This window comes from Passer montanus, unplaced genomic scaffold, assembly GCF_014805655.1.
Source record: "Passer montanus isolate IOZ18808 unplaced genomic scaffold, ASM1480565v1 scaffold23, whole genome shotgun sequence".
In the NCBI taxonomy this organism is placed as follows: Eukaryota; Metazoa; Chordata; class Aves; order Passeriformes; family Passeridae; genus Passer; species Passer montanus.
In genome coordinates this window covers 11532453-11820810 of record NW_024366926.1, presented here as the reverse complement: position 1 = coordinate 11820810, position 288358 = coordinate 11532453, and the positions used below count along the sequence as shown (strand labels likewise).

Here is a 288358-nt window from a genome sequence, read left to right as displayed (position 1 = left end):
TCAAGTGAGAGACTAGTGTAGTCAGCTTCTGGGACTGTAGGTACTTTTTGGGGTGTTTAACTGAGGGTGCCTTGACTTGATTTCGGTCGTCACACTGGGGCTGTCATGCCCAGGCCCAGGTCTAACCCAAGTCCAAGCAGCCTTAGGGATGTATCTTTGCTGCACAGTTGGCTGCTCCCTCAGGTATTGTATCTGTCCTTGTCCACACACCGCAACCTCAGGCTTGAGATAAGAGAGGATTTCAACCTGAGACATCTGGTAGGGAGATATATAGGAGTGGTGGATGAGCAGCTAATGTGCAAGTGAAGTAACAGTCAAATTATTTGTGTTGTGAAGGTGCTAATCTGTTCATTTTGTGTGCTAATCCGCAGACTAGGTGATTCTTCAGGGTGGCTGAGCTAGACTAATACAGAAGAGTTTAAATTTTAGATAACTGAAGTTGTTGCTGAAGAAGAGAGAGCCCTCAGGCTGATAAACCCTGCACATGGTGCAGTGGGGTCACAAGAGAAATCATTTCTGTGCAAAGAGTGATACAGTGACAGTCTGTGATTCCTCAGGAGACCAGCATGTTGTCCCTTGGTTCAGTGCAAAAGAGCATGGAACAATCCTGTGTAGAACCCTTTACAAAGAACCATGGAACACAACCCTTCCTCTCCTCCCCATGCTCAGTGACGTGGAGACTGTGGACTGCCACTGTTCCAAGAGATGAAATGGGGATAAATAGGTCTAAACTCTTGTTAAATTATTTTAGTGTCCTTTTGATGAATGACATGTCTCTATATGTTATGAATATTCAAACTGCAAATAAATGTATTTAAATGGAACTATATTCTTCACCCCCAAGCCTTTTGTGGCTTGTACTTGTTAAATCATTAGCTTTTGTGAACTGTTAATGGAAGTACATTTTTGTTGTGTGAAGGAATAGGAGTATATGTGGACATCACAGCTGTAATTTTGTATTCCCCAGATAAGTAATTGCACCTGGTAAAGGTGTCACAGTTTCAACTGGGAGTGAAACTGTAAAAAGCTAAAACACTTTTTACTTTCTAGAAGAGTATTTTTGCAAAATAAGTGCCAAACTTATGCAGGCAAGGCAGGCTGCATAGTGCAATGTGAGCCCTGAAGGGTTAAAGCATACAGCGCTGTAGTATTTGGAATCGCTGGCAGATGTAAGTGTGTTGTGTTACCATGGCAATTGGGGCTATAGTCTTAAAGAAGTTACAAAGGCAGAGTCAGATGTAACGGTAAAAAAGCCGTGATTTTCCTAGGCTGTGCCTTGTTTTGGATGGAAATGCTGGCTCATGCAGCGTGGAGAGTGATCTCATTGGTTCACATCACAATCCTCCCTCTCTCTCAGCGCTCTCCCCCTCTCTCTTCCCTTCAGAATGGTAACACAGCCTTAGCCATCGCCAGGCGCCTGGGATACATCTCTGTGGTCGATACGCTGAAGGTTGTAACAGAGGAGATCACCACCACCACAACTGTGAGTTGCACTTGCATTCAGATGTGGCTCTTCTTTACTCAGACTGTTGTCTTTCTGCTCTTCCCTCAGGCTCTCCGTGCATCTCTTTCCTTTTCTGTTTTGTTTGGGGAGTTTTAGCTCCCCTCCTCCCCGCCTTCCCTTTCTGTTGCATTTTTGCTACAGTGCTTTGAGCGTGTCTTATAAGCTTGTGGAAATGTGTGCAAGGCAACAGGCTCCCCTGAGCTAGGGAACAAACTCTGTGTGCACACGGATAGAAAATAACAATTCAGAGTGAAACTTGTTTCTAGACCTGGGTCTGAGCTGCAAACCCAAACTTTCCTGAAGTCTGTGTCCTTGTTCAGATCCTGCCATTTCTCCGTTTGTCTTTTCACCTCTCCTTTCCTGTCTGGCCTTACATCCCCACACTTTTGACACCTCCTGAGGCTCAATCCTTGCAGCATCTCTACGTTTGGACCACACCAGCCATGGCCTGAAGCCAAGCCTAATGATGCTCACTGGATGGCTGTGAATCACATCCATCATCTTCTTGCTTAAGTCACTTCCAGTTCAAACAGATCCTGTTTTTCCAAAATGTATAGGAATCTTTCCTTATGGGCTCAGTGCTCCACATTCTTGGAGTCTGTATTTTGACATCAGGGCTTGTGAACAGTGTGTGCTGAACATCAGCGAGGTGGTACTGCAGCTTTAAGCCAGGAAAAGCTGATCTATTTGGACACCCTAGGAGGAGAAGGTTTTCCCTTCTTTCACTTTTACCTCCCATCTACAAATGACATAGCAGGTAGGAAGGGAGAACATTAGAAATACTGCATAATTTAAGAAATTAGATTTTATTTAAGTCTTGGTTACTTCATTCATCTTGAAACATTGCTGTAAGGTCATGCTTTTTCATTTTATTTTTGATTTTTTTTTTTTTTTAATGCAAGATTATCAGTCTAGAAACCCCATCAGCTCTAGATGACATTTAGGAGCTCAGAGCTGTAAAAATCTGTAGGTTACTAAAAAGATGCCACTGCTCAGTCGTGGAGAGGGTTAGAGAAAGAGAAGTCCAAAATCACTTGTAAAGAAATGGGAAAATAATTTTTGTTTTGTTGCATGCTGACGGCAAATCCCATTTGATACGAACCAAGGAAGATGCAATAAAGATAACATGGCATAAGGTTACAAATAGAATGAGTCATAATTTATTAATGACCTGCAAAGATCAGGCTGAGTCAGGTTTGGAGGAGGAATTCCGGCGTAATTCCAGAAGTCTCTTAATAAAGACTGTGTGTCTCTGTTGTTATTACTTCATGTTCTTGTTTAATCATACAGCACATCATACATGTATGTGCATAAACACATGTATCTAATCAGAAGTTTAGGAAAATAAAACCTAGGGAAATTTTTTTTGAGAAACTTTAGTTCTTATATTTTTAAGCTTTGGAGGAAACCTTTGTCACGTATTCTATGCTGTGTCCTAGCACAAATTTTTAATTAATTTTTTGATAAAAGCAGTAACTTCCTTTCTTCTTCCTTTCCACTGTGTTTCACTGTGCAGTGAAACCTTTGGACCTTGTCTCATGTAAGTGTTAGATCTTTGAAATAATAGGAATTGCACTGCAAAAAGACACATGTGAGCTATTTACTTGGGACAAATATTTTTTTAAACGTTGAGGATTAATGGTATTTTCTACCAGATCCCTGATGCCTGGGGTTTAGGACTGAATCAAGTACTGAAACTTACTTGCAGGGTTGACCTTTAGTGCTCTCGCAGAAGAGAAATCTAAAATCTTGTTCTGTGTCTGCATACTTGGAAAGCCAGGTGGGAGCCCTCGATAACTCAGATTCTCCAGCTGTGAATACATGTAAGCCTTGTACCTTAGGGGGATGTGTGGAATGGTGCTGTTTGGTGGTGGGGGGGATGTTGATTGAACATAATGTAGAACAAGTCCTGCAAAGGAGGGCTAATAGCAGGTGCTCCCTGCAGTCAGGTTCTCCAGATGGTGAGGCTGCTGTTGCCAGACCTGAGCCTGAGAGAAGGTGCTGTCACCATAGCTACCTCCTTCTATGAGGCTGGGCTGAGCCCTGCAGCCAGGATGTCACACAGCCCCATGCGTGATTGATATGCAAGTCACTGCCTCTTGAGATGGGGAAAAGGTCTCCAGTGCCAAAGCCTTTCTTTGCTCTAACTTGGAACAAATCTTCCACTTACTTGCAGCAGTGCTGCTCTTAGTGGAACCACATGAATATATAGCAATAGGGAGAATAAAGTGCACGCTTTTTACTGAAATATTAAAGGACAATAAGAAATGAGAATAAACTGGATTTTCAGAGGTTTGCTATGTAATTAAGTTTGGGGCTGTTTGTACAAAAAAGCACAGCCTTCCTGTGGATGGATGAATATATGAGGAGCTTTCAGGTTGTTTGCAGTATGCTGCAAGTCATTACTGCAAGCACATATAGGTTTACTTAGCTGAATTATATATTGGAATTATTCTGTGCCACCCAGAGAAAATCTGGCCTTAGAATGAAAGGCTCAAATACAGAAGCCATAAGTAAACTCTATCATGGACTTGTCACTACAAGTGACAAGTAGAGAGTTTGAGGAATACACACTGAGCAATTTTCCATGTGGGCCATTCATGGGGCTAGATAAGGATTTTAAATTTTGAGAGTATTTGATGAGCCTATCAATTAAAAAAATTCGAATATCACACTAGAAATGCCTTTAAATGCATCAATTCCAAAGAGAAGTTCTTGGGATTAGAATTAATGTAGAATTAATGATTCTTGCTGAGTTCAGTGTTCCAAAATTGTCAATGAAGATTTTTTGTTCTGTAATGTGCATATGCACACACACTCTTTTGAATCTCTTTTCCAAGTTGTTGTTGTTGTTTCCAAGTTGTTTTCCAATTGCTAAATTATGAAGTATTTTTTTTCTAACTGATGGGAAAACCAGTAAGTCAATAAAGTATCCTTGCTTCCCTGTAAATAGATAATAACATCTGCAAGCCTTAGAGACCAGATTTTTATGTGGAGGCCTGTAAAAACCTGAGTAACAAATAGATGGTTGTAGTGATCCATAAACCTTGGTTACCTGGGAGATAGAAAAGTGGACAGTGGTCCTCTCTACCTGCAGCCTGTGCTTTAACTTACTTGATTGTTCAACTCACGTGTTAACTCTGGTGTTGAAGAGACAAAGTCAGTGCCACCTGAATGACAGCACCTCCCCATCTGTCATGGCTGGCCTTGTCACCCCACTGCTGCCTGACATTTCTATCCCAGGAAAGCCATGGGGATACAGGGGAAAAGGCAGTCCTGGTGGCGGGGCCATTCGGTGAATAGAAACTAATTTGCAACCCTGAACATGTGTTCTGCTGCAACAGAAATAATGAGTTGTTTTTACTCGTGGGGAAGAGGGAATTTAGGAGCCTAATTAGGATTGCCAGTTGAGGCAAAGGGCATTGTTCTTTCCCTGTACCTCAGGAGGGTAAACTGCTGTCAGAGTCAAATAGATTTCAGAAATGGAAAGCAGACTTTTAAAACTAATTTCCAAAGTAACTACACAAGTTGGTAACTTAGTTATTAAAGTGCAGTATTTTACAATAAGCAAGAAAGCTGGCTTTGTCAGTTTGTTAGAAAGAGAGGAGTACATAACAGGACCAGGAAATAACTAGTAAGTTTTGTGCAACAAAAGTTGCTATTGACTTCACGGCTTGATATCAACAGGCATTTTCCCAAAAGAATATTGCTTAAGGGACTCAGGGTTTGGCTGATTTAATTATTCCTCCCATGAAACGCTTTGGCTCCTTTGCATGTGATGTTCATGTATGCCCGATAGATGGTGTGTGCAGCAGGGAGGGAGTGCTGCCTCACAGGGGGTTTCTCAGGGGCACACGTGGCTCCTGGCGCTGCCCTCCGTGCCAGAGGGGCACACGTGGCTCCTGGCACTGCCCTCCGTGCCAGAGGGGCACCTGTGCTCCCGCACTTCCCCAAGAAGTGTGCCAGCTGCTCTCCACAGCTCCCCCGCTCGCTGGGAGGAGCCAGGGAAATTGGTACTTTTTGGTTGTGACCATGGCATTTCTGATCACTGCTCCTTTTGAAGCCTTTGGTGTTTTGTCCCCTGCATCCTAGCACACTGAAGAGTTCCCTGCAGACAACTTTTTCACATCTTGTACTTCCTGCAGTTTCTCTTGTTATATTCTTCATCTCCTTCTCCAATGTGAATCTGGATGCTAAAAAGATGTCCTCATACTCAATTCAGCATCCCTGGGGATCTTCTATTTCCTCCCAGAAGTAATTTATAAAGATAAAATTATATTTTAAAAACCTCAACAAACTTCCAGTGTTTTCCTGCTCTTATATCTAACCCAAATCCTCCCACTATTCCTCAGTCCATAATTGCCTTGATTCACAATATTTTGAGCTTTTAGGTGCACAAGATATTTCAGAATCTTCAAATAACTTTTTTTTCCTCTGATGCTTAGGGGGAATATACACAATTTATGAAAAGGATATAATTAATATGCACTGTAGTCACCTTTTTCTGGAGAAGGGGGAGAAATGTTTCAAGTGATCTGTGTAAATCCTTCACATCTTTTTTTAGTTCAGGAATTTCACATCATTCATAACTTCATTTCCAAATGTTTTACAATTTAATAATTTCCATATGCCCCATACAACTTCCTCAAGCTCTTCTGTAGACATTACCTAATTCATTTAAAAATCATCCTGGAAACATTGAGCTGAATTGTTCTACATGCACCATTTATAAATAAATTTTATTTCTCTAACCAGCTCATTATCTTATGGTTTTGTACTTTTCTTCCAGAAGAAACGTTACCTTATGCAGCACTGAGAATAGGAGCTTCTGGAATAAAGATGAAAAAGCAAGTTAGGAGAAGAAGAACCATGTTGTGAAATGCCTCAGCACGTCCCACTGCTGTCTGTTGTAAATGCCCTACTGTAAACTTTGCTCCTCTGACTGATGATTCTGTCTTTGCAGACTGTAACAGAGAAGCACAAGCTAAATGTACCCGAGACAATGACTGAGGTCCTGGATGTGTCAGATGAAGAAGGTGGGTGACTTTGGTAAATTCCTCTTCCATATCACCTATGTAACCTGTTACACAGGCTCAAGAAGCTGCTTTAGTACTCTGACATCTTCATTTTGCTGTGCTTGCAATGGAGTTCTTTTTAAAATGATGTAATCATTATGGTATTTTTATAAAGATGCCAAAATTTGAAACACAGCAAAATCCTGGACCCCTACATCTTTTCCAGAAAAAGCTTATCTGAACCAAATTGGCAACTGAGTCCATTTCCCAGCTCCAGGCTTTACAATTTCAATGTAGAGCTGCCCCAAAGTTGGCTTTGACCCTCCCATAAAGAGGAATCTGAGCAGTTAATTTTTTTGGATGTGTGCCACTTGTATCAGATACAAATATCCAGGAGTTTTGCCTAATTGGAAACATTTGTGTAAGAAGATGCATAAGGCAGAGGGTGAGGAGAGCATTCCCTGGAGGGAGCTTTTGGCACAGGGGAACTCAGGGATGCACATGGTGTGGTACAAAGTAACAATGCATAACAAATGACATAAATGCAGCACTTGGTTTCCCAGGACTTTGCACATGCAGGTAGGAGATGTGTCCCACCACTTAGCTATCCCCCGAGGGAGTTTCTCTGACTTTCTGGGAGAAGTGACAAAGTATCACACTTTTTTACAGCTCAGAATTGCAGAAATGGCCTAAACCCATCCTTTTCTAAGAGTCTGCAAGTGACTTCTTAGAAATTTTAGTCACAGCAGTATTAATAAATATAAACACAGTTGGAAGGCTTTTCTATGTTCCTTTTTACACTTGGGAGTGTCAATATTACAATATCCTATGTGTGCCATTTTATGGTGGTTGTTATTATTTCACACAAATAATTTGTAGGGCGAGTAGTTTCCAGAAAGTCCTGGGAATTTGGAAACTCAGCTTACAGGGTTGGTATTTTTCTTCTGCAAAGAAAACAGATGCATTTGTGGTTCTAAATGGTGCACAAAGTTAATGGCATTCATTAATTATAAGTGCTTCTATTGCTTTTAGAAATGGGATTATGCTGATAAATGAGTTACACTCTTGAGAAAATATGATGCTTAGGCTCCAGATGCAACTTTTTGTTTTAAAATGCAAAAACAAACAAGTGTGATTCAAAATCAATTATTTTCTGCTGCATCATGACCAGTGAAATGATTTTGCTACTTTGTCTCTGGTTAAAAAGCATTCAACTGCTTGTGTAATTGTTATATTGAATCACCTTTAAATAACTCATTGCCTTATGATCACCTTGTTTAGTTTTCTCACAGTCTTTTGATCTACCATTGAATCATCTTTAATTCACAAAGCCTAGTATGTTTTCCTGCTTCTACTGGATTAATCCAGGGTGTTCCTTTTTCTCAAACCAATTTGTGTGTTGTGCAGCCTTTAAACACTCTGATGAGGAACCCTTCAGTGATGGGGAAGCATATAGTGGCACGGGTGCTGTTAGCAGGAGTTCGTGGAGTAAGACATACAGACTCTTTGTTTGACTCAGTCTATTCTTTTTTTGTGTAGTAACAACACATGTTTGCAGAATTTGGGTATCTAACACTGCTCCTCTCTGTTATTTTGAAGTGTGGTTGAGTGTGTGTTTCATGAAAGGTGGGAGGAGGAAGGGAAGCCAGAAAATCTCAGATTTATTACCTACATCTTGAGTGTGTTGGCAGAACTTGAAGGGGCTGTCCTGCATGACTAATGCTCTCCTGTGCTTTGAATTAACATTCACTGCAAGAACTCCTAATGGGGATGGTGCTTGTCGCAGTAACTTTAAATAGCTGGGGACAGGAAGGCTGCAGAACTTGTTCAGTAGAGAGGATGAACCATTTAGGGCTGGGGTAGCTTCATGAGAGGCTAGCAGTGAGGGTTCTGTGATGCTGTGCTCTTTCAAGTGACACAATATGTTCTGAAATAAATCGATGTGCTGCTGCAAACCTGCCAGCTGTATTTATATCATTATAAAGTTGAACATAAGAGTACTTGAGCAAAGTATTTCAGGTCCTGTTGTGTAGCATGTTCATCACTGATGATAAGTACTTTGCACTTTGCTTGGAAGATTGGTATGTTGCATAATTGTATGCTGTCATGTTGTTAATATAGTGTTTGTATTCCTAAAACAAAGTTAACAGACAGTCTGAGCAGTATAAAATAAAAGACAATTATCTATCAGATAGCTCAGCTTGGTGTGGAAGGTCCTGCTCTGGGTAGCCTGTTTTAAAATATCTTGAATGGACAGAGTGCCACTAATTCTTCAATTTTCTTGCACCTTTTTTTGTGTTTATCTACTGAATTGTTATTAATAATCCTTTACTTTTTATGTTACCTGCAAAACCAAATCTTCCTTTTGAACAAAATCACATTGTATTTTTTATTTTAAATGGCATTTAATCCCTGCTTATGGGGATTGCACTACAGATGCCCATAGGCAGAGCTGTTAAGTGACATGGTTTGTGCAATCTGTACCCCTGCCAGAAGTGCTCAGTGTGGATAAAGTTGCACTAAAAACTCTGTAGGTTTTTATCATTGTATCAGCCTTGGCTGTATTGCTGCTAAGGTCAGTTGCTTTAAACCTATCACCACAAAAGAAGCATTTTGCACCTGAGAGATCCTTAAAACAAGAAAAAAGGAAATTACTGCAAAGCATCCCGTGAAATGCATTATAATGATGTCTACAGAATTAGTGAAGTTAAGCACAAGCAAATGTTTCTGTTAGGGTCAAGTCTGTGTAAACACACAGAAAAATGTAGAAAAGGCAGGAGCCTGGTTTCTTTCTTATTTCCCCATATATTAATATGCACCTCTATCCATTCCATGCCTCATTTTTGTGCCAGAAGAGCTGCACAAACCAACAGTGGTTTATCCTTGAAATTCCCATGGGAGATAGTGCAGTAAGTGTACTGCTATAAAGAATACAACCAGTAAAACAGGATGTTCAAGAGCTCTCACGTGTTTCTTTTTGAGCCTCCTCATTGCCAATTAATTTTTAAAAGTTGTAGTTTCAGTGTCTGCTTGAGACCAAGTTCTGGCTGCTGCAGAAGTTGTCAAGCTCTAACCATGCTAACCCACATCCTCCATTCTGGCAGCACAAACGTTTCACCACGTGGTGACCCAGTCCAGAGAACTGACCTGTCTGAAAATGAATCTCTTTGTTCTGACAAGTTATTTTCCAGCCAGACAACTTTTGCTGGCAGAAGAGAATAGAAAGGCTGAAAAGGGTGGAATACCACTGTTAGGAGCAGCATGGCCTGAGATGTCAACCAGGAAAGTTGACTCACACCAAACTGTAATTCGTGCTGGCACGGCAATTGCAGAGAAGGGGTAGGCAAAGATTGTCTATCCCTTCCCTATTTGTTGTGTGCAAAGAGTTCATGGACAAGGTGTTCTATCTGTGAACCACTGCATTGTAGTGACCTCGGATACCAGGAAGCAGTTCATAGCTGATCCTATATCTGGCTGCATCACATTTCTGATAAGACAGAAAATCCCCCCCAGTGCTTAAATACAGCAACGAATTTCCTGAGTGCCCCCACGCATGGCCTTGGAGTAGCTAATGCTGCTGCATATGTGTGAGAAATGAGCAGCTAAGACTGGGCAGAATCCACTGCTGTTCTACATGCACAGAATTCCTCTGAAGAAGCACCTGAACTAGTGGGAAAATTTCATTTCCTTAATTAAACCTGGAAGTTAAAGTTGCAGCCAGGAATTGTTCTTAATAGACTAAGGTTGCTGTTGCTGCCCATTAAAACACAGTAAATTTAGAATAGCACCCCTGAGTTAACTCATCCTCTAAATAAAGCACTTTGTATCCAGTAGTATAAAATGTAGCCACAGGATGCTGATTTACAGAAGTAAAGCCTTGGTGGCTTAGGGATATGGGGGTATTTTGTTATTTTATTGTTTTTTTTACCTAGATCCAACATAGCAACTTCCTAAATACCAAGATAACCACCTGTCAAGAATTGGAATTCTTTTTGCAGTGGGTTCATAGGCAAGAAAACAAAATCATGGTGTCTCTCCCTCCCCAGAGGTCCTTGAGAGTAGAAGTGCACTTCTTCTTTTGAGATTTACTTCACCTTCTGCCATTCTGTGGGTGCTGCCCTGAGCTCCCAACAGCTGACATGATGATAAATTTAAAGTCATGTATCAATATCTGATACCCCATATGAAGCCGCACTTTCCTGGCTGGCTACAAAGAAATAAAGTTAAAGCATTAGTCAAACTGTAATCCAGGGAAGATTCTAATGTGGGCAGCTAAATAGAGGATTGACTTAGGGAATTGGAAGTGTCCAAACAAAGTGTAAGAGAAGCTCTGCAGTTATGGAATATATATTCCATAAAAATTGTTATTGCCATAGGTGTCCTTTCTCCATCTGCAACACTTCTGTGGTGAGCTTTAGGCTTATCTGCATGCTGCAGAGAAAACAATAATTTTGGCAAACTCATATAACTGTATCTGGCTTTAAAAGCATCTGTTAAGTGATTTCTGGCAGTTTGACACAGCCCCCTTTCCTCCATTATTTTATTTTAAAATTGTCTCTGTATTTTTTCTACATTTTGTGAGAAAAATTTTCAGAGCAATTCTCATGCAGCAGTTGAATTTTGCAACTTCGTAGATGGCCACTGCAAACCATGGAGCATGCAAACCAGCAGTGTCAAGGGTTATATTTGTCACAAAGTGGTTAGTAAGTGGTGGAAATGTTCTTGGCACTAATTTGATGGGGACTGAGATGGCAGACGGGTTGTTTCTTGCATGATGAAAAAGGGCAGTTCCTGTATTGCCACAAAGCAACCATCTGGTGAGATCTGCTGTGTCAGGAAGCCCTTGGTCAGCTGGACACGCAATCATTTAGAGTTAAACACCTATTTTTTCTCTCCATATGCTGGGAGGCACTGCACGTTTGGGGCATTCATCCCAGGGCAGGAAGATGGGAGGGCACGGGCCGTGGGGGGAGCTCCCTCAGTCCTTGCCTGTTCTGAGATGTCTGTGCCTGCTCTGGTTACTGTTTGCAGATGTCCCATCACATCAAACACTGCGACTCAGCCCCGCTATTGACATCTCTCAGATCAGAGGCCAAGCTGAAACCAGAGTAGACTATGGATTTGTTTGGGTTTTTTTTTTTTTTAAAGGTTGTGGGTGTGATGAAAATGGTAAAGATTTTGCCTTTGTTTCTATTATAAATGGAATGTCTGGCATGATTATCATTATCTAGTTTATTTGAAATATAACTTGAAATTCCTTTTACTGTTTGATTAACAGCATTGCCTTAATATCTTCCAAGTTTTCACTAAGCCCTGTGCTTTTAATGTGACATTCCCAGGAAACAGGAGGCATCATCTGTCAGAAGACAGGAAATATGAAGTGATTAAATGCATTTTATTGTTTTCTGTGAAACTGTGCCCAGTTTCTCCCTCTTAATGTGGGCAGATGGAATTTTCAAGAGTTTTTGCTGTTTTACTGAAAATATTCAAGACTCATTTTTATATCTAATATTTGTGTATGCATAAAAAACTTAACACCCTCTCCCCAAAGTTTACTTAGTTTTAGATGACAAATAATAAATTATTTATTTCTTTGCTGAAATGTCATCTAAAAAAATAGCTTGATTTGCTTTGTGAAAATAAGTATCAAGATGAACTTCAGTTAGCCCACACAGCCTAGCAAATGAGAAGGCATAAAGATCTTGGTGGCCTGGGGTTATGTTGTTAGGCTCTGTGGGTCACACCAAGGCTCTGGCAGGCTCACACTGCAGTGATTTACCAGCAGGAAAATGACTGAAATATCCAGGCTCAAACTGTGGAGAGGAAGCGTCTTGCAAGTGGGAATGAAAAGAAACATCCACACGTTGCTTGGCAATGGAATCTGTTTTGTTAGTCTGCTGGGGAAAAGCAAATCGTGACTTCATATAGACAGAATTTCCTGGGGAAAAGAATGCTGGACCTAAAAAGAAAAAGGATTAAATTTCATTATTCAGAGTATATGGATAAAGGTTACTGTGTCAAATGACAAATGATCCTTTAGGCTGGGATTCATTACGAATTATGATCATTCCCATCTATGCAAGTGAGCTTATTTCCAGTTTATGGATGTTGCCATGTTCTAGAAACATGAATTTTGTTGCTGATCACAGAAAGATCTTGGAATATGGGTGCCTTGTATGATGTGAAGTTTGGATAATAGAGAGTTTAAGTTAACCTTTGGAACTAAAAGGCATAAGGCACAGAAAATATGTTTTCATCTGAAAACATGTAGATTACAATCAAATGAGTGGTCATATTTAACCATAAACTGTCAGGTTGGGATGCAGCATAGCTGTGTCCAGAAAGCTGAAATGGATTAAAGAACAGAAAGACCACGCTTCAGAGCATAGCAAAAAAGTGTGCTCCTTGCCACTGTGTGCAACAAGAAGAAATATATGAAATCTAATTGATTAATCACCTTGATTTTAATTTTATTTTTCAACAGATCTTGCTTGATGTGCCACTTTGATTAAATACATTAATTGCTTGTGGTTTGCAGTGTTTCCTGAGTGGAAAATGCCTTCCTCTTCATTGTGCCATCCAGCTGTTAGATTCTGAGGTGCCATGGAATCAAAGTCGTGTGTGTAGTTATCCCTTGTGGGTTGATTTGCAGGTGATGACACAATGACAGGAGATGGAGGGGAGTACCTTAGGCCAGAAGACCTCCGGGAGCTGGGAGATGACTCTTTGCCAAGCAGCCAGTTCTTAGATGGAATGAACTACCTGAGGTACAGCTTGGAAGGAGGACGCTCAGACAGGTATTTGCCCGGATGTGGAACTTTTCTCATGATACTTCTGCACTCATTTTGCTGTAAGTGTGTGAAATCCCTTTGCTGGGTCTCTGCTTGGGGTGCACAGGTCAGCAGTTGTTTACTGTGTCAGTGTGGCAGTCACCACTTTGCAGGAGGAAGGGGTGGTCACCCTCATCTCCTGCTGCCATGAGTCAGGGGACGGGTGGACAGGGGCTTTGAGCATCAGGTGAGCTGACTTTTTGGAGTGGTTTGCTGGCTCAAGGTATCAGGAGAGGAGCAATGGACTTTCCAGGTCATTCTGCACTGGACTGGCAGTGAGTGTATTGTCTGCAAGCACCTCCACTCTTTCTGGTTCCTCATGGTTGAATTAGCAGGAAAAAGAATACTTGTCCTTCTACTGACCCAACTGTAATAATAATAATAAAATAGAGGCATTAGTTTATTCAGTCCAGACAATGTACTGATTTGCTTATGTCTAAAAAGTTGAATTTAAGCTTAGATTTCTTTGTGGAATAAGAGTGCATGCAGCTTTGATTTAATTTTTCTTTTTCTGAGTGTCATTATATTCTACAAAAAATATGGAGTTCCCTTCCCAAAAGGAAAGATTTCATTAGTGAGCATAAGTGTAGGCACAAGCTGGCAGATTAACCCCCACAGTTCTAGTTCAGAATAGCCACCCAGGCATTCCTGGGTGTAATCAGCTCTGTCTCCAGACTCACTGCCTTTAGAACTGGGGTACACTAAAGGGAAGAAAAGAAAAAAAGTTGAAATCTTGGCAACAGAATTTTGAAGCTACCTCATTTTCCAGTCTTGGTCGTTATCCTGGCAGCATTTCTGAAGTTCAGTGGAATCAGTAGGATCCGTTCTGTTTACTTGAGTAGCTGGGAATTGCTTCTGGAACAAAAGATGTCAGGAAACAGTTTGGTTTGCCTCGCAGCATGTGTAAATCCCAGCATTCAGGTCCTGCAAGCCTGGAGTCTCTGTTGGTTTTTAGACAGTGAGTCCACTGAAAACAAAGAGACTGTGTGGCTTTTTAACGCTCAGAGGAAGTCTATGAACTACATCAGAATGCCTAAAATCAAAACCTTTCATTCTCTCAATGGTAGCAAAGTTTGGGAGTGTTTTAGGTTTTAAGATGTTGTATAGAAAAGATTGTGCAGGCAAGTGTTAAGCCAGTTTAAGTTAGGCTCCTATTTAGAATATTTTAGCTTTTAAATCTTGTCAGTGGATTTCAGTAGATTCTCACTGGCATGTCACTGATATGGTTTCATTTGTATCGTATAAAAATTATTTCAAATCCTGTATGAACCAGAATTATACTGAATGCAGCTAAATTCTAAAGGGAGAAATATTGAAAGAGGGACATCTTTCTAATTCCATGGCCTCATTTTCTGTCACCTTCAGGTTACTGATTTTAAGAATTTTCACAGAGACTGATTCAGTTGTTTTGCATTTCCTTTTAATGTGATTTTCATTGCATTATGACAACTTTGGTTTTTCAGGAAATTCAGTAAAGCAAGATAGTATTAGCACTCTAGACTCATATGATCTTACACATTAAACAATTTGATTTACAAACATGTATTTTTCATTTGTAACCATCTTTCCTATTTATTTTATTTCTCTCTCCCTTTCATTTTTCTTTTCCATATGCTTTCATTAGCATCATGCCCAGGTAGGTATTACATAGCATGAACACCTGTTGTCTCTATCTCCTCCTATGGCACCTGTCTGCTCATCCACTTTGAAGGCCTGCTGTATGCAGAAAGTTGAGTTGGAGAACCAAAGGAACAATGCTAATGTTAAGAAACATTTTTGAGGTCCATTTTTACAGTGTTCATGACCCCAGGTTTTTTTCTCTGCTTCTGAAAGAACACATGTAAATATACACTTACATCTAAGCAAGAGATAATGCTCAACCAGTCTGGAGCTCATTAAGTCTATGTCTAGGCTGGGAAGTGAGTGTGCACTGCAAGTCCCTCAGTCAAGCAGAGTAGAAACTTGGCATGGGAATGCTAGTCCTACTTTCTGGATACCACTAGGGCCTTGGTCAGGGCTTAGAGGTGGGTGACATGTGCCTGTGTACACAGGCAAGGCACACTCTTAGGTTCAGGAGTGTTGCAGCATTCCTGGGTTCCACAGGTCTGTCTCTGGGGCTGGGTGCTTTTGGTCCCACAACCCTTCAGACCTGAGATTTATCAACCACATTTGAGAAGAATCTGCATTTAGGCATTGGTCTTGTGTCTGGTTTAGGTAGGCTTTTTTATGTTTCGTGGAATTCCTGAATGCTTATGGCACTGATAAACAGTAAGTCCTGTGCTCAGTCCCTGAGGGGACCATCATTTCAATCAGTACCTTTATTCCTAAGTCTGAGCAGCACAGACCTTTTAACTCCTGGTTTGCTCTTCATTGAGTTGGTCCAACGCACAGATGAGGCAGTGCCATCTGAGCTCTACTTTTGAAATTGAGTGTAGCAGGAAATTTATATATAATGTATATAACGATGTATTATACTATAATATATAATTGTACTATAACTACCTGCAGACCTCAGTCATGGATGTGCCTATCCTGTCTGCAAATAAAGTCCAGCTCATTTTGTATTTATTAGAGCAAAATTAGGACAGGTACTATACAGTGAATAGCACTTGGCTACTTGTACTGGTGGTAGTAGCAGTGAGGATGGACAGAGCCACCACAGGGATAACCAGCCAAATGCAGTTCAGGATTCCCCCCATTCAGTGTCTATCCAGGACGTGGTGTTAGCTGAATAGCAGAACCTACAGCTTGGATGGTGACTATCTCACGGGCATTGCATGGCTCAGCAGAGTGGTTCTGGAAATGTCAAACATGGAAATGAACACAGGATGATGATGGCAAATGGGGTCTGCTACTGAAGCTTGTTCTTCAGCCAAAGAAAAAGTGTTAAATTTTGGTTTGCTTTTTTCTCAAGGCTTTCTGAAAGCTATCTTTGCTTCCAGTTTTGTACAATCTACTTGGGATGCTGAACAGGCCACTGGTATAAGCTAATGCTCAACAGCACTGATTATTCATCAATGCCATGTATTTCTAATAAAAATAAGATAACCGTTTGCTTCTATAAATGGATCAAAAATTACTGAGTGCGTGTAATTATTGTTAAAAAAGGCTGTGGTCTGAATCAGATGATATGCACTTAAAGCATTTGAAACTTGTGTCTGTAATGAACCCGTGATTTTTATTGCTAACTGCTGAAAATGAACTATCCCTTAAAACTCTGTGCATCTGGATAAATGGCCTATTGTTCTGATCCAGCATGTTAGTCATTATGAGCACTACTCACGGATGTGTAAGCCAGGAACACAAAACTGCTTCCTTCAGTAAGAGGTGTGGTATTCCTCAAGGTCTACATCAACATCACAAAGTACATGCACAACATCTGAAGGTGGATGATCTGGTTTTTAAAATCGTACTGTTGTCATACTGCAGCTAGTGAACACAAAAAGGACAAAACTCATGCTATTTGGTAGCAGAAACCCCATTTACCTCAGTATGTCCTTCTGTGGTGTCGTATTTGTCTTCTTTTTGTTTTTGCTTTTTGCTGGTGGATACTGCAGCTACATTCTGAGCCAGTGCTTGGAAGCAGCTTATTTACTGCCTTGCACCTCTCATTGCTACAGCAACCAGTGCTCTGTAGAGCTGTGTGTACTTACAGCGAGATCAGTGCTCACACTGGGGCTGTCTCCCTGCAGATGCTGTTGGCATTCAGAGGAAGGTTCCGTTTTACACAGGAGCTTGTGGCTGGCCACACTTCGCCTTGCTGTGTGTACCTTCCAGGGGACAATGTCAGGCTTACTGATTTACAGCTTAAGGGGAGAGAGTAAATCCCAGCAAAGCTTCAGAAAGAGTCATTTGAGCTTTTCTTCAGGATGGTAGCATCCTGGCTTTCCATAGTGGTTTGCTTGTGTGATGCAGTAGAGAAGTTCTCCTAAGAGCCTTAACAGAAATGAATTCTCCTTGTTATGAGGAAACCATCATGCCACAAAGCCAAATCTAAAGTACTTGTGTGTATAAAATAAACTGTAATCTAGATTAATCTCTGGGTTCTGCATTTGGAAGCAAATGTGTCAGTGCAAAGGCTTTGTGGCCCGTGGTCAGGCAGGTGGCACAACACAGGTGTGCAAAGCTGTTTTTCCCCTGACTGTGCTCTGCTGCCCCTGGAAGCTGCATGGTGTTGCTAATAGCATGCTTTTCTCATTCTCCCACTCGATCTGTCATGCCACCTTTGCAACCTCCTGTGTGCTGCTGATGCATTGCTCTGGCACCCTACCAACCTGGCAGCCTGCGGTCCTTCAGTTCCGACAGGTCCCACACGCTGAGCCACGCCTCCTACCTGCGCGACAGCGCCATGATCGACGACACCGTGCTCATCCCCAGCCAGCAGGTGAGCAAACCCCTCCCAGCCCCTTCTTGGCTGCAGAGAGCAGGAAACAGGGGAAGGCTGCTCTGCAAATTGCTCCCATGAGACGGTGTGGTGTGCGTTGTTTGGTTCGTTTGAGTACAAACCTCTCTATTTTCTAGGCATTTTAATGGCATCCTGTGCTGTGCAGTATTTAGTCCAAAATAAATGGGTATGCTGTGTGAATGTAGCACAGGGACTGTGCTCTTAATGTTCTCCATTTTAGCTGATGTTTGTATGTTGCTAATAGACATCGTGCTACACGTTCAGGGGATGTAATGAACTCATCGCCATTGTCCTAAAAGATACTGTCTTGAAACATGCTTATAGTTAAAAAAAAGAGATTTAGGAAATGCCTTCTTAGTGAAATCACAGCATTCTTTCACTGAGGCCACTAACATAGGATTACATTAGGGAACTACAAAGCGCTACATTAAGGGTTTCTAGTATCTTAATGCTATTAATACTCCTTTGCTTTAAAAGAAAATATTTAAATGCTTTAGGCACTACTATGCAAAATACTTTTTTGTTTTTTTGTTCATTAATGGATTTCATTGTAGTAAAATGGGGTTATTTTGCTTCCCAAGGTAACAACTCTGGCGAAAGAAGCTGAAAGGAATTCATATCGCTTAAGCTTGGGCCCTGAAATCTTGGACAATGTGGCTCTTTCTTCCAGCCCTATTCATTCAGGGTGAGTGCATCAATTAGCATTACACTACAAAATGAGAAACAGAGTACCTGCAGTGACACTAAAGCTTAACTAGGAGCTGTGTTTTAATTCATTGCCTCCTGGAGCTGCCAATAAATTGTTATGATCTTTTAAGCTCTGACAAACAAGCAAGCCTGAGTACCAAGACTATTCACTGAAATCATTGCAAGTCAGTGGGCCTTTAGTCAAGTACAAGGGGAATGAATGTGATAAATGACACATACACACAGGCATTTGTGTGCATTTTATGGAGAAATAAGTACAATGCCTTTCAGAGTTAATAATAATTGACACCAAGTGCTTAATCACTCCAGATGGTCAGCACTTACTGTGCTGGTGGAGTAGTTGAGGTGAGCACTACCTCAGCTCCAAACAGCTCCAGTGTTTGCCTTCTAAATTACATAAATAGACAGGCAACCAAAACATCATGTGCTTTGCACATATTTGACCACTGTCTTCATGTGGCTCTTTGTAAGCGTTTGCATTTAGGCAAACTTACTGTCATGGCATAAGGCAGGTCAAAATGCAGGCCCAGCCAAGATCGTATTTACAAACCTTATCCTGGCTGGCCTTAAAATCTGTGACTGCATTTGTTTTAAATGCTCTTCCTTACTGGTTTGAGTAATTTCAGTCTTCACACTGAATTTTGCATTTGTGTCCTGCCATCGGATTGGATGGGGAACGTGCAGATGAATTCAGAAGAAACTGGAGTAATCGAAAAGCATTTAATCTTGGTGGGCTGTGTACACAGCATGACTGGACAGCACAAGGGGAAAGACTATTTTTGTCAATCTTGAATGAGTTTGCTATTATCTTACAGTCTGTATTTTTAAAAAATAGCATTGAAGTCCCATTTGGAATGACAGGCAGTCCTGATCTAGAGGAGGGACAATATTGCCACATTGACTCATGTGACATGGATGAGAATATTGTTTGTTAGCTGATTGTGATAATTGATTGTGACCAGCACTGTTTGGATTTGCTTCTCATGATCTCCAACACTAACAAATGAAATGAAAATATTTAATATGTAAAGTGTGTGTCTGTTTATATATATTCTGGTATGAAAGGTTTAAAATTGCTTTGGTGCTTTACTCTAACCCTGGAGAGCTTACAGGTTTTTCCAAAGGATGTATTAATTTGCTCTTTCTGAAAGGTAGGTCTTTTCTGTGATTGCTGAGGATGGTCTAAATACTTTCTATAAGAGTGGCACTTATTTCTTAGGTGTGCAATTATTTTTTTGTTTTCTTTTAAAAAATATGAGTGATATTCCCATCTTTTGAGATGACCAGGATGCTAGTGGTAGGATAAAACATGTGATTTTAATAGGAGCAACACTCTGCAGCTTTACATGAAATAGTGAATTTTAACACAACACAAATTATGTTCTTCTTTCTATATATACACACTAACCTGACACTGAATATTGTAATAAAGAAAGCTTTAATAACAATTCCTCAGCTTTTGAAAAAGACTGTACAACACTTCATTTTGATCTTGTTTAGATTGGTCTGAGTCATAAACTCTTGGGGTGCATCTGTTTTCTTAGAGAAGTACATTGACTACTAGATTTTTGCTTCTAAGACCTTACTTTAAAAGCGAAGCAGTTGTAGAAGTTCATGATTGTTGCACTTACTCTGCTGGAACAACAAATGTATTTGTGATTCATAGCCCTGTTTTCAGCCACACTCCTCTCCACATGCAAACACACACTGTTAGTGGGTTCTTATGAATCAGCAGCAGGGCTGACATTTAGGGCATGCAGTGAAGTGGTAGTTACATATCATGAAAGGAAACTCACAGAATTTTGGAAGAAACACTAGATAAACACTGTCAGTGGTCCTACACAAGGGTGTGGCCTTGGTTTTGCCCAAGATAATGAAAACGTGTTGAATTCAGTTGGTGTTTTTGAGAAATAGCACATCAGCAAGGTATTGGATGGTAATTTATTTGTCGCAGATGTAGTAAGCTTGTGTTCTGTACAATCTGAGGAGAGAAATTACACTTTTCTCCACTCCAGTGAACCCCAAATTGCTGTAGGGTTCTTACAGATCTCCCATTGTAGGGAAGTGTTTGTGTGGATCACAGTGTAACAACGCCAGGCAAAGGGATAAATTCATAGGGAACTGTTCTCTCAATGTAGAACTTCACAGGGATGTATTTCAGCCTTTGCATAACTAACTGAATCTTCTTCCATGTCTGAAGTCTCAGAAGGGAAAAGGTTTTAACCATCCATTTAATTTTAAATATAACTGTTCCTTCAATATGTTGATAATTTCATCAGGAAGGAAGAAAAAGTAAGTTCTTTGGTCAGAGTTTTTTCCAAACATTTTGAAACCCCAAAAATATTTCTCTCCTAAGAGATTATGCTCTTGCAGGGCTCAAAATCTCAATATAAAGGTCTGCTGGTCATTTTATGCAGCTGACAGTTTCCAGATATGTTCCTACTTCAGCTGAAGAAAAAAGTATTAACTCCTGCACTTAAACTCTCTTTCAAGCAAATCAGATTTTCTTCTTCTCATAAAACCACTTGATCTTACATGTTAAGCAAAGTTAAGGATCTCCAAGAATGCCAAAAAGTTTGGGTGCTGAACATCCAACAAGATAGAGTTGTATGTCTTTACTGCTGATGTTAGGGGATATCATTTATAATTACCTGCTGTAATGTGAGAGACAGAACTGGTGCCTACATAAATGTAACTATGTTTCACAGTTTTAGTCTCATACCACACAATCTCCTATTGTGTATTTTATTAAGCTTGGAGGCAAAAAAAAAAATCACTGAACTGAAAGACTTGCAGCATTTAGACATTGCTTGGCAGTACCATATTTTTATCTCCCATAAGAATATGCAGGAATGGTGAAGATAAGGGTGACTCTAAGATTTTAAAAGCATTAATGGTGTGCGAAACTATGTTGTTCTCTTAGCTGTGTTCTGGTGATACAGTGGAATTAGTTGTATAGATTTATGTTTCTAAGAATGTTCTTTCTCTACAGCTGTGTAGAGTCACAGTAGATCAGAGAGCAAATCTGACGTGTTGTCAGGATCGTGGCACTGTGAGGAAGGAGCTTGGGGTCCATGCTTTGATATTAACTTGGTATTAACTTGCTCTAGAGCAAACACGCAGCAGCTCTGCAGGTTTTCCAACTCTGACTCACAGTAAAGCTCCTGTTTGATCACAGATCCTGATTTCTTTTATATAATTTGATTAAGAAGTCCCTGTTTGACTAACAGATTGTCAGAGTGTGTCATTACTTATATCTTGAAATAAATTACACAGTTGGGATTAGTGAGTTTATCTTGCTGGAAGTCATTGTTTCCTTCTATGAAAAGATGAGGGATGGGGCAGCTCGTACTGTGACAAATAATGTGAATTATCATTCTTAGCTGCATGTCTGCAAAAAAGGAGGCTGGATCCTTGCTAACAAGGTAAACAAAATATATTTCAAGTGTTGTATTTTGAATCCATACTATGTTTTTCCCAATGTGAGGTTGATTTCCTGGAAATCGTTATGGAAACAGGACCTGGCAGCGACCAGCTGATAGTCATTTCTTAAATCTGAAAGTCTAAATGATTTCAAATTATTCTGCAGCTTTATGGCATTTGTTCAGAAAGTTACAATGAGGAAAAAGAGTGAGTGTGTTTCATTAATAGCAAAGCATGTTAATGGAAGAAAATGGCAGTGGACATCCATAAAATAAAAAGGGAAGTTGGAAAACCAATTGTCCGTGTGACACTAAGTGATTACTGAGAGCCTAAACAGGTCAAAATGAGATTTTGAAATTTGTCATTTTGTAGAACAAAAGGAGGACAAGAAACATGTTGAAAAGGAAGGAAGTGGAGGATGGTGTATTGATAGAGGATTTTAAGAAAAGAAAAACATGATTTATTGTGCTATCAGAAACGCTGGCTGGAATTGCCTTAGGTGCCTTAGCCTTTGGTATCCCACAGTCCACATTTTAGATGTGGCTAGCTAAACCAAGCAGCATTTCCCCTTGGCTGCTTCTGAGAGTCGTACTCGATATCCAGCTGTGCATTTTAGGTGTCTGGGTTCCAGTGTGAGAATGTCCACAGAGAAATCCCTCCAGTTTCACTGCTGTACTGGTAGTGGCCACAGGCTGTTCATATAGGCTTATTTTCCATACTCACTTCAACCTTCCCACATGTGAGGAATATGCATATATGTGTATATGTTCATGTGTTTGCTTTAGAAATCTGTTTCATTTTTCCAGTATTTCATTTAACTCATTCTTTTCCCCCCCCTTTCTGTTCCTTTTTGATGTTAAACCATCTATTCTATTGCAGATGCTCTTCTCCATGTCTTGATCTTGACAACAGCAGGTGAACTTCTGTATAATTTCTTTCTTTCTTACATTGCACTTCTCACCCACCCTATTTATCCTTCCCTCTTACCTCACTTCTGGATGCTTTAGTGTTTTGATAGTGCCCATTAGCCAAGAGAAAAAAAAATCAATCTAACCAACAGTAATAGTTATATATGGCATGATTTCTCTCATACAGTAAGTGTCCACTTTCTCCCATCTGCTTTGGCATCTATAACAAAACCATTCCGGAACTGTTAATAAGCCCACTGCAAAAAGTCTTAACAAAGCTCCTTATACCATTCTAGCTTGTTTTAACCAGATGTGTTTAACCATACCTTTTTTTGGTGGTGGCATGGTTTAATTTTCATATTTAAAGAGGCAGTCCCTTTCCAGATAATTCAACACAAACCACTTAATTATTAAATTATTAAATTATTTTATTAGTAAGTGGGCCTTTTTTCTCACTTGTCTGTATAAAGAATATTGCAGAGCCGCTCTCTAAGCCACATTTCCAAATTGTACCACTGTATTTGAACTAGTAGAACAACAACCCACCTTAGTATATCTTATTTTTCATGCCACACATATTTTTTGTGTGATGGTCAGTCAGTGCTTGAACCACTGGTGTGTTACATTCTACACAGAACACCTGAAGCTGAACCATCCCAAAGGAGATTATCTTCTCTTGGCAAAATCAGTGCTAATTGGCACAGTACCTGTTCACCTCCTTCAGCCTAACTCTAGAAAGGTGAAAATTGCCTTAAATGTTAAGCACTGCAAAATTATAAAGTGGCTAATTAAATCCCTAAACTACAGATCCATTTTCTTAGGTCATGTCACTGAATTTCTCAGTAGCTGACTAATGCAGTGAAGAGAATGATGTCAGAAGTTAATATTGTAGAGGTTTCCTATGTTAGGATCATGTTTTTTGTCCTCCTGGAATGTGAATTTTGCCTTGTTTCTGGATGGCACAGTTACAGCCTGCTGGAAAGCACTCTGAGGTAGTTGAATGACTTTGCTGTTGACTTCAGTGGGAGCTGGATCAAGGCCTTTTTTCTGAGTTTCAGCCTCTCTCTGGTTTCCTTCTCCCGCTGAACACTTTCCGATGGCTGAGGCACCCTGATTGTTTGTTTCTGCTTCTTCACACTGCGACTAACACTGAATGCTGCTATCTCCTTGTTTCCCAGTTTCTTTTATAAATTGACATAATGTGTGCTGAGAAGTTTTTGACTGTGTCTACACTGGGTGTGCTCTGGTTGGAGCTTTGTTCCCTGCTATCTGCCAAGCGCATGTGTGCCTGCCCAGCTGCTTGGGAAGAGCAACTGCACCCGAGCCCAGCGTATGGAAGTGGTGGTGGAGGCTTTGTCTAGTTTGGTTCTGTGTGTGCCAAGAGCTGTTGCCTGTCCTAGAAAGCCCCCTCACCTGCTGGGTTTGCATGGCTCTCCTGATGACTCTGCAGAATGAGTGCCCCCACGCTTGAAACTCTGCCTCTGCGAAGCTCTTGAGCAACAGGGACTCCTTACAAACCACACAAGTGGCTTCCTTCACTCCCCTCAGCACTGACACATCCAGTTTCCAGTGTCTTTGTTCATCCTGCTGTTATCTTCCACATGAGAATAGATGCAGAATAAACCCAAGTTACTTCTATATTAATAAAATCAGCAAAGGGAATAACTCAGGCTCAGATCTAAAATACAAATATTTCATGGAAATACAGCCCAACTTTTTGCCCCAATGTGTATATTTTGTCTGTGTTTTGATCAAGTACAAACCCTGAGACCTGCTTGCTCTGCTTTCTGTAGGTGTGCAAACAGCCTGAAGGATTTAGGGCCCTTTCGTGTGTGTGCTCAACCCCAAGGCCACAACAGCCAGTGTTATTCGATATATCTTTAATATGGCAAGCATGTAGTTCTTAATTGCTCTAAAACTGAAGAGGATGAAATAGCCTCTCTAATTCATGACTAAGATTGCTAAATTGAAAAAGAATGGATGATGCTTAAGCTGACTGCTGTGTGTTTAACCAAAGCGTGTATAGACTCCCCTGCAGTCTGTAACTGATTTCTATAAGAGAATTGCTTTTGTACTTTATTTTCTCTTTAGAAAAATAATTTTGATTTTCCCTTCTCTTTAAAGGAGGGAAGGCAATGATTTCCCCTAACCTGATTTGTTTGCCCAGTCTGGCTTTTATATTGTACTACTACCTTGCCAGAGCTCAGGAAATCTCAGTATTGATCCAGTTTTCAAGACTGCCAGGGTCACATGTTTGTGTCATGCTTCATTTCTAACAGAACCTTTAAAACTAAAAATGGAACTTACTCAAAGTGTCTTAGTACTGAGAAAGAGGCAGCTTTAACCTGCAACTTGCTTTGACTTTGAGTCATCACTTAATTGAATTTTAAGTTAAAGTTCATTTAATCCCTTTTATTATCTGGGTTTTTCTTTCTTTTTTCCCTCCTCTTGAACTCTTTTCTGCCATCTGTGTTTCTCTTTAATGATCCCTCTCCCCTTTATTCTGTGTACGGAGGTGGCTGTTAGTGCTGTAGTAGTGCTCCATGCAGCTGTAACATGGAGTAAGGGCCGAGTTTGCTGCTTAGCTTTAGGGAGTATGTGGAATGTTAGGGTTATTCATGTGCTAGTGTTATGCACAAGTTTCTTTTTGACCACGGGAATTTAGTATGATAAGGTATCACTTCCCAGAGTGATGGCTTCATTTGCCATTTATCCCTGCTAGTGTTTTTTTGTTGAGCGCAGTCTCTTCCTCTCAGTCACGTCACTTAACAACACTTGGTAACAGAGGTGGAAGAGGGAAAATAATATCCGTGTGCGTGGGCAACAAAATAATTAGTTTGAATTTTACATTTACTCTATGTTAGTCATACAAATCTTTCACTTTCCTAAATGCACACTTCTGAAAGCATGTTTTATGTCATGCATTAGTTTTGTATGAATTATTTGTATATTGATAGACACACTTCTTCAAAAGGGAAAAGCTTTTCTGGTCCTGGAACAACAATGGCCCCATCCAGATACACCATTATATAGCAAATAGGCAGAATAAGAGGCTGCTGTGATTCAGAAAAGGCTTTCTTTTGAATTGTTTGCTTCACTCTCTTGCATAGCCAAAATTAAGTGAAATGCACAGATTGAAAAAAAGGATAAAAAATTGGATTAAATAAGTGGATGAAAAAAGAAATGTAGTAAAAAGGTGGGAAAGAAGCAGAGTGAAATAATGGAAAAGGATGTATTTTTACACTCTGTGTTTACAAACCCTGTGTCGGTGTTCTGTCCTTCCAGGATTATGGTACAGACCTAAAGGTCAGAATTTTCCCCTTCAGTTTCTTTCCTTTGCACTTATATTCATGCTAGTTCTCCAAAATCTCTTTTCCAGCAATTCCATAGTAATCTATAGCTGGGTTTGGGAACTGGTTCCTCCATAGTTAATGTTAAAGATTGGCCCTAATCTTTCTGTGCTGTCTGAATAACAACCTTAGATCTTCTCTATGATAGAAACAGCTGTTTTCACAGGTGTATAACAATAATAATATCCTACTGGTTTTATCCTACTACTGTTATCTTTGTTATCTTTATGTCCACCTCCCAGTGAGACTTACCTCTGTTTTTCCACTCCTTGGAGCTGTGGTTGTTCCAGTGAGAGAAGGCTGAAGTGAGATAGACTTTGTGATAGATTTACTGACCCACCAGGCACATTCAGTAAACTCAAACTGAAAGAAGGAGGTGCAACCATACTAAAAAAAGAACCCACAAGGGTCAGAAGGGAGGTTATTTGGTTTGGATCCTCACCTTTGATGTGTCTGTGTTCTATCAGTGAACATTTATATAGTTTGGCATTGCTGAGGCAAGTAGGGAGATAAGCTAAGGAGAACCTGGGACAGCTGGTGACTCAGCACTAATATTTTAATGATGGACAGCAAAAAAAGGTGATCCTGATGTTAAAGAATGCAATCCTGAGTATTATGTCAATAATGAAAATAACTGAATCCTAGATATTGTGTTTATGACAGCTTGCACGATGAGAAATGTGAATGCTGCTTTCATTCAGAGCTCTCATTAGCTGCTGGGAGTTGTGGTGGGGGGAGTGTTTGTGTTGCTCTTAGCAGTAGCTTTAAAATGAGAAACTCTTCTTCCAGCACTGTCATTGGCTGCCTCAAACACACCCATTGTACTGGAGACTTGGACACGTTCTCTGAAAAACCACACAGAACCGTTTTGATAACACTCCTTCATGTACTTCAGGGGCAATTGCAGCGCAAGAGCATTAGTGCAACAATTGGGCATTTAGTGTCTCTTAAGCTCTTCTTTCACCTGTGCTCTAATATGTACAAAAGAATGTATTTTGTGAAGGAAGCTCCCATTTTTCTCAACAAATCCCCAGACAATCGAAGCTGTAAAATGTTTTCATTTTCTTTTTTTCCCCCTTGTTAAAACCACAGAAACACCAACCTCTAAGGAATGAGCTAATGGTTGTACTACCCAGAGTTTTACCCTAAGCAAAGCCTAGAGGTATCTGAATGGCAGTAGACTAGGAGCCTGCATGTGTGAGACAGACTGGCATCCGTGGTGCATGGTGTGCTTCCGACTGGCGCTTGTGGCTCCTTCCCATCGTCCATCTCTGACCTGCACGGTGTGTCGAGTGTTGTGTTTTTACAGCATGTGGAATTCTTGTAGCTGTGTGGACAATGAATGGATGCAATGTTTGTTGCACAGAACGGTCAAGGGGGCAGTGGAAAAATCCCTGTATTTGTTACTCCTGTTATAAGGGCTTTTCTCTATTGCAGGTCCTTCAGTAGCATTTCTGCGACTCCCCATTGTGCTGGTTCTATATTAGTGGCTAGAAGTAGGCCTGACACCGTTCTGTCTCATCTACTCTTATTTTCACTTCCAGCAACCTGGCATTATCATCCCACATCAGGCATGATCCTGTAATCAAACAGTAAAAAAAATTAAAAAAAAATATTGGAAGTAGTTCTATACCTTTCCCAAGAATGTCCCCATTCTGTCAAAATTGACCTGTTGGTATATGTGGAACTACAAAAAACTCAGCACAAGAGAAGTTCCAAACAAAATGAAATGTTTTTCTCCCTTTTAAAGAAAAAGGAATCAATTATTTACCTTGTGCTAGAAGTAAGCTCCCTGTAGATGGCTTTCTGCATCTCTAAATTTTCCCATTGTATTGCTGTGCAAGGTAACACAGAAAACCCAAAATCCATAAATAAACCTAAATAGTGACTCTAGCTCTTCTCATCTGACCAAAGCATAAATTTACCTTCAAACCATAACAACCTTTTGGGGTTTTTAATATAAATAGGTGATAACCCCACTGATGGAGCATGAATTGTATTAATGCATTCCAGAATGAAATTTGATTATTTTTTCAATATCCAAACCCATTTTTCTTAGAAAATATAGTTTATCAAATAGCTAGAAAATTGTATTGAGAATCTAAAAAAAAAAAAAATCAACCAAAAAAACCTGAGTCATCCAATCAGAATTGGCTTTATATTTTTGAATCATAAATACTTTTTTTAAAAATAAGATGTATTTGCTTGTGAAGTATTTAAAGAGTGCCAACTTTAAATGCAGCTTCTTGCAGGTACAGAGTAGTGATATTTGCACTTTGCAACAGGTACACGTGTTCACATTTATTAGTGTCTGCTGATATTTTACCAACAGCAGCCCTGTGACATAAGACTTTCTGTGAAGACCTATTGGGTAGCAGTTGCCAGTTTAATTAATAATGAACTCAGCATGATTTGGTGCTTCACGTGGGAGAAAGGCCTTTTCTCATTGTACCTCTTGAGCAAGAGCTCTATTTACATACGTCGTTTGTACGTATGCGCGACGTGACCGAGGGAGCTGGTGCTGTGCTCTGGATCTCACTGTGTGCCCTGATTTTGCAGCTTCCTGGTGAGTTTCATGGTGGACGCTCGCGGCGGCGCCATGCGGGGCTGCCGGCACAACGGGCTGCGCATCATCATCCCCCCGCGCAAGTGCACGGCGCCGACGCGCGTGACGTGCCGCCTGGTGAAGCGCCACAGGCTGGCCACCATGCCGCCCATGGTGGAGGGAGAAGGGCTGGCCAGCCGCCTCATCGAAGTGGGACCCTCTGGGGCTCAGTTCCTTGGGTAAGGGGGGCCGCGTGGCCCGGAGGGAAACCTTCAGCCTGTTCCTGCGTTTGCACTGAAACGGTTCCTTTGGCAAATTGAACTGGGAAGGATCTCTGTAGCGTGTGGCAGCGAGCAGTGCAGCTGTCAGGGAACGAGTCGCAGAGCTTTTACGTTTTTGTTCAACACGGCTGTTTCAAACATCAGCGCTGTGGTTAATGTGCTTCCTTGGGTATGACTGCTGCTCGGTGTTGTGATATTGGAGTGGGAAAAGACTTCTGCAGCTAGAAAAGGCAGCTCGTGCTATATTAAAAAAATTAATAGCACTGCGCTGATCTAACCCCCAAATGTGAAGCCTGCTACTTACACAACACAAGGTAGAGAAGCTTATTTTAGAGTCTTGGGTTGTGGTATCGGATATTTGGTCTATCTGGGAAGCACAGCGCTGTTGATTTTTCTGGGGTTGAAATTGCTAAATTAAACAGTCGGACAACTCTGGATTTTCTTGGCCGTTTCTTTCTTCCTGTCCTGTGAAGCCCATAGAAAGATCAGATTTGTGTCTGCTGCTGAGCTCATTTTAGCAATATTCAGCTGAAAGCAGCAGTTATCTGCACTTTTGAAAATTAGTTTTACCAGCTATTCTCCCTATCAACTGTGACATCCAAAAGTGGATGATTGAAGGAACCCCTTCCAATGCAGTAAAAAACTTCATTCAGAAACTGTAAAAAAAGTGGCTGGAAACACCAATAGTTTAAATCCATTTGGAAACAACTCAGTTGCTTTAAAATCCATTTATAACAGGCAGTCATCAGAGTCACCATCTTTGTTAGTGCTACCACTTATTCTTTTCACATCTTGGTCATTTCTAAAAAGAAGGAGAAAGAAATGTAAAGAGCAGAAGAAATACTGTGCTGTCACATTCAGTCTTGCCATTATCTTTGTCACACACAAATGGATTTTAAGTATGTCTCCCATTCTTTTTTAATGGTTTTCCTATCTGATGAGAGTGGCTCCCCTGCAAGACAGGTATATAGTGTAGTTTATTCATTCTCAGATCTTTGTGCCCTTCCTGGAAGTGTTTTCCAAGGTGTTGTGCTGGCAGTGAGATCAGAAAATCACTGTACTGTTTGCAGGGGTGCATTCTAAGGTCCAGATTCTGCTCCCATTGAGCACACGGCCAAAACCCCCATGAGAAAGGAAAGATCCTAAATTAACGAATCTGATTTTCTGATTTGGGTCACCAAATTGTCGTGGCTAGGACGGAACCTTATTCAGTGTACAGCCTAATTCCACTCTGTGGACCAGACAGTGGCACTGGCGTTCTGGCACAAAAAATACATAAAGTTTATTTATGTTCTTTCTTTCACTGCTGCTTTGGATGTACTCAGTAAACTTCATCTGCCTACGGCTCCTCCCCCACTTAATGAGGGAGAAAGCTTGGTCAGCCGAATCCTTCAGCTGGGGCCTCCTGGGACCAAATTCCTTGGGTAGGAGAGACTTGAAACAAATTGATGGATGCTGACCTCCCCATTCTTCTCCTCCTTCTGCAATATGATTTTTTTATGTCATTATGCCCATGATATTGTCCCTTTCTATCATTTGAAATTTTGTACACTTAACCCTTAGTGGACCATTTTTCAACCTTTGTGGTTTGTGGTTTTGTTTTGGTGGTATGTTTGTATCTTTTTCTTCAAGTACTGTGGCCTTCATTTTTGTTTTGGCATGAAATCTTCCTAGTTCTGTGCTTGATGTCTGTAGCAAAGCAACCTGGATTGGGACCACAAAAAAAAAAAAAAAAAAGAAGAATCTACTGTAAATTTTAAACTTTTTTTGTATCAAGGACTTATCAGTCAGTAAGTTGTATGTTGGATACCACCAGTGTGATAGAACACATGGCATTTACTACATACCTGGTAACCTGTGTGAGTCCTCTAATTAGAGAAGTGTATCTATCTACTAATATTTTTATATCTTCTGGGTTATTTCTAAGAGTATGTATGTATATCTCAATACAGATATATTATATGTACACATGTGTTGTATATGTGTGTGTATATATATATATGAGTGCAGATGTTGACTTTCAAGGCAACAAGGCAAATTCTTATCTCTTATACTGCAGTAGTAACCCAATTAATCTCCTCAGACTTCCTGTATCTCTCCCAGGGTGTAAATCAGGAATAAATTCATTGGAATATATGGAATTACAAAGTGAAATTGGCACAGGACACAATTGCCTCTGGATTGCAATGAAATTATTCTGATTTGCACTAGTATAACTGAGATCAGAATTTGTCCCACTATTCCTATACATTACAGTAGATTCTCTTTGAAATGAAGTTGCACAGGTTAACCCAGACAGTAGTGAGAAATAAAATGAGCATGAGTTTTTGATGGATTTGCAAAAACAGTCATCAAATTTTCAGATAAACACTGTTACCTTACCAAATCTCATTCACACTGTGGAAAGAGGTGAATGCACTTTTTCATCTGTCCTTCAGCACTTACTGGGTCCCTGTAACAATCTAGTCTGTGTTAGTGACCTACTAGTTTAGGATTATGCCAACGTATTCCAGCCAAATAGGTAGAATTCCAGGTCACTTTGTAGCAGACTGAATCGAGTTGCTGTTAATCCTGTTTCTTCCTCTCTCCTGGGTGCCTTTAATGTGCTGTGTTGCTGTGCCAGGCCCGTGATTGTGGAGATTCCCCATTTTGCTGCCCTGCGTGGCAAGGAGAGAGAGCTGGTGATCCTGCGCAGCGAGAACGGGGACAGCTGGAAGGAGCATTTCTGTGAATACACTGAGGATGAACTGAACGAAATCCTGAATGGGATGGATGAAGGTATCCAGGGACACTTGGTGTCTTAACTCTGCTCCTGTGTTCCTTCTGTACCCTGGCTGTAGCAGCCTTTACCATGGTGCTCACTTCCTTTGCATGGGCTGCTGAAGCAGCAGGGCAGGATGTCGCCCATCATGAAGCTGACAATAGACTCCAGGCTTGTGTTTTCTCCTGTTCCTTCTTGTAGTATTAAACAAAAAGCTTCCACAGCAAACAGCTCTCCAAAACAAGGCAATTATCATACTGATCCTTTCGGAGCAGCTCCATGCGTGGGAGGAAATGTCAGTCATGGTTACTCTTGCTTTCTGAGAGAACAGAATGGCCTCAGGCTGTCTAGGAGCTGCAAAAGTTGTTATTAATTTGTTGGGTTTTTTTCCAAAAGACTTCACAAATCCCAAAGTAAACAAGACAACTCACAGTGTTAAAACTGAACTCATATTTTGATAGTGTTTTGAAGTTTTGCTTTGTTGATGCTAGTTCAGGACATTGTAAATAGGTGAGAGAGAAGGGGCTGGAACCTATCCCTTTGCTTGTTTGGCTGCTGGTTTTGAGGTGTTGCCAGTGTCTTCTGTTTGCTGCCTTCAGTTCATGGCTTAATCTGTCTGCCTGTTCTTTCTTGATTGCTCTGGTTTAGCTGAACACAGGGGTGTGTTTCCTTTTCCTATTATTTCTAGGCAGAATACTTTGTGTAAGTTGCACCAAATGTGAAAAGCTTGAGTGCATTTTGAAGGTGGCTGTACTGTTTCTATGAAACTCTGCTCTTCTGACCATCCCCTCTTCTGCCCTCAGTACTTGACACTCCAGAGGAGCTCGAGAAGAAGCGGATCTGCCGCATCATCACCCGGGATTTCCCTCAGTACTTCGCAGTGGTGTCCCGCATCAAGCAGGACAGCAACCTCATCGGGCCCGAGGGAGGGGTGCTGAGCAGCACCGTGGTCCCACAGGTGCAGGCAGTCTTCCCAGAAGGGGCACTCACCAAGAGAATTCGCGTTGGCCTCCAGGTACAGTGAAGCATTCACAGAGTTTTGGTTTTATTTTTGGTCACAGATCACCTTTTCTGAATGGACAACCAGCACGTCCAGCTTGTCGTGTTGTGTGTTCTCTGCAACACTTCCAGTAAAAGTAGTAAAAGAAAAAAATCCATACAAAAGGCAAAACAAGTCATAAAGCATTGGGTTTTCCAGTTAATTCAGAGTCTTGTCTATTAACTGTCTGTATAACTTTGGGAAGAAATTTTGGTGATGATGCTGATATTAGTGTAGGTCATAGAATTTCCTAAATACTTCTTATGAAAGGCATCAGAGAAGTACAAAGTGCTGTAATAATTAAACATGCTACACTATTACTAAATGTACAGATTTTCAGTGTGAATGAACCAGTATAAAATTCACTTCCCACAGAGAGGGAAGTCTTTCTTCTGTCTCCATCCTGTCCTCCTGCTGCATGCATCCATGATTTACCTTGTTCAGGAAACTGTGGTTGTTTAAATCTCCTGGCACTAGCTGAGTAGCACTGTAAAACAGCCAGAGTTTGTTCTCAGGGGAAAAAAGCAACCAGGTTATCATTTGCAACTGGTTAAGTGAGTTTAAATTAATGCTGTAAAAATCTGATAAACAACAAGAAGGGAGATAGGAAGAAGAGGCAGGCATGGGAAAGTAAAAAAAGTGAGGTGTCCCCTTCTCATGGGCAATCAGTTCTTCTGTCTGCAGATTTTTATGGGAAATTGTGCTATTTGAAAAGTTGAGGGGTTTGTGGGCAATACACAGATCCAGTTCTTTACACATCATTAAACTGTTTTCAAGTAACTGCTCTGTTATTTCCCCTTGCTTTGGAAAGGCTCAACCTATGCACACTGAACTTACAAAGAAGATTTTGGGCAACAAGGCTACCTTCAGTCCCATAGTCACTCTGGAGCCCAGGAGAAGGAAATTCCACAAGCCCATCACGATGACGATTCCCGTGCCCAAGGCCTCCAGCGACGGGCTCATGAATGGCTACGGAGGTGACACGCCCACTCTGAGGTTACTATGCAGCATAACAGGTAGGATGCCAGTCCTGGGCTCTCCATGTGCTTCCTAAAACTGTCAGTCCCCGGGGGCTGGAAAGGCTGAACTGATTACACCCAGGGAAAGCTGCATGGGAACCTGACTGGGGCAAGAAACTGTGAAAATAAGCTGCTTTCCAAACAATTCCTTTATACCAGAAACAACAGTTGTTGTTTGCACTAACAAGAGATGTGTAATATAATCACAGACTTGGGGTTTGGTGGTTTTTTGCATTTTCCTTACAGTTTGTTTCTTGAGAACCAACATACCTCTGCCTGGCAGAGTAAGCGTGCTGCAGACTTACTGTTGCAGTATACTTAGGAGGAAAATACTGCAGTTAAACACTTGACTTGCCATATCTCCAAAGTGATTAGCATCTCCTTCAGTCTCCATTAAGACAGAAATGAGCTGCAAGTGTTTAATTTAATTAATTAACTTAATCCTGTGCTACAGGGCTCATCACTTAAAAAGCATTTGGGTACTCGGTATTATCAGGGTAAGCCCATCCAGTCCTACAAGCATCAGTGGGATACCGTAGACCCAAGGAGAAAGTATACCTGGGCTTATTACTTGTTTCACAGCAATTAAAAACTGTAAAGAATTTCTTAGCAGCAAAAAAGTTGCAGACTTGGTTTTGGTTTTATTTTTAAACCTCTATCATTTCAGGAGGAACCACCCCTGCCCAATGGGAAGACATCACTGGGACAACACCACTGACATTTGTTAATGAATGTGTCTCCTTCACAACAAACGTGTCTGCCAGGTACCTACACAACCAAACAGCACTTTTACAGGAATACTATCAGATACATGCCTTTGTTCCACAAATATTTCTGTTAAATGATTTTAGTTTGGAGAGTAGAATGAACAGAGGTATTGATTATTATTCAAATTTCCATGGAAACAGAAATCCCTTATTTGGGTACCTCACTATACATCTTGTAAGAGCTATTACTTCTGGAATATCCCAAACTGAGAAGTCAGGCAGAAACTGACTCCAGGTGTGCCAAACTGGGGTCTAGAAGCATCTCTTCCATACACCTGTTCTTGTGATGAGATTGAACTGCTCTCTTACTGAAAACAGATTTTCATTTAAAAAAAGAGTAATATATATGAATGCACGTATGTATTTTAGTTTGTGTCCATGATGCATATCACAGAAATGCCCAAAAATCTCCTCCTTTGTAACAGGAGATGCAGTCTGTGACCTGGAAAGTATTTCATCTAGGCTCTGTACTTCAGCAAACAGTTTAAAAAATCATGGATAACTTGCCCATGGAATTCAGTGCAAACATTCAGTATCTGGGGCAGATATTGCTGTTAATTAGGTTTGTTATTTATTGAAATAGTATTCAGTGTTGAAATGAGATCAGCTCTTGCAGTCCAGCGTCCAGATTAACATGAGGTGATATAAAGTATTAGTTTTTTATCCTTTCTCAGTTCAGAGCAGGCTGTTTTCCTGCTGCTGCTTTGCTGATGCACGTTTCTGTTTGGTGCAACTGAACATTGCACTGCAGCAGCAGTGGCCACGAGAGGGGGATCTTACAGCGCATTCATCTCAGTGCTGCTGCTGCAGAGGTCTGTGCAAAGGCAGGAATTAAAGGCTAATTCAAGAACCACTGTGGAAACAAGACACAGAGTTTGAGAGGTCCAAATCCCTAAAACTGTCAAGTCCCCAGCAGCAGGGGGACTGCATGTGATATCCAGAATGAGGGTGACACTTTATGGTCCTACAGTTCTTATTTGTAGTAAATCTTTCTTAATCCTGATGATGCCATGAAAATTGATTACTATTGTTAATGTTCTGTGATACAGGCAGGGGGTCCCATGGAGAGATTTTAATGGGTTCTGCCTCTTCTTTTTAATCTAAATGAATGTTAAACTACCTACTTTGTCCCAGAAATGATTTGAAATGCTGGTACAGTTTAAAAAGGGGATTTTTAATCTAATTTCTGACTTCTTGCTATTCACAGTAATTTTTTTACGTCTAATTAAGCATTGATGATGGACAACAGTTTTACCGTCCTGAAACCAATTCTGTCCAAGATGAGCTTGGGAAAGAGATATACTTGCCATGTGAATTACACTGAAGACTTGGAGGCACAGTGTTTGTTTCCCATTTCCTGAGCTGTAGCTTTTAAAAGACTTAATATCTGTTGGGGCTTCTTAGCCCCTGGTGGTTGACAGCAAATCATTGAGGCATCTGGTGGTTTCTCAGAGGATGTGGCCTCGCCAGTTGTAGTCCAGCCCAGCATAGTTCTCCCACGCAGGAAAAGGAAAGGATCAGTGTGCAGAGCCTTTCTGTAGCACACATGCCTTCCCTCTTGCAAAAGTCAGCAGCCTGGGGCTTTGAGCAGTATGTTTGTAAAGCATTCTTAAGATGAGCACAGCATGGGATTTGCTGTTCTTCAGCAGCAGATGAGTAAGTGCAGAGCAGCCACACTCCAAAGGTGTGCTTTGGGGTTATAATGCCATGTAATCCACCATGAGGAATAGCATCCCTATAGATCAGAGCAGCTTTTGAGCTGCCTCTGACCTCTCCTGACTTCCGCCTTCATCCGCCAGCTGGGAAACTTGAGCTTTCCACCCACACAGTGGATTTTATTGAAAAGAAATGGCATCAGCTCCAGAGAAACTCAAGTGGTAGCTGGGAAAGAAGGCAGGATGTGTTATTCCTTGGAAAATGCTTGGTGACTAAATTCACATAGGAATAATTTCTGATTTTGCATGCAGCTTTGCACAGTGAACAAAGTCATTTATGTTCACCTAAAGACCTCAGGCTTTGCTGTTGAATGGAAGGAATTGACTGCTATTTCCTTTAAGTTGAGTGGGAGACAAAACCCAAAAGTGATAATGATTTTTCTGCTCCTCTGACTTGTTATCTCCCATTGCTCTGGTTTCCTGGTAATGCTACCAGGATGGCAAAACACAGAATTTCCTTTCTTAAATCCTTCTCTGCTGATGGCACAACTCTTCATTTTCTTTTACAGGTTTTGGCTGATAGACTGTCGTCAGACACAAGAATCTGTTACTTTTGCTTCCCAAGTGTACAGAGAAATTATCTGTGTTCCCTACATGGCCAAATTTGTGGTGTTTGCCAAATCTCATGATCCCATTGAAGCACGGTTAAGATGTTTCTGCATGACAGATGACAAGGTGGATAAAACTCTAGAACAACAAGAAAACTTTGCTGAAGTTGCCAGAAGCAGAGACGTAGAGGTACTGTGCAAAACTTTCAGTTTTCTCTATTTTCTAGTGACTGCTTTTAAACTAGTATTTTCCACCTTCCCTCTGCCACAAGGACTGAAAAATAATATGTCTACAAGTACTGTCACGATGCAGTGTCAACAGCCATGATAAGATGGAAACTTGGACTTGTGTCAGGAGTAAGGAAAAAGTAGTGAGGAAACCCTCTTCCCAGAGGGAACTGAGAAGCTCAGCCCACAGGGCTAGAGGGAGAGGGTCAGAGCCAAAATCGATGGCTAAATCCTGGCTTCCAGCAACCCCAGAAATGCACATCGCTAGCCAGAAAGGCAGCTGACAGGGGTCACAGTTTGTCAGCACGTTCACATACCAAGAAGTTCAAGTAGCAGGTTTGATTAATATTCTGCTTTACGAAAATAAAAATACATTAAATCTGTTGCTGAGCAGGCAAAAGCTTTCCTATGTGGAATTCAGCAAACTGCCTGCTAAATGCAGTTTTTCTGGCTCTGTCAGCTTCCCTAGAAGGGATGACAAATTGAAGGTGCTTTAACTTACGTGGCACATTCTGCTTAGTTCTGTTTCTTTTCTGTGAGAATCCCACCTTTAAAAGAATTGTCCTTGCTGTTCTTGAGGCTCTGACAGGCACCTCTTGTGCAGATCAGCAAGATAAAATATGGGCTTATCAAACTGAATGACAAGGCTGAATTTTTGGAAAGTAAGGATGAGCCACAAGTGGATTTGCAGTTTGTATGGAACATTTCCCAAACTGCTGATCTGATACTCAAACATGTGGAGGGGCCATAACAGCAGCAATCTGAAGATACAAGTGGTGCCATTATAGAAAGATTTCAGAGGGGTATTTATCTGAGGCCTGTCTTTCAAAAGCTCTCAGGCCTCTACAGATCCAGCTGAAATAAACAGTAGGACTCAGTAGACCCACACTCTGAGTTCTGATGGTTGAAGAGAATATTTCTTTGACTGTGGTGATGAGGTTAGCAAAGTATGCTAAAATTGGAGTCAATGGAAAATCAAAATTAAAATTAGATTGAAGAGTTTGCCCGGATTTATGACACTGAGTAATGTACTGTTGTATTTAAAGTACTGCACTATTTTTACTAAATTAGCAATTTAGTCTCTTTGGAATTTAATACTCTGAAATGTTTCCACATATTTTAGGTCACTGTGCATAACAAATCTTGTAAATGCTGACAAGTCTTAACAATTCCAGAAACTGATTTGTACTGTTGCAGAGCTATCCTTAGGAAGCAATCCTTATCACCTCACAAGGATTAATTGACTGTTTCCTTTTTTCCTGTCCAACAGGTGTTAGAAGGAAAACCCATCTACGTTGACTGCTTTGGCAATCTGGTGCCACTCACAAAGAGTGGGCAGCATCATATATTCAGTTTCTTTGCCTTCAAGGAAAATAGACTTCCTCTGTTTGTTAAGGTAATGTTGCTGGCTCCTTTTTGGATATTTCAAGTTATCGCTTCACCATATTTTTTGTGAACGAAGGAAAGCCAAACTATTTAATTGATATAAATTCCCAACTGGAACCCAATTTTATCACTGTACTACTCCATTTAAAAAACTTTTTTTTATGAGTAGGAAAATTTGTAAAATAAAAGCCAAAGTAAAAACCTCTCAAATTAAGTAATTCCTCTCAAATTAAGTAATGCATTAACCCACTGTGGTCAGAAGGGCTGCTGTCACTGAGCCACCATCTCTTCCGAGAGGGAGATTAGAGAGCACTGGAAACCTCTTCCACAAACTTTTCCTTCTACCCGGAAATTCCCACTACAAAGGAGGAAACTGTTACCATTATATAAATAACACTCTTAGAGAAATGATTTATGAATGGAAACTTCCAGTAAGTGGAGAAAATCAACCCACTCGGTCATTGTGTTACCTTTGCTCTGTGCTGCTAGACAAATTTTAAACTTTCTCCCTCCTTACCAGCAATATTTTGTAAGCTTTTTTTAATTTACAACTTCATCTGTGCCACTGCCTTCCTTTGGCTTTGCAGATTTTCCCCCCTGCTGAATTTTTCACCAACAACATTCAATGTATATTGAATACACAAATCCATCCGTACATACATTTACAAACAACAGGGGGAAAAAGTGAAGACACATTATTTTTGCCTACGTGGACTTTTTCTCCCCATCTGGTTCCTCCTGCTGGAGAGTTTTTGAGAGACACAAGTAGGTCACACAGCAGAGCAGTGGGTTAAATGTGTGTGTTTTCACTGTGCCAGGTCCGAGATAGCACTCAAGAGCCCTGCGGACGATTATCATTCATGAAGGAGCCAAAATCTACCAGAGGCCTCGTTCATCAAGCCATATGTAATTTAAACATCACTTTACCCATTTACACAAAGGTACTGTGAAATTATACCAGCTGTAGGCATCAGCATTATCATACAAAGAGGAAATGAGGAGGAGGGCCAACAGGGTTAAAGATTTGTGGGCAGGGGTTTGAAAGAGGAAAAAATTCCACAAAAGGGCTTTTGGTGTCTTGAGTTTGGTGCTCCTAATGCCAGTGTTTGAAGACATCATCAGGTATTTTCTGAGGACTCAGAAGAGATGAGTGGGAGTGCCCTCAGAGAGTAAACACTTGTTTCCTTAGAAAGTGTCAGTTTATGTTTATTCTCTGGTCAGATTAGAAGCTGCATGTGTTTTAGAGATGTATTTGCCCAAAATGATGATCATTTTCTTCTTGGCATTTTTAGAAATCTTTATTATAGCGTTTTAGTATAATTTTAAAACAGAGCATCTCAACATTTTTGTGACTTTAAATAGTAATAGTTCTTGAATATTTTAAGTGTTTATATATGCTAATTTATGGGTGAAAAAGCATGTATATATTTAAAGTTTTGGTACAAATAAGGATCACTACATGTCTAACTTTTCAGTTTGTATTTTGCTCGGTTTTGTAGCCTTTTGTGTTTAAATTGACAGCTCAGTTTTGCTGCTTTTTCTCATAAGAAATCAACTGCAGAAATGTGCTGCATTTTCCTCTTTTCTGTTAAATGTTGTGGGAAGTTACTTTTTCCTACTCTCTTCTAAAAAAAAATTTGCCTTTTGCCTGCTCTGTTTCCCCCTTCTCTTTTTGCACGGCACTTTGGGACCAAAAGGAATCAGATTCAGATCCAGAACCAGAAGAGGTAATGTTGCTAAATCAGCATGTTCTTGCCTACACATGTTGCTCCAACACAACTAACAGACACAACTCAGAACTGATCCTTAGCTCTGTGCTACAAACACAGCGAATAGGGCCTTGCACAGACTCACTTTGGGAATAGACAGAGTTGAACTTCCCCTGTGTTAAAATGGCCAGTCTTCTCCATTTATAACATCCAGTATGCTGGATGCTACAGTTTACTGAGCTGGGTGATGGACATCCAGTACAGAACCAGTGTTAACCCAGAAGTAACAAGTGAAAGGTTTAGAATTTTCATCTTTAGCACTTACTAAATTGTATCAGCTCCCCCTGGAGCTCCCAGCCCTGCTCTGGCACTCAGGGATGTTACTTAAGCTCTGTCCCCTACACAAATGAGTAACATTAGAAAAGCGTCCTCACATTTTGATGATGTTCAGCTGTTGGAAACACTGTGAGAATAGCCAGCTCCCCAAAGATGGTGGGCATCTTCCCCATGCACTGCACAACAGATTCAGCAGGTCTGTGGCATGGCTTGCAGTTCTCTAGTATCATGACAAGAATGGTTACCACTCCTATGGCAAATAGGACCTTATTTTTGTGAAGGAAACTAAAGCACAAAAAGACAAGCTCATTGATTGCTATAAGCATTTTAAACTTTTTTTTGTTGACTTCATTAATTTATATGTTTAAAGTATTAATCTGTATGCTGACATAAATCTGGACTGATCTGGAAGAGCTGAAAATGAGGGAGGCTAGGACATGCCAGAGGTGCAGGGTAGGCAGTGTAGGGCAATGTGTGCATCAGAGGAATTCAGGCTATTATGGATCTGTTACACACACTGCTGGCTGTGAGATGTAATTATGTGAGCCTAAAGGATTGCCAGGCATGTATGAACATGCACGTGTGGCCAGGGATTTCCTTCTGTTCAGCATCAGCTCATGGAAAGGATTCCTAACATCTTGACTGAGGCAGCATATTGCATTTATCTCTATAAAGAATAGTTTGAACTATGTAAACCTTTTCAGCACTCACTAAAACCTTGGGGGCTTTACCATGCATGGTATCTTGTACCAGCAGTACTGCACAGCTGATTTGCATTCTTCACAGTTGTCCTACCCCTACCACAAATTTGTATAGGAAATTAAAGCTTTAATGCTACTTCTAAATTTGCATATTTTTCCATAGCCAAATTTAAACAACATGTGCTGGTGTGGGCAAATGCTAGCAGAACTGAAATAAACTTAAATTACAAAGCTACCTCAAAAATTTGCTTCTTGAATTTTCATGGCCTGAGTTTGTGTTTTGTTCAATTCTTTTTTGACAAGGACTGTGTTTTCTTTTGAATGACAGTAAAATTGTATGGGTTTTATGATCTGTACACAAATAACTCTGGAAAAAAAAAAAAGGGAGCCTGTGAGGGCCATCTCAGCTTCCATTTAAAGTATCAATAGCTATTAGTGGTATCCAGTCCCATGTCGTGCCTTGGGCAGTTCTGCCATCATTGGTGCACCTGCATTTCATCATCACTGAGCACAGAGGCAAAAATGCAGTTCATGCTCTCAGAATGGAGGTGTCCAAGGAAACACAATGCATGAAACCTCCTGGCTGCCTTCCAGATGGACCATATGCCTTCATGTAACCATACTGGACTATTTTGCTTTAGACAGGAGGAAATAAATTAAGAATAATGCAACCAAACACCTGGCAATGCAAAAGTTTAGGTCCTCTACACTTGCTAAGAGCATTTAAAGAAAATACACTGCAACATTCTGCATCTTCTGTTGACCATAACTGCCGTGAAGTAACAGCCATTGTCCTGGCATTAGAGACCCTAAATACGTTAAGCCATGCTTTTACTGTTATTTTAAATGCATTCTTGGTTCCATTTAAGTCCATGTGTCTCCATACAACTAGCATTTCACCTGTGGCTTCTGTACAGCAATGACATTTGAAGTTTTAAATCTCCTGCTTTTTTCCTCTTCCAGGTTGATATGACTTCAGAAAAAAGTAAGATTTTTTTTTCTTGAGAATGTTATAATGCAATTTGTATGAGAGATGTTAAGAGTAAAGATAAGCATGAAAGAAAGCTAAGTTTTAACTGCTATTGCTAATAACATCAATACTTTAAAAATGTAATAAAAACCAAGTTAATATCTCAGCAGCTATCCAATTCAATACAATTAACATGTAAATTAACAAGTAATACAGTTAAAAACCGTTCATCTAAGCCTTTACTTTCCTTTGACATCCCTAGTGAACCTGCTATTGCTATTTTGCTTTGTATGAATGCTCATCCCTCCATTTTTTTTGTTTTCTGCATTTGTTGACACACCTTCTTGCCTCATATTTGAGACAGATGACAGTATCACTTTTAATGAAAACCTAATGAGGACTCCAATCTATTTCGTTAATCTCATGGAATACAACCATGCCAAAAAGTGATACTGTCCGAAGGAATCAGCCTGTTTAACCCTCCCTCCCTTGCCCCACCCTTTACTGTGGTGAAATATGGCTGGAAATCTGGCCAGACAGCTTGGCACAGCACAAACACGCTCTGTACACGCACAATCAGGCTGTGACCATGAGAGACCACGGGCGAGGGGTTGGCAAACGTCTCCCTTATGGGAGGGGCAAATCAAATGAATCTGCACACAGAGGTGTCTCTAACGAGAGCTGCTTCCAAACGCAGCCATGTCTTGGATCTGTTCAGGAAAAGCAGGACATCTGCCTTGTCTCCAGTTTGGAGTGCGATGTCTCGCCTCCTCTGCAGTTAAAGTGCAATGTCTTGCATTGTCCTCCTGCTGCTTCCTCACTGCCTACTCTGCCAGGGCCCCAGAGAGCCCCAGTGAGTGTTCCTGCTCCAGCCACATACTGTCTGGATAGCACTTCCTATTTATTTCCCACTGGAGTTGCTTTGCTTCAGGCTGATTAACTCGATTATTGGCCAGTGGAAGAGCCATTTGATATTTATGAAAGTACATATTGCAAATTTACAAAATTACTGGCTGGCATTTCAGCATGCACCAGACAGTTCATTGTAAAGCAGCAGCACCAAAAGACCACATTTTCAGCACCACAATACCCTGCAGCAATCTGACTCTAATTAATGTACAGCACAAATATTTAGCATTCGTTACACTCAGGAGAACAGCATAGCAAAATGGATGTTTTTTACAAATAAAGGCAGCTAATTATGTGTTGCTTAAAGTCTCCTTATTTGCATTAGTTCTTTGACTTTCACTGGGGTGCTGAAATGTGCAGTTCCATGTGACATGCTACCTTTAAAGGGAAAATGTCCATCTGTGATTCCTAAGCATTGTGTTCTGTTTGTAACTTGCTTCAGTTCTCCAGTGTTTTGTTCTGTTCAATATCCATTTTCTGCTAGTCCTTGCTGAAATGAAATATTACCAGCAGGCAGTTATGGCATAATGGGAATTAGCTGCAGCCACCTTCCTGTATATTGATTGCCAGATTAGACAAATATTTCACCACAGTATGTTTACAGTATTTTCATGTACCTTTAATTTATATGAATAATTATTAGAGCTCCTGTTTTTAACCAAAGCTACATACCCAGCAGCATTTGCAACACCTTTGCTTTGCATGGAAATAACTTGCCTTACATGAATTGTACGTATGTGTCTAGTGTGACTGTCTGTGACTTTGGGTTGCCATACATTACATTTTTTAAAACTCTGAAATCACTTCTAAGTTGATTCACAGTTTTTTCTTATTATCTCTCCTTTTCTTCTCTGTCTTCTCTTTCCTCAGTCAGTTCATTAGTTGTCAATGAGGATGTTCCAAGGAAAGGACCATGCCTCTTAAAACAAAAGCCTGTTTGTTTCATTGTGTAGGTGTGAAATCCCCTTAGATGAAATGCCGGTTTGCAGCTGATTCAGATCTCTACATATTTGATCACATTTTAGATTACTGCAGAATTACTTTTTGCTTTTTATTTTGGTCATTAAGAAAAACAAAACTGCTAACCCAATGTTATTCTGACAGTTTGCTAACACTGGCTTTCTCTTAGAGGAAATCGACTTTCAATCAGTTCTAATGCTTTCCCCCTTTTTTCTTGTTTTTCTTTTTATTTGAACATTGATCTGTAACATCTGAACAATCTTGAGATGCCTCTCTTTGTGTAACTTCACTGTGTTTCTTCTGGTTTTGATTTGAAATTTTGTTGTTGTTGTTGTTTTGGGTTTTTTTAGTGGTGTCCTGGTTTGGTTTGTTCCAGCTTTGATACTGTATGTGTGGTTGTGCTCTAGAGATAAAGTGAAGCAAGTTATTTCCTGCCATTTTCCTCTTCAGTTGGTTTTTTTCCCATCCCCCGTTAGCTTTGCTTTGCTCTTGTACCCTCAGATATTGTGGATCCACCATTCCCGGCCCATTTTGTTGACCTTCCTACCACAACAGTCAAAGACTGTCATTCAGTCCTGATTACATTTTCCAATCTCTATTTTTGATTTCCATTTTACTTTCAATGTTTTTCATTCTCATCAAAGATGACGAGACAGAATCTACAGAAACATCTGTCCTGAAAAGCCATCTGGTTAACGAAGTCCCTGTACTAGCCAGTCCAGACCTGTTGTCTGAAGTTTCTGAGATGAAACAAGATCTGATCAAAATGACTGCCATCCTGACAAGTGACCCTTCTGATAAATCAGGCTCCATTAAGGTGAAAGATCTTGAAAAGTCCGCTGAAGAAGAGCCAGGAGAACCTTTTGAAATAGTTGAAAGAGTGAAAGAGGACTTAGAAAAAGTAAATGAAATTCTGAGAGGCGGATCCTACACCAGAGAAGAATGTGTTTTGCAGAAGTCCCTTTCCAGAGAAGAACCCTTAGAAGAAGAATGGATCATTGTCAGCGATGAAGAAATTGAAGAGGCCAGGAGAAATGCTCCATCAGAAGTCACAGAGCTGAGCCACGTAGAAGTCAGGGTAGACAAAGGGACAACAAAGAAAGGGGAGCCAGACGTGACAGGTGCAGAGGATTTAAAAACACACGTTTCTCTTCATGAGGGACAGCCACAGGCCTTACAAGAGGAGGTAGTAGAAGAGAAAATCAAAGCTGTAGCAGCAAGCAGGGATTCTGAAAAAAAAGGAAAAGATTCTCCAAAAACTGGGAAACCAAGCTCGCAGGAGCAACAGAAGGCAGCCACAGAAGTTAAAAAGCCCCTTAGGGCAAAACTGCGAGAAAAGCCAAAGCCAAAGGAAGGCAAGGTGCACAGCAGTGGAGAGAAACTGAAACTGCCTAAGCTCACTGCAGACGAGGCACCGGCTGGGGAGCCTGGCCTAAAGGTCACAGGTGCTCCAGAGCCTAAAGCTGTGTCCCCTGTTATCGAGGAAACTCCCATTGGGTCAATAAAAGATAAAGTGAAAGCTCTTCAGAAACGAGTAGAAGATGAGCAAAAAGTACGGTCAAAACTGCCCGTCAGAGTTCAGGCAAAAGAAGGCCCTGCCGAAAAGGCGCCTAAAAAACCAGTGCAAGTCAAAAAGCCGGTGGCACACAAAGTCCAGCCACCCGTCTCACCTTCTTCTAAGACAGAGAGACTGGAAGAGACCATGTCTGTTCGGGAACTAATGAAAGCCTTCCAGTCAGGGCAAGACCCGTCCAAGAATATTTCCGGACTCTTTGAACACAAATCTGTCAAGCAGAAGCAACAGGCCCCTGAGAAGGAAACTCCCCGCAAGAAAACAATTCCTTTGCAGAGTGAAACAAAGCGAGTGTCAAACCTCAAGACAGACAAACAGAAGGACAAACCAAGTGTGGTGTCAAAAGCAGAGAAAGAGCCACAATCAAAGAAAGGAAAAACTCAAACTTCCACTATCGAAACTGCCAAAAAAGCTAGTGGCAAAGACCAAGCAAAAGAGCAGAGCAGCAAAAAGCCAATCCAACCTCTCCCTCCAGTAATGGCTGCTGAAAGTGCCAAAGAAACGGCGGCTGGAAAGGGCAGGACTTCTGACGATCAGGGAGATCTTGACTTCCAGATCAGCCCTGACAGGAAAACCTCAACAGACTTTTCTGATGTCATTAAAGAAGAACTGGAGGATAACGACAAATACCAACAGTTCCGACACCTCTCAGTGACAGAGGAGGGAGAGGTTAACTTGGAGCAAGTACTGACCAGTCCTTTTGGTGCTGCTTTTCCCACAGAGTATGGGAAAGATGGATTCCTTCCTGCTCTTTCTCTGCAAAGCGCTGCCCTTGATGGGAGCTCAGAGAGCCTTAAACACGAAGGTGTGGCTGACTCTCCAGGCAGCCTACTTGACGGAACCCCTCAGATCAGCTCGGAGGAAAGTTACAAGCACGAGGGTCTGGCAGAGACTCCTGAAACGAGTCCAGAAAGCCTTTCATTCTCACCAAAGAAAACTGATGGGCAAATTGAAGATGCTAAAGGAGTGGCTCAATTACACACAACAGCAGAAACATGTTCAACGAAGGAACTCTCCTCAAAGGAAGATGAAAAAGGTATTACTGAGAGGCAGCTAGATGCTGTTACCGCGACTAGTGAGTCTCATTCTGACCATTTATCAGAAGAGCATGTACCTCCAGCCTCTGAAGAAGAGGCTGATAAACTTAAAGAAAGTAGCTCAGCTTCCATTGTGAAAGATACTAGCAGGGATAAAGAATCCAGAACCACTGCACATTTCACTAAGTCTTCTGAAACACATGACACTGCTTTAGAGAAAGAAAAAGATGTAGCCTGTGAACGCCGTCTTACAGTTAGAAGTCCCCAGAAATTGGAACTTTCACTTGCTAGCCATGATAGTGAAGGCTTTAGTCCAGTTGCAGATGACTCTTTGACTATAAGTCATAAAGACTCCCTGGAAGCAAGCCCAGTGCTAGAAGATAACTCATCACACAAAACACCCGACTCTTTGGAGCCCAGTCCTATGAAAGAGTCCCCCTGCCGCGATTCCCTTGAAAGCAGCCCCGTAGAACCAACAGTGAAGGCTTGTATTTTGGGGCAGGGTCCTCTTCCATCTGTTCATAGCAAAGCAGAAGCCTGTCCAGAGCTGGCATCGGTGCGTTCCAGGATTCTCCGTGACCCTGAGGGAAGTGCCGATGATGACAGTCTAGAGCAAACATCCCTCATGGAGAGTTCGGGGAAAAGCCCTATTTCCCCCGAAACTCCTAGTTCAGAAGAAATTAGCTATGAAATCACACCTAAAATGGCAGACATACCAAAGTCAGCCACCATCCCTGAAGTCAATGAAGAACCGGAGGACGATTCGGAAAGTGAACCAAAGAAGAGATTCACCCCTGAAGAAGAGATGTTTAAAATGGTGACCAAAATCAAAATGTTTGATGAATTGGAACAAGAAGCAAAACAGAAGAGAGATTGTAAAAGGAGTTGTAAGCAAGATGAATCTTCTGTGGTTGCCAATTCAGAAACCTCACGGGAGGCTGAAGCATCGGAGCCAACTACTGTAGTAGAAAAAGGCATACCCACGGTGGTGACACCTGCTGCTGAATCTAGAAAGAGTTCTTCCTCTTCTGAAAGTGAGCCAGAACTGACTCGGCTCAAAAAAGAAGCTGACTCAGGCCTCTTAATGGAGCCTGTGATCCGAGTGCAGCCACCCTCACCGTTACCATCTAGTATTGACTCCAGCTCTAGCCCTGACGAAGCAGGTTTCCAACCCATTGATTCCCAGCCATGCTCTGTCAGGATAGGTGAGGTTAAAGCACCAGGCAAAGGTGACAAAGAGGAGCTGCTTATCCTTGGGCGCAGCTGTAAGCCTTCCATGGGCACTTGTCCCTCCGATGGTTGTGCGTCAGCAGAAAGTGCAGAATCAAAATGTTGTGATGGTACAGGCGACTGTGAAATGGTCAGTCCCGATGCTCCGGTCACACGATCTGGATGTACTCCCTGTCACTCTGTTGGTGACAGTTCTCAAAAAGAGGTTCATGCTGAGTCTTCACTAACAATGGGGCAGTGTGATGCTACTGAAAAAGGTGTAAAACCCACGGCCCTGTTAACACGCAGTGATCTTACTTCCATGGGAGCTGTGTCAGAAGAAGCAGATGGTCTTTGTCATGGACACGGTACCACCGAGTACTCTGTCCCATGCGATGGCAAACTGGCCGAAGGTGATACCACTGACCAATCTGCTTTGGCAAGGGATTCAGAAAAAGCAGATACAGGCTGTGAGACATCTCACAGGGCTGCTCATGCTGAGGAGCCCTTACCAGAGTATTCGTCCCTAATCACTGACACAGGGGAGCTCGACAGCTGTGCAGCAGATGCCACTGATGGTAGTGCTCCATATATAGTGAGCCCTTATGAAAATGTGTCTTCTGGACATTTCTTCATTGACTCTGAAAGTGAGGTAGGATCTGGTAGAAGTCTGCTATCTAGGGAAACCTGTTCTATTGCAGAAGGGAAAGATCAGACTGGTGAAGCTTTACTTAGCAGAAACACGGACAATGAATATTGCTCTTCAGAGGAAGTGTACATGGAAATAGAGCCCAAACCAGAGGATGGATTTCAGACAATATCACAAGGGTCTCCGACCTCAGAATCAACAAAATTATCTGAATCTGCCCTTGAGGATATGAGAGATGAAACAGAAAAACTGGGGGGTCAGGTTGTCATCACAAGAACCGATGTGGATTCTGACATGTGGAGTGAAATACGTGAAGATGATGAAGCTTTTGAAGCTCGGGTGAAAGAAGAGGAACAGAAGATATTTGGGTTGATGGTAGACAGGCGATCCCAAGGCACAACCCCTGACACGACACCGGCCAGGACGCCCACCGAAGAAGGGACGCCACTCAGTGAACAAAATCCTTTTCTTTTTCAGGAAGGCAAGTTGTTTGAGATGACTAGAAGTGGAGCAATTGACATGACCAAAAGGAACTATCCAGATGAAAGCTTTCACTTCTTCCAAGTGGGGCAGGAGCCTCAGGAAGAAGTTTCTTTATGTGAAGAAGTGAAAGAAGCAGCAGAGGCAGAATCTTCAAAGCTGAAGGTGTCAGTGGACCCGTTTGCACCATCAGAGTCAGAGGAGTCAGATATACAAGAACAAGATGCATTGAAATATTCACCCCCATCACCTGAGTCTAGTGATAGATCTGAAGAAATGTGTGAAGGTGCCAGTGCAGGCACTGCAAAAACAGATCTTAAATCCAGAATTCCAATTAAAATGGGTATTTCAGCTTCTTCAAAATCACCAAAGAAAGAAATTGCTGCCTCTGAAGCTGAGCCCCTCTCCAGAATGGAGACTGACATGGTTGATAGCAGTCAGGTGCCTTGCCCCATCTCTCCCGAGCAGTGTGCGGTAGAAGATGAATTAGATTTTTCCAAAGTCACTCGATTGGTTAGTTCTGAACAGGGTGAGGAGTCCCCAGACTCTTCCCCAGAGGAACAGAGATCTGTGATTGAAATCCCCACTGCTCTAATGGAGAGTGTGCCTTCTTGTGAAAGCAAATCCAAAATCCCTGTAAGAACAGCTGCTGCTGCATCGCAATCCTCGCAACAATCGGAAAACGAGAGCCTTTCCCCGGATGACTTCCTGGACAGTTTGCAGTGTGAAGGAAAAGATGACCAAGCGAAACCAAAGTCTAAAATTCCCGTGAAAGCTGCTTTCCAAAAAGCTGAACCACAACACCCATACACGGACACGTCCGTCCGCAGGCCAGAATCACCCAAAGTGCTCGACGTGACGAGCGCAGTCCCTGCAAAGCCAGACGGCCGCAGTAAATCGGAATCTGACACCAGTAGTCCCGTGGACCCAAAACCCAAACGTTCCATCAAAGCTAGGAGTTATGCTGAGGCAGAGGCAGAGGCCAGGGAGAGGGAGAGTGAGATGAAGTTTGAGCTAGACTCAGATGAGGCAACAACAGCAAGATCGAAGGTATTTTCTTCACGGTTGCCAGTTAAAAGCAGAAGTGCTACAGGCTCCCGCAGTGCTTTTAGTCCCACAAAAGAAAGTAAGGACCATTTTTTTGATCTTTACAAAAACTCTATAGAGTTTTTTGAAGAAATTAGTGATGAAGCTTCTAAATTAGTGGAAAGACTCACGCAGTCAGAGAGAGAACAAGAATTAGTTTCAGATGATGAAAGCAGTAGTGCCCTAGAAGTTTCAGTTATTGAAAATGTGCCATCCAGTGACACTCAGCAGTCAGTTCCTGAAGACATCTTTGACATCAGACCCATTTGGGATGAGTCTGTAGAGACTCAGATTGAACGTATCCCTGACGAAAATGTCCATGACCGTGCTGAAGGTATTTGCCAACGACTGGGATTCCCTGTGCGACGCATGTCATGAATTAAACTCTTTTGTTCTTTGTTTTCTTTGGTGTGTGCGTGTGTGTGTGTGTTTGTGCACAGGTGTAATGTGTGTGGCATTTTCTTTTCAGCTTTTGGTGGTTAGTTGTGCTTTTTTTTTTCCCTTGTGAGCCGTATTTGATTTTTTTGTCTTGTGTCTGTGTTCTTGTCTGTGAAACGATCTCAAGATTGCAAACCATAAATGCTTATGGGAAGTGTTACCTTAATAAGCAAAAACACTTCTAGAAATATGTATGGTTTTGTCATTAAACTGATTGCTTAGGTCATGCACGTTTTGGCTTTTGACTTTCCCTGGCCCTATTACTAGCTATTAACTTCTACTAATAATGAAATGCTTGGACATCAGTTGAAAGCAAGACAGGCAAATTTAGAGACTTTTGAGTTGGTACACAATGAGATCTGCAGGAGTTTTAAATAATGATGCTTTTTATGTTCCTTTTTTTTGACAGTCTGTGTCTGAAGAAAACTCTGAGTCACCAGTAACTCTTGTAGTACACATTTTCTGGTGTGGGTTTTCCTCTTGCCTACTTGTGTGCTAATACTGAGTAGCCCTCATGGAAATCAGAGCCGGAATGACACGTGCATATCACGAACCCTAAGCAATTTCCTGATTCGGAGGTGTCGCAGTTCACGTGTGCATTCAGGGAAAATCAAAACTCAAAGTCCACCATCCTAAAATTAGCTCAGGGGATGGGAGGAGCTGTCAGTCTCACCATTAGTGAAGTGAATGAGGACTGACAAATGACTATCTGATTTTTCCTTGCCTTCACTGTCAGTATTTTGTCTCACTCCCTGTCCAAAGGGTCAAAGACACTAAAATTAACAGTATCTCAAATATAGACCATAATCTGACATGCTGTATGGACTGTTTGAACAAAACTTGCCTTACAACAGAAAGAACGTGATCAGAAGCACTGGTCCCAGTGAATTCTTCAACCCTGGCATTTACTAAGGAGGCATGGAAACTGTGGTTCTTGACTTAGTCAAAGTGTTCAACTGAACGTTACAATGAAGTTTTAGAGTAAAATGCCTGGCCAAAATAGGCATTGTAGGTGCTTCAGTCCTAGATTAGGTTTTCACATGAAAAACTGATTTCCAAATAGAAAAACTAGATAGTCCTGTGCTTTTCAAGAAACCAAGCTTTTTGGATTCATTTTGAACCTAGGGGTTTACAAGCCTCACTTGAGTTACACAGCCTGTCCATATTTAGACACAGCAGCTAGGAAAAAACAGCGCTTTCCCTTCTTGGGCTCTCTCCTATGGAAATGTTTTTAACTTGCAAAAGGCAACTTCCAGCTCTCTTTGACCTTTAGATCAACAGGATGATCAGGAAAGGACAGAGGAAAGACTGGCTCACATTGCAGATCATCTTGGATTCAGCTGGACAGGTAAAGTGCATGTTTTCTGCTACAGAGAGAAAGGAGGGGAATGGTCCTCACTCCTCTCATGTTTATTTTGGATGATTTTCTGATTATCTAAAGATGTTTTAGAAAAATATTTCAGAAGCTTATTTTGTTTGGGATACTAAGAGTCCTAAATGGGTTAACAAAGGAACCTGCTCTAAACAGTCGCTTTAATATGGTGGATTTAATAGACTTGAGGCAGCAAATGATAGTGGGGACAAGTGAAAGTAACATGGAACGAGATGGAAATGTTTTCTCAGGTTTTGGGGTTAAACTGTAATTCACGGACATTTACTTTTCTTTCTTTGAATGAAGTTAGACCAAGGGAGTAGTAGTAGGAGGAGAACTCTTTACAGAGATGGATTTCTTTTTCAGAGCTAGCAAGAGAACTGGACTTCACAGAGGAGCAAATTCACCAGATCCGAATTGAAAATCCCAATTCTCTTCAAGACCAGAGCCATGCACTCCTCAAATACTGGCTTGAAAGGGATGGGAAACATGCAACAGGTTTGTCTGCAGTTATTGTGTGTAACTGACTCCAATCTGCTAGCTGAGGTGACAAGGGTGTTGTAAGTACGAAGAAAATTTGGGGAAAATTTAGGCTACAGAAAGGATGAGCAGTGACCATGGATTTTACTCAGTGTTGTTTCTAGTCTTGTCTGTATAACACAGCAACTCAGCAAATTTGTTAAAAGGAAAAAAAAAAACCAGAGTGCTAGTTTTTACAGGCAGCCGTTTGGTTCTTTTAGATTTTACATAGCACTGCTTCTAAATATATGTATAATTTATATACAACATCAGTCAGTCTCCTATATATGCCCTTCCTATGGAGAAGGGAGGGAATGTGCTTGATTCTTAACTGAGCTGCACGTGTCCTTCCAATGGCACAGATACCAATCTGACGCAGTGTCTGACGAAAATCAACCGCATGGACATCGTTCACCTGATGGAGAGCAGCGGCATAGACCCCGTGCAGGGCCAGGGCACGCGCGCGTACGCGGACACCGAGCGGTCCTTGGCACTGGACCACAGTGAAGGTGAGCGGCTCCCGACCCAAGCTGCCCAGGGTGCCTCTCCAAGCATCGCTCTGCTCTGGAGTGTTGGCCCAGGCTCATCTGTCAGCTCGTGAGACAGAGCGCTGGAGTCCTGTTTTGAAAGCATGGACAATGTGAATGGATGCAAGCACGGCATCACAAGGGTCACGTTTCACCTGGTGGAAGAACTTTAGCTAATTCTTCAGAAGCAAACACTGTGGCCAGCAATGTTTGCCCAGTTTACCTTGGGGTTTGGTTTTTTGCTTATACAAGTGCTTTCATGAGAGTTCAGAAATTTGTACTAGAATTTGACCAAGATATTAAAAAGGGAAACTACTCTGTGCTTTTGCAGAAAACCCCTTTGGATTTGAGTATCCAGGATATTGTAATTCTGTTAGGATGCTATTGCATTTCTTAAGTTGGAAAGTTCAGTGGATTAGATCCAGTGGTTGCAAACTGAAAAAACACCACCAAATTATTTGGCATAAAATCCTCTTTTCCAGAAGTGACACTTTTGGGTGCCTAACTCTATATTGAAGCATATTAGACAGCTGTGAAGGTCCCAGTCTTGAAGAAAATGTAGGAATAGAAGGTTGTTTGTAACAATTATCATTCTCATATCACAGCCAAGTCATTTTAGAAGGTTAACCTCTCTGTCCACCTCAAATTCAGTACATGCTTTTTTTGTTCCCCACCTCCCCCCCAATTTGTTCTTCAGAGTTCACTAGGTTTCCACTGACTATGGCACATAGATGAGCTACTTCTTCCACCTAGCCCTCTATGAATTGTTTTCATCTTTTTTTGTATAGTTGATTTTTCCAGAAGCAGATAAATAATGAATATGGGGGGGAAAAGTCACAAAAATCTATCCTACTGAGCTGGAAAAAAAATCTGTTGTGAATCTTCTTCTAAACTTGGAGGGTTTCAAGCACAATTACTTGAGGTAAATTTCCGGGTGAATGTTATTTTGCCTGTTTCTGTCCAAATCTGGCTGGAGTAGTGGTAATCCAGCATGCCTTGGGCTACTCCTAGAGGCCAGGTGCCCTCCCACTCAAGGTGTTGAAGAACTTCAGGTGACGTGTTGTGCCTGGGGATTTTCAATGCACACGGAGCGTGGGAAGGACTTGGGCATTCTGGTCAGACTTGTAAGGATATTTCTCATCTCTCTGCCTTGGCAAGGGTTTTCAGCACTGCAAGAGGAAGTGTACAGCTCGAGACACAAGCAAGAACAGCAGAGGCTCTCTAAGGACAGCGAGCCAAGTGAGCACCCCCCTCTGGTCTCCGAGGAAGACGTGTCTGTCAGTTACTCCCCGTTCCACGACAGTACTCCCAGGAGTGAGGCCGAAGTGTCCATGGCTGAGCTTCTGAGGCAAGCACACAAGGAACAAGTAGAAACTGAATTCTCAGGGAAACCATCTGCTTCACAACAGGAATACTTGTAAGTGCCGAAAGACCAGGATGAAGCCATAGGGAACAGGTCCTCTTTTCTCTGTGTAATAAGAGGATTTTACAGTTGCCTTTGAAACTTATGAACACACTAGAATTTCTCTCAAATTGTGGTTTTCACTTTTTAATCCATGGAAGAAGCCGTAAGGCTGAGGAAAGAAAGTCAGTCGTCACTGTGAGTACAAAGCAGTAACTGTCTAGTATGTAGGAAAGAAAAGAGGGTTAATAGAGAAGTGAAGGGGGTTTTATGTCTGTGTTCAGTCCTCATGTCTTGGATGACAAATGATGACATATTAATGAAAGTAATCCAAAAGAACTCTTTCTTCAGATTCAGGATAGCTTTTTCAATGGGGGCAATTTTTTTCAATTTAATAATTACTAACAAAACCCATAACTACCTATTAAGAACTGGACGTGTACCAAGTGCATTTCAGATGGCCAAAGGAGCAGAAATGGGGTGTTACAGAGGCAAGACACAAGAGCTTACAGGAATAACACATGACAGAGTACACACAGAGGACCTGTGAAGCAAAAACTTGAATTCTGAGGTGGGGATGTCAGTGGGGTTGGTGTAATTTGGAATGGAATTTGAAATAGATCATGTTTATTTCTCCACAGCCTTCCCTGATTATGTGCCCATGCTGAGACCTCTCTGCAGGGTAGAGTCAGGTATTGATAAGCCAGCAAAATACCAAGAATCCATATCCAAATAAGTGATTTTCCTGGAGATTATTAGCTTTGATGTGGAGATGCAGCTCCCAGCAGTCAAAGGGCAGCTGAGTCCAGCAAATGCACTTAGGGGGATTCCTTTGCTCAGGGTATGCTGGGAGAGAGTGTGGGAGACAGAAACTGCCATCTAGGAAAGCTTCTGCTGCAGTGTTAGGCAAAAATACCAATGCTCACTAAGGATTTGCTTCAGGAAATGAATTTCTTTGAGGAACAGAGAATACTTTGAGACAATAGTGCCAACAGTACATGAGAGTAATAACGACGTGAATTTCACTACACTGCAGTTGTAGTTTGAACTAGGTGGAAAATTGGGCTAGATTTAAATAGGAACATGTAAGGGACATGCTCCAAGAGGAAATATACAACAATATTGAATGTATATTTGCTGGAATTAGATGTATTTCCCTTACATATGTATTACATAGTAACACATATAATAATAGGTTTAATTAACTTGGGGTAGCAATTAATCATGAATCAGAGTTCAACCGTAAAGATACCATTACAAAGAAAACCTGAACCTCTACTAAATTTCTGTTTGCTAAAGCTCCAGAATTCTACATGAAAATTGTTTTTTTCTCTTTGCAGCTGCACGGCTTGTGCTCAGTGTTGTAGGTGCCTCACATCCTTCTCTAGTGATCCAGGCTCTCCCACTAAAAAAAAAATAAATGGTGGTATGTAGAGATATGAGGGCACAAGTGAAAGCAAAGCTCTCTGAAATACTTTACAAATACCAGGTTTTGCAGACTCGCATGGAAGAGTTGGATATCCATTTAGAGATTTGCTCAGGAAGATAAGTAGCATTCCCAGACAGACTGCTCTGTAGCTCCTGTCAAGGAGTATCAGTTATTTCTAGACTTGCCAAACAACAGAAAACATAACAATACAAAGTCAGTGCCTAATGTTCCATTGCTGGAAATGGGGAAGCAGTGCAAGGTGATTACTCACTTGGACCTGTAATTCACAGTGTCACGACTCCAGGAGCTGAGCAGTCCATGGGAGCTGGAACAGCAGCGAGCGGAAAATCTGCGCACTCGAGCACGGCAAAGGGAGAGGCGCAGAGAGCCCCCCCACAGCCTCCGTCCCCTGTGCAGAGAGGAGACTCCCCCATCATCCAGGAGCCTGAGGACCCCCAGCTCCACAGAGAAAGCCTCTCTCCAAGGAGATCTAGTCTCATGATAGTGGAGTCCACTGAGGAGCAGATGGAGAAGTCTGGAAGGGGCTTTGAAGAGGAATCTTTAGAAAAGGTAAATCAACAACTTTGCCTCAATGTAATTGATGCAATAAACCAATTTTTAGGACTCGCTCATTTCTTAAGAATATTTGTAATTAATTTGCATCTGGCACTGAATTTTTCCCCCTTCCCTCTGTGGTTTAAAGGGTCAGGTAAAGGCTTTTCTCCTGAGATTTTCTAAGTTGAAGCAAACGCCAGATCCCAAAGTCTAGGCTGGTAATTCTGATTCTGCTCTACCCTCCTTTGTCCTGTGGCAGTTCTATCTGTGCTTGAGAGTGTCAGTAACAGGGCCAGAGACAAACCGAAACAGACGTATTGTGGACAAAGTAATAACAGTGAAGCTCATAAAGAAAAGCAATGCTAGCCCAGAATAGCATGAGAAGTGGGGTGAAAGGTCTCTAAAGTCCGTGAGACAGAAAAGAGACAGCGGTGCACTGCAGAGTACTAGGGATGCACTGACTGGAAGAATGGTGTTTATGTAGCACACAGGCAGTAAAGAGATACAGCACCAAGAGAGTGGAGGATATCAAAAACTGTACAGGATAAGTCTTGCCTTGTGTGAGACAAGGGACTTCATGGCAGCATTCAGAGAGGGAAAGACATCCACCAGCAAGGAAAGAGAGTAACCATATGGCTGTTAGTGGAGAATTAGTTTCCTGGCAGATGAAGGTTTAAGAATAAACAGCTTGCTTTGCCTGTTCTAAGTGGAATAAAAGGAGAAGGCATCCTTGGGTAGGAAATTAGCTTTATAAGTAAAGTTAGAGCGGAGAAGGTGCAGCTTTACTGAGGCAGAAATTGTTTCATCTATGTGTTCGTTAGAAACAAGGCCTTCTCTCTTTGCTGCTATGTGGCTGAAGGTATCACCTCTAGAATGAAGGTTTCAGACCTCTGCCTCTGGGATCTCAGGGAAAAGTGGAATTTCAAGTGTCTCAGATGATTGAAAGGGAATCTATAGCAGGGCCCAGTACAAGGGCTGCTGGAGGACAGCCGCCCTCAAAATAATGTACTGTTTTTTCCCTCTGAGACTTTTACTGAAGTGAAACAACAACAGCAGCTGTCAACCACGCCCCCCCTTATTTATTTTCCCTTTTATGTTTTCATACTACAGCTATTTCCCAATGGATTCTTTTCAGCCTCTCTTTGTCATCCAAGGTGTTTGTTTAAATTTTTATTTCTTCCTTATGCAGGATAGACAAGTTCAGCATTTGTTACTAATAATTCCTGATCTTTCTGAGGCTACTGCTACACTGTCCTCTTGTCAATACTCTTAGTCCTACTGTCTGTACTCTGCAGTCTGTACTTTGCCCTGTGGAGGATTAAAAGTCTTTTGCATATTTTTCTATGTAATTAACCCTGGAAGCATATGCAAAATGTAGGAATTGCAGAGCTGGTGTAGGAAGACAGAAGCTGTAGCTGCTGCTAGTACAACATACAAGTCCTGCTTCCATGCTTCCCCTAGGAGTTAGCAGAGGAGTTGGGTGGGCTGGAGCTCAGCTCGGACGAGGATGAGATGGTCACTACCAGAGTCATTCGGCGCCGGGTGATCATTCAGGTACCGGGAGCTGAATGACTGCACGAGCCTGTGCCGCCTTAGGCCTGAGTTTGTGTTGCACCTCAAGCTGGGATGCTCCCAAATAATGCATCTCCATTGGATAAACCTTAGGAATACAGTAACACTGCTAACCCACCCCTAAACTCCATAGATGCCTCGGCAGGAATAAGATGAAGACTTGTCAGCTCTGTATACAACAAAGTCAACTAACTTATCTTTGCCTGTGTGCTGTGGCATCACTTTTCTGTGCATGCATTTTTAAGAATTTATTTGCAGAATAGGTTTTTTTCCTAACAAAAAAACTATTGCTGATTTTTTTCATTCTGTAACCAATTAACTGATGTTGAAGTGGCTTATTTCAAGACCCACATGAAGGCCTTGCTTCACACAGCTTTGTTCTTTGTTGTACAGGCTGATAGTATGCCTGAAATGCCACCAGAAACGGTCACAGAAGAGCAGTACACAGATGAACATGGCCATATGGTGGTGAAGAAGGTATTGTCAGTTCTGCCCCTTGCTACCTTCTTCCTCTCCAGGAAGGAAAGGAAAGAAAAATCATCCACAGAAATGCCAGACTTTCTGCTGTGAAGGGGCATGATTTGAAGAGTAGAGAGTGGAAGGAATGAGAATTTCAGCTCATGAGAGATACCAAAGTTTGAACAGTAATTTAGATTCTCAAAATTGTACTGTTACAGTGTACAACCTAACAGGATCTATTTTGTTAACTTTCATTTAAAGCCAAGGAAAATTCTGCATAGATCCACATATTTTAGAAGAAAGTTATTTATTTCTTTTTTAAAAACCCCACCAAAAAAATCCACTCCACTGCAATCTTATCTGTTTGTTTGCCTGTCCTAAAGAAAGCAAAGGAAGGCTGGGTCTGTAAGAATCAGATAAACCCAGAGTCTAGATCTGCAAAATCAGATCCTGCTTTGAAAAACAAATTCTGCACAGCATGGAAGTGAAAGGGGAACTTCTGTGCTCTTTTCTTTATCTGACAACTTGGTGCTCAGTGATTTGGTTTCCGACTTGGCTGAGCTGGGACGGTGGCAAACCTCATCTTCTGAGAAGACATCTCACCCCTTCAGCTGGATAGGCTATCTCTGGAACCTGTTTGAATTCCTGGTAGAATAAACCCCCCAGCCAAAGATTGCTTGGTCTCATTGCACAGAGGCAAGTGTGAAATTTCTGTGCCTTGAACTGTGCCAGGCAGAGGTTTGGGTCATCCACAGAACGATGCACACCCACCCTCCTGAGCAATTTCACATCTTGAACCCTGTAATTCTCTTCTTGCTTTGGCCAGCCAGTGCCTTGAGAGCTTTAGCACCAGATGAGTCTCTTGAGTAGGAGGTGAGGAATAGAACATGGAACCATCTACGCAGGTTCTTTCATACAGGACAAAATGTCCTTTGAGTAGCCAATACTAGGTAGATTACAGAGAGGAAATTTTACTGCTGTGTCTTTGGAGACTAAACTCCATTCCTTCAGGTGACTCGGAAGATCATCCGGCGATACGTTGCTCCAGATGGCACGGAAAAAGAGGAGGTGCTAATGCAGGGAGCACCGCAAGCCCCCGTCACTGTGCAAGAGGGAGATGGTTATTCCAAAGTGGTGAAGCGAGTTGTGCTGAAGAGTGACAGTGAGCACTCAGAGGTAGGGTGTGCCTTGTCCAGCGTGGCACAGAGCAGCAGCACCCCAGCAGGGCTCTTAACCACTGCAGCTTTGCATGTTTATTCTGCCGCTCAGTTCTAGAACCCCCTAGTTACAGTAAGTTTACCTTGCTGGTCTGTTCTTGCTTTGAAGAGGCTAAAAATATCTATGATTTAAACCAAAACTGCTTTAGAGCCAGGTAATTAAAAATAAAAACAGTCTGAAAAGGTAAGTGCCTTCCTGCTGTACTTCACTGTCTGGCCCTACAGGCAGTTGGATCAGCACAACCAAGTTGTGAGGGAGGACCAGAAGCTGGAAATGGAGTGTGCCTTCAGCAGTGCTGGGCCAAAACCAACGTGCAGCAAGCAGTTATTGGAATTGTAAAATACATCACTGATACTTTTGCTTGCAGGAATTACTCATCAGAAGTAATTAAGTAATTCTTTAGGAATAAAGTAACAAGAAAGAAGAGCCTTGTTCCCCCCTGCCCTTTTTCTATTTTCCTTTTTTCTTTTTTGAAATTTTTTTATATTTTCTTTTTTGTTTTTACTTTTCTTAATTTTTTTCCCTTTTTCCTTTTTCCTCTTTTTCATTTTTTCTTTTCTTTTTTCCTTTTTTCCTGTTTTGTTTTTTTCTTTTTCTTTCCAGTAAGCTGACCCTAACAGATCTACATTTTACCCTGTGGAGCCCATGGACACAGCAGTTAATTGGGCCAGTGAACATCATGAAGTGTGGAATTCATGTCCATCTCACTTGTGCTTTCTAACCTTCCAGGTGACCCTGTCAGAACCTGCCATTCTCTCTAGTGCCTCCAAATTCCAGTCCGAACCAGTGGAGGGCCGGAAAGTCAGCAAGGTCATAAAGACCACTGTAGTGCATGGAGAGAGGACGGAGAAACACCTGGGGGATGCCAGCTTGGCTTCTGATCTTCCATCAGCCAAAGAGGACTTTGAAGAGGTAAAAATAACTTTTATATATTACAGCAGTACAGCAAGTATGGTCACAACCCCAGGGACAAAGTCTATTCTCCTGAAAACCAAAGCTGGTGGCCCAGCAGACTCAGCTGGCGGGTCCTAAGCTGAGGGTAACTCTATTCTTATACTCAGCAAAGTTACAAAAATATGCATGTATAAACAGTGTATAGTGAAAGCTGGCATTGCAGAATTAGCGAAGATGCTTGCTAAGACTAAAAGAAAACATCATGGAGGCTTTGTGTGAAATTCTTAGAAGTCTTGGGTGTGAGTGCAGTTAAAGTTCATTCCTGTGTTATCACTGTAGAGGTTATTATAGAAGTGGCTACAGTTAAGCCCCCACCCTGGCTAAATAGATGTGTTCCTCCCCTGCATCCAGTCTCTTGTCCCCTTTATTAGCATGTCTTAGCTGTTGAAATAAATACTTAAAAACAGATAAATAGAACAAAAGCTGTGCAGCAATAGGTGACGTGGATATGTATTTTGGGTTTTGTGACCAGCAGCCTGGTCCCCTTTTTCTCACAGAGGCCAAACAAGGGCCAAGAACTGTCTGGTAAAAGTTCAGAGACGGCTTGGGAAGGAGCACTTAACACCCAGCTACTGTCTCTGTAAATCCACAAGTCTGGAGCCACTACTGCACCATGCTTTGCTACAATCTTTGCTGAAATGAAACTGCCCCCTAGGAGACACTGTATGCCATGTGTCTGCAGGAGGGAGGGATGCTTGAAAGGATGCAGTTGCTTCTTACAGGTGCCTGTTCAGCATTTTTTCAGCATTGGATTGTGTGAATATGAAGGACTAAGGTAGGAAGAGCTCCAGGTGTTTTGGGTGTGTTGTAATTTGAAGTTTGTGTTTTCATTGGAGGCTTTGAGCTATACAGGTCACCACATGACAGTGCAAGTCCCTGCTTTGGTAGAGAAAGAAATCAAGAAAGACGATGGATCAGTAATTAAAAGGTTTGTCTTGGCAAGCTGATGAAGTGTTACTGCAAACGAATTAACACAGTCACAGGAGTGGATTGCAGTGAGTGCCTTGCTAAGCTTTAGTTGCAGTGGTACTAAAGCATGACTAACCTGGCAGCGGTGATAGCGTACAGAACACGGAAATAAAACACTTTCCACACAACATTGGTACGGGAGTTAATACAAAGGCTGCTATTTATTTTCTACAGTTTTACAAGTTTAGCAAAGTAGCATAGTTCTAATTGAATGGAGAATGAATGGATGGCTGGTGGGGAATGAATGAAGGGATGATGAATATAGGAGAATTATTGGATGTATGGTGAATGACTGGATAATAGGGAATAAATAGATGATGAATGAGTTATGGGATGATGAATAAATGGACAATGGGGAATGAATGGATGATGAAGGGTTGATTGATAAATAGGTGATATTGGATAATGGATGATGGAGTGTGCTGGATATCCCATGTGTGGAGATGAGAATCTTGACTCCATGTTTCAGAAGGCTGGTTTATTATATTATGATATATATTAAATTAAAATGATACATTAAAACTATACTAAAAGAACAGACAACAGGATTCATCAGGAGTCCTTGAATAACAGGACTCCTGACTCTCTGAGAGTCTGAGCCAGCTGACTGTGATTGGCCATTAATTAGAAACAACCAGCATGCACCAATCACAGATGCACCTGTTTCATTCCACAGCAGCAGATAGTTAATTGTTGACATTTCCTTCCTGAAGCTTCTCAGGAGAAAAATACTAGCAAAGGATTTTTCATAAAATATCATTGCTACAATGGAGAATGATGGTGATTAACAGATGGGTGATGGAGAATTAATGGCTGGATGAATGACTGGATGAGGATGACCAGGAATGAACAGATGATGAATAAATGGAGGATGACAGATAAATAGGTGATGGGTGGAGAATGAATAAATGGATGGATGATGGACAAAGGGATGCATAGGATGAATGTATCAATGGATGAAGAATGACTGGATGATAAAGAATCATCTGGATGATAAAGCCTCTTCATTAAGGGCTGCATGAATGGACAATGAATGATAGAGACTAAATGAATGCATGAAGGAATGGGTGGGATGAATGAATGACTGGAGAGTGGATAAAGGGATGAATGAGTGGGTGATGGAGAATGAATGAAGGGAGGGACTGAGTGGATGATGGATGACTGAAGGCATGAACGACTGCATAGGATGAATGAATGACAGAGAATGGATGATGAATGTTGGGATGCAGGTGATGAATGAAGGGCTGAATGAATGGATAATGGAGAATTAATGGCTGGATGCTGAATGACTGGCTAGATGCTAAGGAATGAAGAGATGATGAATAAATGGAGGGATGCTAGACCAACAGGTCAATGGCTGGAGAATGGATGAATGATGAAGAATGATTAAATGAGTGGTTGATGATAAAGGAGTGGATGATGGAGAATGAATGAATCGATGGATGAGATGAATGAATGATGGAAAATAAAGATGAAGGAACAATGGCTGGGTGCTGGAGAACAGATCAATGACTGGATGATGGCGAGTAAATAGATAGATGAGTGATGACGGTGTGATGAAGGATGAGTGGGTGACTGAGACACTTCCCCCTCGCACCATTTGTACTCAGCACCATTTGCGCTCCCTTTCACGGCAATATCGCACCCTTAGTGCTACGGTGCACCCCTTAGTGCCATTCATGCTCACTTAGCAGTTTTCCTGGATTTAGCAGTATCCCGCAGTTTTTCGCTCTCGGTGGTATTCGCGGGTTCTGCAGGTTTTTTTTCCCCCACTGTATTCACGCAGTCACTTTGCAGTATTCACGAGTTTCGATGTTTTAGTGGTATTAGAGATTTTTTGCGCTCACACAGCAGTTTTCATGGTAGTTGATGTTTTCGTGCTCATTTAGCGGTAGTCAGGCTTTTACCGTTATTAGAGAGCTCACTTAGCAGCATTCGCGGTTTTAGCGGTAATTGCCGTTTTCACAGTCACTGTGTTATTTGTGGAGTTTTGTGTGTAAGTTTTTTGTGTGGGTTTTTTTTTTCGGTATTCGCGCACACTTAGCGGTTTTAGCGGTATTTGCTGGTTTCGCGCTCACTTAGCGGCATTCGCGGGTTCCGTGGTTTGTTTTTTTTTTTTTGCTCAGCGGTATTAGCGGGTTTAGCGGTATTTCCACACTTTACGGGATTGGGGGGTTCCGGGGTTTTTTTTTTTTTTTTGCTCAGCGGTATTAGCGGGTTTAGCGGTATTTCCACAGTCATTCTTTGTGGGTTTTTTGTGTGTGTGGTTTTTTTTTTGGCGGTATTCGCGCTGACTTAGCGGTTTTAGCGGTATTTGCTGGAGGTTTTTTTGTGCTCACTTAACGGCATTCGCGGGGTTTAGCGTGTTTTTTTACTCATTTAGCGGTATTAGCGAGTTTAGCGGTTTTAGCGGTATTTGCTGGAGGTTTTTTTGTGCTCGCTTAACGGCATTCGCAGGGGTTTTTGCTCACTTAGCGGTATTAGCGGGGTTTAGCGGTTTTAGCGGTATTTGCTGGAGGTTTTTTTGTGCTCGCTTAACGGCATTCGCAGGGGTTTTTGCTCACTTAGCGGTATTAGCGGGGTTTAGCGGTTTTAGCGGTATTTGCTGGAGGTTTTTTTGTGCTCGCTTAACGGCATTCGCAGGGGTTTTTGCTCACTTAGCGGTATTAGCGGGGTTTAGCGGTTTTAGCGGTATTTGCTGGAGGTTTTTTTGTGCTCGCTTAACGGCATTCGCAGGGGTTTTTGCTCACTTAGCGGTATTAGCGGGGTTTAGCGGTTTTAGCGGTATTTGCTGGAGGTTTTTTTGTGCTCGCTTAACGGCATTCGCAGGGGTTTTTGCTCACTTAGCGGTATTAGCGGGGTTTAGCGGTTTTAGCGGTATTTGCTGGAGGTTTTTTTGTGCTCGCTTAACGGCATTCGCAGGGGTTTTTGCTCACTTAGCGGTATTAGCGGGGTTTAGCGGTTTTAGCGGTATTTGCTGGAGGTTTTTTTGTGCTCGCTTAACGGCATTCGCAGGGGTTTTTGCTCACTTAGCGGTATTAGCGGGGTTTAGCGGTTTTAGCGGTATTTGCTGGAGGTTTTTTTGTGCTCGCTTAACGGCATTCGCAGGGGTTTTTGCTCACTTAGCGGTATTAGCGGGGTTTAGCGGTTTTAGCGGTATTTGCTGGAGGTTTTTTTGTGCTCGCTTAACGGCATTCGCAGGGGTTTTTGCTCACTTAGCGGTATTAGCGGGGTTTAGCGGTTTTAGCGGTATTTGCTGGAGGTTTTTTTGTGCTCGCTTAACGGCATTCGCAGGGGTTTTTGCTCACTTAGCGGTATTAGCGGGGTTTAGCGGTTTTAGCGGTATTTTTTTACTCACTTAGCGGTATTAGCGGGTTTAGCGGTATTTGCTGGTTTTTTTTTTTTGCTCTCAGCGGCATTAGCGGGTTTTAGCGGGTTTTTTACTCATTTAGCGGTATTAGCGGGTTTAGCGGTATTTGCTTTTTTTTCTCTCAGCGGCATTCGCGGGTTTTTTTACTCACTTAGCGGTATTCGCGGGTTTAGCGGTTTTAGCGGTATTTTTTTCTCTCAGCGGCATTCGCGGGTTTTCTTTACTCACTTAGCGGTATTCGCGGGATTAGCGGTTTTAGCGGTATTTTTTTCTCTCAGCGGCATTCGCGGGTTTTTTTACTCACTTAGCGGTATTCGCGGGTTTAGCGGTTTTAGCGGTATTTTTTTCTCTCAGCGGCATTCGCGGGTTTTCTTTACTCACTTAGCGGTATTCGCGGGATTAGCGGTTTTAGCGGTATTTTTTTCTCTCAGCGGCATTCGCGGGTTTTAGCGTGTTTTTTTACTCATTTTGCGGTATTAGCGGGTTTAGCGGTATTTGCTTTTTTTTCTCTCAGCGGCATTCGCGGGTTTTTTTACTCACTTAGCGGTATTAGCGGGTTTAGCGGTATTTTTTCTCTCAGCGGCATTAGCGGGTTTAGCGGTTTTAGCGGTTTTTTTTCTCTCAGCGGCATTCGCGGGTTCTGCGGGGTTTTTTGCCCACTTAGCGGTTTTAGCGGTTTTAGCGGTATTTGCTCTCAGCGGCATTCGCAGGTTCTGCGGGGTTTTTCTGCTCACTTAGCGGTTTTAGCGGTATTAGCGGGTTTAGCGGTATTTTTTTGCTCTCAGCGGCATTCGCGGGTTCTGCGGGGTTTTTTGCTCACTTAGCGGTATTAACGGGTTTAGCGGTATTTGCTGTTTTCAGAGTCTCTTGCCGGTATTCACACTTCTAGAGATATTTGCAGTTTTCCTGCTCACTCAGTGGTATTTGCGGGTTTAGTGGATTTTTTAGCGCTATCCGTGGTCACTTAGTGGCGTTTGCGGGTTGCTTTGTGCTCACTTAGCAGTATTTGCTGGATTAGCGGTTTTTAGCGGTATTCACGATTTTTCACAGGTTTAGCGCTATTTACGGCTTTAGCAGTATTCCACAGCTTTTCGCTCTCTTTTTAGCAGTATTTGGGGGTTCCACGGTAGTTGTGCTCAGCTGTTTTAGCCCGGTATTCGTGACTTTCGGTGTTTTAGCACTATTCGTGCTCACTCAGCGGTGTTTGTGCTTACTTCGTGGTGTTTGCAGTATTCACACCCACTTAGCACTATTGGCAGTATTCTCTCCTTACATTCATCATCCACTCTCCATCCATCCTTTCAATCATCATCCAAACCTCCATTCATCCATCCTATCATCATCCAGCTCTCCATACAACCGTTCCTCATCCGTTCATCATCAACTCTCCCTGGATCCAGCCTCCATCATCCAATCATCAACCACTCTCCAATAATCATCCAACTGTCCACCCACCCACCCATCCATGCACTGTGATGCCTTTCTTTCTGGTTCTAGAAATAAGAGGCAGACACAGGGTGGTAAACAGGGGTATCTTTATGTAAGTATCCTTAGGTGCACTTCCCCTCAGCTAGAAAATGCTGAGGATGCACACCTGGAAAAACACCTGTACAGTCTTTATTGATTTGCTTATTTTAATTAGCATTCATCCATCTGTACATTCATTGCTCATCCATTCCCCATGCACTCACTCTCCCATCATCATTCTTCAGTCTCCTTTCATTTATCACCCTTTTTCCAATTGTCATCCACGCTCCATATATCCATCCTTTATTCTCCATGCATCCATCCTTCACTCTGCATCCATCATCCATTCTCCAAGCACTTTTATGCCTTTCTCTGTGGTTCTAGAAAAAGAGGCAGACACAGGGTGGTAAAAGGGGTACCTTTATATAGGGATCCTCAGCTGGAAAACACTGAGGATGCACACCCTGTGTGATACATGTAAAACTTTTCTTGATTTTGCAAATTATCATACCTGACGAGAGTCCCCAGCTAAAAGCACACCCAGTGAAGTCATGCCCCCAACTCTAGTACCTTCTAAATCCACCCCTCCTTGGATAAGGACTCAGCTCTGTTGATAAAATATGTCTCAAAGATCTGATTTCAACCTTGGTTTCTAAGGAATACCAAGATAGCATAGGGGTCCTGGAATTTGTTTTGTTTTTCTGCCTAAGAAAATACCGAAGCTAGGTTATAATAATAGACTACAAACAAATGTGTAAAGAGTACAGAGAATACATAAAATAAAAAGGGTAAAAATCCATAAGAGTTGGCTATTGCATCATACTTACACCTTGCTGTGCCTTCTCTCCAGCATGTGTAACTCTGCCTTGGAAAAGCCTGAAAACCACAATTCTCTCAGACATCCAGAACTGTGGCCTTTCTAAGTTGGGTCTCTTTTTTTTTGTTCCAGGACAATACTAAGTAAAGCCAGCACACAGAAGAGGACTGTGATGAAGGACCGCTATGGAAAACATGTTCACATAGAAGAGCTGGAAGACACCCCAGAAGCGCTCCCCAGGGATGACCTCCAGCACGACCTCCAGCAGCTTCTTAGGCACTTCTGCCAAGAGAACTGGACACAGGAGGCCAAGTGAGAAGCTGCCGCCCCTGCACAGCGACACATGACCCCTCCCACACGCAGCCGTCACCGGCCCTGGGTAGCAGAGTCGCCACTGCCGCTCCTACCTGTTCAGCTGCAGTGAATTCATTTCTCCCCATCCCGAGTTGCATTTTGTGCTGTTATGATTTTTCACCCTGTAAGCTAATTTGTGACCAAAGATAGCATCCTTCAGGCAGGATGATTTATCCGCCATGCTGGCACCCTGTCAGTATCGCCACTTGTCCCTGTCCCTTTGCTCTGGCGCTCGCTTACTGACACAGCCCTTGCCAAGCAGACTTCATCAACAGGCCTCTTCCACTGACTGTGTACATGCACCGTACAAAGGAGTTGACGTGTAACTGTAAATAGCAGAGTATTTGAACTCACGAGACCGCAGAGTACTCACTGCCCGTTGGCATCGTGGCTTACGAGGCACAGTGACCCTGCGGAACGGCGACAGATGACGGAACGGCACCGCCCGGCCCACAGCCGCTGACTGAGCCAGGAGGAAGCGCTGCAGAGCTACCGAGTACTGCGAGTTACTGTTTAGAGCTCCGGTCTAGGCAAAGGCTGTGCGAGGCAGGCAAAAGGCAGCTGTTCATATGAATTCACAGCTGACTGTGGCCATAAATTGTGCACACACCTCCACACAGCCACTGCAATGTTTCTAAAAGAAAAAGAAAGAATAACTTCCCCACTAGGTACCCAAGTTGCTAGCAGCTCTACCTGCGGCATGTTCGCATACGGTATTCAAGCCTATAGATCCGGACCTGTGGCGGGGTGTATTAAACAATCCTAACTCCGGTAGTTTCCTGTTTCCATCACTGCTTAGCCGACCTCACCGACTGACTGGGAGTGCTTCCTGCTGGCCACTGCACTGTAGATAACTACGGGACAAAGACTTCCCCACTATACAAGGAGAATAATTAATTCACCGTGTTTTATCGAGATTGCCTCTTAGCTGATACACGCATGTGGCATTTGAAGGTCAAAACCAAACCCTCCTAGAACCATGTCAGCTTCTTGGCCCTCTTAGCACTGAGCGAGCAGTTTTTATCTTCTGATCAAATGTTTTTTAAAGAACAAGTGCTCACAATCCTTGGCAGCCAGTTTCTGTTCATATTTTGTTATGTAACTATATAATATATATATATATTTCTAAACCGACCCTCTGAAAACCACATTAGCATGTCTGCACTTTTATTTTCCACAAGGGAAACATAGGGATCTGATGTTTTGGGTGTTCTATACCTTAATATTTAATGGAGGAAGCTCTGTAGGGTTTTAGCATAACACGCATACACACAAACACACCAACTTAATGCTTTTAAACAGCTATCTCATTTTTTTAATAGTAGACTCAGCACCAGAGTAAAACCAACCCTCTCTTCTAGGAGCAATCCTTTGTCCAAGCTTATCGGGCCTTCTACAATTATAGGGTTCTTTGGTTTTGTTTTTTTTTAACGACTCACTCAGTGCTCAGAACAAGGGCACTTCCTCATTAAGGTAATAATGCCAAAAGCATGGAAACACCTCTGGAGTTCTGGCTTCCTGTGGGCAGAACCATGAGGTGCCGTGCTGACACTTTTTGGGCAGGCAGGAAAAGAAACTTAAAGAAAAAAGTGTTTTGGCAGCCAAATCGAATGAGACCCCTGATGAAACATCTCACAGCGCATCGTGGCTTCCTGACTGTCCAAGACAGCACAGGAGGGTCTTCAAGGATGGGGCTCTCAAGAAATGCATTTCTGTTGTGTTATTTGCGGTGCAGATGATGTTCTGTGTAACAGCATAATGGTTATTCACCTCTTATTTTGATTTTTTGCTGTGTTATCAGAGAACTTGAATACTGTGAGAAGAAGTGAATTTTAAGTTGACGAATCAGCATCTTGTTCCCATGGTGATAACACTAATTGAATATATCTATGAGGGCATGTATTAGTTAAAAATTAAAAAGATACAACACTAACAATACATAGCTGCAATGTGTACAATGGCTGATTTAACTAAATAAAAATGTACAAGTGTTAAATGTAGCACCGGTGGCTCACTCGCTTTTACTGCTGGCCCGGCGGGATGAGGGACAGTGCCCACTCAGGGACCTCAGTGGTGCCACCAGAGTCACAGTTCCTCTGTGCCCAGCTTGCTTGCTTGTCACAGACACAGCCACACCTCACGGACACGACCTAAGCCAAAAGTTGCTCTTTCCTATCTTCCTCCTCCTTTTCCAATGACAGGTGACTCTGTGTAAACAAGTCCAAGAATCAGACAAATTCAACTCAAACCCACAGACAGCAAGCCAACAACCCCACCTTAAAAGAAACTGCACACCCCTCCAGCACAGCACTCTCCTCCTGGCCTGAGGACAAGAGGGGAAAACCAGATGGGGATAGCTAGTGGGGCATTACAGAGACGCACGTGCCCAGGTGAGCATCACTGCCTGTGCTGGGGAAAGGGAGACACAACAGAGGTAGGCTAGCAATGGTTTTTCTATGTTTTCAAATCACAACCTGCTCAGTTTCACCCAACAACGTCAGTACTCCCAAACAGAAACACTATTTTGCTGAAAGACACTAGACACTTCTCCTTAATGCCTTAAGTGAATATCTTTCCTAGAGTCACATTCTTTTTTTTTGTAACAAACAATTCATTAAATCCAGGGACTGACTTTGTTCTTAATATGCCCTCACAAGTAGCAGCAATAATTCAAGTACTAAGTTACTTTTGCTTTCCACCTTGAGAAGCAAAAAGCTTTCTTTTTTTTATTTCTGTCTACAAATTATATGAACCAGAATCAACTAAGATTTTCTCTAGTCTAAATGTAACACAGCTCAACAACGGGTTTTATTATCAGAGCCTGTTGCATCCTGCCTCTCTTCCCAGCAAACCCTGGAAGATGCCAGTGGGGCTCTGTGGCCAGCAGAGAGCCCCACTATTTAATAATCATGTTACTAAATTCCATCACCCCTGATGACCTTAGTGGTAGGTACCACCAAAGGGTGGTAGCTGTCTCCTTCCATAGATGACTTTATATTTTTACTTAACATTCCATAAAACTGCACTACAAGTGCTGGAACATCCTGTGAGGTCTTCCTAGAACACATGGATTCATGATGCAGAATTCAGTGAGCTGGAAAACACAGAACGAATTCTCTGCTGACAGATCATGCCACGGATAATCAGTGGATTTTGTAGCTATAAAGCCATATATTCCACAGACTACAGCCTGTAACTTCAGGCCTTTGATAGTGGGCAACTTCCAAATCCAGGACATTTCCATAAGGAAATAAACCCAAATGGCTTCACCCGTACCTTAAAACATTCACCATATCCTAGGTCTGACTGTGCAATTGCTGCAAGTGCTTGGCACGAGAAGCAGCATTTGAGAACCGCCTGAAGCTACAACAGTTGTCAGGTCTCAAAATATCTGGTAAAGAGGTCACTGGCTGCGAGTCTTGTCAGTGCAGTGACAAGGCCAGCAAGAGCAGCTGTATCCTCAGCCTTTGCTGTGTTTTCCAGTCCCCTACACACAGAGCTGGCTTGTCTTGCCAGGCCTAGCCCTGTCCTCAGCTGTGGCAGCAGCCATAGGCACAGTCCTGCTCCGCTTCCCCTGCCGGCTCTGGTTCCCACCTCTGAGCAAATAAACACAAATAAATATTTCAACCAAATTAATTAACTAGTGTTTCCTCTGCTTCTATTGTTCCAGCATCTGGCTGACCATGAGGATTATCTTCTCCCCTTTGTCATATAATTTCAAACAAGTGTTGTTATGTCCATAGGACTCCAAGGGAGCTGTCAGAATAACAGGATTAAAGTAAAAAAAAAGTGCATGTGAAGGCCTGCAGAAGTGCTACAAACCTGTCTGAAACCCCTGTGGTGCCCACAACACCCTCTCACTTCATGAAACCCAGAAGGAAATATCAGAATTACATAATGAGTAAAATGGTGGGGTCTCCTAACACATTCCTTTCCCAGAGCTTGTGGAGATCCCTTCCCTTGAGTGGGATCTCCCCTCGAGGTTATTTCTCAAGGCTGAGGAATAGGATAGGATAGGCCCACAGCAGTTGGAATGGACAAGCAATATTCATCTCTATTTACTAGCTTTAAAATCATTGCTTAACTATCCCTTCAGAAGCAGTGCACTATACTAGCAGTTCTAGCTACCCTCACTGCACACAGAATCATTTTGATTAAGGTATTTTAGTCTATTTTTTATCATAATAAACAATTTTCTGTTTTATATATAAAAATGTGGCTCACCATCCTTAATCCTGCAGGGTAAAGCTTCAACTACCTGCTTAACCCCTTGGACACAAAGCCTGGGCGTGCCTGCACTCAGACCCTTCTCTGAGGAGAGCTTTAGAAAGCCTGGGGGCCCTTCTGCAGCTCTGGACCCTTCTCCACTAACCTCGGTCTGCAGCTCACACTGCACACACCCCAAAAGATGATGTGAATGACAACATTTGCTCCAACATTAACCTATGTTCTGGAGAGGACATAAGGAAAGCTACCTTGCAGACAGCCTGCTCTTTTTCAAGGTGCCCAGAAACATCTGCTGTATCTGCAGAAGCCCTGTGGCTTCAGCTGGGGAGCTGCTGGTAGAATCTTTCCAGCCGTTCATCCCCGGTAATGACACAAGCTGCACCCAGTCCTCCCTTCTCCATGTGATGTTGCCCTAGCTCCAAGTTGCACAATATCAGGCTGAAGGGCAACAGATCTAAAGAAATATCAATCCCACACCCCTAAAGGACCATGCCTTGAAATTATGCAAAGAACTGAGTCAGCCCCTGCCTTTTTATCATGCACCGACAGCCTAAGCTGTACAATGAAAAGCCACTGGTACTAATCAGAAGGACCGAGCTGCTAACAATGAGTATTAATCTGAGTCAGAACTAGCAGTAAGGACAGAATCCCCAATCCCTCCTCACCCAGTCACCCTGAACATGCAGAGAATAACACAAGGAGCATCTGAAAGTACCTGTTTCTATTGCTATCTCCAGTGCTACAAGAAAAACACTAAAATACAGCTTACAAGAGCTGGTTGAACATTTGTGAGGTCAGACAGAAATAACCTCTCAGCTTTCTCTGAGCAGAGCTCAGAGACTTGCACAAGACTTCTACTGAACACCACTAGAGTGCAGCAAACCATCAGTATTTCATAGAAAACAACAATAATATACCTACAAGATTTTCTTTTTTGCAAATACTCCTCTATTGGCAAAAATCTACCCATCCCTTATTCCAAATTTTAGAATTTAAAGAACATATGTATTTATTTATACTCAGAGGGTTCCCATGTTCCCACCCTTCACCTGATTCTAAGGGCGGCAGCCCCAGAACAAGAGGACTTTGTGCTCTGATCTGTCTAGAACCACTGGCTGCAAACCCTCTGGGGTTTGGGTTTTGTGGAATAGTTTTCAGCTGTTTTTTGGGTTTTTTCCCCCTAGTATTTTCTTCCTAGTCTGTAAAGCTCCCAAAAAGTTTTCCCTTCTAAAACCCATTTATAGTCACACAAATATGTTCTCTGGTCAACAAAGAACATTTAAAAGAATGAAAAAGGGGAAAAGGTGAACAGTTTCTGCCCTCCTATTTTTCCTTTAGCTGACCAAACCCAGAGAAGGTTGTAAAGGAAAGGCACAGGCTGCACCACCTGGGGGCTCAGGCCAACCTGCCCCTTCAGGAAATTTTATACCAAACCAAAACTGCTGCACTTAAACTGTTTCACCCTGGGAAACAGGACTTAGAGATGCTGCACTGAAAATCTTTACTGATTGTAAAGTTAAAATACATTCCAAAGACTTTTTCTGAGGCTTTCTCCAACAGTAACAGCGCTTATATAGAGTTACATACTGAGAAATACACAGAGAGACCACTTGTGGTTCAAGTTTGGGAGACCAGGTTCTGATTCCCCAGGTTTGATACCTCTCCCTTCACAATACAAATCAACAGGCTAATTGTCAGTAGAGACTAAAAACACAGTTATTCATTGCATTTTCCACAAAGCTATCTTTCATGGAAACAGATAAATTCATTGAAAACCCCAGCAAAATCAAGCATTACATAACTACATCCTTTGCTGGTACAAACTCAGCTCATACTCAAATGCCCCTTTTTCCTCACACACTTCCACAGCACACGATAATCTCCAGTACAAGGACATCACAACTATTCTAATAACATTTTTAGTTTCTTTGAGTTTGTTAGAACAAGATTAGAACAGTTAACTAATCAATTCAATTAAAAAAAACAGTACTATATTTTTTCATTTGGTATTTCAAGACTCTTATCAAACAAAGCGTTTGAAATTAAATCAGAAAAGGGAAGGGATACAATCCCCAACATCACTTTCCTCTCCCCTATTCCCCCCCAACATGTGAAAACTTCACAATTACAGCTTAACATTCACTTTTAACAAATAGCTTATCTTCATTCTTTTGCAGTCTATGAATCATTTAACAATATCAGATTCTTCTCAGTTACAAGGCTGAAATTAGGCAAACATAATTCAAACCACAATATATTTTTACTTATCAGATGGAGAGAGAAACACAACTCCCACAGCACTTCAGTGGTGGAAACTGCAACACGGTTCATCTGCTTCTTGCACGAGGATTTTAACAGGCCACATTGCAGCACTTCAAGTTGATTGGCAAAACAATTATTTGTTCAAACAATGAAACCCACATAAGCACATCTCAGTCACATACACATCTGAGAAAATGAGTTAAATCTTCAGTCAGAGCTAAATTGTGGCTCAGTCTCCCCACAGTGGTGCCAGAATAGCAGTGACTGACATGCCATTGCTGGTAGGGAGATGTTTTAGGTGAACCTCACATAAAACAGCACACTTTTATAATCAGTCCAATACAATTAAGTATCTTAGCATTTATAAATCCATGAAAACCTTGTGAGAAACCAAAAGTTAATGTAGAAAGCTATTTTCCATTAAGAGTAAGCCACTACTATTAGTCTGATAACAAAGAAAGATTTTCACACTCTTGTTTCCTTCTAGTGTGTCCAAGAGGAACAAGAATACATGGAAATAATCAACAGCAACCAGAACGTTTACATAATTTCTTTAAGCTCTACAAACACTTAGACTAATCAGCGCCTTTTAAAAACTACAAAATTCCCCCTCCAACAGCTCTGTTACTTTTATCAAGGTGTGGACAGTTCTGAACATACAAAAAAAAATCATCAACATTAAAGTCCTGACACGCATCCAGTAAAATTCCCAGCGAGACAGAAATCCATTACCCTCATAAACTATATTTTCATAAAGAAGGATCGTGAGCAACAGAAAAGGACACTTAACTCCAAGTCTGTGAAAATAAACTAGCATATTTAACTAAGCTGCTCTCACACTGTGACTTGTAGATACTTCAAAGTTCCCAAAATATGAAACACATAATTTAAACAAAGGCCCATGTGCTCCAATTGAATATCAAGAGCAGCTGTGTGCCAGCACAGGTGGAAGCTCAGCTGGCAAACTGATATTCCATTTTCCATGCCTAAAACACACTTTTAACATTAAAGCCTCTTCCTCACAGCACAAGAAGCAAGAAAAAAACCAAGCCACGTTCACTGGCAGATCACCTCCAGGTTCTTTTCTTTGCTGTGTAAGACACAAGGCCCCTCTACCTGTGGCATGTTCGCATATGGTATTCAAGCCTACAGACCTGTGGCGGGGTGTATTAAACAATCCTAACTCCGGTAGTTTCCTGTTTCCATCACTGCTTAGCCGACCTCACCGACTGACTGGGAGTGCTTCCTGCTGGCCACTGCACTGTAGATAACTACGGGACAAAGACTTCCCCACTATACAAGGAGAATAATTAATTCACCGTGTTTTATCGAGATTGCCTCTTAGCTGATACACGCATGTGGCATGAGGGCCCAAGCCCCCCTCACACATGAAGGCCTCCAAACCCCTCACATGCGAAAGCCCCCTCAGCCCCCTCACGGGCAAGGACCCTCCCAAACGCCTCGTGGGTGAGGGCCCCCCCCAAAACCCCTCACACACGAGGGCCCCCTCAGCCCCCTCATGCACGAGGGCTCCCCAGATCCCCCTCACACCCAAGGGCTCCCTCACACACAAGGGCCCCCCAAACCCACACCCAAGGGCTGCCCCCCAGATCCCCTTCACACAGAGGAGCCCCCCAAACCCCTCACACCCAAGGGCTCCCTCACACACAAGGGCCCCCCAAACCCCTCACACACAAGGAGTACCCCATCCCCAAATCCTCTTCCAGCCCCCTCAGCCCCCTCATGCGCGAGGGCTCCCCAAATCCTCTTCACACAGAGGAGCCCCCCAAACCCCTCACACACAAGGGCTCCCTCACACACAACTGTGGCTACCCCATCCTCACACACAAGGAGTACCCCAAACTCCTCACGCATGAGAGCCCCCTCAGCCCCCTCACATACAAGGGCCCTCAAGCCCTGCTTTCCTACCAGGAGCTTAGACCAGCAGAACATGAACTTTTGAAAAAGCTTTCATGGAGCTTTCAGCTTCTGGCAGCATTTCCCCCCCATCCCAGTCCTGCAAATGTGGTCTTTGCCACACCATATCCCCACACAATGTACAACGAAGCCACTGAGGCCGAGTCTCACCTTTTGTAGACTGCTCACAGGAAAATCTGCTCGTTCCCACCAAGGCTCAAGCACTCCAAATTCCACAGCAAATTCCTGAAAGCTTCCCCTCACAGGAGTACAAAGAAAATCCCCCAGAATGGGTGACCATCTTCCTCCAGCCACCATCAGAGAAACCAGGGAGCTGCTCTCTCCTGATGGGAAAGGAGAAACACCTGGCACCTTACCCAGCATTCCCACACCCAGGTGAAGCCAGTCCTCTAAACGAGGGTCAGGGCTAACCCACCTTTAGAGAACCAGCCCAAACCCTTCTGTGATAACTCAGCTCCAGGTGTGGTTTACTCTTTGGAAAGGTAAAGGAGAATAGTAAAAAATAATGACAAAACCCCATCAGATGCATATACATGTGAAGTCACTGCAGCTAAGCAGTTACAAGAAAGCTGGAGAAGGGCTTTTGGCAGGGCATGGAGTGACAGAACAAGGGGGAACGGCTTCAAATGGGCAGAGAGCAGATTTAGATTGGATATTGGGAAGAAATTGCCCCCTGTGAAGGTGGGGAGGTCCTGGCATGGGTTGCCCAGAGAAGCTGTGGCTACCCCATCCCTGGAAGTAACCAAGGCCAGGTTAGGCAAAGCTTGGAGCCAATCTGAGATAGTGGGAGGTGTCCCTATACATGGCAGAGGGGTTAGGCTAGATGAACTTTAAGGTCCTTTCCAACTCAAAATTAATGTATCTTGTACAGTTCTTTATGAGTAATTTCTAAATGGTGCCATAGGATACAGTCACTCTCTGTGTTTTGCTTCCAAGGTCTTTGGGTCATTCACTCTGACGTTCAGCAACTTAATTCCTCTGTTGCTCCCTGTGTACAGCTGCAACCACTGTGCCACAGATACCTGCCAGAAAAACCAGTCAGACACCCTTTCCTAAGCACTCCATAATTACAGCCTTGTTACTGCTGATACTATCACTATTATTATGATTATTTCCTCAAGGTAACAGTATCAGAAGTACCAAGTGTGACTAGGGATGTACTGCAACTAGGATCATCCAGGAAAAAGTCATCAGGAGGGTACTGAGGCAAAGACAGTGAGGTAGAAGGATGACAAAACAGATGGCCAAGCAATGGAAGAAGGGATAATATAGGCATATGAATGGGGCCTGGGCTTGATCACAGCAGGTGGAGTAGGACAATGAAACAAAACCTGTGTTCCTGATCAAGGAGTCAAACCAGCCACTGTGTCCAGGAGGCCCAGAGGGGAGGGAGGAAGGCAGGCAGGATGCATTCCATCCCAAAATGGCAATGCCCAGACAGATGGTTCACACGTTATCCTGTGCTAGAGCCCATTCCCAGCCAGATGCTACGTGCCTACTGCTTCCCACCACTCTCACCCTTCCTCCAGCACATCTAAAGGCTCTGGATTTGGGCTTGTCATTCCAAGCTGTGTTGTCAGGCCCGGCAAGAGGCCTAAAAGGCAGTTTAGTTGGTTGAGGCTTGCCACAGACCAGGCTTCCACTGTGTGCAGAGCAGAGTGCTCTGTCGTGGCCATGTGTAGTGAGCTGTGGTGTATTCCCACCACCAGCAGTGGCACACTGTCCAAATCTCAGTACCACAGGAAACTGATGAGAAGACAAAACTTGGGTTCTTGACCATCTCCTCAAAGCATTGCCAATTATCGAGGTGGTTTGGAGTGGCCCCTGAGCTGCAGGGCTCTGCTTTATAGCGCTTTTATTGATAGCTGTTGGCAGGCAGGCGTGATTTTCCTTGCTCCCATCTCACCAAAAGCCAGACAGCCCAGAAATATGAGTCTAAACGAATGAGCCATTAGTGCCAGCTGGCTATTTCCAATTGAGTTATATCTTTTCTGTATTATATTACATTGTTGCCTAGAGGTCTTTGCTTCTGCACTAAATTTCCCTAGCTTGCTTATTTTATTATCTGAGTATCACGACTGAATAGTGTACAGCAGGTTTTGTGCATTTACTTCCAACATGCTGAAAATGAAATTGCCATTTCTCTGAGGTCTTTGCAACAGAAACTCTGAATTACACTTTTTAGAGGGTGGCATTTATGGCCTTGCCTGACAATTGAAAGATAGCAGAAAAGCTGTTGCAGATTCCGGACATTAAGTCACTGAAATATTGAACGGTCCTGGTTGGTTTCTGGCTGGTCTCCTGGACAGAGAGTATTTCAGTGCTGAAGAGAAAGCCCTGGGCAGGGACAAAACTTGCAAATAAATATGTTACAGAAACAGCAAAACGCCTCATCCTGTAGGATGTGGAAATACTTCTGTGGGAGAAGACGGGTAAAATGGCATATGGGAATTCAGATCTGCTTTGATAGCAACAGGACCTCTATATCCCTGACAGCTTCTAAGCTCTAGCCTATGTCTGCAATCATCTTCAGCATCATTTTGCTATCAGACTTGAATTATATTCAACACAAATTTTTTCTCATTACAAATCACTGAGTACAGCTCCAAATTTATACCAAGGACTACCTCAGAGTCCAAGTCCCTTAATGTACTAAGCCTGTGCCAAGTCTTCACACCACTCATGCTCAGTGCTTCTTTAACCTCCTCATTCCACTGATTACAGCAAGCATTTTATCCACTTGTTATGATTTTGCATGCTGCCTGAGCTGTTACATCCATCCTTAGGAGAATTTTTCCCCTGTAGGTTGCTATCTGCCTGTACACAACTATTCCATGCACACCCTGAAGCACTGCCCAAGTCACAAAAAATCCTGACCCTTAAATTGGGAATAGAGATGAAAAACAACCATGAAAATAACCAGGTGGTATTTTTAGGATATGTGAGTGAGAAAAATGGTCGGACTTTCACACCAAGAATGTACTTTCACTATAAATGTTTCTAGTATCATTATATGTGTCTGAAAATGGCCTTCTTCTGCCAAATGGAAGCTGGGTTTATTTTATTTACAACACCTATAAACTGTGTTATTCTGAAGCTTTCCTCTGCTTGTCTGCATGTAAATCCTTCACATGGTTAAGTGCAATTCAAAGAAGATATGTGCACCAGAAGAGTATGACTAAGCCTATGCTGTGTTTGTAACATCTCTATACTCTCACATGCCACTAAATTCACATTTTTTGACTGCAAAGGAGAAAGAAGGGGAAAATTACAGTCTAAAGAGGAAATGGAAGGCATGTACAAAATATTTCTTTCCCTCACATTCCCATTTTCTCTCTCTGTAACTGCTGTTTCATTCCCTGAAACCAAACTCTCATGAGAAGCTGCAGCTCATGTGTAAAAAATATTCCAGAAACTTCTCAAATGTTATCCTGAGTTATGAATCAAAAGCATCTCATTCCTCACTCATCTGACCTAGGCTGACTCCTGAGGGGAGACAGACTGGCTGGCAGCAGTGAAGCAAAAGCAATGTTTCTCATAAATACAAACATGCATTTTTCTAGATTGTGCTCAGATTCTCCATCATTATCATCGTTGCCTCTGCTGACAATAACAAGTGGGTGCTCCAATAAATCATCACAGAAATGACAAATGACTCCTCTGGGGTTTTTTCTGTGTGATGGTGGGACACCTGATCACATCAGACTCTTGCCACAGTGTAACATAAAGTCTACATTATTTTACAAAAATGAGCAGTTCTGGTGAAAGCCATCTGTGCATAGCCCAAATGACCTCACTGTAGATGTACAAGCTGTGCTGTGGTCATCTCAAACTGTCAGTCATCTCAAAGGGACTTAGACCCTAATAAATATCTGCATTGTAAATCCAAACCTGGTTTAGCTTATTTCCCATTTGCATCTTTAAATTTGCTTTGAGGAGCAACAGGAATAAAGCAGGCCTTGACTTTCTTCCACAGCTCCCACAGGAGCACTTGCTCCCTGAAATGTGATGGAAAGCCTAAACTGGAGAGATTTATTTCATGTCGTGTGTAGGTAAATTCTGCCTCCTGGAAGAAGAATGTAAGTGGAGGGAACTGACTCTGAAAAGTAAGAATAGACCTGAACTCTGATATCCAGCCCACTGTTCTGAAAGGTAATGAAGCCCCAGCACTGCCCACTGTGAGCAGATGCTAATGGAGGGTGAAGGACAGAAGTTTTTACAATCCTGAACTCCCATTTCCCATCACAGTTAATTACAAGCTGAGAACACCACTTACCTGATTGGTTACCTCTCTCGCATCAGCACACTGAGTGTTTTCAGCCCTCAGAACAAGCAGGATCTCTTTGTAACCAGGGCCAAAGGACAGAATCTCACAACAATGACCTGGGAACAGGTTGTCCAGAGAAGCTGTGGCTGCCCCATCCCTGGAAGTGTTCAAGGCCAGGCTGAGGAACCTGGTCTAGTAGGTGTCCCTATCCATGGTATGGGGTTGGAACTTCTAGGTCCCTTCCAACCTGAACCTTTCTGGGATTCTATTACTATAAGAACAAAACAGGTTTTTTATGCTCATGGACCTGGAGTAGCTCCCAGTAATTTTGGTATCATCTCCTAGTGCAGGTAGTGGAACTATCTTGGGCTGGCCATTAAACTTCTCTTACCCATTTGTCAGCCCTTAGGTTCAAAAAAGTCAGAAATAAATAACAGGACCTTTTGTTGTGTCCCAGACTGTGTGTGTGTGCTCTGCAGCATCACATTTGAACCCAGTCACTGTAAAACCGAAACCTTGTGGTTACATCTTCTCCATCATTCATCACCTTCTCAAATCTCCCTTTGTCTAACTGCCAGCTAAGAAAGATTTACCTAGCATCTAAACATCAGATCAGGTTCTTTGTCCTTTTCTAGGTCAGTATCAGTGGCAAAAATAAAAAAGAAACCCCAATAACTCTGGGGTTGGGTTTCTTCCTGGGAAGGATTTTTGGTGGTTTTTCCTCTTTGCCTTTTTTCTGGATGTACAACGACAATACAGTGCTAATATTTTACAGCTGTCTTACCTTTGAACTGCTGACAGATGCAGGAAGCTAGGTTTAGCTAACATAATTAACTAATGTGACATTCAGAACTCCCAGGATATTCCTGCTCTGTGAGGACAGCAGTGTGTGGCTGCTGCCCTCAATTTGAGTACTGCCCTCAGAACAGTGTGATGTGCCTTTTATCAGATTTGAGAAGTGCTGCTGAGTTCCAGCTGCCAGGATGGATGTGAACCTAGCTTTTCAGAGGGAGCTCACCTGGGGCTAATGCCAGGCAGTGAGCAAGCACAAGATTTTCTGAGCTCTCCTTAAAATTCTGGCCATAAATCCTTCACAGGCAGCCTGCAATCACTGTCATTGAGGGAAGGAAACTCACCCTTGGACCTAGAAACCCCTGCCATCCAATAACTTTGTGGCCTTGGGCAAATTACACACTAGCAGGATCTTAGGCTGAAAGCAGGGAGGCCATGCAGTGACACCGCGAGGAGTAATTAGCTAATGCTTTTAAAAGGCTCCCAGCCAAACACCAGGGCACGGCAACACTGCTCCCAGGAACACTGCCTGTTGTTCCAGCTGCTGGCTGCATCCTGGGAACGGGTCTCACATAAAAGGGAGACACAAAAGAGAAATGGGGGAAAAAAAAAAAGGAAGATGGGGGAGTAGAATTTCAGACATACAAGTAAATGATTCATTCCCAGGAGTGGCACACGTTGTTGCCAACGAGATAAATGCCATGTGGTAAGAACCTCAGGGTTTCACATGGGAGGAAGAGGAGAAGGTTGGGAAGAGAAGGAAGATAGGGCAGGAGCAGCACGAAAGGCAAGAGGCAAACATCTGAACAGAGTGGCATGGAACAGCAGAGAGGCATTTCAGCAGAGCAGTGAAAGGATCTTACAGAGGAGAAGCCTCCACCTGCTGTGTCTTCTTGCCACCAAAATGTTTGGATCTTTGTGCCAGCTACTCCTCCTCAGAGATGAGTAGCGTGAGCTGCTGAGACCTCTTAATGAAAACTGTACTCCTCTTCCCCTGGCTCTTCCACTCTCCCAAGTATCCCCCTTACATCCTTTTGGCAGGCAGTGTAAGACTGGTGGGATGTAAAGTAGCTCTGCCTTGTCATGTGTGAAAAGCTGGTCTGAACTGGGAAGCTGTTTATAGAGAGGTGTGAATGTGGTGAGACGCAAATACTGAGATCCCCATTCAGCTACAGAGGAGAGAATAAACACTCAGTGCACCTCAGAGTCCCAGGTTAGAAACCCACTGCAAAGGAGGGACCAGCAAAGTACTGGGGCCTTTTAAGCCTCATTTTTTTCTATCTGTTCACATATTGAAATCCTCAAACACATCCATTTGTTTAAGAAAAGAGACTTGTAACATTTCTTGCTCTCAGCTTTGTGTTAATTAGTCCTTGACATTTTTAAGCCTTTGGGGCACCTTTGCCTGACATACAAGGAGTGAGAGGGATCCTTCCTGCTGTTGTCAGGCAGATTTTGACAATTTTTAGAAAACAGCATCCAAACAAAAAATAGATCCTTCCCTGTTTATTTTTCAGTGGAAAAATGAACAAAAACTGTCTCATAGTCACTCAGTGGTTATGGCACTGACCTTGCACAAGGAATGCATGCTAAGATTCCTGGCCTGAATGCAAAAGATCAAAACCTCCTACTCACATCTCACAGATCCCTGTCAGATGGATCTAAGTCCAGGCCCCGAAATCAGCCTACTGCTGCTGTGCTTACCTGGCTCCATCACAGAGAATTTAACTATTTATACACAGTTCTTTGGTCCTAACAGGAGACTGAAATGGTACCTGCAAAACCAGACCCCACATGTACAACCACCTCTCAGATGCTGGAAAGTAGTTAACATTCCCAGGTTCTTCAAAATACTTACATGGAGCATATCTAAGTCTTTAATAGAAGGTAATTTTGTTCATTGTTTAGAGATGATGTGAACATTATCCACAAAGAATAGCAATGAAGGGCTGGAAATGGGAATCGCCACATCAGCCACAAGTGCACAGATCTACACCATATCCTCCAGGCAGCCCAAGGCCACCCAGAGGATCAGAAACAAAGCCTGCAAACAAAAGGCTGGCCATGCTACCAATCCCTCCTACTGTGAGAGTAAAGGTGCTCTACTGTATCCAAAATCCTGTTTAGAATAACTTTTCAGTAAGCTCAGATTTACCTTTGATTAGGTGTGTCTTTGAAAGGTCATGGAGAAGAGGAGGAATGGAGCAAAGCCAGTGTCACCCCAGTCTTCCAAAAGGGCAGGACAGGCCAAGCCAGCAGGCTGTGCTACTATTCAGCCAGACCTGGACAGGCTGGAGAGGAACTCAGGGAAGCTCAACAAGAGCAAGTGTGGGGTCCTGCAGCTCAGGAAGAATAACCCCATGGAGCTGAGGGCCTGACCTGCTGGCAAGGGGCTCTGTGGAGGACAGAGCACTGGCAGGAGCTGTCCAGAGAGTCTGTGGAGTCTCCTCTGGAGATGTTCAACTCTGCCTGGACATCATCCTGTGAAACCTGCTTTTAGCAGGGGGTTGGACTAGAGGATCGCCAGAAGTCCCTTCCAACCCCAAACATTCTGTTACTTGGTGATTTATGGACCGCTGTCTGTGGGGGTTTCATATGGAGGCTGCTACAAGAGAAGAATGCAAAGCTGTCATTCACCTATAACATATATTATCTGTCACTAATCTCCTTTCCAACCAATTTTCAAATTAATAAACTATCTTTTTAATTTACTAAACTATATTATTTAAAAGTACCTACTTTCGATCAAAAAATACCCATATGACAGTGCAAATGTCCCTAAGGTTAAATTCCATAAGCCTTCCTGTGCTGGTGGAGGATTGATTTAAACCACTGGAAAAAAAATTCGCACCTTTACAACTTCTGATTGTCTCTGTCTTGGTTGGGTGGTCCAGTGGCTTGGTGATTTAGAATTTTGAAAACATAGTGAGATATAAACAAGACATTTCAAACATACTTCCTCATTGCGTTTGTAATTTTTTTTCTTTATAAAGACTTGCTTGGAATTGAGGTATTCATTTGAGAAACTTCATTCATTCATGAAAGTTTCCATAACTCTGTTTGCTACAATGAACAAGGTCGGCAAATTTTGGCATGGCCCCACTTTTGTGTTTTACTCTCCAAAAAGTTTTGTTCAGAAAAACCCCAAAAAATCACCACTTTTTTAGGGAGATGTTCAGGCGCCCATTTTGTCTGAGGAACTTACCCAAGTACCTTAAACTGAATTCTTGCTTCTGACTTTGGTACTTACCTCTCCTTGGTGCACAGGACACAACTACAGCCCTGTATGAGGTTTAATTCAGTTCATGTCTTGCTCTAACATGACAGAGGTCATGTGCTTGGGAGCACTCTCTTCTACATCCCTGCTAAGGGTTTGATTGTGTTTAGGCACCAATGTTCAGCAATACCTTTATCAAATGAGCTCCCAAAGGCAGGCTCTTACCTCTACTCTCAGGCTGGCTGTTGCTAGCAGGGTCCCTTGGTGTTGTTATTCAAGGTCCTGTGAGTATCAGCGCCCTGGGCAGCTGTCCTCTCTGAGAGCCAGCCCTGGATGCCTCAGCAGGATGGGAAAAGGAGTGGCGAGAGAGCTGAGCAGCCTCTTCTCCCCCAGGGCCGTTGTGTTTGCCATGAGCTCTCTCCCAACGCAGTGGCTGGTTATTAATGAATTAATACTCCCCTCTTCTCTGCACCAGCTTGCTGCCTCCTGGGAATTAGCTGACAGTGAGCAGGGGACTTGGCGACAGACACTGCCGCCAGTCCTGCCCTAACATGAAACAGCACCTTTCCATTATAGGCTGACTGCAGAGGATAGCAGAAGAAAGAGCATGGTCCTTGGCTGTAGTAAAGTGTGTCAGATTCCTGACAAATGTTGTGCTGCAATTTAACACAACTTTTCAGAGGGTGGCTACCCACACTCAGCCCCTGCTATTTTAAGGAAGCAGCCCTGTCTCAACCACTTGTCACATTTAGCCATTTAACTTTGTTAACTACTCAGAGGCCACTGGCATGAAAAAGGTTATGTGGGCCTAATTACCAATTAGTTCCTAAGACGGTCCAGCCCCACAGCTGGGTTTTGGAAACAGCTTTGAAGAAAGAATGTGACATTTCTGTAACAGAGAAATAGCGCTCTATCTCTTTGCCTTGGAAATCCTGTTTTCTATCAGCTTGTCTTTTTTTTTTTTGCACTGATTTTCTTTGCCCCACCCTCCGACTAAATGTTCTCCTCTTCCCCACACTTACTGTCTGCAGTGCCTTTGGCCTGGTCTGGGTCTGGACAAGCACATGCTGGAACAGGCAGCCCTGGCACTGCTGTTCTGCAGCATGTGAGCACACAGAATTCCTGCCTCTTTCCACATGCCAGCTGCCTTGGAAGCAGATCCTGCAACCTGCCCTGCTCAGTCACAGGGATCTCTGCTAGAGAGGGAGGGGAAGGGAGAGGAGGCTTCTGGTCTACTCCGCGTAGCCTTCCCTTCCTGTGAGGCCTGGATAGGCTGCAGAGTTACTAAATCTCCCCTTTGAGAGGATCCAAACCTCCCTATACTCCTGCACGGAGTATAGGATGGCTCTCCCTGCAAGAACAATGGCTTTAGCAGCCAGACCTCGCCACCCTGAACTACAGCCCACCCACTTCTTTTAGCAATAATCTGTAAGGAATAAAGAAGCTGAAACTCCTTAAGCAATTTGGATCAATTCCTCAATGACTACAGTTAATTTTTTTTACTAATGGTGTTTTCTTATGAAGGGTTATGTATAAAGTATGACTGTACAAATTTAAGAAGAAGGAAAAGCTCTGAGAAGCACGAAGCAATTCTGTTTTCTGAGAGAACAGCCCAAGGAGATGATAAATTGAAGAAACAGCAAAGTTAATCCTAGACACAATGAACTCCAGATTTAATAAACATCCCTAGAAGATGTTACTTTTCTTGAATGTGTCCTGGGAGGCCATTTTTAGAAAACATAATCAATCTGATTACTTCAGGTGTATATATAGTGTATATGTAAGATCCAGGAAATGATAATTTTCAGGCCCTGAAATATCGTGTTCCTTACTTACATTAAAAATGCATAAATGAAAGCACTGGGCTCCTTTCTGCTCAGAACAAACAGCCTCTTCTCATGTACTCCTAAACAGAAAACAGTATTACAAAGCCACCAGGAGGCAGCAGATTAAAATATTTTAGTGCTGTAAAAGAACAACCATTAAGAAACCCCAAACCAGCCCCCAAACCCTGCTGCTCTCCCAAATATTCCGCCTGATATGGAGGAAATGTGTTCTCCCAGCCCCCTGCTGAACATTTTGCTTTATCCACTGATCTCTCTTCTCTGCATACCTGAAATCAGTAGCAATTCCACTGCTGTCAAACAGCTTTATGGAGGAGCATGGTTAAAATGGAAATCACACTGATTTCTGTTATAGCATTCACTGGAAAAAAAATGAGCAAAAAAAGTAGGTAAAAGTGATATGACAAAATATGACACCTCCCAACAGACTAAAGTGTTTTTGCTCTTTCTGGGGTTTAGTGAAAAATTCCAATCCCCTGAGTGCTCTCCTGACTACCTTTTTTGCTTACAAAATGCCACCCAAGAAGAAGCACTGGAATGGTGGCCAAGCCAGGACAGGCTCTGGCTACCTGCCACGCCAACGCCGCTGCTCCAGCTGCGCTGCCTTGGCCCCGCTCCAGCCCTGCATTCCCTGCCCCAGGAAAGCTGCAAGTTGTTTCCTCTCCTTCGTCCTTCCTTTTTTCTGCTGGTATAAAAGTTGCAGCTCAGCATGGTTTAAGGCAGCCTGAAATCACTACAGACATATATCTAAGCTTTCAAACTGGTAGGTTATTTCAAATCCTAATTATTTTAGAGGTAAATGTATTTTATATTGCTATATGTATGTTTTTATATTCCTACATATATTTTATGGCATTATACAGCATACAATAACTTCTCTTATAGAGCCTCATGTTACAGACTGAGTGTACATATATGAAATACAGCAAGACAGCAACAGAAATGTTGGAACTCCCTAAAACATTTCAAAATATGGCCCTCCGAGCACAAGGTATGTACACAGTCCACCTCCAAAGGAGAGCACAAGCAGTGTGCCATCTGCCCCAGGAAAGGCGCTCAGGAACCAACCAAAGGAAAAACCACAACAGCAAATACTTGTATTTTCAAACGGAAAACTCAGCTCCTAAGAAAATGCATCTGTGCCTCTGGTGTCTTAATTCAAACAGACACTACATATTTTCCACTGCAAAGATCACAATCAGTTGGGAAATTAAAACACAAGCACAATGTCAGCAGAAATCACAAATTTATTAATCCTTAAATATATCAATCATTTACCATTATGGCAAGAAATATGTACACTGTGTCCCATGGTAAACTGCAGTGTTCCAAAATGACAGACGTGTATAATTCAGTCGTGGTGGAGAGAACAAATCACAAGTTCCTCACGTCTTGGTGTGGAAGACAAACTTGGTCTACAGTAATACATCAACACCACATGCTATGTCAGAAGTATAAAAAACACCCTACACCTAATTTGTTAATTTTAAATACAGTTATGCCACTTATAGCCGCTTCACAAAAAAAAAAAGAAAAAAAAAAAAAAAAAAAAAAAAAAAAAGAAAAAAAAAGAAAAGACACAAACCTGTGGTAAAGTGACTTTTTTTTTTTTTTTAATAAACGAAAATGAGGCCATTACTTTTTTCACAGATCCCATTGGCAGGTTAATATGGCTCAACACATTTATTGTAGATGCTTACTTTAAATATATATTCTTTAAAATCATGTAGTAATTATCAGAGAAGCTTAAGTCCATCTACCATACAACCACTAGTAACAACATCAACATGTTTAAGAACTGCTTCTGATTAGTAATTAACACAGAAAGGTGAAATGATACAAATTAGGAAGCTTTCCCATTTTAAAAAGTTCTGGCTGCCGAGTTGTAAATTTTGGAGGGCTGAAAAGGACACTGACTCAGACACCATGCACTGTACAGCGCTGCGGGGAGCAGGAGCCTGCTGCTGACAAAACCACGGGAGATCAGGGGCAGCCCAGCCTGGGCTTCCCTGCAACAGTGCGAGGGAAGAAACTGAAATTCCTGCGTGGGTGTATTTTTACAGCAAGGCGAGGGAAGGAGAACTAGTCCCTGGTGCAAGGTTTGTGCTCCGTGCTGCCAGCACAGCGTTCCTCCCTCAGCCTGGAGCTGGGACAAACCCCTCAGCACTGCCGGCCTCGCCATCGAACGCTGCCAGGGCAGCTTGAGAAACCACGAGTGGATTGAGGGCAAGGGGGGAGACACAAACCTGTGGTAAAGTGTTGGGGTCCCACGGAAAACCGGTGTCTCCGTAATTCATTTCCAGAGCAGCAACAGCAGCAGTGTAATGGAAGTAAACTCTTCATACTTAGCTTTAAGGCCTAATATTTCTTAAGTATATTATCCACACAACTGGTCTATACATTAACCCACATATATTTTTTAAAGCCTCCTTAAAAAATTTACAGTACATCCTAAAAGCGATAAAAATCTTTCTCTTTCCTTCCATTTTAATCCTCAAAAACTGTCTCTCAATTATCACTTAGTTCCCTACAATTTTTAATTTTGCTTAATCATCCAATAGAATCATTCAGTTAAGCAAAACAAGAAAGCAAAAAGGACTCAAAAGGAAAATGGAAGCTGCTGACTCACCAGAACACTGACAGTTAATTCTGGAGTGGCCAGGCCAGCAAATGAGGAGATTTTTCCAGTTTACATCGACTAATAAACTAAGAAGGCTGCAGCTGGTCCAAAGCCAAGATATTAACACTTCCCCATTTATCAGTGATTTTGTCCATCTAGGATAAAAATCTGTTTTACAGTAATGGAGCTGCCAGCAGAAATCCTAACCATTCCTACCAGAACCAAAGCAAAATCCTGGGACTCAGGAGAAAAGGAGGAGTCAAAAAACAGTTCTTAAAAAAAGAAGGTAAAATATACTTTTTCTTTTTTTTCTTTTTTTTTTTTTTTAATAAACGCGTTAGATTTTAAAGTTGTCTGTCAAAACTTGGCATAAATGGAGCAAGTGACAAATGTATTGTGTGTCTACTGCTGTCCATCCAATATCTCTTTTTTGTCTTTTACACCTTGTTATTCTCTATTTGCATGGAACATCACCTTCATTGAAATGTTAACAGTGTACAGATGGAATATACAGCAACGTGGTGCATCACAAATGTGTTACATGAAGAACCTTCACAACTTCATGCACTCAGAAACATGCATGAAGAGAACGGGATGGCCAAGATGGTAATCAACCGGGTGCGTTGGGTACAGAAAATGCAAGAGCGGCACCGCTGATATTTTTAGCTAGGAGGAAGGAGAAAAAAAACAAACAGATTTCCATTACTGAGGTAACATCACCACCAGATAACAACACATGCTCAAGTGTTAGCCAATGATATTGAAAAAAAACCATCTTGTTGAGATCACTAAACGTGAGATACTGGGGAAAAAACAAGGGAAAAACCTCCACTCAGGAAAAGCATCCTTTTATTTTTCAAACCACTTGAGAGACATTTTCCATCTTTACAGGATGCCAGAGAGGCTGTGAAAATAAAAAAGAAAACTGAGGCAGGAAGCCAACATGTCTTAAGGGATTCCTTAAGGGAGGGAGAGTAGAATTCAGCCGTGAATCTCTGGGTGTAACTTAACTTCCTCAGCATGGACATCGCAGGCACTGCCATGGACTGAGGCCCTTGTGCAAAGACTGGACCAAGTGCCAAGGAAGAATCAGGCGTCATTCACATGCAAGACATGCCAGAGCCGAATGCAGAGAGAGAAGGAAGGGAAAGGAGCTGCAAGCAAGTATGTAGCTAACTGAGGCTGTAGCATCATTTGTATTACCGTAGCATCTAGAGGCTGGAGCCATGGTGGGATCCCTCTGCGCTAGGCACTGCACAAACACAGAACAAACTCTTTACTCTGCATTCCTGTTCTCTGGCACTGCACTTATCAAAGTATAAGAAGGTGTGAGCAGTGACCAGGGAGGGAACATAAGCCTCATTGAGGCTAAAGCTAGGTTAGAGAGTCACTTTTAGGCCCAGCAGCCCTTTGACTGCCCATATTGGGCAGTACAGTCTCTGAGGACAAGCAGACAGCTCTGCAAAAACACATCAGCACAAGTCCCTAAGAACATGGATACAGAGAACAATTTCCTACCGTCACTCCTATCACTAAGAGAGAAACCCTGGATGAGACAGAAACCCAAGTTTATCCCATCTCACTCACAGCAAAACCACCACAATTTTTTTATTTTTTATTAATAAAAATTTATTTATAAACTAAACACATATTTGTGCTCATATCCTTTTTTCAAGTAAGTTCTCTGCCACAAGGAAACATTTCCCTATATCTACCAAAGAGCTCAGTTCTGTCCTGAAAACAAGGAAGTTACTGTGCTTGCAGCAACTGCTTTCACACCACCTAGGATACCATGTCTAGTAGATCACAGCTATAATTGTTTTTGCAACTTTATTAGATTTGAAATTCATCTTCAGACATGATGTGTAAAATACTTTTTTATTATGGAAATGCCATTATTTACTACTGTGCATTAGTAATAATTAAATAAGTAGCTGTAGACTATATGCATTTCAAATAAAGGAACTGGAACAATAAGTTAATTAAGTTCCTTAGTTTTCCAAAATGGAGTTATTGCTGCTCTGACTGGGAAGAGCAAAGGTGAAATATGAGACAGTGCAAAAATGCTCAGGACGGGTTACAGAAGAAGATGGGTCTAGCTTGGTGCTCCATGGGAATCTCCCAGTCAGACTTCAGAAGATGGGGAATAAAGAAACAATGACCATGTAACTCCAAAGAGGAGTTACCAGCCTAGAGGAGACTCCCCAGTGCTGAGCACAAGCAGCGGGACTGATCTCTCGTAGCATACTGACACTTAGGTGGAAGGCACTATAGAAAGAAAAGAAAACAGGAGCATTGTGCAGGGAAAACCAAATAACCTTGAGGGCTGGGAAATCCAAACATATTACAGGGAATAATAGGAAGTGCTAAGCTCTGTAAAAGTTTCTGTGTACCCACTGGCTGGAAATGAGAGTTGAGGATAAATAGGTGGCTGTCTCAGATGCACTGCAGATGAGAAAAGTGCAAAAATTGTGCAAGAACTGAGCAGGGAGAAGACATTGGAGAATTACATAAAGCCCTGACCACAAATGGACAGAGAATTTCAGAAGAAGCCAAGCTAATGGAAAGGCAAACCTCAAACAAAACAAGACAGTAAGGAGATAAGGTAATAGGAAAATGGAAATCCTATCAGACAAAGCCATCTGAGGTAGCGCTGGCTGTTTACCCTACGGAAGTAGAAGGTGGGAACGATCTCATCAATGCCTTCCTACAAACCAGTTCATGTCTGCACACAGACACCAACTCCAGTGCAGGAGAACAACGATGACATGGAAGAATCACGGATACACTGAAGATGACCAAATTTCACACTGGAAAGCAAAGCTCCTAACCATCAGACTGAGGATATTTTGGAACAGTACTAGAAGCAAGTCCAAAAACCTCCCCTGAAATCAAGATGAGAGCTAGGTATGGGATTTATGTGATATTGTTGCCAGTGCTACACACATAGGGCTACGTTGCTAACTCAGGGAATCTCCCCTTAAGCCTCAGTCTGGCTCTAAGGCTCCTCTGTGACACCCCTTGGTATGACAGCTCCTTCCCTTAAGCTTGGACACCCCTTGCAATCCTGAAATCTCCTCTGTCTGACCCCATTGGCTCATAAGATTCACCAATACATTAACCACCCTGCAACTCCAAAAAAATCACTCCATGGTGATTTTTATTCTCCTTCCACCCTTGGCAGCCCCAAAAACTCTTATCTTTATTAGAGACCACAAGCAGAGGCAAAGGACCTCCAGCAGTACCTTCCCAAAAAGACAAAGGTGGAAAAAAAAAATCAGAGGAAAAGATTAAATGATTCTCTAGTCCATTTCAGGTCATTGTACTGTAAACACCGACTGTTCAGGGTGCAGTGGGCCAGGTGAACCTGCTTCACTTCAGCTTTCTGGCTCTACACACACCCAGGTCAGATCCTTTGACAAACACTGCTTTTTGAAAACCTCAAAGATTTACCTAAAACTGCATTTCAAGGAAGAGTAACTTCTCTTTGAATACTATCTGGTGAAACACTGGCAGCGCAGCTGGAATGTGAGAAACAAATGACATGTGGCTCCTGTTCCCATTGGTTTCACATTTTGAAAGAAAAGAGTTATCACTAAGTAATAAAATTTCACTTTTCCTAAGTAAGGAAATAATACAAAATCATCACCATGGAAGTTTAACACCTCATTCTACCTTATTTCTTATTTCATCAAGTATTATTTCATATAGGAGAACAGTGTCGCAAGCAGTAAAATATGAGACATGACGGTTCAAAAGATGAAATCTAAGCCCTTACCATCCATGCCAGGAAATTCAGCCACTGTCCACCTTAAGATACTGATGCAAATGGAATTGTATCCTATACAGAGGGCTCACTACTGCGCAAAGCCAGGCCTGGAGCAGTGCTGCCTATTTGGGAAACCACAAGTCACTGAGTTTGGGCTCATTAGCAGAGGCTGTTGAAGAAGAAGAGAAGCCAATGGCCTGAGCAGAACCTCCTGAGCAAGCCGTGACTCTTTATTTCGTTATTGCAACCCTGAGCATGCTGTCACTAACCCTGGTGACAAGGTGGCTCAAGGAGCTCGGTCACTGCCTGACTCCAATGGTGTGGCAGGGTCTGGATGAACAGCAGAGAGAAATACTGATGGGAGAGAGGCGAGGCTGTCCCATGGGGATGTCAGAACTGCCCAACAAGGAATACTCAGCAGTTACACACAGAGAGTGTGGGGAAAGAGATAAGAATGTGAGAGGGACTGGGATGGCTCAATTTACAAGGTAAATGTGTGAACTGGCTCAAACCCAACTTGCAGTGAACACATCTAGGCCTGGGAAAGTAGAGGTGGCTAGAAATCACACTAAGTATTAGTCAAACTTCAGTTTTTCCCAGGACTGACACATCTTACTTGAACCTTTCTGGTTAGCTCTGACAGCTCGATGTGTCCTACTGCTTTTTATTTTCCCAGGTTTTCCAGCAATTGTATTCCAGGTTTTCTAATCCGGTTTTGTGTGACTTCTATCAAGCTTTCTCTACATTAAAATACTTTCCTGCTCTTCAAGCTGTCAGTTCAGCGAGCGAGTTGGATCGGTGGTTATCACAGCAGAAAACAACAACCAAAAAAGCGCGTTATTTTAGAAATCTTCTCACCAACACTACGCACAGCAGTGGGTATAATATATAATGAACAACCACAAAAAGTGACACTACTAGAGGACGGCTCGCAGTTTTTAAGGCCCAAAGCAGCTATTGGACTATGAGGTGTGAGCTGGTGCTGGGGCTGTTCCTTACTTGATGGGTACGGTGGGCGAGCCCGAGCGGTGGAAGTGCACGTTCTGCCACTTGCCGTCGCGCCGGTGCCACACGCGCGTCTCCTCGGACTGCATAGTCTTTGGCATGCCGCTGCCGTCCATGTACTGCGTCAGGCGGATGTACGCGATGCACGCCGCGTCCTCGCCCACCAGGTGCACGTGCGGGTTCAGGATGATCGTGTGGATGGGCTTGTTGCTTTTGGACAGAGCTACGAGACACACACACACACACACACGGGGGTACACACAGGAGAAACCACATTTGCTCTGGATGAGCCAAAAGAACTCACGGCAACCTGTTTTACACACAAAAATCTCAGGCTTAGCAAATACAAAATCATAACCAGGGTTTTATGATCATCACACCTGCAACTAAAATAATTCAGGGAATGAGCACAATCACTTACTATACACTATTTAATAAGCAAACATGTTTAACCCATGTACATATATGGATTAAATAAAGTGGAGGGCACCACCAGGAGTTTCCCAACATTTCAGTTTCCTTGCTATGTCTAATGACATTTGTACCCAATATTTTCAGTTAAAATAATTCAGCTCTTAACTCCTTCTTTTTTTGACTTTTTAGTTCCAAATACCTGACACTCTCCTCTGCCCTTTGAGATGCCCTGTGATGTGTGAATGAGCGGGGCAGAGGCAGACTGAAAAACACCTATAGCAGAACTCTGGAAAAAAACAGTACTCCCTTCCCCTGCCCCAGTCAATTAACTAACTCCCAAACCAAAAAGCTCATTAGATGAGAGACACACAGTCACAAGGAACAGATGAAGACTCGGAGATAAACATGGAATATTTACCATTTTCAAAGTAAAACCGGTGGAAGTCCATCCCTTCTACCAGATTACCCAAAGCTTCAGGTTCGAAAGACGTAAGGCCTGGATCACAGATTTTTCTATGGAAAAGAGGAAATTCTGCAATGAGCACATGTGGTAGGGATCACCGCTTTGGAGAGATAATTTTTAATTGTTTCTTTCATTCCTATTGAATGTTTCACCTTCACACTGGAAGGTGAACTGCTCGATAGGAACATTTCACATTCATGCCATCACATTGGAAAAGAACAGAACTCAATATGAGGTGCAGGAATGGAGTTCTGGTTTCAGCTCAATTACTAAATTTAGCAGCTTACTTTAAGTGCACCACTCTTCATACAAATCACATTTTGACGAAAAAAAGACCCACAAGTCAGTGTTACTACAAGCAGGAATTTTTACTTGTGATGATGAAAATGGCAGCTGTGCAATGCAAGGGATATTTTTTTATGCCTCACATCATTATGAAAGGCAGATTTAAATATTTTCTTCTAACTACACTGGAGTTATACTAGCAGCTCTTCTGAAACTGGCGATGTGTGAAGCCAGGGAAAAGCAGCCATGCACATATCTTGTGTTTTGTGGGGGCATCTGGGAAGGCATTTCAACAGTACAGAACTCCAAGCACAGGCACTCACACATAACCATGCACATTTACACAGACATTGTCAAATACCCCAGCTGTCCTCACTCCCTCCAAAGGAGGAGCTTACGTGTAAGCTTCGAAGTCCCCGTTGTTGATGGCTTCAATCAACTGCTCAGTCACCTTGATAATCTCCTGCTTACGAGCTGGGGAGAGATACAAACCCAATCTTACAGGGGAAGGCAAAGTGGAAGGTGACAGCTGATAGGTATTCTGTCACTCCCCAGCTGGCACAACACCATTTCTCTTCCTTTCTACAACCAAAGGACATGATGTTACATTGTTGCTTTACACTGATTTACCTTCAGTGCACTCCTGTATCCACGAGGAAATTAAACACACGTCAAGATCAATCCACTTTCCTATCACACTTCTAATTATCCTTCCTTCACTGGAGGATCTGCTGTTTAAAAAGCCAGACAAACCAAGCCCCAAATCTAGACTTCAAACTCAAGGAGCTGATTACTCTTTTACAGCCAGTCTGGCTGGAGTAGCTCTGTTGTGCATGCAACAGTTGTACAGCACACTCCCACACATGGATTTGACCATTAACAAAAACATGCCTGGAATGTTAAAACCAAAAATGCAGAGAGAAATCACATTCTTCTTCAAAAGAAAATGCTGGGGAGCACACAGAGAAATTAACTTGCCAATGCTGTGCTCAGATCTGACACTGGTGTTAACCTTCTCGTTAGTGCACACTTAAAGCATTCAGATGAAAAGGATCAAAGAAACCAGCAAGGGAAAATGTGATGATGAAAAAAATGGATATAAAGGTCTACCAAGGCTTTTTGTGAGCAGCTCTTGACTGTTAGCACTGCAGCTAAGAGCATCTCAAGTATGAGTTGCCTTATTTTTCACAAGGATTGTGGAAAGAACAAAGACTTTTCAATGAAGAGAGCAGCAATGCCTCCATTATCATTGGTTTAAACAACATGGGGCAGACTGTGTGGACACTGCATGGCACTGCCAGCACCAGCCAAGCGGTGGGATGGCTGAGTCAGAAATAATGGTGCAGTCTTACAGAAGGCTGGCAAAAAGAGATCCAGAACAAGCAGACCTCGTGCAGTGAGGAAATTACCAGTTCTGCAGGCAACATCTCACATCCATATAGCTGAGCTAAAGGATTTGATTAAATAACCCAGTAACACATCTCAATCAGAGACAAGGAAATTACAGACCATTAAATCAGTGGGAAATGAGGTAAAAATCTCTGATCAGTTGCTACATAATCATGAGCTCGTGTTAGTGGATAACGATATAAGCAATTAGTATGTCTACAATGGTACTGCAGTTTCCACACATGAGAGGCACAAAACCACACGGACACATAATTTATCATCACTTGGCTCAAGACAGTTGGCAATATTCCCTTTTTCCACTAACATTAGTCACGCTTTTGCGGAGTTTTACCACAGTACCTTTGATGCTGAGATACACAAGATAAAATTCCACATCAACCTCAGGAAGGAAGAAATTGAACTGTGTTGCCAAATTGCTGGTTTTAGCTCCAAAATGAAATTGCAGTGGAACCTATGTTTTCATGAAGCTTCCTGACAGAAGCCACCTTATATTACATAATGGGGCTCCAGCAAAGTTTGTCTGGGCTGTACTAACACTCAGGGGAGCTGTGTCTGCAGACGTATCCATGGGATGTGAAACACATCCATCAGGAAGCTCCAGAGGCCAGCAAAGCCAGCAAAGGAGATTACTGCACTTATCACTGGCTCCAATCAATCACCATCCAACGCCAGCACTGGTGTCAGCACTTGTGGAAAGACTTCACAGTTCTCAATGCAGACTTGTCAGGAACAAGAAGATATTGCCAAATCATCTGCCTTTCAACTCACTCCTCAATTTTCCTACAAAATTACAAGCATTACATGAAACTACGAAAGCCACATTGCTGCTCTCACCTTTAGGTGAGACACACAATCACACCTATTAGAAAACTACATTTCTTCCTATTTAGTGATCTGATATGCACTTTCACTGGCAGTGAGCCAAAGGGAGAGGTGGGGCACAACTCAGAGAGAGGAGCTCCAGGAATGATTTATCCTATCGTGCAAAATTCTCTGCCTCCTTCCTAGCCTTTACTCAATACAAGACCAAGGCAGTGTGAAATAACAGCAGACATCAAAGACTAACTCAAATACTCAGGAGCCACTGTGCTTTTACACAAGCCTCCTCCTCATTTTTTTTAGCTTTTATGCCTTCTTGTGAGGGTATTTGTGGGGGTGCAGGGAGCCCGACTACAAACACAGACCAAAAGTGTTACTGCTCATTGTTGTTGAAGCAGAGGTTTAACCTGAAAGGAAGTAAGGAAGAGAAAAAAGATGGGAAAATGGAAATATAATAAGTAGAGAATTGGAAGGAGACTGGAGAGCAGCAGAAGGAAAATACAGCTGTGCCTTGGTGGCCATGTGCATCCAGTCAAAGCCTGGCACTTTCCCTTAGTGCACAGGATGAAATAGGAAGGGCACTGGACATAAACTAAGGTGAAATGGTATTGGTCTGAACAGTGTCCTGCTATTGCAGACAGCAACTGACACAAATAATTGGCAGTTTTTAGAGTGGTAAGAAAATTATCAAATTCTCACTCTGAGTTTGATGGGCTCCACATAACATGTGCTCTTTGATCACTCCAATTTTTTTTTCCCATTGAAATACACACTCCAAACTATACAAGGACAACACAAGGCATTAGGGAAGAGGCATCTGGCCAGTTCCCATCTGCCAGATAACTGTCACTTACAATCACCATTTGCATTTGACTTTTTCATTATTTATTTTTTTATCCAATAGTAAACTTGGCTTGTATTGAATTCTAGGACAATTATGCTGTTTGATGTACAGTGGCAATTTCATGCTATTATACTTTTCATTTGATGTGCAGTCAGGACTCCCTAAATAAAACTACAGCAACTAAACTTCCTAAACAAAACTGACAGCTGTAATGAGATTCTGATAAAACTGGTTCAGCTACTTTTTCCACAAAGTGTGGTGAAAGTCAGTTCAAAAAGTAAAGCCTTGACCCATCTATAGGTTTTTTTGAATATGACAGTGGTTTTCCACAGCATAAAATGTACATAAATACATGTAAATGTATTTAAATGTAAATAATATATGTACTCTGTACACAAAGGATAACTAAAAAATACACCTGGTGTCTTTAAAACAACTGAGGTGTGAGGAAAGAACACTGTTGACAAGTCAAAGGTGCTGAGCCATTTTCCTGAAAACCAAGAAGGAAACAGACTGCAGACATAGCACCTTGTGTGGAGAAGATGGTGGCTTTGACATTCTTTGCTCAGAATATGGGTGAAGTAAATACATTGCAGAAAAGACCATGGACCTGTTCAATAAACAACACCTTTTCCCCCGCAGGGTGAAGGAGTTAAGGTAATTAATAGGGGTTTAGCAGCTAAAAAAAAATAAACCCCCTGCTTTGGCAAGTGAACAGGTATATGACTAAGACAAAGGCAGTTGAAACAAAAACATTATGAAAAAGAGCTATAAAAAGACCAAAAAATAAGAAAAAGAACAAACATGAACATTTCCAATCACTGGCTAAAATGTTTTCTTCATCATTGCTACAGCACATATGTTAACTTTAAATGAGTCATTAATCTCTAGCTATATTGCACTACCTCTTTTCCTTGCTCAGCTACAGGGTGAGGGATAATCTTTCTAAATTAAAGACCACCATTAACACTAAGATCTAAACAACATAAAATGAGGAGAAACACCATTTAAGCAAAAAGCATCTAACATTATCAATACTTTCAATCTACAAGGAGCAGTTCCCCAGGTAGTGAAATCAAATATCACAGGAAAAAAAAGTGCAAAATAGCAGCAAAAACTGTTTTTCCAGCAGGGAAGTCTGGCTTTTCTTCCCTTCCTGTAGCCCCAAGAAATATTTATAAACTCAATCTACAAGAATCACACAGAAATGACAGATATTTTGGTATTTTGATTGCAGAGAGAACGTGCACTATAAAAATGAGCTGTAGATGTGAAAGTGAAGCCTTCAAACACATCTGTACTTGAAACTTCATGTTTTTTGACATACAAAAAAAGAGCCCTTGTAACTCACTGGCCACCACATTGCCCATCATTTTTTTCAAAATTGACCCCAGTGAAAACAATAATTTAAACCACTTTGTGCTTCATGCAGATATTGGAACATCTTTCTCCTGCCATCAGCCCTCCAGATGCCTGCCTGTGTCACCACTGTAGTGCAATGCCTAAGCAGAGAAGCACCTTCCCAGAAGAACAAGGTAACCTTGCTCCAGATTTGCACATGCACTTGGAGATGATTAAAATGATTTTGCTTCTGACTTGCTCACATGTTGTTTCTCAAAGCAAAAACCCTTAAAACTTTTCAACTGGGTACTTCTAACTATGTATCTCTGTACACCTCAGATTGGATTAATCTCACAATATTTTGGACACATATAAGTACAGACAAGTGAGTTTGTTCTCTCAACTCCTCTCCCTTACAGTCAAGGGAGAGAAACCAGCACTTTCAGGGCACAATTCATCATATCCTAAAATAGATTTTTAAGACAAGTGTGACTCATCTGACCTATTTGCATTGGCTGAAGAGTCTAGACAAGCAGCTCAAACACAGCCATCTACACTGTGGAGGAGGGCTAAATCCAGGGGGACAAATCCTCCCTGTTGTGCTGTTGTTTTAAAACAGGACAGTTGCTACTGAGGTGACTGTGGGCTGCTAAAATGGAATGGCACAGCAGGGGGAACCTGGCTTCACTTCCCATCTGAACATTGTCCCAACAAACACCAGTGAGATGGAAAGCACACAGCCAGTCACGTTATTTCTATCCTCTGGAAATAACCAAAGTCTGAAAAGAAAGAGGAAGATACTAGAAATTTTACCCTGGGTTGTATAACAATTTCTGGCTGTGTGGATGTACCAGATTTCATTCAGCTTTACAGCATGGACTGCTGAACATCACACAATGTTCCTACAAATGATTCTCATGACACCAATATTTGAAAATTCTACACTGATAATTTTTCTTACAATTTCTGCCACAAATATTCCAACTAAATAATTTCTGAAAAGAAAATAAAAGAACAGGCTGCATGAATAAATGACTGACTGGGTCTCAGATCTACATAAAACCCACTTAGATCATCAGATGACAAGGCACGCTCCAGGGGACTTCTCATTAAAGAAGTTTTTCAAGATTCAGCACACAGAACACCAGTGCTGTGCCCACACTGAACCTTAAACTTGGATAGGGACTTATACATCTGAGTTGTCATCTCACACGTGCATCTTTCTCCTAGAGCCTGCTGATTCCAAAGACTGCTCTGATTCATCCAATTATCAATAGATGGATGATCTGAAGAACTTTATCAGGGTTATTTGCTATCTCTGACCTATCTGAAAACTGGCAAGCCTGCTACTGCCCTAAAAAAATCTATCAAACAGATGGATGATCTGAAAAACTTTATCAGGGTTGTTATCTCTGACCTATCTGAAAACTGGCAAGCCTGCTACTGCCCTAAAAAAATTTAAATTTTTTACCTATTTAGGCAAATATGTGAAAAAATATTCTAGAGCTTTTCCAGTCCTGTACTGATAAAACAGATCCAACAAAATTTATGTGTCTATTTCAATTAATGTTAAGTAACTTGTCACATGCCATACATAGTATATTTTTATTTATATGGAATCAATTATGTCTAAAGATGCTCTCTCTTTATTTGAGTGTACTAAAAAATTACACTAATATTGATACAGCATAGCAAATGTTGGCAAATGTTTATTCTTTAATGAGAAATCACCTAGTCTCAGATCAAAGCTGCATCATGGTCACTGCACTTACAAGACACTGCACTATGGTTTCCCAACAATTTCATGGAATCTGGCCGCTGTCTCCAGAAACAGTGTCTGAAGTCTTGATGAGTAAGACATTAAGAAGCTTTGCTGCTGTGTTTATTTTTATTTAAACTGTGTTCCTGTCTACTCACTGAACTAGTTCAGAGAAACTGGACATGCGAGACGGCCAGCACTCACATCTGGAAATGCTGGGCATGTAAAGGATGTTGTGTGGGTATGCACCATGGATGGAATAAAGCCTCATGGCACGCGTACTGACGTGCCAAACCTCCATGTTCCACATGATCTCCATTAATTCCTCTCCTTTCCCTGCCTCTGGGCCGTTTGTGCAGGCAGGATTTGTACTTTAGTTTGATACACACTCACCCATACACTGACAGAGCCTATCCCACTCCAACCCCAGAATGAAGCCAGGCTTTCAGCATATCCTGGCAGCAGCCGTGACTGGAGACAGCCCATCCCCTCCGGAACTGGCTCCTCCCACCTGCACTAGCTGACCCCACCAAAAATTCCACTCATGTTTAAAATCAGGTTCAGGCCAATAACACACAGCCCATGTTCCCAAGGGCCTGCCTGCGGCCTGCCTGGATCTGTGCAAATTCCCATTCTTCTCACCAGTGCAACTATCCTGACACACTGGCTGCAGGATCAGAATCTGGCAAGCAGAACCCTCATTCCCAGGAAGCCATTCCCTGTTTCAACTCACAAGGTCTCACTCCTCCAAGGAATTTCTGAAGAGTTTCTGAGTTCATTTACAAACAAGAAATGCTCTACCCAGGTCTTTTAAATTCTACCAATCTACAATATGCCTTTCCCCTCTCATATTTTAACACTGGAGATTTCCTTTACTGTCAGTTGGCCACCAACCATCAGAGATCTCCTGAGCAGAGGAGGACATCTCCCAGTTGTCCTATCAATGCTGCAAGTTAACACCTGCCACAGCAGCTTCAAGGCTGATATATCAATGGGGATGCTCAAGAAAGGAACTTGATATAATAAATGTGACAGGTAATTAATGCTGAGGCCCTATCCAGGATCCAAGCAAGAGGTGAGGCAAATCTCTCTCCCTAAGTTGAAAACTACTGCAAAGATTACTCCTGCAAGATACAGCTGTCTGAAATACAGACATATTTATCCTGCACTTACAGCTGATGAAAATATTTTTACAATTAATAACAAGAAAAAATACCTAAAAATTTTACTTTTGTAAAGGCTAAGCACAGGTCATTCCTAGATCAGGTAGATCACAGAAATGGACCTTTTTTGAGCTTCTGTCAGATGGTGGGGAGGGAAGAGGAGAGACAAAGGAGATCATCTGACAGATGAGTCTCTCAACTTACATAGTACAGAGGAAGGAGTGGAGTGGGAGAGCTCAGACTCAAGCGATTGACTCTCTGAGTTTGCATTTCTCATGGACTTGCCCGCTGAATTGATGGAAAGAAACACAACATATGAACAAACAAAGATGAAGAGGTAGAGTGTGATCAGACTCCTCAGCAGGCACTGGCAGCAGGAGCGGCCTCTGGGGCACGGCAAGGGTGGTGACCAGTGGGATGAAGAAGCAATGGAAGAGGAGGAGTGGTGGGTGGAACTCAACCTCTCCATGTCCTCCTCCTTTGTGAAAGCTGTGTGAGGGTCAAGTACATGTGAAGGAAGAAAAAAAGAAGGCCAAAAGAAAAATAATGATAATTTAATTAGAAGCAGCAAGAACTTAGAAAATCTTTGAGCACAAAAACAATGTTAATGATGTACTTTCAGGGGCAGTGTGGGTACCAAAGAACAGTTGTAAAGGTCGTAGGTATGAGTGACTCTGTTCAGATGCCAGCGCAGATTTACCCCTGTATCTGGTACTCAGATACAAAGGGCTTTGAAAGAGCTTTGGAAAAACTGTTCTTAGAAATTTGAATGACTTTTAAGGAATGTATATTCCAAAAGAAATAGTTTAAACCGCTTTCTTTCTACTGTTAAATCAAGTTAGGCCAACAAGTATAAAATTAATTACAAATACATTAAGTATTTCGAGGCAATATACCTTCCAGATGTATTAAGCAGCACAGCTAAATCACAACTTGTCAAATCTGTAAGTGCCTTACAGCTCAGCAATTCCCCATTGCCAAGCATCATTCTTACTAATGCCTTTGTTAATTTGTCTCTGGGGGCAAAAAGACACCATGAGAAATTCAGATCTCCTGTCTATGCTAAATTTAACAACTCACCTTTCTGAAAGTCTGTGGACAAAAATAATGGTGCTATTCCATAGCATTACTTGAAAAATCACACCCATATTACAAAGATGCTGCCCAGTAGTAGTTCCAGTCTCATTACTACAGGAAGAAGAAATCCCCCAAGCAATCCCAGAAGAAGGCATTGCCTACAGTCCAGTTCTCAGCATGTTCTTCCTGTCTGCTCCTGTCATATTTAGGAAGGATCACTGTCACGCAGATAAGCCCATGATCGATGGTTAATGTCAGAAATTTATCTTAGCAAGGAACCTGAACTACAGCTTCAAGTCATTTCAGACTCAAATAATATAATTAGCTTATTGCTTGAGTTATTAAAGCTCACTGTTGTTTGGCAAGCACTCTTTCTACTAAAAGAAATATGTTCCAGTCCTGAAAGAGGTAAGTGTATACATAAACAAGGCAAAGTTACAGACACTAAGATTTCCAGTAAATAAAAAATTAAAAGTAAGCCTGATTTTGCTGTCTTCAAGTTAAATACCTGCCTTCAAAAGTGAAAACAGGGTGAGATCCTGACAGGAGGAGAATGCTCTGTGCATCTCTGACAGACAGGAGGAGAATTTGATCCTAAGGATACATTAATGATAGGAGATGTAAGACATTTTTAATTGCTCCCTGTCTTAATGAATCCTAACATTCCTAACACTTGGCACAGACACACACGTGCACTGGCTCCCACAAGACACGAGCGTGCTGGGGATGCTGTACCCCAAAACAGACCTGGGGGGCCACACCTCTGCAAAGAGGCAAATCAAGCCCGAAGAACAAAGCCCCTGATGCAGAGCTGGATGTTTGCAGCCCCTGTAGGCTGCACAAAGGAAGGGGCCCTGGCCCTGTCTGTGCAGTGCAGGCACAGTGTTGGCATACATAATGCACACAGCCTCTGCAGAGCCATTCCCTGGGAGGTGTGGATCACACTGCAATGCCATAACACATACTAATACTGCTGCTCAGTTACAGCCACAGCCCCCTGCTCCTTCCCAGGAAGGACAGAGCCTCTTCCCATGCTGTACTCCATGCTGAAACAAAAAGCAAAAAGGTCTTAAATAAACGTTCTTTATCATCTAAATGCAAAGCATTCCTTCTAGGTCTCAAAAGTGGTGACAAACATCTTGAGTCATCTTGAGCATACATGTAAGAACCTGGAGAATTCTCTCTCCTGCCTCTGAAATCCATTTGTTCCTATCAGTATTTTATCTCCAGTGGCTGTTGCTGACAAGAGAACAGCTTTCTCACTGTTCTCCTAGAAAACATACATCCAGGAGTCAAGCTTGGTGTGGGGGGGAAATCTTTCCTAAGTGCCTTGCTAGGACAGGAAGCTTGAGCTTCTAATGGGTGCCAGGGATGCAGGACTGCCTATTCCCTGAATCATTCTACAAATTAGACCCTGGGGGCACTGTTAGCTTTAATTTATAATAAAACAGTATGAACAACAGCCTCCAGAGGAAAGATGGGACATGTGAAAGGAATACTAAAAAGGGAAAAACAAATAAGTTCATGAACAATTAATAAGAGGGAGGTTATATTTGTCTTTTAAACAAACAGAAAATTAAATCCCTGTACACTGCAGGGAAAGACACAAACAGGATCTTGTTCCTCAGACCTGTGCTTCCTACATGACCCCTTTTCTGGTTTGGGAATACCATATATTGTAGCCATCCAACTTGCCCTTAACTATGATACTGCAGAATCATCTAAAAGAATTAGGCGCATAATTTTCATCGTTGTTTTTTTGTACAATTGTATCCCCTGAGGTACAATTCTGTGTCGTAAGCTTCAGACAGAATGTTCCAAAAATGCTACTGTAATAACACTACATTACATCATCATACAGAGGCCCTGTAATTAAATTATTCATTTCATAAACTTAGTTGTTAAACTACATCAAATAGTTTGAAGAAAGAAATACAAAGCATTATGATTAAAGGCAAATTACACTGTATTTTCCAATGCATCAGCTGCAGATCCCTATAATTGTTCTCTCCTTTTACAGTAACTCAAAGCACCACCAGCACCTTGTTGCATCCATTCTCCCTGTTTTATCTCACTATCACCTCTGGCCCACGTTAAACCTGTACATACACCATTGTTCTTTGAGGCCAAAAGCTAGACTATTTTGTGAATCAAAGACATACAAACCAAATACTCCCTTTTTCAAGCCCTTTGTATGTTAAAACATAATGCTATTGAAATAGGTATGTGTAACACCACAGCATAATGTTTAGAGCAGGGAAAAATGGAAACAAATACCTGTGAAGCTACAAAACCAGGTTTATAAAAAAGTTTTGATGTCAGTTTTTTAAAGAATAAAAGAAGATTAAAATAAGTGTATGGACAGAACAAAAGGAAACCAAAAAATACACTGGCATCTGAACAGAATAAAAATAAAAATGGTGACATGAAAAAAACCAAACCAAACCAAAACCAAACCCAAAACACAAATGCATGCTAAACATAAACTAAGTAGAAGTTACAAAGCACTGACTTAGACATTTATAACCTACTTCTATGACTACTGGAACTAATATCTTAGTCAAAAAGCAGTAACTTGATACTCTGAATCCCAAAACATCATGGGAAATGGTGTTTTGGGAACTGAAAAGTTACAGTTAAGTCTGAAACATGTCAAAAGTAATTTCTTCTAAAACAGGAAAACCACTATTGTCTCCTAAGATTCGTTAGGGGTTTCTGTGTTTAATGGCCTACTGAAATACACCCACAAAACTCATGTTACTGCTTCTCCAAACATTTCCAACATAAAATCATACCTTTCACATCCTCATCTTCGATGGTCGTGTTGGAACTCTCTGTTGATTCCTGTTGAGAAGTAAATATGAGTCAAATGTATAAAACAAGGCAAGCCTTATTTGTGTGCCTAGGATAATGACAGGATTAGTTACAAGAATCATGCAAAGCCTTGAAGCAAGGTGGGATGCCATTCACAAACAAATGGTCACACACTGATTGAGACATTTCCACCTGAAATGGATGTCAAACATTGCCATTCTCCACAGGAGGGAACAGAAACACAATTCCTGCACTCTGATGCTTTTACTTCACAGGAATGTACAGGAAAGTTTTGGTTTTTTTACATCCAACTCTAAAAAGTCCATCTGAAATGTATTAATTACCTCAGCCAAGTAGGAGTGCTTGCCATTTTAAGCTTAGTGATTAAACCAACTGTGCAAAATAAGTCATTCCATTCCAATTCCACCTTCCAAATATGCAGGCTTCTGCAAGCTACAATTTACAACTGATTTCCTGCTTCTGTGACTTATGCAATGTATATTCAAATGACAGTGATCTGAAGCATATTGGATCAGATGATCTCATTTTTACATTGGTTTTTGTGATTTTTTTTAAGGAGATGTAGAATTGATGAACATATGTTAAGAACTTTGACAAACTAAGGCATCTTTGTAGCAGTATTCTTCAACCAACCAGTCAAGCAGAGGAATGACTCATCTATCAGACAGTTCATTCTTAAGCCATGACACTTAAAAAGGCAAGGATATTGTATCTCAGTCTTTCCTTAATTACCAGAAACATGAAATATAATGGGCAAATTCAACAGGGCACTGTCAAATCTAACAGCTGCAGAGAGTTTTAAGCTAGATGTTTTTTTCATCTCCATACTTTCTTGAAAAGTAATTTTTTTTTATTTGCAGCTCAATAACAAAAAATATTAACTGATCTCTTTTTATCTTAGAGAGAAGACAGGACTGGTATTGTATTTAATTCTTGAAAGGATTTGAGAATTACATAATGAAAGGTAAATTTGCCAGTGCCCCTCATTTACTGTGTCCTCACAAGGCTGAGCCAAAGGAACATTCAAGAGGGCTAATGCATTACACAGACCTTCCAAACCCAAATGTGCATTGATAAGTCAAACCAGAGGAATTAAGTCACACACAAACAAAACTGAACAAGCCACCATGCTGTCCCTGCCCTGGCTGTGTTAGACATTCCACTCTACATGGACATATCATGCTCTAGCACTTCAAATATTAGATAAAGTACTCACAAGTGAACAAAAACCTCACACAAATATGAGTTGTAAACACCATGCAAAGCTCACAGGGCAGATGTAGCCTCTAACACTGAAGCATCCACTCCAGTTGCCACAGTGACTACAAGGATCAGTCTTTCAGATAAATTTAGGAGGAACTCTCCACATTAAGGGGTTTGTTTGTTTGCTGTGACCTTTTGGGACATTGAGTATCTCAGTTGTTGAGATAATGTAATAAAATCAAGTAGATGTAGTCGTGCCAATATTTTATCTGGGTTTTCTGGGCTTTAGTGGACTTCAGCGATAAAGATCAGCCTGCTGTTCAAGCAGGCTGCTGGAGGCCTATGAGTTTAAACTCGGGGAGCTCAAAGAGTAGTTACATGAAAACACAAGTTCTGTGCTGGACAGACGCAGGGACATAAAGGACTGGGACACACAAGCACAACACACACCATCAGCACTTCCATGCTTGAGGAATGTCTGCATGCATTATGTCGTCACTCAGATCCAATCCTTCTCTTATGAAATAACCACAGGGAGTTAAGACTAGATAAATGGGATGTGAATTAAATCAGCACTGCAAACAGTGAAATTCTTGTTCAAGCATAAATCCTTTTCAGGAAACCTAGGAACATGTGTTAATGTAAATGATGGTATTTCCTGGCCCTTTTCAAGTCCATGCATGAAAAAAACAAAACAAAACACATTTTAGGGATCAGCTGCCAGATGCAAACATCACAATACATGAGAAAAAGAAAAGAGCATGAAGAAAACACGTAAAAATCAAAAGACCTCTTTGTCACTTGAAATGTGAATTTTTTTTTTTGAAACTGCCCAGTGATGTTATGGAAGAAAACCAAAGTCCTGTGCAAAAGACACATCACGACACAGTGTATAAGCATGCTGAGAAACAGCAGATGGAATAAACGGAAATGACATCTTTGTCTGGGGTGATGACTGCACGTAAAACTGGCCGGGATCATCTCACCACACTCTGAGAACAGCACTCTTAGGTTTCCCTTAGACTGCAGCATTTTTGGCTGCAATGAGAGAGACCCCCTGCTCCCCGAGCCAGGCTGCCCAGGGCACTGAGCTCTGCCCATTGCTACCGACTCCCCCAAGAGCTTCAGGAGCTCAGAAGCAGCAGGACGCACGCAGCAGATGGACACAGATGAGAAAAGGCTTGAGACACACTGGGTGTAACAAATGCAGGAATGAGATTTTTCCTTCGCAAATTCTTGGAATGGCCCTAGTATGCTGTGGAATAGTGGATGGAATGTGTGGTGTGGAAAAGCAAGATGGAGTTGATTCTTTCTGAATACCTTATTTCCATCAGGGTTGTGGATTACTGTAGTTTGGGGCTCCTGAGCGAGAACAAAATAAAGAGAGAAAGAGTTCCCATTGGTAAATACATTTTCATTGGTGTGAGGGAGCGCAAGAAGAGCCAGCTCACAAATGCTGAACACTGACAAGAGTTAAAACAAATGTTAACTGTCGCCAGGGGGTGAAACTGGATGTCTCTAACACAGATTTCCTCAACAGCAAGCCAGCAAAAAAGGCCATCTCACCTAAAGCAGCAGCATGCAGAGACCTTATTCAGGACCAGGGTGCACAGGGCTTTGAAGCTCTGGGGACCTGCAGAGGCTCTTCTGGACAGTAGCAGGCCAAATGCTCCGTGGGCTTTCCTGTCTGAACCTGGACAGGCAGGGCGGCCACCAATCTTTAAGCTTTAATAACTTCTTCTCTTTAATTATGTCTGCTTGTATTAGCATGAAGTGATCAAATCGAAATACAGTGGAATTGATAAGGGTTAAGGATGACTACCCCCAGACACTACTATGGTTTGGAATGCGTGGATTGCCCTCAACTCCTGTCTTGGCAGAGCTGCATAAATCCAAGTGAGAGAGAGCTTTGTGCCATGTAAAAGTGTAATTTCCCCAAATCCTTTAACTTGAACAAAAAGGTTCAATAATCTTTGAAATGGCAGTTAGTCAGTGTGCTTTCAGCATGGGCCATTGGGCAGGGCTCCGTCTGGGAACAGACTGCCATAAACTCCTGCACACAACCTGCTGACTTAGGAACTTGGTCTTAGGAAGAACTTAGTGCATGCCTCACTGTCAGCTGCTCAAAAAAATTGCAGAAGAACAATGCTTCCAAATGTGTGTGAACTACCCCATTTTCAAAGTTTTATGTGCCCATGGAAAACAACAAGTCACAACATGATGTACTTTGGCACTGGCATTTACATTGGTGAGCCCTGTGATACACAGGTGCCCTAGAAATAGAGCTATTAATAAAAGCCAGACTGCAGTAAACATCCAGGAACATCACTTTGACTTGTAATATGTCCTTAGCAGAGTTTATTAATGAATAATGCCTCCTGCTGATTTAAATGGAAGAGAAACAAGCAAAATGTTTAGCTCTAGATGCCTCTTGATCCCAGAGAAATCTTGCAAAGTCCTGCTGAGTTTCAGGAAACACGGAATGAAAATCTGAATAAGGTCTGTTTTATGGCAGCCTAGTAATAATCCTGTTAGCTCTCCTGGATGTCAATACTTTAACTAAGACAAAGCCGAGAAAATAATAGAGCAAGTTTTAAAAAATTTTGTTGGTGCAAAAGGTTAGCATTAGAAAGTGGAAACAGTCATCAGGCAAAGAGCTAAGAGCAACACCAAGCGCATTCTACTCACTTTCTGGCACAGCATGCAAAAAATTCAGCTATGGTTACAAATGCTACGACTCTACCGCATCCAGCTTCCATTTAACATTTTCTGTCAATAAACACGCTCTAACGGATTTCCTCACAAAAAAAAGACAGCATAATTCAAACAAAAAGGTTTTCCAAAACCTGTTTTTAGAAAGCAAACAGAGTAAATGCATGAAAAAGCCAAAAAGAGGGAAGGAAAAAAAAAAACGGAAGAACAAACAGAAGACAGTCAAAAACTTCCAGACAGCATGAGAAGGAAAATTCCAGGTATACCAGCGCCGGGGTAGGAATATTTTCCTTGGGGCTGGTTACCACGTTGGTTTTGTTGTTTATCTGTAGGTATGCAGAAAACAGAAACAGACAGGCCTTAGAACTCACGGTAGGCACCGTATCTATATCTCTGCACACAACATCTATAGACAGGTATCGGTATCTATAGATAGATATAGATATGGAAATAAAGAATACAGAAAGATGAACTTAGGAACTTGCAGGAACACTGACACTAACTCCGGGAGCTGGCTGGCAGCTCCTCCCCACGCGCTGCCCGAGCCCTGCACCAAGGTCTAGGTAAGGGACGGATGAGTTGAGCTGAGACACTTAGCAGAGAGCCCTTAAGTAGCAGCTAAGCACATCTAAGAAGAATAAAGAATTAATACGGGTTGCAACAAAGTCCTAAATAGTCACTGTCATTTCGTGACATGTAGTGGTGTTGGGTCATTGCACCCAAGAGCTCTTTATTTCTAATGAGTTATCCCTACCATAAAGAACATTTGAGTATTTGTAGCACTTCAAGAATCTGTAATTTGTTCTACTGGCTTCTGATTCCACTTTGGAATAAATGTGACTGATGCTAGGAAGAGACTTGTGCCCCTTGAGCTTTTTTGGTGCTATTTTTAGCAGACAATCACTGGCAGCTTCTCAGTGCTGGTACTGTGACTTGCAAGTACCCGTTTCCCACTATGGTACCTGCAGCCTCACTCCAGCCACCAGCACCTCTCTGTTTAAATTTACATAAATTTACATATAGGTCCTCACAATACTTTTTAAGCTTAGCACAGTGCTACAACTTCTGGCTTTTATCTGAACAAAATATTAATTCAAATTAAACTGCTCAGCAGGAAGTTTCGAAGTATCCGATCCTTTAAATCCATTTTTTAAGATTTACCTTCATTAACACTATGGAGTATGGGAAGAACAGAAATACTAAAAATAATGTAGCGAGCTGCTTTTTACATGCACTAAGAAGCGAGACTCAAGTACTGTAGAACTCGTTTGAAAGATGTATTTTTTCCTCTCTAACTATAGTGAGGAAAAAATATTATGTACATTTTGGTACGTCTGATTTTAACAAGGGTGGTCCAAAGCATCATGCAGAACTAGGTATATAGATGCAGATGATCTGAAAAGACTTTAATCCAAAAAACCAAGTTCTACTGAACCTTCTAGTCATAGTACTCAGTAATAAGTGTGCAAAGCAAAACCAGAAATGCCTGAAATTGTTTTGTTAATGGATTTTCCTAAAATGTAATTAACTTTACGGAATGGAAAGAAATGCAATTCACAGACTCCATGTCCTTAGCACTTGATGAGTATTATTTTACTTTGGGCCAGGCAGGGCAGCTGACTTGTGGATTTCAGGAATTGAGCCTGCAGCTGAAGTGAATCTTACTTAGGATACGTTTAAATTATGGAAATGTCCACAGGATTTGCAGTAATGAATTGCAGACTGCAAATTTTCTAATTTTTAACCAGCATTTAACTGGCTTTGAAGAATATAAAGTAGTTTTGTTAGTTAATCAGGGAACATGATGTTAACACTAGATGTTATTTAATAATACTTGTGATAGATACTATTTTCCTGTATAGAATACAAATAATATTCTTTGATTTAAAAGCAAAGTTCATGATGCTCTACAGCAGGAGGATGAGGAGCAGTTATCTTTTAAACAATGGTCTTTCTGCAGAAATTGTCATAAAGAGAACACATGAGTCATTATTGAGTTGCAAGTGATTACGCCCTGACTTGGCTTACTTATTGTCAAATAAATTTCATTTCTCTATGCACAATTGCAGCTGTAAGCTGTAGGATTTTCTGAAGTCAGGACAGGGAGAGAATAAACACTTTTGTGCATAAAGTCTTTCATGGGGAGGTCTAAGTACTGGCAAGTATTTTACTTGCTTGGATATTTATGGGCTTCTGAGATGGGCAGAACTCTGGAGTCCTTACTTTAAAGAAAACCTCATCCATTTCAGTAAATGAAAGTTCTACTGGAGATCTGTAGAAGAGCGGGAACACAAACAAGGCTGCTTGACAGCAGACTAAACCTTCCAAGCAAGACAAAATTTGCATATCGAGTTGCATAACAACAGATTCATATTTTTGTGTCAGTGTAGTCATTGAGAGACTAGATTAAAAAGACCCTCGCAAAAAGTGAATAGACATAAAGGAAGAACATAAGGAAAGCAATGAAGATTTCACCAGATTTCATACAGTCCTATTCAGTAGCAGCTTAATACACAAGCTCAAGTGGTATCACAAATGAGTGCTCTTGGTTGAATACATAAGGAAAACAGGTTAGTCAAAGTTCAATTCCAATTTGGCCTCAGTAAGGAGAGCAGGCTTTGGTCCATACTCCCTGGGTGAAAGCCCTATGAAAAGAAACAATATCCATTACAGCTACTGCTGAAAACTGCAGGAAATCTATTCAAAACTTCTTCAGTGAGATATTGAGAATCCAGCACTCATCAGGAAGAGAGAGAGAAAATGTGATTCAAAATACAGTTATTTCTTCCATGTAAACAGAACTTGGTAAAACCCTTTGAAACTTTGTGAGAAAACAGCAATAAGCTGTACATGTTTTCTCTCTCATAGAACAGAGACATCCATCTAGGAACACCTGGTGCATCCTGCATGTATTCTTAACAGCAAAGGGAAACCACTCCAAAAGGATTACAATATTGTCCTATGAAACAGTTCCTTCAACACTGATTTGTGCTTAACCAGTGACCTTCTGTGTTGTGAAGGAGAATGTTTTATTGCTGCATCACTTGCCAAAATTCACTCTCTGAGGAGTGACAGTAGTGCAGGACAGACATACATGCACTCCAAAGAGCTGGGCACAACTCGGCCTTTTTTCCATAGAATATGAAAATATTTTAACAAATCAAGTCCGTGTCTTGGCGCTTTACCTTTCACATGCTACTTCTGTGACAAAGAGTTAACACACATTTCAGGTTTGGGATCCTGGCAATAACCACACTGCACCTTCCTGGTGCCCCTCCTTTGGATGCTGTGGCTCCTGCCACTGGAATTCTGCATTCACCCAAGGAACAGAGGCTTTACCTACATAACTGCATGGCCAGCAGTTTTTGCTTTCCAAGGAGAGTTGGCTTCCCAGTGAAAGCTGTGGATGAGGGCCCTTTGCCTTCTCTCTGCCAGCAGCAGCAGCAGCAGGCAGGGCCCATCTTCACGAACACCTCAAAGGTCACATTCAAAACCACCAGAAACAGCAATAGAGGAAGTTACTGTGCGGGGTCACGGAGGCCAAATGAGCACAAGACTGGAGAATAGGTTGAGGAGGAAGGACAGTTAAGAGACCATCAGCTGGGACATTCTGGGACACAACCCCGAGCTCTGGAGCAAGCTAGCTGGGAAACCAGTGTGGGAAGGCTGGGAAATTGGCTTTTTTCTCCTGAGCATTTAGCATGGCATCTTGGGCTAGGTGACTCAATTAATGCAGTACCATATCACTGTGTAACTTGTTTTGTGTTACATTTTACTGTAATGTTAATACTATTAGCTTTTTAAATAAGGAAGTTTTAAAAACAAAGAGAAGGCTGTTACAAGATTACTATTTTGTTACTATTCTTATTTACTAAGAACAGCTGCATTGGCTGATGTTACATCTACTTTTTTGGCTTTTTATGTCCCCAGGTTAAAAAAAAGTAAAGACTTGCTTGAAAGAATGACTGAACATTTCACTCTGGATGGCATATAGCAACTGCAGGCTTAAAATTCACAAGATTGTACTTTAAAGTCTTGCAGTTCTCACAGTAAGTTAACAAAGCTAAATGCAACTGTTTGATTTCTAAGTGTGAATGTTTCACAGGAGGAAAAAAAATCTGTCGATAAAGATCCTCACCATCATCTGAACACTCGAACTGGACTTCCTTTTCTGAATTGACCAGTCAGAGAGAAAGGAAAAGAAGAAAACGTGACTGGTTGAACTTGCAATATCAATGCATGGAGTACAGTATATTTCTCTTTTGGCTTTTTTTTCTTTTTTAATATGAAAAAGACAGCTACAGCTGTTGGAAGGGCTGGAAAAATGCTACAGAGTATCTCAATAACAGCATCTCAATAACAGCATTGACAAAACCAGACTTTCCCAGATGTACATTTACTCCCTCTGCTCCACATGACCATGTGGGCTAACAGCAGACACATAACATATGCTGAAAACCAAAGAACTGAATCCCAACAGGTGAAATTTAGGCAAAATTTTGGCAACAATTGTTTCCTATATTATAATTGAGATTGCGATAGAACAAACAGCATCGTAGACCTGTAGGAGGAATGATATTTAAAAAGGAAAACTGGTCAGAGAGAGTGCATAAATTTTATCTATTCCACAATGAAACATGGTCAGGGTTTCCCAGCAGTGATAGAATTGTTCCAAATGTGTGCTTCTCTGTGTGAATGGGATCTCCACTGCTTGGCAGTGAGAAACAATGCAATAGTACTGTACTCATTTCTTTGTAGGTCAGGCTCGGGATTTTTTGATTGGCAAAGTGTCCATTTGTCAGACAGCAGGCACAAATATACTCTGAATCTGGTATTTAAGCAAGTATTTATAATGTTTGGTTAAAGTAAGACATTAGGATTAAATAAGAAATTAAAATTCAGGTCAAAGACACCCTTCTGAATAAACACACAGCACAGAAGAATATCTTTTGAATCTTATAATGAAAGCTTGAAGCATTATATTAGTCTTTAACAGTACTGTGAGAAAAGAAAACAAAATACATTTTCTGCTGAGTGAGGTTTTTTTCCTCACTCAGGTATTAATGCAGAATGTTCATTTGTGAAACATCTCTCCTCCTGCAGGGTCTGGTGACGTGAGAACAGGAGCTCTAAATCACATACGAAAGCTGCCAAAATGTTCCCTTCTTAGCAAGGTCTCTTAGGATGAGCTGATCTGAGACAGTAAACCCCTCAAGTTCTGCCAAATATAGCAAGTACATCTGGCAGAACACACCTCATGTGGAGCCAAGCCTACCCATACACTTTTGGTCTTCCACGAAATCTAATGGAAAGTCAAGGGGAAACAAAGAGGCAACAGAGCTGCACATAAACACTGATGTCTAAAAAGCCCACCACCAAACCAAGTTAACTGATAACTCTGAGTCATCAATTACATAATCATTATTAATTACATAATCATAATTACATAATCATTCTCCATTAAAAAAGCAAGAAAAAGCATTTTCTCCAGTAGTTTTCTATTTTCTGCTTGTTTAATGCTGGCTTTTCAAGTATTTGTTTTATTTCATCTCTAATTTTCAGCTACTAACTTGAACCACTCTAAATGGCTAGTGAGAAGCACTTACTAACAGAATCTGTGAAGGAGAGAAATAGCAATAATCAATTCTAAAACCTGGCAGAAGTTACAGACAGGTGGAGACTAAGAATATGTCTTTGAAATGGAAAGCAGGTGTTTAACCTACCTTAACTCCATCCGGCTTTTTCAGTAAACTCTTGGCTGCTGTAAAACGAGACAAATAATTTCAGTGTCAGGTGGTTCGCCTGAGGTCACCCAGCTGTGCAGCAAACCCCCCCAGCGCCTCCCAGCTCCAGGTAAGGTCTCGGCTTTTCTTTGCTCCTTTTGTTTCTCTGAGCATGGGGAATGAAATCCTTAGGAAATCACCAGTCTTTAGGATTATCAAACGTCTCTTTTTCCATTGACTAAAGCTGTAGGTTGACTGTACTTCTACAAGGAGAGAGCTCCTTGGGTGGCAGAGAGGAAATGGAAGCAGGGTGAATGTAAAAGCAGCAGCTTTGGCTATATCCATTTCCTCAACTGCAGAATATTTCTACTGGATGGCAGGGACAGTTTGATGTGACTGTGCAAAGGTATTGTTGTGATGGCAGGGACTTGGACCAGGTGTCTGCAGAGCCCAGTGGCATCTCAGTGATGGTACCCATATGCATAATGCCCCTCTGGGGACTTCCCACCATGACAGCAGCAGCCTCTTTGCGTGAAAGGGCAGCACACTTGCAAGGAAGAAAAGGACGATTTGCTAGCGAAGGGTTGTTTTGGAGGGTTGCTGCCTGTGAGGCAATAATAACAAATTCTAGGCTTTGTTTCAGCTCCTAATGAAGAAAACATGCTATTTTCTGAATCATGTTGCACACTGATCAAATTTCTTCAAATTTTCATTTGCCATAATGTTGTTCACATGCCAGACTTTAAATTCCACCACTTAAAACTGGCATCAAATAATTCCAATTTACTAAATTTGGAAGGCTAACGTGCAAACAAGCACAGCACAGCTCTGAACCTGAAAACATTCACAGCAGAAATACATGCTGGCTGACCTACCAAATCCATATAAACTATTCACTAAAGCGTAAATGCTTCATGAATCACTGCCAAAGACTTGAAGAATAATAAATTACACAACAAGCCTGCTGTTATTGGGGTTTTATTGTTGTTTATGACCCAATCTTCCCATCAGAAAGTGTTCTACAGCTGAGGCAGTGAGAATTTGCTGTTCTGTATATAGGGGAGACAAGCCCGACATGGAGCTTCCATCGTTACTGGCATCCTTATCTTAAAAAAAACCCAGAACTCCAAATCAATTGGACCAAGGCTGCTCAGACTAGGGAGGATACAGGAGTTACTAAATTTACCTTCAAAGCTAATTCTTGTAATTGTGGCTTATATTTTGAGCTACATGTGCATTTAGTGCTCATTTTATAGCACAGAAATGTAGAATCACCTCAGCAACTGTACAGAAATGACTAATGTCCATTATTGTGTTGTTTACATGAAATAAACCCTGGAAAGTGAAGCCAGGTTGATGTTTCTAACTTCATTAACATATCAGCCCTCCAAATGCAGTTCAGTAACTATGGACATCAGCCAACACTACCATTAGACCTCCCACACAGCCACATCTTACAGCTAAAATGAACAAAAATATGTTTGCTTGTATTGTGCAGCAGTACCACTGCATGTATTTATTTAAAGAAACATGAACATAAATATTGAAACCAAATTGTTCTCCACATACTTTGGAGATTGGACACTGCCTGTGGCAAAATGTGCTTTCAGGACCTGAGGCAAGAGGGCCTTAGATTTTTCATTACCACAAATCTTGTGGGCACTCCATTACCTTCAGGAATTTATTTAGGGAAAGCAAAGGGAAGGAGATATTTCTGAAACCTAAGGACAAAAAAACCCAGAAGTTAATAGCTTTCAAAGCCTGTTTTATACCCTTAGCCCTTGTAAAAAGATGGGAAAACATAAATCAATTCTTACAGACTGCTGTCTAAATTTCACTAAATTTGTGCATGAAACTTCTGAGTTCTTTTGATGCTTGACAAACACTACATGTTCTATGCAAACAGTTCAATGAGAGGCAGTAAAACGAGGGCACCCCAAGCAATGACACCGAGTATTTCTTGCGCGCAGGGCGCTGTCGGCGCGTCCCTCAGAATGTGCCCAGCATGGATTACAGGACATACCCTGCCACTCTGCTGCCTCTGGCCTGCAATGCATTTTGAATAGGACTTGGATTTATCTTTCTTGAATCACAGATGCTGCATACAAATCAAATATTTAAAGAATTTGCAGGAGCAAAGCAATCAGCATATTCTAAATTAAGCCCACAATGAGAGATTTCTTGCAACTACAAGCAAGAGCTAAAAATAAAACCTAAGGCAGTTCTACTAGGCCAGAAAGCAGACTGGAAACAAATGGTTTGTGACAGCATGGAGAAATTAAAGTGATTGAGGACAAACAGCAGTTTGGATTGAGAAGAGAAAGAAGATGTTCCTTTCACGTGCTGAGGGTCTTACCTCACAAGAAATACACATTCCACATAAAAGGAAGAAAAAAAAAAAGGAAAGTAAAACACTTTTATAACCACATCATTATGGACAAATGACCTTCATAAGCATGCTTTGCAGTGAAATACAATGAATAAAAAACCGAAAAAATAAAATGTCATCAAGAAAAAACCACGTGTGGCTATGGTTTAAAAAGAAGAGATGTCAGGTGAAAAACCAAAAAAAGCCAAAACCCCTGTTTGCTTTTCATGCTGAAATACTGTTTAAAAACTACTTCAGCTTTTTCAGTTTGTGGAAGTCAAATTTGATCCTTACATATATAGACAGTGACAGTTATGAAAAGGGATGAGGAATGATTTGTTTGTTTGACATTTAACAGTAATTCATTTTTACAAGAAGCACAGCCTACAGCCTTCCCACCTTTTAAATGAATTGGCAGACACTGGAATTCATTAAGCACTAACTCAAGGTAATTTAGATTAATGTGGTCCTCTGTGTTTAGGTGTGTATTAAAAAAGGGAACTTAACTAAGAAAGAAATTGTATTTCAAGTACTATGCAAATTGAACAAGTTGTTCTGTGTTCATGATTATGTAATTTTTTTGGATGAGTCAGTGCTTATTATTATTCCAAACATGCCCAGAGCACTATCATGTTTTTGTCTGTACAGTAATTCACGTTACACTCCAATAGTTACATCACAGAGTAGGAGGATATGTAAAATTACTGATTTTTAAATCTGGTGTTCTATTTCACTATTCACTGGAAATCTCAAATGGCAAAATGAAAAATTCAACACAGCATCAATATTCTGGCAATTCTACTACTCTGGACAATTCTAATTCTGCTAAGAGCAATTTTAGCTTTTGCTATTAGAGCTTGTTTAGTGTAAGATCTAAATCTTTTGTCATCAGGACAAAACTGTTTCATTAAGAGGAAACAACTGTTCTTACATCCAGCTAGGCACTGCTGAGCATTAGAAAGAAAATGGGGACTCGTGTTACTACATTTCTTATTCCTCAGCAAAGCAATAAAGAAATGAATGTGTACTGATGATATTTTTAATACAGGATGCAACAGAATCATGGAATGGCTTTTCACATATATAAAAATATCTAAGTTCTAAATGTTGTTTGGTGATACTTGTGCATGTGGAGCTATACGCCTAACTTTCAATTTGCCTGCACCAAAATAGGCATGAAAATGCTGCCTGTCTTTGACAGGTAACAATCAAAAAGCAGGGAAGGAGCTCAAATTCTACAGAAAAATCAGACTGTCACCTGTAAGAGAATTTCTTTGGCCCAAAGAGATTAAATTCTTGTTTGCTTCATCACAGGAAGTAATACAACGTATATCACACTTAGATGCTCCTGAACAGGTCCTAATTAGACCTCAGCCTTCACAGACATTAAAATATAAAAACTGCATCAATGTGGAGCTCAATGAACATACCTGAGAAATTTCTGGTAGCCAGCATTGTTGTCAAAATGGCCCCCTGTGTACACACACATTTTCTCAAATTAGCATCACACTTGTGTAAAACTCCAAATGCCAACCCAACAAGAAGGAAAATACACAAGTAAATGACACCAATTAATGAATTAACCCTGAGAGAATGGATTATCTGTGCACTACCTCTCATAAGCCTTGTCATGACTGCATACATCATAATTTAATCTTAATTACACACCTATCAGCAATCTTGATATCTCAAATATTTACCAACTGTCAGTATGTAATGCACAAGCCAGGAGTATTCAGAGGCTCAGCAATTATTCCAAATACATAGATGAATATGAAAGAGGCATTACTATTGTTCTTAGATTCTTTTTTTTTTTAGGGTGGAATAGGAGCTTATTTGTAATATACACATTAGACAAGTTCACATCTGCAAAGTTATCATATCTGGCCAGGGAAAAACAAAGCATAATTCAGAAGAATAATCTAAAAGATTTTCCTTCAAGAGCATACCTTTAGTGTGTCTAAATACAAAGGATTATAATAGTTTTGAATTAAAAAAGAAAAGCCAAATTCTATTCACTTTCATGGAAAGTTTAAGATCTTCAAGGCAAAAGCTGATTTTCTGTCAATAGGTCATTTAAGAAAAATATTTAGAAAAACTCTGCACAGAGACCATTTGTTTTGCACACTGAACACAAGCACAAATTTTCTTTCTTACCTTTAGTTTTCTTCTTGCATTGAATTTCTTCAAGCAATCTACAGTCTCTTGTCTGTGCATCATAGAGGCAACAGTAGAACGTTGCTGAGAAGAAGAAAATAATTACTTTAAGACACCCAGCCAGCTGTTTAGCAGTTTGGTTACTCTACAACACACATATTACAATTCATAGTCCCCAGCTTGGGCCTTTAATTTCTGCTTTGTCTGACTATCCCATTGTGCTCCTTTTACTCATCCTTTTCCATGTGTAAAGTCCACTTGAAAAGTCTTGGTGTGGAATATACTGAGAACAGGAGAAAAGTCCTGGATGCAGGAACAGCCAGGCAGCCTCTGCTACCTGCAAATTGACTCTTCACAAGTCCCTTAATTCCCTGCCTGCACATTTCAAGCTTATCTGAATGATTTCAGGGAAAGGAAGATATAAAGCATTATCTAATTCAAAGTTACTTTCCTGCACTTTGAGAATTTAAAATAACACTCTCATTTTCGCAGAGAACGTTCTGCACAATACAGTCAAGGCAAAGGAGATAAATTTGTAAAAGTCTTATCCCAAGCTGAGAACTCTATAACTACAGACCACTATTGATCCTATCTGTATAATTATAATTTTATAATTTATAGTTGCACAGCTGCATGAACAAGAACAGAGGTTATCCTCTAAACACATTCACTACATGCTGGAGCAAACCATAAACTGATTTGTCTGCCAAGTGATTGTGTTGAAGGTGTGGAAATTACTTACACAGATCCATGGATGCTTTAGTGCTTCTGATGCTGTGATACGTTTTGCTGGGTTGATGGTGAGCATTTTATTGATAAGGTCTTTTGCTTCAGGAGTCACCGTGTCCCATTCTGGCGAGGGGAACTTCAGAAAAAAATACACATATGCATATTGTCAAGTACAACCTTTACACAATTTTACCTAAGGATCCACTACTGGATTCAAATAAGAGCTTAAAAATTATAAGGCTCTGCCTTTACCTCATCATCATTTCCAAACTACCTAAATCTTGCTGTTTAACATAATATGATTAGATGATGTTGCAAAATTCATATGCCACCATTTCACCAGTTCTTAACTTCTCCCTCTAGGAAAATCCCACACAGAGGTACAATCACAAATAACTGAATAGACAGAGTACAGTACATACATCATAAGCACCAGCCTTGATCTGCTGGTAAAGCCTGTGCTGGTCTTCATCCCAGAAGGGAGGATATCCCACCAGGAGGATGTACAGAATGACTCCTGCAGAAAATTCACACCAGTGTTAAGGGCTTTCAAGGAACAAACTCCAGAAATTAATTTTGCACCTAACAACCAAGTAAAACAAAAGGCTCATGAGCATCATCCTAGCCACTGGGATGGGAGAAATACTGCCTCTTCAGACTGGGGAAAAGAGTGGAAGTGGGGCTGACAAGTTAACCTCTTATGGAAAACACAGGCAATAATGAGCATTTGACATCATCAGATCAGGAACACTGGAAATGTTTATCTAGCCAGAGAAAGAATATACCATGGTTCTGGATGTTCTAGGAAAACACATTTTTTTACTTATGGTTTTATCACGGCTTGTACTGGTGTCTGAAAGATTGTCTTATAACTATTCTTATGCAAAGCAAATTTGGGGAACTGAAATTTCTCTGTATTTGGTCAATAGGAAATTGAAAAGACCACCTACTAGTCTGCCAGAGATGATTCCTCTGACTGAAGAAAAGTGTTTTCATAGATACAACCACATACTAGGTGTGGGTAGAAGTGAAATAAGGAAACCAGCCCCTGTTCTCAGCTGGGGAGATGCCACTTGCCAGTGCCTCAGAACACAGTTTTGAGAACTGGATGATAAAGCAATTGCTCTGTCCTCCAGTCCAGAAAACATTTAATTTTGTGGTTTATACCTGCAGATGGGGTATATTGGTCAGACTGAATTTTAGGCTCCTTTGCAAACCAAAACTAAATGTCCAGCTCACAGTATGAACTGGTGTGTTTACTAACTAATGAGGCATCATACACTTGCAGCTATTCTTTGAATACTCTTTGAAAGTGTGTTGTGTAGACATGGCCAAGAACGCCATGATAACAGAACTTAGTAAATAATTTTATAAAAAAGAAGCTTGTAGGGTAACAAAAAAACCAATGACCTCTACTAGAAATTAATACTGAATTTTATTAAATACCTACTTTCTGACGCACAATATAATGTACCCTGGATATAATTTATCACCCTTAAGACATTTTACAGTGGACTGAATATGACTTTCAGAATAACTTACCACATGCCCACATATCCACAGGTTTTCCATAAGGATCTTTACGTAACACTTCTGGAGAAAGGTATCCTGGAGTACCAGCAAAGCCTGTCAAAAGGCAAGGCAACTCTGGTCAAAACCTGTACATGCTCTGCAAAAAGCAAGTGATTCTCATGTGAGCCCACAAGACCCAGGACAACATTTCCCAGGCCATGGACAAGACCTGCTGCCCTTGCCCTTTGTTTTTATGGCACATGACCTAATGCTGACATTGTGGGGGACCAACTGACAAAGCAGAGGGGCAGCTACTGTATCCTACACAAAAGGAGATACATGGTGCACAAAATCAGAGCTACATCTAATACAATCTTTCCACTGCAGAACTCATTTCTGCCAAGTCATTCCACTTCTGGAAACCTCTTAACAAAAGTTTACAGGAAGCATCTCTGAAGCAATCTGGCCTTTAAAATTTATATGTTCTTCATCCTTTATTCATTACCAGCAGTGCTGCTTCTCTGAGCAGAACTGCAAAAAGTAGGTAGAAATATTACTTTTCTTAGGACACCGTAACAGATAAAAACTTAATGCCCACTAACAGTCTGCACCATTTTAGTGAGCACGTCTGCTCTTTCAGGCATCCTGGCCTAAAATAAATGCTTGGGAATTCCTGAGAGGTGAGAATTTGGTGGCTTTCATGAAGGACATATGCCATTTGTGCAATACCACCCTGGATTCCACAAAACTCATGAGAAATGATGATAACATGTAAAGTGTACAGCTACAGAAAAAAAAGAAGCCTTTGCCCTGCAGTCACCAATTACTTGGGAGTGAGAGGAGGAAATGAAGAAACACATTCTGTAAATTCTACTGAGAAACGAGCTGAAATATGGTCATGAAAAAGAAGCTTGTGTTTTGCAGGCTCCTGATATGGAAGCTATGAATTGTTAAGGAGTACTATCACACAGGAAACACATCTTAAGCCCCTTAGAGAAGCTGAAAAATACATGTTCTAAGTGGCTTTAAATAGAGTGCTCTTTCATATCTCTTCTTGGGTGCAGTGCTCATTTTAAAGGGAAAGCAACGTAGTCTTGACTTTAAAACTTACCACAGCTCAATGAACATTACTTTGCAAGACTTGAAAATAAACTTTAAAGCAAAAGATAAATATAGTACTTAGCTAACATTATCTCTCAATAAAGAAACAAAACAGATCTAAACTGAAATAATTGGCACAGTTTTAGTGCACAGATCCACAGAATGGTTTGGATTGAAAGGATCTTGAAAATTATCTTGTTCCACCCCCCGGCCATGGGAAGGACACTTTCCACTAGACCAGGTTACTCCAAACCCTGTCCCTCACCTTGGACACTTGCAGGGATGGGGAAGCAACAGCTTCTCTGGACAACCAGTGCCAGGGCCTCACCAGCCTCACAGGGAACAATTTTTTGCTATTATCTGATCAAAACCAACTCTTTCAGTTTGAAGTGATTCCCAGTTGTCCTGTCTCTACATGTTCTAGTAAAATAGTATTTTCCCAATATTCTGAGTGGTTTAAAGCAGCACATACAGAAGGGTACACAGCCCTGATTTCAGTTAAAAAAAAAAAAAAAAAACCACAAGGAAGTAGGTAACTGTCATTTATCAAGTTATTTTCTAACTGCTCAGAGGGACCCCCAAACAAGTGTGTACTTTTCAGAAAAGTGTTGCTGCTTGTAATAACTCCATTAGCTAAAGCAAATTGCAAAGCTGGAAACTGTGACTGTGCAGTGCCTAGAAGAGACTGCAACACCTTGCACTCCTAAACTTGTATGATTTCTCCAAGCATCCAGAGGACCAAGGCAAAATCTGAGCTTTGTTGAGCTCTACCTGCCTGCCACCTCCCCAGTACATAAGCACCTGCTATGAGGGTGGCAGGTTTCAACTAAGCGCTGTAAGGATTTCTACAAACAGGCAAACCAGGAAAGTATTCTATTGTATTCAGAATATAAATTCAGCACAGAGTTCAAGCCAGCTTCCTGCTGAGGCACAGACAGGGTTCAAGCACAAAAGAGACCACCACACCAGAGGACTACACCAGAATAAAGGGGGGAGAAAAAGAAAAAAGAAGAGCATACTGATGCAGAGCTATAAATAGAATCAGAGCATGTAATGAGTCATGAAGTGCTGCAGAATCCAGTAGAAAGCAGAAAAATCTTATCTTAGAAAGTGAGAAAAAGTTCAAACTGCCCAGTCCACTGGAGTTCATGTTCTATCCTGCTAATGCAGTCCTAAAGCTGAAGGCAGGCACTCAGACCACTCTGGACATGTTCTGCATAGAAAGTTCCAAAAAAGGTACAGAACCCACTTATCTTATTGAGTGCCACAGTTTTTTTTAAAAAGAAAGACCCCCTTTAAGCTACTTGCTCTTCATTACCTTGTTAACTCCTCCTCACATGTATATTTTAAAGACATTCTGTTCCCTTCTCCCAAGTTCTCATGACGCTAAGAGTCTAAACCAAGCATTTTACAAGAACCAAATGACAAAAAAACACGAAGCGCAAGATTTTCCAGGGCATTGCAACCTCATCTGCATCACCTGCAGGTACACTGTGTACTGAAAATATTCCTGAAGTCAACTTCAATCTGCTGCTTTTTCTTGAGATGCTTCCTGTTTACCTGATGCTTTTGCCATTGTAACAAACCACTTGTGTTTTGCTTTGCTTTGATTCCACTCCTTTTGTACTGGTCTGATTGCTGATGTGCGAGAGCAATCTCCTCTGTCTTTTGTGGATTACTGAAATCCATTTATAAAAAGGCTGTATTTAAACCAGCAGGCTGGCTTACAGAGCTCCAGCATATGTCCAATGGCACTGCTTGTGCATCTACATGTACTTACAGCTGTGAACACTCAACCTCCCAACTCACCGCCCAGAAAAACCTTTCTGCTTCTGTTCCAAGCCTACAACCACTCTGGTGCATTTCAAACTGCACTTTCTAGCTACTCTAAGGGAGAATAGACAGCTTCTATAAATATTTTATTTGGTATGTTTTTCCACCTGGGATTTATAATAAATTTTTCCCCATGCTTCACATCTGTTCAAAGAAGGTGGTACACGAGACATGTGTATCACAATTGGTGATACAAATGGTACATGCACCATTGTTTAAAATTACCAGTATTAAACATTTGCCACCACTCTCCTTGAGGCATCTATTAACTGTAACAAGTAATCTGTAATTAGTGTCTGGCTACAGCCTCAGGTGCTCAATCCCTCCTATTTCCCCTTTCATTGAAGTCACATTCCAAAGTGCTTCAGAATCAATTTTTCAGGCGTTTCCAGCTGACAGAGACCTGTTCAGACAACACGTTCTGATGACTGGGCAGGTACACTCAGCAGTATTACCCTACTACCTTATTCATGTTACCTGACAGAAAACCACCAGTCTCCCTCCCAGGTTCTACACCCATATTTTCTGCCTCTAGTTACTCAGGAGAAAGCAGGACAAAAGGGGTTGTGTGCACCTCAGTGAAATTTACAGGCTGATGGATGGTAGCACAAGCTAGGAATCAGGAAACCCAGGTTTTCCAGGGTCAAAGGGTCACACAGCTGCACGTTTTACTCTGGGGTGACGGTGGGGTGGCTGGGGAGGCTTAACCACTATGCTGAATAAATGGTGAGGAAAAAATGGTATTTACTTACCAAACCAAGCCTGTTGTTCTCCCTGGACTTCTATAGCCAATCCAAAGTCTGCCAGTTTGACTGCCGCTCCCTTGGATTTGCTAGCTAGAAGTAAGTTCTCAGGCTTTATTCAGAGAGAGAAAACAATTGAAACAAAAAGATAAGTAAATACATTTTAGACAGTACTCTGGAAAAAACCAACTATTTAGAGGAGTGAAAAAGAGAAGAAACCCATGAGTATTTTCCATGAAATTGTGAAACTTGCGCTTCCCATTCCTATCTGGAAAGAACGAGCAGGCCTGTAACCAGCCTTCATGAGCTCTTAGCAAGACTAAGGACAGTGTGAAGAAAGCAAGAAGGGGGATATGGAGCTGTGACACCCGCTGGTGTGACAAGGCAGGTCAGAGATTCCCAAGAGCTCACTACTGGAAAAATGGAGCAGCAGACTCCCAAAGGACAGGGACTCATTGATGACTAGTCTAGCCCATGGAGTTTGCAGGATCAGGCATCTAGAACTGTCAAACAGAAATGTTTTGCATGACATCCCAACAACAACAGCCCTGTGATGTATTTAGAGGGCAGGTGTATTTACATTGCAAATCTTTCAGCAAAACCAGCACACCCACGTTTGTGCCTGCAGAGAACCTTTACAAATAACCATGTTAGTTAGTGAAAGTTCCCACCTTGCTTTTGTTTTGTAGGGTATGTTGGTCACATCTGAAATGAAATGCTATGGTACACTTACACAATTAAAGGTAAAGAATTTGAACATAACAATTGTGTTCATTCTACTGTTCATAATGAATCCTTTTAACCCCAGTTAGCAAATACATCAAATGTAAATTGCCCAAAGACAACTTTATTGTATGAATGTTTGCTTTAAAAATACAACTAAAAAAGTACTGTAGAAATCAACAGATTATTTCAGAGAACTGTGATCCTCAATCACTGATGTGATTTTTTTGCCACATCTGTCTTTCCAATCCCATGGTTTTTAATGAAGGTTTTGTTCTACATTTACAGAAAAACAAAACCTCACTTTCACAGATATTGCTGTGACTCCTCAGAAGAAATTTCTGCAGTGGTCTGTGACAAGGGACTTCACTACAGGCAGGCTGGTGCTGGGGCCCCAATCCTGCAAACTCTTCAGTGCGTATTCCAGGTTCAAGCCAGGAGCAATCATATCACTTCCAAGGGACTATTTACGTGATGGCACTTAATCCCCTGCATGTACTGAAGTTAGAAATAATTAAGATCATAAGCTTCTTTCAGCAAAGCCTATCTTTAATACATGTCAGGTATCCAGCAAAACATGCTTGAGCCAAAGTAAGACCTCAGTCACAGTGATACTTCTATTAATTAACAACACAATGGGCCCTGACAAACTCTTTAGTCTAAAGGTGGTTTTTTCCCCTCTCACCAAAGGAACATTTTTTCACCAATTTACCAACACTGTTCTCTCACTCATCCCTTTGTTGCTATGTCATAGACTAGACAATATTAAAAAAACTTTCGTCAATAGTTACTTGATGAATTTTCTGTTTTCACAGTTTGAAAAATTGAGATCAAGAGCCCTCAGAACAAAATACAATCTTTACATTCACTTAAATTATCAGTAACCACCCCAACTACATTATATGAAAGACTGAGTGCATAGCTGAGGACTTTTCTCTAGTTTAATCAATGCAATGTCACACTGCTTGCCATTTAACAACACTAATTTCAACACACAGTCACATAGTTCTGCAAGGCTTCCTCTCAGAGTGAGAGAGGTTCACAGTAACTGATTCCTGGAATGCTGTTCTTGTATAAACCTCTTAAAACAATGGATGATCCTATTTGGTTGTGACCTTCAGGCAAGCCAAAAGCAGAGAAAAGCCTCATCCTTTTGGAAGAAATACGAGCACTACCCCACAGAGCACATACCGCTCTCCCAAAAAGCGACTTTGTTCAAAACACTGGTTTTGTGTTTTCTGATGCTGGTTTGGTTTTTTGCTGGATTTTTCAGTTTATGTTTTCCTCTTGGGATTGTTTTTTTATTCAGTTTCATGTCTCTTCTCTGCAGAAGTACCACTTTAACAGTTGAGTATGTTCCACCAGAATTCCTGACTTACTCCCATGCCAAAGACAACAGCCTTTTGGGCCATGCCAAGTGGGACTGTGTGCTTAACCAACATGCAGCAGCCGTTTGAGGCTGGCCAGAGGCACGTGGGTGATTACCATGCATTAACTGGGAACGAGGGCAATTACTTGGGAAACATTAATGGCACCAGCACCATGCAGAGCTTGCTCCCAGATTTGGTGGTGTCACCTTGTGCTCCCCGGCGATGGGCGGCAGCCAAGCATGCACAATGGCACTTGGTAACTGCTGAAATTACTTACAAATAAATTAACATGATTTATGTCATGCTTTTCCAAAAGCCTTTAATCCTTAAGATAGCAAGTATTTAAGGCTCTGTGTATTTTTCCTTGAATATACCTCTAAAGCAGCCACTCTTTGCTGGAAGGTAAGAGGGTCTTAACCACAAAATCACAGAAGTTGCACAAAAGCAGGAAGGCTACAGCCTGACAAGAATTGGAATTCCTACCTGGAAGCGCATTTTTACTAGCTGGTAAAGTTAAGTTAATTTTTTTCTGGTTCTAGGATCAACCACCATTCTGACTTAGGCCAGTGATTACAAACAGAGCAGCAACAAGCACTTCTGCAGGTCATTAGAGGCTGCAAAAGTTCCTCTGTTTGCTACTGAATCAGCCTACAAGGAAAGTTAAATAAAACGGGATCATCCAAAATCTCCCCACCCCCAAGCATGCCATCATATTGTGCACTGAGTTACTGGAAAAAAATCCATCAAGTTTTGCAATTTAAGGATCCATGCCAGCCCATAAGCACCTTCCTCATCTTGCTGTGTTCTGCTCCTGGCATCTTCTTTTCAGCACATGGCGTTCTGCTCGGATTTCACCACAGTCTTTCATTTAATTCTTTGGGTTTTTTGGCTTTTGCCACAAAGCTGTAACTGAAGAAGGATGGTTTTCTGCTTCCTCAACTTTTCACTTTCCCAAATGAAACCAGGCACTACAGCTTCGCAGAAACACTTTTTCTCACACTGTTTTTTCAATTCATCCTGGATTTGCCAGAATAAGAAATCCACACATGGTCTGGAGCAGGCAACAGCTGGATTTAATGTGTTCCCAAAGCAAAAGTTGTTTTGTGTGAATGTATGAAAAGTAATAGAAAGCATGCCTTATTCTAACAGCTTGCATAGCTACAATCCTGGCTTTTTAAATTCCTTTTGATGCTAGAAGCATAGGACTGCATGTACAGTGTGGATAGGAACCACTGGAGCAGCTGGACAAATTTGACATAGTTCCCTTTAAACTCATTGAAGGTTACCCAGCTGCCATGCAAGATTTACAGACTGGACAGAGATTTGTCAGTCTCCAGTTGTACAAATGTGACAAAGGAAAATCCAGAAGTGCAAAATGAGTAAAAAATTTGGGGTCTGCATCTTGGAAACTCATCCTGCTCTCTGAGCTTTTGGGGCAAACCCCTTTGTGTTCCCTTATGACAACAACATGGACCTTATAAAGTCAGACAAGAACAGTTTGTTTGGGAGTGAAAGTTGCCAAGAAAGGTGACAGCATTTTGATTCCAACATTATTATTCATTATAACCACTAAAAACTCTTATCCTAGGAGGAAATTTCTGCTCCTCAGAACTCATTCAGAAAAAAACCTCAAGCCCAAGAATCCGTGCCACAAGGGACTAGCATGTTTTGCTGCCTTAGCGTATGCACCATTTTTTCTCTGCCTCACGAAGGATCTGATAGTTCAGATTTCCACTTTATTTCAAATGAAACCATCTTCTTTTCCTTGCGAACTGTGAAGCTCAAGCTCCCAAAAGGCAAGCTTACTATGAGTTCTGGGACAGCCTTCTCTCTTGGAGCCTCACAGTAAAAGAAAATGATCTAGACTCCCCCTTCTTTCCTTGCCAACATATCTTAAAGGCAGAGAGCATTCATCCAGCAGATGCCTCTAGCCATCTGGATATGTAGACAGTTAAGAGAGAGGGAATGCTCTCCCAGCACAGAGTTTTCTTTAGAAAGGTTTCTATTCCAATGTTAAAGCTCATCTGGAAGGAACTGGACTCCTCAGGTGAGTGTGGTGAGAACACTGTAGAAATTCCTGGTTTTTAAAGATGTTTTGTTGAACAGCCATCATTTGCAGGAGAGAGCGGTCTGTGTGCCAGTGATCCCAGAGCAGCTGGCCTTCTGTCACTATAAAATGCACAGCATGCAAACACTTCTGTGCTTCCCAAGAGCACTACAGATTCAGCTGATGAGACATGGGAAGTTGCCCTCATGCCCTGTCCCAAAAGCTCTGGATGACAGAGAAAGACCATGTATTCAACAAATACACATAGTGCTTGAAAAGCACTTCTTGCTCTCCCTGTACTGCCAGGTGCTGGACAGCCAGCCTCGAGCAGATTCCCTCTGCTGAGCACGAGCTTGTTCTCGCATGTAGGTGAAGCCAAGTTAAAAACAAACGAACCAAGGGGGAAAAACAAAAAGAGGGAAGCATTTACATTTCGGCTGCTGGCGGCCCTGTGGGGCAGGGATGCTGCTCCGGGAGGGCGGCGGGGCAGCAGCACTCACCTTGAGGTCGCGATGGACCACGCCCATCTGATGGCAGTGCAGCACGGCCTCCAGGATCTGCTGAATGCAATGACTGCATGCAAACACCATGGGCGCCCGTTAGTTCCAGCAGCAGGCGGCGGGGCGGCGGCCGAGGGCGCGGCCGGGCGTGGCGGTGCTCCCGGCCTGGCCTGCCCTGCCCGCGCCGCCCCGCTCGGAGCACGACGGCCTCGGGCCCCGCGGGGCGGCCCTCAGACACAGGCGGCGGGGCGGCTGCCTCGGCTTTGCTTGGAAATTAACACCGATGCCTTTTGCAACGGTAATTTTTAAAAGGAAGAAATTTTGCCACTAATTCAAGGTCGTATTAAATATTTGGCATCCTCTGTGCTTTCTCCTTCTCTCTTACTCGGAGCTTTCACAGAGGAGCATTAAAGAATTGTAGAAATGGTTAGAAATAGGAGCGACCATGGAGGTAGTCGCCAAGCCCCTCCAAGCCAGGTACTCCAGGTCAATAATTAGCTCCTAGCCGCCCGATTGAGCCGGCAATTAGCGGCGCTCGCCTGAGGTCTCGGCACAGCCGCGGCGGTCCCATCTGCAAGCTGACATACATCACAGCCAGGGGTCACCTCCTGCGCCCGCACCGCCCCGCAGCTGGCACAGCGTGGGCACAGTCCAGCGCCTCGGCAAAGAACGGGCTTTGGGCAATCGTTCCCCCTCTTGCCATGATGTATATGAGGCCTGTAGACTTGCAAACTGGAAAGAGGCGTCATGCATTACTGGTTGGAGCGGCTGTTCGGAGGGCGAATAGGATAGGCAAGGGAACATCGCAGACATCCCACCCTCTGCCCCTACCCAGCGGAAAGAAAACCCCAGAATTCGTATATCCAATTGATGGGCACCAGATACTGACCTTCAGGTCTCTGTGAACTATGCCATTTAGATGACAATGATTAACACTTTCTAGAATCTGCTGTATACAATGACTGCAAAGATACAAGGGCAGAATGGAAGGGAGAACATTTTAAAGGCACATAATCACATTAAATACAAAATAAAATAGAACTTAAAAAGTTAAAGAACAAAAACAATTTTACACCTCTTGACAATTCTTGATTGCTGTTTGAACTGGAACAACAATATTGCTGAGATATTTCCAGCTCCAACACATCCAAAAAACGAAAAACCAAAACCAAACCAAAAAAGACATTTAACATGGAACATATGACGCCTATGAGACAGAATCATCAGACTGTATTTTCACTCAGCAGTATGTAAGCTTCTTCCAGTTTCCAAAAACTGCCAGGAAAAATAAAGTGGAGGCAGTAAAACAATTAGTGGCATGTTTTGGATTTCTTAATTTTTGGTGGTGAAGTTAACATTACAACAAGGGCTGAAACAAGAAAATGGTAAGAAATGAGATGATATACAGAAAACAAATGAAACAAAATAAGTCAAAAGCTAAGGAAAAGCAAAACATTTTTCATTTTGAATTGAATGGTTTCTTTAAAATGATTAGTAGAATAAAGCCAAGTCATTCAAAAAGGTGGCATGCATTTTCATTTGAAATAGTGTCCAGCTCCGGTTTAGTTAGGAGTCACTTGGGAAGTGAAAATCCACATGAAAAATTAAGACAAATGTTTGAATTTGGTGCTTTCAGTAACTGAAGTAGCACCTATTTTCCCATACCCAGGTTTGCAAGTTTTGGCCAGTCCACGATGCCAAAAAGCACAACTAAAATATTAATATTTTAAGTACTGGAACTTTTTCAGATGGTTTTTTGGCACCAAAAAAGCTTAGCATTTTCTTTTAAACATATCATTGTGGCACGAGTGAGTGATAATAAGCAATACACAGCAGTCAAGATGCTGCTCATCCAAAACCTTTTGACCATGGAATTCAGAAGGAATGGTCATAATCAGTAACTGGAGCCCAAGCTGAAAACCCTTTCTTAGGCAAGTAGTTCACAACTCACTGCACGGCTTGTCTGAGTACAGACTACTGGCGTGAGCAAGGGCTTGCAGGAGCAGACCAGTGTGACAGTCCTGGGAGAGGCATCCACACAGAACAGCAACTAGTGCTACAGGGATACACACATACACACACTAGATATATCTATACATATATAGATATATAGATATAAATATACAAAATACAGAGATGCAGCATAACTAGATATTTCACTTATTTGGTCAAATTTTGACTGGAAAAATAGAATGTATATATATATTTTATATATATACATATATATGCACAGCCCCTTCCAATATATCATAATTCTAGAACAAAAGAAATCATCATTGCAACTTTTCTTTTTAATTCCCAACTATCTTAAAAACACACAAAAGGACAACACATACTGGCCTTTGGCATCAATATTGGAAATTTGCTTCAATCACAGCAGGAAAAAATGATTTGAAAAATGTTTCAACGTAACTCCTCTTCTTCCACCCCACCTAAACTCTGTTGCTGTTTTCTCTTCTACAGGGTGTTTTGCTATGTGTTGTTCTTTATTTAAATGCCTGAAGTATTACTCTTTCTACCATTCCTATAGATGCAGTAAGATCTGGAAGTGGAAGCTTCCTAATATTCAGAGTAACTTCCTGTCTGTTCATTATTATCCTACTACTGTTGTTAGGAATACTTAATTCTTTCTGGACATCTCCCAGTGACTTCCAAATGTAAAGGCATAATTCAAAATTGCATGTACTAAATATGTATTACTGGGGGCTGTGTTTGCAAACACACAGAAGCATAAGGATTCTTTAAATTTACTTGGGGGTCAATTTATGTGAAGAGCATGGTGGTAGAACATATTTTCTTTAAAATAATTGACCACAATGTTTAGGATTCTTAATTTTATAACAATCTTTAAGATTTATTATTATATGAAAACAAACATGAGATGAGTGGCCCCGATACTTTATGCATGCAAATTATGATAATTGTCAACTTATTATTCAAGTTTTTCAACAAGCACTTGCAGAAAATTGCCAGAGATTTCATATTTGAGCTCAGACTACGAGACACACTGTATAATTGCTTATTGATGAAACAAAACAAAAATTTCTAATTGGAAAAGGAAATTAGCATTTCTGGACTGACAACAAAATATTTCATGCAAAATTCTTTTAAGATCAACTTATGCTTCAAAATTGGATCAGCAAATCTAAGAATTCACGGGAGAGACACTTGAACTGTTATGGCCAGTCTGCAGAGGAGACAATGGGTAAAATTTTAACTACTTGAGATCCAATTTCAGCTTTTTCAGATCAGAAGACACTAGGACTGCTCATGAGTTCTCCACCACATGGTCATGAGCTCAAACCGACAAACTCCTAATCCCAGAGTCTGAAAGACTGTGCTGGGAAACTGATGCCAAACACCAGGATGCATTTAAGTAACTATCCTAGAATTATCAAAGGCAACATTAGAAAAACAAATTACTTACCTGGCATCTGCTTCACTATAATACTCTCTTGCAACTATATCTTCAAACAATTCACCTCCAGTGACTCTGTTACAGAAAGCAAGATGTGGAAAAAGAGATTTCAGAAGTGAAAATGTGCACCTTAAATTAACTTGACAGGAAGAAGTCAGAGAGGAGTAAGTGAAATATTTGTACAGAAATGCAAGAGGTTTCAAAGCAAGGTGCAGGAACTAAAGTGGAAGGTTTGTCCATCCAAATCATTACACGAATAAAATGGATGTAGTGGAAGTGCAATCATCAATAGTAAATAAAAGCCAAGGGCAGCAGTGTATAGGGCAAGATGCCAGACATCAGTTATGGATGTCAAAAGGAAGGATCAAAAAAATAGAAAGAAATAAAACTACAAGGATAAAGGGAACTGACCAGCCAGGAAAATTGTGGCTGTAGCTCAGTACAGTTCAGGATAACTTGGAAACAGCAACATTAGGCAAAGGTAAGAAATGCTAAAATACAACAATGCTAAAAATGGAAAAGGATCTTTCAGTGTAGATCAAATCACAAGAGAGGTGTACCCAGGTGCCAGAGGGGCTGGCTTTTTGTGCTGGGGCTAGAAAGAGTATTACTGAGTTGGAAGGGAAGTATCAGTAGAATCAGGGTACCTTAATCAGTTTAACAGCAGATTTTTCCTAGAAAATTTTCATTTATCTTTGTGGAGAAAGTAGGAACAGCTTAGTTAAAGCACCACTGAAAATAAGTTACATACAAGGGAAGAACTGCATGATCCTGGGGCCAGTAACAGAAATAGCTGTGCATCATTGCATACTCAGGAGCTCATTGTACAACCAATGGTTTAAGAGTAGAAAGTAGTTAAAAAGCAGTAAAACTGTGTTTTTATATCCCAAAGATCACCGTCAGGAATGAGCCCAGAAGAGGATGATGCCACAATCTTGGACTGCATCTGGAGTAGGGTGATAGCAATGTAAAATCCCTCCTCATATCGTACCAGTTCTGATCACTCAAATTCAGAAAAGGGAATTGAATGTGCACCATGAAGAGAAAAATTGCTACCAGACTAGCCAGTCACTCACTCATCAGATCCCCTCAGAGAAGCAAACCCAGTTCAGCTGGGCAAAACAAAGGTTAGGAGGAATGAAAATCAATACTGAAGACGAGCATTAGCCTGGATCTCCCTGGAGGGGAGTTGTAAGGGATAATATTGGTAACAAGAATACATGAGCATACAATACCTATGGAGCAAATATAGGGCTAAAATCAGGAGAAGTTTTCTAGCAATCCTTGTAAGATGAAGATTAATGAGCTTTTCAGTAATTTCATAACACTTGTCTGCCTGTGTCAGAAGAGGGGACTTCCAGCACAGGAAGACACTTCCTGTAACATTTCTCTCCTATGGTATGGGCTGACAGACTGGCACAGCTACATGCAATTCTTCACATATTCAGGTGCTTACATAAATAATTCCTAGATGAAAGATCAATGCTTGTATTTCATTGCTGGTTATGAATGCAAATATTAGCACATTACATTTCCAATAAATTCCCAAACGTAAAAGCTTGAGTGCACAACGAGATACTTCAAGATGCTTAAAAATCTATACTACAGTGCACACAATTAGTATTGAATACAGTTAAGTTTATTAGAATTAAAAAATTCAAGGTGAGAATACTCGGAATGCTCAGAACTGTAACATTCACTTGCAAACTGCTGTGCTAACACTTTGTTAAGAGCCCAGTTTACAGCCACATTAAATGATGACAGAAACGCCCTGCTCAACCAGCAGCCCTGCTCCTTTCTTGGAGAAGGCCAGTTCAAGAACTTGATTTTCATGATTTCATTTATATTTGGGTTACACCATCCTTTTTCTGAGTTCACATATTACTGACTCTTAACGTAGAGATGTTCAGGCAACAGAATGCTATTTTGTACAAAAGTCTGGAGTAAAATCTAGAGGAAGCAAAGTAGCTTCTTGCCCAATTTGTGTTCTCTTTTTGCCTTCTACTTTCCAGAGACTAGCTGTGGTTGCTGTAGCACAAAATGTTTGATTGATGCATATTTTGACAGTCTTTCATAACTCCTTTTTGCATATATATTTGTCTGCCACAGTTCTGGTAAAGAGGAATAATTCTCATTTTGTGATGAATGAAAAAACAAAGCATCCTTTGATCTTACTCTTTCCTAAAACACTTATTTTTGATCCAAGCTAAAGAAAGAAAACAAGAAGCTTCAGTCATCAAAGTGCCTTTCAGTGGAAGAGAATACCAAATTGATGTTTGTTCTTCTCCAGCACAGAGGGTGGAAGGGGATATGAAATCTTATTTGCTGACACTAAACATTTGCTTGGTATTCACAACCATTGTTAAACGATGAAAAGATTAAAGCAGGAACAGAGCAGGTGAATTTCAGTGACAACCAAACAAGCAGTCAGCAATTCCCATGCTCTGTCTCTCTGAAGGATACCTTAGGAACAGCTCTTCCAAGAGAGCAAAATAGCCACAGTGAAGGAAGGCAGCACAGCGCAGGGCACGAGGAGAGGACAGAACCCAGCTGCACGTCCTGAGCCTCTGGGCAAACCACGACAGCCGTGCTCGTGGCCTTGGCTCACTGCGTGTCCCCGAGCAAGGTGCCCCTGGCAGCACTAAAGGGCACAGGCATCACAGTGTAGGACAGCCTGCAGGGTCCAGGAGGCCACTCCCAACTGACACAGGTCCTTCACCATAAAGGCACATGAGCAGGTGCCGAGGTACTCCCTCCCCGCAGGATGCAAATGGGAATGGATCCCATGTGCCTTTATGGTGAAGGACCCCGCAGGATGCAAATGGGAATGGATCCCAATGCCTTTCTGACACAGACATACATCTGGGTCCTGGGAAGTCGCATTTCATGACAGGCCATTCACCACATAAGCTCTGGTAACTTGCAAGATACAACCTAGAAGCTACTGGTTTGTACAAATTGTTATGGTTCTTTTGTGATTTTGAGAAGAGCATACTGAAGTGGCATAAAGCACATGAGTTTGTTTACACAGAAGAGGTACAAGCAGCATGAAGCAACACCAAGGCACTCCACACCACTTTGAGAAAAACTGCTGGTTTATGATTGCAAATATAAGAGAATAATTAGCACAAACAGCTAAACCAGCTTCTTATGGTGATCAGACTGGTGTGGTTTCCTCCTAGCTTACGTTTACTTCAATTGCCTTGATAAGGGAACTGGGAGGAAGCATCTTAGAGTGGCCATAGAATTATTAAATTCATCTGTGGCCTTTCTACTTCTGAAATAGAGGCATAGGCACTTACCTGAGGCAAACACTGTTTTCCAAATTAGGCTATTTTTTGTATTTTCTGTTTATTCTATGGTCCCTGCACTTAGACTCTAAAAGCAAGGCCAGGATTCTTAACATACCAATTGTTGCATCTCATCAAGTGCATTAAAACGAGAGACACTGAAAATAGAGAATCTCATTGACTTGCACAAGAGAGTTTTCAAGTGCTACAGCTGTTTCCATTCAGATACAGCAATTAATACTGACAGAATTGATTGGATTTGAACTCATCTAACATCATTAAGACTGAAGACAGTCTCATTCGTGCTTAGCAACTGAAATGGTCCAACAGACGCAAATCCTGACTGCAGCTGCCTTAACCAATAGGGAAGGGGAGCAAAAACTTCATGAAGTCCATTATTAAATTCATGAAGTTCATTGTTCAATACCCATTTTCCACATGGATTTCCAGAGACTCCCCCCTTCCCATTTGACAGCAGAACTGTTCACCCAAAAGCATGTCCATAACAGAGTGCATTCAACACTTTATTTCTCCAGATAAAAGCACAGCCTGTGGTATACAAGTCAAGCAACAGGCTGCAGAAATCTCTGTGGCATTTATATTCCAAAGAGATTATTAGAAATTCAAACCAGAAAGTAACAATGATTGTTTTTTTCCTATCCACAGAAAGGGCAGTCTTCCCCTTCACTTTCTTACGTGGGATGAAGTCTGAAAGAAATTTCTGAGGAAACAGCCGTACCAAATCCCACACAGTCTGAAAGAAGAAATCATTAAGAAAATGACATGATGGCATGTGTGGGTGGAGTGACAGTGTTACACCACAGTCAGGCTCCTGCTGAATAAAAACTAAATAAAGCAAAGCAGGTTCTTGGCCTGTGTATTCAAGAAGTGCACATGGTACCTTTTCATCATGGCAGCTCTTATGTACTTGTCAACAGGGCAGTAACCACATGTTTGTAAAATGTGAAGTTTCACTAATAAATAATACTAGTGAGCATAAAAGCAATGATTTAATCTGAATGTGAAAAATTAACTGAACAGGCATTCCCAGTAATTTGGCAAAAGTGTCTCAAGAATGCAACTTGTTGCTTTTCCAGAAACAACTATAAGTCAGCAAAGTCACTGCCTCTGCCATTTAGACATTTTCTTTTTTTCAAAATAAGTAATTTTTACAAAACCCTCAAAGCACATGGCCAAAACATAAAAGCTGTATATAAAGGTTTGAGGCTGCTCCTCTGTTTGTCCTGAACGGGACTGACAGGGAACGGAAGAAGTTCCAGCCAAGGCAGAACACTTCCTGTGGAATCCAGTTTTCTGCCAAGGCAGTATCTTTGGGTTAGACATTAACATTTTATTGCAGAACATAGGTACCTTGAACAGAGGCTTCTATTTGCTCCCTTACTATCGAGAATTAGATACTGTTATCTACAATTCTGAAATGGTTCAAATGTTCTAGTTCACATCACAACCATAACCCCCTGAGATAAGTCTGGCATCATATATGAAATTTAAGGCAGACGTGGACTAACTGCAATTATAGTATGGCACACTTACTCTCAGTACAGCAGTACAACAAAAAAAATAACCACTGTTTTTTAAAAGGGATATTGTCCCTGGAACTAAGAATTTTACAAGCACTTCTTAGAAATGTTCTGAATTAAGAAGCTTTTACCAATTCCACATAGAAATATTTCCTTTGTAGCCCTTAAGGGAAAAAAAAGCAAAACAAACCCCAGTGCATGTCAGAGAACAAATCTATGTGTTGTGCCCTGGAGCCATTTTGAAGCCAACAGTCACAGCACTTACCTGGGATAGGCACAAACCACATACAAGCTTCTGTTGAGCCCAGCTAGGATTTCACTCCTGAATCTCGAATGCCTTCACTGCAGACAGACTATTTCAATATTTGTGTATTTCTAGTCTGAAATCTAGTGCTGAAGAAGTCTTTACAGATTTCTTTTAAAAAAGTTAAGTCAGGAAGTAAACCAGAATGTAACTTGAACATGAAAGCACACCATTGCTTGTGCGCAGGAAGATTGAGGCTCTAACTTAGCCATACTGAATGCAAATACTTCTGTTTGTATGCTTAGAAATGAGCTATATTCCATTTCTGGAGAAACAATATATTCTCATTCTAACCAGCAAAACCACAGGGGGCCTAAGAAAGCTCTTTGGGTAGGTGGGTGAGTGTGTTGTCTCCACAACTGTTGTCTCCAGTTAAATAAACTGCCCTGGAAAAACTTATCGTTTAAAGAGATAATTTTATTTAAATAAATCAGTTTTGCAATACAATCCCTATCATTCAGGTTTGTCCATATCCAAAACCAAAAGCAGTAACTTTTCAAGTGAGTGGAAAAGTTTGCCTGTGCCAGGGAAGAATGAGGAAATCAGTTTCTCTTTTCAAGTTAAGAGCCTGAGACACAGTTCACGCTGTCACCATCCCTGCTTCCACTAAAAAAGCCTTATCTGGAAAAAACAAGCTCCATAACAGGCCATGTCATTATATGAAAAGCTCATGGGACTTAAATTCCTGAAACAAAAGAGAGTATCAGTAGGAAACTTCCTCTCTATATGCTGGGCACCTGACATACTGAGTGGTGTCAAAATGAAACATTATAAAGCAGTAAGACATCAATAAGGAATGAAACACTAAAAGAATCTTTCCCTCTCTAAACTCAGGCTTACCTTTTTAATCCAGCAGTTGAGATTTTCTGTAGAGAAATTAGTGTTCCACATGTTTTTTTTTAATCTTTCCTTTAGACAACTGGCTTGCAACAAATATTATTTTTTCAGTCTAACTTTGCTTTGTTTTGGCACGTAGCACACTACTTTTACTTACATACCTACACCTTATGTTAAAATCCACTTCACCAGTGGATTTTTACTAGTTTTTTATGGAATAAATGGAATCCTTACAGCAACACTTACAAATGAGTTCTTGCACATGCAAATGACCAACTGTGTTCCTGTCCTTCCAGCTGTTTCCATCTATTTGTCCAGCTCATCACACCAGAACCAGGTATTTATCTCATGAGCTTGCACTTGCATCTCCAAGTTTGAACAGCCCATCCCCAACATGCTAAACAAATGCAAAACAAATACTTACAAGTCAAAGACTAAGTAATGGAATCCTTCTTCTGATATGCTGTCATGGAGCCGCACTGTGGAAAGGGGGAAGAAAAGATAAACACCAGTCACCTTTTCCATGTCTTTGATGGCTGTTGTTGATTTGGGGACAAGGGGGGTTATAATTCTGCTGCAGAGCTGGTATTGCATCTCTGCATGTTCTCAGCTGTGGGGTATGGGGCTTCCTTTTGAATTCCCTACCCTCAGAATTGCCTTTTCCGTAACTTACTTTCCCAAGGTCATACAACCTTTTTCTCAGCAGTATTACATCCTAGAACTTGTAAATAAAACAAGATGAGGAAACCCCCCCCCCACAATTAGTCACACATTTCAGCAGAGTAACAACCCTCCAGGGCTTGCTAACAATGTCTCACACATACTGTGAAGAGTTGCAAAGAGAGAAATCTCCTGGCCAGCATAGAGCATCCTAACGAAGCCCCCATGCCACGTTTCCATACCCCTCTCTGTGTCCAGATCTATGGCTTTCCCTGAAAATGTGCTCATCAGCTGCACAATCTTCCCTTTGAATTTTAAGAACTCACACCACATCGTAGCACAACTACGAATTAAGTCCTGTGGTTTTCCTTAATTACTTTAAATGAAGTCGCAATTTCCAAAGGTAATACAGGAAGCCTTGTCAGTAGTTTGACCCAAATAATTATCACTTATAGAACCAAATGAAAAAATCAGGGTACCCTAAAAGTGATCTGTGTTCAAAGCTGGGCTGAGCAAGAAAGTATAAAAAAAAAATTTCAGATCTCCCCAGATGATAACTTTCTGTATTAATCATTTTTTATACAGGACAAATAAACATGACTTTTTAACTTAATAATATTTAGCCCAGAGAAACATCTTGTGTTTACACAATACTGAAGAGAAAACCAGATCTTGGCTGACTCAGTGTGCAGAACTCATGATGATTCAGAAGAGCCAAGTAGGTCTAAATCAGAGTTTGTGGTTTTGGCTGGTTCTGTATTTCAGATTACTCCATGTTTTGATGAAGGGGCCAGCCAACATCACCCTCCACCCTCCCAAAAAGCCCCTCAACATCCCCAAATCAGCTTTCTGTCTGCTTGCATTGAGCTGAGCTTTCAATATTCCCAAACGTCTTGTCTTTAAAGCAAACCAAATGCGGGGTGAGACACCACACACCAGCTTAGAAGAGCATCTTGACATTTCTAGCTGAGGACTGAGACCCCTAAAACATCTGGCTGTTGGGCACATGGCATTGTACAACAGTGTCAAAGATACTACTCATGAAAAGGGATTTAGTAAAGCCCCTTGGGTATGTCACAGATGCTATACAGCTCTAAACCTGTAACATTTGGAGTGCAGTCGGTCTGCTTTGCACATACATCTACAAAAAAGTTAACAACTCCTTAGGCTTTATACATAGCAAATGATACTTCTTGATAGAAAAATCATTAAACAGACCAGTAGGAAATCAAAGCATGGCTTTTTCAATTCAGAGCAACATTCTCCTCTGTCATATCCCTGTTACCAAGAAGGCCAGGATGGCACCACAGAAAGGGGCTTCTTGAGCTTTGGTGTCTGCCTGAAGCAGGAGGTGCTCACATTTGCCATTTCCTTCTCTAGAACGGGACTTGGTTCCAAGTGCCTGCAGAACCACAGATCTGTCCCTTTGGACTAGAAAGAGGCTGTTGTTTGAGATGATGGACAATGTTGTGCTCAGCCTGAGGATCCTAACTCCTTGCTAGCCGAACTCAAGTCTGACACATCTTGAAGGATATCTTCTTCAAGGATCACATTCTTCCTTTTCCTTTCTTTTCCTCCCAAATGCCTGAATCACAGAAGTGAGATGGAACAAACCCTTCTCTGAATCAGGCTCATATGCCCCTGATTGTTTCTGAAAAGGAAAACAGGCTGAGGCAGCTGGGGAAGATGGGAGCTGCCTTTTGGCAAGTGCTTATGTTGGCATCTTTGGTCAATCCAGGCACATGGTTATGTCTGTGAAGTGAAAATGCCAAATAAAGCGAGGGCAGAGGAGAGCAATCCCTAGTGCACAGCAAAGGGTGCACAACAGCACTGAAGCTAATCCAGCACAGCCCAGACATTCTGCCTGCACTCAGCTGCCATGGGAAAACAAGGGATGCTGGGATGACAATTTGAGCAAATACTAAGCTTAAGAGGGGATGCACTACAAGAAGTGTTTGTGCACTCACTGCAGACAGATACAGTTCTGCACACACCCCTATCAGGCAGGATGCAGGCATGACAAACCAAAAGGCAGCAATTACAGAGATTATTCATCCAATATAATAACTCCCATCAGAAGTTCACACTGCCATTCCTATTTCTTTAGAGTCACAAAGCATTCATCAGTACTAACAGTTTCATTTATCTTTTCTGAAAAGATTAGACCAAATCATTATTAACTGCAGATATTTCATCAGTGCTGTTATTAACAAACACATGAGAGGGCAGCAAGGAAACCAAGGTAGCTCCTTTTCCTCCTGCCTGCTGTAGCCCTGTGGTCACTCTCCTCTACTGGGTTCCAGAGAAGGTGCTTAACAACCCCAGACAAAGTCACTGGTCCTAAGCAATGGAATGCCTGTCAGGAACCCAGGGAGCTTACAGCCCTTCCTTTTGCAGAAATACTGTAAAAGCCCACAAAATATCAGGAATAACCCACTTTGGCTTCAGCACTGATTTTCACCTGAAATACTTTCCAATCATCACCATGGAAATACCCTAACAATAATTTCAGGGAGAACTCCTATTAGCTTGATTAGCTTCCATTCAGCCATTAGTGTGGGCCTGCTCCAATCTGACCAAAAAGTAAAATGATCTCCTTTATGTGACTTTTTCTGCTGCACTGAACTATTTTGTGCCTATCCCACAGAAAACAGCTTGATACAATGGCCAAATAACTTTATGATTTCCTTTTTGAATTTCTGCCTTTAAAGAAAAAAACCCAAAATAACAGTATTCCACATACTTCCACTGAAAATCAAATTTTTCCAGGCAAGGAGTCAAGCCAAACAGTCAATAGTCAGAGAGAAGTTCTCAAAGACAAAGATATTTAACCACATCTAAACCTACTGCCTAAAATATTTGTGTGAAACTGCTTGCGATAATTTTGCTGAATTTGGTATCTGAATTAGTTCATTACACAAAGACAAACTATTGGAGAGGACTGAACTTCACACCAAAGTTACATTGCACAGTCAGCACAGCAGCTACACAGATGTGCACCGAGGTGCCAAACCACCAGAGATGCTCCTTGGGGAAAACTCTCTCCATGCAATCCTGCTCATTTTGTTGATGAACAGAGCATGGAAAGGGATTAACACAGCCAATGGTAAAGACATTGATTTTTCCCTTTGGTAGTTGAAATTAAGTTCTGTGGACACCCAGAGACACTGATCCTGTAACTGTGAAATTTGATGTCTCAAATTAGTGTACCACTAGGAAGTTACAGGGCACATTCATCAGTAGTAGAGGTTTAAAATGGGTTTGAAAGTCACAAAAGCTTACATCAAATCTGCTGAAAAATGCAAATTACTTATTCAAGTTTCTGCTGTCCTGCAATGATGAAAAAGGGCAAAGGATGCTTTCCCTCCATTTTCACTTCCAAAAGTGTACTACAGTATTTATGCACACCTGACATACACCACTTACTGAAACAAAAAAAGAAGCATCCCAAACCCTTTCAAAAAATGAACTTCATTACTTAATGGAAGGAACTTCATGGAATAGCTTCAGTCAACTTTGGGTGTTTTATGAATTGGTACCAATGGATATGGGATAAATGGTTGCACTTGAAAATGAAAAAGCATAATAAAAATTGAAAAAAAAACCCTCAATGACTGAAAAGCCATAACCGATATGTTTTTTACTCATATTTGAGCCACTCAATTTTCTATTTCAAACACCTGTCTATAAGCATTTTCTGCTGTGCTGTCTCTGACAAAGCAAGCCTTGTGCTTAGCAGAATTGTTGGCTGAGAAGTAGAAGATCTGCTGTAGCTTAGCACTGTCAGAACTCACATCTTCCTGCAAAGTCACCCTTTGCCACCTTTTCTGTTCTCCTGCACAAAGCAAAGTGACGAGGGATGGAAAATAAAGTTACTGGTTGCACTTTAGCAGAAACTCTTGTGGACACCAGGTGGAGGAGCCTTTACAGCAGTACCAAGAACTGAGACCAAAGCCAGCATTCCTCCTACAGCTTTTAATCTGGGAAATGTGCTGGGATCCCAAGGTAAACACAAGAACCCTGCACAAGGAGGCAGAACTGAGCATGCAAAAGTTTGTGACCCACTGCTCAGGAGTGCTACTGCTGGCACTGATCTGCTCCCTTCAAACAAAACAGCTCCACTGCAGCCTCATTCTCAGCACCTCCATCGTGTCCCCACATCCTCTTTTGAATGCCTGGTCTAAATGGTATAACTAATCTCTGCTGAGCCACCAAACCCCTTAAGTCAGTGGTGCATAAGAGTCACAGCTATAGCTCCCAGGCAGGGAGCTCAGCACGAAAATGGAGCCTGTGCTGTCCTTACTGCTCCTTACACTCACATTTCCTCTCACACAACCCTGTTCTGCTGAGACCACGGAAGCCTGGGGCCCTCTATAGTAAAGCTCATCAGGTACAGCAAAGAGAACTTGGCAAATACCACCAAGAGCTGTTACCTAAGAGTCTGAAATATTTAGAGGCTAATCTTCTAAGATTAGTACAGTAGCAATGCTCTAGGGCAGCTGCTTTCTGAACATCACTAAACACAGAATAATGTTTTGCATATTTAAGAAAATAATCCTCCCCCAGTGCTGTCAAACACACCAGCAGTAAAAAGCAATACTTAGTCATTAAATGACTTTATGCAAATCAGCAGTGCTATGTACACCATTAGCAGGTGCCCTGTATTCAGCAACAGTGAACCAAAACTGTATAACTCCCAAATTCCTTCAAAGGGTAATTTTTTTATTACAGTGCACATTCACAATTATTTAGGGCCAAAAACTTGATGAAAAAATCCTATTCATCTGCATCTCAAAAAGTGGTACAATAAGAAATTATGGGAAAAAATTGTGGAAGAGGTTTTACAGCAACTACTGTGAGCCACAGAGAAATTTGATAAGAGGATCCATGTTTACCCCTGAAAGAATTTTCTACCAAGGTTGTTGACATAGAAACCAAGAAAGAAAGAAGGATAAATAAGAGAAACCTGCAGCTGCCTGTTCCAATGAGCACTTTGTTTGTCTTTTGTGACCAATGAGTAAAGTGTAAACTTAGGAGTTTTGTAAGAATGTATAAAAAGTATGCATGCTATAATAAAAACAGTTTAAAGCCTTCTGAAAAATGGAGTGTATTGCTTTGTATTATGACCGTCTCAACTATGACAAAAAATAACTAGAGAATTTATGATTTGGAAATACTGCCTTTCCCCCAAGACATTGCAACAGCAAGTGTTGAGTACCATGAACAAAATGCCATGTATTCTGAAATTATTCATTTGTGAGCAAAATCCACCCCATCAAGGCCCTCACAATAAACAACTGTATTCTGATTAAATGCCAGCCTACTGCATGCATGTGGAGAAGTCACTTGGCCAAAGTGTTAACATTGGCCAAAGATTCTTGCTACAGAGAAAATGAAAAATTACTTATCAAAGCAGATAAAAGATCACATTTTGCACAGAGACTGAGTGACTCCAGGTACTGATGTCAAAGCAGATGGCCTCAAATTAACAGCTCTTTTGTCAGGGTGACACTCTTGTTTCATTCCTGGTAGGTGAAGACTGACAGTCTTTAAAAATAAAATTTCCCAGATCAAATTAACCAATTAAAAAAAGAACAAAAACCCAAGAGGTATTCCAAACCATCTAATTCTGTGTTGGGAGTCCCCATGTAGAGCAGTTGTGATAACTGACACTTAGCTCTTTATCCCACAGGGTTTAGTTGCTTTTCAGTGCACCACAACACAGGTGCGTGTGCATTTCTGTGTGCACACGCGCCCAGAGCACTTCTGTGGAATTATATCCTGGATCCATAAAGTTAAGAGCAACAGCTGGAGCTACACACCTTTAATTATTCATGTAGGAAAACAGCACAATTGTATGGAGCCGTTGCACAGAAGAGCAGGGAACTAAAATGTACACCTGCACCTTCTTCACGTCTTCATTTAATATACAACCATGCCATTTACTGGAGATCTTGTGTTCCAGGGTGAGCCAACTCCTCTTTGCAGCTGAAGGCCTGCTTTTGTAAGTTTTACAAGATTTTTTACAAAGCAACAAAAAGCCTTACAAATGTCATCACATTAAGCCTTATGAGGATAACCGCATGGATTAAAAGCAAGTCTGACACAAATTTTTGCTATGAGCAAACTGATGTCTCAGCTGCCAGTGTTGATGCTTTAAGCACTAACATTTTTTAACTGTTTTTGCATTCATCAGAACATGTAAGAAGAGGAATAAAGACACAAGCATTTCATGGAGAGTTAACTAACAAAAGAACAAGCTGTAACAGAGATGTTACATCAATTAAAATTAAGAGGCTCAGGAAACCACACAGTGTACTTCAACAGAGGCAATGCAATTGCCCAATATTTAAAAATTAGGCTTTATCCCTTTTAATATTTACAGTGCTAAAAAACCCTGGGAACAGATTTATAATAATAATATGTAGGGCCTACACATCAACATAATTAACTATTGGGGGGCTGTAACTATTGGGCAGGACACAGCCTCCCTTCTTGGCTCTCCTCTCTTAAAATACATTAAAGACAGACATATAAACAATTTATATAATGACCACTCAGAGACGCATGCAGGTTTATTTTTTAAATGCTCCCCTTTCATGAGGACCAAGCTCCAAGGTATTTAAAAACATCAGCTTATGAAAACAAAGTCACTTTACTTTAAATATTTTAAACAAAAAGGAAAGCAGAAAATTGTAATCCTGTGGCATGACTCAAGGGGAGCCACACAAAAGAAACCTCTCACACAGGAGCCAGGTATGCCCCCAGCAGCCCTAGACAATGTTTGCAAAGTAATTACCACTGCATTTAAGGCACCTTTATTTAGTTACAATTACCTTCAGAAAACCTAGGCTAAATCTTCACGTCAGTAGCAGCAACAACTACAGCTAAATTGCATAAAACTTTTCAGTCTTGGCCTTTTTGGTTTTTAGTTTTCAAAGCATTACTTTATCAGAGTAAAGGCCATCAAGTAAAACCAAAATCCTTGTGGATTCAAGGTAACCTAGTCAAATTTATTTGAAAGTTGATTAGAAGAACTGTGTCAAGAAAAAAAGTATTTTAAAACAGCTTTATTGATGTTTATGTCAGATATCAATTTAATAACTGAGTAATAATCCAATTCTTGTATACAATTAGAATCCAGTGACCACTGCTATATAAACATCCTAACAAAAAATATTTGTAATTAATCCCAATTAATCCCAATTTGACCAAGGGAATACTGAAAACAGAGTACTTGTACACACAGTCATGGCTTTTTGGTCTCTCACTGCTTTAGGTGAGCAAGGGCTTCTAAAACGGGTCCTTCTGGCAACTGGAGGCAGCTAAAGCATTGTGCCCTTCTCCCCCCGTTATCCTTCAGATGATTATATCACACCTACTTTGTAGCACGATGGAAACTCAGCAAGGCTGAAGAACCGGCTCTCAAGTCTGATGACTGCATTAAATGTCCTGTAAATTCCCCTCTTCCTGACAGAAATCACACGTAAATTTATCCTCAATCAGCGAACCACCAACAAACATTTTGCCCTCTCCTTCCCAAGGCTGATGGAAATATGACACTCCTGCTCATTTCTTCCCCCCAAAATGCACAGACTTTTTCAATTTACTAACAGTGCTAAAATTAAAAAAATTCAGGCTAAAGAAAGAAAGTACTAATATAAACCCAAACCCAGTACTGACTTAAACCACGAATATTCATTTTGTTAAAGGAAGTACTTTGAAATCTGTGACTAAACAGGAATTTTCTGCTGTAAACAGATATATTACGGAGCAAATAATGGAAACAGAAGATGTTTCTAGAACCTATTTGCAAGAGTGTCCCGGTCACTTTGATGGAATATGATCAATAAATTATGGTAAAGAAGATGTTTTTAACAAACTACCTTCATGAGGGATTTAATAAATGATTATGTAATGCAGCAAGCAGGCCATTTGCTATTTAATGGAATACAAACTTTAATTATTAAGGATTTCCTTTCCCCCAGCTGTGATGCAAATGGCCACAGACAAAATTCCACTTGGCTGTTCCGAGGCACTTAACCACTCTAAGAACCTGACAGGAACAAAAAGCTGCAACAAATACACTCCCACAAATAAACACTTGTAAACATTTGCAGAAGTCCCTTCCATATGGACTGCATCTGCCGGGAAGAACAGGCACAGAACTCCAGTGTGACCCAGTGTCTCCATCAAAGTGTCTCTGCTGTGATTTCTCCTAAAACAGCTCACAAGGACCTGCAGGTCAATGAGCCTGTAGAGAATCTGCCAGAGCAGCTTCCCAGGTAAGTAATAATCTTGCACACAGAGATGTGCTTTTATCACGTTCTTCATCCTAGACACAGAACTGGTCTGCAAAGCAGCATTGTAAAGTAAATAAGGGAGACTAATGATGCCTGCAGAAACAAAAGCCTGACACTCATGGTCAAGGAATCCCAACACGTTTCGTTGCAGCTATACAAAGAACCCACAATCATATTTCCATGACGCTGAAGTTTCCATTTCCTACAATGGATAGGAACAAGAAACATGCATCTAGAGAGAAAACCAGACCAGCAAATTTCACTGCTAAGGCATTGCTGTGATGGGGGACAGAAAACACAAGTGCACTGGAATTGCCTCATGCAATGCCCAGCACCAACTGTGGAATGTGAACAAGAAGGTAAAACCCTCTCTTGTAGGGTCTGCCCTTAAATATATGTTAGGCACTGCATAAAATAGGCTGAATGCAGTTTTTCAGCATACACATATCTACATGTCAAAATTATCATTATTGTCCTGCTCGGTCACCTGAAAATACAGATGTTCAGAAAAAGCTGCTACTGTGCTTCGTTTTTTCATAAAAACTATACATAAGACCTTGTAAACAATAAATAACTTTCAAGTCAAAGTTCATTCTACCTCAAGCTTGAGTAAATAACATTTAAACTGTTAACATTTAAAGTTCATTTTCAAATAAAGTTGTCTCTAGGAATTCTTGCCACCCTCCCTATGGGAAGATGGCAAAACACTATACAAAGGAACTTTATTTGCTCTTATTTCTTGTAGACTGTGGAGTGAGCACTACAAATACTACTTGTTAAGACCTTTGTCTACAAGAGAAAAATGCTCTAGTTTATGTTATTATGTTGGCATAAAATCAAAGTTTATGCACTCTTAATTCAGCTTAAAACAAAGCATCAGCTAATTTAAACAGAAACAATTTCCCAGTTTAGAGAACAGTAGGTGGCCACAAAGAAACAGCTACATCAGTTTAAAAATAAATTAGCTTTTGATTAACTTGGGGGAGCTTTTAAATGCAGACAGACCTAAAATTCTACTTCCTATGTGGTAAGTGTAACATTAATTACCACTGTGCAGGAAGTGTTACATCAAACGGAATTGGTGGGATCTTTGAATATTCCAGATTTGCAGTGAGGATCACGCATTGCATCGTCTTTTCTATGAGAAGTCAAAACCCCATAGATTACAGGACATATGTAGCCACATCCCCCAGTGATGTGGTTATAAACATCAGACAGATCTGAGCTCATTTTCTGAAGACCCATGCAAAACTCACTGAAGCACAAACACCAATTCACTTAATCACAGTAGGTACCACCTTTTAATGAGTGTTTATTTGGTTTGGTAACAGGACAGCCAAATCACTTATCCTCCACTCCAGGGACTAAAACAGACTCCAGGCATTGTGATGGCAATGCTAAGAACCACAAAGTGCCATTTGAATGCTGAGTACTCTTCCAAATTAAAAACCTCATTTAAAACCAAAAGAAGTGCTAAGATACCAGGTCTTCTCTCAAACCAGATCAAATCTACATTTTCTCCAAATCACTTCACAGTTATGCTCTGTATTATTCCAATGCACAGCTGCCCTTGGAGAAGAGAAAATGGTTTATTCTGAAGTGATGGCAGCATTTGGCAGGCCATGGATCTGCTTCAGCAGAAAATTAGTTCCAGGACAATAAAGTCAGCTTCACAGAGAATTCTGTATTTTGTGGAATTAACTATTACTTTTTCACATTATACAGTATCACTGTAAATCCACCTTCTCCCTGCCTTTATCTGATGGAGTTTTTTATACCTGGGCAAGCAAAGAAGGCTAAATTCCCAATTTCATAGGACCAGGTCCCCAAATTTTGTGTTACCACCTTTAAGGAGAAAGACCTAAAATTAATACAACAGGCCTAAAGCATTATTATAATGACATCTATGTCCTTGGTTCCCTCTTTCACAACCATGAATCCTGAACATTCTGAATGGGAGCAATAGGAGCATCCCAGAGACCAGCTCCATCCATACCACTGCAGTTTATCCCTCTTAATTTCTTTATGGTAGCAACAGGAGAAATGCAGGAACTGAATCTGTTTCATACACTCAGAGCAAATGTGAAAAAGCACAGTATGAAAAGTGTCAAAGCAGAACAAAGTCAGGTTAGGTAACTGGTCTCCTGCTTCCGTCTGTGTGGTGCAGACAGACATCCATCCATCCATCCATCCATCCCACGTGGTGAACAAAACCTTGCTGTAAGGTGGAGAACCCAAAGGCTCTACATTAGCCAAGCAACACTGGAGCAGTCGGAGCTCTCAGTAAGGTAACAGAGCGTCAGAGTGAGCGACCCAAAGCACAGGGCCCAGACAGAGTGTTCCCATAGTGATCCCACTCCATCTCTATCCACTCCCTGGGCTGGGCTCAAAACCATCTGTATGATGTTCTGAGTGAATGTGCCTTCTCCCTCCATCAATTAACCAGCACAGTAAGTGATGCTACCACAGCTGGAGACAACTATAAATTACTGGCATTTCCCTAACATGCATGTTCACCAGTGAGTGATGATCTCAAACAATTCCAAGTGTTTGTTTTACAAAAAGCAGGGAATGCATATTGACTTAATAGATGACAACTTGAGGCTTGTGATGAGAAACTGCCATTGTCTTTTAATCACAGTCTCACAATAAATGAAAATTAGAGAGCTTGTCCTGTCCTGTGGGACCATTTGTAAGACTGTAATTAGCTCAGTGACAACCCACATAGACTTGGATGGAAATGTTGCAGGAAAGAGCAGAAGCCTGTCTGTATTCACAAACCCAGACAACTAGCTGCAGTTGAAATCTCTTTCTAAATATTCCTCTCATTTAGCATATCCAGTAACTCCAAAAATACATATACACTACAAAAGATAGCTGCAAGCCAGTCAGCTACAATTATGGTTTCAGATCATCCATCAAGTCCTTCCCAGCAAGACTGCACAGTCAAATTCAACACAACCCCAGCACGAACACCACTGACATCAGACCAAGTATAAATTGCTGAAACACAATTAAATAACTCTCAAGGTCACCTAGGAAATAAATGCACACCAAACCTATTAATTAAACAGCACTACTCAGGTGGTACAATTGCTGAGACATGAGTCCTACTCACTGCTGTGCAGCACAAGGGCAGAACCTGTGGATTTTTTTACAATGCAACACCAGAACATCTTCAATGCACCAGTATCAGGAGCAGAGTGTCATGCTTGGCCCAGGGTGGCTGGAATGAGAAGCTGGATGCATTTAAAGGAGACAGACATGTAGAGGACAAACTAAAATTAGATGCACATTCCCATGGGCAGTCCATGAGAATACTAACACTCTGGCGAAGCCACTATAAAAAGAACTTCCAAATTTGGAAGGCGACTAGGAGGAGCGAGGTATCATCAAACCCCTATCAACTGAAAAAAATGCCAGAATCAGCAGTTTTGTAGGAGTAGGAAAGTCTCCAGTGCAGAAATCTGAAAAAGCCCAGCCTGAACTGAGCAATTAGGAGCTATTTATCCACTGCCAGTGATGGAGGTTGGTGTTATTTGCAGGGTCAGAGCATTCACTCGGTGCCAGGATGCAGCAGAAAGCTGAGGAGCAGACCAGCTTGCATCCTTTGGAATGCCATGCCTTTGACAGATACTCCCAACAGCAGGGCAACAAAATCAGGACAAAAAGTGACTTCTTAAAAGCTAAAGTTTGAAGGAGCAAGGAAAATTCTAAAGGATGCTTGAAACACTTCCTACAAGCCCAGGGTGGTTAGGGGGATGTCTGTCTGTCTAGAACTCATTGGTGCTGTTCCCTGGCCCTTGGGCACCAGGGGAAGATGAGCCAGGCTGGCACCAGCCTCTCACACCCTGCCATGCACAGGGACAGGCAAGGCTGACACCCCAGCAGAGCTATGGACACGCTGGCCTAAGCAGGCAGGCCAAGTCCTTATTTTCCATGTGCTGTCTCCAATACATATCTAAGATGATATAAAATCTCTTACTGAATGGGCAGTCCATTAATAAAGATGCAGAAGATGCATATAAAATGCAAAACACAAGCAGATTGGATTTATGCACCTGACATGGCACAGACAAGTTCATGCTATAAAATGTGCTTCCAAATCCACACCTTGGAAGCAAGGAAATTCTGCATTCCAAGGAGTTTGTTGCTGTTTACATTTTTAGTCAAATTACATTTTCTTTAGGAATTTATGTCACAATATTTAAAAAGGAAAGCAAACGCAATTTTAAGAAAAGAACAAAAACATCCTAACAGGGATGCCGCTGTACTGGGGAATATCCACTTTTCCTTCCAGTACTTGGTTTGCTGGTCAGCAGGGAAGACTGAAATAAATCTTCTCCAGGGTGCAAATGGCAAGACAAGAGGCCACAGACACATGCTGGAGTCTGGAAAATCCCAGCTAAGCACAGAGACACATTTATTTATTTATTTATTTATGTGGATAGGAGGGTGATGAAACACTGGAATGGTGCCTGGAGTGGCTGGGCAATCTCCTTCTCTACAGAGTTTCCAAACTCAGCAGGATGGGCTCTGATTTACCTAAATTTACTGGACATGGTTTCAGCAGGGAGTTGGGACTGGGTAACTTCCAGAGATCCCTTCCAACCCATGTGATTCCATGACCCATGATACTCTTTTGCAGAGGGCTGGGTAGGTAAGTAAAGCAAGATGTCTGTGCAGATGGGAGTAGCCCCACAGACTGTCTCTCCTAATGAATCCCCTGGCTTGCTATCACCTCTGGAAAAGGAGCCAAGACATTCCAAAGCTCCACAGTGAGCTCCCAAAGCACCACTCCTGACTTATGACTGCAAACCAAAACATGACCCATGGTCCAAAGCCAGGAGACCTTCCTTTTGCCTCTCTCTGCTCCCAGCTCACATGCCCAGCATTTCCCCATCCCATTTCTTCTTTCTGCCCCCATGTCTGAACAGATCCTTTTCTGCTTGCCACAGGGAAATGGGTGGGGGGTTAAGATGGGATGCAGTTCTCAGGTGGCACAGACAGCCCAACACTTTCTCCTTGGAGGTACCTTTTCCAGAAGCAGGGTGACAGGGTGACATACTGGGTGACACTAACCCACCATGGGTGAGGATGCCAAACACCCCAAATGGGTAGATTTAGACTGTCTGGGAAAGAAATGCTGCCTGAATGAATTCCTTATTTTCTCTTGGGAAAGGGAGGAGCCCAAGACAAAAGTGTCCCACAGAATGGGGTCATCCCAGAGCCACCAGTGCCCAGGCTGAGGCAGGATTATCACAGCAAACACGTGACAACAGTTTCATCACCCCAGCAGAAGCTGCTCTAATGCCATCCAGTGATGCCCATCCATATAACCCAATATGCTGCAACCTATTTCCAGCTGGAGGTTGGCTTTTCCTCACCCTCTGATCAAGTAAAGGTTCCCAACATTTGGGTATCAATACAAGAACCAGTGCAGAATTCACCTATTACACCATCAGCAACACTGTAAAAGTAAAGGGAACAGAACTTACAATATCCTCTAAAAATGCTCTGAAAATGTCTGGCCTAGCTTAACTGAAAGAAAAAGCTTAGTTTAGCAGAAGCAGTAGAGATCTCTGTTTTTGGAGGAAAGAGTCCAGAGGAAAATTACATATTTGTGGTTTAGCTGGGAGTCATGATGTCTATCCGTATGCATAACACGTGGTTGCAGATTCCTAACAAACAAAGCTTTCAAACAACAACAAAAAAAGTAAGTTCTGAAAGATCCATCTTGTGTGTGCAGAGAGAGAGCAATTCATTTCAGTCGAGCTTATTTCCACAGCTCTTGAAGTCAGCAGTGCAGCCAATTATGAAACTCTTCATTCCAGGAAACACATACAGAAAGTAAAGCACAACAGCAGATGAAGTGTGGCAGCCACCCTAGTCCTCACCCCCCACAGCAGGATCCTCAAGAGAGGCGTTCAAATTCCACTTCCTGTGGATTATTCTATTTTACATTTAAAATGACTGGCTGCAAAAGGGGAGTTGACTTCAGGGAAAGAAAAAAATGTTTAAGAGGATCTGGACAGACTAGGAAAAGAACTTTCATGCATTTAAGGGCACATGCAACAGAAGCTTAAGCAGGGATGGAAAATGCTTCAAGATCTGGTTCACACTTGATTTATACTGAATCATTAACTATTTTGGTGCAAATTAGGCATGTACTTTCTGAGGCAAAAAATTGCAAAATCGATGGCAAACCTTAGTGAGACCTCATTTCCTCAGTCTGTTATGGATACTGCTACAGTTATCTGGGATATTGCAGCCAGCACTGCTTCACTTGAGCTAAAATAACCTTGTGCTCCATTAAAAGGAAAGAGAATTAATGTAGCATGGCAAAGAGTGGTGTCATTGTCTGCACTCAAAGACATTTTTATGCTCCACAGTAACCCAGAAGAGCAAAACTTAAAGATGCAATGCCACTTAGCAGAATAAAAGGATTCTGCTGCAAATAAAAGAGACAAAAGCTGCTATACCAAATAAAGCTGCCTTCCCCCTCCTTTGCGGGCACACTCAGGCCACATTATCTGATGCTTCATAGGGCTCATGATGAAAATCACTGGCACATTGATTAGCACTACAGAACTTAGTCTTTTAACTGCTGGGGGGGTTCTGATACTGCACTCACTTCGGGGCCACCAACAGCTCCACAGAAAGCCCTTCCACACCACACCCTGACAACAACACAAGTCATAACTTCGGGGCTTTTCCTCTTAAACATCAACATACATTCACAAGAACTTCAACTAAAAGGAATCAGATGCACAACAGTAACAAAAACTGCTGGGAAGGAGAAAGCCTGCAGGAAACCCAGCTGCTACAAGCCCCACTATGCCCCCTGTGTGCTCTTGCCTGGTGCAGTCTCGTTCCAGAACATTTAATTTCACAAATAGCAACTGCAAACCAGCTTCTGTCTTCCGTTGTTGCACTTCACTAGTCAGTTACTTGCTGTAGCCACGGCTGACTTTAAACATTCAATCTGTTATTTTATAACACTCATTAAATTGGCTCTTGCATTAAATATGAAATCATGTTATGTCACTGGTTTTCTTGATATTTTATTTTAATTCTCTCAAGGACTATGGTGTACCTTATTCATCATAGAAATTGCAAATTTAATTAATTCAACGGAATGGATGAGATTTAAAATTATTGAAGTGATCAGCTCATCTAAGCAATAAAAATAATTAAAGGAAGTGAGATTCTCTAATGCATCATTTCCACGTAAACTAGAGCTTTATATTTATATAAAAAGTTTTATTTATTTATTTATTTGCATAGCTATAGTTAATACATCCCTGAGGACCGTATTTACTGAGCATAAATTTATATAGCTGAGGATTGGTTTGATTTTCACTGCATCAGGAAAGAACTATATATTTTTGACATAAAGTAAAACCTTAAATTAAGCTCAGAAAAAAAATTGTGCTAAAGAACTACATCCACTGAACCTGAACAGGCCTGATTTTTACCCTGTGTTTGGTTTATAGAATAACTTAACTAACAGCAGCTGAGCTACTCACACTACAACTGTGCCACAGTAAGACAAATGAAATTCAGAAAGGAGTTACTGCATCCACGTTTTCTATATATTAATAGTGTTTCTCTTGAGATTCTTGGGGCTTTATGGAGTGTCATGCACGTACTTGGTGAATATAAACATAAAGGACATATTGTTGTGCACAAAGGACACCCCCCAGTTTTAATTACCCTCTGTTCAAAAAGGACAAGGCAATACACAGTTTCTTATTTTTCCCCGCATGAGGAACTTAACTTCAGTGCTTGTGTTTTGTGTTATGGTGGGAAGAGGAAGTAACTCCAAAATGTGGCTTTTCCTCCTTTTCTTGTGGCAAAAGAGTGTGGTGAGGAGCAGTGCCAAGTTTGGGTGCTCCCAATTGCCTCAGCCATTGATGAGGAGTTCCCAGCTCAAAGCATGGAAATGAGCAGACTCCAAATGGACACCAGCACACTCATGAAGCCAGATAAGGGATGTGTCTTTTTCCCCGTGTCCCAAGTCTGTTCCACATCTAGGCTGCCTGCTGGCCTGCTGCAAGGCCAGCCTGCCTTGGGAAGTTGTTGCTGGAGCAGAGGCCTTGCTGCTGTCACCGCACGCTCGTGGCCGTGCCTCAGCCCCAGCCTGGCTGAGGCCGGACCAGCAGAGGCACAGGGACAGGCTCAGCCTAGTGGAGCTGAGTCTGTGCCTGGCAGTCCTACTTACCTCCAAGTACCCTGACTTACAGAGCCTTTCAGGGACAGCCTGGCCTTGTGCCAAAAGAACTTCATTTATCACCTGAAGGGCTGCCACATGTCAGTAAAATCTGCTGCTGCCTTTGGCGAAGGGATGAAGATTGATCAGAGTCAGACTTGAGCCTGATGTTGCTGGCTAATGGACCCTGCCTGCCTGCCATAGCCTGTACACTGTAAGGCCTGGGAGGAGGTGGCAGAGGCAGGGAATTATGGGCTGTAAGGAAGTGGGAATGTAAAGCCAGCAGAAGCCCCTCCAATACTTACAGAGAGATCTTGACTGCATCACTCCCAATAGGAAAACATTACCCAAGCCCAGCACAAATCCTGCAAGAGTAAACTCCACTTGGGAAAAAAAATTCCATGGTTTTTAATCAGTTTTCCAGAATGGGTCGAGGCTTGTATTGTCAGACTAATGCAGATTTTATCGTTATTTGGATGTCATAAACCAAAATTAGCAAGGCAGCTGTAAATCCATGCCAGACGTCATAATAAGATGGTGCAACAGTGTCACACCACTGAAAATACGTAGATTGCAAAACTAGAAATCAGAGTGCTAAAAATTACGTTTACCTAATGTTAAAAGAGGACCAAGAAATCAAAGTTTACCAGAAAAAGATAAAGGAGAAAAATCAGGAAAATGACAATGGATTTCTTGGTGAAGAGATTATTAAATAGCAATTTTCTTCCCAAGCTTCTAAATTTAAAAAATGGGAACATTAGTACACATGGAACTGCTGGAAAAGTAATAGTTACCCAAGATAACAAATCCTGTGCAGGTACATGCTCAGCAAAGGAAGTAAGTTTTCATTGTAACTTGATGTGCAATCTCACAAAGATAAAGCACTAGGTTCTCCAAACAGCAAGGCTTAACCTACATTTCCATCCATTTTAAACTCTGCAAAATCAACCCTTTACACACTGATGTACAGCCACATAACCAGAGTAAGAACCTGAGAAACACAGCAATGCTGAAAATCACACTAATGCACAAACTCCTGCAGCCCAGGAGCTCTGTTACCACAGGAACACAAGCTGTGTTTGCCTAGAAATCTCCTACTGCAGTGTAGCACAGCCCAGATTATTCAAGCACAGCTAGAAGAGGAGAACATACCAAAGACTGATGGAAAAAAAAGATTCTGAACCACTTCAAAGTTTCTTCTCAGGGCCTGCAAGTTCAGCTAATGAGACTTGTGCCTCATTTTAATTCCCACACAAAATTCAGCAGGGCTTGCTTTACACTACAGTGACGCAAAGGACTGAGGTAAGAAGAGGTTGAAATCACAATGAGTATTGGTGAGAAGCAGATGTAAGTGCAAAGGATGAGGAAATTCTGTGGGTTTTAAACAAACTTTCACATATACCTTACTTAAGTGGGAAATGGAGATGAGAAAAAGAGAACAGAAAATACTGTTTGTAGTCCAATTTCCTTATTTTTTCTATACTATTCATTAGGCATCATAACTACAAGGCTGGACAGAGAAGAAAACATAGATTTATTAAAAGGACAAATAAAAAAGATGCTGGAAAATGAACTGGATTAGTTATGTGCAAAGCAGTGTCTGCACAGAAAAGGTCAGATTTCACAAATGTACTGGAGCCCTGCTTGTAGAAGTGAAACAACTTCTTCAAGGAAGATTTCCATGACACTTATTGGCTATGACCATGGACAGTAAGGACTGCACAGAAACAGAATCATTTAACATTCAGCCTTATTTAGCTTTCCAAAAATAACTCCCTGTACACTGTCACCTTTGAGAAACCATCCCATCAATTAAACTAGACCTCTGCTTTCCTACAGAAATCGCTCTGAAAAAAAAAGTTACCTTTTTTTCCTTATTTTTCTTAACTTACATACACTTACTGTCAGAGCTGAGCTCCCCTCCTCTGGCACACTTCCCTTTTCACTCTTAGTGCTTCCTGATGTGATGCAGCTCCATTACTCACCAGAGATGACAGTTTAAAAGGGGATGTCATGGTGACCCAAGCAAAAGAGCTCCAGTGGGGTGCTGGCAGCACTTGGAATGATTTTAGGGTCACCATTTAGCTGGCTGAGGGCATGGCTGCAGGAGAAGGAACATGACAGAATACATCATCTGCTGCTAAACCCTAGCATGGTAATTCCAGGTCATGAAAATCTTCTCTCAGACAGATCTAGAACATGTCAGCTTTTCTGAAACAAGAGCAGAAGACTTTGCCCATTTCCCCTTGAACTGTGCACCTTGGTGCAGGTAGTGATGCAGAGCTTGTGCAGACTTGCCTGCCTGTCACTAAAGCTGTCATTGCCTCTTTGCACTCCAAGCCAAACCTCACAGATACAAACTGTGCGTGTGGAACAGCTGGCCTGCCACAGAGGAGCTGAACTCCATCCTCCACTGCTCAACAAGCCACTTGACAAGCTGAACACTTGTGACCACATGGAAGCCATTTAGACTCTTGTTTCAACTGAGTTCTGTGCATTTTAGCCCTTTCCCTGCATCAGCTCACTCTTGTCTTTTGTTCATTCTCCCCAACTTGTAGAAGCTCATAAATATGTTCTGCTTCCAGTAAGGCCCAAGTGAATGGCTCTGGAGTCTGACTACACCATATCTGTAACCACAGCTGCAGAAGGGCTGCACCACCTCCCTAAAAGCACCTGCACATTCGTTTATCTCTCACCATTTTACAATGCAAAACCTTTGGTGAGATATAATAGTACACATAACATCCCTCTTCCTCCTTAACCAAATATCTAGGTCAAACCTGTAAGCTTAAGAGGGATGCTGCAGACATTTGACATGCCATTTTGAGCTGTGGTACACTTGTTTTCACTTTCTAATTATCATTAAAAGGAAGGAGCTGATTACATCCCAGGTGATGACTAAAGAGGCTACCTGGAACAGAGGTTAGACAGTTAAAGGAATAAAGTAGGTATTTATTCAAAGCCCTTCAAAGGATACACCTTGGGCAGTACAAGAGCCTGGCTGTGGCTCTGCCCAAGATGGACCCAAAATGGACACAAGATGGATGACGGGTCATTATTTTTCACACTTTTATAAGTTATGGTCCATTTACATATTGGGGTTAATGATCCAATTACAGTTTCATATTATGAATTCCCATCCTTCCAGATTGCTCTCCTCAGCTCTCCATTGCTTATACTTCTTTGGGCCTGAAACTACAATGGTGTCCTTGTTTTTGGGCTGGAAAAGGATTGTTTTGTCTGACTACCCTGTGAAGAGAACTTGCTCAACTTTACACCAAGTTCAGAGTTACCCAACAACGCAGTCCAGAATCTGAAAAATATGAAAACTAAAACTTAAGGCATCACAGGCACCAAACAATTTTATTAGTCTAAACATGACAAACAGGAAATTCCCACCATTCTGCAGAAGTCTCAGGTACAGCAAATATTCTTGTGAGAGATACCCTTGGAATATGATTCAGTGTATGAAAAACTGGAAAACCCAGCTGCAATTCTCTTTAGATAAAGGTACTTACCTGTCTACACTGTTTCTAAAGCAAAGAGACAAACACACCCCACCCTCCCAAATAACTTTATTTTTTGCTTTACATGGTTAGAACACACAGCTCTGGAAATAAAAAGAGCAGAGCTTTCTTCAGCTTGCAAGGATGGAATCTCAAACACAAAATACAGTATAAAATAAGCATCTCACTAAAACCAGCACTAAGTATTGACATTGGTTTGTCTCATTGTGCAACAGACACTGTCAGCTGAAATTCTTCTGCAGGTCTCCAAAAATCATGAACAATCCTGGAAATAGGCCCTCCTGCACACTGCTCAAATCCCCCCAAAGACCTGGCACAGAGAGCTCATTGGTGGCAGAGCAATGGCTCAAAGATGAGAACACTGCACACGGCTGCAGGTGATCCATCAGATTATTGCATCCCACAGCAGAATTTGTAAGGAACACCACATTATAAAGAGTCTTGCCAATATTTGCACTTGACTTCTGAGCTGCTCTTTGTATTTGCTAATTTCCATTTCCCCTAAATTTTCTAAACTGATAAATACTGTACAAAGCAATGAAATGTTCCTACCGATATTAGGATGCTTCAGGAGGCGACAGATTCTAGCTTCTCTCTCCAGTTTCTGGTGATCTGCACCAAAAGAAAGCAAAACAGTTGTGTTAGTATGAATATTAACATAGTTTAGTGTATTTGCTTCAGAGAATCATCACATCGTCAACATCTCATGGGATCGTTAAAAAATATCTCATTTATTTATATCCACTAATATTTTCAACCAAACTGTCATATTGATTTTTTTTACCTTTGTGTAGAGCAGGAGGCTGGAGCTCTGGACTTGTACATCACTGGGCCCTAACAATCTTTTCTGGAGATAAAACACTACTGCTTGTGTCAAGCTCTGTTTTCTACAATAGACAACATCAATATTCTAAAATACCAACTTCAGAAAATAGAACTGCTTGAAATGTTAAGAATATGCTTCGAACCTTTAAAATATTAAGAAATTAACAAGGTTAGAAAAATCTGCTCTGGATGGTAACTCTGAAGAGTCAAAAATTTAGTATCAGATGTTAGAATGAAGAAGTTCAATCCCTACTGCGAAGTGTCTGGTTAGATATGTAGGTCAAAAGAACTGTAAAAACAGATTTAAAATACAACAGAGAAAGCAAACACCACCTTTAAAATACTTAACACTTCAAGTTTCTGACAGCACGTTCTAAATCTGGAGGAAAGAACAAGAAGGAAAACTTGTTTAATTTTTCTGCAGTTTGTGCTTCCTAATATTTGCAGTCAACTCTAACAACAACTGAAGCAATTTGACATATGTTAACAGTTCAGATTATGTTCACATACTTTTAAGAACTGGGATAGTTCTTGAGCTAGTCACTACTTGTCAACTGACCCATCATACTTTCTGAGGCCTAGCAGCCTCAGAAAATTATTTCTCTTTGCATGAGAAAATTTGTCAGCTTAACCCTGTCTACCTTAACATTTACTAAAAAATCCCTAGAAGTTCAATGTACTAAAAAGAACTATAAATCTGCAACATAAGCTTAAAGCTCTTTTTTTAAAGTTAAACTCTGCCACTGGGGTTTCCCATTAAGATTTCTGAATTCAGTTGCAGCAGGGCTGAAACATAAGCACAGACATCTACAGTTACAGTACCTTCATGTCCAGCAGCTCTGGCTGTAACTTAATCTTGGGCTGAGCACTTGGCACATTACCCAGAGCAAGCAGGGAGTTGATCTGCAAGGCAAACTGAACTAAGCTGGGGTGAGAACAAAGATGAAAATGTGAACGCTGCCTCAAAAGCAAAGAAAGAATCCAGGAGCTATTGGACATTTTGCACAGGAGCTGTGTCTCTGGTGCACCAGCAGCTCTACTTTCAAAGGCTGCTCTGTACCACCTCCAGCTACATTTACAGATCAGCCAGCACAGCCAGAAACCTGGAAGGTGTCTGACAGTCTCTATGAAGTGCTAAAAACATCCTGTGTTGACTCTTCAGGAATAACACAACTATAATAAAGAATCTGATCTCCAAATACAAAGCATAAACATTTGAAGTTTCTTTGCTAACAACTGCTATATCGCACAACTATAATAAAGAACCTGATCTCCAACTGTAAATACAAAGCATAAACATTTGAAGTTTCTTTGCTAACAACTGCTATATCACAGCTTCTGAACTGACACTAGATGTGATTAATATAATTTATTGATTATAACTGTATTGATTAAAATCATGCCTGATATTGAAAAAATCACAGTAAAAACATAGTAGAGATGCTGCTGGAGGCACTGCAATATATGAGCGTAGCACCTACATCATCATCATCATCAACATCATTGTTACTGCCTGAATTATATATTTCCAGGTTTTTACTCCAAATTCAGCCAGGATATTGATGGACACCCACCAGGTGCTCTCTGCTGTCATGTAAACCAGAACAATGAGCTCTCTGCATTTAACTCCTTCAGTGGTTTGTGTCACAGTAATTGCTGTCACAAGCACCTACATCATCATCGTCATCAACATCATTGTTATTGCCTGAATTATGTATTTCCAGGTTTTTACTCCAAATTCAGCCAGGATATTGATGGACACCCACCAGGTGCTCTCTGCTGTCATGTAAACCAGAACAATGAGCTCTCTGCATTTAACTCCTTCAGTGGTTTGTGTCACAGTAATTGCTGTCACACCTGCTGGGTGACTGCAGGTACCTCACAGCCTGCACACTGTGCTGAGGCAGCAGAAAGAGCATTAAATACTCCCTGAGCCAGGCATTAAAGTGGACATTAAGGTCCAGAAGATGACAGACGCACTGCCAAAGAAATAAAGTATTCCTTAGTGTTGTCAGAGGAGTAAGTCTGCAGTATCTAAGTGTTTGGGGGTGGGACCAAATGCAACTTTAACTTTGTGTGATATCCACGAAAATGACCCTCCTCTAAAATGTGCACATTTGTTCTATGAGTTTTAGGAAATCCTGTTCCTTCCTCTCTCCACTGGGTTTATCTGCATGTACGTGCACTGCTGTGCCATCCGTAGCTATTTGTGTCACCCTGCCTCCTGCCAGGGCTCAAGTGCTGGGGAGCTAAAGGTGAATGTCAGAGGGCAGGGCACACCGAAATACTTCCAGCACTCAGCTCCCAAACATCTGAAGGGTAAGGTGTGCCACTGCAGAGTCCACTGGGAAACAAGGGGCCTGCCATACAGCCTGGGAAACTACCTAGGCACAAACTCCCCTAACTCTGAGAAAGTTTGGGATAGCATCTGGTGTCAAACATTTATGTTACAACAATATCACAGGAAAAGTTGTGGAAAAAATAAATGCAACAATAGGTCTCTTATTAAAGAAATCAAAGAGCTAATTCCTCTCAATTTTGACACCATATAATTCACCAGCTAAAACTGTGTTTACCTGCCAGGTAAACATGAAACAGGAAAAATTATTATCAGGAGCAGGAAGCCAAGCTTGAAAGCCACAGATAATAAAAAGGGAACACACAAGTACATTTATATACTTGTTTCCTTTCCACTATTTTAATGACCTAGACTCAATTACAAACAGGTCTCCTACATTGCTTAAGAAACTGTAATTAATTGAAAAATATAAGCTCAAAGCACAGCAAAGCAAATGCACAAATTCTAGATTACTTTATGAAAGCAAGTCTCCATTAGTGAACAATGGCCTCTACCACAGCAACAGCCTGTTGCCAAGATTGGAAAAAGATCAATGCTGTCAACCTCTGATACCATTGGAAAGAAAGCAGCAATGAGAATAATGTGGGTTTATGAATGGAAAAAACCTTGCAGCCACCTACAAGTAAGTTTAATCTGACATGGAGCCAAAAAAAAAAAAAAAAAGAAAACAAGATTTAATGCACTGAACTGTGAAAATCTCAGCCTTGACAATAACTAATGAAATCCTGTGAAACCTGAAACAGACAGAATATAGCTGTAAAACTGGGGGTACTCATAGACTGCACCAACTTAAAATCTTGAACTAGTCGTCATTCATATGAGGATGCTCTAATAGACCCAAAGCTAATATTATAATGTATGACACCTGCCTCAGAAAATTAGACTGCCTGCATTGAGTTTCTGGTAGGTAGGCAAATAAAATAACTAATTATTTCAGCAGTATCAATATTTGCTTTCTCACAAAAGCTTACACATGTAGACTCCACACTTTTCTTGGATTACATCCAAACATACGTAACAATATAATGATACAACATATCATTAAAGATGTATAATGTATATATGTAATTATGTATTGTATGCCTTAGTATATGGAAACATATAATTAATATCTTCAGCATATCTCTCTTCTACTAAAGTACCACGAGTCTTCACCCAAAGTGCTGATGCTGCATGACCACCCAAACTGAGCTTAGCACCAGGGCAGAAACGTGCACCTCTCACCACCTATCAACACTGGCATCTAAAATGCAAACTTCTCCAAAGCAAAGGATGTTTCTAACAAGTATCTGTAGAAACTTCTGTAGCTGCTTTTTGTTATTTTATTATTAGAGCTGGCAGTCCACAGAGAATAATATAAATGCATTTTCCCAGTGTCCCTTGCACTGTCTTGTCCATTTCTCACTTTCCCCCCAGGACTGACTGTATAGATTATTAGTCAGCATGAGGTGACGCATGTTTTGGCAAATGGCTTATCTTTTTGAGAAGGGTCTCTACAGCCTGCTTCCTACTCTGTGCAATCCAGTTCAACATGTGTATTTTCCATGGTTTTCTTCACACAGCTAAATTAAGAGAAAACAAGGAGCACTAACTTTGAAGGGGCTCTTCAGATGCCATTGCAGCCCCAGAGCACCTTGATGCCGTTACATTCTGCCGTGGAAATCAGAAAAGGACTGCAGAAATTCTGACAACAGAATACACAGGTTAACAGAGTAAAAACTTCCCCTCTCACTATCCTGACTTTGTCAACTTTGCTGACAACTGTCTAGAGCACAACAAAGCATCCACAGCCTCATGGAACGTAAATATTTGTAATTTAAGGCCATGCTGTCATAGGAATAGTGCTGTAAAAGACACTTGCTTTAACTGTATAAACCAGCAATGTGGTTTATACACAATCTAACTGCATCAAATACAGCTTCGAAACTCCCTCTGATGAGGAATTAAGGCTCTGGAAACAGCCCAGTTCTATTTCTTAGACCTGACCATTCCTGTAAGTTGAAGTCACCAGTGGGTGTCCTGGTTTCTGCTGGGATAATTCCCTTCCTAGAGGCGGGTACAGTGCTAAGTTCTGCATTTAGGATGAGAATCATGTTGATCCCACAGGGATGTTTCAGCTGCTTCGATAAGCAGTTTGCACTAAGGCAGCTTCTCACAGCACCCCAGAGGTTGGGGCTGAACTGCTGGAGAGCAGCTCTGCAGGACCGGGCGGACAACAGGGAGTCCAAGAGGCAGCAGTGCCTCGGGGGCCAAGGATGCCAGGGGTATCCCGGGCTGCGTGGGGAGGAGCGTGGCCAGCAGGATGAGAGGTGATCCCCCATTTGCTCTCCCCCTGTGGGGCCACATGCGCAGCACTGCCTCCAGGTCTGGCCTCCCCAGCTGAAGACAGACAAGGAAGGACAGGGGAAGGCACTGGAGCACCTCTCTCATGAAGAAAGGCTGAGAGAACTGGGCCTCTTTAGCCTGGGGAAGAAATGGCTGAGAGGGAACCTTACCAACACAGGTAAATTCCCTAAGAGTGGCTGTCAAGAGGATAAGGACAGACTTTTCCCTGTGGTGCCCAGTGATAGGACAAGGGGCAACAGGCACAAACTGGGACACAGGAAGTTCCATATGAATATGAGCAAAAACTTCTTCACTTTGAGGGTGACTGAGTACTGCAACAGGCTGCTCCGAGAGGCTGTGGAGTTTCCTTTTCTGGAAATACTCAACATTCACCTGGACATCATCCTGTGCAACCTGCTCCAGCTGAACCTACCTTTGCAGAGGACTGGATTAGAGGATTTCCAGAGGTCCTTTCCAACCCCAAACATTCTCTGATAAACTTGGGGGAAGCTGGCTGGGGGCTGCTGCTCAGGAACTGAGTAGACACCGGTCCATGAGCAGTTGCATCATGCATCACTTGTTTTGAATGTTTTAATTCTTTTGTCATCATCCTCCTCCTATTACTTATTATTATTCTCTCTTTTCTGTCTTAGTGAACTACCTTTAACTCAACCCACAAATCTTAATGTTATTTTTTCTGATTGTCTCCACAGTCCTCCTGCAGGATGTAGGAAGAGGGACAGAGTGAGGCCGTGCTGTATTTACCTGCTTCTTTGATCAAACCACGACAGAGGGGACCAACAGCATTACTAAGCCCCTGCCTGAGGTGCTTCTTATGAAAGGCAATTTACAGACCTTTAGCAGGTTGCAAGCATTCATTTTCAGCTGGTAAGATAAAACAAGAACCACATTTATTCAAGTAACAGTCCATGACACAGCTCTTTGAATTTTCTATTACTGAGTTCATGCTACAGCAGTGCTCACAGACAAACCTCAGTTACCTCCCCTGCTATTCTTAAAGAAGTAAATGCTAAGCAATACAGTCCTTCAATTCCCAGAAGCACTTTTTCAACATGAATGCCCCAGCACTCAGTACCTGCTCCTGGAGAGATATTTGAACAGAGTCGTTACTTATAACACTCTTCCTAGTATTTATAGCTGGGAAAGTGGGACATGCTTAGAACAAACAATTGCAGACCCTGTGAGTGCTCATCTGAGCCACCCCTCCTAATGTTTCCCCAGCAGAATCATGCGCCAGGTGTTCCTTGCTATAAAGGCATCTTCTCCATGGATACCCCGCTCCGTAATGGGCAGGAGCACGCAGCAACAATAGCACAGCCAATTCTTCTATTAGGCCACTGGTCAAAAGCATCAACAGAGCAGAAATCAGGGCACTGAGTATGCCTCCAGTTATTTCTGTGGCTGTGTTCCCAGACACACTTCTCTTCACTAAGCTGTTGAATGTCAAGGAAAAGCAAAAGATATTAATTCAAGATGCTTTGTAAAATAAAGAACAAACCCCACACCTGTAGAGCTTCAAATTCTGCCCCACAGCATTAAGAAAACAAAAGGCACATTTGTACTCAGCTGCAAAGGCCTCCAACAATAACAGCTCTCAGCTAACTGATGTTCCTCCAATGCTTTCTTCCACGTCCCACCCGCTTTCTGTGTTAATATTTTACCCCTCACAGTGTGCAAGAAATTGATAAATGGACACAGAGACCTGATTCCCATCTACAAAGCACAGATTACAGAGGCAGAGACACTGCGAGTGTCTTTAGGGCACTTTATCAGACACTTTGTCCCTGATTTCTACGACACCTGCTATGATCAAAGGTGCAGAGCATTCTTGCACTTGTGCTGTTTCTAGCACTGCTACTAAAACTGACGAGAACCTGACTTCATGTGAACTGGCAAAAGGAACGAAGACAACATGTGACATTAACTGCAAAGCACTGAACCCACATGATTCTGTTTATTTCCATCATTTGTGTTTAATCACGCCCATAATGAACAGAGAGAAGAGATCAACAGAATGGAATGGACGCAAATGTTGCCATCTTATTGCAAAGGTTTTGTACCTTCTTGGGGATTTCTCGTGGGCAGCTCCTCACAGCACTGACTCCTTCCCAGCACAGCCAACAAACTCCATCTAATCTATCCACCGGCCAACCTACTCTTTTACAATACCCACCCCTAACTGGATCTAGCTGTGGCCTATTAAGGGCAGGCCTGTTCTTAATTATTGATAATTAGCACAGCTGTAACTCCTTAGGGGTAATATTACCTTCAGCACTATCTCTATTTTCCTACATTCCACCCATCCACATGCAAACTGGACTTTACCCAGTTGTTGGGAACCTTCAAACAGTTCCCAAGAGCACACATTCACACGTTACTGAGCTCAAGATAAGAAATGCTATTTTTTCATCTTTTCATTCTCTCATTTGCCATGGATTGGAACAGCCAGCTGGCAATTCACTCACTTCACTCTTCTGACTCAGAAAAACAAGAAAAATATTAGTGGAATCCTAGAACTGGTGTTATATATACATATTAATTGTTGTTTTCTATATAAAGTACATACACAACTACATAGGGCAGTTTTCTATCTATTATTTTATTATATAAACAGCACATGTACTGAAACAGAATGAAGTACTGTAAACTCTTCAGTGCCAAAGTAAACAGAAAGGTCCTAAGAGACAGAAGTGTGGGTGTGATCACCTGGTCACCACCATCTGTTTGCCACCAGTCTGCACCTGACACTTAACTCTATGCAGCCTGTGTTCCATCTTGTCCTATCACCTCTTTTCATCTGAGCCATCCAGAGCTGCGCCTTGCAGCACCTCCCTGCTGCCCCTTCATGCAAGGCTTGCATTTGCCATAACAGGAAAACCTGAATGCACTTTACATCCTCAATCTTCCCCTTGCTACCTCCTTCTGTCCCTTCAGCAGAGTGGTTTTGTTGTGACTCAAACTTGCCAGTTCCTAGAGCTGATGGTCAGCCAAGTCTTCTTCAGCCATCCCCCTTCCACTCCTACATAACTGCATGTCCTCCATTTTGCATGCTGGGAGCTCTTACCTTATTTCACTGCCCTCCTTTCATTTTTGGCTCTCAACTTAAAGCTGCCTGCCCTCTACCTGTTTATATTCTGCTGATAAATATGTTAGTCCATTCAATATTCCTCATTTTTTCTAGCTTCTATTTTCTACTGAACTGTTTAAAGTTTTTTAGGTTTCTCAGTTCTCTTGGCTCATTTCCTGCAGAAAGTTGCAATTTTCAGGAAACAGTATTTGGAAAAAAGATGTTAGGAATCGAAAGTAAGTCAGGAAAATAAATCATGTAAGAGATGCCTGGAACTTGAGGTGTTGACTCATCAGTCTAATGAACACTAAAACATCTGTTTGCACTCAAACAGTTCACTGGAGAGGGATGGGCTGCAGGATATACTTGACTTGACTGCCTTGCTGACCTCCAGTCCTACAGAGCCCATCTTAAACACATTAAATCCATTAACAACACTGCAAACTCTGAGCAGACTTCTGTCTGACAACTAAAATTTTAAAGGCACCCTCAAATTTTCAACGGATGCAGCAAGACATGCAGGAGAAATACTCATTTTCCTTACAAATGTTATTAAAACAATATTATCCAATAACAAAAGAAAAAATGCAGCTTACTATAAAGTCAAAACACACTGTTAGCTACTACAATATGTAAGTAGCAGATGGTTAATTTGAAATAAACGGTGAGCTTCTGACTGATGCCAGCTTATTTTAATATAAATGAGTTATTACTACATGCAAGACTGGTGTCAAGTCATGATTTGTGACAGCCACTTTGCTGGGACACACAGAAGTTAGTGATTTTGAAGCTGCTGCAAAGAACAAATTCAGAACTCTGACTTGAGGTTTTCACTTTGTCAACCCTTATTTTTAGAAATTCTACCAATGGTCACCATCTTTTTCCTTACAGACGTAATTTCTACGAGGTGTTGCATTAATTGTTTGTGGATTTTTTAAACAGAGGATGACCAGTGAGGACGTTCAGTTCGCTGACAGCTTATGGATGAGAGAGTGTTCCATATTTAATAGAAAGGGAAATTCCATTGTGCAGAAAAGGTCAACAACTTTTATTTCCAATATTTCCTGTAGTCACTGTTACTTTAAAACTGAACACTACACATGACTTATCCTACCAGAGACTAAGGACTTCTTTTATGCAAATACACTCAAAATCACTGACATTTATCTTAATAAAAGCTCATGGAGTTTAACTCCCTAGGAGGAAACAACTGTAGAACTAGAATCAAGTCCAAATAGAACAAAAACAATGATTTGGCAGCTCCCATTATGACTCAGAGGAAATTTAAGCAGCACATCAAAGCCAAAGCTTTTCATAACAAGAAGAAACACTAAGAATACATAAGCACATGCCTCCAGGACTATTTCATCAAAAATAACAGTTGCCTGCACTAGTATTATAGGACTAAAGACACGATTGCATAAAAAAAATATCCTGATGCCTAAACCTCAGTCTTTAGGAAACAGTAGGTCACAGGTAAAGTCACTATTTCTACATGGCCCATAAAAAGCTAAAACAACAGAAATAATAAACTCAAAAAGGAGTTCCATGTTAAGTTGTAACTTGATTGCCTTCCGTCCGTTAACTGGCTTTAAAACAAAGAAGTAGATTATGACTAACCCACTGTATTAATTTTTTTCTGCTAAGTTGCTAAGCCTTTACTCATAATAAAAACAAATCTCCTCCTCAAATATCATGTGCATGAATAGCATTTAACCATTTGAAGCTTTATATTACATCAATCTTTGATACCAGGACACTGGTGCCATGACCTCTAAGCTACATGTGTATGGTCTTTTGCAAGAGGATTGTCTTGACGTTATTTTTGGAATCATTTTCTTGCAGAGAAATAGAGTTGCAATTCACTTGGTTTGTAAAACAAATGATTAAAAAAAGAAATACCAGCCTTGCAAACACATACTTGTAAAAGATAGTCCCCAAAAGGAGTGTTTTCATTTAAAAACAAATCACAGAGGAGAGCCAATGTCCAAGTGGAAGTCAGTGACGAGAGGCACTGCCGAGGTCAAGCGTTGGAATTGGTGCTCTCGAACATCCTTGTCAGGGATGTGGGCAATGGCACTGAGTGCGCCCTGTGACAGAGCCCTGTGCTGGGTTGGACACGCTGGACAGAAGGGATGGCACCTAGAGGGACCTTGGCCCTGGGGAGGTGGGCCTGTGGGAGCCTCAGGAAGGCTCAGGGCCAAATGCTTGTTGAACATGACCTGGAGATGTGCACATGGAGCCCAGAAATCCAACCACATCCTGCATCCAAAGAAGTGTGGCAGCAGGGCAAGGGAGGCAGCTCTTCCCCTTTACTCCACTCTCAGGGGATCCCACCTGCAGTGCTGCGTCCAGGCCTGGGGTCCCAAAATAAGACAAGGCCATGTTGGAGTGAGTTGAGGAGGCCATGAAGATGCTCACAGGGATGGGGCACCTCTGCTGTGGAGCCTGAATGGGAGAGCTCGGGGTGTTCAGCCTGGAGAAGAGGCTTCAGGAAGACCTGAGAGCCCCTTCCCATGCCTGAAGGGCCACAGGAGAGCTGAAGAGGATCTTGGGACAAGAGCCTTGAGTGACAGGGCAAGGGGGAAAGGCTTCAAACCACCAAAAGGTAAGACTAGCTCCAAGGATGAAATTCCTCCCTGTGAGGGTGGGCAGGCCCTGGCACAGGGTGCCCAGAGAAGCTGTGGCTGCTTTGTCCCTGCAAGCATTCCAGGCCACGTTGGATGGGGTTTGGAGCAACCTGGGATTGTGGAAGGTGTCCGTAGCAGGGGGTGGAATAAGAAGATTTTCAAGGCCCCTTCCAACCCTAAACATTCTAGGATTCTATGAAATTCCTAATTTGTCTTATTTCAGTAAGACATGCCTAAATAGCTTGTCTGACTCAACAGCTCCACTTGTTCTACAGACAGTGAATAAAGATGCTCCCAGGCAAGGAAGTCTGAGGGGTTTTTTCCTTGTTTTAATTAAGGCGAGGAGAAAATAAACAGGATTTTTATAACCAGCCACAAATAAAAGTTCAAGCAAGCATTAACAGGTAGTTAAACTTCAGCTTTTGACAAATTTGGGAGATTCACTGGATAAACTCTCTCCCTTAAATGTGTGTTTGCCTTAGATTCTGCACTGTGTGCCATATGTTATGCCTAGAAGGTATAGAATACAATCAGCGTATGTAAGACAATCAAAAGGATATATAAAATAACCAAAGGAAGTGTAAGTATACAGAATTCCTGCAGAAGATGAAGCCATGATCTAGTGCTGCAGGCAGGAAGCCCCAGGAGGAAAGCCATCCTCCTTAATGGACAGCGGTTGCACAAAACCTGCCTAAAGGGATTTAAGCTTTTTCCCACTATTAAGGGAATTAACACTTGTTTATTTGCACGTGTAGTGTTAGTTCCCAAGCTGCTGGCCTTTTCCCAAGCCACTGAGCTTCTTGGGAAACAGTAGGAAACTGGGTTATCTCTCTGTTGGCAAAACAAACAGGGAAAGCAAATCATTCTGTACCTCAGGAAAATAAAAGAACCACCCAATAACCCCACTATGTAAAAGAACAGCCAACACATTCCAGTTTCTCACGGTGTCAGGTTCATCCCCACTACTACTTAAAGAGTCTTTAAGATGGGATCAATCTTTTAAAACCACACACTCTCAGGGATATAACCAACCCAGCCAACAGCCCATTACAGATAATGAATGTTTATCCCTCGTTTCTGTAAAAAAAGAACTCGGGGAAGATGTTTTAATATTCCAGAGACTCCAAATTCTGGCACAGTGACAAATACTAGCTGTCTAAGAGGGAAATACTGGAGTATCATTGATATTAGCATTGCACAGTATTTTACTGATGTTATAAAAGAAAACAAGAAAGTAATCAATATTAATTGGGGAATCATCGAATATGATTAGCCTGATGATTTAGAGAAAATAAGTATATAAGAACATATTTACAGCAACATCATTTTTTTAAGTACCCACTCTGTCACTTTCAGTCAGGAATTTTATTATTCTGATTAGAGATTGTATGGTTGAGGTTTTCTATTGCCAAACCCCAATCACTGATGCAAGTATGGCTTTAAAAAAAAATCACAGCATGGGGCACAGGCAAAATACAGCAGACACCCATGACAACCCATCCCCCCCTCCAAGAAAAGAAGGAGCCCAAACCACAACTAAATCACGAGAAATAAATGTAATTGAGAGTGAGAGGAAAGATTTTCAATTTACTCAGCAGAAAATCTCTCAACCAGATAGAGGTTACATAAAAACAAAAAATTAAAAATAATGTTCTGTTCAATCCCTCTTCCCTCTAAGTATAAGCCTTTGGTACTGTCATCTTTTTTCCTGGAATCTGCTGAATAGCAAAAAAAAAGTTATTTAATGGAAATACTTTAATGGTACCATTATTATTAAACTGCCACATTCAATGTGGTTTCCCTGGTACAGCTCAACGTTCTACTTACCATATAGAATAACTGAAACTATTGTAGAAACTGTTATAGATAAACCCCCAACCTTTCTCTTTTAGAACTGAGAAGGAACTGGAGGAGAGAAATAACCCAGCCCCCAGTTGTGTTATTTAATTAAAACTGCCACCTCTAATTGAATTACTGGCAAAGCACTGGGGAAATAGTTCCCACTGCTACACCAAATTCATAAAACAGAAGTTCATTACTTATATGCTGTATTTGCCCACAGTCCTTTCAGCTAATTCCAAGAGCTCACAGCCAGTATGGAATAGCTCTCGGAGATGTAAAGGCTTTGTAGTTTGAGCACAGAAAAAGGACCACAGCACCTCCTCTTCTACAGCATTCAGGAACTGACACAGAAAGCACTGATAAAAAGCAGCAGCTTTCAGCTTCTTTCCAGCACAGCTCACCAGTTTCTCATGAGAGCGACTGAGCTCCGGCCCCTGCTGCCCAGTGAGGCAGGCTGTGCAGTGTCCATGCTTGGAGCCATGTGGACATGCCCTGGGCATCCTGCTAGAGCAGCCAGCCTGCAGAGGTGCCTTCCAGCCTCAGCCAGGAGTGACTCTGGGAGCCACCAGCCTGAAGGAATCCCCGGTGCTGGACATCCCGCACCAGCCCACTGCCACAGACACTCGGACTCTGTCTCTTCATGCACAAGTGTTTCAAATGATTGGCACAGTCCTCATTGCTGGAGCAAACAGTTGTAGGCATTTTCCAGTCTGGACTGGTGCTAAACCAAGCCCTCCAATAGCCTCTTCAAAGCAGGATTACCTGTTTCATGCCCCCACAGGAACTCCTAAGAGCACACACTCGCCTAAAGCCCTCACCTCCTGGTACATCAAGACTGCACTTGTGCAACTGAGTAGACGCTTCCCATGTTAAGAACTCAAAGGAGTTTGCTGCTTAGGTAATGGTTATTTTATTCACAGCACTCTGACTAATCTGCCATGGACTTGTCACTCTGAGCTATCCCACTTAACCCAATTAAATTATCCAAATTAACTGTATCCACTCCACCCCTTTGCACACCAGACCAGTTTGTGATTGCTCAGGTGAAAGGAAGTGAAGGGAAGCCATCTGGTTAGCTTGAAGAGGGTGTCCATCATGACAGACACTTGCTGGCAAGAGCACCAGGATCAGGCTGCTAGCAGAAATGCCCTGAATTCCCCAGACTAGGCGTGGAGACGTTGTTTGCTGGCACCTAGTCCTACACTGCCTGAACCAAGCACGCAATGCTACCTACCACAAAGACAGCTGAGCAGATTTTTCTCAGGAATCTGCCCCCTTTTTGCTCCTCAGGCAACGCCACTCCTGCACAATGACTATGACAATGCTCCTTGCACTATGCCGAACGGAGTGACACTGCCAAGGAAAACATGGCTCGGAAGTGCCCAGCTTTCACATTCCTCCAGCCTGACCCATGAGCTGTACTCCTGACGAGCTGTGTGCACGTTATTGTGCACCATGTATGAACACAGGCACCTCCAGCCTTCACCCAGGCAGCTCCCACACGTGTGACACTGCCAGTCAAGGCCCTGCAAGATGAGCACAACCTCACACAGCACCCACCACGTCTCAAAGGTGCCACAGAGAGCACCAAAATCTTGGTTATCACTGCAAACACCAGCAGCACAATTACCTCTGTCACAAAGCTCACTTACCTGCTCATTCCTGAGTTTAACACTTGTCAAAAGTTAGGATTTTTTTCAATTAGGAATTTACAGGAGCTCTTACTCAGAGAAGAGCTAATAGTTACCTCCATAAACAAAGCCAGAAACTCACACCCTTCCTTGGCAGAGGGCCAGGCACTGTAGTCATTACTCTGGGAGAACTCTCACTGATGGAACTGCTCCACAGCACGCACATTGTGACTCATGCTGCAAAAACTTGGCTCCTGGAGTTGTTTCCCATCTAATTAAAATTCACTCAAACATCTCACAATCCAGCTTTTACCACAACAGTATCAGTATCTGTGTCTGCAGCCAAAGGACTATTCAGCACCACAAACTGGCTGTAGAGGTAGCAAATACACCTAACCTGAAAGAGATATTGAAAATTATCTATTTTGTTGCCTCTCTCCTCAAAGGCCCCAGTCACAGGCAGCCAGAAATTAAGCTGCTGCCTGGTTGGATTTTTCTTTTAAGAATCCATGGAAGCAGCAGTGCTACCATATAAAAGCAACACATATGAACAAAGTAACTGCTGCCATATATTTTAGGCTAGCCTAAAAGATTTATTGGACGTGGCTTGCTTCAGTTTTTCCTCCCATGGGATTTGTATAAAGTCTTCTGTTGCCTTTTATTTTTAATTGGATGTTTTGAAGCCATGTTTAGCTCATTTATCTTTATTCGTTTTATTTCTAATGTAAGTCTCTGGAGAATTTCCTCTATTGCTACTTCTCTGTTTAAAAACAGCCCAAAGATACCAGTGAAGAGCTGGTGACCTGTGCAACCATCAGGCATACAAAAATAAGATAAAATATTATATGAACATTTTTCTCTTGCCAAAGAGATCTCTTGGATTTGTCTCTTGATGTGATCTTGTGGATCAAGCTACAACCAAAGCCTTTGCCACGTGGCTGCTAAAAGGAAGTTACACTTGAAGTTTAAGCATGCACTAACCACAAAGAAATTATGAAAATAAAAGAAGAAAGTACTTATTGTTATTGTCTTGGCCTTTGAAAAAAAAATCCAATCAACCGAAATACACAAAAAGTAAAACCAACATTCCTACTAAGAATAAAAAAACTAAACAAATACTTTTACTAACATTGTAATCAAAGTATGAAAGACTTACAAGAAGAAAAATCTCCACCTTTAAACCTCAATTTTACTACACTGGCACTGCTATTCTTTAGATGTTTAAAAATACAGAGGCAGAAAATCAACTCTTCTGTTAGCAACAAGTCTGTCATCTGGAACATAGACTTTTCTCATCATTTATGATGTCCAAATGACACTTTTAGTTTTATTCTAAATCATGGGCCATGGCTGTATCTCCTTCAAGGTTCTGAGCACACAGGCTCTCACTCCCAAGCCCTGGCGCTCCCAGTCAAGCTGGCCTCAACAGCCCCAGTGTGAGCTGTAAGAGACACTCTGCCAGCATGAAAAAATATTTAGGTATTGACACTGCTAATGAAAACATTAAGACTTCACCTTTGCAAGGGCCACGGAACAACAACAAAAATGCCTCTGTCAGGCTTTCAGAGGCCAAGAGAATCACAGTCCAGAGAGAGTAAAAGCACAAAGCCCACTGAAAAGACAACTAAAATTTACTGTGCAGCTTCACAGCAAATGAGGTTTACGTATGCAGAAGTCAAGCTTCAGTCTGTGGGGTTTCAGTGTGAAACCAGGAAGCTCCCCTGTACAGTCATCACAAAACACTTTACTGTACAAGCCATTTGTGCCAACTGCTTTGCCTTCTGCTCCTGTGTGAACAGCCTGATGTCCTATACCAGGAAGCAGTCACAATCAACTGAATTTATAACTTCTTTACAAATAAAGTTCAGGAAAACATCTGTCTGAAAGACATCAGATTCCAGGTTCTCAAGATAAAATGTAGAAATATTAACATATTAACAGCAGTGAGCTAGATAGCCAAAAGGAAAACTAGACAGGTTTCAGACACAAGATTTGCATTTTCCTCTTAATTCTCAAGCTGAAACAGATTTACAATTACGTATCTCATTCCTAGAAATTCCTTTTCCAGCTACAGGCTTTGGGCCTCCATGTTCACATTGGTGCACATTTTTAGAAATGCCTGCTCTACATTTGTAAACAATCCTGCATACAAGTTAAGAAGAAAAAAAGTCACCATTGAAAGTGCTTTAGTGCATCCCGTGGATACAGGTATGAAGCAGCTGGAGATGTGGAATTTGCAAATATGAAATGGCTGAGCAAGGGTGAAGTACCAACTTGAATGTCAGAAGCAAAAATGGTAAAAGCAAACCACAGATGTGTCAAAAGCACAGGGAATATGAACAGATCTGAAAAGTACTTGACTGCAGAGCTGAGGCAGCACCCACTGAACAGCTTCCACTTGATCTGTGCACCTCAGGCTGGAGCAGCCTTAAAAGGCAGGGATTTCCAGGCACTGCAGACTCTGCACCCACTGAAACTGATTTTTCACTGTGCCAGCTGAAATACACCAAGTGCCTGCAGTGAGACACCCTCCAGGATCTAGCACCAGTCTGACAACTTGCTACTAAAGCCATCCCACAACTTAAGAGTTCACTGATAGCAAATGTCACAAATGCAGTTAGCTGGAATACAGAACAACCTAAGTTTGTTTTGACCATCTGGAACAGCAAGTTTTCCAGCTCTCATAAAACTGGCTCTCCTCCTGTCCCAGCTAAAGGTGCTGAACTCCATTCAGGAGGCAGGCTTCAGTGCTAACTTGATGTATGTTTAAATACCCCCACTCTCACCTGCTTTCACAGCATAGTAAATACACATAATAACACACAATCCTACCTGAGGAAAGGTCTGGCCATTAGGAAATCAAACAAGCAAGACCTTACTCTCGGGGAAATGAACCTATAAAAACTCAAGCAAAAACTTAAGATTAGAAGGAACAGTTGCAAAGTTAAAGCATAAACTACTAAGATCACACTAAGTGGGTCTTTAAAAAAGACATTAATTCACTTTGCATTTTTAGCAACGCTGACATAAATGTAGTTTTGGTAGTACTGTGTCATTTCTTCCCTACCTTTTCATTGTTCTACAATAAAACAAATGCTTTTTCCATGCCTTTTCCATGTATTTTAAATGAGACCACACCACTCTTAACACTGGAGTTCCCATACTTAAAGCATCTGACTGCAGTACTCAGGAATGTGTCAATTCTGCAAAAAATAAGATTTCCCAACTCCAGTGATTTACCAGCCTGAATTCTAAAGCTGAGCTCTTGCAAAGTGTTATTTTACAGCTTCAGGTGTAAGGAAGAAGTGTTTTAAGAAGCTGCCACTCACCATGTGCAGTTTTGGCAACCCGTTTAGGATTTAAGAGACGTTTATTTTTATCAACTCAGTATCTTCAATAGATTATGAAAATTAGCAGCTTGGAGCGAGTAACAAACTTCTTCAATGTGTAATCACTTTGTCAAAAAGCAAAACAAAAAAGTGATAATGAGGCTTGTGTTTGCACTATATACCCAGGGGGACATTTTAATACACTGAAGGCTGAAATGGAATCACTGAAATACTTCAGCAGGACTTGTGAGGACTCACAGCTTGAAGAATGAAGCCAATGCCACTAAAAGAGAATCGAGGGAGATGGATGTCAGTCCTTGCTGAGCTGGGAACAGTGCTGCCTTTGAGCAGCCAGGCAGAGAGCAGTGCCAGCCATGGCCAGGGAGGCAAAGCACCCGTGACACTGCAGCCTCCTTTCCAAAGTGACTGAACCACCACACCTTCTCGGCTTGACCATTTTACTCCAGAACACAGTATTTTAGGCTATTTAGATATCTTGCAAGCCATCTTTGAAACTTAACACCCACTACATCTCAGAGAAATTCAATGTTTCATGCCAGAAATGAGGCATTTAAGCCAGTAATTACCTGTGTTGAGTATAACCAGGATAGCATTCCATTGGCAGCATACTAACACAGATGAGGCACATTTTAGAACTTCGATCCTGCTTCTGGAACAGCTTTTTTTAAAAAATGGGACAAAATAACTTGCATTCCCTTATATCCACACGGACTTTACTACAAAATTAACATTTTTTTTGAAAAGCAATCTTGTCCTAGAACTCAAAAATCAAATTCCGTTACTACCAACAACAAAACTTCTGTGAACAAAACTGGGTCTTTATTTTTATTTTTGTCTGCCAAGAACACCCTCAGTGCAACTGCCTCCTTGCAACGCAAGGAATCGGGCCACTGCTGATGCACACAAGAAATCACAGAGGAGGAGTTCTGAACATAACTTCCTGCAGTAAAAGCAGGAGTGAAAAGCATCAGAGAGGCATTACTGCCCCTTGAAATAGCATTTTTGATTAACATGCCACATTCAAATCTGACTAATATTAATCAAATTACCCTCACCAACCTCAGACGTGCTCAGAGTGAGTTACAAAGCCCAAATTTCCCCTGGAGCAATCTAAGTGGTGAACCACTAAGAACAGTTATCCTTTCATGTTTTAAATACTGAAAGGTGAGATCAGCTCCACACAGATGTGATTTTAAATGCAACCTCTTTCAATTCCCCATTCTGAACACGCCACTTGAAAAAGACCCACTCATAGCTGTCTGCAGTTAGCAAATAATGCTGCTCACCAGCTGAGCACGTTAAGTGAGCACAGGGACGTGCAGCACGTCCCAGACGAAGCAGAGCATGGCTGGCTGGCTCCGTGTCCCAAGCGTGCTCACGAGTGCTGATCAAACACTAGCAGGAAGCCAGGCACATCACATGGCAGTGCCTCATTCCACTCGTGTGCCTCACAGCTGCTGGAGTCAGCCACTCTTCCCTTCCCAAGAACTCTGCTCCACACGTGCAGGGAAAACTTCCTGCACTGCCCCAGGACCCACCCACCTCCTGGGACTCAGCCCTACAGACACAGACAGAGGGAAGCACATATGGACCCTCTCCTGGAGGTGCTTTACTCTACAAACATGGGCAAGCAGATGAGAGGGAAAAAGCAGAGAATGGGGAAAAAATGCACAGAGACTTGTAAGACAAAGCATGTCTGGCAGAAAAATTGCAGGAAGACCAGCTTGCCCCTCCAGCTCCAAGAAGCAAGAGCAGCAGTTCTGATGCAAGGCCACAGACCCCAGCAGCTCCACTGGTCCTGCACAGCTCAATCAAGGGAGAGCTTTCCCTGGTCTCCTGAACATCTCCCTTTCCTGCTGGTACACATGGCTACGGAACACTTAGAAGACCAGACAGATTTTAGAAATTCCTGAACTTAGAGTACAGAGTGAAACCATCTCAGGGCTCCATCACATCAACTGTGCTTTCCAGATATTAGCCAAAGGGGCAGAGACCCCCACAGATCCTCACTTCTGTTACTGAGAACTGAGTTTAATCATGTGGGAAAAGCACCCATATGGATATTCAGGATTATGTTTCAATATTAGAGGAGAAGCAACTGGGGACATTTTGGGAAGTCAGGCCTTAAATGAAAACCTCTTATGCATCAGATTCTACTTGATCTGAAAGCATTGCTTCTAATAAAACAAAAGCTAGTGACTAAATACATTCCTAGTTTTGTATGACTGGTGAGCTCAGAAGACAGTTGACAAAAACAGTCCCAGAGTTCTCCTAAGAGATTAATGATCAGCTCTAAGCAATCAAATCCAACAATTATTTATAGACTAATCCAAATGCCTGACAGCATTCCTCCACCAGGATGCTTAATTACTTCAATATCAGGTGCTTGATTCCTTTCAGTAAATGTACAGTAAATTAAATTTGTAATGCTGTGGTATCAAACCCAGTTAAATTCTCGAGTATATTCATTCTTCAAGTACCACCCTCTCCAAAGGTGCTGTCACACCTGAATTATCATGCTAGTGTTTCTCAAAGGTTTTTACTCATGTTACTCTTCTAGGTGTCATTGCCTTTGCACAGCTCCTCTTCCTCCCTTCCCATACCTCACGCTAAGCAAGAGAAGGTAGTTTGCAACATTTACAACCAAGGTGATCTCAGCTGTTTCCCAGCAAGGAAGAAGAAGGGATCCATTCTTCAGATCCTCCACAACTGACTCCTAATAGCGCCGCAGCAAGCGTCGGGACAGCCAACCCGCAGACTGCTGCCAGCAGCATCACATCTTCCAGGTGTACCTCAGCTGTCAGCTGCCTTGCACAGTGAGAGATTAGCATCAAGCAGAAACTTCCTGTGTCACATTTGCAACGCCAAAGCTTTTTTCTCAAATAAAAAAATTAATACCACCAGCAAATTTACGACCAGGTGTGACCTGAAGGTCTCGAGCTGAAATATGAAACAAGACTATTCAGCATGTGAATTGCTGAGCACACCTTGCATGCTGTCATTTCATAAAGTAACACTCTCTTTCAGTAATTTATTAATTTCATTTCAGAAAGAGAGGCGAAAATAACTGTTCTTGATTGCCTTGGGAATGATACATCTTGAAACATCAGTAATTCCACTACTGAATATTGTTAATTCATAGCATCTGTTAAAAAGTTCCCTTACAAGAGGCAGTGTGACACAAGTAATCTATCAGAGGTGTGAGAAAGATTAAACAGCAAACTGGCACAGCCACAAGCTATCAATTATCAACAGCAACTCTGCTATTTATACCTGGAAGCCCTGCTACAGAAGATGAGACTGTTTTCTTTGATGCCATGCAATATTATCTCAAAAAAACTAAAAAATTAACTGCTAAATAGGGATGAGGGAGAACCACACCTAGGAGCTGCAAAGAGAAGTAACTACAGATTAAAAAAGAACTTCTCTGCTTACAGAAGTGTGATAGATCCAAGTGCTGTGCAACACTGGCACTGACCTCCTCTGCAGAGCAGGCCCATGGAAAGCACTCAGTGGAAACAGGGAGTTTTGAACAGTTAGGCCAAGCAGCATCCAACACACTGACATTTTCCAGACAAAAGCCACAGAGTCATAAAAAGCTCTCATTTCTCACTGCATAAAAGACCTGCTGTTCTGACTGCACAGTTCAATCCTTGGCCTGAAGCAGCCATGATCTGAAGTGGAAACAGGGAGTTTTGAACAGAGTTAGGCCAAGCAGCGTCCAACACACTGACATTTTCCAGACAAAAGCCACGGAGTCATAAAAAGCTCTCATTTCTCACTGCATAAAAGACCTGCTGTTCTGACTGCACAGTTCAATCCTTGGCCTGAAGCAGCCACGATCTGACTGATCTGCATTCATTTTATTCCTTAGGAGAATGTCCAGGAAGCTTTGTTTGACATCCAGCAACAACATCTGCAGAAGGGACACTGAGCAGAAGACAAGTATGTAGCTGCTACCTGTGCTCACTGCCAAGGGCCAAGAGCTGCCTTCCCTTTGGGAAGCCCTCTTCAACTCCTACAGGGAAAAAAAAAACCCACTACTGATCCTCTTGGCATTATCTGAGGATATTTTCAGGCTACATGGTAAGTTCATCATTTCAATCACTAACATGAACTAATGGGAGAATTGAAAACATTATTTGTTATTTGGATTAAATCTAGTTTGGCAACTAGCAGAATAATATTCTGACCTGCTCTGAGGTAAGGAATCCTTGATCCAAAAGGAAAGAAATTCTATATAACTTGGTAAACGGAGTAATTTCCTGTTCTTTTCTCTGTCCAGAATAATGAATGCAAGAATAAACTGGTCTCAAGCTGAAGTTCTCCAGCTGTTCAAGCGTGCTCAGCTCACCTGAACATTCCTCCGCAGTTCTGCACTTCCACCTACAACCTGTCCAAGTTCCACAGACCTGACCCATCTTTGCTCACATTCTTACTCACTTAAATGCTCTGGTGTGTACACACCACTAGAAATAATGTCTTAAATACTTTTTGCCAACATTTGATTCTCTGGGCTCACTTACTCCATCTAAACAGAGTTGAAACATTTATGACTTCCAAGACCACAAAACTATTTTCCTCAACTATTTTATGAGGTAATAACTTCAGGAATTTTTAGGGCTATTGTTTAGGAGGTTCATAAGTTTTCTCCACCAAGCTAACCAGTGTTATTGGAAGTGAAAAGAGCAACTGGACACCAAAGAGCAGCCTGCATGTCAAAACATGCCTGCAGCTCATTCCTGTGCACAACTGGTTCAAGCTGCTGCCTCCTGCCAGCATCCAGCTGCAATACAGAAACTGCATTACCTCTGCATGCAGCAGTTCTGAGATAAGGGAGGGAATCAACTCCAGTACCAAAACTGGAATTCTTGTGCAAGCTTTCAGCCATGCAGCCTCTGCACTTACATTTTTATGATAACACGATTTCCTTTGTTTAAATAACGCAAAGTCGAGGTTTTTGTTAATTTGGCAACCCTCATGCAAAACCATTGCCTGGAATCCACTGAACCCACTGCACCAATCAGTATTTGCCTTCCTTACAGCATTAGTACTCCTAGTTGATGAAGCCAAATGATCCATGGTTTGATTACACAATGCCAATTGACTGTGAAGTAGGTATGGAACCAGACATTGTTAAACATTCCTTCTCTTCAGCATTCCAAACCTATCAGGAGACTCCCAAAAGCAGACAAGTTTGGGCACCTTTGGCACTGTGCCAGCGTTTTTACCATTGGATCCCATGTTTGCTGCACATAAACAGGAGACTACCATGCTGCCTTTCAGTGTAAGTGAAACAGCTGCAAAACCCCCAATTTAATAGCTCTGCATAATGCAACATCACCAACTTAAACAAATGAGTACTTAAAATTCACATCAATTTAATTCTGCAAGTAATTCATCCGGACAGCACTTTATTCATGTCCCCACTTGACATGTTCACAGCTATTTTAAATACAAACAAGCTCAGAGAAAACACATGGTAGTATTGTTTGCTTTGACGTTGTTAAGCAACGAGAAGTTTACCAGGTTTCTACCACCAATTAATTGTTCATTCTAACTTAGCAGTGCACAAGATCAATGGGTCAAATCCTCAAACAGTTTAAGGCTCGGCATGTCAGGCTTAGTTGACTCTACCAAAGACAGCTCTGGTAACTCCCACAGGGAAGACGAAAACAAAGAAAACAAGAAAGCCCTTCAGTGTGAAGAGATTTCCTGCATTTGTAGCCCAGGTTTTTCAGTGGAGAAGAAACATGGTCCCAGACCAATTTAAGCTCTTGCACTGCAGGAATCCATCGGCAGACGCCACGGGAAGCATCAGGAGCCCATGTGAATCGCCCATGCTGTGCTCTGCCAACGCCAGGGCAGAGCACACATGGCAGAAATCCCTTCCCAGCCCCCATCTCTATATATAACACACCAGGAGAGCTCAGGGCAGCAAAGCAGGAACCAGGGCTTGTTTGCTTTCACAGGAACCCGTTGCACCAACTTATCAGTAAACACAGAGCAGTCCACAGAGCTCATAGCCACATTTTCTCTTGACTTTCCTAAAAGACTACAGGGAATTCATAGGACATCTTGAGTTGGAAGGGACCCAAAAAGATCAGCGAGCTACCCAAAGCCTTGAAACATCCTGAGTGAGCTACAGTGCTCAGCATGCAGAAAGACAGCCAAGCTACTGGCCAGGTGCAACACGTCAGTGACGTGAATTCATTGTTTCATGCTTCAAGCGTAAAATTAAAAATAATTACTCTTCCCCCTTGAAGTATTTGTTTAGAGGGTGATAATGTGAGATATCAACAATCTCTCACAGAAGATTTCAAGTCCAGTGCTTCACTTACTGCAAAAAACATGTGCAACTGAAATATGCTCATCTCTTAAATCCCATCTTCTATCCCCCAAGCCCCACTTTTATTTTCATCACTACTGCACTACCTCAGGAACTTTCATCTCCAATTTCTTCCAGCAAAGAGAATTCCAAACTACAGCCTGGCAGTTTGCTTAATGGGCTGGATACCATATAGATTACACTTCTATTTCAAGATACATTTTTAATTGCCCACTCGTATCTCAATTTAACATATCTGCAGTTAAGGGTCATGTGTCAATATCTCTGCTTACAGATTAAATTAGATAGTTCAAAAGCTTTAATGGGATGTGGAAGTGATTCCAGACTGAACAAAATTGTCCATTGATCAATAGAAATGCAATTGGGCTCCTTTATTTCTTTTCTAATGATTCCGAAAATATGAAATAAAAATCTGAATTCTATAATATAAAAATAAAATCTGTATTCTGATAGCAATTAACCACAGCACATCCATGTAGCGTAAAAGTTTCCATGTAGTATCTGGTTATTTGTGAACTTCAGCATATCAGAGGGCTCCAGAGGATGATCACAGGAAGGCACATTTGGCTTTCAGTGCACTGGGCAAGCCTAACTTTGGCCTTGGCAGCCCAAAAGCTCCCCGACCATTCCTTGTATAAATGTTTCATCAGCTAGACCTGTTTTTGGAAATTATACTCCATGGGCTTTGCAAACCCTTCTGATAGCTCATTAAGGTTGACAGGCACCATCCTTTCTCCAAATGTGACATGAAGAGTGAAGGGAGGGAGCAAAGGAGGGATATGAGAGAGGAGAAGAATAATATCAAAAGCAAATACTTCAAATCTGGACTCAACTGAAGACAACTGAAGTAATGAAAGTGCAGGATTGGATTGTGCATGTCACCCAACAATTCAGACCAGGCTGAACATGAAGGACTTCCACAGCAAAAAAGCATTCCAAGAGCTGCCAACCAGAAGTGTCCTAAAGAGCAAGTTAACCTTTGATCAGCAAAGCTGTGTCTAACTCACGTTCTCTCCCTGTTAAAATTCTTTGGCTCTTCAGATGACTCCAGAGATTAGCACATTAGTAAGCAGCCAGCCGAGGGAACATGCTGAGAAACATTCTCATTACGGCCTGAATACTCGCTAAGGCAGCTCAGTGCAGAAAAGCACATCATGAACATACACGCAAAAGGGGAAAAAAATCCTACAAACTCCAACCCACCTCTAAGCTGCAAGGATTTTTGTCATTCACTTATTTTCTACTAATCATATGATCTCATCAATCTGGTTGCTAGCTGTCGAACAGTTGCTAGCGCTGAATCCATGTGGCAGCAGTAGGATAAAAAGGCCTCCGAAGTGGAAATTTAATTTACTCAAATTTAAAAAGGAAATCTTCTGGTAGAGAACCTGTAGAAAAGGAAAAGCCTACAAAGCCACATCAATCATTCAGCTATAGTGAATATAGTGGCAATGTTCCATAACTGGATCTCAGAATCACATAGTTAAATACTTACACTGAAAAATTAAAAGTATTTACATTCCTTTCAATATAAATATTGAATAATGTACTACTCCTCTGCTCTGCTTAATTAAGTTTATTTTATGTTTAGCTGGTGCTTCTTTATGACCTATAAACATAACCTGTCCAAGGGGAAGGGAGGGAAGGTAATCACTAGCTTGGAATGAAGGACAGCCTTAGCAGAAATATTATGCAGTTCCTTCATTAAGTAAAACGTCTTCATTAATATCCAGAAGAATATTAATCCAAAAATACAGCAGGGAGTTTAAAAGGGGTCAGGACCTCATTCTGTCTGGGCAGAAGAGAATGTTCCTTCTCAGAAGAATCTTCAGTTCCTCCATGGTACGTGAGAACCACAGCGCTTCCCATTCACCTTCCGCTGTGAGCACTTCACCAAGGTTTTGATTCACAATGTGGGCAAAAGGCACCCAAGTGTCTTGAGCAAGTTCCTCAATTGTCACTTTTTCTCTAGATGAACTCTTAATTTTTGGGTTGCAATTTTGGGTTTGTCTTTTTCCCCTCGGCAAAGGGGAACCCCTTTCTTCCCCTTCCACAAGGGGAGAGCTTGTTCAGCACATTTCATCGCACTTTGAAATTTGCAAAATTTTTCAAATCTCTTAATATCTTGACTTGTTCAGAAAAAGATTCTATTTAACCTAAATATCCCCAAATAAGCTTTTCTATCTGAACCATGTAAAAACTTATGAAGTTAGCAAGGTACTTGTCCTTGTCCAGAGATATTCATTTACAAGTATAAAGCACACAGAATTATTTCATCCAAACTCATGAGTCATTCCTAGAGATTATGCTATTGCACAGTGATTTTCTGTCATTCCAAGAGAAATAACTGAGACAAAGGCTGCTTCTTGGACAGTCAAAAGCTTCATAAACAATCTGCATACTGTCACGTGTAAAAGCACATCAAGTGATTTACCGGGTGGCACCACCGAAGCCTTTCTTACATTAATGCTTTTAAACCAATTTCAGTAGCAATAACGTTTTTGCTTTGGGCAAAAAGACAAGGCATGTTTCCTACTTTTGCCAGAAAGGTAAGAGCAGTTAGGAAACACTTATTTCAAACAGCCTAATATTAATGGCTTAGCAAGTTCTTTAAGAAGAGTTTAAGCACAGAAATAACAACTCTCCACGGATTTATACAAGTGTGCAGTAACTAGCTTACAGGCACACTTAAGCGTGGAAAGAAAAGCAGTCTGAATATTTCACGTAGAAATGCCCGTAAGCTACGTGAGAGAGACTTTTCCATGAAAAGTGATAATTTCTGCTTTTCAGTTAAGGAGCCTTTTCAGAGATCCTTGTTATCTTTTCCATGTACTTCTTACTGGCCATTTGAAAAGCCTAACTGGATTTGAAGGCCCAGTCATCTTCTCAAAGAGTTTCTTGTGAAGAGATGATATACATAAACATATGCCAGGTAATTATAGCAGAAAAACATCCTTTCCATTACAGTCTGCCTCCTAGAATGAATGGGATCCTGTGAGCAATTCTGTGCTGCACAAGGTCATCTTCCATTTCTTGAAGGTTGATTCCGCAGTGTCACAGCAAAGTACCAGAAGGGAAGAGAAACAGCTATTATGGCTTCACAGCTTTCCAACAAGGGAGTGAAAAAAACCACACTCTCTTTCCAACCTCGCCTCTTCTATTTGCTCTTTTCTTCTGCTGCATATTCACAAGCCACCTCTGCCCCATGTAGACTGTAGAAATGTAGGAAGGGGGTGAAAAAAGCCCTGAGGGCCACTGCTTGCAAGAAACAAATATTCCTTATGAATGGAATTCTAAATGAACACCTTCCAAAATTTCAAGACTCAATAGCTGAATTTCCTTACCAAACGAGCCTGCAGAAGCCTATACAGAAGTCCACCTCAGCCCAGTAAGATGAAGGCGTGTGTCGTTAATGTCTCACCTATAAATATCCCAGAGGAAGAGCTGTGAAGGAGAAGGGCTGTGCAGAGCAGCTAAGGAGCTTACCAGACAGAGACAATCCCTCTCAGGAACACGCACAGGCACAGGGAAAGGTGCAGAGGCAGTACAAGGCCTGTCTTTCCCAGGGAGCACGAGGCACATGCAGCAGTAGCTGTGAGCCCTGGAGCCACGGCAGCACCGTGTGTCAGACAGCCATGAGCAGGAGCTCAGTTTGTCTGTCTCTGCAGGACACTCCCTTCACCACCAGCAGCTGCAGCCCCTCCACATCTCCTCGCACACAGCATCCAGCATCCCAGGCAGATGCACAGCTCCTTGCTCCAACAAGGATTTTGCAGCAGTTAGGCTGTACATTATTCCCCAGTGCTCAAGAAAAATTCTGTCAGAAATGATATTGTTTCAAGAACACTGGAGAGGCTTTACGGTCACAGGATCCAAGTCATTTTAAACACACTATGCCAAATCTGAACCAAGTGAGAGTAAAAACCTAAAAAGCCTTTCACCTTCCCACCTGTTAAAAAAATATTTCATATTTCCAGCGTCAGTTTCTCCAGGCTTTTCCACAGATAATGATCAAATAATAATAATAATAATGATCAAAGCATTTCGTCATGAGCCTTAAGATGTCAAATATTGCTCTCAGCTATTTTCAGTCAACTATAAGCAAAAAAATTCTTCTGCTTAAATAATGTTTTATTGTGGCATATGAATATAAAGACTAATATGCAACGCAGGTTACACAGCACTTGACACCAGTAGAAATTATTTTCTGAAGATAAAAATACGTTCAAATCAGTTGGGTTTGAAACACCTTAGAGGAAGGCAAAAGCCTACATTTTCCTTCTGTCTGTCACTTAAACTCAGTGATGCTGATGCCAAACAAGACATTGTGACCTCAGCCCTTACAAATTTTTTATGCATTTTATATAACAGTGCTTAGAAGCTTATAGGGACTGTCTTGTTTGTGCCACATCAGCAGCAAGAACAAATATTGCTCATTGCATCACTGGAGAAGGCCCTTAACATGATTATACCTGAAGCTGCAGAAGCTGTAAGAGGCAGGCAAAGCACAAGCAAGGTGCCAAGCATCCACAGCTTGCTTGGTATTCCATTAAACACTACACAACTTTAAATCTCTCAGACTACTTTCCCAGAGCTACCTGCAAATAATTCCTCCACTCTAAATCCCAGAGAGGCAAAAAGTGAGACAGAAACTCAAGAGGAAAATGATTGAATCAAACCAGTAACCAGTTTGCAGCTTGCACAGTTCACACTGCAGGAGGTAGAAAGGACTGCTTTTTTTTAAGATCCAAGGACAGAAATCTGATTTCACATGGGTTTTCAATTAAGGGCCCCATTCTGCTAAGAAATTTAATACTACTGTAGAAAATAGTAGCTGTTCAGTTCTACCTCTAATAAATTGCACATTAGCTTTCCTTGCCTCTGGATTTCTATAGTAAACAAAACCAGCACCCATCATGTCGAAATTACCCCAATAATTGATCCTTGTGCTATAAACAGCCAGAGATACATAAAACGTCACATTTCAGATTAACCAAGCCACCAAGTGGCTTTACCTGCCCAGTCCATGGCATACACTTATCACCTGTGCTACCAGCACACAGGGGTTTGGGTAGAACCAGGCAGTCACCGAGCCAAGCAAGATGATCCCTGCTCTGAGTTAGAAACAGATTTGGAATGATCATTTAGCAGACTACATAAAGATGAGAAGATTTAAGGTACAACCAGTGCCATGGATTATTCACAGGCTACAAGTCACATAATTATGTTGAATCAGGATATAAAGCTTCCTAAGTGACATAGTTCCACCACCTTCAATTTGATTTTTAACATTATGCAATATCAGATTTCATTAGCAGTAAAAGTACTACCACTGAAGTGAGGGGTAGAATGACAGTGTGTATCTTTTTGTTTAAGTAACCCTTCTTCCCAAGCCAGTACCAACCATCCCATTTGACACAGGAGATGTCTCTCTTATGAGTCTTCTAAAGGTGAGAATAAATTAACCCTGGTTCTTTACTTTAAAATTACAATTCCCCACTGGAATGCTCTGCACAAATCATTAATCAAATAGCCTGGTAGCACATACTTCAAAATCTAAACCCCAGTACAGTTCAAGAAGTAGCAAGTGTATAGTAATTTGTAGTTGGAGATAAACCAGATTTTTGTGGAGAACTGTCACTCAGGACAATTATTTTAAATTGTATTAATACATCAAATAAATCAGATCTTTCATTTCAAATCTACCAACATTACCTCAAGAATAAAAACATAAACCCAAACACTAAACTTCCACCTAAGAGAGCAGCACTTACACTAAAAAAGCAGACATCTGAGATTTAATCAAAGAATATCCCTGATAAAAAGGGATTACACTGACAAAAAGTTCTCTCCAAGGAAAAGCCAACTGACTTATAATTACGTGTAGTGAAGTGGATACAAGATCCAGTCGAAACCTCCACAGCAACTACTGAGTCATGGAAGCAGACATGTACTGAAGTGGATACAAGATCCAAAACCTCCACAGCAACTACTGAGTCATGGAAGCACACTGCAGGTACCATGTAAAGCTGTCCCACAGGTGATGTATTTACCACGGGACTTTCTGCCAAGCCCACTGGTACAGCTGTTCTCACACGTCGCACAAAGACGATCCCAGCAGCCAGACAAAGCTGTTGAAAATTTTCCCCACAGCCCTTGCTAGAATCAGCACAAAGGCCTGGGACAGTTCAAGTTCCCTCCATCAGGCTTCACACTGCCTGGCTGAGCGGCAGCATTGCTGCACAGACACCAAATGTTTGACATGCTCTGCAATTCTCCTCTCGGCTCCAGTGCTCATGGGATAAAGCCCTGACACTACTTCCAGGGTCACTTGCTGGGGGGCATCTCTACACATCAGCAAACACACAGGTAATTTTCACAGCTACAACCAAGCTTTTCGAGAGGGATGGAAATTGCCATTTTACAGACTGTCACCTGTCAGAATTACAGTGCAGGTCTCACCCTCGTGTTCTGACCAATTTAAACTCTCCTTGGATTCAGCCAAGCTGGTCAAGGGATCACCCTGAGAATCCTATGCTCAATTTAACACAGGCTGCAGCATTACAGACACCTACACAGAATTACTGACACCATTTCAACCATTTGCTCATTTCTTCAAAGACAAGAGACAACTCAATTCAGCCCCCTACACCACAAGTTCTTATCACTTTCCCAGGGGCAATTCTTTGGCTCCTGACTTAGCTCCTGTTTTTCAAGGGGAGTCATGGCATAAGTATACAAGACTGAAAAACATAATATGCTATTTAGTAAAAAAAAAAAAAATAAAAAAAAAATCAGAAATTAAAAGTTAACGGAAACTCTTGGTTTGAGGGAAACTCTTTTATTGCAATTTCTTTGGCAGAGGGTGCAAGAGGCACCTGCCATCTCAACAGCACTGCCTCCCCATCTGTCCTTGGCACTACAGTTGTACAAATCCAACAGTTTCCCAAGCTATTCTTTCAAGTTAATGCTGTTGAGATGATGAATCAGAAAACCACAGATCAGAGGAGGAATTAGGTGCCATTCTGATCACACAAGGGCACAAGACAAAGGCAGTAGCGAGCGTTGGTCCTGACACTGGTGACAAATGCAGCAGAGACCTGTCACCACAGGACACAACTACTGCCCTACCTTTGGCTCCGACAGACACAGGGGATTAGGCTGAGGCTTAAAATACAAAGATCAGATAAAGCAGAGTTCATTGTGGATTCTTCTCAGATCCCCACCTTGCCGTGCTCCCAAAGCTTCACAGGGTTTTGCTATGGGTGATCATAAGGGCATTAAAAGCAGCTCTTACCAAGCTGTGCACTCTTCAGCTTTTTAACCACCACCTCTGCAGCAGAGGAAGATGTAACTACAGCTTCTGAATTATTTGTCATTTTCAATCTGTTATCGCCAAACTGTTACCATGACGTGTCATTTTTGAAAACACTGAAAACTTTCATTTTAACCTCTTTAGCACTAAGGGTAGGTTTTTTATCCTTTTGTTGACAACAGGAAAACCAGTGACATTCAGGTAGTGACAAAAGATGCACACCCAACAAATGAAAAAAATGATTTTTCACTTTTTTTTTTTGTTCAACCTACAAGCACTGTCAAAGGGTTTCAGATTCTTCAATAAGTTGTTTCATCCTACTCAAAATAAAAAACCCAAGCTGATGAAAGCAGGCAATATAACCACAGCTAATTATTGAGGCCTTTGCACAGTTAACTATAAAGCTAAACTTTCCCACCGTCTTTAAAAATTGTTTTTCCCCTTTTATAAGCAACCTTTGCCAATTTCCAAGTCAATTAAAGGAAGAACATTACAAGCACTCAAACCAACTCAGAGAACTTGATGACAGGTTTGACAACATTGCTCACTCCTGCGCAGCCGCTCATTTTTATATTAGGCAATAAAGCTTAGTCATTAAGGAAAACTTCAGGCACATTTGCGATGCTTGTCACTCAACAATCCCCCACAGAATATCAATGTATTTAATGAGAAGCAGGCTGCAGCAGTGGCACAGCATTTTATTGAGCTGTTTCATAAAAAGTCCTATGAAAATATGGAGAATCTTCCCACACTCCTAAGGTAAAGGTATCCTTGTAAATAGGCAATTAGAAGTTAACTGTACTGCAAAGTCTTACTCTGCTTGACATCCCCATGCAAGACCAAGCTACACCTTCACAGTTTACTACTGAATACTCTTAGCAGCAAACCTAGCTCTTATGCTAGAGGGACAGGATAAGAGGATGCCAGGATAATATTTTCATTTCTTGATAAGGCAAAACTACCCACAAAAACCAGGTTAAAAAGCCATCACATTTTTCCCATAAGATAATCAGTTTTTTTGACCTTCCAGTTTTTCATCCTTGAAAATAATCATGAAGTCGCCTCTCCTGGTACTCATGAAACTCTCTGCCATACCTATGCTTCTTTTTCTCCTCTACCTGGCAGGGAGTCCATGCTCAGACAAGGAGCCTCTGTTACATCAAGAGACCCCAGCTGATGTCCCACATACTATTTTTACATTATCATAGATAGGTTATAACTGAAATTCAGAAAGTTGAACTAAAGCTGAAGCAGAATGGACTTCTGGTAGGTGTGGGTAAATGTTACCATGAAAATGAGTGACCTTCAAAAATTGCTTAAACACTTAAAATACTTTGGTCAAAATATATACCTCAATTGAACACGTCCAAAACCTAAACATGTTCAATTCAAAACGGTATGCATTTTAAGAGGATTTTCTAACTCTTTAACTAACTACAAGAACTTATTTTACACTGAGTATTCACATAACAGAAAACAAAACCAAGCATATTTCAAGCAAAAGGGTCAACATGAAAGAGACAGAGTTTAAAACAGATTACCTTGTAATGAGGTCAGGGAGACCCCATCTCAGAGCCAGCATGTAGCAACTGCAAAAGAGAAACAGGCAAAACCCACCAAAACAAAACCAACCCAACAAACCTACACAAGCCACTCAGATGTCATTTTATAAACTTTCTCAAGCATCAGACTGAGAACAACAGTCCTCAAAACAGCAGTTCTTTAACACCTTAACGAAACTGGTGGAGAAAGTGTACATGAGGAACATACACGAATGGCACAGACATGGACATCATCACATCCCTCCATTATCCCACCTGAAGTTGCTAAGGATGCAGGTACCAGACTAAACAGGATCAGGTTACAGCAGTGGAACAAAATTATTGCCCACGAGTGGCATTTCCTCAGTGCTGCAAAATAAAGCACATGAGCTTAAACATCCTCTACAGAGGCTCTCAGACCAAGTCTATATGCACAACTTTTGGATGGCTCTTTCACACCTCCTTTGCTGGGCAAAGAAAAAATCAGTTTCTTAAAAACATGGAAGGACAGGGAAATCCTTCAAAAACAATTATCAAATGCAAACTCCTATCTTCTGTGCACCTGAGCATGCGAGTCCAGAAGCAGATTTAGTCTGTGAGAACCAAAACTCACAGTGATAATTTGATATAACACATATCATGGTATCATTAAAAAAGTTCTGGCTAACATTAGTAGTAATATTGCCAAAGGAGCTGGTGATCTCTGCTTCGTAAGAAAATGATTTGGGTTTTGACCTCTTATTTTGGAGCCACTACAAGTAATTCAGGTAAGTGTCATACATGTCATTCTGACACTGAATTTACATAACAGCTTAGGGGAAATTGTAAAAACACTTTTCCAATCACCTTTGGGATGATTCATTAACTCTGTGCTATGAAATACAGATGCAGGCAGGTGAACCTCAGGTATCTGAGATTTGTCACGTTACTAAGATTTGAGAGGAATGCCATTGCAGCATTAGGTACATGGTTCTGTTCTCACTCCCATTATCTCATTTTTTATCTAGAACTTGCATGGTCTGATGAATACTAAAGGGATGCCAAGAACATCCATCTGGTTCTACTGACGTTTGCTGTTTAAGTCTGACAATATGAGTATTAACTTGGTATGATTGCAGAATTCCGAGGCACTGCTAATTCTGAGTTAGCACAGATGTGTTTCACACCTCCAGTTTGGATTTCGATACTGCAAATAAGCTGTTATCTTTTTTCCCCCCCTTTCTGTAAAACTAACTCTTGTAACGTTTCCTACAAGGGAACACTGCTCTCCTTGTGGAGATCTTTCCTTCTTGCCTGAGGATGATCCAAGTCAGACAGGGTGCAGGGAGAATCTCAACCAAAACACTTTACTAAAAATAATTGGAGGTTTTTTGTTGCTCTGGTTTATAATCTCTGCAGCATCAGTTTTTCATTACTCATTATTAAGCTTCAGTCAAACCAACATCAAGGGACATGTTTGCCCTTTAAAAAGTTTAAATCAGTCAATCAACCTAAATATTGAAAAGAGTAAGGAACTTAATACTCCTCTAATTTAAATACATATCTTCCATATTTATAAAAACACTTCTCAATCTTGAAAAAAAAGTTTATGCCAAACAAGCAAAGCAAGTGTCTTTATGGGGAACTTTTGTGTTTACTATTAATAAAAATTTTTAATTCAAAACCTATTTTATGAACTTTTTAATAAACATGTCTATTCTTTGTGTAGGAAAGAAAACCTGACAGATGCAAACCCAGATGCTGATCTCATGAGTACTCATACATGCATAGCTCAGCATGTTACTTGTCACATTTGTTATTGCTCAATACCCAACCACTGCTGGTTTGTGCAAAATCACCTCATTTTCAAGGTTAGGTGTAGACTTGATATAATTCAATTAACTTTTTTGTTGAAAAAGACCCAAAGAACATTCCCCACGTTCAAGCCTTTAAACCTGGGCCAGGCAGCATCTGAGTGCTCTTACAGAACCCCTCCCACCAGCACAGCCCTGGTACCTACCACAGTTTCCTCACAAAATGTACAAACAAACCACAGCTCAGGGCACTGGGAGCTTGTGCATTTTCCCTGCTCAGGAAGTTTCTGCTGTCCACTATCACAGCTTTATGGAACATTAGCTGCCTATAAGCTGCAGCCTGAGAAACATGAAGGAAAAGGATCTCTAACATGGAAAAAAAAAAAAAAAAAGCCACCATGCAAAGCAGTGGGGAAAACTCTCAAAATCTCCATTGAGCTGGTTAGGCATTTTTCCACACTGTGTCTTATTGACTGAACCAGTCAACAACAATTAGTAACATTTTGAAAGTGTTTCAGTTTATTTAGCGTGTGAATCAATAGAACTTTAAACAATGAACTAGGCTGCTCTTAGTGCACTTGTACAATTTTCTGTTTCTTTAGCCACTTTGTTGACTAGATGAGCATCTGTGGTTGCAGGGACAAGTCAACACTCAACAGAAAGTATTCCTAATTTAGCTTTGTTTCATGGAGCTATTTTCACAGCAGTTTCCACTCGACCTTCCACAGAGGCGACAGTAACAGCAGGCTATAGAAAGCTACTGTGTCAAGAACTGCACAACATCGGTGTGATGGAAAGAAATGGGTTTGGACTGAGGTCTCAATATGCATCATCTGAGAAACTCCACTAAAAAACCCTGCAGCTACCTACATCTTTGCATATCAGTTACTGCTTGGGTACAGAGAGTCCTCTAAAACAGCACTCCAGGGAATTTTTCCAGACACAGATCAAAGCCTCCTGCAAGGCTCCAATGTTTAGGATGCAGAAACAAAGAAAATGAGGCAACTGGGAATGAGTAAAAATGGAGATTACCACACTAGCTTTGAAATTGGTCAACAACTGGTAAAAGAGGTGACAGGAAACCTAGTGATGAACAGCAAAGCTGAAGTGAAATTACTAAATGAGTTCCTCCTGTATCAGCCTCAGAACCAGCCAAATGAATCTGTAAATAAACACTGGAATTCACCAGGCCACACCCTCCCATAAAGACACCAGTGATACTAAAGATACTCAGATGACCTCCCCCAGCGTTGTTTTTTCCTGGTCAATTCCAATTCCCCGCTCCAAACATCCACATATAAATATGTAAATTAGCTTTTAGGATGCATAAGAAGAATGGCCATAATAATGGCAAATCTGTCATACAGGAGAAAGCTAAGTGAAGATGGGTGTTCCATAAAATACTGAGAATAAGATTGTCCTTGATAAACACACTGATGAAAGATGAAGCCTTCTCTGAAGGACAGCCCAGGCACAGACAACAAATGCTGTCCATGACTAAATTTGGGCTGTAAATCAGAAAAGTCTTTGAAGTAAAAGAAGGCAGCACTAAATTCTGTCTTCAATACAGCAAAAATAACCAACCCATTCACCTCCCCAGTTAATTTTAAGATAGAATTACATTATTTATTCTGTTGAAGGACTCAAATTTACCTTAAATACACTTGAATTTCATTTCCTAATTTTCACTGAAGGTCAGTTCCAGGTGCTAAATGCTCAGATGTTCTCTTACCCTGCAGCAGTCCAACAGCAGACAGAGGTGATTTGGAAGTGGAAAGGTTCCATGTCACTAGACCTGGTTTTCCTGTTCCATGTAACAAGGAGCAGACCACTGACAACCAAAACATGACTCTGACCTTGACTTTCCTGTTAGTTTTGGTAGAGGAGCAATCCTTATCCCTGAAAACAATCTAAGCAAGAAGACAGTTTGCAACAGAGGAATCAACCATATTTCAAGGTGATGGAGGTGAATCAGTACTATTTAAAGGACAAAAAACCCCATTTTTTTCAAAATATTTTGCACTTTCAGGAGTCTAAATGTTGGGATGTAACAGCTGCGAGATTTACACGGCTACAAGAACAGACTCTGACCAAACGATAACTATTTTGAAAAGTTTATTATATTCCATTACATTGGAAGTTAAAAAAATCTGCACCTATTAAAGACTTAAAATACACATAATTTGTGAATCCTGGTCCTCTTCCTTTGGGTTTCCTCAAAGCATCTCCGAGCATCCCACCATGAGCTGTGTCACCAATCGGGTCCCCAAAGCATCTGTAACACCAAACACAGCTCCAAGCAGAGGAGGTGGACCACACATAAGCAGCTTCTGATATGGGAAAACTAAACTCATTACATGTTTTGATTAACATGGCAATGAAAGCAATTTATTACTTCATTTAGAGAGACAAATCATGTTTAACACAAATAAACAAAAACTCAAAGACACTAATTCCTGCCCTCATTACAAGTAAAGTAACTCTGAGTTAATAGATCATTTAGCATTAATCACTTTCCCACAGCAAACAAGCTGGCTGGCCACGCACGGGCTGTGCCAGAGCTTCTGCATCCCACATGTGCACACACACGGAGCACTGAGCCAGTGGCAGCTTTTTCCTCTTCCTTCCCCCCAAGAATGCAACGGCCATGAAAGACCATGGAGTGCTACAGGTATAAAAAGGGCTTTGGGAGTTCTTCCATCCAGCACCAGTACACACCTCCCCATAAATCTTACACTTCCCCCACACTGACTACCAGGAGGCTCTGACTGAAAGAGGGAAAACTAAAAAGGTTTCCAACATGCAAAAGTTTACTGAGTATCAATGATGAATATCATCAAAGCACCATGAAAAGATACAAAAATGTTACAGAAAACCTGTTTTTTCCCCTTCCCCCTTCGGAGCAGTGATACTAAAAATTCCTAAAAAAGGAGGGGTTTTATGCCACAACCAGCAAGGCATTAGTCCCATGAGCATTTATTAGTGCAACCCTAATCACAAATTCCTAGCTGTCCGTGCTGCACAATGCAAGGAGAAGGAAGCTACCGTGCACCCAAGGGGGATTTATTTTAGAAGCAGCAGACTCAGTATAAAAAGCACCAAGACGAGCTTTTCATTTGTATAACTACAGCATACAATAAATAATGGGAAAATGTAGTTCTTGAAGGTTTCTGCACTGATCCTTACTTGCATCTTGGAGACACAATGTTAGTGACAACTTCCTATAAAAAAAGGTGCAAAGCAGGTGTCCAAGCATGTTTTAATAACTGAAGTTCAGCAGCACCTGGAGCTGCCCTGAGGGAAACCAAAGGTCATCTGCCCTACAGAACAAAACCCTCCCTGCAAAGCAGCACCACAGCAGCAGCAGCCTGTCCATGTTATAACTGCATACAGCTCTTCACTTGCTGCACGATATGAGTAACATCACCCAAATGAATACGGCTTCAAGAGAAATCTCTGCATTTGGCAAGTACTTATTCTAATGAGCAGTAGCCCATTAAAGCCATTCCTACAAGACATTTCCCAAACCAGAATCACACCTAAGCAGTAGATTGAAAACTGCTATGCAACACAAATAACCTGAAGGCCTCTCTTGACTCACTAAATCACAAACCTGCCTCTCCAAGAGGTTATAATTTAAACGAAAGCTAAGCCTTGGCAAATCCTATCAGATTGTCAAATATGGATTTTATGTAGGAACCCCATCTGTTTGTGTAGCTACATGAATATGCAACACGACTGTTGCTGCAACACTTGCATTCACTTTGCAGAAAACTTACAAGTAAGCAGTTCCCAACTACAATTATATCAGGAACAAAGTTCTGAAAACACAGGCAGTAAATTGCTGCCCACAAATATCAGCTTTGAGGCTCCAAGTTTGCTCTTCTCTCCCCCACGTGCCGAGATGACCAAACTTGACTGCAGAGGTGTGCTACCCTTTGCAGTGGCACGGGGGGCTCGTCAGTGCTCCCAGCCGGGCAGGGTGCAGCGCTGCCGGAGCGCAGGGCCCGGGGCGGGAGCGACGCCTGCCCTGCACCGCGGGAGCCAGCAGTGCCGGGAGCGCGGAGCAAGTGAATTACCTCTCTCCGGGCGAGGCCACGGCCGGCTGCAGGCCGCGGGGCTCACGGCTTGTTCCGCAGGGCTAAACCTGCCTGCAGAGCACACACACAACCCACAGCTAGCTCTGCACATTCCTCAACACACATCTGTCCAAAATACTGCAGCTGCTCACTCAAGCCAGCAAACACTCAGTTCATATTTTTTAGAAATTATTATTATTATATAGATTCTGAAGTTTGTAATTGTGCACATCTAAAGGTGGGTTTTAGTCAAGCTCTCTGTCCAGTGGAAGGTGACCACAACCCTGCTTTCCACAGCAGTGCCAATGGCAGAGTCAAAACTGCTGCACAGTAAAAAAACCAACTCCCTGGAGAGCACATGCAGGGCAGCGGGGAGACTGTCCAAGCAAGAGCCCAAAATGACTGAATTGGCTGTAAATGAGCAGGAGAAAGCCCACAGCCAGCTGTGAACATATACAAGCATTCTCTACATTCAAGTTGAAAGTGACTGCCAAACCTAAATTAATTCTGGTTTTATGGATGCCAGCTGTCTTGGAAAGCATCACCAGGATTTTAACTTTTAACTTTATACATTTAGCAGTGATAAATTCTTGGTTACTGGCAAAAAAAAAATTTAAGCCTCTCATCACAAGATAAAATGCTTCATCTCAACCAGCAAATATCCACAGCATCACATTTCTAATTATTAAAATCTACCTTGATACTTTTAAGGGATTTGTGTTAGTTTGCTTTTTTTTTAATTAAGCCTGCATGTTTGTATCTCAAATTTTGCTGTGAAATACTTACAAAGTATTGACAAAAGGTCAGAAATTCATGCAACAGAAGCTCCCTCAAACCACCACATAGACCAAGTTCCTTTCTACCAAATACAACCCATTTAAACCAATAACTGCACAAACATCTCTGTAATATTTTGCTCAGCACATTACCTATAATTTTCTAGACTGAAAAACCTCATTAGAAAAAACAAATATATGCTGTAGCACCATTTACACTTCTCAACTCCCACTAAAGAAGCTCCATCAGGCATAAGACACCCATGCAAATTTACAAAAGTTGCCACTCCCTGGCTTTTCTGACAGCTCCTGCTTCTGTCCAGTAGCACCTAGAAGGACAGATTCAAGAGGAAATCAGTAACTCCTCAGTACAGCAGAATATGATGAGATGCCACAGAAGTTATCAGGGCTGCAAAGCCTAAAAGTGAGTTCTGTGATCCAAACAACTCCAATGAATTTCAGAACAAGCTGACAACAATCCAGAAAACTACACCGAGTAACAGCACAACTGTCTCCCTGGAAGAAAACACCAGCCCCATGTCACACAATTCTCTACCCTCCCTGATACCATGCTCAGGACATTTCTTATAACACAAGGATTAAATGGATGAGGAGTTTGCACAAACATGCACTGCAAGATGTACACAAGCTCAATACATCCAAGGAATAAACAGACAGATTGGACTCCTGTGCCTCTCCACAACAGAGCAGATGTTTCTTCAAATTCAAAGCACAATTATTTTTAATAAGGAATCAAACAGAGGAGCTGCCACTGTTAAGGTTTTGTTTTCTAGTAACCTTTTCCAAAGCACAGAGGTATTTATGTTTCTCACATAATTTCCCAACCCCCCCACAACATCCTCACAAAGCATTTGACAAATGTGACAAATGCAATATATGTGCACAAAGGAGGAAGCTGGACATATCAAACACCCCGGCCTACATTTCTCAGGAGGTCAAATGAAGGACAGACACATGAAAAACACTATTTTGGCAGTAAAGGCATTTGCAAATCAAAACATTTCACTGACTTTTATTCCAGGCTCCTAGATCAGACATTTCTCAATTATATGAAAAAAAAAATAGATTCAAACCCCAAACCAGACTGTGAAGTCAATAGAAGTGTGAATAAACATAGCAGAGATGGCTTCACATACCCCAATCACAACCTGAGAAGGTGCATTAATGTTTAGCATTTGCATCAACACATGCCTACATATGGCAGGATCTCCACATTTCAATTCCACTGTTTAGTTAGGTTTTGAAATTGGGTTTCTGAGGGGTTGGTCTGTGCCTAATTCTCAGTCCTTCCAGGAACAAGTGTATTTCTACTTGGCTGTCAATGAGGTCAAAGCCAAGTCACAAACACCTGAGCTGGCCTGTGGTTTCCCAAAAAATCAATGTTTTCTATGTATGGTATTATGTGCAAACAAACAGAACCAATCTACAATAAATGCAAAGTGTTGACCATTGTGTTAGTCTCCTTACTTGTGTATTTGACCCAAACCTTTCATTCAGAAGTACCATTTGAACATAGCAAAACATTCTCCCTCAGACCAGGAGGAACAGCACACATCCCTATTTCAGTATCAGGATGTGGAAGCTCAGCAAAGGTGTTCCGTTTGTATCCTCCCCTGCATCTTAAGTTCTCCCTTCCCTCCCAACAGAAGCAATTCCCCAAGTGGAGCTGTTCAAGCGTGCAGTGAAGTCTTCACTTTGAGGAAGAGAACACACAGTACAAGAGCAGGAATCAGTGCTATAATGTGTAACTTCTGACAGAAAATGGCTGGAGACAGTAGCCAAATAAGTCCCCAATAATCCCCTTTCATATGCATTTCCCACATGCATTTTCCACTCTTCCCTAATGAGCTTGCTGAAACTGAGCTGTCAGATGATGCAAACACCTTTTTACACTTCATGCCTTTCTAGAGAAATTCTGGTCACAATGGAGAGTAAATAACTCTTTAGCAAAAAACTCCAGAAGTGACATTATTGAAATCAACACAGCATTTATTATGAATAATTTAACTATGAACTGCCAGGACATTTCATTTCAAATCTAGTTTAACTGTTAGAATAAATTATTACCAACCAACACACATCACAGAGTTTCAAAGTCCTAATTCTCAGTGCTATTTGAAAGCTCTTCAGGGCTTCGCTAACACCAAAACAGAATAAATGCCAACACCAAAACAGAATTAAAAGCTCCAAACCTTCACAAAACAGAGCACCTAACCAAAAATCCCTTTTGAGGTTTTTTTTTGATCACACTCTTCTCTCCCTATTACCCTGAATTGTCTGAACGGAGTCAATTTCAACAGAACCAGTAGCCTGCTAAATTACAGTAATTTGCAATTAAACAAATACTTGCAGATAAACATTCAAATGAGCGTGTTGTGTTACAACCGATGTCAAACTGAAAAGAATGCCATGACTAAACTGAACACAAACATTGACCACAAACTAAAAAAGGGTGACTGCATGTTAGCAGGTGAACCTTGTTACATACTATAGAAAAACAGCTTTAAAACACTCTTAATGACAAGTAATTAACCAGAGAAAAATGACTACAGCAAGACGTGGAAGAAAACCACTGAAATCCCAAGCTTCAATCTTGTCCTCACAAAGACAGAATCTGCCTCACTGACAACTAAACGCCCTGAAGGACAGTCCTGTCTGTGTGGGAGTAACGTCACGTGTGCGTAAGAACAGAATTTAGCTTTAAAAATACATGTGTTGTAATAAACTGGCACAGGTAAATGTGTGCTTCAGAGATTAACATCTTGAGCTAGATTAGAAAGAATTATTTTCTCCTCCTATGGAGCACTGGAAGCCTTATTAGAGCTTGCCTTCCTGTGCAACATCTGGCATGCACTGACACAAGCTACCTGACTAAAGTTAGTCTAGTGACACATCAAAAACATTTATCTCTGTGTCATGAAAAGCTGGGCTGAAAAATACTACCGTATATACACTTCCCATTTCATTCATCTCCCTAATGTATTTTAAATCATTTCAGGGATCACGAGGTGCCCTACTTGGAGGGCTTCAGACGCTGAAACACTCTTGCCACAGCCCAATTACTCAAGAGTGCACAGAACACTGCTCCCAAGGGTGGGGTTTGCAGCCTGCGCACCCATCGGAGCTGCCTGCAGGTGAGTGTCACTGCTCCAGTCCCTCTGGCTGTGCCAGGCACCTGCAGGCACAAACTCCCAGAAAAAACGAACAGCAGAAATACTGAAAAAGATTTGGGAAGCTTCCTGCTAAGAAGGAAGATAAATAGCAGCAACATACCTCCAAGGCTTGAAGCTAATGGAATGGCTGATCCCTGAAAGCTCACGAGAGCTCTTGAGGGAGCAGCAATAACCTCCAGCTGACTCTCACGTTACTCCTTGTAGCACACACACTCATAAAGAAAGTGCTGGTAGTCCTGCTGGCAGAGGTGGGCCCAGCTTGGGCACGAGCTCCCCAGAAAAGAGAAGGGACTGGGACATCCTCCTCCTCCTCCCACATACAGACACCACCACATTGCACCGAAGGCACGGAAACCGTCAGTAGGACGTTACTAGCGATATGTACACCCAGTGAAAATCTGTGAATACTTTTTCATGTATGATCAGAAAAGCAAGTTCTTACCTAATGTTTTTTAGGAAAACAGAAAACAAGGGCTAAACCTACTAAGAAAATGGGTTTATTTATATGATATCAATTTGGATCAAAGCTAGACGACTCTCAAAAGAGAAGGAAAAAGACAGATAATGGCAAAACGAAACAGACAATCTGCTTGTTATTTGGTATTTGGAACAGACAGGGGAAAAGTAAAGTCATTTCACTGAAGTTCACTTTCATCTGCATGACTTTCTACACAAGAAAAACAACACAGACAAGGCCAAGCCCTTACTGAATAGTGAGGAAATCCCAAAGACTTCATCAGATGAAACCATACAGAACCCAGAACCAGCAAACAAACATTCTGCACTTTATTCTTGGTTTCCTGTATGCTTGTTCATCCCTACATTTAATTTTAGAAGGGTAAGGTCGCAGCATGTGCCACAGCACACGGCACAGACGAGAGGGCCACGATACACAGAGCATCACCACAGAGCATGAGAAGGCTTCACGCCATGCACAGTAACACCATACCTCATGAGAAAGCTTCAGAGGCTGCAGGCATCTGCTCCTCTTGTTCCTCAGCCCAGCCTTTTACACCCTCCTGTCCATGCACTGCCCCTGAGTGCCCTCTGCTCCCCTGGGGGACTGGTCAGTGCCCCTGGGCACTCCTGGCTCCTTACCTTCAATGCTGTTCACCTGCCTGGCACGGCTGCAGCCCACTGGGGATAAGGCTTCAGCCCCACCCCCAGCTACCACAGCCTGTGTGCCTAGAGGGTAACACACCTTTCTATGCCTTTCCTTATTGACAATCAGCAGCAAAATCACCTTGTGCAAGAACATAACCTATTGATACAAAACCAGCTGTGGATATACTACTAGTTTAGACTCCAGCTGACTTAGAAAACACGTAGATCAAAACTCTGAAGAGCACCTTAAGAAGACTTGAAAAGGAGAATATATGTAACTGTAACAAGCAAAAGCATTTTTGCTATACTGAAATAGATTCAAATTGCAAATGTTTATTACTTCTGTTACTAAAATCAGAAAAACATGCAATCTGAATTATGTGAGGAACTGTCCATCAATTTGAAAGCACCACAGTTCCTCTGCTAGAACAGGGGACACATCTTCCTTTTCCCCTCCAAATTCCAGCCAAAGCTCATGCCTCTGCACAAAGGCAATGTGGCTGAAATTTCCCTGTAACCATACAAGGAAACTGATGGGAACACAACTTCGTTGGGATTAGGTGGTGACCAGACCAGATTTAGAAAGACTGCTAAAGTAAGAATTTGGAAAACTCTTCAATAACATTTAGGCTGAGATGAAGAGGGGAAGAAAAGATAATTACTGCTCTGACTGGGCTGAAGCCATTTAAATAATTTCTAATTTCAAGATTCCTCCATATCATACACTGAAACTGCTCTCATCCAGCGATAATTTCTAATTTCAAAACTACTTTAAGGAAGTTTCATTTAGTCTTGAAAGTCTTGACTCCTCCATATCATACACTGAAACTGCTCTCATCCAGCGCGGGAAGCCAAAAGGCCCAAATTTGATATTTGACTTAAACAGCTTGAAGGGAAGCAAGCCCCAGACAAGGAACACATTTCCAAGTTTGCCCTTAACTCTGCTCACAGATGAAGCTGCCCCAATGATTTACACTGGAATGGGTATTTCAGTAGGTCCGACACAGAAGTGAGCTGCTACCTCCTCATGCAGCATTCAGATGGAGTAGAACAAAACGTAGATCAAAAAGCAGCACTTGATTATTAAACTCCATCCCCAACAGCAGCCAGGAGAAAGCATCACAGTTTGAGGCTTTTTCAGGTTTAAGGTTTTTTTGCACCACAAGTGCCATTCAAGTGCACCTTTCAGCAATTAAAAAATTGCCTCAGGAGAATCTAAAGATTTCTCCAAGAAGCTCGCTCTTCAGAAACTACTTAGTAGCTTTCCAAGTGCTAAAACCCAAACCAACCTCCACAAAAAACAGCCCAGCAAGTAAAAATCTGCAATAAGTTTTGAGATGTCTGAAAACAGAGATGGAAAGGCATTCCCTGCATTCACAGACAGGCACTATGCATGTTCTGATTTGCAAGGATATTCCACAGCTCAGCTGTGGAGTGTAACCTCTTCCCTTACGGGTTGAACCCACAGAAAACTCTGTATCAAATTTACCTCATTCCATTGTATGAGCAAAATTCTCCCAAATGTGCTTCCACTCCTTAACAGAGCACACCAAGGACCAACTTGGTCCTACATGAACAAAGTACAAAAATTACAGCTTGAAATACAGTGCAATCCAAACGATGAGTAATTAGAAAGACAGTTTTTCCTCATTTAGCCTAGCATTCCAGGATTTACCCCATCACACACAGAACCCATGGCATATTGGTAACCTGGCACATGTTCCCCACCTGTTCCCAGTAACCTGATGATGACCTTGTTATGGCTTCTCACATTGAAAATTACTCAGATCTATGAAATCACACCGAGTGTGGTGTTTTATTTTAAGCATCAAAATTCAACAGATCACAGTGTGCTAAATAATAATAAAATACCATCTGTTTAAAGCAAACTCATGAAAATATTTACCTCAAGTATTATAAATTGCTTAACTTACCTTCAAGCCTATAACTGTACCAAAAAAAAGGAATTTAAGTAACCTTTCAAGAATAAAGGAAAAATAATCTTGCAGTAAGAGTGAAGAGTTAAATTCAGCGAAAGGTAAGTTTTCACACAACTCTCACCAGACTCCAGTAACAACCATTGAAAGATGTTTATCAGAGAGCAGTTTGTTATCAGAACGGTTATCAGAACTTGCCATGTCTTACTGACTTCAGGCTGCCGTTTACCTGCAGCGATTCTTTGGGCCAGAAGCAGAGCAGCCACGAGCACGTTTAGGTTCTGGCAATGTTTACTCACTGCCGCGTTCTTCACAAATTGCCATAAAAACACAGAAAACGCTAAGGGAGAGCGATCCCTAATCCCCGAGTCCCGGCCACAGGCACTCCAGCAGGGAATTAACGAGCAATTGACACGGCACCGCTAAGACTCCCTTTGCACAACAACAGCCCACACCGTGTGTATATTTACCTACAATGTATCATAACAACGCGGCCGCTGCTGCTGACAAGCTGCTGCAAACGCACATCAGAGGCAAGGCAGAAACAAGCCGTGCAGCAGCCTTGTAACAGTAGCACTCCTCGCCGCTTCAGCACAGCGACTTGCTCCGCAACAGCTAGCTCAAAAACCACATTTTTTTCTTGGTCGTAATTTCCTTCTCACAAAAAAGTTTAATCTGAGATAAAAGTACATCTTCCCTCATTCACTCATAGTCAGATAGGCCCTAATGTCCATGTTTAAATGCAATGGGAACACAGAATCCAGTGAAGCTGTAAATGTTTAAAATAAAATCTGTAATGGAAACTTGTTATTGACCATCCTCCCAGAAAAAAAAAAAAGCTTGCAAAATGCTTCTGAAGCAAATTATTTATATTAAATAAGAAAACACTGCATTATGTTAAACTTTAGGTTTTGAACATCTTTTCTTGAAATTATTTACAGCAACCTCTGACTTCTGTGCAGTCAATCCATGAAACATTTAACACAGGAAAAAACCCCAGACATCAAGGAAAAAAATTCAAACCCAGGACATAATAATTAAAACAGTATTAAAAAAATCTGTTAAAATACTCAGCTATTTTTATCATTTCCTAATGCTCAGCACATGAACACACGAAACAGGGAGGAGGCACCACAAACACCAGATTAAAATATACCCACCCCTAGCTGAAAGCTTTTTGGTGTTGATAATTTTGGCAGCGTACTCTTGTCCTGTGGTGATTTTCATACACCTCCTCACGACGGAGAACGCCCCTCTGGAAACCAAAACCGGGTAAAGTGTCAGTCCAACTGAAACACTCCACTGCCATTACCAGCTAACGGGCAGCACGGAGGGGTGTGATGTCGGCAGAATTAAAAAAAAAAAAAAAAAAGGGATTTTCTGGTTTTCTGTCAGGGACGGTCAGCATTGATTTTATTCAGCTGAACAGTGAACTCCGCGGGGCAGAAGCCGTGTGACCAATCCCGCTAGCTGGGGCGGAGGGCGGGCGGGTTTCCACTGTGTCCATGCCGGCACACGGCGGGGGGACACAGGGCGGCGGTGGCCGGGTCCCCCTCAGCGGTGACACCGGGGGGGCGACACCCAACATGGCGCTCGGGGCTGCGCCTCCCGCCCCGCCGCTGGGGGGCGCCCGCCGCGCCCCGACACCCCTCATAACCCGAGACCCCCGCCCCGCGGCAACCTGAGAGCTGAAAATAACAATTAATAATAAATAGTAATAAATAGCGGCACGGGGGGGTTGAGCGCAGCTCCCCGCCACCCGCCCAGAGCCCCTGGCCGCCCCGGGGTCGTATGGCTGGAGCCCGGGCGCTCCCGCGGGGCTCTCGGCAGCGGTGAGGGCGCGGCTGCCCCCAGGGCTCACGCACCGACCCCCGCAGCCCCCGGTGCCTTCACTCCCCGTTCCGTCCTTACTTTCCGAGCTCCTCGAAGAGCTGGTACTCGTCGGTGAAGCGTGTGCAGGTGGTCGAGGCCATCATGAGGACGGGCGGCCGCCGGTGACTCCGGCGGCCGTGGACGGCGAGGCGGGGACGGCGGAGGGGCTGCGAGGCGAGGCGAGGCGAGGTGAGGCGAGGCTCCGCGCCGGCTTCTTCTCCTCCTCTTCCCCGCCACCGCCTCCTCTGGTGACGGCGTTGCCTCCGCGCCCTCCTCCGGTCTTCCCTCTCCCCTCCCCTCACCCTTTAGGGAAGCAAACAAACAAATATTTAAATAAATAAGTAAGTAAATAAAAAAATAAATACGTATCCTCCTCGCTCCCTCACGCCCGCCAGGGAAAGCTAGGGGCAAAAGGGAAAGCAAAACCGGGGCGGGGGGCGAGGCTCTCCCTCCCCTCTCGCTCTCCCCGGCCTCAGCCCGTCCGCCGATGCCGTGCCTCCCCCTAGCGACCCCGGCCCGCGACTCCCTGCCGTCGGGGACGGGGCGACACCCACGGGAGACTCACACGGGCGGTCGGAACAGGGGAAGCACCGGCGCCCGTCCCCCCGGAGCGAACGCCGACCTTTCCCCGGGCGCTGCCCCGGGACGGCGGCGGGAGGCGCCCTGAGGGAAGCGGATGCACCTGCGCGCGCTCCCCCCCCCACACCCCCGCCCCGCTCCTCAGTGGCCGCCCGTGACGTCACGCCTCGCCCGGGCGCGAGGGAGGGCGCGCGGCGGCGGCGCGGGAAGCGCGTGCGGGCGCGCTCGCGACCGCCACGGCGGAGGGGGGGGGCAGCTGGGCCTGAGGGACGGGACCCCTCACAGAGCTACAGACACACACAGAGCTACACACACACAGACAGACAGGGCTACACACACACAGAGTTACACACACAGACAGAGCCACACACACAGAGCTACAGACAGACAGAGCTACACACACACACACAGAGCTACACACAGAGCTACACACACACAGACAGAGCTACACACACAGAGCTCCGCACACACAGCTCTGCACACACACACAGACACACACACAGCCCCGCACACACACAGAGCCCCGCAGTGTCACAGCAAACTGCTGCCGCGGTCTCCTCCACAGAACCCCCGGTATCTTGAGCTGGAAGGGACCCACAATTGTCAAAGTCCAGCTCCTGGCCCTGCACAGGACCGCCCCCGCCGGTATCCTGAGCTGGAAGGGACCCACAAGGATTGTCAAAGTCCAGCTCCTGGCCCTGCACAGGACCGCCCCCAAATCCCACCCTGTGCCTCAGAGCCTTGTCCCAATTCTCCCTGAGCCGTGGCAGCCTTGGGGCTGTGACCACGGAATGGGGATCGCCAGGCCACCTGAAGGGCATTTGATCCTTTTTGATAAACCTGAATTGCTTTTGTTCCTTTCTGACCAGCTAAGTGTGGTGAGCCAAGCGAAGAATTGGATCCACACCTGCACAGAGCACAAGCAGCAGCCTGGTTACAAGCAGAGCTCCACTACAAAAGGCAGCCTGCAGCATCTCTGCCCTCATTTCAAGTAAGAAGACAGACCAAACACACCCACAAAGCACTTTACTTTAAACCTCTGGAGCTTCCAGAATCAGCATCCAGAGCTGTGGTCTCATATGAAGAGTTAAAACCTGCCAAGCCTTCCCAAAAGGAACATGAATGTAGGACAGGAATGCCAGAGCCTACACAGGAAGGCAGTTTTCCTCCAGGTGAGGCAGCTGTGCCTTGCACAAACACGCTGAATTCGTGACATAAAGGCGGCAGCAAAGGGACTTTGGAACTCACGAGCAAGTCCAAAGCATTTACTCCAGCAGTTCCTCTCCGGGGAACACTCCATGCAGCACGGGGAGGCTGGAGGAGGTTTCCATTCACAGCGGCAAGAATGGATGCACTCCCACCTGCGAGAAGGGAATGCGCACTGCAAGCACCCCAACAGCAGCGCATTTCCAAACCCCTCACACAAACAAGTCACACGGAGCTGGGACACCTGCATAGGAACCCCCTCAGCAGTGCTGAACCCCTGCGTGGGCTGGTGGTTGCATTTCAGGGGAGCTGTCTGCCAGGTTCCTCATCCAGAAGTACACAGTCACGAGAAAATGAAACATATTCCCCTGGCACTACATCACTTTTTCCCTCATGGTATATTCTGGGAGCAAGCATTTGGACCAAGTATCTGCTACTGCTGTGCCATACAGTTATTCTTTAATTTAAAAAAATATTCAGAAGAAAATATTAAATTCAATTTTAATTCACTTTCTTGTTGATGTTTTTGTGGGTTTTTTAAAGTCATTATAAGGATGAGTGATCCAAACAGAGATTTTTCTTTTAAAAATCCTTTTTTTCTGTTTCACATTTCCCAATCCGAAAAAAGACAAGAAGGGGCCAAGGAGCAAGGAGTTCCTTGAGAAATTTCAAGCATGAATTTTATCACAGGAGGTAAGTAAAGAAAGTATTTGTTTACAAGATTGATATCACAGGACTAGATGAATTTCTGCAAGAGAAACATTAGGGAACTGATGAGTAGCTTGGAAACACTTCAGCTGAGAGGGTTTTATCCCTTAAAACAATCATGTCTTAATTGTAGCTCCCTCTTGAGCTGAAGAAAACCTTAATTTGTAGCTGCCATTTAAACATTTGGTACATTCCCCAAATTCCTCCTGAGAAGACCAATGCAGGCAGGATGGCAGCCAAGGATCCAGTCCATGAGGAGAAATTCTAAACGCTGGGTAGAGCTTCAGGTTTCCATTAAGGCCACAGAAACAATTTATCTGCTGTTGAAGAACATCAGATCTCAACAACGAACGAAAAAAAAGCTTCAAAGCCATCCCAGGGCACATTTTTCCTCTCCAAAAGGTTTTCAAGAGAGCAGTTCAAGCCTGTAAGAAACTGAAGTCGTTCACTTAAAGTTCCTGAAGTTTAACAAAATTCTACAGATAAGTGGAATGAATTATATATTCAACTTTATACTGAAACATTTATTGTGGCAAAGGAAATTGTACTTATTTTAAGAGTTGGCTATTCAGCGAGGTCTTTGCTTTGTATGGCTTTAGACAGCTGAAGTGAGGTTTTCATTTTATTTCTGACCTTGCAAATACAGATTTTCAATTTTCTTACATTTTGCAGGAGTCACAAGAGCTTCCAAGAGGTCATTTGTGTGTACTGCTCCTTATGAGGGCTGCTAGGAATAATGGATGTTTCACTTGTGAACAAGCACAACAGCCTCTTACAGCAGAGGCCTTGGCAGGAAATGCCCAGAGCACCTGAGGAATCTGGGTTTAGATAAATACTCACTTTATGAGCAGATTGTCTTTAACACAAATCTTGGTCCTCCCCAGGGCTGCACATATTCCTGGAGAAAAGCACTTGGGGAAACCAATGGACAACACTGGAGGAGTCAGAGGTACATCACTGCGGTAAAGCAATGGAAAGACCAAAAATGTCTGTGGAAACCAGGAAAGATGTAAGAGCAGGGTAAAAAAAGAGGATCAACTGGGAGAAATCACACAGAAAATACGTGGGTTTGCAGTTCATTGCAACAGCTGGAGCTGGAGGCACAGATTTACGTCAGTGTGGAATTCTCTGCTGTAGCACATGGTGCACCTCTCTTATTTCCTCACTGGAGCTGCTGGACTTTGATCAATAAAGCTTCTGGAGGGCAGCAGGACAGGTGACATCGTGCCAGGGACTCACTCCCTCCTTTCCAAGAGCTGAGGATGGCCTAAAGCCTGTCCCAAGGCCTTCTGCTGGAGCAGCTCCCTCACCACCACCTCCCAAGCAGTGCTGACTCCAGAAGCTGCTGCCAGTCCCAGGCTTGCCGGGCCTCTGGTGGACTCTGGAGATCCATGGTGGAGCTGCTGCACCTGCCCCAGGGCTTGCTGCCTCCCCCGGGAGAAGCTCTCACTGCTGCTGTCCCACCATGTGTGAGTCAGCGCTCAGAGAAGTAGGTCCTTGAAGGTTCCCCAAAAGAAAGGAATTATTTGTCCGTGAGTGACAGTCCTGGCAAGCACCTTGCTGCCCGAGCAGGGCAGTGTGTGTGCCCTCTCTGCTGCTGGAGCACTCCTAGGTGGGATTAATTTACTCCTCAGTGAACCAGAAGGAGGTTGGCAGAATAACTGATTTGATAGCTCAGTGATTCTGTCACGCTCTTGCTATGCAGGAGACCAAACGTTCTCTCTGGCCTAAAAAAGCATCACTCCTGACAGGCTGGGAGGCATTGCTGGCCACTTAACTCCTGCCTCTGGAAGCAGCAGAGGGAGAAAGAAATGAAAAATTAATGCCTGATTTTTTCTCTTTCTGGGCAGGACAAGGACAAAAATATAGGCTGGAGCAAAACAGATGTTTTCATTTGTTTGCCCTGGAAAGAAACAAGGAATGCTCTGATAAGATTCAAATTTCAAGTTTCATCTCAGAATTTTAAAGAATACATTTTTCTCCTCTTTTTTTTTTTTTTAGTTTGAAGTATTCTTAATTAAGAATACACCTTTAAAATAATGCTTTTGAAGAGAGTGATTTCTTTTTAATGCACTTGTCCTGGTTATTTTGAGCTGAGTAAATTTTAATGAATTCTTAGCAAACAAAATATTCCATTGTTTACACAGTTCTTTTTACAAGCAATTAGAGTCAGTAACACTCCATGAATAAGACCTTTTGCTACTGGCTTTCATAACATGGATTTGAAATATAAACATTACTAAAAAAAAAATATTTCAAGCTGTGAATTAAATATTTCCTGGGGCCTGGAGTAACCTGGTCTATGGAAGGTGTCCCTGCCCATGGCAGGAGTTTGGAATGAGATGAGCTTTGAGATCCCCTCCAACCCAAACCATTCTGTGATTCCATGATTCTACGATTTCTGGAAGTTTGAGCACCAGTCTTGAACCCTGTATGATTGGCTGACTCAGAAAGGATAAACGCTTCTCCTTCCAGAGTTCCCAGGGGTTTGTGACTTTTGGTTCAGTGGTGATAGACTCTGGGAAATATGTGCATTTCTCTGGCCTGGTAGGACCCATTTTAATATTACCTTGCCACATAAACCCAAGAGAAAGATCTGCATGTGGAAAAGCCGGCTGTGACAGCCCCAATATCATCAAGGTGAGGAACTAAGTGTGATCTTGGCTGACAAACTCCACAGAGGCTGCCAGGGCTGCAAGGGAAGCAGGAAACACAGGAGCCCACACTGGCATGCCAGCACTGAAATTGTGCCCAGTCTTCCTTCTGAGTGCTTTTGGAGAGTACTTTGTAAACATTTCCAGGCATTTCCTAAAAAAAAAATGGGAGAGGTGACTCCAAGTAATTTGACCTACCACATGTTTTAGATTCAGAGCATCCTTTCAATGAAGGAAGCTGAAAAAGGAAATTGATAAGAACAGCCCCTGCTTCCCAAACACAGGCATTCCCAGCACTGGAGATGAAAAGGCTTTCCAAGAGGAGGGAGCAGTAACAGAGTTAACCAGAACTGATAAAGAGGGAGGCTGGAATTTGATAGGGGAAATAAGTCACTGTTGAGATTTTAGAAGTAGGGGAACATGGTCTGGGGGGTGAGTGAAGGGAAATATGTTAATGACAAAAGTTTGGACAGAGTGAACTGAAAACAAAAGATTTGGTCACAAAAGGGGAAGTTCTTAAAGAAACCAGTGCATGTGAGACACTGTTGACTACAAAAAAGCTGAGTTTTAAAAAAACCACAATTGTGAGACTGTGGAGGTTTTAAAGCTAAGTAGAGGAGAAATGCAGCAGCTGGTTTGGTGACCCAGACAGCAGGGAGTGCTCATGGCAAGAATAAAACAGACATAAGAATAAGGATATGCACAACTTCCAGACCATGTCCCTAATCACAGTACCTACTTGTCTTTTCAATTTCTACAGGGATAGTGACTCCAACACTTCCCTGGGTAACCTGTGCCAGGGATGGACAACCTTTTCCATGAAGAAATTTTCCTAATATTCAACCTAAACCTCCTCTGGTGCAACCTGAAGCCGTTTCTTGTTGTCCTGTCTCTTGTTCCCCCTGCTTCCATGGTGCCAAGGGCTGCTGTAATGAGCTCTACCATTCTCACTTTAGCAAGCAAATTAAAGAGGATCCCATCAGTTCTCTGCCTACATGCTCCCCAGACACACACGAAGGGCAAGGTGTTTGCTTCTGGCTTACATTTGGGTCAGGTGAGCGACAGAAATACTGTGACCTCCACTTGACAGAAACTCCTTTCCCATCCTGATATTTCTATCTAGAATTTTTTTATTCTGAACTACAGGGAGGTCTTTCCATTTATTAAAAAGAAAAAACACCTGGTAGAATCCAGAGGAAACAAAAACATGGTATTTCCTGGATAATATCCCTGTACAGAAGTAGCTTCTCTGTTTCTCCATTAGAGAACCATTTGCCAGAGATCAATTAAAGTGTGGTTGGGACAAAGAATGAAATATCAATCCAGCAGGAAATGGTATCAGATATTAGCAGACAATAGACACACATTAGTTACATGCACTCACCAACAAGATGGCTTGGGTTGCCTTATCTTGGGAAAAACAAGGATCAGCAGGATACACAGGGAATTGTAGTAAATGTACCATCACTGCAGGAAGGCAATGCAAAGGGTGCAAAAAACACTATCACAGAGGGAAAAAATGATACCAGACACAGGAAAATATTATTCCCATATTGAAATATAGTTTAAAGGACATTTCAAAGTATTTTAAGGGTTTTTAAATATAAACAACAGTTAAAATTTTATATAGGGTTTAAAGGGTTTTAGAAATTGCAAAGGCACACATTTATACCAGTGTAAATTCAGAATAAGTGAGAATTAAGCAATCATAGGATTAATTTTGAACTCTGTCCTCCAGTGAGATGGGTGACCAAGTTTATATTCTATGGGATCCCTTCAGCACCCCCACAACAGAAACAAGGAAAAGTTACCACTCTGGTGAGGTGCTTGGTGCCTCCTGCTGCTCCCACACGTGAGGCTACAAGAAGAGCAGTAACAACACCAACAAGCTGTACTACCAGTGAAAACATGCACCGAGGAGAAAACTCCTTTCAGCTCATGTGTAGGAGTGGGGAAGCTTGCTGATGTTATTTTAGGAGAAGATCCTTCTATTATTTGCCACATGGTAATTCCAAAATATCCTAATGAAGTAAATAGTGTCTAGATGTATTTCTGCACATATATACACACACACATAAAATGGACAAGAGATTCTGCATCTTGATAATTAACTGGATAAATGTGGGAGCCATCTGGACCACCCAATTTCCAGTCTTATTCCTTTCAACACTCGCTGAACCCTAAATTATCACAGCTTTTTAGGCATGCTGGCTGCAATTACCATGGTGCTGGGACATTGTGCATCCAGTCCTTGTGAGCCCTTTGCCAGCCTCCTCTGGGCACTTCATTAATGAGGGAACTAAGTGGAGTTTTCTTTTATTGGAATAAAACCTTCCTAATCTATCATGCTGGATAAACCAGGGCGTTTATCATTACCTAGACCAAGTAAAGTGACAAGCAGTGGAAAATAACTCTGCAGAGCTGAGTGTAGTATCTGCACCCAGTTTCCTGAAATGTAAGGTGACTCAGCTGGAGGCAAATTCCACGGGCTTCTCTGCACAAAGATGAGGATGTGTGTTTGTAAACAGACAGATGAAGTGTTCTTTGGATGGTCTGTGGGCTCCTTCTGGAGTGACAGCCTTGATCTCCCCCAGCACCAAAAGATTATGGATAACACTGACCAAAACCAACCGCTGGCACAGTGTTGATTTCACTGGACAGGCATTTGCATTTCTATGTATATTACAACACTGTACATACAACTACAAACCTCTGAGGGATCCTTCTTGCAGGCTCTGAATGCTGCTGTGTTTGGTGTCTCCAGAGGAGAAGCACCTGACGAGCAGGGCACAGTAGCTGGGTTTCATCAGGAGGAGCAGCTCCCAGGGCTGTAAATTGCATCAGTGATGCCCAGCCTTCAGAGTAACTAGGGACAGAGCCACTCCAAAGGGCCACCCTGGATAAAAGCTTCCCTCCTAATGCACTGCAATCTTCTCTCCTGTATAGCAGGGAACAAAATGTCATCCCTACCCGTCCCTCTCTCTCTTTTTTTTTTTTTTTTTTAATAAGTTACTTTAAAAATGTCAAACTGTATAGGTTACCTATTGTCACTTACAAGAGTAAAGATTCGTGCCTCATCCTCGTGCACAATTTGTACCAGAGTGGGTCACACAGGCATTTCTGGTCCTTCTTTCTCCTTAAAATATGTTCTGTCTGTGCTCATTCAAAGCACAACTTTTTCAAATTAAAGAAATAGTTTCTGAGACTTCACAAGTTGCAGAAACAGGTCGCTTGGAGGATTTTTGTCCACATTTGCAGGGCAGGTATTAGAGAAAGTTACTTTGAAGTATCCCTTTGAACAGCAGATCTGTGATATGATTCGCTTCCAGCTCACTTCTGCTGGAATTCAGAGAAACAAACTGATTTTTCCCCCTTTTTAATTCTATTTGAGTTTTGAAACACCGGTAATTATTCAGCCTTTATGTCATGTCATGCACTGCTAACCCTGGGTTTGTTTGGGGGTTTTACTGTTGTTTTTAGCAAACAGAAGGTGTCAAACCCAAACTAGGTTTCATAACAAAGCCATTACATAACTGCCCAATTAGCAGCTCGTTCAGTGCTATTAATAGCAGCTCCACATCCAACCCGCTCTGTGTAGTGCTACAGTAACTGGCAAGAGGAGGCTTCTCATTAGTTATTCATTCTCAGAGGAGAATAAATGAACTTGGTGGAGATTTATGAGATGCAGAGTAACGTGCTGTTTATTAGCTGCCAGGCTGCTGCTCTCTGCTTTTCCTGACTCCCAGGAGAGGTTCAGCCCTGAGAACCATCCCTTCAAGCCTCTGTGGACATCCTGTGTGCATCCCAGACAGAGACACAGCTCCCACCAAGGTGGGCTCAAAGCCAGGAACCCCTTGGAGTCTTTTTCTTCGGCACAGTGTCTGTAATTTGGTGTCACCTTCCACTGACTGACACTCTAATTAGTTCTCCAGTGGCAGTGATGTTTCACCCCATGGCTGGCTGCCCTGGCCCTCCATTTCAGCTGCTCTGGGCTGGGTGCTGGTCATGCTGTGACCACTTGAACACAAATTCCCACAGCAGTCTGAACAGTCTTTTCAAAGACATTTTTTTTTTACTGGAGTTTTGATCATTTTAAGCCACTTAGGCTGCTGACCACATAATCGGATCCAGAACTTCTTGTAACTTTCTGCACAATACTTTTCTTTACTTCCAAAGAGAGATCAGATCTGATTTCTATTTTTAAAATAGGCTACTTTAAGTGTTGCAGCATGTGAGCTGGTTTGATCTTGCATTCCTCTGTTCCTGAACTCCAGCATAGAAATTTGTGAAGAGATTTTCCATGGCCTGATGACAGCCTTACATTCTTTACCACAGTGACTTCCTTTTGTATTTGATCTCTCACCTGATAAAAACATGGGTCAAATCTCTTTCTATATGTATCTACAGATGTTTCTAAAACAATTTCTTCTCCTGAGGTTCATATCCTCTTCTCCTTGGGTGCCTCCATTGCTCCTGAATCCCAGACTGGTTAAGGTTTTACCTCTCTTCACTGTATCATGCTTCCCATCAGCTGCTGTCAATGGGAATACCAGAGGCTCTTGCACTCCTTTCCCCTAGGCACAAGTTGCTTCAGAACCAAGGATTTACTTCCATCAGTAAAAAATGAGCTGCATAATTAAAGGGTCTGACTGAATATTGATTCAGGTCTCTGTTCCTGCATTGTTTCCTTGTTGACATAGTTGTACTTCAGCCCTCTGTACTTGTCCTACAGCTGTATGTCCTCCCTGGAGAAAAAAAAAAGCCCAAGAGGAAAGAGATTTCCAGATCCACCTATGTGGGTTAGCTAAAGTAGAAAAAGAACAGGCACATTCCTTCATGGGCTTGTTGAATCACATACTGCAAATCCCCTACCATGGTTTTCCTTTGGTTTGTCATTTCGTTTCTTCTTCCTATCCATGTTCTCACTTTTCTCTCCTACCACAAACTATTCAATCAGCAATGTAAAATGTACAACTGGAATGCAAAAACATGAAGTGTAAACACTTTTTTTCCCTGTGCCTACACAATCACTGGTATTCTGCATAAGTATAATCATAAATACTTTTATTTTATTAGCATATTGTGAATATACTTATTTTTTATGTTCACATATTAAACATCCATTTCGGTGAGACTCATTATATATTTTTTTCATTCTTACATATTTTTATACCTTCAGGATATACAAAGAGCCCCACCTGCTCATGTACAATGATGGTGCTATTCACAACCCAGGTGGTCTCACCATCTTTTCCATTTGTGGCTAATTCAGCATGAAGAAAGTCTTGGGTTGCTGGTGGGAAAGTGGAAAAGAAATGATTGGACTTGAGATTCCAGCACTTTTTGTTCTTTCACACTGAAAAGGAAGCATGTTGTTTCATACTGCAGTGTGTGAGAATGTGCAAGTGTACAAATGGCAGCTGGAAAACTGATATTCCCATTAAAGGAATGCTACATTTTGGTTTGTATAGGAGACCGAGCTTACTTGGGGCACAAAATTACTTCTCTGCCTTCCTCCAGAACGGAACTAAATGCTGCTCCAGGGCCTGAAATTCCTGCCCACTGTATTTCTGTGTGCTTGATTTCAGAACTGGGTAGAAAACAGCAATCAAGTTTTCTTTCTGAAAACACTTTCAAAGATATTGCCTTGGTTTTGGCAAATTTTATAGAAAAATGGGGGAAAAAACCTAAGTTAAAATCAAAGGAAGATTTGAGTAATAGTTTTTCAAAACTCAGTAAGACATTTAGAACTGGAACAGGCTGAACATCTCTGAATCCTGCCTGAGCTTCAAAAGAGACATTGCAGGGATTGCATTAAATTAGGCTGCTGTTCTCCCACTTTGCTGAAAAAATGAGTGTCCTTTCTGTGTAGAATAACTGGGTAGGACAAGCTTTAAGAATGGCTGGCAAAGGACTTGGCATAGAAAACCAGGCTTCCCCTCCAACCACAGGAACCAGTTCACCTTTGGTGTGGCTCTGTCAACTGAAATCCTTACAGAAAATGACTGTGACCTATTTTGTTTCATAGCAAACGTGGCTCTGATGCTCAGATAAAGATTCCTGTACTTCCTGAGTGCTCAAAGCTACTTACATGGGAGAAGATTGCTTGGTAAGTAAGGATTTGTAGGATCCAACGAGCCTAAGAGCATAAGAAACATGGGGCTGTCAAATCACCAGCCCCTCCAGCCTCAGTCTCTGACAGCAGAAGGAAATGCCAAGCAGGAGGAAATTGTACCCTTAGGGCAGTGAGGCCCTGGCACAGGCTGCCCAGAGAAGCTGTGCCTGCCCCTGGATGCCTGGAAGTGTCCAAGGGCAGGCTGGACAGGGCTCGGAGCAGCCTGCTCTATGAAAGGTGACCCTGCTGATGGCAAGGGTGGGAACAAGCTGAGCTGTCCCTCCAGCCCCAAGCAGTCTGTGGTTCCATGTGCACAGAAAGGCCTGGCTCGCCCTCCCCAAACCCCTCCCTACACAGTGGGCTGTGTGCCAGACCCCACTGCTGGGCTCCTCAGTGAAGCTGGGCTCTCCCCAGCCCCCAGCAGCAGCAGGGCAGCACCGTGTCCTGCACGTCCCAAAGGCTCCACAGGAGCTTCCCAGGACTCCTGGCTCTGGCTTTATGGGATCTGTACACAGCAGCAATACAACTCAGACACAATCAAAAAAAATCAAACCATTCAAGCAGCTTTTCATCTGACAAACCTCTAAGTGAAGGATTAATATGCCCTGAGAGATTCAGAGAGATAAAAGCTTTGTGTTTAGTTCAACAGCCCTGCCAAAGGGTTCACAAAGCTGTTTCCCAAGCGTCAAAATACAGCCCTCATCTGCATTTGCAATTTAGCATCCCTGGAAGTATAAACAACAACAGCTCATGTATAAACTCACCCTCCATCTATCATCGACAGAAAAATGAGTTGATCTGTGATGTAAGGTTTCTTCTTCACATCAGGTTGTGGAGACAGGATTCTGGTTGTATTGTTTCTCTCATCACCTTCCCAATCTCAGCTGCAAAATAAGAAGACATCTACTTGACCTTGAAGCCTCTGATAAGAGGAAAAGGTATTTTCTAGATGATTAAAGTGAAGTGATTCTACACAGTTCTCTGCTCTACCTACAGTCAAGTTTTACTCATTTCTTTTCAAAGCAAAAAAAAAGAGATTAAAAATATTAAAATTACCAAGTACCATAAATGTACCAGGGTTTTACCAATTGTGCCAGTTTTGGGGTGCCCCTAGAAATATTACAAGTTTCTGGTGTGAAAAAGACACTTAGTTGAGACATTTTCTCATAGTGTATTTTTCTTAACAAGCAGGGTTGAGTATCCATCCCAAACATTTTTCCTCAGTACAGCACATTTGCTCTGCCATTCAGACTCTTTTTTTCTTTTAAGGTGGATGAATATGTTTAATAACTGAACCCCTGGTAATGGAATTATCTCCTGTGTCTCTATAAAAGGAAAGCATATGCTTTTATACAAATTATTTATAAGCAAATGCCACAGTTGAAGTTATGAGCATTAGAAATAACGCCTGTCAGCTGAAATCTTTCTCAAGTTGAAAATTGAGGTTACACTAAGCTAAGTGAATGGAATAACAAGGAACTGGGGAGATTCAAGGTAGAAGTACCTCCCCATTTGCATAATGACTGAACAGGAGGCGAGCTGCTCAAGAAATGAATGCTGAGACACAGCAGCTGCTCTTCTCCAGTTCTCAGCGTGCCCGAGGTGCTGGCCCAGCTCAGAGGTGCCTGCAGGCAGAGTGCTGGGCTGGTGTGTGCAGGGGGACAGGCACGGGCACCTACTGAGCCCCTGGCAGCGTGTCAGTGCTGCCAGCAGCTGATGAGCTCACCCCAAGAAGCTGCTGGCTTAGGGGAGCCTGGGCTCACCCTGCCTGGCATTAATTGCTGGCTTTCCAGCCAGCCCTTCTGGACAGGTTACCTGAGAGCCTGGCTCATGAAAACTGAAGAGGCTGTTCAGGAAAATAGCAATAGGGAATGAAAGGGCTCCACAAGCAGACCCTGGACCAGAGAAGATGTCTTTGCTCACTGCCCCATCTTGAATTAATTTACAAATGCATGTGCCTAACTGAGCATTTGCTAGTTCACTTCTTTTTAAACAGATTGATAGGAACAGAAAGGGTTGAATCTATGAAACTGCAATGTGAATGACAACACTTGAGGCAACAGAAAATCTCAGCAAGGAATTTACGAGCTACTTGGTTTTCTTTCCTATTTTTTTTTTACTCGATTCCTTTGCAGGTCAGCCTGCCCACGGGCCTTGTCTTTGTTTGTAGGCATACAGGAATTGAACATATAGGACCAGAAGGATGTTTCTGGGCCATATCAGCCATCTGGGCATCTTCCCCTCTCACCTTCCTCTGCTAATCAGATTAAAATTCTACTCCAAGCCAATACAACATTATCAGTTAGAAAACTTTGCTTTGTAGCCAGCCCACACATACCCATTTTCAGCTTGGAGTCATTTGTTCAGCTCCACTGTTATCCTTTAATTTCCATTAAGCTTGTCCCCAAATGCTGTTAATAGAATTTCTGTGTTCAGAGTGCAGCTGCATCCTCTCTCAGTCATTGGTTTTGGGCTCTGATCAGAAGACAGGTTTTTCTTTTCCCTGTCATCCTTGAATGGCTGCTCAGAGCTGTTCAGATCAGGCTGTTCCATCCCCCTGGAAGCTTTCCAGATTGGATTTTCTCTTTTTTAAATATGGTAAAGACCAATTCTATGCATTACTTAAAATTACATATCTAAATCAGATTGTAATTATTATTTGGGGGACATCTCATCAGCCCTTCTCTATGCCTGTTTAAAATTGAAAAAAAAATACTATATCTACTGTGATAAATTATGGCACCACAAGTCCCATTTAACCATCATCTGAGCAAGACAAAGTCAAGCCCATCTCTAAACAGTTGTTTCCAAGTGATAAGGAAACTAGATGCTCAGACATCCAACTAGAGACAGCCAAGATTTAACTGGGATTTTGTCCAAAAGAAGAGACTCCCTCCCTGTCCATGAGAGAAGAGAAAGTTTGGGTTGGAACATTGGTTGAGTAGAGTACACCAGATTTTTGATTCATCAATATTTTCCCTCTTACCTGTGCTCATTTGTATACAGTGATAGAAGTAATTTGTTTCTGTGGGAAAGAGTTGTGTTTCTGTCCTCACTGTGTTTTTAACAATGCATTCTACCTAGTGTATTTTGCATTTAGCCAACTTGCAGACCACTGCACTGCACACACATTGCACATACATACACTGATCAATATCATACTGCTCTATTTCCTAACAAATCATTTCTTAAAAACAGTCTAAGGATTCTCTGTGCAGCTCACAAAGGCTCCAAATCCCATTTTCCCCCTGACTTTAGCAGCACATTACTGTGTTTCCAGGGGAGATAGATATGAGTTACCACATCAGATTGTGCAGTAATAGCTGTCCAGGGATTTACAACCTTTGCTATCTTCTTGTTACAAAGAATCCTGCCAAACATGAGCTTTTCTTTCAGGAAAAACAATTAGCCATGCACAATGAAATCATGAATTATTGTCATTTTGGAACTTCGCCGAAGTTTTGGCAGGGCTGCTCTGGAGACCCATATAACCTCTCCTGATGGTTGGCACCCCATAAATATCAGGGTCAAGAGCAATCTCTGCTTATAATTGTCCAAAGGAATTAATTTTGGCTCCTTTAATGATGTCACTGGCACTGTAAAAAACAATTGCTGAGGTTAAAATGTCTCTGGGTGACCTGTCTTGCAGTAAAATTGCTGTGAAATTGCTTACTCACAGTCACCACAATCCCCCAGGGCTGCTATCTGTGACCTGCCCACTGCCTGATTGCAACTATTAGTCTGGGAGGTTGGATGGTTCAGGGAAGATTAAGAGAAATTCTCTGCATTGGTCTCAGATTGAGAGGAGAAATGCCACTTCTTCATTTGGAGATGGATCAGTGGAAATCACTTTCAAATACTACTGACTATTCCTGAGGTGAAAACAATTGTTAGTTCCTTGCAGCAACAGAGATTTCTTATTTAAAATGAACATAATTGTTCAGAAATAACTCCCAAATTACCACCTCATTTCCCTTCCCCAAAAAGGTACTAAATGTGATCAGTGTGCTCACACAGGGAAACAAATAAATGGTAGAAAATTAGTTCAATGCACATATCAACTAATGGGAGTTCTGAAGCCAGTGAAGAGATGCACAAGCCCAGTTTGCTTCCCTGGCTGGGCTTCAGGATCCTAATAGAAATCCTCCCTGTCCCACAGGAAAAGAAGAAATCCAGAAGTGCCCCACTGGCTGTGTAAAAAGTTTTAAGGCATCTTGGATAGTTCTCATGATATGGTGAGCCAAGGTTACACTGGTAGGAAGACCCTTGAACTGACAGAGAATGAAAAAGTAAAAACAGCAAAGAGAAGGCAAAAATAACTTAGCAGGAGTCAAGAAGGCAAGAGAAACATCGAGGAGCTGCTTAACAAAAGGGAAGATGCAATTTACTTCTATTGCAGTGGGTAAATAAAACCACTTGGAATTTTATATTGGTTAGCCTGTATCCATCTGGGTTACCAGTACTTACATCTGGTGGTGTTCGGAGGTTGGTTTGGTTGATTTTGTTCTTTATAAATTAAATGTTAAATCACTGCTTGGAGCCAGAAGCAAATGGGTAAAAGGGAAGTAATATCAGTAAATATAAAAAAAGTGGGTAATCATGATGACAACAAACTGGACACTCACTGTCTTGAACAAAGCTCTACAAACTGAAGCACAAAAAGGAATTGACCCTCAGTTTCTTCAACAAGAACATCCTTGAGCACTAAACGGAGGAACAAGTAACTACCTGGAGCTTGATGGCAGCCTCAGGCCTCTACTGCTGAAACAGCCTGAGGATTTCTACAATTACAGAAGAGTCCCCAAACACAAGAAGCCATTTCCTGCACTAAATAACAGTATATTTTAGTTGGTGTTTAGGAGACAGTTCCACAAGCCAAAACCAATTTTAAAGAACATGAGGTGTGAGAGAAAATAGAATTAAACTGAAGGAAGTGACAATTGAGAACTTAATAAAAACCCTTTGAGTAGATGCCCCCAAAACCACAAGCTTGGGCTAAAAAAAGAGAACTACAGGCTAAAAAGCAGCCTGGCTTTGAAGGAAATGAAAGCTACAGTACAGCAAGATAAATAATGCTGTTTTCATTTCCTTGCTCTGTTCAACAGCATTCCCTTCATTCCCAGGCACGGGCTAAGAGAAGAAGGAAAAGGTGACAGCAGTGACTGTAAGTGAAAACTTGCACTTTAAAGAATGGAAAGCAAAAGGTGTGGAAAGATTCATTTGGCAAGCAGAGCTGAAACACTGAGAGCTTTTTAAATGTGCTTTGGGTCCCCATGCCGTCCATGGCAGCTTTGGAGCAGTTTGGGAAGGAGCAGCAGGAGCATCACTCACGCCACCCCAAAAGCACTTTGTATCAGGATTTTTGTGTTTGACAAGATGTGCAGCTGTAAAATGTCAAGGGCAGGTTGGATAAGAAGAAGCAAAGGACAGCTGCCTTGCTCTACTGAAAAGTAAAAATGAAAATGACATTTTGAATATAGAAAAGTATAGACAAATTCAGTAAATGCAGCTGTTGAGGAAAAAGGCTGAGAGCCTGTTACAAGCTTAGTAATGAGAGTGGCAATTGGGTAAAGATGCTTCTTTGCTGGGTAAAATATTACAGCAATGCCACAGGGTGACCTTCAAATATGTTCTTTCCAGAAAGAGCTGTAAAGGACTTTCTGGTCTGCCAGTCTCAAGGACAAGCTTAGCAAGAACACACAGCATGCAGGGCTTGGCCCATCCTCCTTCCCCTTGCCCGAGTCAATGACACATAAATGAAATTGTGCTGCCACGTTCCCCTCGTCTCCTCTCACAGCCTTTCATCAAACAGGTATTTGAAAGAAGCATTTCCTTCCCCCGCCACCTGCTAACGCTGTCAGCCCAAGGTGAGAGCGGGTTCAGAGAGAGAAAAGCACGCAGTGGGATCCCAAGGCTGCCCATTCCTACAGAACCTGATGCTTTATTTCAGCAGCTCCTCTGGGTCCCACTCTTTCAAAGCTTTACGTTTCTTGCCAGCTCAGAGGCTCCAGTTTCAATGTTTTCTTTACGGTAACTCCTGACTGCACCAAGCCAAAAGTACATATTTTTCAGCATAGATAAATCCCTTTCACTCACATCTGAGAATAAGACAGATACATGAGCATTCACTACATCTTACTATGAGCATGGACAGAAACAAGGCAGCCAAGGCAATAAATTCCAGGAGAAAGGCTTCTCCCAGGTGACCAGCAGGAAGTAAATGAATAAAGGGACATATGTTAGGCGAGGCAGGGTCCAGAGCAAGACATGTGTAGAAGGGAGGGAGAGAATAAATTTTTTCCTTATTCTCAGTGGAACTGTATTAATCTTGCCTCAATTAGGCTTTTCTTACCTATTCCCTTTCTTCAGTGGGCAAGCAAATAAAATCCATAGGAAGGACAGAAAGAGGAGAGCCACAGCTGAGGCAGAATGTTCCCTTTGGATGTCTGGAGAAGAACCACCTTCCATTTTCACTCCCACGGGGTACAGAGTGTATCTCATGTACAGAAACAGACACAGTCACCTCTTATGGCCAGGGGGCCTTCTGCACTCCTACACACAGAGAAATTCCTGTGCCCTAGGTGGGTGGGAAGTGGGGATTTGGAAGGGACCTTCACAGCATAACCTTCAGATGTGACAGTGTTGAGGCATGTTACTCATCTCCTATGAGCAACTGACACAGCATGCAGAAACAGACACAGAAATTATTCACAGCTTTCTTACCCAAAGGCTGTTCCTGTCTGTTGAAAGCACAATCTGCTGCAGTCAGCGAGATCTACCTCCTCTATTTCTGCCCCAAAAAAAAGTACATATCTCTTCATCTGCCTAGCTCTCACCTTCTGATGTACCACAGCACCACAAATCCCTAAAACCAGCACTGGATTAACACAACATTGCCACCAGGTAGGACCCAGCCAGCACTTCCCTTCCTCATCCTTACACATCCCCAGGGGAAGCCTATGAGCACCCTGTCCCCAGCTATTCCCTTCTGTCTTGCTTGGCCATTCCCACAGCCCTTCCTCATCAGAGCTCTGCAGTGAGCCCAGACTTCTCTTCCTTCCTCACTGCCCTCCCACTGCACAGCAAAACTCCTTCCCAGGCACACCCCAGGCACATTCTGCACTTGTCCAGCTTTGGCTCAGAGCTTGAGCTCTTCTTGTGCTCCGTGTTTTGCCAGTGCCCAGCACAACAGGAGCTCCTGGGTGACCTTCCCGTGGTCCTTCCCTGTCCTTTGCTTACATAACACGTATGACTCATCCATACGAAGTCGTCCGTAACATGCAACATCTGGGGCTGTTTTTGATTTTCTCCTTCCTCTGTGAAGTTGTCAAGTCAGCTTTGGGATATTTTGTCTAAACTTGATCCTTCTAACGTTGACGTAATTAGGATGGGAAATCCTTTCCAATTTCATCTTTTGGGGGATAATCCCATGTTGCTGTATGCTATTTCCTCATTGGATGTTTGTGTTAGGAGAACCCTCTCCTTCCTAGTTGTGTCTTCCATGTAGTTTTGGAACAGATAATCCCTGGGTCATTAACACTTTCTGTGGCCCTGTTGAGCTCCTCTTACCTTGTACTCCTCAGCAATTTTTTTTCCCCTCTGTACATTCCCTTGAAAGGTTCCTCCATCTGTTTGGTATTTGAATGCTCGGATGAGCCTCTGCTTCTTGGGGGATGTGGCCCCTTCCACATAGGGCATTATCTGTTTTGCCTTTAAAAATGTAAATTTGTAAATTTGAGGATAATGATTTATAGCCCAACTGCTCCTGATTCTCTCATTACTAGTCAAATAAGGACTTCTTCCAAATGTCAGATAACAGATGGTGAAGAGAAATTTTATTTCCAGTTCTTCCTAGACTAACATTTGAGGTAGCATGGAAAAAGGGAGGAGAGGGCAGAGCTGGACAGAGATTCTAAACATATTTGGTTTCAATCATGTAAAACCTTCTCCTATTTTGGCCAAAATTTCTTAGTTTCAAAACTTACTCAAAACTGACCAACTATTTACCACTCTATAAAGTTAATCTGTTTTTGTTTTTAAGACGCAGTGATGTCACAACAAATCTCTAAGTTTTAATAACAATAAAAAACCCAAACAAGCAACATTGTACCAAATGTATTTATGTTTTTCTTAGCAACAAATTACTGTTGCTACAGTTGTAGCAAAGTGGAGATAAACAGCTGAAAAATGCCTATGGGATACTGTTCATAATCCAGGATTTGATGTAAAATCCAGAAACTTTAATATTAAACATTGAATCATGTAAAAGGCAACTAGTACTTGTATTACAGCTATACTAAAGGACACATATTTTTGTCTGTATGTTTTAGATTATTGCATGGCTAGTGATTCTTATCCATTGTGAAATCTTTATAACCAACTTCACAATTTTCAGTCTGTAACAAGATCTATTTTGATATTATTCGGAATTTTATTTCAAGATATACTGGGTAATTGTTAGTTACTGGCCATTTATTAATTTTTTTGACCTTGAAACTAGCTATATATTTTAAGGGAAATTAAAGTAATTAATTATGATAATACCCATAACAACCTGATCATATAGTGGAAGGTGTCTTAATGTACATACTTTTCTCTCACAAAAAAAAAAAAAAAAAAAGTATGTAGACAAGAGGAAGAAGAAAATTCTAAAGGAAGGCCTATGTGAGAAATGCACATTAGTGAAATGTTAGGAGCCACAAGATTCCAAGAGTTAGGAGCCACAAGATTCCAAGAGTACCTGAAATTCCCTGGACAGCTGTGAACCAACACTGGCTCAATTGCTCATCTGCTTTTTCTGATGCATTTGCTGAGCTGTTCTGTTTAGGGAATAAGGAAAATATTTGATTTACTCTTGGAGTTAGTGCTGGAGATTTTAGTGTGTGCCCTCATTTTTACAGCAAACCTCTCTTGTGACTTCAAGGCACCCACCTTTGCCTGTTTCCAATGCATATCCCTCAGGAGGAAAGAAAATGTTCTGCCTCATTTTTGGGCAAACCATGGCACTATCTCCTTCCCATCAGTGTCAACGTCAATCCCTTCTTTGCTACCTGGATGGGAAAGATGTAAAATTTGTTACAGTAATTTAAACAACAGCAGCAATTTTTCAGCTTTGTCAGCTGCCTCAGCCCAAATGTCTCCTGTTTTCCACCAAACCCTTGTGCTCTCCCTGCATCCCTGACTGAGGCCGATGTCTTCCTCAAAACCTCAGCCAGCACCATTCCCCATCAGGAGAACTTCCTGACTTCACACAGGAATCCAAACACACGAGGCCCCTCACAAAGAGCAGTTGCAGTTGTAGTTTACTCATCCTTGCCCCACCTCAGCCTCCTGTGGACATGGCAGGGCTCTTCAAAATCCACATATTCCATGGGTGGTGCTCGTGGCATCTCCCTGACGCAGACGAAAAGCTCTGGAGGAAAATCCAGCCCTGAACAACCATTTTATGTGATCACCTTCTACAGAGTGGATCTGTGACCAAAAAGGGAATGATTTCCTGCTCGACTGAAGGCAGGCAAAACCAGCAGGATTGAATAAATTAAGTGAAACTGCCGTGAAATCCGTGGCCTGAATGGTCAGTGCACTGCTCTTGGTGACAACTGGGAATTCAGTTTCTAGCATTTGGCACATAACTGTGGAAGAGCCCTGGTGTTATCTGTTTTGTCAGTGTTTGTGGGCTGGGACAAAGCTGAAGACGAGGCAGAAAGCAGTGGGTAAATAAAGAGACATGAGTTGGTTTATTGGTTTGTTTTGTTGGGGCTTTTTTTGCTGAAAACTCAGGTTTAGAGCTGGTGCTGTGCTGGGTGAGAACCTGACTCACAATTTCTCTGCTTGTTACCAACACAACGCTGCTGCAAATGCTGCTCACAGCACCCTGAGCGGTGAAACAACAAAAGCTGTGGAATCTTGGATCACCAGGGCTGGAAAAGACCTTCAAGGCCATCGAGTCCAGCTTTGACCAAACACAACCATGGCCAGGAACCCACTGAATCCATGGTGTATTCTGAAGGCTAAAAATTTACCATGGAAATCTGACTTGAAGAAAACATATGAACATATTTTCTGTCATTTTGAGGATACAGATAAATATAAAACTCATGGGGAAAAAATGTTTGTTCTTTAAGGTTGTATACACTGCTAATAAATAAAAAATGAAATCAGATTATAAATACCAGATCCTCACACAATGAAATTCACTTTCCTACCACTGATTTAAGCAAGTATTAAATTGATTTAAAGGCAGCTGTGTCAACTTCTATTGCCATGGGGTTTAGTTCTGAATATCTAAGCGCTTGATTTCTTCAAGTCTTTTATATTTATCACTGCCATGGTGCACAGAGAGGCTGATCATGTCTCAGCAAAGTGGAGTTTGCCAGACAAGTGAACAAAACCCAGATCCCTCACCACATGACCCCAGTTTAGATCATTCGATGTGGGGACACATATGGATAGAGAAGTACATTTTTTCATTTATATACATATAAAAATATTAGAATAAACATATATTTATATGTACGTGGAAATAAACACAATTATATTGATTACATAGACAGCTTCTTAAATTATATAAATAAAATATTAAAATGAAAATTACCAATTCCATCTGGCTTGATCCCCTGCCTTGTCTTTGCTCCCTCATGTGTATTCATTCATCCCTCAGGCTGGCTTGCCCCTGAAGGACCAAGGTCTGTAAGCAGAGAGAGTAACTTCTCTAAATCTCAAATTACAATAATCCAGGATTTAAGAAGCAAAATGGTACCGTTATTACAGATAATTGTAACTCTGGAGAAATAGGTCAGAGCTCAGTTCATCTCACTACTGCTACCAACAAATGAGGTCATGATTTGCTTTCTTTTACGGTGCTGTTGCTTTAAAAAAAAAAAGAGCTTATTTTTCTGTATTGATAAAGGCAATGAATTCCCAGGCAGCAACATGAGAAGAGATAAGAGCAGGAATTAAATCTCTGCTCTATGTGGCCTTGGGTACCCAGTCCCACACAACACAGGCACAACAAGTCAAGGCTCTTTTTAATATTTCTTTTGCAATCACAAGCACTGTTCCCCTTCAGCTGCATACAATGTGCAGGCAGATGTAACAGTATTTTCCAAATACCCTCAGTGGAAAGGACAAACATGCAGGCTCTTCTCCCTCCAGAAACCTGCATTCTCTGGGTATTTCTTAGAGAGAAGTTATCTCTGCAGAACAACTAAAGGCAATGAAAATAAGAATCCCAGCATTTTCTGTAAAGCTTTTGTGGAATGTAGTCATTCAAGGAAGAATTTGTGCAGCTGGTAAAGGCAGTGTGACTACAAAAAAAATACAGCCTCGCTATAAATTGTCTGTGATCCCTGAGGAAACCTCAGGAAAAAGGCCATTGCAATGCAGATTTGCATGGTTCCCTGAAGGATACTGCACTTCCACAAATCCTCCCCTGAAGAGATTAAGCTTTGCAACAGTTTGCACTCAAATGCAATTAATTTTGATGGCTCCTGCATGATTACAAGTCTAATGTTTAGTTTTGCTATCAATTACCACACGACACTCTTCCTGGGTCACTACTCTGTGAGCTACTATGGCTTTACTCACATTGAGCCATCTCCCTTCTCTCTATAACTTACACGTTTGGAGCACAATGCTCTCTCTGAACCAGCTGAAGTGTAAAGGAACAGTAATAATAATAAATAAACAGTAAGTTAATGCTTTTGCTGTCAAGTGTTAGAGGCGTGGAAGAAATTAATGGGCACCTCTCCTGTTCTACATCCTGGCATAGGAGCTCAATTTTGCTTCAAATAATAGATCTTAATGTGAATAATAAGACTTGTGTGCAGGTAAGCCACCAGCAGAGTCTTGTGTGCAACTAATTAATGCAGTTTGCTAATGGCAAGTATTTGTGTAAGTGTTGGTATTTAGGTAATTACTCACCATTTGTAAAAATCCAATCAGCTTGTGCTAGGAGAGAGCTGCTAGTTCTTTTCTGATTAAGAAAGGTTACCCTAACAGGAACCCTGGAAGTTTGCAGTCAAGGTTTTTTGAAGTTTTCTGCTTTGCCATTCACCTCAATATATACATCATCTGTGAAATATTTACAGAGGAAACCACTTAAAACAATGAAATATAAATGAGTCTGATGCATTTCTCTGCCAGGTTTTACCCAGAGCGGTATTTGGGGGTTTATGCAGGGATAGGATTGCCTAATGAATCTGGCCAAGTGGAATCAATATGAGAGTAATTAATTTAACTCCATCTTTTTATTTTTCAAAGTGACAGATTTATGTCGGGCCATGAAAGAAACATGAAGCATTACCATTTTCCCTCTACTGGAGGCAGCCAGGGTAGATAAAGCTAACTGGTGCTCCTTCGATGACACAGAGGAAGAGGAAAGCTCTGAGCTGAAGGAAAAGGCAGGAGGGAAGAAGGAGGAGCTGGGAACAGCAGAGCAGCAGGCTTGGTCATCTGATCGCCTGCAGCCTTTGCGGGGGAAGCAGCACCAAAGGACAGCTGTCACTCGCAATTAGCACGGCATCTGGGGCACCTCCCCGAGATTAGAGTTTACAATTACAAACAGGCACACGTTGGATCTGCTGCAGCTCTCCACAGTCATCTTTCTTTGACCCACTTATGACCCATTTCAATTGCTGCGCTTGGAAAGAACAATTCCTGTCCCAAAAGCTACAATTTTGTTTTCTCTTTTATTATTTTCCCCCCGGATATCCTGCTCTTCTCTTTCTCTCCCTTCTTTTTAAGGTAAAAGGACTCTTAACAGTCGTACCAGCTGCTGAAATGGAGAAACCAAAGCAATAAAAGCATTTAAGCCACCATTTGTATATTCATTCTCTCTCTTTTTGCATTATTCTTGGCTGTAAGTATTTTTGAATGCTGTCTCTGTGGCTACATGCAGAAGTTCCCTTTAGCTTTAGACTTTAATGACTTAGTCACCAATACAGTGAAAACCAGAAAGCCTGAGAACCCCTGACAGTTCACATCAACTCAAAAGCTGTTCCGCTGGCATTTGATGAGACATCGTTGCAGTAGCAATATTTGGAACGCTACAGGAATTAAACAAGGGCTTGATTCCCTTTCCATGGATAAAATGTACAACAATCACCCTGCCAAAAGAGTGCAAAGATAGCAGACTGAGTGTATATGTGTTACACTTGTACTTTTTAGTATTAATTTCCCCTCTCCTTTTTTAAACTAGTGGAAGTATTAAAGCTCGTGACCAACCATGTAATTTCAATTTAGACCACTTCAGTTTGGTGAGCACTTTCAATTTAAAGTACACGCTCCAGCAATTCCAGCAATACAAAATACTTTCCTTTACAGCTGCCCAGAATAATACAGGATTTGAGCTCTCTTACTCTCCAAACTCCAAGGGGAAAATATTATTGCATGCTGAGAGTCCTTACAGTGATTTCTGCCAAGCCATGAAAAAACCCCACAGTTTTACTCATCTGTGCTGATGGTTTCTGAGCAATAATGGAGATTTCGGAGGGTTTTGAGGGTGAGTGTGCACCTGTGCACCCTGTGAGTGACTGTGTCACCTGCAGCAGGCCGTACCTGCTCCAAGGCCTGCAGCTGTCATGGGAGCTCTGGTTATTCCAAAGGCTGTTGGTGTTTGCACTGGGTAAAATAGCTTTCCAAGCCAGCAGGAAGAGCCTGATCCTGGGGAGTGCTAAGGTACTGCTGGAGGGAAGAGGAATGGAATTTTTCAAAGATTGAAACTGCGTTTTGAACACATGTAGATACTGAACAGAAATCTCAAAGTGTTTTTGTAAAGCAGAACCAGAGTTTGTAACCCAGTGAGTGCCTCTACATCTCACCTGCCTGGAAATTTCTCAGGGTTTCAATGGGATAGGACAACTTTTTTTCCAAGCATTTCTCCTACTGAGATGGAGCAACTGTTGACAAATATCACCATTCCCAACTAACAACTCCCACAGCTTCCCAGGAAAACCACTCTTGATTATATGCAATATATGACAATAATATTAGAACACACCACAAGTGGTGGAGGAGAATGCAGGGCAACTTCTGCCTGTTCCAACTCATTCCCTTGGCCATTGCACTCCACACCACCAAATCCTGAGGAGCTGCTTGGGGCTTTTGCTACATAAAGGTGCTGCTGTCACATGGCACCCGGATTCTTCTTGCTCCCACACTGCCAAGCCTCTGGTTTAGCCCTGGAATGGGAAGTCAGAGCCAGCAACCTGCATCACTAACAGGAGGTACAGAATGCCACACCAGCTACTCATCCCATCTGCATCTTCCTATCAGTTTCCAAGCTGCAGCAAAATAAATGGTACAGAGCAAACCTTTTCTGGAGCTCCAAGGGAACTGTCAGGCAATATTTCACCTGTGTGTGATTTTGTACAATCACTGTGCACATAAATCAAGTGGGGCACTTACATCAATGCAAAGTGACTGTAATTGGACTCAAGCAGTCTCTTAAAACAAAAGTAAATTATCCAGATACATGTAAGTAAGTCTTGAGGGTACCCTTCACCTCCACACAGCTCTGCTTCTATGGCCCATTGCTTGATTTAGAGTTTTCAGTCCTTACACCATTACTTTCCATTTTCTGCACAGATTATTTATTTTACATCAAAAAAAGAAAAAAAAAAGCAAAGGAAAAAAAAATAAAAGTAATAACTTTGCAAAAGATGAAACCATATGTTCCTTCTTTGTGATGTTAAATCCACTTTGGGAGCAAAAAAAGGTTGTTCAGTCCCTTTGATCTTGAATATGTTGAGTAAATTATATCTCTGTCTAATCAGTTAAGTGATTTTCATACTTTACTGATACTTGACAAGGAACTTTACTGAAGTCTCTGAAAAATGTGCAGCCGTGAAAAAAGCACAAGCAAGAGGGTAGGATGTGTGAGAAATAAGTGAATAAGCAAGACCCAAGTTGTGATTCCTGCATGAGAAATGCACACTCAGCCCTCTGCAGCCTGGGTGTGCTGCCAAAGCAGGTGGATTAAGAGACCAAAAGGGATTTTTTATAAGTTTTGTAAGTTGACCAATATGGCATAATTCAGAGATTTTACATTTACTGAATAAAAACCTAAGGAAAGCTACTATTTACCACAAAAGCTGATTCTTGGTCTTGTGTGTGTGTGTGTGCATTAGGGCACAAGAAATAATTTTCTTTGAATGCTGACATTTTTACAGGACTTTCTTTTACCATGTGCTAACTTTACTTACTACAAACATAGTATGTGTGTGACCTGTTCTTCTGGAAGATAATATAATAACTGGAAAAAAGTATACTCCCTCTCCCCAGTGTTTTCCCCAGAAGTCTCTATAGCTTGCTATGTATTGTTTCCTGAACAGTGAATGCTATTGCACAGCTATCTCCCAGCTGTCGTCTGCTTTTGCTCCACTCATTCTGGAAGACTTGGGAGCTGGGTTTAATTGTTTCTACACCCAATTCAACTGGTAACTCATAGCATGCAGATCAGCTAGGTGACAAAAAGAAAAGGTCAGGACAATCAGGAAAATTTTTAGAGGATTATTTTGTGCAATCAAGTATTTGTTAATACTCTGCCCTTCTACATGATTGCTATTTTCTATTTTAATGTAATTTATTTCAAGAAAATGGTGTTTCTATTCTGAAATACCCTCAGAATATTAAAATATCTTAAATATGAAATATCTTAAGATATTAAATATAAAATATCCTGGGGTATTTCCTTAGGTTTAATATATTTGGGAAAGTTGTCAGAAGCATATTGGTTGACTTTTATTCCAGTTTTATTCCAGTCTGAAATTTTACTCGGCAATTAATCTGCCTAAAGAAATTTGTATTATTCCAACATTATATAATAGAAAATGATAAGTCAGAGTTCTGCATAAAAATTACTGATGGAGTCTTTCCTGCCACACCTCACTGTTCACAGTGTCCACAAACACACTGCTACACAGGTATTTTTTAAAAATGTATGAGACTTCTCTGGTAGTTTCACCTAAATCAACACCAGAGGGTTAAATAGCAAGTTCGGGGTTATGTGGTTACTGCAGTTGCCAGGATCAGAAAAAAATATCTGTCATTTCCAGCAGAGAAATGAGAACATTTAGTGAAACCAATACATAAATAACACCTGTACTGCCTAAAAGCAAAATAACTCTTACGGACCATCCAACCCACCCCCTGCCATGGCAGGGACACCTTCCACTGGACCAGGTGGCTCCAATCCCCATCCACCCTGGCCCTGGATGTTTCCAGGGATGTGTCCTGGGTAACTGTGGCTCTCCTGAAGGGAAAGCCAGTGTTTGGGTTTGCTCTGAGTGTCCCTGCAGCTGTGAAACGTGGATGGCAGTGCTGCTGGAACCAACTCTCTTGTGAGGTTTCCTGTACTCTCTGCCAGCAGTACTGCCAAGAATATTCCTCAGACAGCTTTTTTGCAGTGACTTGGAATTTCGCACTCTATATGAAAGTAATTCAAAAGCAAAGTGAGAAGCAGAGCTTAAAAGAAGTAAGAGTATTTCAGGTTAGTTGTGTTAGATTGAATAAATGAGCGAGCTTAAAGGGAAAGACTCCTTCTTTTGGAATCCAGAATGCACCTTATGCATGCAGAATGCCTCTCGATCTCTGCCTACAGCTGGAAACAACTCAAGTGGTACAGTAGAATAGCTGGCTTATCCATGTTTTGGAAAAGCAGTCCTCTGTTAGCCTGGGGAAATGAAGATGTGTAAGGATACTATCCTCTGTAAGAACTCCACATCTGACACTGCATTTTCTTTTCCCCACAAAACTCCAGGCAGGAGAAAGCTCAGCTCCCCACAGCTTTCCCTCTGAGAAAGTGTCTGGTCTGTGGAGAAACTCCCAAAGCAGCCTCCAGTCCATGTGTGTGTGATGCCTCACATGAGAACTATTTCCATCTTCAGCTTCCCTGAGGACACGTGTTTCACTTCTAGTTTTGTCCAAAGCACCTCTTTGTCAGCAGCTGGAAAACAAGGAGCCGTGCTGCAGTCGGCTCTGGAACTGCTCCCGAGCGCTCATGTGCCTCATGCCAAGGAGTTCCAGTGCTTGGGTTTCACGTGGAACATTGTCTGTGGTGTCACCACGGGCACAGCTCCCAAGTCCTGCAGGTTTAATGAGCCTGAGCACACTTCTCCCATCCCCAGGCACAGCAGCTGGAAATCTGAAACAAATATTGCTAGCTTCATTTCCCAAGGCTGAGAGAGGGCCTAATACGAGCCATCAACACCCAGAGGTCACTGGTTTAGGAGGATTTATGGATGGAAAAGTAGAGGTGGCCAAAGCCCAGGGTCAGGAAGCTTAATGCAACTATTTGTGTTACTATGAGAGTAACTTTGCTAGCATTGTATCATAACACTTACAAGTGTCTTAGATTGTCTTTCGTGGCCTAAATATCTGGTTTTGTACTAAATATTCACATAGACAGTGATTGAGAATACATTAAAGTCATCTCCTCATGTAAAAATTCACACGAATGCTTCCATTTTTCAGAGTTCTTTATTCAAAACTGGATGAAGAATCAACGTCTTTCCTGCTCCATAAACCAATTCTATCTGTATTTTTTCCCAGAGGCTGAGTGTGCAGAGCCAGAGCCTTTATTTGAAGGGAACTCTGTCATTATCTTCCATCTCCTACTTCTATATTATTCTACATTTCACAGCCCAGACACTTATAGGTCCAGCTGAACGATCCTTGGAGCATCTCCCCTTATTCCAAGGGCTCCCAGAGGTGCAGAGAGCTGGTACCAGATACAATCCCCCCTTTTGTCTCATGTTTCTCACAGGAGCTGCTGCTAAACTTCTCTATGAGGAATGCTGGAGGAAGAAGCCACAAGCCACAGTATTTGTGGAAAATATGGAAAGAAATATTGTATTTTTCAGGGAAGAAGACAGCTTGAGCAGGAATGAGAACAAATCAGAGTGAATAATTTTCACTCGCTGAACTTAGTAGAGAAATGGGGGGAAAGGCATGAGTGTGAAGATACTTCCTTGTCTCATCCCATAAAATACTAGCAAAACGTTCTCAGGACTCCTTTAAAAGCTGTATGAAGCACTTCCTGTAGATACATCTTCTGTACAAGCACTCAGCAGAGCACAATCATACAGGAAGAAAACCCATGGGCTGATTTAACAGTGGCAGAAAGGCCACCACTACCTGTGTCCCCACCTGCCACATCTACACAGCTTTTAAATCCCTCCAGTGGTGGTAGCTCAAACAAAGCCATGGGTATGAGAATGTCTGAATAAAGTGTGTTTTGATAAAAGGTACTCTGATCATTCTGGAGAGAAAGCATCTTCAAGAGGATCAAAAGGCAACCTGGCACCCTTCTAAACTGCAGGTCCTCTAAAGAGAATGATCCTAATTGATGGTAAGCGCCAAGAGCTGAGGGGGAGGGATGGGAAGTGAACCTGGCAGGGGTAAAAGCTGGAGCAGAAGACCTGCACATACCCCAGGATTTCAGTACTGAGTGTTGGGCTGAGAGCCAGCTCAGAGGTTCTGGGGTGAAGCAATAAATGCAGCTGTCTCTGGAGAGGTGGGCTAACAGTGTTTACCACATCCATCCTGCACTGACTCATCTCCAGGCCGTGCTGCTGCAAGCTGGCCTCTGCTGGAGGAAAGCTTGGCAAAAAAAGGCTCCTCTCTTGCTCAAGGTCCTTGTGCCAACTAGCAAGGGCCAAATTCCCCAGCAGGACTGGAAAAGGTGCCAGGATGTGTAACTCAGTGAGCTTTTCTTTTCTTTCTTGGTCACAAAAAGGAGTCACTGCCCTGCACTGTGCAGGATGTGAATACCTCCCCTTTACCTCCCAGGAAAAACAGAAGAGCTCCAGAGGGGATCTTACCAAGGACTCCCCTGACACATCAGCCCAGAGTGCTCTGTGTCCTCCCCCCTGTCCCCTATCTAATTTAAAATAAAGAGAATGACTTCACCCTTTCTTTGGGAAAAAAAAAAAAAAGAATAAACTACACAGCATTTTAATGACAAATCCTTACTGAGATGAGTAATGCTTCACTGGAGAGCAGCAGGAGTTTTTTGTGTTTGGTCTCAATCTATGCACACCTTCATATATAAAGAATTATAAGATGATCTGAGGGCTAAACCAGGAAATTAGAATTATAAAAACAATTACAAAGTAGGTGCACACTTCTAACAACCTGGGTAATTAAACATTGGAACAATTCAGCAAGATGGGGGCGGATTTTCCATATGGTTTAACATGTTTGTACTTAGACTGCCTCATAATGAACATGTATCTGTAGAAAAATTTATGAACACGGTTTGGTAACACAGATTTTTGGTTCAACTTGCTGCAAGAGCATAAATAGATTTAAAATCATTAACAGGAAGGCTAATAGAAAAAATGAATCACACCATGAGCCACACTGGTGATCCCACCCACCTTTCAGACGACACAGGCAGAGTTCAACCAATATCCAGAAGGGCAGATTGGGATAGAAAAGAAAAGAAAAACAATATTCATAAGAGATTTATAATTAAAGCCCAAGATTCATTTCCGTTGGAAACAGATGGCCAGGCAAAGGCATTGGGGATAATTTAGCTAAAGCCTGTGCTTCAACTTGCTAACAAAAGCAGGGATTTAATCTTCCATCCAGAGGGTAACCTGTTTATTGCGTATTACAGAGCAGGAAACACCCGCACCGCTTAAAAACTGACACGCTCACAGGGCCAGTGCACAGCCAGCCCTGCTGGGAACAGCACTGCTGCTCCCAAGGAAAAGAAATTCCAGCTGCAAGGGAACAGAACAAAGAACAAGACTGGTAAAATCCCAGGAAGAGTGAGACATTGAGGGCGGGTGAATCAGGAGAAACCTAACGTGGTGATAATGGGTGGGAGATGCTAAAGATGGCACGGTGAGTAGGTGCAGTGCATTCTGGACAATAAAACCTTTGTTTTCCTGCCTTTCTCTAAGGTAAACCAAGGCCACAGCGCTGCAGGATAAATCTCAGCACCAGAAACACTTTCACACCTTGGGAAGTCTTCTGTCTTGGGAGACAGAGTCCCTGACATGGCTTTTCCACTGGGAATGCAATGAAAGTGTTGATAACTTCACACCTGAACTGGCTTTCCTTCTGTCTACCCTTCCCGTAATGAACAATCTTGCTTTACTGCTGTCACACCTGCCTCAGTAATTCCCCAAACGCCCCTTTACACCAGTGGGTCTCTCACCTGGACCTGTGCACAGCAGGAAATACAAACTCTCAGACCTGCCCTACTCTCATTATCAAAGCTCTTAATGCTTCCAGCAGCACTGACTCCCTTGCACTGCAACTCTGCTTCTCCTGATATGTTCTGAAAGTGCTTGGTGGAAAAAAATACAGTGTAAAATAAATGATCTTGGGGAAATAGTATCACTAGGCAAATACTGCCTGAATAATTCTGGAATGAGAAGAGAGACTGAGTGAATTTCCTCATTCACAGTGACAAACCAGCACGCTGCACTTAGAACCAGGAAAACCAGAATGAAGATTTCCCTGTAACTATAGAAATGGAGCAGCTATTTTATGGCACTGATTACTCACCTCCAAGATCTTCAACATGTTCTGCTGGAAAATGCAACCTCTGAAACACTCCTGCTATGCATGAGACCCTGAGGGCTATGTCTGAATAAATGTAAGATCTCTGATTTCAATTAGGGGGAATTCAACAGAGCCTACCCTCTGGAATGAGGAAATGGGGAAAAGTGACTTTTGAAAATATAATCCTCAGACAAGGACATGTGTATTTTTCCTCAATTACACATTATAGGCATGGCTGCTGTGAGCATATTATGAGATATAAAATATAATGAGAAAAGTTATTCTGTATCCTTTTTCTTTTTTCTGCTTTGCACAGGCACCTTTTATAAAATGGTTGTAGGGATTGAGACAGAGAATGGAAATACTGTGAGAAAACATTAAATCCTTTCTCTGGGATATTTTCAAACTTGAGTGTTTAGTTTGCTGGGTTTTTTTTGTTCTTTCTAAGAATAAACAACACCTAAAGAGTAAAAGATTGCCTCACACAGAACAACAAAAATAACCACAAACTCCACAGCCAGTTCCCTGCCTGGGATTGCCATCCCAAGCCCAGAGCAGCAGGGGATGCTCTAGGATCAGTGCAGCCCACAGGGCTTTCTCCTCAGGAGGTAATATTCCTGTACGTCATTTGATGGACACTAATATTGGAATATTTTATTTACTTCTGATGACCACACTTTTTACAGTCTACTGAAAATCTGGAGAAGGAGCGTAAAAAAACGTCAGCTCCTACTTGGGAACCGGAGAAAGTGCCATAAAGTGATTAGACTCTAAGGAGCCAATCTGTTCAGCTTCTAAAAAAATATTCAAGGTTGGAATACAGATGTACAATCATGAGAGGAAAACAGCAGGTGCCAAAGGACTCTTTGTCTTGTGGATAAAAATAACATAAAGCTGGAATCTGTAGCCAGACCAAAAAATCAAACTAGAGAGAAGGCATTTATACCTTTAACTCAGATATTAACTACTGTAAGAGATTTACAATGGGAAGCAATGGATTTTCCATATTTTTCTGATCTAAGTCAGAAGTGGATACTTTTCTTCATGTTGGTTCAAGAAACAGCTATCTTCCAGTTAAACAGAATTTCCTGGGTTTGAGCAGTGAAATGGGACTTGAAGACAATGATAAGAAATGGCAACCTGAACCCTGTGCCTTTGGGAAGACACTGTGTATTTCAGAGGGCTACTGTGTAAGCAGACAGGACAGTGAGAATGGATCAGGCTACAGGAAATGTCTCCTGTGTGCCTCTGAGGAACAACCACAGCTAACACAGGAAAGACATGACTCCACCTGGATTTCAAGGACTGTCTCCTAGTACAGGTCCTCATGCTGGCCTCTGGCATGGATAAGAAAGAAACAGATGTCAGTGGGATCTCAGGCTGCTGAGACTTTTCCACAGACTTCAATATAAGCACCCCTCAAGTTCAGTCAGGCTGCAGGGTAAGAAAGTGATGGGAAAGAAAGACAGGAACCACACAGGGTACCATTTCATCTCAGCTTGCTCATTACCTGGGATAACTCCTGGATCTTGGCACACTCACAGGCTAAGGAAGTGAATGACTGCTGGTGAGGGCTCTGTGGCTGTGGCAGGGGAAACAGCACAGTGTGTTCCTCCTCACAAAAAGCAGGCACTTCTTGCTCTTCTCTGCTGCCATTCCACGCAGGGGCTTTCTAAGCAGACTTTCACACACAATGCTGAAAACAGAATTAATCATGCAGCCTTTTTTCTTGCAAAGAGAAGAGAAAAAAAAATCTAGCAGCAGTAAAAACCTCAAAGAAATCACATTTAAAGACAAAAGATGCTGAAGTCACCTGGGCAGAAGGCCAGAGCTATGTGCTCCCTCTGTACTTTTTCAAATCCTTCTTTGTGGATTTCTTTCCAGTTCTCCACAGCCACAGAGTAATAAGAGACCAATTCTTTAGGTGTATTAGAAATGGGTCTGCTAAGAGATTGCTTACGGGTCACTTGAGAGCCTAAACAATTTGGTGAAGATAAACACCACCGACCCAATATGCTTTTTATCAACACTAATTATATTCCCTCCATCCAGAGTGACAAGATGTAATGGAATCTGCTGATGAAAACCAAAATAAAACTGGAACCAATTACTGTAAAAAAGTATGCTGTGAGAGAAAGACTTCAGAATGTCGCCCAAAGGTAAGACACTACTAGTTATGCCCTTCAAGTTTTGCCAATATTCAGAGCTTTGAAGCTTGTGTTACTTTAGAAGAAAATTAGATTATGATATATGAAGCATTTATTTAATGGCATGCAGTTCACTGTCCCAAAAATGCTCCTTTTAAGCAACGTGCAATTTCTTCATTCAAAGTCTGACAGCAGTCGCAGCTTGGTGCTCTTCATCTTCTCACAGGGCCATGCTTCCCCTCCTTCTCCAGCCACCTCAAAAACCACAAAAGCAGCTGGGTTATCTAAAAGGAATTAGTCCCTGGCTTTGGATTTTGGCAAATTGGTACAGATGTTCTGTCACTAGTGATGTCCATTTCCAAACTGTGCCCTGCACACTGCTGGTGTAGAACCAGTCCTACACTCAGAGTAAGGCTTTGACTTCCCCCTGAACACTGTTCCATGCTGGGCCAGCTTAACTAGCAGAAGCAAGCTGCATTTATTGAGGAATAAATACGCCCTTGCCAAGTAATGCTCATAAGTGATCTTTTAAAGCAAATGTAGGGAATGACAACAAACGTCATGGCCTGCACTGATTTCAGGTGATTAAGTACTTGACTTTTACTGAGATAGTGATGTTTATAAGGAATTATAAAAAAGTATTTGTCAGGCAACATCAGTATGACATTTCAGGACCTGTTCTCCCCTCATTATGGAAATTCACAATAACAGTTGTTAATCAGTTCTGTTACTTCAGTCACAGGGTAAACTTCAGCAATCTTGCCCCGGTTATACCTGAAACAAATGGAATTTGTGGAATAACTTTAAACCATATCATGGATTATGCTTTTGTTGTACCATTAATTCAAATCCAGGTACTTAATTTTATCTTCTTTCTTGTGGTTATCTGTATTTATATTTTTTGTTATTAGCTTGCTTAGCAGAGACAAAAACAGGAAGCATAAAGCAGGAAAAGAGAGCATTTTTGTTTTTTCACACCAGCCTGTCTTTGACATAAACCCTCCACTTCTCAAGACCTTGACTTATGATTCACAGAAAGAAAATCATGTACATTACTGAGTACTCCTCTGAACAGAATGAGATGCTGAAGTGGAGCTTGTGTTCTTTAACTGCTAAATTAAATCTTATGATGCTTTTTTCCCCCCATGGGAATACACATTCTCTGCCTGTTCTTGGAAAGGAGAAAATAAAAGATGGAGAATGGCAAACAGAAATGTTCCTGCTGTCCCGAGACTAAAGTTCATTAAATCAATAGGAAAACAGGCACATTGTTGGTCCCAGTGTATTTTTCTGAGCTGATGTTATCTTTTGGACAAATAGACCTAAAATTGGTTGTATAATTAATTATGTCTGTAGTATGAAGTAAACCAGACTTTACTCATTTTGCCTCAGCATCACTGATGAATATTCACTGGACTGAAAGGCAGATGACAAAAGGAACCTGCCTTAATCTGGAAGTGTAGTGTCCTGAAAACCAACAGGTACTTCTTCCAGAAATCGGGTGTAGTGCACATCAACAGTCAGCAAAGGAATAGCCCTTTGTTCAGATATCTCCTTAGCTGAAAAAAAAAGCCTATAAAACATACTACAAGTAATTTTCTTTCTTTTCTCAGAGATTTCCTGAACTGCATTCAGAGTAGAACCTGGGACATCCAGCACCTCCATTTGCACAAAAGAATACCACTGGGAGGAATTTACTACCTGACACAACATTGTGGAATGACCCCATGGCCTGACACAACATTGTGGAGTGACCCCACAGCTTGCCATAAAATGGCAGTGATACATGGGCTGCCACAAAATGGCGGAGTGACCCCATGGGCTGCCACAAAATGGCGGAGTGATCCCACAGCCCGACACAAAATGTCGGAGTGACCCCATGGGCTGCCACAAAATGGCGGAGTGATCCCACAGCCTGACACAAAATGGCGGGGTGATCCCACAGCCTGCCACAAAATGGCGGAGTGAACCATACACTTAGCTAATGAAACATTGACCTTCCCCACTGCTCTAACACAAAATGGCAGAGTGACTGCAGAGCCCCACACAAAATGGCAGAGTGTCCCACAGCCCCGCACAAAATGGCGCTCTGACTGCACAGCCTGACACAAATAGGCAGACTGACCCAACAGCCCCACACAAAATGGCGGAGTGAGAGCACAGACTTAGACAAAATGGTGGCGTGTCCCACAGCCCCACACAAAATGGCAGGGTGACCCCTCAGCCCCACACAAAATGGCAGAGTGGCTGCAGACATACAAAATGGCAAAGTGTCCCATAGCCCCACACAAAAGGGCGGCATATTCTAAAGCCTCACACAAAATGGCGCTCTCACCCCACAGCCTGACACAAAATGGCGGAGTGAGAGCACAGACTTAGACAAAATGGTGGCGTGTCCCACAGCCCCACACAAAATGGCAGAGTGACTGCAGAGCCCCACACAAAATGGCAGAGTGTCCCACAGCCCCACACAAAATGGCAGAGTGACCCCACAGCCCGACACACACCAGCAGAGTGTTTCCCCTGCGTGTCCTTGCCCACCATGGCAGACCGACAGCCCCACCTTCCCCTGCCCTTACCCACGATGTCGGCCTGTCCCCCTCACCCCACGTGGCGCCGTGTGTCCCCTCAGGGCTCACCAAAGCGCAGCCATGCCCGTGGAGCCCCAGGGGAGCGGAGCAGAGCCCAGGCCGTGCCCCGAGGGCTCCCCTGCCATGGACTCCAGGCCGCTCAGGGCACGCTGGGCCCAGGGTGTTGCCCACGTACCTTTCTCCTTTTTCTTCCTCTTTTTTCTCCTACCTTCTTCTCAAAATACACTGTATACCAAACTAAAAAATTCCAGGCTATGCCTTAGTAAGTGCCCTCTTGTGCCGGAATAAGTCAAAGTTTGGCCAAGTTAAAGTTCACCAAGTTCAAGTTTGTGCAGTGCTTTACTTTGGGTGGTGTTTAAAATACACAGACACACCTCACTGTGTCTTCGTGCTCCAAAGCTGGCAAGTCTGGCTGAGCTTCACACCCACATGGCCATCCCCTCCCATCTTCCTCACAGGGAAGGATGGACAGCTCTGCTTTACTCACCATTCCTGGCACAGCCTTCCACTCCTCTTTACCTGTAGCTGTGGAAGAGTGTTTTGTCTCCAAATTTATGTCAGACTAAGTAAAAACAACACAACAATAATAATAACGATATTATGGATAATAAAACTTTTTAAAAGTCACTGATGATGTTAAACTATGTCAGACTAAGTAAAAACAACGCAACAATAATAATAACAATAACGATATTATTGATAATAAAACTTTTTAAAAGTCACTGATGATGTTAAAATTATCTTACCATCAGAAGGTTGTTTGCGAAGAGCTTTAAAATAAAATTGAGAAAACCTGGAAAAGACAGCATTCTTCTGAAGAATAGGCTGGCCCCCTGAAGGTGTGGCTGTCTTTGAGACCAGATCAGAGTTATACCCCATCTGCCTTTTCCTTGTGCCCCCACAGATCGTGGAGAAAGCTTGAGACAACTTGAAAAATTGTAACTAAATGCTCCCCACTGTCTGTCCCCTACCCAGCCTTTCTCCAAGTCTCTTTTCCAGTGTTTACCTACCATACCCTCCCCAAGAGTGGGCATGTAACAGATCTGCAGGTGTAAACAAGCTGTGAAATCCTGCTGGGACGGTGTAGGAGCTGCTGAGAGCTCAGCAAACAGACTGCGGGGTTTGAGAGCTGCAGCATCCCCACGAGCCAGAGCCCACTGTGCTGCTGCAGCCAAACAACAAGCCTTGTGTGGGAGCAGACATGGAGCATTTCAGCAAAACATGCAGGAATGCAGCTAAATTGTGCCCATTTTCTACCCCACTCTAAAGCCAACTTTTGCTCTCTACTAGATCAAAACATCAGCAGTCATTGGAAATGTACTCCCATTGTGTACTGTAGGAACACTTACTCTTGTGGCACGTTTATTTAACACACAGAGAACTTATCCACTGCTCTGCCTTGCACTGGTTACTTTCAAGGACTCCCATTGTGCCTGAGAGAGAACAACTGTAAATAATTATGGAATAAAATGTTGTCAGAGAATAATGTTCTCTGGCTGCTTTGGTCCAATGAAAGCCAAAGGCACCATAAAACTTTCAGGGAAAAGGGCAATAATTAATTCTATGAGGATAACACTCTATCACACTGCCTTGCTGCCGTTATGCCAAAATAAATTAAAATATCATAGTCTCTCTGTATATAGTTTAACTTATACACCTAATTTTTGCCTTTTAAAAATTACGTTGGAAAATTAAATGTATCTTTTCATAGATATAAATTTTAGAGATTACATTTTGGAAAATAATATCTCAATATATTATTCTCATTTCTTTTAAGGACATAAATGGCACATTTTTCAAAAAAGTGAGAATTTAGAGAACATCAGAATTCCTGATTACTCACTGGATAGTGTGGACGTGAAGAAAAGCTAAACAGATTTCTAAGGAATTAATTAGTCATCTTAAGGACCACACAGCATGAAAAATAACAGTGACAATATTAAGTACTTAGGTAGAAACACACTATCCTTTTATAATTATTATTTACATGCAATTCTCCAAGTCCATTTCTGTGTCTCCCCGGTATATTCATTACAGAAGTAACTCTAGGAGCTGCCTGACTTGTTTCTGTGTTTTGATAATGGCAGCTTTATCTTCTTTACATCTTTAAGTACGCCATTTGCTGGGGTTTGGCAGCATGTACCTGCAGTTAGTTGCCTTTTGAAAAGATCAGGGGTTGCTGAATTTGTGGACAGTTGTATTTCATTCAGATTTCTGTGTGCCCTGGTTTTAGGAATGCTCAATTTTTTATCCATAATCCATTTATATAAATATAATTTCTGAGTTAAGTGACACACTGCTGAAAGACAGGCTTATCTGAAATTTTACCGAAACACGTTATAGCCATTCAACAAATGAATCATCAATTTTACTTAACATAATTCATCTTGAAGCTTATATGTGTGTGTGCATTTATCAATTACCACAGATCACCACCAATGTGCAGCCAGTCTGCACATCCATCATCCATGCAGACACCTTGGAAAAGGGCAAACTTTGAAGTATGTCTCAAATGATATATATATATTGGGAGAAGAAATTCTGTTTCAGAAGCAAAATGTCATAAAACATCCCGGCACCAAAAATAATAGTAATGAAACAGCTTACTTGAGTTTGTTTAAAACAAACTAGGCCAGAATTGCCATCTTGGATGCAAAAAAGAGGCAGACTGCTTTTATGAATGCCATAAAAATAAACTATTTTAATAGGTACATAAATAAAAGGTTTAAAGTAAAATTTTCCCTCCGAACATCAAGGTGGCCTAGCTTCTGTACAGAAACTGAACAATATTCATGGGATTTCTAAATTAAATAAACCCTTTGTTACATTCAAAACCACTGAAGGCAAATACATAATGCAGTGACGCACCTGAATTGTTCTCCTTCCTCATCCTAGCAGTGTATACAGTATTTCCTTGGTTTACAGTACTCTGAGGATATGAATCTGTTAAATAAACTCTGAATGACAGGGTGGAAATAAAATTTAAGAAGTCAACGTTAAAAGACCCCAAACAACCCTGGCACCCAGAGGGGTACCTTGCACCAGCCAGGAAATTTTAATGGAAGAGAAATAAGGATTGTGCTGTAAAATAAATTATCGATTTTACACATTGTTGTATAGTTATCTTAAAGTGTTCAAATAGTACATTCACTTTGGTGATGTGTTTTTGTCTATGCCTGTAATAAATTACTGCAAATGGGGGGAGCTCAGCACATCTAGGAAATGTTAAAAGTATTTCAGATTTAATTAAGATGGACAAAATCTAATTCAAAGCAGCTTTCCTCCTATCATGCCCCCCTCTCCAGCACCTCTAAAAGTTACTGTGATGGCTTCAGTTTTTGCTGTGTTGTATCAAAACATGTCACAGGCTGATGACTAACACTTACTGACACACAGAGGTTCTCGGGTTTTGTTTCTCCTTTCTCCCTCTGAACTATCTGTCAGTTTGAGAACATCTGCCATTAACATCTCCATGCTCTCCAAAGATTCCAGCTAATTAAGGCAAGGAGCCATCATTTGTCCATCAAAGCTAAGTTTCCTGAAACAAGATGCTATCGCTGTTGCTATCTGGATGGTGATGGGTGAGGACCACTCATCCTGTGGAGGAAAAAGTCTGTCCCATGGTCACTCAGAGTGCTAAGGTATCTTGTGCTGGTGAAATCAGAGACAAAATTAAAAGATGACAACTTTCATTCATAGTGCAGAACTGGCATTTCTAGTCCATTCCATCAGAAGTTCAAGAAGTGGGGCCAGGCTGACTCAGGCCCGGCCAAGGAGCCTGCTTAGAGTTCACCCACCAGCAAGACGTGACCGGCAGGGAAACGACTGCCCCTTTTTCTGATTTGCTTTCTTCTTGCTCTTCATCTTCTTCTGCTTCTTTGCACCTTTGCTTTTGTCCAATTTCTTTTTCTTTTCGTCCTCCTTAAACCATGGCCCCCAGACTCCTCCGTTGAGCTTGGGGTTGCTGCGAGGGTCCTTGGGTGGGTAGCGGACGGGCACCGCGGTCTTGTTGAACTGCGAGAGCCTCCGCAGCAGCTGCTTCACCACCTCGGGGTGCCTGGCAGACAGGTCCACGCGCTCGTAGGGGTCGGCCGTGATGTTGAAGAGCCACACGGTTTTCCCCGCTGACCAGGAGACGCGCTCGTTGTGCCAGCGGTTGGGACCCGCGTTGCTGAAGGCCTGCGGAGGCACCCAGTCGCTGTAGCCCGGGTTCCCCGTCAGCAGCTTCCAGTGATTCACTCTGATGGCAGACTGGATGGCGGTGTTCCAGATCCCGTAGCCAGCGGCCCAGGAGCCGTTCTTGGCTTTGGTGTAGATGGGGTCGATGTTGTGCAGGATGTCCACCCGTGGGGAACGCCTGCCCTCGCTGATGGTCTCCCACACGTCGTAGCCGTCCAGCTGGATGTCTTCATCAATCTGCCCCTCAGCCAGCGTGATCAGCGTGGGGAACCAGTCTGTGATGTGCACCAGCTCCTTGCATACAGACCCTTTGTTTTTCAGAAGGGGGCTGTGCACAAACCCGACCGCACGGATACCTCCTTCCCAATAGGTGCCTTTGCTTCCTCGGAGCGGCCAGTTACTGCCTCCGGCCATTGGCTGCCCACCGTTATCGGAAGAATAAATGATAATGCTGTTATCATAGTAGCCATATTTCCTCAGAGCGAGGGTCACGTTGTTTATGGCCTCATCCAGGCAGGCCAGCATGGCTGCGTACCGCCGCCTGTTGATGTTGTTTATCGAGCGGTAATGTTCAAAATACCTGCCCGGCGCCTGAAGAGGCGAATGGACAGCTTGGTAGGCAATATACAGGAATATGGGTTTCCTGGGGTTATGAGAAGCCAGGATCTGCTGCACTTTCTGCGTGTACATCTGCGTGGAGTAGATGCCGTTGTCGTGGTCCCAGGCGGCGTTGTCGTTCTCGTACAGGTCGTAGCCGCATATCCCAGGGCTGTCGCACTTGAAGTGGGTGTAGTAGTCCCCGCTGCCCAGGAGCGAGCCGAAGAAGGAGTCAAATCCCCTCTGGGTGGGCATGCACTCCCGGCGGTAGAAGCCCAGGTGCCACTTGCCCACCATGTGTGTGGAGTACCCGACCTCCTTGAGCTTCTGAGGTAGCGTGACGTTATCCAGAGGTAAGCAGTTGGGCTGCGTCGGCCGGATGATGGAGTGCTGCAGTCCCGTGTGGATCTGGTACCTGCAGGTGGGAGGAGACAGGCATCAGGCTGGTGAGGAAATGCTCAGGTGTATGGACACCTTAACCCTAACAGAAAATATCCCTATGCAGGCCACAGCCTTCTCTGGAAACATTTTAGAGTGCCTGTGTGTGCTGCTTTCAAAAACCAGCTCGGTCACACCATCAAATCTGTCCTTGCCTCACTGAGGGATGAAACCTTTCCCTCCATGATCTGAGCTACTCAAAACACCTACATACACAGGAGCACAGGTACTTTGAGGCACCCTTCTTTCCTCCACATGTCTCCATTTAACAATGCCTATAGAAAATTATGTGGATAAATACAATTTTTACAGTGCCTCGTAATTTGCTAGCGGTGAACGTATCTACAGCATATAAAAATTCTGGGCTTTGAGCGTGTAAGAGCAGTATGTTTAAAGGATGGGGTAATAAATTCTGCAGTGCACTACAGGCTATGTGTAAAGAATACATATGGCCTCCATATGATGAGAAAATGAATCCAGCATAGGCAGCAGTAAGTATCAAAAATCAAGGGCAAATATATTTATACCAGTTTGACAGTAAAAAAGAGAATGCAACAGCAGATAGCGGACCAAAGACAACTTCACCCTCAGTGTGAGAATAGGTTCAATTCTCAGCCATGCATAGAACAGCCAGGTCCACCAATACTGCATATCTCCCCCAAAACCGGTTCTTATTAATTTGTGGTAGCAGGAGTTGGGGCTTCTTGACACATTCTGCTGGTGTTGCCAATCTGATTGGCCTCCTGAGCTGTCTAGAAAATTAAAACCATTAGGCTCTGCCTGTCCATAAATAACTTAAAGCCCGCTTTCATATGAGGGTTTCCTGGCCAAGATCTCCGAAGGCGCCATAGCTGTCTTTAATGGCTGGCAATGTGGATGGATTGTGTAACTCCCATTTAATTCTGGAGCTGATTTCCCTGGACCCAGAAGCTCTGCTCTCACTGACTGCCTGCAGAAGCTCTGGGGGTTGTGCTGCTCTGGACCCAGCGTGCTGCAGCGCTGCTGCTGTGCTCTGCCCAGCATTGTCTCTGGGACCAGGCTGGGGACCTGGAGCCCTGCCACCCAATTGTCCCCAAACTCACAGGCTGGTGCTGACAACCCAGGAGATGCTGCAGGAGGACAGAGCTAAAACACACCCTGAAAATTATGGGTTTCTGGGATCTGCACTTGGCTTTTGTAAAAGAAATGTCACACACACACAAGTCCCACATCCTTCCCATGATTCGGTTGCAATATTCTCATCTTAATACAGGTAAACTACAACCAGGAAAGCCATGCAGTGCCCCATACTTCAGCTCATTCCATATTTGGGACTCCTCGGGGAACTATGTCCACAAGGCATTTAATTTCCTTCTTCTTCTCTTTCCTCCACCTTTTAAATCCTTTCAGTAAATTCCCATTTTTTTGATACAACTGGAAAAGTCCTTGTCCCCACCTGGCTATTTCAGTCAATAGTTTCTGCTTTCTTAACTCTGACAGGCTCCTTGATCACAAGATCAGCCCCCAGTCCCAGCTGGGCAGTTCCTCCGTAACAAGCTGATTTTGCTGAAAGTCAGGAATTTCTCTGAAGGGACCCAGCCGGATCCTTCCACCACCCTTCTCCTCTGAAAACTGAGAAGCTGGGCCTGAGGGGAACAGGCTACAGGATCTGTAAAACACTGCAAACCAGTCTTCCTCTTGTAGGCAAATGTCTACACAGAAAGCACGATAGTCACACAACATTAATTTCCATCAAAAATTCCTAAAACACCAGACAGTTTCCCCAGTGAGGGCTTCTCAATTAGAGATCCAAGCATGAAATCCCTAAACTGTTGATCTGACAAATACTGAACCAAAAATCAGCAAGAATTAGTCTCAGTCATAGAAGCACTCAGCAGTGCATTTTGGTTCAGCAGTGCCCTCGGGAAGTTATTCACCATGCTGGTAACACTGCACATATAACATACATCCATCTATATGCACATATATTCCCTGCTGCTGCCTCTGCAGGAGACTCTGGTGTGTTTCCCAGATGTGTCTGTGTGCTATTTTTGGCGTGGCTGTGCTTCAGAATATACCTATAGGCACAAAGACAAAGAGACACGTTTTTATAATCCTATGTGTAAAAAAGGAGTCTGCAAACCAATAATTTTAAATCGAAATATTTCAAAGAAATATCAACCTCTGATTATCAGAAGACTGTTCATTATGACAAAAAAGGTCAGGATTTGTACACTGTCCTGCACCACATGCCTTTCTAATTGATCCATTATGTGCCAATATTACTTTTTCAGTGAAAGTATTTAATTTTCAAAGGACTTGCAAGGCATTCATAGAAAAGCAAAGTAATCCTGAGCAAAAGACAGTGATGCTATGGAAGCAAATGGCACTAATAGCAATAGGAAAAATGTCTCAAAACAATTGTTTTAAAACTGTTTCTAGACTGTGCAAGAGGAAAAAAACCTGAACCAGGCAAAACATAAAGGGATTAGGAGGCAGATGCTGATTTTGAGGGTGTTCTCTAGCAAATAAAGTCATGAGCTCACCAACTGCCATGAACTGTCTGTGAGACAGAGCCTACAGATTTCATGGCTTCCATTTAGAATATGGAATTTTTTAGAATAAATTGGCTGAATTTAATACCAAATGCAGAAAGCAAGTTAGGACTGTGAATAGTCTGGAATTCATTATTAGAATTTCAGCACCAGTAACCAGTCAAATCTAAGCAAACGCTGACAGGCCACAGAATCTAATTTCACCATTTTTTAGACTTTGACCTTCATGGGCATTATTTATATATAAGCCATTAACTGCTAAGAGCCTGTATAAAGAGTAGGGGTTCAAGACTTGGGAATACTTTAGATGCAAGTGCTATGCTCTCCTTCCCGCTGCTCCTCCGAGATTCTGGATCATAGGTGTCTCCTTTAGAACACCTGAAACTTCCAATCTGCAGAACAAGGAAATAAGTAAAATTTGTGTGAAATCTTCAGCTAATAAGAAGCATGTTGAAAATTAATTTCTCCTCACTGTACAGGGATGGCTCTTTGTGCATTTTGTACTCTTGTTTTTGTTTTCCTGGTGTGTTGTTCAGATGTTCACAGTAAACCCACTGTGATAAGTGTTGCAGCCAAGGCTGATGTCCGTGCTGGCTCACTGACACACAGCTGTTTTCTTGTTTGTAGGGGAAACTTTAAAGCAATGGTCTCCCTCTGGGAGCATCCCGATGACTTCACTGCCCTTTGCTTCTTGGATGCTCAGAGAAATATTTCAGAGGGTTCTTAAAATAAATAAATAAGCAAATAAATCCTCCCTCCTGAGTGTGAGCTCATGACACCCCTTTCCAACACGAGTTCCCTTCGTGTTTCAATTTAGACACAAAGCCCAGGCAGTGGCTTTCCCACCACTCCTGCCTCCAGCCCCAAGGAGCGGAGATCACCAAGCTGCTGAAGGTGAACTGCGCGCTGAAGGGCAGGAGTGTCATGGATGCAAACCACCAGAGGCACACTGAAGTCAGTGAGACCTGAGCTTGAGGGATGTGGTAACATTTCCCCCTTTCCATGCCCTCAGAAGTGCTGCATTAGTTTCCAGCCCTCATCTGCCGAGCAGAAGATCAGTGACAGGATCTTTGCACACTTTTGCTGCTGTTCCTCCAGAGCAGGAGGAGGGCTGAGGGGCTGTGGAGGGGAAGGGATTCTCTTGGCACACCCCACATCCCCTGCACAGCCTCACACACATGCAGGCCAAGCCAAGCTTTCCTGGAAAAACCTTTCCCTGAGGAGTTTTCTACTGAGTGTTTTCCCCCTTAACTTCAGGGTGGCTTCTGCACCATGCTGACTGAAGAAGAAGAAGCTGGGATGTTTCTAATTTTGTAATGTGCATGTACAACACTATTGATTTCAAGCTCTCACAATTTTCAAATACTGCATTAATTTTCTTCAAACTGAGATTCTTTTAAGGCTCACTGTAGATTAACAAAGAAGCTCAGTTGGAAGTTTCTAATTTCAGCAACTTTTGCTAGCATAGCTCTAGTCAGTACTTGTGGAAAATGTATTTTTATTATGCTTGCATAGCTCAGGATATGTTGAAAAAAATCTCAATTTTAAAAATAATAAACTCTAGCCTAGGATTTAGAAATTTTAGAAATTTTAGAAATTTAGAAATTTTAAATAAAAACACGTTTGACAGCAGTTGCATAGAGAGTGACAGCGCTGAGATCTGCATGCTACATAAATTAAAGAGATCAATATTGATGATTGTGCATTTCCCTGTTAAAAATAATGAAATAGAACAAGTAGGTACCAGTCACGAACATCGATTTAGGGGTTACAAAAGGACAGTCTTTGACATCTTACCTAAAACTATTTGTATAACACAATAGCTAAAACAGGAATTCCAGGTGAGTGAAAAAGAGAGAAATATATGATTTTGGGAGCTCTCAGTCCTCAGATGTCCAAGTTACTGGGGGGAAAAAAACCCAACATTCCACTTGTCACCAACAAATCATCAGAGGCAGGACACAATCACAAGTGAGAGAAACCAGATACATCAAAGACATTTTCATAGTGGACTGAGGCTTTAGCATGGAGCCCACAAGCCCTAGATGTTTGAAAAAGTTGTTACTTTGGGCAGGGATGTTCACTCTGAATCATCTCAAAGGTGCTTGTGAGGGAAGCAGGAATAGTTCAGGAGCTCTTCCACCCAGGCTGGTGAAGAGCAGGGCAGGGCTATCCTGACCATGGGCATGTTGGATATGGACCAGCAAGAAAGAATCACACAAAATGACTCTGCAGCAGAAATATCTGCCATAAAAATGAAATGTTTCATGCTGCATATGCTGAGGTTTTTAAAACTAAATGCAGAGTAAAGCTGGAAAAGGGGTGGGTTGATCCAGAAGACACTGGGGCAGAGGGTAGAGCTGAGCTGATTTAAATGAGATGCAAATAAAGCCATCACAGCCTGACATGAATTGCTAGCAAGCCATCAGCAAGTCCTGGTCCATCCAGACTGATGACAACAAAGCCAGAGTGCGTAGCCACAGTGCTTCTCTCTCACTGCTATTAAGTCAATTTGCTGAGAAGCAAAATGTTTTCTAAACGTTCATGTCCTTCTTATTTCCATTCTTTTCCTGACTTAGAGCCTGATGACAAGCCTTGACTTTGCTGACTTCCAAGTGCCAAGCTCCCATGGGAGCCCAAGCAGGCGGCGGCACCCTGGCACTCCCTAGGGCATCATGTTTGGTATCTGTTCTGGACAGGAGCAGGTTATGCTAAGTCCCATCCATCCTATTTCTCCAGTGTTTACAGTCTATGGCAACTGTGTGTAATCCCATGGGATACACTTCTAAATGTCAGCATAAAAGCTTTCACGCAACAGAGTCTGCTCAGTGCCTCTCCCAAGGAGTCCTGAGCCTACACTACATAAGTGTACATTTCAGCTTTCAAAAATAGCAGAAAAATACAATTTTCTATATTGAATGTATCATTCATTATCTATCATTCAACCATTTTTATCTTCTGGCTTATGACTTTGGGATTTTGGGGAAAGGTAGGTTATGAGTGGAAATGGATCAGAGAAGAAAATGCAACATTAAAAGCTAAATACAAACTCCAAACCTTCACAGACTTTCACTGTGTCAGCCCACACAAATCAAACCTGAAGTCTTCACACAGACATTTATTTCATCCTCAGCTGTATACCTTGAATTTTTACATGCTTATAAATCAGACTGAAAAAAGCATCTACTTCTAAACAAAGTGTTTACATAAAAAATCACTCTGGCAATCCTATTGCATATATTCCATTTGGAGGATTCTGTATCTTGCCCTACTTTCAAGTTTTTCATTGTTGTTTTTAAATCAGTTAAGCTTCTTCCATCAAATTCAGGAAAAGAAAAATAAAGTAATAATTTCCTTGCAGAGTAATAATGTTATCAGTGTTGCTTCCCATGACCCTTCTCCAAGGACTTAGAGGAGCTGAGACATCCTTATTTCACCAAAGACCATTTGGATTTTGATGCACAAACTCAACCTCAGAATCATTTTGAAATTCTGATCACACACCAGCCCTGGCATCTGGCCATTTAAATAATGCCCTTACACCCTGATATTGCTTATACTGTGGAAAGGATTTTTATCACCTGGGACCTAGAAATGCTTGAAAAGTGGGGAACCATGCCACAAAAAGCTGTTCTCCATAGCTCTTTATTCCAACAGTTTTACATCTCCAGGATATGCACCAGATCCTCTCTTTTATCTTCCCAGCTCTGCAGACGCAACTGGCACACCAGGACAAGGCAGTGCTCAGTGAACAGCAGGAAAGCAACTGTTGTCTCCAGAGTTGTGAGTTTTAAAGGAAAAATATCTGACTGTGGGACCAAGCTGGGAGGGAAAAGGAACAGAAACCTTCATCTGCATTTCCTCAGGGCTACTCTCCCTGGCTCCAGAAGCTTGGACTTTAAATCACCCTCCAAATAAGTTGCAATTAGTATTTTAATACACTAATTCTGAATTTTCTACCAAACTTTATTAAACTGGCAGCTTATCTGCTACCAACCTCTCCTGTCACTGAGGCAATTTATCTGCTCCAATGGGAGGACAGCAAGGAGAAGGGAGAATTTGGGAGTCGGCAGCAGCTGGAATGCACATGTGTTCATGCAGCTCTTGTTTTCTTTGCTCCCGGTTTGCTGCAGCTGTGGAAACAGAGCACAACGTTTCCAGCTTTATCACTGTAACTCATTTAGGGAAGAGGGGGAAATGTGTGATTGCATAATCGGCGCTTGCGGTTTCATGTCTACATGGGAGTGACATGGAAAGAAAACAATCTGACCAAATGCTCTACATGCCAGCCACAAATCCAGACCTCGCCACCAAATTCTGGGTTCTCAGCAACAGCAGATGCCAGCAGATATGACACCTAATCACCATGCTACAGGGGAAAGAAACCTAAAGTGACTCTGCAATGAGTTAGAGATGAATTTATAGTCCTGCTTTGGTCATTTTTGCAGGAGAAAAAACAGAATAAAAGGAGATAAATGGAGGCTAAAAATTGTGTGCAGAAGAATCCCCCCACCGGGGTACTCCCAAAGTGAGGATGGAGCAGGAGCAGCATGCCAGGACAGGGACACAGCACACACCAGTTTGTAAAGGAGAGGTGCCTTCATTCCAGCCTCTGCTCTCTGCTGAGCTGAGGAGAACAGCACCCCAGAGTCTCCTAATATCCCAGAACAGTCACTGCTACAGACAGGGCAAACTTCAAGGCATCTCATATTCTGTCTAAAAGAATACTTTAATTGCTAATAACACAGGAGTTTTTACATGACCTGCCATGCAGATGTGTGAAATATTTTCCACCTATTTCTGTGATAGTTTAGGAAAGCTGGTTCATCTTTACATAGGAAGAATTTATTCAATGACTGCACCTAAGGGACATGAAAGATATTCATTATATGGCTGCCTTTCATAAGAAGACATCTCTCATAACAATGACATATTTGATGGCAGCCCTTAAGGTAGCAGCCAAACAGTTTTTGTCTTATATTACTCTCTAATTAAAGTACTCATTTTGAGCATTTAGTACCATTTCTGAATTGAAACTGCCCTTAGCTATTATTCGTACATCCAGCACTTAGAGCCTATATCAACTTAATGCTATAAAATGACCTTGAATCGACAGCAAGGATGACTGAGGGCAAGTCAAGATGTAAAACACAAGCTAACAACTACCACATCACAGGCTTGTATGGTATCATTTGACAGAGGTAATTGCTTTATAATTAAAGAACATTATTACATTGAAAAAAAAATAGGACTATGTGGTGCTTCAGAGACATCTCAAGTGTTTTAGACACCTTCACAACATCCGAGCTTTGTGACAGCTGTGATTTTTTATTAACCACTGAACAACTACATAAACACACCATTTCTGAGTGTGACATTGGAGAACATCATAGTTCCCCTGCTTTAGTGAGCACAAGTGTGCCACAGGCCATTAAGTTTCACTTGAATCCTTGGATAAGTCTTACAGACAGTAGTTTCACATCGGAGATAAATTATTATTGTGAGAGTATGATGGTGAAGTGGTAACAGCCACAAGCTCTCTTTAGTATTTATAATATTGCTATTATCCTGCTCTGTAAGATGTCTCAAGCTCAACTGTCTCCAAGATTCTGTAAGAGGATAGAGAACAGATTCTGCCCCCCTTAATCAATACGTACTTATTTAAACAAAAGTGTAATTCAATCAATTTCAATTTAATAGGCTTCTAGGTAAATTTTTGCTCAGAGTCATCAAAGTATCAAAATGAGTCTATGAATTAATGCACCTTTTGTTAAACTTTAATGCACCTTTAAAAACCCCTTTTTTCATGTGGAGGTTCACTGGGAATGCTGGTTAATTAAGAAACATTCTTGGATTATTATTCCTGTTTCATCTCAACTTCGTTATTCTATTTGTTCTACTTAATGCATTTTATCACATAACATCATTGTAAAACGTGTACACAGGCATCAAAAGGAAATCATTATCTTCTCCTTCATCCCCAGTGTATGGCACAGCAGTCTGAGACAGCAGGATTCCTGCTGGAGTCTTTGGAGGTCAATGCTGCATTTCAGGCAGTGCATTGGATGCTGCTGCACAAGAAATGATAAATAAGGTGCTGCTCAGAACTGAGTGTGCCACTCACTTCAACAAGCAAAGCTGAAGTTTTACAGAGGCTGCCGTGCCCACCCACAGCCCTCATTTAGGTCTCATTCTTGGCAGCAAGAGAGCGATGCCCTCTGCTGCTGTCCCTGCAGGCGTCCTGGGACAGACACCACCCACGTCTGCTCCAGGGCACTCCAGAGTACTCTTCCAGAAAAGCTACAGCCCTGATAATGTGAAGAACAGCTTTATCTGGGAAAAAAAACCAAAACCAACAAATTCTAATTTGACTTTTCAACAATATTGCTGGTTTTCCGGGCTGACATTTATGGGCAACAGCAGTGGCACTGAATCATTAGTGAGAGGAATAACCTTGCCTTGAAAGGGAGGGAGGGCTGGCAGCCAAGACATGCTCTCTAGTGGGTTCTGCATAGTTTTCAGCCTGAGCATCCCCACTGACCTCCAGTCCTTTTGTCCCTCTGACACTTTGATATCAGTTTCTGAGCCTATTGTGTTGCTCATCCCTTTGAGTAGGGATGGAACCATGCCCATTCAAAATGGGCTTTTTAGTCCTGATAAAAGAGGTGACAGAATGCAAATGAGCCTCATCCTGATGCCAAACCTCTTAGTAACTGGACTTGTTAAAACACAGTGCTTACAGGCACCGAATTATTTACAATGATTGCCAGCAGTCATGTATGAGTTCTGTCACATATTGCTGGCTGCTGGATTTTCATTCTATTTCCTGATATTTGATTCACCTGAGAAATATAATATGAAAATCCCTTTTTCAGAACTCACCACAATATTCTCATTCAGTTTTGATCAAGACAAAGGCACTGTGTATGCTTCCCAAAGAAACAATGGATTAAGATAATGAGGCATTGCATTAACCTGGGGCCCACAGACAGGTTCCTCACTGACACCAAGGGGAATGGAACATCTTTGTTTGCTCACAGGTGAGATCCCACATGGAAAGGAACTGCTTTCACGCCAGTGTCTGAGTGGATGTAGGTGTGCTGCTGTAGCACAAGGAGAAGAGTGGGGAGCAGTGCTGCGGGGCTGTCAGTCAGTTCTGTGACAATTTTTAACTACCACATCAGAGACAGCACATAGCTGTACAGTACAGCATTACAGAGCCAAGCAAAACGTCTGCATTCAAAGCAGCACATGTTGGAACTCAAAAGGAACAAAGCAACTTCAGCAGGTTCGTGACCAGCTCATGTGACCCATGGCTGGAAAAGACCTTCAGGATGGAGTCCAGCCAGTGACCTGACAATGCCAATTCCTCTGCTAAACCATGTCCTGGTGCCACATGTACATGTCTTTTAAATCTCTCAGGGATGCCGACTTGAGCTTCAGGTGGTTCCAGAACTTGACAGTCCATTGGGTGAAGATATTTTCCCCACTATCCCACCTAAGTCTTGCCCTGGCACAACTTGAGTCCCCTCCCTCTCATCCTGTCACTAATGGTACCTGATGAAGCTCTGTGATACCAATGGCTTAGAGTGGCCACCTTTGCTCCCTGCCCAAACTAGGCAAGGGCTAGGAGAAATGTAAGGTTCCTCTGTGCAGCAGGAATGTGATGGAATTGGAGAGCTCTCAGTGTCACATTTGATGGCTGCAAGATGCCACGGCACAGCCACTGTGAAGCCCCCTCACACCACCCTGCTGCATTTCTCCCTCGGCCTCCCCAGCAGAGAAGGGAACAAACTGGAGTTAACAGGGGACAGAGGTTAACAGCACATCTGTTTCTAGGCCACTGTGCAATGAATAATGAAGAGATTTGGAAAAATGCTTCTTTATTTCCCTCCTAAATCCGGCTTAGCAAAACAAGCAGTGCTCTCTTGGATGTCAGGGCTGCACTCCCTAATCTCTCCTAACTCTCATTCACACTGCTCCTCGCTCACATCTTGCTTTGCTGCCTGCATTGAGGCAATGTCCAAAAGCCTAACATCCCTGGAAATAAAATGGAGCATAAAACAGGCGCCTTATTGCTGTTGGTCCCACAAAAATTTAGAAACAGTCTCTTACATGTCTAGCAATTATGCATAAAAGCAGACAAAGCTTATATAAAGTACTTGCTATAAAATGTTAATGTATTAATGAAGCTGTGCTTTATTTAAGATGCTAGTAGGTGATTTTGATCCCAGGCAAAATACCACAAAAATGACTCATGTAACAGAGTGAGCTGGATAAGAGTAAGTGAGGTGTAAATGGGACACACACAACATTTTGGAAGTGTGCATTCAACAAATTCAGCAACTCCTAATACACTAATGAAACCTATGCAGAGATACCATCAGCAGTGTGTGCTACATTCTGTGGGGCTTCCTCCCCCTGTCTGAAAGCATTTATTTAAGTTGAGTGATATTAGCATCAATCATGCCCTGTGAGAAGGGATTTAAGGGCAAACATCTCCCAGAAAACGAAGATCACTCATTAAAAACTGAAAATAAAAGGTATAAGTAGTGATTCTTTGAGAAACACCAGTTGTTCATGAGAAAGGGAAACACATTTAGCATTTATCATTGTGTGATCACAGAAAAGCAGCTCCTGCATATTTGGTCTCCAACCCCAGGGTTTCCAGTGGGAAATTTAGTTGGAAAAATATGACAGAAAGATCATAACCCATGATTTTTCTGAAGCACAGTTACTCTGTGGAAAGTTACTCAATCAGTGGCAAATAACTTGTGGCTTCCAAATCACTTACATCCTGTCCAGGTTGTGAAATTATGTATTTCAGTGGTAATAACCCCGGCAATAAAATAAAAATTTACAAAATGGTGTAATGCTGAATAAAGCATCATCATTTAGAATCTGTTCTTGTTATTTTCAACATTCTTCTCTAAGTGGGAATAGAAATTTGCAAATTGTGGGAACCGTAAGGGGAAAAGAGGGAAGGAGAAGAGATAAGAATCAGGCATGCTTTGCATCTGTCTTGAGTGAAAAAGCTAGATCTTTCTTTCCCCTTCAGGAGGCAGGAAGGCTAAAGGAGGAGCAGACCAGCCCCACAGCAATTCGCTGACATTGTGTACAGCTAAGAATGTGCCACAGCACAGAGGTGACGAGTGCTGACACCCCCACTGAGTGTTCAGGGGATGGGAACATGTCAGGAACACTGCTGGAACCACAACAGCTGCCTCCCTTTGTCTGCAGGAGACTTTGCCATTCCCTAAGCAAATCTGTGGGGTGTAGTTCCAGTGGGTCACAGGAGCCACAGGAAGCTGTGAACCCCGCAGGGAGCCTGTCAGTGACACCATTCTTACCTCTACTGTCCCATTAGTGACAGCAATTAGTACAGCATTAGTAACTTTTCCAACCAAACAGATAAATCAACAGCCCTGTGTACAGCTGTACAAAGTCAGTGCTGTACAAAGTCACTGCCAACTTTGTATGCATTGTCAAAGCACTGGGCTTGTCCAGGATCTCCCCACCAGGTTTCTCACAGGAGTAGGTGCACACTATAAAACACATTTTCAACTTGTTCTACGAATTTGTCCCTGCAACTTAGCCACACTGCCTTGGTTCTTCACAGACTCTCCCAGATGGCTTATTCAATATTCAGCACTTAATGTATTTTGAATTCTGGTAATCTGGCTGCATGACTGTAAAATTCCTCAACAGTCCATTTCGTGCCCTGCTTTTCACGAGCAGTGCTCGACAAACTGCAGGACCAACTTCTTTGCTATTATCTGTGTTAAAGTCAAGCATCTGCTTCTCAAACCCAGGCTTAAGTCTGTGCTGTGTGCTCAAAATCAAAATGCAGGGGAGGTGACTAAAGAGGCAGCAGCAGCAGGATGAGAGAGCAGCAAAAGGTCTGTAAAGCCTCTGCCTGCATTCCTTGGGAGCCAAGGGTCTGGGCTAAAGATGCATTCTGGCTCTGACGTGGAAGTTGCTCCCATATAATCTACTCCTAAAATCTCTTTTATATATCATTTCTCATATAATCTAGTTCCTCAATATGAAAGCAGGGCAGATGGACATCTGGGGAAATGCAGCCACATCTCGTGGTAAGGAAACTACAGAGAAACAAGGTACAGGAAAGAAGAGAAAGATGAAAAATCCATAAAAACCACATTAGAATAAAAGTGGAACTTAGTGATTCCAAAAGGACTTCCTCTAATGAGTAACATTACCCAAAAGTTTAAATTAAGCCTTTCATTATTTTTTTTTTCCTTTAGAAGTTTCAGGCATAATATTTTAAGACAAAGAGCCAATACAAGATCAGTATTTTAAAACCAAATAGACACTTATCTAAAAATCCAAATAAACTAAAAAATCTGAATTACAATAGGCAACAACAGTGTAAAGGACACCATGAGCCAGCTAACAGGCAACAAAATTTCCTCTCAGGTTTTTATTGCCTGGAAGTTCAGATATTTTTTTTCTGCTTAGCGGGGGTTGTGGTGTTTTGGGCTGATTTTCTTTGAAATGTCACTTGAATTTAAACCCTCCAGTATATTTTCTGATGTCACTGTCCTCCTTCCCCTTTTCCCTCGAAATTACATTATTATACAAAAAAAAAAAAAAACCAACAAAAAAATCTTGGGGCAATCTACTTTTCTGCAGTTGGTGACAATGAGCATAGCTTGGACATGATGCATCCATCTAGGAACAATAGAATAGCAAAGAACAGAATTATTGGATTTGAAAGGGCAGACATGCTGGGATAGCTGTGGAAAAGCCATGGCTGGACACACTTTCTCTGGAAATATTTAAGTTCAGTTCAGTTGTGGGATGGGAGAGGAAGTTTTCTGCTGGCTCTTCATTTTTTCTGGTATGTTACATAAGCTCCCTTTCCTCTTTACTTTTATAGCAGCACATAAATATTTTATGAACTATGGGCCTTTGAACTGTGTTGCTCTGACCCATTGACTGATTCTCATTTGCTTCTCTGAAATTGCATCTCAAGTGCTTTGAGAAATGCATCATCCTGGGCTGTCATATAAAACACAAACCCCACAACAGTAATTCTGTTTGTTGCCAATGCTACAAGTCAACTCCAAGGACAATAAATTTCCACTTAATGTTAATAGCAAGGTTGCTGGAGACATTGGCATTCTGATATATTAAAGGCATAAAGTGCAAACAGCTTTTAATTCATTCTTTACATGCTTTTAGTTAGCCACCCCCAAACAAAATTTAAGAAAAGGAAAAAGAGAAGAACAGCTCCACTTTTGGTGTGAAGTAATGTAAATCCTGATTTTCACCAGCAAAATAATGTCCAGGTAAGTCTATGGATCTCACTGCATATCCAAAAGTATCTGCAGGTTGTTCCAAGGCAATCCTAGGCCAACATCTGGTACTTCAGAAAGTGCACAAGACTTCCCAGTGTTATGGAAAAATAAATATCTAGTGTAAGGCATTTAACACGGCCCATGGAGCTATCCCAGTCCAACACTGGTCAACAGCTCTGCATTGACTACACTTTCTAGAATCCTCCAAACTGTTCCAGTTTAGGCAAAGTGCCTTTGTTCGGTTTTTTTTTCTTCCCCCTCCCTTCTTCCCATCTGTCTTCATTCTCATTCCTACAGGATGAAGGATGAAACCCCATGCTTGAAAATACAGCCAACTGCAGTTCCAGGATCTAAGCTGGAAGGCCTGGTTTGACAAAGAAATACCTCTTTCTTCTGAGATTACCTGTATTCCCCGTACAGGATCTGAAATTGCTGCTCCTACTCTTTCCCAGTTGGACTCAAAATTAAGATGTTAGCTTCACCATGATTTAGAGCACTTGTTTGGGAACAAACCTCATTTTTATTTCGTTTGCTCCGGAAACATCTCTCATCAGTATTCCTTCTGAGCCTATAAATTTCCTTTGCACCAGCCACATTTAAGGATTTTATGTGCTGAAATAAAAGCCTCTCTGGGTCACTGGGGCTCCTTACTAGGGCTATGGAATCACAGAATAATTTGGCTCGGAGGGGCCTTAAGGCTTATCCAGTTCCAAGGCTTCTGCAGTGGGCAGGGAACCTCCCACTAGGGCAGGTTGCTCCAAGACCATCCAAGCCCTATTATCACCTATATTATAGCTAATAATGCAGCTCATACAGCTGCAGATACTCTGCTGATAACAAACACAATACTGAAGCCAAGAAAATAAAAAGCTGTGCATGTTGCCCATCCATTTGTTTATCTTGTGCTTTTCTTTATTCCCTCCTTCCCTAGGGATGAAAAAAGGAGAAGAAAATTCTCATTCTCTTCTTGAATCTGCAATTTCCAAGGTGTGTTACTGAGACAAGAAAATGAAACCAAACAACAATCTGACAAAAGTTAAAATTTTCAAGTGCCTGACTACTATGGAGCTCTTGATCAGCCTGTAGATGGAAGAGAGAGATTTGAATTAAGTAGCTAAACAAATGGAATCACACAAAGCACACATTGCCTTCTAATAAACCCCCAAAATACACACACATTATTTCATGCTCTCAGCAGACAGAATGATTTCTCCCACTCACTCCCTCAGTAATGTGCTTAAAAAATTCCATTTCTCCTGCCTTAATAACTCCTATGTCAAAATTCTTCCCAATTACGACCACGGTTTCAGCTGCTTTTCAAAATGCATTTGATGGCCTTTCTCTACCTGCAGATAGTTTATTTTCTTGCAGAGAAGTGACAAAAATCAACACTGTGCCTGCACATTTCCATCCTTTAGCAAGCTAGCAGCTGAAGCAGCAAAAAAGGCTTTAAGAGCCAAGAAGTGGCAGTGTCCATGGCTCAGGAACTTTCTCCATGCTCATGGCGACAACCACAGGTTAGAGAATGACATTTTCCTTCCCAGAAGAAGTACTGCTGTTGGCTGAGGCGCAGGTTGGCCTCTTGCTTGCCTGGCATTATCACCCACCCACCCCAGTTAAGCCATGGCTCCTTTCTTCCCGCATTTCCTTAGATAATGGATTGATGAGGTGTGAATTCAGAACTAGCGCCATCAGCAAACGCAGCCTGGGCACGCTTGGCTTTTTCTGTGCTAACACCCGAGTGCCATAAATAGGTGAAATCCTCCCTGGCAGTGAAGGGAAGCAATCTGTTCTCTCCCTGTCGTGTTCCTGGCGTGCCCATCTCCAGTTGTACCACGCAGACACAATCCCAAGAGGGGCAGAAAAAGGGAAGGAACACACAGTTCAGCTGCATTTAGAATTCCGTGTGTTGCTGTGGGTGCATTGCTCTGTTGTGCATGCACTTCCTGTCTTCAGCACCTTGGACTGTCTGGGTTTAAGTAGATTTATTTAACTGAGCAAGTTATTTAAGAAAATCCACATTTTTATTTCTAAGAGGTATACCAAATTATAGCTTCAAGGGAATGACATTTTGTGTTTAATGAATTATTTCTGGTTTAACCATGGCAAAACTGTGGGTATTAAATAAAATCTTGTGAATACAGGCTTCAGTACAGGTGCATCTAGATAACAAACTGAAGATGTATCAATGTGAAAATTAATGGAAAATCACTGAATTGGAAAAATGGAACGACAGAATGGTTTAGGTTGGAAAGAACTAGAGATCAGCTGGTTCCAATGTCCCTGGCATGGCAGGGGCACCACGGTCAGGGACACTGAGCGTGTTACATTCCTCGTCCCTGATGCAAATGGAGCATCACAGGAGAGAAAGGCAGAGGAAAACCTGGAGCACACCTTCCCACACAGGTTACATACATTCACTCAGCACAGGCTGGGAGATGAAGGACACTCACTGGCTGTCTCTGGCAAAAAGAATAAAATAAATTTCAAAAAAAATTAAAAACTTAAAACATTTTTAGAACTGCAAGAACACTGAAATAAGTCTATTTATGCTGAATTTTGTGGAGAGACAAACTGACTGCAATTAAAGCATAGCTGTGAAAGCCCAAGCTGCTGAAATATTTCTTTAAAAAATGTTTATGCAGGACAATCTTTTCAGTTTGGATCAGAGTCCTATAGACAGACCAAGTTTCTCTATGGCATCAGCAGCTGATAAGCCTTGAGCAGACGGCAGAGAAGAAATATTTTAATTCCATTCCTGCCTGGCCAGTGTTGCACCAGCACCAACTGTTTCAGACACTTCTGCAGAGCGGCAATATTTGCAAGTGTTTCTTCAGAAATGTGCAGGATTTCATTCCAAGTACGCGGGACTGTTTTGACACAATTTATCAACTGCTCCCAAACAGATCAGGCTGGGAGCACACTTGTTCCATTTGCTAAATTCAAAATTTCCCTCGTGCAAGCCAAGGGAATTAGGCTAGACAAGGATGGGGGTTTTCTTTGTACACTTTTGCTGTGTTTTTGCAAAGCCAAATACCCTGGCCATGCACACTGGCTGCCAGAAGACTGAGTTCAAGTGAGACAGCACATTTACTTTCCATACAAGAATAGGTGAGCAACAGACCTTGCCCTCTCCAGTAATGCCAGTTTATAAAGAGAAACTGGCAATTTATAATATATATATATATACACACACACATATATCTATAGATAGGTATATCGATATAGATACAGATATAGATATATCTTATCTTTTACACTGGCAAGGAATTATTTTTCCTCCCTTCTTCATCATAATCCATGGATTTTTGGCAAGCAAAAAACATGCACAAATAAGAGCATGCATGGTTTATTCTCAAAACCAAAATCCAATTCACTGATAACGAGTGACAATTCCATTTTGCTGGACATGATTCAGAAGCAAATAAAGGTCATAATTCTGATAAAAACCTGTATTAGCTATAGCAGAGGAAACACCTGGACCATGCCTAATTGGTCATCTCCAATCTTTAAAACATAATGAAGGCCCAGCAGTGATTTTATAGGCAATGTCCTTGCTGTTAAACACCATATATCCACCCCAAAAGACCCAAAAGCTTCAAATGGTCTTTTAAGAAAATGTCTTTATATGTCAATGTCCATTACATCATGAAATTGGTCTTTGCTCAGCAGAGAAGTGAGAATTTTAAAGAGCACAAATGTATTTGTATTTTTGAACACCGGAGCTGTAGCTGCCTATCAGTTTTCTGGCCCTGCGTATGACTTACAGCACCTTGATCTGCAACACAGACCATTTCTGGTGATGAAACAGTCCATACTTTTCTGGCCCTGCATGTGACTTACCAGCACCTTGATCTGCAACACAGACCATTTCTGGTGATGAAACAGCCCAGCAACTACACCCTGTGAAAGACAAATCCTTGCACGCTGTCACAACCAGGATTCAGATGAAGACAGCCTGGATTCCCAGCTTGTTCCAGCCTTGTCCTGCCGGCCTCAGCACAACCCCACAGTGACAGCAGAGGCTCTGATCTGCTCCTGTGGGACACTGCCTGCCTCTTTTCCTCAGAGAAATACCAAATGCAGAAGGAGCAAACAGTCTGTTTTACCTTCATGTAACACCTGCAGGTGACATCCAGTGACACTCCAGTAGAGCAGGATGCATGGACAGTGGCACGGGTCATTGGACATTGGAACGCCAAAACTCGAGACCATTCTTTTGTTTGATGATTCAGAAACACAGAGAAGGCAGAGCAAAAACACCTCAAAACCAAAACAAACTCAAAACACGTGAACACCCAAGACTCCAAAAGCTCAAGGCTGAAAATGACATCATAAAAAACCCCCATTTTACTGTGCAGAGGTGAAGGGGTGAGCCTGGCACAGGGTGCCCAGAGCAGCTGTGGCTGCCCCTGGATCCCTGGAAGTGTCCAAGGCCAGGCTGGACGGGGCTTGGAGAGACCTGGGATGGTGGAAGGTGTCCCTGCCCATGGCAGGGGCTGATCAAGATGAGCTTCCAGATTCCTTTCAACCCAAACCATTTTATGATATGCCCATATGATTTATTTAACTAACCCTGAAAACTAATTTGGCAAATTCAAGATGTAAAATGAAAAATTTGGAATAAATATATTTAAGCTTCAGGCTTTTTCATTCCTACAGTACATCTATGAGGAATTAGAAAAAGCAATTGGGTTAATTACATTTTGAGTGATTATTTTCATAGGGGTTATGAATACATGTTTAAGGCGAAATTTATACAGATTAAATTCCACAACCTGTTCAGACTGCGCATTTGCACTCATCAAACTGCTGCACTGCCTGCTGAAGAGCTGAAATTCAAAAGGAAATTGAATTAGAGGAATAACCTGAACTGAACAGGAGGCAATTCACTTACAATAACCACAAAGCAGTGCTTTTGGGGTCAAATAATCAGTGGCAGTAACTTAAGTTTCTTGCAGGAAAGAAGGTCTGGGGCTTGCTGAGGGTGAGTCAGCAGCCACCTGGTGCTGTAGAAAAAAGCTTTTGTCTTATCGGGATCTACACAGGGGTCAGGGAAAACATGACATCCTGCCTTAAGTAAGGCAAGAAAACACAGGTTCCCCACACCTGTTAAAGAAAATGCATTTGCTTTGTATCCAAGCACTGAGAAAGGGCACAGAGCTCCCACCTGGCCGCTATCCTGTCATGGGATGGTGTGGATTGAGAGCACCTTGCCCTGCACAGAATGTGGGAGTGCTCAAAGGAAAGAGCCCAGAAGGATGATCAGCCTGGCTTAACTGGCACACCACAGCTGAACTGGTAAAAATAGTACAGGATCTGTTGTTCTTGTGACATTCCCTACCCATCAGCAGCAGAAAAGCCTCAAACACTCTCTGATCAACAGACACTTTGCCCAGATTTTCTGCTGAGGTAAATTCATGCCAGCAAAGGAGTTGATGTGCTGCCTTCCAATTACTCAACTGTGAAAATATTTTAGTAACTTTGGGGATTGAGAACAAGATAGCAAGGCTCGACTGGTCAAACTTTTACTGGAACATTGTGTCCTGTTCCTGATGACACTCTTCAATAAAAAATAGGTCCAGATATAAAAAGTCCAGAGGAGTACATTAGGAGCCATCAAAGGTATATAAACCAAGGTCTGTGTGGAATGATGGAAAGAACTGAATTTACTCAGGCTGGAGAAGGGAAGAGTAGAGATGTGATAATAGACTCAGATGTACAGATTTATCACTTTTTGTAGCAAAGAAAGTTCTTCACCTGAAAATTGCCAAGAGATCAGAGGCTTAAACTGCAGGAGGAAAGATGGAAGTTAGACAGTTTAAAAGTTATATAACCCAAATTACAGCTAAGACTGCCTGGGGAAAGTGTGGAAATCTCTGTTGAAAGTTTTTTTAGGAACAAGTTGTTCCCACATATTAAAATAGTATTTTAAAATGACTTCTTGAAGAAGGACAGACATGGTAATTTACTAGGATTTTTTAAAACTGTGGGTGGACAAGGAAGTTCTGCTTTCCTGGAAACACCTTGTTCCCAGAGCACCTGCAAACCCCAGTGCTTGTTTTCTTGAATTTTCTGTGGACTCAAAGCCACAAATGCCAGTTTGTTCCCTCCCTTCTGAACTGTCCAGCAGCAAGGCAGTCAGCTCAGGAGCCGTAAAGGGAACTACCCCGACAGCACCATGCAGTGAGCCCAGCTGGCATTCTCTCTGACACATCCCATAGGCTGTGCAGGGCAAGAAGTGGGTCCAGGGGTGAGCTGGAACCACCAGCTCTGCAGCAGCACGTGGTGAATCTGTACCCAAAGCACAGCACCTCTCGCAGGAGCAGCCGGGCCACCACAGAGCCAAGGACGCTGTGGGTGGACAAGGAAGATGTGCTTTCCTGGAAACACCTTGTTCCCAGAGCACCTGCAAACCCCAGTGCAACACATCTCCCTGCACTGCTCAGGAGGCTGGCAGTAGCAGGGACCCAAATCCCAGGTCTTGGAGGAAATCAGGGAAGCGTGGTGTGGTTTGAATACAGAAGAGTGAATGTAAAAGGTGAATAATATTGCCCATATATCAATCATACAATATAATACAATATAATACAATACAATATCATATCATATATCATATCATATCATATCATATCATATCAATCACATCATATCAGTCATATCTAATTAGAAATCCCTGAACTCCTTCCAAGGGCCTTAGGTTTGTTTTCATCCAAAACATTCCTGCCTGGGAGCAGCACAACCTTGGTAAAGTTCCTTCTCCTCCCTGATAGGATCACCTTTTCTCTTCCAGTTTTAAAATACAATGCTGATGAAAAGCTACATGGTACAAAATCAAGCATTTATTAGAAAATCTCCTCTGACAACAGGCTTTTAAAGTGTTTCAAAATAATTTCAGAACTGTGCAAGGAGTATTACCTTTTATACCCCTTGAAGTGTATTTACAACCATGATCAGCTATATTTAATCCAGCTTTAAAATACTGATAAGGAAAGTATAAATATTATTTCTTTATGCATACAAATCTTTACACATGCCAGTAACTGATTAACAGGAACATAAATTCTGATTGTATCTGAAAGACATATCAATCTGCTCTTCATCCAAAAAATACCTGAAGAATTAAGAGAACTAAAGGACTGGGTGAGACAATTCATTCTTGTGGAGAAGACTTGGTTTGGCTCTTTCTCTGCTTAGTGCCAGAGACAGGATAATGGGGAAAATTAAGAGAATGGATTTAAGTCTGGCAGCCAAACTGATTGGCCTTGGAAGCAGAAAGAAGACTCTGAAAGGACATCCTGGTGGGCTGGGATCCAGGAAAGCCTGGAAGTGGTTTGGGAGGCTGCAAATGCCTCAAACTAATTCTGGAATGACCTGAAAGGCTTGAGTGTTTTCTGGGGATAGCATGCAAAAAGGTCAGGGAGGCATCCTGGAGGGCAGGAGGGGAGGCTTGCACAGAGCACCAGTATTACTGCAGATACAATAATTTCCTGTGGCTTTCCCTTAGAAGGATGGGAGGCTGCAGAAGGCACCGGCAACCAGGTCAAGCTAAGAAATAGTCCATTTTCTAAAACACACACCTACATTACCAGAGAAACACAAACCAGCCTAACTGGGGAGCAAAGGGATTGCTCCCCACGTTCCCCCTGGGTGATGAGCACCCTCATCCCACAGCAAGGGTTTCCAAACACATGAACCTGAGTGAACCATCACAAGGGCAGGAAGTAAAATCCTGGTTGTCTGACTCACTGCTTGAGTTGTTCCTCCTGCTTCTGACCCCAAATACATTTATTATGCAAAGCAATTAAGGAGCAGAAATGTCCCCCAAGTACCCCCAAAACCCAACTATGACATGAAATCATTTAAAACAGAAACTGTTTTTTGGGGTTTTTTTATTCTTTTAAGATATCTCAGGCTGCATCTTGTTCATAAAGAAAAGCAAAGTAGCCCACAAATTTCACTTTGCATTACCGTGACTCACCATGGTTAATGGTAACAAAATAAATGTTTTTGTTACCAAAGTGAGCAGGTATGACTCAGATATATGGAGGATGCACATTGAACAGTAAGAATCATCTTGATGTTAAAGTTTTTCAGATTAAAAAGCACTTTAGGGATATGCCAGGAAAAGCTACATCTATATATACACATATATAAAAAAAATCCCATTAAATCAGTTTACTGGTAAAGACAAGGCATTGTAGGAGCTAAAAGCTGAAATTCAGGCTATTAAACCCCAGTGCACTTCCAGGTCACATTTAGCAGGAAACATGAAAAGAGAAGTTGGTAAGAAAGGAGAGGGCCATAAACCAAACAGCAAATATTTCATGTTTTGCCTAGAGTACTTCTACAGCGGGAGAAACAACAGACAAGTAATTTGTTCCTTCCTCCCCTCCACCAAGAATTTTATTGTGACAAGTCAGAACAATAAAATAATTTAGGAATTAAGAATTAAACGGACCACAAATCAGAATTAATGTGGAATTGTGGTAGTCAAGTATGTACAATAGTAAAAAAAAATCTGCTCTTAAGAAAAATCAGCAAACAGGCTGAAATAGCTTTCTCTGAAGGCTCTTGAGAATGGGACCATGGAAAAATTACGGAAGGACCTGCCATTATGCTGTGGTCATTAACAAAGTCCCTAATTACATCAGTTGATCCTTTAAAAGAAACAAAAAAGAAATTAAATATAAAACAGTTTTCTTTCCTAAAACTGACAACATGATAAAGTTAGGAAACTCCCTAACAGTCAAGATTCCAATTTCTTGAATACTTGGCGATATTTTTTTTATTTCCAGGAGGAAACAAACAATAAAGAAGGGTTTATAAAGTCAGCGTGTCCCTGCTGTGTGATGTAAGTTGGCAGGAGACCTAATTCAGCAACCTCCAGAGGCCCCCTCAAATCCAGTTTTCTGGGACTTCATCAACTCTGATCCATGGCAACTAAAACGGAATATATAAAATGTGATGGTAAATGTTGTTTTGACAAAGTTTATTACATTCAGAGAGGTACAATTTGTGAGGCAACAGTGGGTCTATTAGAGTATATTTAGTCTAAAGATACTCTACTGCTTCCCCCCATCCTGAGACTAATTTTCTCCTTTCCCTTCAGCTTCCCATTCTCCTCAAATTATAGTGTTACTTCAAATTTGTAATTTTCTGCCTCTTCAAAACAGAAGGGAACTCATTTCTCATGGGAGCTTATTATCACAGAGATCGCCTCTAAAGCAGTACCTTGGTACCCACTTGTGTTCTATAAATGCTAAGAAAAATTACATAATGTTATCTCATAATGGGAGAAAATTCTCTTTCAGGGAAGGAATGCTTTAAAACTCATAAATGGAGATAAAAGTAGACTGAATCAGAAAATGGACACAAGAGATTTGGCTAGAAAACAGCTAATAATCTGATATGAGGATGCACTGGAATTAAAATGCATCCTAAAAAGCTGAATTAATATTTCAATTAAAAAAGAAAAAAAAAATTAAATGAAAAGCCAAAGTAATTTAGTTTGAATCCTGCACTTACAGAGTGCCATGACAGTGAAAAAGCTGCCATGGCACAAACACCCTCATTAACCAAGCATTTAAGAGTAAGAAAAATAAGGACTAGGTTTGGTTTCCATGTGAGATTTCTGCCCCAAGGCTGAAAATAAAGGCTCTGAGGCCACAACATACTTATGATATTAATAATGTCTACTTCAATGCTTGTTATCTAATATCTGCAGAGATGCATTTGAGAAGATAATTTTGTGTTTGAAGCAGATTAAAATGTGCTTAATTATCCCAGATTTGTTTTCCAACTCCAGCAACATTCTGTCCCTCCAACCTCGAGCTTGATAATATGTTGATAACAGCCTGAATTAATAAGCAGGTGATAGCTGACACCACCAATTAACATATTACAACTGCAGTTGAACTAGGATGATGAAACATATTTAACTGCTTTCTTATTATAAGCTGGCACATACCAAGTTTCCCATTTAAAATCCTGCAATTTCATCACAGGCCACAGAGCTATTTTAGTCAATGCTTACAACACCTTTTGTATGAATCCTTTGCATTTGTTACCCATTAGGATTGTCTTGGGTTTTCCCTGAACTCTTGCTATTGCATTCCAGCCTCCCAATTTACACGTACAGAGAGAAGCTGAGGTCAGCAGCCAGACCTACTGTCTTTTACGTGAGAAAACCAATAAATTTGGCAGCTTTGATGAAATGCTTACTGGTACAGAGGAAGCGAACACGTCCTACACAAGATCACTCACACAGGCACAATCTTCTTTGACTTGTGCTACTCATATTAATTGAAAAATGGCTGGTGAATTACTTCCTTCGTTCTGGAACATTCCAGAATGGAGCAAACTCAACTCAGCACAGAAAATCTGACTGTGAATCAATACAAAGCCAAGCAAAAAATATGGGAGGAATAGGAAATCTCAAAGATTGACTTTAAACCCAAAGTGCAATAAAAATTCAAACCCTGAACTAAGATACACACAATTGTGAAGACAAAATCCTGGGTGTGGTATCATCACCCACACAAGTATCACAGAGACAGAAAGAATGTGGACAGATTTTTCCCTTCTTCTGACCTTCAGCTCACTAATCTGGAAAATCTTTTTATCAAATGTAAAGTGTTAATGAAAACATTAATTTAATTTGTCCCATTTCATTTGGTCTAAATCCTTGGACAGGAAAGCAGACCCTATCTTTTCATTTCCAGATTTATCTTCAGAAACCCATCTCAGGTTCCCATCCTGATTCACTTAAGGGGCTCATGAAAGAAGAGTAACAGTGAAAAGGGAGAACTGCACAGGAGTCCACTGCCACCACTCATTCAGCTTCTTCTCACAGGCAGCACTGTGTGTCATCAATTACAAAGCACGTATCAGGAACGACACTAAAAGGGCTAAACTCCTTAATTACTTTAAGCTTAACTTTTCCATAGAATGTAATTTCTCTTTTACAGTTGGAACACCCAACAAAAGCAAACCACAGGATAAAAGCCTACAACAAGCTCTTTGGAGTACTGATAATTTACAATCACGGATTTTCTAAATTTATTTCCAACTACATTTCTTTAGCTTACTGTACTTTGGAAAAGTACATAAATTGGAAAATGAAAAACAAAAATCAATTTCCACTACATAGCTACAGATGTCAAGCAATGCTGTTTGTTCCATGCAACAGACTTTGACTATCAAACAATGTTCTTAGAGGCTGCCAGAAAGTGATGCAAGAAAAAGTTATCACAACCTGTCCTACACATTGCTACTTCCTGCATGTGCTACTTTTTATCTTGATTGCTCGCATGTAGCTTCCCTTCCAGTCCTGTTCTCCACATGCTCCTTTGTGCAGTCCATTAATAATTACAGTGATACGGACAGACCTCTTGTGGCTTAATGCCCCAGAGCAGCTCAGTACCTGGATCTAATTTCCCACAGAACAGAGGAGAGCAAACAGAGGCAGAAGAAAATAAAGAAAAAGAAGTCCTTGCATTTAATTATTTACTTGTTCTCTGTGTGTGCTTCGTATGTATGTATGTATGGACAATGTCACGCTAAGTGAAAGACATAAGAACATGGAAAAAGATACCTCAACATCTTTGGCAGCATTCCCACAAACGGTTCTGAAAGAAGTCAGCAGAAATAAACAATGACATACTCCAAGAGTTATGAGGCCTAAGGGGAAAAATCTTGAAAATTTCCAGAGAAAATGAGGATGAAGAAAACAGGAATTTCTAGGAGAAAACTGAAATTAAACTTTCACACAGTATTTTCTCCCAGAGTGAACGCTGAAATAGTTTCTGGCATTTAGTAGTGTTTTATTCACACCATGCCTCAGAAGGCCTTCTGTATTAATCTGTCCTTCAAAAAAGGCACAGATGAATCCAAGCTGGAAGAGACACGATCCAACTCAACCCTTTTCCCCAAGACAGACTCAGCTATGTTATGTCATTGCTGACATATCCTTCCTAATGACTCCAGTGCAGAAACCCAGCAATTTCTCAAAGCCACCCGTTCCAGGGTTTCACAATCCCTGTGTTGCAGGTTCTCCCTCTGATCTGACCTGAAGTTTTCTTGCTCCAGAAAGCCCCTCACTTCTTGTACCACCCAGCATGACATTGAACCCACACGATGCCCTTTCTATGCAGAGCTCTTAAAACACCAGAGGCCTACCATGTCTCTTCCCATTTTTCTCCTCTTTAGACTAAACAGCTCCATTTCCTCTGATCCTTCCCCCTGAGTTATCTCCCTGAGATACTGATCACCCTCCTCTGGACGCTCTCCAATGACACAGACGTTGCTGTTGGAGAATGATGCCCAAGTTTGGGCAAAAGTGCTCCAGCCATGGAGAAGAAGGGCTCTTCACAGACCTACCAGGCCCCACATCCTCATAAACTCATGTGATGTTTGACGTTCTTGTAAGAGCATGACATTGTTGACCTCACACCCAGAGCATGATGCACTGCAACTCCAGCTACTTTTCTAAAGGAATACTAAGGAGTTGATCACCATCCTCAGCCTGTTAAATTTCTTCCTGCTTCAGGAATTCAGCAGAGTATCTTCTATTTATCACTGCTGGCTTTAATTTTGCTTTATTTCAGATTATGTCTCTAATTTGTCAAGATGATTTTCAGTATCACCACAGTCCCTTAATGCTGGCAGGCCCTCCTATCTCACCAGCACATTTAATCAGAACATTTTATTTCATCATCTCAGCTCTTAATGGAAACACTGATCAGAATTAAACTCGGGAGCACTGACTGCCAAGCCCCTTTACTCCAGAGCAGATAAAGTATCAGGACACCTCTTGGTACTCAAGCTGATATTCTGCAGCCCTCACTTGGTTAACTACAGCACAGGGAATGTATGTAATGGAGTGTTAGATATGCTTCCCAGTATCCTGTCAAGGCCCCAGGACCCTTGACTGCAGCTCAGAGCACAGCAGGTAACTTCCCAGCCCCACACTGCTGTTCTGGCTCCTTCCCAGAGCAGCACCCTGCTGGAACTGCAGCCTGGGCCAGGATGCACCCAGGAGCAGGGACAGAGGAGGCTGACCAAGAACTCGCACCCTCAGAGTACAGGATTTCTGTTTGCTTGAAGCCAGCTACGCTGCTTTCAACTCAAAGGACTTAGCCCACTCCTGTTTACCAAAATAAGTCTTAGTTTGCTCAAACATTGTCATTTTTAATGCTGAACTAGGTCTCACTGCACAGGGATGCCTAGAGCCATATGCCTAACACATATAGCTATAGATATATGCCTATAAATATGTGACATTTCTGAATTAGATAAGAGATATAATTACTTATATTACAATAACACTCAGATTATGCTTACCGATTATACAATCTATTTATTTCTGTCTGCTTTGGATGAGCAAATGCTCAATATTCCATTTTATCCCATGGGAAAGAAAAGGATATATTTCCCCAGACTTTCAGCATTTCCCAACATCTTCCATCTCTGCATTCCATCCACAGTGCAAAGCTCATTCCTGAGATATGTGCAGGGCTTCCATGACTCAGAAAATGAGTTCAGTTCCCACTGATTTGTAACTCCAGCTGTGCATCAGATTCTACAAAGAGAGATTCCTACTCCTGAATGGATGAGGAACCTTCCTGTGGCCCAGATGGATTCCAGTGCAAATCATGGTCCCCAGGCTACAAGTCTCATGGTCACCAGAAAACCAGGAGCCAGGAGGAGGCAACAGGTATCTAAATAAAGCCAAAAGCATTTACAGCGTATTATGTCTAGATTCCTCCTTATCAGTCAGTATTAATTGTCAGATTCCTTTGCTAAATTGGATATTGTTCCAGCAAATACCACTGCATAATGAACTGGGGAAGCTACCCCAAGACATGCTCCTCTAAGCTTACAGGCTTTCAGCCAGATCCTCATTCTGCTCAAATTATTTAGGTTTTGAGGTTCGCCTGCTACTTTCAAGAAGGAAATAACCAGAAAAAAAACGGTATCACACAAAACAATGCATCTGGAGACAATTTATGTCACTCACACCCAAGCCCAATGACAAGCACAGGTTTAGTCCAGCTGTAGGACGTGGGAGAGGCCGGGCAGTGTCCCAGAGCTGCCCAGGGCAGAGCACACCCTGTCACCCAGATCCCTGCTGCCGTCCCAGCTGTGCAGCTGCTGTGCAGAGCTGCTCCCTCACCTCCCTGCACAGCCCCAGCACATCACACTGGCCCTCAGCCCACTGGCTCACGCCTTTCTTCTCCATTCCTGAGGCTCGGCTCAGCTGCAAGCCCCCCCACACACCCAGAGGTAAAGCCCAAAATAAAAAGCTGTGGAAACCAGCCCTACTAGTGGCCTAAAAGCAATGGTTTTGGATGGAGTGAACGGGGAAAATGACAATACTGTGGGAAAGCAAGGAACGAAAGCAGCCAAAGGCTCACACACAGGGTGTGAGAAAGAAGATAGGGACTCGGAAGAGGTCAGGATGACAAGCTCATCAGCTGCCACACTGTGGTACAGCACAGGGGGAAAAAATAATTCTGCCTCTTCCTTCTAACACGTCATCTCCAACCTCCTTCCCTGTACTAGTTCACACACAGGACACGCAGCAAAAGAAGGGTCTCTACTAACACAGGCCATGGAGGGGCTGCCTGGAGACCTGTGAAGAACTTGGGCTGTTCGAAGTCTTCTCCAGAATTTAACTTCCACTTGGCAACCTGAGTCAGTCATGACTACTGTGATTTACACAAGTCCCTCTGGGTTTGACTGATCCAAGAGGTTATGCTTGGAACATGTTCTAGGTCAAGGTGCCCATGCCCATGGCAGGGACCTGGGCTAGGTTACCCTTTAAAGGTTCCTTCCAACCCAAACTATTCTTTGGCACTATATTAAGCACTGGATGTGCATTGGGAGGCATGGAGCATCCAGGTGATCCTCCAGAAGATGAGCAGGTCTTTAGCCTGGAACTAACACGTTTAAGAACTCAAGAAATAACAGCATTTGTTCTGGATTAGAAGTGTCTAAATCTTGGCCATTAAAAGCAGTCATCAAAGCATTTATCTTCAGCAAAAATGGAAACAGTATTCTCTGAACATGCCTTGTGAGTACTCTGCCCAGCCTGTTAACCCCTCACCAATCCCTCCCTGATTTCTCACTCATGAGAAATTATTCTCTCTCTACAGCTCTTTTTTCCCTAAAGTAGAACAACATTTAAAAATTGCTCTAAGGGCTTCAGACCAGCAGACAAAGAAAATAAAGATGAAGTATAAGCAAACTTCTTTTTTCCTATAAAAGTTTCCAAAACCAAAGACGGCAGATTTGCAGAACCATTTCTGCCTGGCAATCCAATGAAAAGAGCAGGGTTCCTCAGAACATGCCTACCTTTTACTGTATTTAAAGAAGGATCCAAATAGTTCAACTGAGTTACAATTATTTTGAACTTGTATTTTTCTCATATTTAGACAATCTCCGCAGCCTCCAAGAGCCAGAGCAGCACCCTGGTTCCACGGGAACCCGGTGATCCCATTCCTGCAGCTGCTGCATGAGTCATTCCTGTAGAGCGTGACATTGCCTTTGTAAAGCGCTGCTTCCCGAACCCTCATCCTCAGAAAGCTGGCTGGCTGCGTGCTGCTGGCGGAGCTCCTGGCCTCCAAGAGCTGCACGCCTCTAAAGACAAGCGGGATGCACCGAACGCCGCCCTGGCACACGTTTCCCTTGGAAGCTGCTGCTTCAGCTGCCGCAGGGCAGCTCTGCTCTTGGCAATGAGTGAGGAGGTGTCTCGAAACCACTTCTGAGCGCAGTCTGCTCAAAGAAGGAAAAATCAAAACAAAGACCTCTGTGGAATTCCTGCTCTAGATAATTCGTCAGCTCTCCATGCAAATCTCCCTGGTCCAGCAAGTCTGGGAAATAGACCGAGACTGGGAATTATCTCCGGCTCTACCACATGGAGATGTGAGACAGTTGCTTGTTTTATTTAACATGTGTTTCTTTTACCAGCAGTATTAACATGGCCTTGTTCCTGTTTATACTTCGGGAAAGGAGAAAATAAACTTTTTTCCTCTCATTTTGTTTTGTTCTTTTAAGAGTTCCCTGTTCCTGTCAAAGGGAGTTAAGTTAAACAGAGACAAGGAAGTTTTGTTCCAGAGTAAATGTGTCCACGCTTGGAGATTTAGAAATTGTTCCTACAGTTCCAATGCATAAACTCCCTCCTTAATCCTCATTAACCTTCTGATGTAAGAAGGCCCTGAGGTTGGGTAATTATTTTGTTAGCAGACCACAGTATAATAGAACTTTAAGGCAAAGCACATGACACCCCCACAGTGCTTACACCAGTTAGGAGAGCCACCTATTTCAGTGGCTTAAGAGTAAAGTTTGTAATTGTCTGCAAAGCGACAAGAGCAATGTTGCAGCTAGGAGGGTGCTGAGAGCCTGAACTCCCTGTGCTCACACTGGGACGCCGCCTCATAAATGCAGGATAACCCTTGGAGAGAACCCACACCAAGACAATGCCAGTGAGACCCGTGACCCCGCTGCAATGAACCCAGAGCAGAAAACGAAAGGCTGCCATTCCTCCTCCCCTGGGTCCCCAGGAAATCACAGAGCAAAGCGGAGCTGCTGGCTGCCAGCAATAGCAGCGTTACCAGACAACCAGCACGTCTGTCAGCGATGCTGTGAGCACCAACGTGCTCCCGCACTCCGCGGGGCAGCTCGCAGTGCTGAACCCTCCTGCCTCCCCGGGTGACAGCTTTATTACACTGTTTCAAACCTACGACAAGTCCGTTCCATTCAAGGGTTTTGAGGGAACCAGAGAGGCACCTTCTGCCCACAGGATAACCCAGACATGAACCTGCCAGGTTCACCCGTGCTCTTTCCAACAGGGACAGCGTTTAGGCTGGAGAAGTGAATTATGAAGTAGTAGCAAACTTACTTTCCAGTGATCAATTGGCTTCTGGATGGTGTACACATGGGCTGGACATAGTAGTTCTCCAGCTTGACCCCTTCGGCAGCCAGCTTGTCCAGCGTGGGCGTGCGGATCTCGGACCCGTGGTACCCCACGTCCCTGAACCCCTGATCGTCGGCCAGGATGAAGATGATGTGCGGCTGCGAGCGGGGGGTGCCGGCTTCGGGCTCCTCTGCCAGCAGGTTCCCCGGCGCCTCCCCGGCCCCTCCCCGGCGGCTGCCCCAGGCCAGGTAGCCGCAGGTGAGGAGGCTGAGCAGGGACAGCCCGGCCAGCCCCGCCGCCACCATCCTGCCCGGGCTGGGGCGGCGCGGCCAGCGGCGCCCACCGCGGGCCATCCACCGCGGCGGGAGGGCAGAAAAGCAGCGACGAAAAGCAAACAAATCAACAAAAACCCAGCAAAGCCAGGCGGCCTCGGGACGGGCAGCGCCCGTCAGGGCTCCCGCCGGGCGAGGGACATGGCAGTCACCCCGACTTGGGCGACTTCAGCCGGTGCCGGAGCCGGGCGGGTGGGCAGGGCCCCGCCGGGGGTCACGGCACCCTCGGCCCGCCCCCGGCCCCGCGCCGGGGCGCCGCTGCCAGCCCGGCTCCCGACCCGCCCGCAACTCTTTCCTTCCTTTCCCTCTCCTCCCCTCTGCCCGCCCCCCGCATCCCAGAGGAAAACCCCCCACCCCGTTCGGCCGCCAGCCCCAGCTCCCCCCCACAGCGAGGTGGTCCTGCTCCTTCCGCCCCCTCGAAATATTGATTGTTTTAAGTGTTCCTGACTTGGCCACAAACATCTGGAAGGTATGAACGTACCGGATTTGTTTCCAGCCACAAAACAGCCCCAAATCCCAGACCCTCCAATTCTGGCGAGGCTGTGGCAAACGCCAGGAATGCGCCTTTGCAGAATACAATCGCTTTTAAGAATTTGGGTTAAAGTACGAATGTGCTGCAGTTGCAAAATACAGCTTCACCCTGTCCTGGAAGACACCGAGTCAAGCACAAACTGATATTCACACACGATTAGGCTGAAGTAAATCTGCAGTTCTGACCTGTCTAACGTGAGTCAGCATGAAAGACTTTTAGTCCCACCAGGTTTTATAAAGTATTAACTCTTAAACAGGCACTTGGACCAAGCCCTGTAGTTCCTGCACCTCTGTGCTAAGCTCCAGCTGGTCCCTGCCAAGGGACTTTCTACACCCCTCTGGGATCCATCCCGGATTAAAAATAAAGTAGTGCTGTCTTGATTGAGCTTTAATTTGGGTCAAATCTAACTGATTCGGTTCACATCAGGTTGTACAAAACTGCCCCCACTCTAAAATTTCCATTGAAAAAGACCTATTCAGAAATAACTGTTATGTTGAAGTTTTCAATGCTACAGCAGGAAAACATGGAAGTAAAAGCAGATTTAAGGATTTCAGTGTGCTAAGTAAGGGCTTGTCCACGCTGAAAAGTAATACAATAAAGTTACAACTGCACCATAAAACTTGCAGTTTAACCTGTGAGGCAGAACATCTTCTGAAATCACAGCACGTTAACATAAGCTCCTAAAATCTGAAATCTTAATGAAACCGTGATATTTTTATCTAGAATCCCTGCCCATGGCAAGGGAGTTGGAATTAGAAGTTCCTTCCAACCCGAACCATTCTATGATTCCTTGAAGTTACATTCCCTTTAAAAGAGTCTTCCATTCCAATTTTTACTCCTGCCTCCTCCTCACGCTTACAACACCAAAAGAATGTATGTAGACACCTAAATCCATAAATGGTCAAGTGCAAATCGGGTTAGTGATGCCATTTGGCCTTTAACACAAACAAAACAGGATGCTCCCCTTTTAATGCAAGCTGTAGTAGCACCATGGACCCAGACAAGCATCAGAGCATCATAATAAGTATCTGACCAAATGTATATACATATTTTTTAGCAGTGAAGTAGGAAAAATATATTATTAAGAAGATGCCGTAGAAGAGCTCTAAGAGGACAGGAGAAGAGCAGAGCCTGTGACTTTCCAGTGTCCCGTTAACCATACCAAGCCCTGTTAGTCCCCACCCAGCTGCAAATGAAAATATTCCAGGGCAATCTCTGCCAGACATCTATAAACTTGACCTTCTCTCTTTTTGGGCCTGACAAAGCTTCCCTTTTTAATTTTTTTTTTCCTCCCACTTTTGCAAAAACAAAAGTAGGCTTATGTCAGCAAAACACTCAGCTGACCTTCAAGCAGAGAGGCCTTAGAAGATAATGTGCTATTAATATTCTACTTAAGGAAATATTTGTAGATGCTCAGAAATTGTAGCCAAGGTTTATGGAGCCCATTCAGGATGCTCAGTGAAAGGAACAGAAGAGTTGTGAAAGCTGGAGGAAGTAATTATTCCCTGAGGGGGAAGAAATCCTGAACATCCATAGGTATTTAAACTCCAGTGCAGTGAATACATTAATTCTAACATACACTAGTTAAAACTGAATTTAGCACACCATTAGGAAGGGATATATTTTTAGCCCTTGCTATTCAGTCTCTGTGTGCACTGAGGCCATAAAATGAGAGGATGGCTGCAGTTGGAGGCTCATCTGCAGTTACCTGCAGCCCGAGTGGGGGGCTCTTAGAGCTACCCCTGGCTGGTTCTTTCAGGTCAGGCTGCCACCAACCTGCTCTTCCCGAGCCAGACGTGTCTGACACACAAAGATATCCAAAAAAACCCAGGTGTTGTGTTTCCTTTCTCTGCCCTGACCAGCCCTTGTGCCAGCTGCCTTGCAAAAGTGACAGTCCTGTGGTGCAGGAGACTGGAGAGAGCTCCAGCATGAAGGCTGGACATGCAAACTCCCATTCCTTGTGCCAGCACTGTTCCTGAGAGAGAGCTTCACTCCAAGGGTCTGTCTTCCCAAGAGCTTCACAATAATAATGGTGAGCTCTTGGGAAGACAGTTTATAGAAAAAAAAATAGATTCAGGTGCTAAGGCTCCTACGGTAACATTTTAACTGTTTTTCTAACCCTTACCTCAATCTTGAAAAGGTAACTCTTCCTAGCTGGAGAAAGGTAACTCTTCCTAGCTGGAGCCTACATGTTTCTCTTACCTGTGACTCACAGCTGTCAGTAACCAGGAAGGATGCAATTCGGGATGTGCAATTCAGTGCTCTTCCTAATCATGCCTGAGGCCAGGAAACTTCGTCTGCCTGAAGAACAGCTTTGTGAACTGCTATTTTTAGCTGAATTGCTGCAACTAGAGGAAGAATGAAGCAGGCTTTGGCCTACACACAGAGTCAATATTCTACACATTTCCAAGAACAGTAATTCCTGCGCATTTCCTTTCACCTCGTTCATTTCTGCATGCCCCTGTCCTCAGCATACCTTCCTCACAGGGAAGGAAAAGGCAGGACATCCCTGCACTCTGCTTTCCAGGTGGGTGCTGTGCTTTTGCCAGGCACTCATCACAGAAAACAGCAAACTACAACATGAATAGAAGTCTGGTGAGTCACAAGCTTGACATCATTCCCTTTGCCTCCTTTGGTGGACCCTGGTAATTAATTTACAGATGTGCTGCTTGGGAATGCTCAGATTCCACCCATGGCTTATTCCCTGCTTTATGATGACATAAACAGAGCTTTGCTCTTAGCTTATTCTATATTTAACACAGACTTTCCTCAACTCCCCGTCGTATTTTATAGGCAAAGGTCCAGATTCTGAGCTCAGCTGCCTGCCCTGATGTAAAGTGGAGTCACTCAACTGACGCCAGTCAAGTCACTGTGGAAATCTGGGATGTGACCTTAGATATCCCTCTCGTGTCAGTCCCTGTAATCACTGAAACAACACAGCTTTGGAGCTGCTGCTGGCCTTCCTGGAGGAGTCTCCCATTTCCCAGTTACACAAGGTTTATGGTCCCAAGTGAAATGGAACCAAGTCTTTAAATTCCTGTAGTCCTACTGAAATGCTGCTTCTGGAAACAGCAGCTGGTGTGCTTCTGCAGGAAAAGGGGACATTTCAGTAGCAGAGGCCAGAAGAAGTCACAGAATCACAGAATGGTTTGGTTTGAAAGGGACCTTAAAGACCATCTAGTTCCCTTCCTGTGCCATGGGCAGGGACAGCTTCCCCTAGGCCAGGTCACTAAGCACGGGTCACAGCTCTCTGGCTGTCAGAGCAAGGGGTGTGGACACCTTCTGGCTCTACCGAGTTTCTGAAGAGCCAAATAATTTGAAGAGGTTACAGCACACATTCAGAGGCTGCCACAGCCATCAGCATGTTAGTGCTTGGAAGCTTTGGCATGTTGGCTGAATTGCTTTCTCAGCTACAGTCTCCAGCACGGTTTCCTTGCCACTACCAGTACAGAGGGAACAGTATCGTCTGTTCCTGAAGCGTGGGGCTTTCCACAAAGGTCACCTGCCCTGTTTAAAACTTGCACTCCTGGTCAAAATTAAACTCTAGTGCACTATAAAAGGTCAGAGCAAGAGAAGTGGGGCGAGGCATGAGCTTACAACGAATGCAATTGAAACATAAATCTAAGAAGTTTAAACAGGATGCAAGATTTATTCTCTTCTCAAAATTACTGAAATTTTACAATGGAAGAAAATTGTCCTAGTTTAGGAGACACCACAGACTGCTGCAAGTGTTCTACCAACTGCCTGGCATTCACATAACAGGACATTTTTATCCCTTGCAACAATAAAGCTGAAAATAGAGACTGGGCAAAAGGGTACAACTACAGCAAAAATATAATTCTAAGTATTTCTTTTGGTCTTGGGACGGATTTGATTTCAAGGTTATGGGTGCACAGCTGACAAAACGCCGTGCCTTTCCAATGCAAGCTTTAAGGGAGAGAGATGATTTAAACCAGGAATGGTGCTTGTCCTTAGAAGGAAGAATGCTAATGAAGTGTTTGTAAGGCTCAGGATGTTTTAAATAGCTGTTAAATACTAGAAATGGCATTTGGATGATTCACTGCTACACACCAAATAAAAGCTTCATGCATACAGAACTCTACAGATTGCAATATCAGAGATTACTCTGGTAATAAATTCTAATATCACCTTATCATGATTCAGGCAAAAAAAAATCCCAACAAAACAAAACACAAAAAACCAGAAAACCCAACAATCACAACCCCCAAACAGCCAGTCTTTACCTCCACCAAAAAACCAAAAAAAAGGCCCAACCCAAACCTACCCCAACACCTCACTCCTTCACCTTTGCCTGGGCCATTTCGTTCAGCTCGTTTCTAGTTCAGAATTATGAACTGCTAGAATGTCACTGCTGCAGAGAAGTGTTAGGTAATGGATCATAGATGTCACGTCTGTGGCTCAGGAATCCCAGCTACTCAGAAACCAAACAGGAGGACTAAACTCAAAAGCAGAAGTAAGCAGTCAAATCAGAGAAACACCAACTTGCATTCCTCCTGCACACACTGGGAAGAGCAACAAAGCTTGATCTGGCACACTCCTTATCTGCCTGGAGCCGGAACAAATGCCTCGTGTCTGGGAAATGGGTCCCTTCCAGCACCCAGCAGCTTGGGGATTTCCTGACTTTACTGTGGCACAATCAATAATTGGGAGGGAAATGATATGGTTTTCTGTTGAACCTGTTCCTGTTTTTGATTTCATAGCCAGTTTGGCTCATGCACTGTGAGAAATCTCTTTTTTGATATTTACATTAATACTTCATGCAAGTTTGGTAAATTATCTCAGTATGTGTGAACACAAGGTATTTCAAAAGATACGTTATTTATTATGAATATGAGAACGTATATTTTATGGGGGGTAAATTTCCTCATTTTATGAATGAGGCTCTATCTATCACTCCTTAGAAAGGTCTTTGGCAGAAATGACCTCTCCATCTACAGAGAAGATAAATTGCATTAAAGCTGCTGTGCAGATACAGACTTGTGATCCCAATTTACAGCCTGCTGGAAAAAGAGTCCTCGATGGACTGGAGTCCAATAAAGCTCTTTAGCACGGCGCTGCCAAGACAATTCTTGTTGTGGATAATGGCTGCATGTACCCTTTTCTGCTGCAGGCACTTCTTTCTAGGATCTAGGATGAAATCATCAATTCTTCCAAAATTAACAGAGCAGCTACACATGTAAATGACAATTAACAAATTTACATTATCTTTAAAACCCCTTGCTACACTAAAACCACTTCCTGTGTTCAGGAAAACTACTCTCTACTTTGTGTCATAAAGCAGCAGGTAAAGGCATAACTAACCTGGCAGAAAATAAGTGTTGCTTAGGAACCAAGAGGTAAGGAGGAAGAAGAATGCATTTATCAAACTCTACTGCAAAAGCTGGCCAGAATGGAATTCAGAGGCACACTGAACCACAGAAATGTAAAATGTAGGCAGCAGCGTGTTGTGAACACCGGAGCAACCAAAACCTGCTGATTAAGGTCAATCAGCAATTAAAAACCATAAAACCTCTCTGATTTCACAGCGGGTGATAAATCCCAGCTGTACATCACATTGTATAGGAGCGTGTTATGCAAATGAGAGCCTCAGGGCACTGTTGCAGTGTAAGCAATAACAAGGAGCCGAAATTCTGCAGGTAGAGTGTTTCTCTCTCTTCCTCTAGGAATGTGTGAGCATTCTCAAAGTCAGCAGCTCCATAGGTTAGATGGGATTTCAGCTGGGCCTGGAAGAGTGCCAGGATTTCTGAAAACATACCATCCCCTGCCTGCCCAAACTGCACACGTCATGAATTAAGAATTTTCTGAGAACCCTTTCCAGCGTTCTGCTCTGGTAACATCACACAAATGGCAGCTTGGATTAACAGCCCCAGCACCGTGCTGGCCTTGTGGATGAAGCCCCACCGAGTCCCTCTTCCGAATTCCTGTCAGGCATGTTCAATGGCTCGGATCAGGCTGTCTTTTCAATTACACACAAACCTTGTGAAACATCTCCACCGGTAACCAAACACTCTGTGGGCAATGAGGAAACTCAATCCTCTTTCAGAAGATCACCAAAGTAAAGCTCTGCTCTCCTGTAACAACAAAGCTGGGATTCATCATCACGCTCTGTTATCCTGCCTCAGCACCCATCGGCTCTTAGCTGTTCTCAGAATTCCGCATTTCTCCATCCCTTTTCCAAGCACAAGCTCAGCTCCTCTGAGAGGACTTTAGACAGACAGAGCTGTGCAATAAAACCAAGCTGCTCTCCCAGGTGGGTTTGTGTTTCCTTCCCCACGCTGAAATGAAAACCTCCTGTCTCCCGGCCTTCCCGTTCGGGATGAAT

At 42.1% G+C, this 288358-nt stretch overlaps 3 protein-coding genes across 68 annotated transcripts in view; 1 reads left to right on the top strand and 2 right to left on the bottom strand.

The window, feature by feature from the left end:
• The window catches only part of ANK2 (ankyrin 2), a 282700-nt gene extending 213226 nt beyond the window's left edge, over nucleotides 1–69474 (top strand). For 8 of the 41 annotated variants that reach the window (XM_039710587.1, XM_039710579.1, XM_039710583.1 and 5 more), the window contains 26 exons: nucleotides 1385–1483; nucleotides 6468–6540; nucleotides 13172–13316; nucleotides 17631–17733; nucleotides 18336–18439; nucleotides 28703–28927; nucleotides 31593–31747; nucleotides 32534–32745; nucleotides 33581–33785; nucleotides 34456–34552; nucleotides 36780–37008; nucleotides 38317–38442; nucleotides 39251–39373; nucleotides 40130–40159; nucleotides 42142–42163; nucleotides 51763–51837; nucleotides 52228–52359; nucleotides 52743–52889; nucleotides 54066–54324; nucleotides 56029–56308; nucleotides 57755–57847; nucleotides 58259–58342; nucleotides 59336–59500; nucleotides 60272–60454; nucleotides 61333–61424; nucleotides 67252–69474. In XM_039710587.1, the coding sequence (XP_039566521.1) occupies nucleotides 1385–1483; nucleotides 6468–6540; nucleotides 13172–13316; nucleotides 17631–17733; nucleotides 18336–18439; nucleotides 28703–28927; nucleotides 31593–31747; nucleotides 32534–32745; nucleotides 33581–33785; nucleotides 34456–34552; nucleotides 36780–37008; nucleotides 38317–38442; nucleotides 39251–39373; nucleotides 40130–40159; nucleotides 42142–42163; nucleotides 51763–51837; nucleotides 52228–52359; nucleotides 52743–52889; nucleotides 54066–54324; nucleotides 56029–56308; nucleotides 57755–57847; nucleotides 58259–58342; nucleotides 59336–59500; nucleotides 60272–60454; nucleotides 61333–61424; nucleotides 67252–67435 (3642 nt within the window). In that variant the 3' untranslated portion in view covers nucleotides 67436–69474. Of the gene's footprint in view, nucleotides 1–1384; nucleotides 1484–6467; nucleotides 6541–7926; nucleotides 8008–13171; nucleotides 13317–14973; nucleotides 14986–17630; nucleotides 17734–18335; nucleotides 18440–21845; nucleotides 21888–22764; nucleotides 22801–28702; nucleotides 28928–30294; nucleotides 30394–31592; nucleotides 31748–32533; nucleotides 32746–33580; nucleotides 33786–34455; nucleotides 34553–36779; nucleotides 37009–38316; nucleotides 38443–39250; nucleotides 39374–40129; nucleotides 40160–42141; nucleotides 42164–44661; nucleotides 50386–51762; nucleotides 51838–52227; nucleotides 52360–52742; nucleotides 52890–54065; nucleotides 54325–56028; nucleotides 56309–57754; nucleotides 57848–58258; nucleotides 58343–59335; nucleotides 59501–60271; nucleotides 60455–61332; nucleotides 61425–67251 lie in introns of all 41 variants that reach the window. The other 33 variants (XM_039710549.1, XM_039710551.1, XM_039710548.1 and 30 more) reach the window with 21 other exon arrangements.
• Nucleotides 69475–88916: 19442 nt separating this feature from the next.
• On the bottom strand, nucleotides 88917–209366 carry CAMK2D (calcium/calmodulin dependent protein kinase II delta). Of its 26 annotated transcripts, none has more exons than XM_039710632.1 (24): nucleotides 209213–209366; nucleotides 208687–208950; nucleotides 207936–208030; nucleotides 161190–161249; nucleotides 140360–140414; nucleotides 133973–134038; nucleotides 130546–130618; nucleotides 125915–126017; nucleotides 122259–122342; nucleotides 121139–121233; nucleotides 120730–120852; nucleotides 119988–120071; nucleotides 119261–119303; nucleotides 115463–115500; nucleotides 113878–113910; nucleotides 110006–110065; nucleotides 108348–108389; nucleotides 105785–105833; nucleotides 102117–102200; nucleotides 94975–95050; nucleotides 94247–94341; nucleotides 93409–93637; nucleotides 89844–89892; nucleotides 88917–89306 (listed from the first exon to the last, which is right to left on the bottom strand). In XM_039710632.1, exons 2-23 carry the CDS (start codon nucleotides 208749–208751, stop codon nucleotides 89886–89888), a joined length of 1659 nt encoding a protein of 552 aa, XP_039566566.1. In that variant the 5' UTR covers nucleotides 208752–208950; nucleotides 209213–209366; the 3' UTR covers nucleotides 88917–89306; nucleotides 89844–89885. The 26 variants fall into 26 exon arrangements, with proteins under 26 accessions (XP_039566566.1, XP_039566570.1, XP_039566565.1 ...); XM_039710636.1 differs by having other exon boundaries at nucleotides 115463–115497; XM_039710631.1 differs by lacking the exon at nucleotides 130546–130618 and adding an exon at nucleotides 131435–131507 and having other exon boundaries at nucleotides 209213–209364.
• A 38479-nt stretch (nucleotides 209367–247845) lies between these two features.
• On the bottom strand, nucleotides 247846–281753 carry ARSJ (arylsulfatase family member J). The gene is made up of 2 exons (XM_039710737.1): nucleotides 281137–281753; nucleotides 247846–250355 (listed from the first exon to the last, which is right to left on the bottom strand). The coding sequence occupies exons 1-2, from the start codon at nucleotides 281502–281504 to the stop codon at nucleotides 248954–248956; spliced, it is 1770 nt and encodes a 589-aa protein (XP_039566671.1). The 5' UTR covers nucleotides 281505–281753; the 3' UTR covers nucleotides 247846–248953.
• Nucleotides 281754–288358: the final 6605 nt, after the last annotated feature.

Bases quoted from the DNA above. Each gene is read 5' to 3' on its own strand.
- CAMK2D (XM_039710632.1), bottom strand. From the start codon at position 208,751: ATGATGGCCTCGACCACCTGCACACGCTTCACCGACGAGTACCAGCTC. The intron at 121,234-122,258 runs GTAAGTTATTCT...AATTTTCTGCAG, and splicing joins TGTGGATATGTGGGCATGTG to GAGTCATTCTGTACATCCTC. The intron at 102,201-105,784 runs GTATGATTTTAT...CCATCAATTCAG, and splicing joins CGAAGATGAGGATGTGAAAG to CGGGCAAGTCCATGAGAAAT.
- ARSJ (XM_039710737.1), bottom strand. From the start codon at position 281,504: ATGGCCCGCGGTGGGCGCCGCTGGCCGCGCCGCCCCAGCCCGGGCAGG. The intron at 250,356-281,136 runs GTAAGTTTGCTA...TCCCACCTGCAG, and splicing joins AGCCAATTGATCACTGGAAA to GTACCAGATCCACACGGGAC.